The sequence below is a fragment of the Trachypithecus francoisi genome, unplaced genomic scaffold (assembly GCF_009764315.1).
Source record: "Trachypithecus francoisi isolate TF-2019V2 unplaced genomic scaffold, Tfra_2.0 Lachesis_group15, whole genome shotgun sequence".
Classification (NCBI taxonomy): domain Eukaryota; kingdom Metazoa; phylum Chordata; class Mammalia; order Primates; family Cercopithecidae; genus Trachypithecus; species Trachypithecus francoisi.
Window position 1 is genome coordinate 78131924 of NW_022681460.1, and position 270260 is coordinate 78402183.

At 41.5% G+C, this 270260-nt stretch overlaps 3 protein-coding genes across 6 annotated transcripts; 1 reads left to right on the plus strand and 2 right to left on the minus strand.

Moving 5' to 3' along the window:
• The first annotated feature begins 68255 nt into the window (after positions 1–68255).
• NHSL1 (NHS like 1) lies at positions 68256–221344 on the plus strand. Of its 4 annotated transcripts, none has more exons than XM_033235315.1 (8): positions 68256–69859; positions 147092–147244; positions 169099–169226; positions 195742–195934; positions 200764–200895; positions 209399–212683; positions 213247–213379; positions 218588–221344. In XM_033235315.1, the coding sequence occupies exons 1-8, from the start codon at positions 69658–69660 to the stop codon at positions 219321–219323; spliced, it is 4962 nt and encodes a 1653-aa protein (XP_033091206.1). In that variant the 5' UTR covers positions 68256–69657; the 3' UTR covers positions 219324–221344. The 4 variants fall into 4 exon arrangements, with proteins under 4 accessions (XP_033091206.1, XP_033091207.1, XP_033091209.1 ...); XM_033235318.1 differs by lacking the exon at positions 68256–69859 and adding an exon at positions 96647–96964; XM_033235317.1 differs by lacking the exon at positions 68256–69859 and adding an exon at positions 143975–144244.
• Positions 221345–229898: 8554 nt separating this feature from the next.
• HEBP2 (heme binding protein 2) lies at positions 229899–239152 on the minus strand. Its single transcript, XM_033235320.1, has 4 exons — positions 238755–239152; positions 238071–238206; positions 237201–237381; positions 229899–230467 (listed from the first exon to the last, which is right to left on the minus strand). The coding sequence occupies exons 1-4, from the start codon at positions 238854–238856 to the stop codon at positions 230269–230271; spliced, it is 618 nt and encodes a 205-aa protein (XP_033091211.1). The 5' UTR covers positions 238857–239152; the 3' UTR covers positions 229899–230268.
• A 21207-nt stretch (positions 239153–260359) lies between these two features.
• Positions 260360–265601, minus strand: SMIM28 (small integral membrane protein 28). Its single transcript, XM_033236554.1, has 2 exons — positions 265333–265601; positions 260360–261341 (listed from the first exon to the last, which is right to left on the minus strand). The coding sequence occupies exons 1-2, from the start codon at positions 265441–265443 to the stop codon at positions 260994–260996; spliced, it is 459 nt and encodes a 152-aa protein (XP_033092445.1). The 5' UTR covers positions 265444–265601; the 3' UTR covers positions 260360–260993.
• Between the last annotated feature and the right edge of the window lie 4659 nt (positions 265602–270260).

Sequence of the window (270260 nt, forward strand, 5' to 3'; positions counted from 1 at the left end):
TAGTTCCATCTATGTTGTTGTAAATGACAGGATCTAATTCTTTTTAATGGCTGAATAGTACTCCATTGTGTATAAGTACTACATTTAAAAAATCCATTCACCTGTGGTTGCTTCCAAATCTTGGCTACTGTGAACAATACTGCAACCAATATGACAGATATCTCCTTGACATACAGATTTTCCTTTATTTTGGGTACATACCTAGTAGTAGGATTGCTGGATAATATGGTAGCTCTATTTTTAGATTTTTTGAGAAACCTCCAAACTGCTCTTCATACTGGTTGTACTAATTTACCTTCCTACTAACTGTACGAGGGTCCCCTTTTCTCCCCATCCTCTGCAGCATTTGTTATTGCCTGTCTTTTGGAAATAAGCCATTTTAACTGGGGTGAGATAATACCTCATTGTAGTATTGATTGGCGTTTCTCTGATGATCAGTGATGTTCAGCACCTTTTCATATGCCCGTTAGCCATTTGCATGTCTTGTTTTGAGAAATGAAAAATCTTTTGCCCATTTTTTAATCGGATTAGATTTTTTGCTGATAGAGTTGGGTTCCTTACATATTCTGGTTATTAATCACTTGTCAGATTGATAGTTTGCAAATATTTTCTCACGTTCTGTGGGTTGTCACTTCACTTTGTTGATTGTATCCTTTGCTGTGCAGAAGCTTTTTAACTTGATGTGATCCGATGTGTTCATTTTTGCTTTGGTTGCCTGTGCTGGTGGGGTATTGCTCGAGAAATTTTTGCTCAGACCAATGTTCTGGAAAGTTTTCCCAATGTTTTTTTGTAGTAGTTTCATAGTTTAAGGTCTAAGATTTAAGTCTTTACTCTTTGATTTGATTTTTGTATATGTTGAGAGATGTGGGATCTAGTTTCATTATTCTGCCTATGGATATCCAGTTTTCCCAGTGCCATTTATTGAAGAGACTGTCCTTTCCCTAACATATTTTTGGCACTTTTGTAAAAAATGAATTAACAGTAGATGTGTGGATTTGTTCCTGGTTTCTCTATTCTGTTCCATTGGTCTGTGTGTCTATTCTTATGCCACTACTGTGCTGTTGTGATTACTCTGTAGTATCATTTGAAGTCAGGAAATGCGTTTCCTCTAGTTTTGTTCTTTTTGCTTAGGATAGATTTTGCTATTCTAGGTCTTTCACGGTTCCATACAAATTTTAGGATTGTTTCTTCTATCTTTGTGAAGAATGTCATTCATATTTTGATAGGGATTGCATTGAATCTGTAGATTGCTTTGGCTAGTATGAACATTTTAACAATGTTGATTTTTTTCCAATCCATGAACATGGAATATTTTCCCATTTTTTTGGTGTCCTCTTCAGTTTCTTTCATCAGTATTTTATTGTTTTCATTACAGAAATCTTCCACTTCTTTGATTAATTCAAGGTGTTTGATTTTCAGTGTGGCTATTGTGAATGGGATTACTTTGAATATTTCGTTTTCAGATTGTTCACTGTTGGCATACAGAAATGCTACTGATTTTTGAATGTTGATTTTGTGTCCTGCAACTTTACTGAATTTGTATACCAGTCCTAATAGTTTTTTGGTAGTCTTTAGTTTTTTCCGAATATAAGATTATATCGTCTGCAAACAAGGATAATTTGACTTCCTCCTTTCCAATTTGGATGCCCTTTATTTCTTTCTCTTGTCTGATTGCTCTGGCCAGGACTTCCAGGACTATGTTGAACAACAGTGGTGAAAGTGGGCATCCTTGTCATGTTCCAGATCTTAGAGGAAAGCCTTTCACTTTTTCCCTGTTCATTATATTAGCTATGGGTCTGTTGTATGTGGCATTTATTATGTTGAGGTATGTTCCTTTTATACCCAGTTTTTTGAAGGTGTTTATCATGAAGGGATGTTGAATTTTGTCAAATACTTTTTCAGCATCCATTGAAATGACCCTTTTTTTTTTCCTTCATTCTGTTGATCTATTTCTTTTTCTTTTTTCTTTTTGGAGACAGAGTCTCACTATGTCACCCAGGCTGGAGTACAGTGGCACAATCTCAATCTCAGCTCACTGCAACCTTCGCCTCCTGGGTTCAAGTGATTCTCCTGCCTCAGCCTCCTGAGTAGCTGGAATTACAGGTCTGCACCACCACACCTGGCTAATTTGTTTTTTTTGTTTAGTAGAGATGGCATTTCACTATTTGACCAGGCTGGTCTCAAGCTCATGACCTCAAGTGATCTACTTGCCTCAGCCTCCCAAAGTGCTGGGATTACTGGCATGAGCCACTGTGCCTGGCCTCTAATGTATTGTTGAGATCAGTTTGCTAGTATTTTATTTAGCCTTTTTGCATCAATATTCTTCAGAGATATGTCCTGTAGTTTTTTTTTTTTTTTTTTTTTTTTTTTTTTTTTTTAATGTGTGTGTGTTTTTGGTATCAGCCTAATACTGACCTCGTAGAATGAGTTGGAACTATCCCCTCGTTCTCTAGTTTTCAGAACGGTTTGAGTAGGGTTGGCATTAATATTAGTTCTTCTTTAAATGTTTGGTAGAATTCAGCGTTAAACCATTGGGTCTTGGGCTTTTCTTTACTGGGAAACTTCTTTGATCTTATTACTTGCTATTGGTCTGTTCAGGATTTGGATTTCTTCATGGTTCAATCTTGGTATTGTGTATTTCTTGCAATTTGTCCATTTCTTCTAGATTTTCCAATTTATTGGCATATAATTGCTTATAGTAGCCACCTAATGATCCTTTGAATTTCCGCAGTACCAGTTGTAATGTCTCATTTTTCATATCTGATTTTATTTATTTGGATCTTTTCTCAGTCTGGCTAAAGGTTTGTCAATTTTGTTTCACTTTTCCAAAAAACCAACTTTTTGTTTCACTGATCTTTTGTATTCTTGATTTCAATTTTATTTCTGCTCTGATCTTTTATTATTTATTTTCTTCTAGGAATTTTGGGTTTGGTTTGCTCTTGCTTTTCTAATTAAGATGTATTGTTAGGTTGTTTATTTGAAGTTTTGGTTTTGTGTTTTTTTTTTGTTTTTTTTTTTTGATGTAGGTACTTGAGGTAGCTATAAACTTTCCTCTTAGTACTGCTTTTGTTGTATCCCATAGGTTTTGGTGTGTTGTATTTCCGTTATCATTTAAGAAATTTTTCAGTTTCATTCTTAATTTCTTCATTGACCCACTGGCTGTTCAGAAGCATGTTGTTTAATTTGCATGTGTTTATAGTTTCCAAAATTCCTCTTCTTGTTGATCTCTAGTTTTATTTTATTGTGGTCAGAGAATATGTTTGATATTACTTTTTTTTTTTTTTTGAATGTTTTAGGACTTGTTCTGTGACCTAACATATGGTCTATCCTTGAGTATGATCCGTGCAATAAGGAAAAGAATGTGTATTCTGTGGCCATTGGATGAAATGTTCTGTAAATATCTCTTAGGTCTATTTGGTCTATAGTGCAGATTAAGTCCAGTGTTTCTTTTTCTGTCTGGACGGACTGTCTAATGCTGAAAGTGGGGTGTTGAAGTCTCCAGCTATTATTATATTGGGATCTCTTTTTAGCACAAATAATATTTACATATCGGGGTGCTCCAGTGCTGTGTGCATATATGTTTTAAATTTTTTTTTTTTCTTGAGATGGAGGAGTCTCGCTCTGTTGCCCAGGCTGGAGCACAGTGGTGCAATCTTGGCTCACTGTAAGCTTCGCCTCCCAGGTTCATACCATTCTCCTGTCTCAGCCTCTGAAGCAACTGGGACTACAGGCACACACCACCACACCTGGCTCATTTTTTTTGTATTTTTTTAGTAGAGATGGGGTTTCACTGTGTTAGCCAGGATGATCTCGATCTCCTGACCTCGTGATCTGCCCGCCTCGGCCTTCCAAAGTGCTGGGATTACAGGCGTGAGCCACTGCACCCAGCTAACATTGTTATATCCTCTTGCTGAATTGATACCTTTATCATTATATGGTGACCTTCTTTGTCTTTTATAGTTTTTGTCTTGAAATCTGTTTTGTCTGATTTGAGTACAGCTACTCCTCCTCTTTTGTTTGTTTGCATTGGCATGGAATATCTTTTTCTATCCCTTTATTTTGGGTCTAGGTGAATTGTGTTTCTTGGAGGCAACAGATTATTGAGTCTTGTTTTTTATCCATTCAACTGCTCTCTGTCTTTTGATTGGAGAGTTTAGTCCATTTACATTCAATGTTATTGATAAATAAGGACTTACTCTTGCCATTTTGTTGTTTTCTGGTTGGTTTGTGGTCTTCTTCTTCTTTCTTTCCTTCCTGTCTTCCTTTCAGTGAAGGTGATTTTCTCTGGTGATATGATTAGTTTCTTGCTTTTTATTTTTTGTGTATCTTTTAGGTTTTTTGGTTTGAGTTTACCATAAAGCATGCAAATATTATAACCCATTATTTTGAGCAGATAACTTAACACTTTGCATAAACAAGCAAAAATAAAACTAATAAAAACTCCACGTCTTAACTTTATTCCCCTGCTTTTTAACTTTTTGTTGTTTCTATTTATATCTTATTGTACTTTGTGTCTTGAATAGTTGTAGTTATTTTTTCTTTGACTCATTGTTTAGTTTTGCTACTAAGAGTAGTTGACACACCACAATTACAGTGTTAGAATATTCTGTATTTTTCTGTGTGCTTACTACTACCAGTGAGTTTTGTACCTTTAGGTGAATTCTTATTGCTCGTTAACTTCCTTTTCCTTCTGATTGAAGTTCTCCCTTTAGCATTTCTTGTAGAATAGTTCTGGTGTTGATGAAATCCCTCAGCTTTTGTCTGGGGAAGTCTTTATTTCTCCTTTATGTTTGAAGAATATTTCACCAGGTATACTATTCTAGGGTAAAAGTTTTTTTCCTTCAGCACTTTAAATATGTCATGCCACTCTCTCCTGGTCTGCAAGGTTTCCACTGAAGAGTCCTCTGCGAGATGTATCAGAGCTCCATTGTATGCTGTTTCTTTTTCCTTGCTGCTTTTAGGATCTTTTCTTTATCCTTGACCTTTAGGAGTTTATTAACTGCCTTGAGGTGGTCTTTTTGGGTTAAATCCACTTGATGTTCTATAACCTTCTTGTGTACTTGGCTATTGATATCTTCATCTAGGTTTGGGAAATTCTCTGTTACTATCCCTTTGAATAAATTTTCTGCCCCTCTTTCTCTACCTCTTCTTTAAGGCCAATAAGTCTTACATTTCTATCTTTGAGGCTATTTTTTTGTAAATCCTGTAGGCATGCTTCATTGTTTTTTATTCTTTTGTCTCCTCTGTGTATTTTTGAATAGCCTGTCTTCAAACTAATTCCTTTTTCTGCTTGATCAGTTCTGCTATTAAAAGATTCTGATGCATTCTTCAGTAGGCTAATTGCATTTTTTCATCTCGAGAATTTCTGCTTGATTATTTTTAATTATTTCAATCTCTTTGTTAAATTTGATAGAATTCTGATTCCTTTTCTGTGTTATTTTGAATTTGAGTTTCCTTAAAAAAGCTATTTTGAATTTTCTATCTGAAAGGTCACATATCTCTTTCTCCAGGATTGGTCCCTGGTGCTTTATTTAGTATATTTGGTGAGGTCATGTTTTCCTGGAATGTCTTGATATTTAAAGATGTTTGTCTGTGTCTAGGTATTGAAGAGTTAGATATTTATTGTAGTCTTTGCAGTCTGGGCTTGAAGTACCAATGCTTCTTGGGAAGGCTTTCCAGATGTTCAAAAGGACTTGGGTGTTGTGCTCTAAGCTGCATGTGCTTTAAGGGGGCATACCAAGTCCAGTAACACTGTGGTTCTTTCAGACTCGTAGAGGTAACACCTTGATGATTTTGGACAAGATCTGGAAGAATTATTTGCATTACCAGGCAGAAACTCTTGTTCTCTTCCCTTTCTCTCAAAAAAAGTTCCTCTTTCTGTTCTGAGCCCCGTGTATGGGGGAGGAGTGACACAGCACCCCTTTGGTTACCAGCCACTAGGACTATACTGGGACAGACCTGAAGTCAGCAAAGCAGTGGGTCTCGCCCAAGGCCCGCTGTAACTACTTCCTGGCTACCACCTATGTTCACTCAAGGCCTTGGGGTTCTACAATCAGTAGGTGGCAACGTGGGCCAGGCCTGTGTCCTTGCCTTCAGGGTCACAGGTTTCCCCAGGCCCTGGGTGAGTCCAGGGGCTGTCTGGGAGCCAGGGACTGGAGTCAAAAACCTTACAAGTCTACCTGGTGTTCTAATGTACTGTGGCTCAACTGGCACTCAAACCACAAGATACAGTCCTTCCCACTTTTCTCTCCCCTTTTCAAAGGCAGAGGAGCTTCCTTCCATGGGCATTGCCACCACAGGCCCATGGACAGTACTGCCAGACTACTGCCAATGTTCTCTTAAGGCCAAGGGCTTTGTAGAGACAGGGGCTCACTGTGTTGCCCGGGTGGTTCTCAAACTTCTGGCTTCAAGCCCAGCCAGTTAGTGTAAATCTTTTAATCAAAACTTTGGTTTGTCTGTTTTGAAGAAAGTAATTGTGTACTACTAAAAAAATCTGAAAAATATATAATGTGTTATTTCTGTGGACTACACAACTTTATGAAGCCTGGTTTTATAGAAATCAATTTCTACTTACTATGTGTTTGCTTATTAAGGTTTGAAGCTTCACATACTGTTAAAAAGAAATCCACTTACCACAAATGCACTCTGTAACAATTGCCACAACAACTATATCTGGGCATTAAATTCTGGCATTTGCTTCTCTTCAAGAAATACTGATGTAAGGCCGGGCGCGGTGGCTCAAGCCTGTAATCCCAGCACTTTGGGAGGCCGAGACGGGTGGATCACGAGGTCAGGAGATCGAGACCATCCTGGCTAACACCGTGAAACCCCGTCTCTACTAAAAAATACAAAAAACTAGCCGGGTGAGGTGGCGGGCGCCTGTAGTCCCAGCTACTCGGGAGGCTAAGGCAGGAGAATGGCGTAAACCCGGGAGGTGGAGCTTACAGTGAGCTGAGATCCGGCCACTGCACTCCAGCCTGGGCGATAGAGCGAGACTCCCTCTCAAAAAAAAAAAAAAAAAAAAAAAAAGAAATACTGATGTAAGGCCAGGCGCGGTGGCTCATGCCTGTAATCCCAGCACTTTGGGAGGCCAAGGTGGGTTGGTCACCTGAGGTCAGGAGTTCAAGACCAGCCTGGCCAACATGGTGAAACCCCGTCTCTATTAAAAATACAAAAATTAACTGGGTGTGGTGGCGCACTCCTGTAGTCCCAGCTACATGGGAGGCTGAGGCAGGAGAATTGCTTGAACCCAGGAGGTGGAGGTTGCAGTGAGCCAAGATCGTGCCGCTGCACTCCAACCTGGGCAACAAGAGCGAGACTCTGTCTCAAAAGAAAGAAGGAAAGAAGGAAAGAAAGAAAGACTGATGTCAAATTATTGGGCTACAAATAAATTTGGTGCTTTCAGGACATAATAGGATATGACCATCATTGAAATAATTAGGAATGAAGATTCCTTGCTTCCTCATTTACAGCTCAGTTGTCTAATTTAGTAGCTTCTGGCCCAGCTGATGGGAAAGCAGCAGATACCATTGTCTCCCTCTCTGAGGATAACTTTATTCAGTCACATTATAAGGAGAATATTCCTGTGTGTACAGGTGACAGAGCTTAAGATTATTTGAATTTCAACACTTTTTTTGAGGTTGCAACCATGCAAGAAAACTGTGCTTTACTGAAATTCTACCTGTGCCTCTCAGAGGCTGGCATGGAATGACTGAAAGTAGTTGAGCTCCATAGTGACATGTGTAATATTTTCTTCTCAGTCTTGTCAGTGTTCTGATAAAAATTGTTGAGTTTATTCAGTATTTATTCATCCCATCGATATTTACTAAATGCCCAGTTATGTGCAAGGGACCAAATTTTCCTGGAGTTATTTGAGTCTGTAGTAAGCATTTCTGCTAACAAGCGTGGTTTCAAATAAATTTTAGTCTTGGTTAGTGGCTACTGTGGAAGAAAAAAATGGAGGAACTTTTCTTTTTTTTTTTTTTTTTTTTGAGACAGAGCCTCGTTCTGTCTCCCACGCTGGAGTGCAGTGGCGTGATCTAAGTTCACTGCAAGCTCCACCTCCCGGGTTCATGCCATTCTTCTGCCTCAGCCTCCTGAGTAGCTGAGACTACAGGCGCCCTCCACCTCGCCTGGCTAGTTTTTTGTATTTTTCAGTAGAGACGGGGTTTCACCGTGTTAGCGGGGATGGTCTCCATCTCCTGACCTCGTGATCCGCCCATCTCGGCCTGCCAAAGTGCTGGGATTACAGGCTGGAGCCTCCGCGTCTGGCCGGAACTTTTTAATCTTGTTTTTGAAACAGGGTCTTACTCCGTGACCCAGGTTGCGGTGCGGTGGCGCAATCTTAGCTCACTGCAACCTCCGCCTTCCAGGTTCAAGCGATTCTCCTGCCTAACCTTCCATGTACCTGGAATTACAGGTGGAACATTTTAAAATTAATAATCCAAAACCAGTATTTCTGGTCACATAAGTGAATAGTTCTCATGAGTACTCAGGGTAAAATACTGAAATGGAATTTGCTTAACCAGGGTAGGATGTATTATTACAAAGTATGAAGATAAAGCTATAGTCATCACCTCCATACAGTAACTCAAAATTGCCTTGCTATTTGTAATGCCAAACATTAACATGCTTCCCAAAATATGCATATTAAAAATGGAGGATAGGAAATCAATAAATATGGATCATAATGAATCTTTGGATATACCACATTTTTTTTTTTTTTTTTTTGAGATGGAGTTTAACTCTTGTTGCCCAGGCTGGAGTGCAATGGGGCAATCTTAGCTCACTGCAACCTCCGCCTTCCAGGTTCAAGCCATTCTCCTGCCTCAGCCCCCCAAGTAGCTGAGATAACAGGCATATGCCACTACGCCTGGCTAATTTTGTATTTTTAGTAGAAATGGGGTTTCTCCATGTTGGTCAGGCTGGTCTCAAACTCCTGACCTCAGGTGATCCACGCACCTTGGCCTCCCAAAGTGCTGGGATGACAGGTATGAGCCACGGCGCCCAGCCGGATATACGTTTTATGTATATGTGTGTATGTATTTGAAAACTTAAAAGTAACTTTGAGCTTTTCCAGATAAAATATGTTGACAAGAATATTTTAAATAAGCTCATCTAAATGAATTTTTTTTTTTTTTTTTTTAGATGGAGTCTCGCTCTGTCGCCCAGGCTGGAGTGCAATGGCGCAATCTTGGCTCACTGCAACCTCTGCCTCCTGGGTTCAAGCGATTCTCCTGCCTCATCCTCCTGAGTAGCTGGGATTACAGGTGTCCGCCACCACGCCCGGCTAATTTTTTATTTTTGGTAGAGATGGGGTTTCACCACGTTGGCCAGGCTGGTCTCAAACTCCTGACCTCGTGATCTGCCCGCCTCAGCCTCCCAAAGTGCTGGGATTACAGGCCTGAGCCACCGAGCCTGACCATAAACGAATTTCTTATATCTGGTATATACTACTGATAAATTTGAATACTATGAAAATTTAGATTTTTTTTTTGATGACTAAAGAAGCTTTAGTTTATATATACAAAATGTATAATGTGTACACGAGAGACAGACGTTTTGTCCTTATATTAATAGTTAAGCCACTACCACGATAGTAGTCTATAATGTTAATACAGTGGATATTAACAATTATTTACAAAGAAGAATACATTCAGGAACATTCTATTAAGTACTATTGTTGGTACATATCAAAAAACTTATTGTGTATTAATTATTCATCCTTAAAATATAGACCAAAAACAGTGTTTTCTTGATTATGATAACCCACAGAAATTGACAGACTGCATGGTGGGTAGCTTGAGAATTTAATTTTCTAGGTGTAGAATTTAATCCTGTTCCTCTTGGGAACAGGTTTGACAGTTTGGTATTTTTGCAGAGAGCAGTGTTGCATAGAGAAGACAATTTCTCATCAACATCTCATTAATCCTATTATTTCCCTTAGAGTAGAAAGAAATGGCAAGTGTTCTAAATTGTTTTAGGCGTTTTATGTGCAGCAGAAGTTTAGACTTTCAATAAAAAGGTGTATATGATATACAGTAATGTTTTTGTTTTGTCTTGATTGCTTATAATGGTAGTTATAATTTTTTTTAAGAAAGTTTCTTTGATTATATAAACAATATTTGCTAACGCTGAGAATCTGGAAAATGTAGAAGTTACCGTGTGGACTTGAGCCCTCAATCCCAAAGGGCTTGAAGAGGTGTTTTTACTTTTTAAATTCTGTGTTTTAATGGATGCAAATGTCTTCTTAATATTTACTTAAAGCTATGCCTTCACAGAGAGAAGTCAGGTGTGTCTGGTGATTTAGTAAAATTTATGGACTACATAATCAACCTATCTACCACTGTTAATGGTAAGAAAATGACTGTGGCTCTTTCAAGATTTTGTCTTGCAAGGGAAGAGATTCCTGTATTAACATTCTATCGAAAGAGTTTGTTTCCAAAAGCTAAGTGAGTTTTTAGAATTAAAGCAAGTGGACTGATCAGGCAGGACTGAATGGTTGTTTCCACATGTTGCTTTCACTGATCAAAACTGATTTGTTGGCTAGGAAGTCAGGTGGAATAATTCGGACACCTCAGTGCCAGGGATCATTTGATCAATTAAAACCAGGCTGTCTGGAGACAGCCTTCTGCCTGTCTTGAGTCTAACAATGGATTTTTATAGCCAGTAATGCCTCAGTGCAGAAACTAGAAGCTGGACTGTTGCTGAAGGCAGAAGAAAAACTCAACAGTAATTTTCCATTGAGAAAAGTTAAGATAAGGAAACAACATTCATTCAACAAATACTTTCGGCTGGGTGCGGTGGGTCACACCTGTATTCCCAGCACTTTGAGAGTCCTAAACAGGAGGATTGCTTGAGGCCCAGAGTTTGAGACCCACCTGGGGAACAGGTGAGACCGGGTCTCTACAGAACATTTATAAAAATTAGTTGGGCATGGTGGTATGTGTCTATAGTCTTAGCAACTAGGAAGACTGAGGTGGGAGGATCTTGAGCCCAGGAGTTTTAGGCAGCAGTGAGGTATGATCACTGTACTGCACACAAGTCTGGGTGACAGCAAGACTTTGTCTCTAATTTTTTTTTTAATCAAAAAATTACAAAAACAAGTACTTTAGAGCTTATACTGTACTCATGGCACTATACTATTCTTCAATAATATATATAGAGAAAATACAATTGCTACTGTCTAGAAAGGGGAGATAGTAGTTACCCAGTAAGGAGTGGTGATAAGTTCTAGGCCAGAAGTGTGAAGAAGACCTAAACTCTGGAAAAGAAATGTCCAGCTGTAATCAAGAAACATAGCAAATTAACAGTTCACACTTTGGGAGGCCAAGGTGGGTGGATCACTTGAGGTCAGGAGTTTGAGACCAGCCTGGTCATAATGGTGAAATCCCGTCTCTACTAAAAACACAAAAATTAGCCAGGCGTGGTGGTGCACACCTGTAGTCCCAGCTACTCAGGAGCCTGAGGCACGAGAATCACTTGAACGTGGGGGGCGGAGGTTGCAGTGAGCTGAGATCGCACCACTGCACTCCAGCCTGGGTGACAGAGCAAGATCCTGTCTCAAAAAAAGCAAAGCAAAACAAAACAACAACAACAAAAACCTGTTAATTGATGATTTCGTTATTTAAATTAATTGTAATATCTTTGTAAATTAATATCCCCTGGATTAACATTATAGTTTAATTATTAATAGTTGATTTTATATTAAGACAAAATATCTCTCTTTCACACACACACAATATTTTGTATATATAAACTAAGAGTTCTGGCCGGGCGCGGTGGCTCAAGCCTGTAATCCCAGCACTTTGGGAGGCCGAGACGGGCGGATCACGAGGTCAGGAGATCGAGACCATCCTGGCTAACATGGTGAAACCCCGTCTCTACTAAAAATACAAAAAACTAGCCGGGCGAGGTGGCGGGCGCCTGTAGTCCCAGCTACTCGGGAGGCTGAGGCAGGAGAATGGCGTGAACCCGGGAGGCGGAGCTTGCAGTGAGCCGAGATTGCGCCACTGCACTCCAGTCTGGGCGACAGAGCGAGACTCTGCCTCAAAAAAAAAAATAAATAAATAAATAAATAAATAAACTAAGAGTTCTTTAATCATCAATTCTGGCCTTTTATTTCATGATGACCTTGCAGAACTTCAGGAAAACCTGTAATTGAAAGCAGTAGAGACAGGTATAGCTATTATAAGAAATTTGGTTCTGATGAAGAATCCTTCCAAGGATCTACCAAAGTTTTTACAGACACCTCCTCTGCTGCAGTTTAGGATGCTCAGCAATATTAAGTTCATCAGTTCACTTGCATGAGGAAGAAATGTTAGACGAGGTTTGATTTTATTTAATTCAGGTGGGCGAAGTGTCAGACAGAGGCTATTTCTGAGCAGGGCAGAGCCTCAGTGTTTTGAGTGTCACTCAGCAAAAGGTTTCTGAGAGATCTTAATTGTCCGTTCAGGAAAAATGGGACACCCATTGTTCTGCCTTGAGATTACACGATTTCCCTAGGTAATCTAATTTCATTCTTCCTTTTTTTGTAGTGTGTATACGTGAATGAATAATTCTCAATTCTCTACGTAGCTCCACGTAGAGTACCAGACTCATATATCCAGCCTAGTGACCCAGAGTCGTCTGTGTCATGCAGTGAATGCTTACATTTGCCCTCCTTCCCTTCTCATTTCTCTGATTCTTGATGCTTTCAAATCCTTGCTTCTCAAAATATGGTCCATGACACATCAGTGTCACCTACGCTTGCTAGAAATGCAGAGACTCAGGCACCACCCAAGACCTACTTAATTAGGATCTGCATTTTAACAGGCTGTCTAGGGGATCCTGTGCATGTTAAAGGTGGAGATGCACTCTCTTAGCCTCCACCATCGTTGCTGCCTCCTTACATCCTGTCAATCAATAACATCAAAGATTGTGCCTCTTTGATTACCTCTTGTGTTAGTCCGTTCTCACACTGTTAAGAAGAAATACCCGAGACTAGGTAATTTATAAAGGAAAGAGGCTTAATTGACTCACAATTATACGTGGCTAGGGAGGCCTCAGGACACTTACAATCATGGTGGAAGGCAAAGAAGCAGCAGGCACCTTCTTCACAGGGCAGCAGGATGGAGTGAATGCAAGCAGGGGAAATTCCAGATGCTTATAAAACCGTCCGATCTCGTGATACTCACTCCCTGTCATGAGAACAGCATGTGGAAAACCACCCCCATGATCCAGTTACTTCCACCTGGTCCCACCCTTGAGATGTGGAGGTTATTGGGATTATGGAGATTACAATTCAAGATGAGATTTTGGGTGGGGACACAGCCACACTATATCACCTCTGTAATCAGGATTGTGAGTTTGGCTTGTAAACTATAAAACAAAGGGAGAGACTGGGGAGATGTTGGTCAAAGGATACAAAATTTTAGTTAGGAGTAATAATTTTAGGAGAGCTATTGTACGCCATGGTGACTATAGTTAATAACAACGTATTGTATTCTTCAAAATTGCTAAGAGAATAGACCTTTAAATATTCTCACCGCAAAAAAAAGTGGGTAATATGTTAATTGGTTTGATTTAGCCATGCTATAATGTATACATATATCAAAACATCGTGTTGTACACCATAAATATATATAACTTTTATGAATTAAAATAAATGAATAAACCAGACAGACACTATAGAGGGATAAGCTCCCTGTACCTCTCTGTTGCACTCTGGGTCCTGTTGTCCCCTCGTCTCCTTCAGTCATTTACCTGCCTGCCTCTCAGTTTCTGAGCAGTGCGTCCTGTCCACCCTCACTTCAATACGCCAGTGCAGGCCTTCATTTTCTGTGCTCGGAATGACTGTGAGGGCCTCTAAACTGGCCTTTTGCCCACATTCCCATCTCATTGTTCTCAGATCCACGTCATTAATGCAATGATTTTGCAAGTCCAAATTGCACACCTGCTCAGCATCCTTGGCGACTTCATCACTTGCTGCCCTTTTTTCTAAGTGGCTTTCTGAACACACCTGGCTGCTACGTGCAGGGTCCCTGTACTGTGCACGTGCTACTTTCCCATATCCCCTTTTCTCCTTTCTTTCCTCTTTCCTTAGAATTCACTGTAGTGTTACCTACTTCATCGCCTCTGACCTGCACTCCAGTACTTCTGTAGCAGCCACCCACAGGAATGCTTCATGTGTGCTGTGCCTCTCCCACACTAACATGTGAACCCCTTGGGAGCAGGAACTGTATTTATATTTATCTCTGATATCTGGTGTACCAAGCGTAGGCTCTGATAATTATAGTAAGTAATCAATAGATGTTTGTCAACTTACACTGGTTACACTGACTAGGAAATTTCATTTGCTTTATTGGAATTGCTAAAAGATAGCTAAGTATTTTTTTTCCCCTTCTGGAATTCTTAGCCTCCACCATCGCTGCTGCCTCCTCACAGCCTATATCAATCAATAACATCAAAGATTGTACCTCTTTGATTACCTCTTGTATTAGTCTGTTCTCACACTGTTAGGAAGAAATACCTGAGACTAGGTAATTTATAAAGGAAAGAGGCTTAATTGACATTTTGCTCACATTAAATTCCTTTTGGGGAAGGTCTCCACATAATTAGATTAATTGTAGTCCTTGTTTATGACAGATTTTTATCTTTAGTCCATACTTGCCCCCACTTTTGTTTATTTAATATTAAATTAATGTACCCTCAAGAAACACCCCCATGTGGGAACCAAAAGGTTATTTTTGTTTGTTTGTTTTTTTGAGGCAGAGTCTTGCTCTGTCACCTAGGCTGGAGTTCAGTGGCACGATCTCAGCCCCGGGTTCACACCATTCTCCTGCCTCAGCCTCCCCAGCAGCTGGTACAGGCACACGCCGCCACGCCCGGCTAATTTTTTTGTATTTTTAGTAGAGATGGGGTTTCACCATGTTAGTGAGGATGGTCTCAATCTCCTGACCTCGTGATCCGCCCACCTCAGCCTCCCAAAGTGCTGGGATTACAGGTGTGAACCACCACCGCGCCTGGCCAAAAGGTTATTGTTAATCTTTACCTATGCACTTCTTCATATCATTCCCTCCTTACCTTCTTCCTCTCCCATCCTTCCTTCCTTGATGACTTCTTGAATATCCTGTTTGCTTTAAGACACTCCGGAGTTCTGCGATTTCATTATAGCTAGCTCTTTTTTTGAACGCCCCCTACATAGGAGGGTGGTCACTTTCACATACCTTACCCTCATTTAATCTTCACAGAATCCTTGTAAATTAGGTGGCGTTATTCTCATTGTGCAGAGGCTGAAGCTGAGGCACTCAAGCTATACACGTTTCTCTGAGTCACGTACCTGGCAGGAGAGGGAGCTGGACCTAGTGCTGCCTCCTTGCTAGGGCTGGCCCTGAATCATGGCCTTTCTGAGACAGTGACAGTGGGATTGTTCCTTTACTCTGGGTTTTGTACAGACTGGGTACATCTGGGACTGTCCCCTTACTTTTGGTTTGCATGCATATTTCTTTTTGGATAGGTAATCAGTCACATTAGAGGCGGGCAGATCATGAGGTCAGGAGTTGGAGACCAGCCTGGCCAACATGGTGAAACCCCATCTCTACTAATACAAAAATTAGCTGGGCCTGATGGCGCACACCTGTATTTCCAGCTATTCAGGAGGCTGAGACAGGAGAAGCATTTGAAACTGGGAGGTGGAAGTTGCAGTGAACTGAGATCGAGAGATCGAGCCACTGCACTCCAGCCTGGGCAACAGAGCAAGGCTTCATCTTGGCGGGGGGGGAAATCATTGATACTTTCTAAAAATAGGAAGTTCATTCTATTTTAATTTAACTTTTTTACATTTGAGAGATTTCATAACAAAAGCGACCAGATATAATGGAGATCTTTGTGTTATTCTCCACTATTCTTTCAGTGTTTGCATTTTTCTTGCTTTGGTCCTTCTGGGATGGACTTAAAGCTTTGGCTTTCCATGGCACTAAATTGGATAATAATGAGTGATACATACTTATTGTAGACAGTTTTGAAGTTTCATATGTTTGACTTGAATACCATTTGTAGCAAAACTAACCGTTTTCAGCAATCTGTTTATTCCGAATTCCATCTTGAGGTTTCTCAACTAATGTTAATAGAGCAGCAGTGTTTGGGGGAAGCTGGCAGGAGAGCAGGAGCCAAGCAAGCATGGTGGTGCCACTGGGGCCTGGTGTGTCCAACTTTCTCCTCCTTCTTACTTCTCCCTTATCCCCCACACTTGCACCTTGGAGTCCTACAGCGTGTCCCCTCACTTAACCTGTCTGTCCTCCCCAGCTGCAGTTTATGTGTGAAGCCAGGTAGAATTGCTCTCTCTTTACTCCTGCTCTAGATTGCCGGCATTTGGGATGATGTTTGAAGACTGGAGACTGGCTCACAGGATGTGGGAGGGGTGGGCAACTGGGAGATCCATCTACTGTAGTCTCAGTAAACATTGCCACGTGCTGCTGGGGCAGATGGAAGTTATATTTACTGGAACAATTAGAAGTATTATTATATATATATTTTTAATTCTAGAATTCTCTCCTTGCAGAATAGAAAAGTATATTTGTTCTAATGTTAGGTGTTTGTTTTTCAACATGCTTTTGGATTGTTATATACAGAAAAAGGAAATGCTTAAATTTCCATTTTTTCCATTAACATTTTTAGTAAAATTGTTTAATTCTTTCCATTTTATGTTAGCAACCACCATATTGACCTATTTTCTAGAAATGATGTAAAGTTTAGCTTTTTGAATTAGTCATTTCATCAATGTAATAATAGAATCCTTTGTGAAGTTCTGCCCTTACCCCTTGCCCTTCTCAAAAAAATGACTAATGTTATAAATAATTAGTAACATTTTTCTCACATTAAATTCCTTTTGGGGAAGGCCTGAGTTTCATTCATAAACACTGTTTACTTTATAGCTTTTGTTGTGCCCTTCTCAGATGCTGGTCTTGTTGACAAATTGTTTCAGATCATTTAGGTCATGAAATATTTTTCTTGTATCTTCAAAAAACAGGGCTTTGCCTCACTGCTGGGCCGGTGATTTTCTTTCAAGCTCTTCTTTCTCTTTACCTAAATCTGAAGGATTTTTTTGTTTCCATCTTAAATGTTATCTTGTTATCTCATCTTCTTTCTTGGCAGGTGCTAAGGAGTATCTTTAAAAAAAAATTAATACAGTTTAAAGACTGATTATTAGGTTATGGTTGTTTTGTTTTTGCTTTTGTTTGAGTGGTTTTAACTTGGAGATTACTTTTTTTTTTTTTTTTAAGACGGAGTTTTGCTCTGTTGCCCAAGCTGGAGTGCAGTGGCACAATCTCGGCTCACGGCAACCTCTGCCTCCGGGTTCAAGCAATTTCCTTCCTCAGCCTCCAGAGTAGCTGGGACTACAGGAGCACACCACCACGCCTGGCTAATTTTTGTGTTTTTAGTAGAAATGGGGTTTCACCATGTTGGCCAGGATGGTCTCGATCTCTTGACCTCGTGATCTGTCTCAAATTCCTGGCCTCAAGCAGTCCTACTGCCTTGTCCTCCCTAAGTGGTGGGATTACAAGTGTGAGTCACCATCCCTGGCCATTCCTTTTTAAAAAACACCATGGAGAATGTACTATTTGTACACTCCTCAAACTTGGTTTTCCACTTAAACATATATTGTGGGTATCTTTAGCAGTTCTTTAATTAGGTGGGAATAGTAGGTACGAAAAGTAATAACCAGTCTCTCTCATAACTTCTGCATTTAATGATTTTTGTTGTACTTCTAAATTAATTAGCTTTAATCTTAGCACATTAAGGATTATGTGCTGCTCCTATAAATACGTCTTGGTCTTGGGAAATTTGGTGGACCAGTTGTTAACTTATACATTTTTTTTTTAAGATGGAGTTTCGCTCTTGTCATCCAGGCTGGAGTGCAATGGTGTGATCTCTGCTCACTGCAACCTCTACCTCCAGGGTTCAGGTGATTCCCCTGCCTCAACCTCCTGAAAAGCTGGGATTACAGGCTCCCACCACCACGCCCGGCTAATTTTTGTGTTTTTAGTAGAGATGGGGTTTCACCATGTTGGCCAGGCTGATCTCAAACTCCTGACCTAGGAGTGATTCACCCGCCTCGGCCTCCCAAAATGCTGGGATTCCAAGCATGAGACACTGCACCTGGCCAACATTTTTCATTTTATTTTAAGTTACCTGTGTCCTCCTCTTTCTTGCTCTCCTAGAAGAGAAAAATGCAGAGGAAATGGTAGGAACTCCTGCAGCAGGTGGAGTGACACCCAAGGCCCCAGGGGCTGAGGCAAATGACTTGGAAATGAGAGGGTCATGACATGTGGTCTTTAGCCTCTTAGGTGATTATATATGTATACTTAAATGCCAAACATAACAAATTAGATTTAGTAAGCAATTACTGCTCAGCTCTCTGGATGTGTTGAAGTTCTGCCTCCAGTAGGCAGATCACTCTGTACAGGTGTACAGGTCATTATTTCTTTTATATAAAAGTGTTTTGAAAGAGCAGACAATTCTAGATAGGCAGAAGAAAGAAGAAGGGAAAATATTCTTCTTTTCCGTAATGGCATTTATTTCCTTTTCTACCTTTCTCTGGTGAATATCATAGTTAAATGCGTTCATTTAAAAAAAAACCTCATTTTGTGTTTTGTTGCTAAGATATCATACATCTCTCTGGTCATATTAAGCAGGTGAGTAGCTTTTCTGCAATGACCTAAACAGCTAGTCAGAAAAACAGTTGCTCTAGCTTAGTGTATTTATTTGAAAAGTGCTTCCCCTTTTAGATTGGACGGGACTTGAACACAACTACTGATGAGTGTCTACAGATTGCCTGCCGTGTTCTCAGGAATTCAGAACAGTGGTTTTAAATTGGGTTTTAATTGTGTGTCACAACCAGTTGGAGGAGCTTTTTGAAAATATACACATCTGAGCATCATTCTTGTCCTACTTAATCAGAATCCCCAGGGGTTGGGGCCTGGGCGTGTCGCTATTAGCAAAATCTCCTTGGGTAGCTGATGTATAGCCTTGATTAGGAAGAACTGATTTAACAGGTATTCTTCCTTTAGCATTACCAAGAATGTTTGCATACTTTTTCCCTGCAGGAAGGTCTCTGTTATAAGTTTTTATAAATTAATGCTTATAAAATTGTGGCATATAAAATTATACCCATATGAAAATATCAGTATACTGTTAAGTAATGAATTTGGTAACAGAGGTTTTCTATTTTTGACACTTCTTCTTAACTGTCCCTCTGTGCATCTTCATGGTGCTTCATGATAAATAGTTGGTGGTGAGTTCCAACCCTTGTGCATCAGTGACAGCTGCAGATGTGAGAATCAAGCTGCCATCACCTTGCAGTTCTCTGTACCCCACTGAACACAAGTCATTTGGAACAGTGATGGACTCTGTTGAGATCTGACAGGGAGAGGGACACACATCGTTCCACTGGGCTCAGCCTGTCCTCCAGGAGTAATGGGAAGGCAGTACCTGCAGTTCTGTAGAATTCTTAACTTTCTCAGAAGCTCCGTCAAGCTTAGCTAATAGCTGTCAGTATCTTCATTGTGTGTGTGTATGTGTGTATGCGTGCTCATTGTTCTCATTGTCTGTTTGTTTCACAAGCGTGAATTCCTCTTCTCGGCGGTCCTTAACATGAAGGATTCATGTTCTAGAAAACAGTGTTTGCTCTATATACAAATACTGGACAGAGGGAGGAATAGATGAATAGATAGATGAGCAAATGAAAGTGTACTTGGTGCCTTTGAATTAGTGGGGGTGAAAGGGGAGAGACTAGAGTGAGACAAACTGACTGACCTTTCCAGTGAGTCTAGGAAGTAATGTGGATTTCATTAGGGCATGGAGAATGCAGTTTGTCTTCTTCCCTGTGAGGTCTCTCTTGTAGCAAACAGGAGCAATGACAACTTCACGTACATGTTACCTGTGTCCCTTCTCACTGCCTGAAAGATCCCCTTTCCATCTCTGATTAGCCAACATTTTCCATTATATATAAGTCTTGGTCATTATGATATAAAAGTCCCATTCTGTATGTCTCACCATTGCCATGTGGTCACCTTTTCCTCCTCACCTCTAGTTGCTATAGTACTTGAGTCACCCTACCTAGCTTTTGCACTTAATTATACTTGCTCATGATTTGCTTATTGCTTTATGTGAACCATATAATTTATCTTCCCAAATAGATGGTAACCTTTTAAAAAATAGCGCTGCATTTTAGGCTACTTCTTCATTTCCTGTTGCACCTAGAAGAGCCATGCCGGTACTTCCAGGTCCTTCTGAGAGCTGCCGGGAACACTTCCTTTAAGCTGGTGTCTTAATGGGTGATTGACAGAGTAACCTCTACCCCTGACTGCTCAGCCCTAACAACATAACTTGAGTTCATTGTGTTTCTTTGACCTGGTTCTGGCAGATGAGGCTCTTTTCTTAGACGGTTTCCTTACAGTCTTGGTGGGAGGAGGTAGGGATATAGACTGGTTTCAAAAACTCTAAAGATCTAGCAAGACCTGCTCTGGCCTCTCCCCTTGGGTTCAGGTGTTGTCAGGTAGGCTTTATGATCTGGTTTATCCAGACTTGCTGGAGCACCCCTACACATGCTAAATGCTGACCCAAATACTTGGGATGGGAAGGTACACCCAAATCAGCTTTCTCCTTTGTGCCCTCTCTCACTTGCTCTCTCTCTCTCTCTCTCTCTCTCTCTCTGCCTGCCCTCTTGTTCCCTCTTCCTCTCTCCCTCCCCCTTTCTGTCTTTACTTGTTCCTACCACCATCCCAAGAATTTGTAATATCACAAACTGGCCTGTACTGCCCCTACTATAAATGTTGCTACTCATTTGAGTGAGTATTCTCCTTGAATTAATTGTTGTTCATTGACTGATATCTTGGTGTTCAAGGAATACAATGTTGTAGGCTAAGCATCTAATATTTATGAAGCCACACTTTGAAAATTTAAACCTTAGGTAGCTGTGCAATAATAATTTAGCTGTGCCACAATGTATATAGTCTGCATGAGATCTCTTCAGCATGTATTTTAGAAATAATATTGATAAAAAATTTGTGTATGAATTTGTTCAGTATTTGCTCTGATTTCAAAAGAGTAGCAAATCAGAATAGATTTATTATTTCTGGGACATTGGTAAATTTGATTAGAGCAGATGTTTTGAAATAGAGTAGTAATTGTTTTCTTTTCTTTTTTAAAAAATAAAGATGGGGTCTTGCTATGTTGCCCTGGCTGGTCGCAAACTCCTGGGCTCAAGCGATCCTTCTGCCTTGGACTCCCTAAGTGCTGGGACTACAGACATGAGCGCCTGGGGAGTAGTAATCTAAGTCAGTACGGTTATAACCAGGAGTCACAGGTATTGATGCAAACTCGGGCATTGCCCCTCAATTCAGTTGGTATCAGTTTGGATTTGCATATTTCCCCTCTTCCTGCTTCTCTTCTTATTTTAAGAACCTGACTTGGGCCAGGCGCCGTGGCACATGCCTGTAATCTCAACACTTTGGGAGGCCGAGGCAGGCAGATCACGAGATCAGGAGACTGAGACCGTCCTGGCTAACACGGTGAAACCCCCATCTCTACTAAAAATACAAAAACTTAGCCAGGCATGGTGGCATGTGCCTGTAGTCCTAGCTACTCAGGAGGCTGAGGCAGGAGAATCGCTTGAATCTGGGAGGCGGAGGTTGCAGTGAACCAAGGTCGTGCCACTGCACTTCCATCCTGGGCGACAGAGTGAGATTCCGTTTAAAAAGAAAAAAAGAACCTGACTTGCTTGCATGCTTGGGTTATCTGCATATAAAAAAGTGGTTTCCTAAACTGGTGTCTCCATTCACAGATAACCTGAATGTCTTTTTGTAGCCAAAGAAGATTGGGAGTATGTTTATGAATAGAATCATATTTTCCACCAACAAAATAGCAATGTTGACAACAAGGGGCTAGAAATCAGTATTGTAAAAATATGATAAGAGTGGCTTGAACAAGCAACAACAAAAGTTTCTTCAAGTTGCTTCCTGGAGGGTGTGGGCTGGAAGGCTCTCCTGGCTGGAGAGACAATATGAATGGATGGCACTGACCCTGCTGCAGCCTGTGGGGCCTGAGGTTTCCATAATTTTGCAAGCTGAGACCTGGGGAGTACTGGGCTCTCTTATTCTTTCCCATTGCCTTGGTGTTTGACTGTCTGAACTCAAATTCCAGCTTTGTGATTTGCCAGCTTTGTGATCTAGGGCAGTGGTCCTCAACCTCTTTGGCACCAGGGACCAGTTTCTTGGAAGACCATTTTCCCACAGACCTGGGGTGGGATGGGTGGTGGTGGTGGTTTTGGGATGAAACTATTTCGACTCAGATCATCAGGCATTAGATTCTCATGAGAAGCATTCAACCTAGATCCCTCCTATGTGCAGTTCACAATAGGGTTCATGCTTCTGTGAGAATCTGATGCCGCTGCTGATCTGACAGGAGGCGGAGCTCAGGCAGTAATGCTTGCTTACCTGCCGCTCACCTCCTGCTGTGTGGCCCAGTTCCTAATAAGCAACGGACCAGACTGGTACTGGTCTGTGGCCTGGGGGTTGGGGACCCCCTGACATGGGGTATTTTATTTAAATTCACTGTGTCTCAGTTTCCTCGGTTGAAATGGGAATATGGGTAGTAGCTACCTTGTAGGGTCATTGAGAAGATTCAGTGGGTAACTTACTTAGAACAAGGCCTGCTTGTATAGTAAGCACTTGTTTCCTTGAGTTACTATGCAGCTGCAAGTAACAGATCCCAAACACCAGTGATTAACACTTGTGGATGTTTATTTTTCTCATGTAATGAGAAGTTCAGAAGTAGGCAGCGCAGGGCTAGGATGGTTTCACGAGGCCATCACCAGACTCCACTATTTCTTTTCCACTCAGCTTTCCTTAGTGTGTGTTTGTCATCTCACAGTCACAAGGTGGCTGCCTCATTTCCAGCATCATCCTTACATCCCAGCAGGAAGAACAGGAAGGTCAGAGAGCAAATGGTGAGCACCAGCTGAATTGCCTCTCTTTATAAAGAGATTTCCAGAAAGCCTCATACATCAATTTCTGTTTATATTATATTGGCCAAAATTATAGCACATGACCTTATCTATAAGCAAAGAAAGGAAATATAGTTTTTTTATATGCTAAATGTTTTTATTAGAAAGATAGAAAATCACAAATAATGTGCTTTTTAAATTTACTTTTAGTCTCCATAAGCATATAATCTTAGCTATTACAATGAGCGCATGAAACCTATAAAATATAGTGGTACTCCCAACAAATTTGTTGTTAGACATTAGGCAATTCAATTTAGAGCCATCTCTAAGTTTTCTTTCGAACAGTATAAGTCTACTGGTTAATCCTGATATAAGTATGCATGGAATTTTGACCATTTCATATAAACATGTAACATACATGTTTGTTTGTTTGCTTGTTTATTTAGGAGACAAGAGTCTCATTTCATTGCCCAGGCTGGAGTGCAATGGCACGATCTCAGTTCACTGCAGCCTTGAACTCCGGGGCTCCAGTGATCCTCAGGTACCTTGTTTTCCCAAAGTGCTTTTTTTTTTTTTTTTTTATAATACTTTAAGTTCTAGGGTACGGAAATATAGTTTTTAATTGAGCATGTTATCATTCCCCCAAACATCAAGGCTGTTATTGGTAGTAAGGAAGAATTAGACAAGGGATGTTGGGTAGGCAAATCAGCCATGTCTGCCGCAGCACTCAACATCGTACGATAGAAATCGTCCTTGAATGTGGCTGTCCCTAGAGATAGGGACCTTGCAGGAAGAAGGTTTCAGGATTCTGATTAGGAATCATGGAAATTTGCAGAAGCAGCAGCATTCACTTCCAGGCCATCCTGCACTAAATGTGGGCCTACGACTGACCCATTCTACATCTTTCTTCTGCTTTCTCAGCTGAATTCGCTTCCCCTCTCCTATTACTGCCTAGGGTCTTAAATGTCTTATCAAATGTCCTTAGTCTGTTGCCCGCAAATTCCAGAGTGCTTTTGGGGAACACCTGGAAGCAGTGGCAGTCTGGTGGCCCCACTAGCACTGAAGACAGGATGCAGGGCAGTCTGGTTATCCGCAAGACGTGGGACTGGACAGGTAGCATGGCCATGGGGGATTTGTCCAGTTCCAGCTCTCCACTTGCTGCACTTTTTCCTCCTCTAATTGAACTCTTAGGTGCACATACTTCCTTAGTTTTACTGGCATTCCATTCTCATGCTGTGTATTGATGAAATGGAAAAAGAGCCTTTGCCTGTGTTTGTCAGCAGGGGAAAACTTGGCTCACACTCTTGGACCGAGACATGGTGTTCCCCATCTGTGGTGGCCATCACTGACTGGAGCGGTGTACTTCTAATACACATCTGTCAGGGGTTCTAAGCTTGGGGAAGGGCAGGAGGCCAGATACCATCATCTAAAACTCCACATCAATCAGAAACAGTGAAAACTTTGTCAAGATGGGCACAACTATCTAAAATGTTGACTTGGGCTTTGTTATAGGCTAGTTCATTAACAGCCAATATTTTGGCCTGCAGTTAGTTAAAAGCATAATACCAGCCAACCTTGAAGCAGCATTCCATATCTGTTTGCATCATCTTATTTCCACTCCAGAATCAGCAAACTTTCCATTAAGAAAATGGCCCTGGTGTGGTGGTTTCTCAGGGTTTGCTTCAAATCTTTTTCTACTTCCATTAGCTTTCAATACAGAGCTACTGCAAATTCAATAAACGATGGCTCATTATGAAGGCGCAAATGCTTTGTGGTCTGACTAAGACTAAAAGTGGTATCTCCATGCCCTTTCCTTAAAAAAGAGACAGTTTTCCTCAATCAAAGAGCTTTGTAAATGCTGTAGATCAGCAAGGAAAGTTAATTTTTGAAAAAACTAAATTCATTTAGTGCTATTTAAACTCCACAAACTCACTCATTTTGTAAAAGGAAGATAGGTTTTTAAAGTTCACAAATAAAAGGTAAGTGCTACTGTGTCAGGTTAGTTAAAAGGGAAAATGATTGAGAGGACAGTGTGTCATTAATTTTTTTGTGTGTGTATATAGAAGCTTTCTCAGAGAAAAACATTCAAATATTAAAATTCTCCTTGACCAGCCCCTCCTCAGAGGTAACCAGTATTTTCACTCTGTCATGTATCTTCTAAGACTTTCTATGCATTTATATTTTTTCCATGGAAATTATCTTTAAAACTGTATATGGTATTATGCTGTGCATTATACAGTTTTCAGCTTTTAACAATAGTATATCTTGAAGGTTATTACATACTAGTACATTTATACTTATTCTTTTTCATTGCTGCATATACCATGGTTTTAATCCTTCCCCGGGCACTTAGTTGTTGCTAATGTTTTTGTTTCTGGCTTTGTTTTTGAGTATTACAATTACGCAGTTCTTGTATTAGTGTTTCTGTACATATATGTAAGTGTTTCTACTGGATAGATACTGAGAAGTAAAATATTTGAGGCAAATGGTATATGCATTTCAAATTTTAATAGATACTTCCAGATTTCCTTCTAAAGTGGCAATACTAATATACCCTCCCATCAGCAGTATGTATACAAGAGTTTCAACTTACTTTTTTTTTTTTTTTTTTGAGATGAAGTGTTGCTCTGTTGCTCAGGCTGGAGTGCAGTGGCGTGATCTTGGCTCACTGCAACCTCTGCCTCCCGGGTTCAAGCAATTTTCCTCCCTCGGCCTCCTGAGTAACTGGGATTACAGGTGGCTGTCACCATGCCTGGCTAATTTTTGTATTTTTAGTAGAAACAGAGTTTGACCATGTTGACCAGGCTGGTCTCGAACTCCTGACCTCAGGTGACCCACCTGCCTTGGCCTCGCAAAGTGCTGGGATTCCAGGCGTGAACCACCGTACTCAGCCCAACATATTTTTTTTAGTGTGGCATTTATTTCTATGTTTTTAGGCAGGCTTTAATGTTTAGCTTTTGCATACATTTCTATTATATGGTATGTTCTGGGACTATAGTTAGCACATACATATTTTGTAATGCTTTTAGTTTGAAATAGTGGTAAATGTGAAATCATTCCTATACCACTGAAGCAGCAGCAGCACACTGAGAAATTGTGTCACCCTTAAGTCTCTCTCCTTTAATGAGGCATATGTGAAACAATATTAAAATGCTGCCTGTCGCTATTTATAGTTGACGCTGATGGTTTCCTACCAAGCATTCATCTTCCCTATCCTTTTCTTACTAGCAGAAGCCCCCACCTCCTTTTTCTTCAGAAAAATGACCCCAATTCAGAGAAAATTGTTGAAATACCATTTTCCTTGCCACTTGACTTTTGTTTGTTTGTTTGAGACAGAGTCTCTGTCACTCACTGGAGTGCAGTGGTGCAATCTCAGCTCATTGCAACCTCCACCTTCTGAGTTCAAGTGATTCTTCTGCCTCAGCCTCCTGAGTAGCTGGAATTACAGGCATGCGCCACCACACCCGGCTAATTTTTGTATTTCTATTAGAAATGGGGTTTCACCATGTTGGTCAGGCTGGTCTTGAACTCCTGACCTCAAGTGATCCACTCAGCCTCCCAAAGTGCTGGTATTACAGGCGTGAGCCTCTGCGCCCAGCCAATAATGCCGTTATTTTCGGATGCAGGGAGGCCACCTGCCTCATTCTTGGCTTCTCTGGCTTTTGGAATGGATGAGTAAGTGTGGACCAGTGCCCCAGGTCTAGCCATAATTACCTTTGAGTCTTTGGGTGGAACTGTCGAGATAGGATGAAACTAACACAAAGGAAAATGGAGCTGAGAAGGAGTTCTGTGATCACCTGTTTTTTGCTTTCTATCTCTGGACTCTTTACATTTTGTCTTCTAAGTTGTGGTTTTAGTATTTGCTACTGAATGCCTAACATATTGCCTCCAAATCTAGCTTCTCTTGCTCCTCATATCTTGGTTGGCTCAGAAGGGGACATTTTGGGATGGGGCATTGGTGGGGCCCTGTGGGAGCAAACAGCCAACCTCTTTCTTGTGCAAGTTGAAACAGGTGAGGGTGATATGGGAAAGAAAAGTGAGAATTTCCTGTAAACCCTCAGGCTCAACATCATAAAGGAGGAGTGTGGCAGGGGGCCTAAGATGCATCATGCAACTGAGCACATCTGTGCCTTAAAATGGACATTTCGTGGAAGGATGACATTGATGGTGGTCACCATCTACTACTATAGCCATATTGGCAGTAGTAATAACAGTGAAAATTATTGAGTATTGGTGCCTGCCAGGTGCTGTGCTGAGCACTTTACATTTACGATCTCATTTAATCTCTATAATAATGGTCTGAGATAGATGACATGGATAGCACTACTTTTTATAGGAAAATGAAGTTAGGAAGGTTGGTTAAGGCCACATGGTCAGTGGTGATGGTGGGGCTTGAGCAGCCTGATTCTTGGGCTGTGCGTGAGCCCCAGCGTTGCATTGCCAGCTTGCCCGAGCAGCCTCGACTCTGCGTCTCACTTTCTTCCTGACATCCACATTCCTCTATAGCTTTGGTCCCAGCTCACCCTCGCACCACGTCCAGCACCATTTCTATGAGCTTTGACCTATGCATTCTGCCCACCGTTGGAGGCCTAGGCAACATCCATTTGCTTGTCTGCCTTTCTTAGCCACTTTATTTGTAAGTAATATATTTATTGGGAACTCTCCAGCATATATTGTTTGTATCAGCATTTCTTAATCTTTGGGGATTATGGACCCTTTAGATAGGCATTATTCTCCCTAACGAAAAAAGTGTGTATAGTGTATGCATGTAAATTTGCATGCAATTTCATGGAGTTACAAATACTCTGAAAACCAGTTTCTATTTACATGCCTAGCGTCTTCCAGTAACCAACAGAGTAGATGGGCAAGACAGTGGGGTTGAATGAAATGTTACTGTCATGTAAATATCTTTCCTGTGTTTTCTTCCTAATCCCCTAAAGGGAGGGATGGTCTCAATCTTTGAATGTATTTGTATACTATGATGTAACTGGCACAATTATTTGTCTTATAAATTATGTAGCTTCGTTTGTAGTGGCAGTTGAGGGAGGCTGCTCTGCTTTGTTTTTTGCCAAATTATTTTTATTACAAGTAACTGTAGTTCGTAGTTAGTAGTCATTGATCAGGAATTTTCTTTATGGGAAGTTAACTGGACAAAGTAGAAATAAAATTTCCAGTATGGGTAACAAGTTTTATCAAACTTAATAGGCTCAAGAAATGATTTTGTGCTACAGATCCTAGTACAGTATAATGATGCCTATTTTATAGAGAAAGCAGGAATTCTTGAGTTCACATTGAGTTGAAACTTATTTTAAAATTTTCAACTCCATTTTTTATCTGTTTCAACTGACTTGTACTTAGGGAACTTGAAAATGACCTAATTTCTTCCAAGGCCAACTTTAAAATTCTGCTTCATGTATGAATTACAGTTTTTGTGTTTGGATTATTGGTGCTAAGATTTAGAATCTTGAGGCTGTATTGTTGGAAACTGACTTCCTTTATCTCAGAAATTACTCAGTATGAGAAACATGTCATTCAAAGTAATTTTCATGATTTTCTGACAGGCAGACATGTTAGTGCCTTTCAAACAAACTAAAGCCTTCATTTAGTAAGATTTATCCTCTCGTGAGCTAAAATATGTCCTTTGAGAAAGTGTTTTCTTGGTCTAGAATTCTTTTGTTGGGGCTCACTGTTGCAGAAGAGTGTTCCCTGCTGCGCAGTTCTGCTTGGTCCTGCAGCTAGACAGTGAGCGGAGCTGACAGGGTTGAAGGTTAGCATCCCAGGACTTGGGGGAGCTCAGCCCTTCCTTTGGGGTGCATGGGAATGCCACAGTGTCTCGCAGGAGGACCTCTAAGGTCCAAAAGAGGCATCCCGCCCCCTCCTTCTGTCACTTATCTTTGGAGCCTCAATTGTGAAACTTTTGATTCTATTTCTTAGGAGGTATGAATTTGAAGACATTACAAAGTACCCATTTGGTCTCCTGAATATAATTCCTTGGAGTAGTTGTCCTTCTGAAACATATCTCAGCATTTAACTTTAAAGCCTCATGGGAAGGAAGGAAGTCTACAAGAAACCCCACTCTGTGATTATGACTCCCGGCGGTCCTTGCATGTATGAGGCATTGGCCACAGCTTTTGTTCTTGCTTTTGTTCCATGTACTACAACTTGTTTTTCTAGAATTCCCCAAGCTTTTGTATGCTGAAGAAAAAAATCAAACCATCACAATTTTAATCCTGATTAGATTCCATCTCACTTCCAAGTCAACTTCATAAAAACATACGAAGTTTTAAGGTGTGGTATGCTAAATTGAAAATTACATTGCTATAATATTCTTTGTTTGGTTTTTTTGTTTATGAACCAGACAAAGTAGTTTGACCTCTCACTTGTTTCAAGGCTAATCTGGGTGAATACTTTTGTTTTTGTTTTGGTTGGTTTTGTCCAGTGATAGTATATTTAGAAATAATATTCATAGCAATAAGGTCAGAGACTTGTAAGAGGGAGACTGACTGATTCATCTTTCTGTTCACAGCATTAACACCATAGCTTGTGTTCAGTGAATGGATGCATTTATTACTTAGCACTTAAGAGTGTGAGACGTGATGCTAATTTCCAGAGATCCAGAGTTGAATGAAATGGAAAAGGGAAATAAAGAAGAGGAAATAATTCCCAAACAGTATGGAGTGTTACGTACAGATGCATAGGTTTTGATGGTAGCACCTGGGGGCACCTCCTCTTTGAGGATGTCCTATTTTAGCTGATTAAAGAAGTAGCACAGGGGCTGGGCACCATGGCTCACGCCCGTAATCCCAGCACTTTGGGAGGCCAAGGCAGGTGGATCACAAGGTCAGGAGATCGAGACCATCCTGGCTAACACAGTGAAACCCCGTCTCTGCTATACAAAAATATTTGCTGGGCGTGGTGGCAGGTGCCTATAATCCCAGCTATTCGGGAGGCTGAGGCAGGAGAATGGCGTGAACCCATGAGGCGGAGCTTGCAGTGAGCTGAGATCCTGCCACTGCACTCCAGCCTGGGCGACAGAGCGAGACTCTAAAAACAAGAAAGAAGGAAAGAAAGAAAGAGAGGAAGAGAAAGAAAGAAAGAAGAAAGAAAGAAAGAAAGAAAAAAGAAAAGAAGAAAAGAAAAGAAAAAAAGGGAGGGAGGGAGGAAGGAAGGAAGGAAGGAAAGAAGGAAGGAAGAAAGAGAAGTAGCACAGGTAATCCAGATGAAGGTGGGGTAGGGATACTGCCAGTCACAAAAAGCACGGAGACAATAAATGGCATGATTTTGCTGGGGAATATGGGCACTGAGGACACAGTGCTCGGTGACAGGTGTTAAGAGACCTATGAAGTGGGTCTGTGACAAGGGACCTTGTCATATAGACGGCTCTGTAAAGCATACAAAAGATACTTGATCCCAACCTATTTAATTGATCAAGAATGACAAGGGCTGTGGGGCTTAGTATCATTTTGTTACTTTGAAATGTTGTGATGATAGTTGATGAAATTAATTAATCATACTCTATCGCAGTTGGAAATGAGACAGTGGTAACAGTTCTTTCTCTGTGGGGAATGAAGTATTTTGGTTGCAAGAAGAGGATGAAGGTGCAAGCTCTTTCCTCTGCAGCCTCTTCAGGCCAGAGGAGCCTGTGTGGGTTGTGATTTGTGGCTGGCTTGTCATTCTGTGGGTGGCAGGCACAGCAGGGGGCTGTGAGAATGCTGGAACAACTTGTATACACAAAGTACTTTGCAGTTTTGTGAAGCCCCTTCATCCATGTTATCGATTCTGAACTCACAAAATGCCTATTTAAAAAGCAGAACAGCAAACCTCTCCAGTTACTCCTATAGTTGAAGTTCAGAGGAGTTAAGTGAGATGTTCAAGGATATGCAATTAGAAATCGAAGGATATTAATAAGCCCCAAATTTATGACTCTGGTACTCATGCACTTTCCACATTACCACACTTCTGCCTTGCTTGATAGCTATTCAAGAGACCTGGCCATTTTCCTCTCAGAACTACGTGTAGTTCCCTTCAGCAGAGAGACTGTTGAATGAACAGATTCTCAACAGTGTAGAAACTTACCTTAATCAAATGACTATAGTGTTGAGTCTGTTCTCTGAAAGCAAAATTATTTTAGTCATATGCTTCTCTTTGATGAATTTTTGCCTTTATATTTGTGCCTGATGTCTTAGAAATAGCTTTCAAATCAAAGTTGTGGTGGGGAGACCCAATGTGCGTGGAGCTGGAGCTAGAACAGTTGTAAGATAGCTGACGCCTTTGTCTTTTTGTGCTTTGAGCTGATGAAAATCTGTTCCATTTTTGACTGCCACAGTATTTTAATTCTGGTAAACTTTTTTTGTGGGGGGTGAGAATGTGAGAGTTTATATTTTTATTTGCTTATATGAAAAGGTAATTATACAAAAAAGAAATCAGCCAGGCGTGTTGGCGCGCACCTGTCGTCCTGGCCCCCCGGGAGGCTGAGGTGGGAGGACTGCTTGAGCCCAGGAGGTTGTGGCTGCCATGAGCTGTGATAACACCACTGTACTCCAGCCTAGGCAACAGAGCAAAACCCTGTCTCAAAAACAAACAGAAAAGGTAGTTAGATGAGTACATGCAAAAAATGGTGAAATCCAAGTCAGGTCCATTGTCTAGTTAACTGTGTTTTGTGCCAGTCAGTTTTCTGCTTCTGATAATGCGATGCAGGTTATGTAAGATGTTACTATTGGGGGAAGCTGAGTGAGGAGTATACCAATCTCTGTACTATTTTGGCAGTTTCTTGTGAGTCTATAATTATTTCAGGCCGGGCGCGGTGGCTCAAGCCTGTAATCCCAGCACTTTGGGAGGCCGAGACGGGCGGATCACGAGGTCAGGAGATCGAGACCATCCTGGCTAACACGGTGAAACCCCGTCTCTACTAAAAAATACAAAAAACTAGCCGGGTGAGGTGGCGGCGCCTGTAGTCCCAGCTACCTGGGAGGCTGAGGCAGGAGAATGGCGTGAACCGGGAGGCGGGGCTTGCAGTGAGCTGAGATCCGGCCACTGCACTCCAGCCTGGGTGACAGAGTGAGACTCCGTCTCAAAAAAAAAAAAAAAAAAAAAAAAAAAAAAAAAAAAAAATTATTTCAGAAGAAAAAGTAAAAGAAAAGTAATTAGGATATGTCAGTCAAGTAAGTCAGATATTTTCCTTAAATTTGAAACAATTTGTCATGACTAAATTGTAGTGCAGGCTGGGCGCGGTGGCTCATGCCTGTAATCCCAGCACTTTGGAGTCTGAGGCGGGTGGATCACCTGAGGTCAGGAGTTCAAGACTAGCCTGGCCAACATGGTGAAACCTGGTCTCTACTAAAAATACAAAAATTAGCCAGACTTGGTGGCACATGCCTGTAGTTCCAGCTACTCAGGCGGCTGAGGCATGAGAATCGCTTGAACCCAGGAGACAGAGGTTGCAGTGAGCCGAGATCACACCAGTGTACTCCAGTCTGGGCGACAGTGCGAGACTGTCTCAAAAAAAATTATTTTAAATAAAGAAATAAATCATAGTGCAAATAACATACTCATCATTCATTCATTCATTCACCAGATAATTGTTGAGTTCTTTACTTTCTGCCAGGCATTATTTTAGTTGCAGAATCAGAGAGCTGTGCCTTACTGTAAGGGGTTAACCAGAAAGAGCCTTCCCTCCTTGCTTCTTAGTTGTAGGGCAGGGCTTACCCTAAGCTGTAGATTTTAGGGATAACATTTGTGCTTTCTGCAGAAAGTATCCTTAGTGTTCATTAGATTTTTGAAGTTTAAGGACTGGTGCCGTAGATGATTACTTCTCATACATGGCTTTTCATGAATACAGGGAAGCCTCTGGCATTCTGAATGCATTAACCTGATTAATTGTCTTTGGGAAACTTGAGCTGTGCAAGGTACCTGTCAAACTTCTTTATTTTTCTTTTTAGTTGACTGATGGTAAAGGTGTTGGATACTTAGAAACAGTTTGACTTCTGAAACGAAAATATTTAGAGCTACTTAAATTGATCCATGTTAGCTCTGATTTTTGGGGTGGTTAACTCACTTAGCAAAACTTAATGTAGATGATGAAACTTCTAAAATGTTTTTGCAGGACCTCTTGTGTGAGGTGTCATACTGAACACTGTGTTCATACTGAAAACATTGCCTCATCCATTCCAAGGGGCCAATGTACCTGACACATCTCTTTTATTCAGAGTCTGTGTGGTGTTTAAAATTAGTTCCAGGTAAGACTTACAATTCATGATATGTTTTACACATTCTTTCTTTTATATGTGGTTGGTACAGGTATGAGATTTTTCTCTTAAAGAAAAATGAAAACCAGTCTTAAACTTCCATCAAATTACATTGTGCTGCAACTATACATATTTTCCTTGGTAGCATTTAGTGTGCCTGACATGCTTCTGTTTTAAAGGGATGAGATGCTCTTAGAATAAGAGACTTAAAGTATGAGAAGGGGAGTTTTAACTAAAATAAGTCTGACTGTATCTACAATAATTTATAATGGTAATTTTCAAGTTTGTCTCTTGTCATTAGACTTTGAGCCCCTTAAGGGCAAGGCTGAGCTCATATATGTCTGTTTATTCCTTGGCTCCTAGTGTGGAATCTAGCAGCCTGTAGGTGTCTAGGAATTGTCTGTTAAAAACCTTCAAAACACTTATTTACAGGCACCACCAAACCTCATAGTGCTCACCCAGGAATGTATGGGAAACCTTTACACTAATCAAAGATCCCTGTTGGCTAGAGCACTGCGTGTGGTAGTGTTTTTAAAATGCTCAGAATCCAGACTGGTACAGTTGGCTCATCCCTGTGATCCCAGCACTTTGGGAGGCTGAGATGGGTGGATCGCTTGAGCTCAGGAGTTCAAGACCAGCCTGGACAACATGACAAACCTCATCTCTACAAAAAATTAAAAAAATGTAAAATGAAAAAAAACTCCTCAGAATCCTCAACTAGTGTAAATATTCCCCTCTTAACATACTATTTGACTTTAAAAGCTTAAAACTGATAGTTATATTTTGGCCATTGCTTAAGTAGCTAGTTTTGTGAGTGGAAGGTATCTTCTTTCCATAAAAGAAAACCAACAAACAACATGAGCTGAATTAATTTTTGTTTATAATGTAATTTCTCTGTTTGGAGGGCTTTCTCTGAGGGTGCTTCATAGATTTAGCTATGATGATTTCCATTTTAGATTTATGAACTGTCCAGGAAGAAGTTCTGTTTTAATTTGTCACAACACCACAGTCCCTTGAAGGCATGGATTCTTAATGCATCTGATGAGGAGAATGTAATTTTGAACACTTAACACCTACCAATGATGAAAATAACAAAAGGCATGCTATATTCAGTTCCAAGTGGATTCTCTTTATCCATGGTAAATGATAAATGCCCATATTGTTGGAAAAAAAATAAAATTAGATGAAACAAACATTTGTAAATCTAACAAAATTTGCATTTCCATGGAAACTGAAATTAAAAATACAATAACCGGCTGGGCATGGTGGCTCATGCCTATAATCCCAGCACTTTGGGAGGTTGAGATGGGCAAGATTGTCAGAGGTCAGGAGTTCAAGAGCAGCCTGGCCAACATGGTGAAACCCCTTCTCTACTGAAAATACAAAAATTAGCTGAGCGTGGTGGCAGGAGCCCGTAATTCCAGCTACTCTGGAGGCTGAGGCAGGATAATTGCTTGAACCTGGGAGATGGAGGTTTCTGTAAGCTGAGATAGTGCTACTACGCTCCAGCCTGACGACAGAGTGAGACTCTATCTCAAAACAAAAACAAAAACAAAAACAGAAACAGTAACCGTATTTGCACATAAGAAAGTGAAAAACTTAGCTATAAATCGAATGAAACATACAAAATCTGTATGCTGAAAATTACAAAATGCTGATGGATAAAATCAAAGACCCGAATACATGGAGAGACATACCATGTTCATGGATTGGAAGACTCACTATAGTAAATATATCATTTCTCCTGCAAATTATTCTATAAATCTGACACAATTTTTTGTAAATTGATAGTGACATCAAAATAACAAGCTCAAAATAACAAGCTTAAAACATAAACCTGACATTTCATCTTCACATCTTAAAAATTCCAAGTTAATTAGTAGTTACCATTTTTCTGTATGCTGCTGTCATTGTAGTCCTATGAAATAATGATAAACTTATCGGCTTTATAGGTTTGCAGTCTGATCTTTTAATGAAAAAGTTAAAGTGTGCACATTTTCTTATTATTTAGCCTTAGTTTTTGTTTTTGTTATTGTTATTAAATACATTCTTGAGTTTTTGTGATACTGTTGCTGGATTTAAGAAAAACTCTTTTTTTTTTTTGAGATGGAGTCTCACTCTGTCGCCAGGCTGGAATCCAGTGGCGTGATCTGGGTTTACTGCAACCTTCATCTCCTGGGTTCAAGCGATTCTTCTGCCTCAACCTCCTGAGTAGCTGGGACTGCATGCGCGCACCATCACATCCAGCTAATTTTTGTATTTTTAGTAGAGACAGGATTTCACCATGTTGGCCAGGATGGTCTCGATCTCTTGACCTTGTGATCTGCCCACCTCAGCCTCCCAGAGTGCTGGGATTACGGGCATGAGCCACTGTGCCCGGCCAAGAAAAACTCTTATAATCAGTCTTAATCATTTTAGATTCACATAAGAGTAAATTTTTAAAAATAGTATTCCTCTTGTATGAGTTTTCTGCATAACAGGTGCAGTTGAGCAATAGCCACACAAGTGTCTAGGGATGGCGCTGCATGTGTAACAAAAGGTTAAAGGGTTTTCTAACAGATTGCCAGCAGTGTTTTACATTTCCTGAATGATCTAAGTGTGGTTTAGCTTGGGACTGGAGAACATAACAGATTTAAAAAATAACAATGAATATGGTTGCTATGTCAGAATTAAAGAGTTATTTAAATAAAGGCAGGCCAGGGAGTATTTTCAAAAGATTCCCAATAATTCTGGTAAGTTTTACTTTAGAAAAAAGTTCTGAGATAAGTGATTCAGATTTATAGTGGAACCAGATTTTATATTCATTTCTTTCCAGTTAACCCAGATTCTATTTTATACATTTAGTCCCTTAAAAAGTAAATGAAGGGACATAATGTTTGAATAGAATCCTTTGTTTTCTATTGACTTTAATGCTTTCATAATCATTATGAGAAAATACTTTCAAATGATTTACACATGATTTAGAAATGCAGGCAGCCCTTTCCAAGTGGTTATTGTATTCTGACACACAGTGATATGTGTAGATATATCATGTTACGGAATGAAGTGGCCATTTTTGTGGGATGAATTTTCTAAAGAACATGTTGAAATATTGGAGGTTAGGGTTATTTTAAAACATGATTTTCTTCTCTCACAAATTACAGTGTTTGATCCCTATAATTGCCAGACTATAAGCTCTAATAGGGATAGTAAGATCTAAGTGTCTGTTTAGCAACAACATTAAGAAAATTTTAAGTATAGCTCTGAATTTTAAAAGGTATTAATATTATTTTTAATTTAAATTTATAGTAATTTAATGAGAAACAAATGGCTTAAACCCAGGGAGGCAAGGATTATAATTGATTTTTTTGAGCAATGTTCTCTTTTGGTTACAAAGTAAAAGGTAAAATAAAAGTTTAAAAGCATTTGGAAAGAATGTTCTTTGGTTTTATCACTCAGTAACCTAAAGTTTAATGACTCTTTATAGTGCTGATAAACACTTAAATTTTTGCAGTAGGCATTGCTAGTTCAAATTGAGGGAAGGTTGCCAGGCTCATGCCCATAGTCCCAACTACTTAGGAGGCTAAGGCAGGAGGATCCCTTGAGGCCAGGAGTTCAAGGCTGCCATGAGCTATCATCTTGCTACTGCACTCCAGCCTGGGCAATAGAGTGAGAGATGGTCAAGAAAAGAAAAGAGGAGAGGAGAGGGGAGGGGAGGGGAAGGGAGAGAGCATCGAGTGGACCTTAAAATACCTCTGTGTTACTTCATTTTAATTAATTAATTAATTTTTTTTTTTTTTTTTTTTGAGATGGAGTCTTGCTCCGTTGCCCGGGCTGGAGTGCAGTGGTGCAATCTCGGCTCACTGCAGCCTGTCTCCCGCATTCAGGTGATTCTCCTGCCTCAGCCTCCCAAGTAGCTGGACTTATAGGTGCCTGCCACCACACCCAGCTGACTTTTGTACTTTTAGTGGAGTCGGGGTTTCACCGTATTGGCCAGGCTGGTCTTGAACTCCTGACCTCAAGTGATCCACCCACCTCGGCCTCCCAAAGTGCTGGGATTACAGGCATAAGCCACTGCGCCCAGCCTTACATCTTTTTATATAGTACTGGTTACCATAAAACACTATATTAGGTAGAATTTGTTTTGAAAAAATATGTAATAGAATTCAAAACAATTAGGTAGCTCAGAATGTTTTCTTAGGTTATACTCTGTGCCTGGGTCAAGAGGTAACAGACAAATCGGATCCAAACTTGACAGCTAGATGACTTGGACACACGAGAGCAGGTGACTTGCTGACGATTAAACAGGGAATCTGATGGATCTCCAGGCCCTGAGCTCTGGCCTTGGAATCTTGCACTTTTTGCAGTCTAATATTTGGAAACATAGGGGTGAACCTGAATTAAAGAGAAATCCACGTAAGGCCATTTACTGTAATTTCATCTTCATTATTGTACTTAGAGTGTGAGGATGCTGTCATCTTAGAATGAATGAATGCAGGGTTCAGTATTAGTGGAATTGTATAGCTTCTCCCACCCTACTACAAAGAGATGAGGAAATGCTGGACGTCGTTTTAGTCTGGTCAGCAAATCCAAATCTGTGAGCACTGTGGAGAAAGGGTTTATGTTCACATATATTTTTAGTAGTTCTTAGAAGGAAGACAAATGCTGATTTTTTTTTTCTTAGATGAAGTCTTGCTTAGTTGCCCAGGCTGCTGGAGTGCAGTGGCATGCTCATGGCTCACTGCAGCCTCAAACTTCTGGGCTGAAGCCATCCTCTGACCTCAGCCTCCGGACTAGCTAGAACTACAGGTGTGCGCCACCACACCTGGCTATTTTTTTTTTTTCCTCAAGGTGAAGTCTTGCTCTGTCGCCCAGGCTGGAGTGCAGTGGTGCGATCTTGACTCACTGCAACTGCCACCTCCCAGGCTCAAGCAATTCTCCTGCCTTAGCCTCTCAAGAAGTTGGGACTACAGGTGCCCACCACTATGTCCAGCTAATTTTTGTATTTTTGTAGAGACAGGGTTTCACTATGTTGCTCTGACTGGTCCTGAACTCTTGGCCTCAAATGATTCACCCACCTCAGCCTCCCAAAGTTCTGGGATTACAGATGTGAGCCACCACGCCCGGCCTAATTTTTTAGAAAATTATTATTTGTAAAGATGGGGTATCACCATGTTGCCTGAGCTGGTCTTGAACTCCTGGGCTCCTATGATCCGCCTGCGTCGGCCTCCGAGAGTGCTGGGATTACAAGCGTGAGCCACTGTGCCCTGACAAAAGCTGATTTTTAAGAAGGTGGGAGACAGTTTCACCTGCACCACCTTCTCTTCTGGTAATCATCATCAAGGTCACTGATGATGTTCTCATCATCACTGGGGAAGTGCTGGCACACCGTGTAGGTCAGTGCTTCTCACTCTTAAGAAATATTTTTAATATCTTTTTTCTATCCTGAAATGAGTATTGCATAGCCAATATACATCTATTCATGCATGCTTAAAAAGTCAATATAATGTCCTACCTGCAACGTAAGGAGAAATTAAAGAAGGCCATTTCTACCTTTTCATATTCATTGCTTAGACAAAACTGTACTTACTGGAAGATGGAATACAACCGTTAGATGCTTACATGTGTGTGGAATTACCACGATGAAAAAGCTAGTGACTCAAACACTACAAGCGATTAGGTGGTCAGTGATGTGATTTTTCAGAAATGGTGAACAATTCTTGACAAAATTCCAAAGTAAGCAAACTAAAGTGATCTTTCTATTCAGTGTTAGCAGTGTACCTGGAAATTTTGACATACATTAAAGTCAAACACAAACATTGTATTCTTATGTAATAAAAATATCATGAGAGGTTTTTTAATCAATGTAAACATCTAAAGCCTTTTAAATCTGTCAGAACATAGGACAATATACTGTCACACACATTGTATGATTTCTAGTAAACCTGCTGCCTGCCCACCAAGTGTCAGTGGTGTGACCCAACTATCCTGATGACCCAGAATGCCCCACACACTTCCAAGATGGCTGCTAGGGTGAGGCATTACTGTTGTTGAGAACTTCCTTTCATTTTCTTCTGCTTTTTGATGATTTGCTTACTGTTTAGAAGTAGGCACTCTGTTATACCTTGTAATTTTTCTTGCTCTCATAGGGTGTTGTTGTGTGGGGGGCATGGTGAGGGAAGAAGAAAATGTTGTAGTTTGTAGTGGTGGATATCAGTGATCTGTATCAGTATTTTGAAGATTTTTTTTTTTTTTTTTTGCATTCACGAGGCAAGATGAAACTCTTATCTTTAATAGTGCTTTGACACCTCAAAGCACTATCTGATGTGAAGCAAAAATTTGCGTTTTGCATTTTTTCAAGCAAATGGGAAATAAATCATTTGCTTGACCCTGTTCTTCTTCCTAGTTAACCTGGAGATTATGTTAAATATTGTTGTGAAAGGAGTGTGAATTGGAATGTTTCTTAGGAACACCTATTTAATATTATTGACGGTAAAATTTTGAAGCCTGGCAACCACTGAAATTTGGGCATCACAGTAGAATCAATCATGACCCTGGGTGTGACTCTGTCACTTATAGGAGTGTTGCTGTGTTTGACTTGTGTGCACCAGCAATCAAGCTGACAGAGTTGAAACAGTATTGCTATGACATGATGGCAGGGGCTTTTTATGATATTGTCCCCAAATCATGACAATTGTGTTGCATTTCAGATTTATACCTTTTAAGGATGCACTTCTCTGCATGCCCCATCCCTATCCCTGATGCCCAAAGCCATGTTTGTTCAAGGAGCCTGGTCCCCAGTTTCAGTGGAGTAGATGAGGTTAAATAGTAGTCCCAAGATGGCAAGGTCTTCTCCTAGGAACTGGTGTTGAAAGGGAAGAGGAAGAGAGAGGAAGAAGGAGAGAATGAATGGGAGAGAGCAAAACTGAGAGATCCTATTTCTCTGGGTAGTAGATTTGGGTGCTTGGGCTGAAATCAAGATGTTGGCCTGGTTGATTCCCTCTGAGGGCTGTGAGGGAAGGATCTGTTCCAGGCCTCTGTCCTTGGTGTGTAGATGGTCGTCTTCTCCCTGCGTGTTTTTACAGTGTCTTCCCTCTATGCATCTGTCTCTGTGTCCAAATTTCCCCATTCGGTAAGGACCAGTCATACTGAATTAGGGCTTACTCTTAATGACCTTATTTTAACTCGATCACCTCTGTAAAGACCCTATCTCCAGATATGGCATTAGGGTGTAGGACTCCACCATCTTTTTTCAGAGGACACAATTCACCACCTAAGAGGTGCTCTAAGCCACTGCCCTGCTGTATGGACTGGGAAGTACAGGAAGGTGATTTGCAGAGACAAAGAGTAAGACACAAACGACATGGGAAGAAACGACTTCACAGATTATTGACTCTTTCCAATTTTTCCTGGAGATGAGTTGTATTCCTAACCTTGGATTCAGTGAGCTACCACTGTGGGCTTCCAGCATGTTCCCATTGCTTAAATGTAGTTGCTGTTATGTTTAGCTAAAAAATGCTAACTAATATGATAACCAAATTGGGATAGGCATTGTAGTATGACACTCTAAGGATCTGGGTGTTACCTGCGGGTCTTGTGAAGCTATCGCTGTTTAGATGAACTGGAAAAGGGAGGCAGGAAGAACTATTGGAAGCCTATTCTCATGGAATTATGAGGTGAGGGAGAATAAGGAGGAATGGAACCTGTAGATTTTGGTTCTTTTTAGAGTATCTGTTACTGTACAAACCCTTTCATTTAACTGGGGCCCACATTAAGGACATGGATTAAAGAGATTCAAAGAGGGAGAGGGAGGAACCCATGTTGACTTGGAACTTTCTACTTTAGGCAGTGGGGTTGATAGGTTTGGTGTTAACTTGACAGAGACTATGTTTGAGGAAAGACAGAGTTCTGATTTGGAAATGTTGAGTTGAGGACATAGACAGCCAGGAAAGCTGGGCATGGTACCTGAGGTATTGGTGCTGAAAGCATTTTTGGAGAGTCATTGTAACATGCTATGGTGGTGGAAACTGTGTTGACTAGAAGGTATCACCAGGGAAAAGAAGAGAGAATCCCAGGAAGGGCCATGTATGAACATCACCTTTGAAAGTGCAGTCTGAAAAAAAGGATCAGCAAAGAAGATGAAAACAAAGAAGCAGTCACCTGATGTAGCAGTGAGGTTTAAACACACTCCACAGACATTTTAATTTATAAGCATAGTGGGGGCAAAAGTTGTGAAGTTGTGTTGCTGTGGGTAGAGGCAGGAATTGTGCATTAAAAAAATGGAGGCATGGCTGGGCATGTGGTCTTGGCATTTGGGAGGCCAAGGCAAAGAGGACTGCTTGAGGTCAGGAGTTTGAGACCAGCCGGTGAAGCATAACAAGACCTGTCTCTACAGGAGGTGGGGGAAGCTACTCTGGAGGCTGAGGTGGAAGAATTGCCTGAACCCACGATTTCAAGGCTACAGTGAGTTGTGGTCTCACCACTGCACTCCAGCCTCGGCAACAGAGCAAGACCCTGCCTTTGAAAACAAAAACACAAACAAAATAATAATAATAATAAAAAAAATAGAGGCAACAGCATAGATGGTTCCTTCAAGATTTCAAGAAGAATAGAGAATGATTGCTTGAAAGGAAGGCAGGGTGGAAGAAATATTCCCACAGGAAGGGGGAAGCCCGCATTCCTCCGAATATATGCTACTTAAAATAGCCACTATTTATTGAGCCATGCATAATGTGCAGCACTGGCTGAATGCTTTATATACATTATCCAAGCTGCCCTTTCACACATGCGTAAAGCTTGAGAGGAAACATCAGGCAAGTTACCAGATCCTTCTGTGTCCCTCAGATACGTACAGTTTATACAAGATCAAACCGGTTAGAAAGCTCAGGTCTATCTAAATCTAAAGCCACCCCATCCCTCCCTGAAAAATCTCTCTATAACAAAAATGAATTCAGAGTATCAGCTAAATACGAAAACAAAACAAACAAACAAAAAAAAACAAAAAAAAACCCAGGAATTAAATTCAGGCCATCTCTTGTAAATTTTTAAATGGGATTTGCCGAGCATTCTGCCTTATTGAATGAAGTGAATGACAATAGGCTAAAAAATAAATGTAGAAATGGTAGTAGGAGGCACAGGGGTCCTGCTTGGTTTGGAAAGAAACTGATCTGGGGTTAGATGTGTCAATAGGAGTGAAACTTCAGACTTACTAGGTGGCAATTTGGGGGAAAATACCAGGTAATAGAAAGTTAGGCTAGCACTTTCGATAAGGTCTCCAATGCTTGTCAATACCGAAAGGAGAACAACTAAGCAACATGGATATGAGTGTCAGAAAGCAAGAAGGGCATGTGTTTGAAACCAGACTAGGAGATGAGAAAGTCAAAGATGAACGTAGGAAAATTAAATAGAAAGGAGAGAGTGAAAGAGACCCTCCAACCCCTCAGATGATAACTATCAGTAAGAATGAAAGGGACAAATTCCATTTATTCATTAATGAATTCCATTAATTAGTTCTCCACTGGGTAACATTAATACATGCCACATCTTTTCTTGTATATATAAAAGGGTATGTATAAAATAAAACCATGCATTTCACAAATTTCAAAGCTACGTATCATTTGTTGTAATCGTGCCTACTCACTCACATTCCACTGCCTTCCTGTCTTCCTGAGTGTTAACCCCACTAACATCAGACTACGTGTTGCCCTCCTTCATCCCTGGGTCTTTAGCAGTTAGTTTCCTCTCTACCTGGTGTGTGGTGGCCCTCAAGAAATACATATTCATTCCATGTATTAATTCATTTCCACTTAATGCAGGATATTTGAGAGATGGAGGTCTTCATTAAAGGATTTCAGATACCTATCAGCAATTCACTAGCTCAGTAAAATACATACTTTTGTTTTATCTGGAGTTGGAGCTAAGAAATATGAACTTGTAAGTTTACATTAGATTTCCACATTTTTAGAATGTTGTCTGTTACCCTTAGCTTTTGATTACGAATCCACATTTCTCTTATTTTTAATCCCAAAAGACCTACTGGTAAACCTACTAGATACTTTTATATTTCAATGTAGCTGTCAAATTGATATAAGGCTATATGTGACATAAAAGAATGATGTTTGTTTTTGCTTTTGTTTTTTTTTTTTGAGACAGGGTCTCGCTCTGTCGCCCAGGCTGGAGTGCAGTGGCGCGATCTTGGCTCACTGCAACTTTTGCCTCCCAGATTCAAGCTATCCTCCCACCTCAGCCTCCTGAATAGCTGGGATTACAGGAAGGTGCCACCACACCTGACTGAGTTTTCCATTTTTTTTGTAGAGATGGGGTTCACCTGGTTGGCCAGGCTGGTTTCCAGTTCCTGAGCTCAAGTGATCCTCCTGTCTCAGCCTCCCAAAATGTTGGGCTTACAGGCGTGAGCCACTGCGCCCCGCTATAGCAATGTTTTGAGTTTTTTTGATTTTAAATTTTTTTCTAACTTTCAACTGAAAGATAACATGCATACAGGGAAGTGTGCATACTTCATTGCTTTTGGGTGTGCGAGGCCGACTTTTTCACAGTAGAGGGTGATTGGTTTGTCCTGCTGCTTACAGGTACTTTACCAGCTCATAATGTTCACTTCTTGGTCTCCCTCATATGCAGCTGCTAAAGGAAGCAGGGAGTCCACACTAAAATCACCAAAACGGAACAACAGGTACCTGAGACCTGGAAGTGAGGCATATGATGATGTTTGGTTTGAATTTTGGACTAAAGTTCCGTGACGATTAATAGCACAGGCAAACAAATGTAAAACTTGCCAAATCAATAGTTATATAGATTTTACTATTAAAAGGAAATAACAGTATCTGAGATGGAATTAAAATTCCAGGCTCCTAAAATCATTTCCTGTAAATTCTTTGTTCTTTATGCTATATGACACCAGATCAAAAGTTCACAAACTAACAAACCATTTTTATGGATTGATGCTTCATATGCCAGCACTTAATTAGGCTTTTGTATTCTATTCGCTATTTGGAGGTCTTAACTTTTTTGTTGTTGTTGTTGAGATGGAATCTCACTCTGTTGCCCAGGCTGGAGTGCAGTGGCGTGATCTTGGCTCACTGCAGCCTCCGCCTCCCAGGTTCAAGTGATTCTCATGCCTCAGCCTCCTGAGTAGCTGGGATTACAGGCGCCCGCCACCACACCTGGCTAATTTCTTATTTTTTTTTGGTAGAGATGGGGTTTCACCATGTTGGCCAGGCTGGTCTCAATCTCCTGGGAGGTCTTAACTTTTTGATTGCAAGGCGGGAACCCTGAGCACTTGAAACTCTGCTTGAGAGAGTTTTTCTGTCCCGCTTAACTCATGCAAGGTAGGAATGAATAATTTGCTGCTGCCACTGCCTCTAGAGACTATTTTAAAGGATTATCTCATGAAGCTTTCAGAACTCCCCCCCCAACCCCCACCAGTTGAATGTGGGTGAGAAACGGATGTGAACTTAAAAACTTACAAAACTTGGTTAACCTCTTAGGAGCAGCTCTGCTTAAATTAGCTGCATTGAGCTCCTCGATGTCCTTTTGTGGTGCTGCTGATTCTTTCAGGAACCTTGGCTGCCTTGCCAAATGTATCACTCCTTTATAATCTTAAGCGTTTTAACAAATGAAATACAGTTCAGTTTCTGCGCTTGGTTTTAAATGTCATTATGTGTCTCAGCAATCCACTTAGTCCATCAAAATCACATTTTGACTTGTCCACATAATCCTTTTAGACTGTTTCTGGATTTATTAAGTGCTTTTCATGCAGTTGATGAAAAAGCTTTCATTTTAAAAATAATTTCCACATGACGCTGGAGGCCTCCCATTGTAGTTTAACAATAGTTGAGATGTTGTATTGTTTATTCAAAACTGCCAAGTAGCGTCAGTGCTGGTGGATGGGAACCCTGGATGGAGTGCTGGGAGAGCCCTGGAGAGGTAATTTAACCTCTTCGTTGTACAGTCCTGATGTCCAGTGGGTTTCATCAGTGTGTCTAGGTTGACTCCATTGCCAGGCAGAGATAGATTCTGCCTCCTCTGCCCCTTTGCCTTCCTTGGATGAATGATTGACTGCTGGAAGGCATTCAGACCATTACCTTTCTATGCCTTTTCCTTTGCATAAGACCTGCAGAGGAAAACATACTTTCATCCTGGATATTTTTTGGTTTTAGCTTCCAGGTAGGGGTTATGGCCTTTTTTTCTCTTGGGATTGGGAAGAAGGGCAGTGGTGGAGGGGCAGAGACCCAGAAACACCACCATGCTAGTAATAAGGAGGAGAAAGTCGGGCCATATTAGAGTCCCTCTGCCAATTATGTAGATTGTGGAGCATAGGTGCAAGGTTGGCATGGCAGCCTCTGAACCCCTCACTTTCCACTTTCTCTTACCCATTGTCTCCATAGGACTCAGTGTTTTGTTTCCAAAATCTTTCAACTTTACCTGTATGATATGCTATTCTTACCCATTCGTTGTACATAAATATATTTTCTGCTGATTGAGAAAATTCAGACAGGAAAGAGGGAGAGAATCTTTTTATAATTGATTCCAGGTTCCCCTATGATATTGAAGTTATTGAAATTCACTTTTGTAAAAAAGACTTAATATATCTGTTTTAAAAAAAGAGAGGCCGGGCGCGGTGGCTCAAGCCTGTAATCCCAGCACTTTGGGAGGCCGAGACGGGCGGATCACGAGGTCAGGAGATCGAGACCATCCTGGCTAATACGGTGAAACCCCGTTTCTACTAAAAAATACAAAAAACTAGCCGGGCGACGAGGCGGGCGCCTGTAGTCCCAGCTACTCGGGAGGCTGAGACAGGAGAATGGCGTGAACCCGGGAGGCGGAGCTTGCAGTGAGCTGAGAGCCGGCCACTGCACTCCAGCCTGGGCGGCAGAGCAAGACTCCGCCTCAAAAAAAAAAAAAAAAAAAAGAGATAGGGTGTCACTCTGTGGCCTACGCTAGAGTACAGTGACAGGATCACAGCTTACTGCAGCCTAGAACTCCTGGGGCGCAAATAATCCTCCCACCTTGGTCTCCTGAGTAGCTGGGACTACAGGTGCTTGCCACCACACCCGACTAATTTTGAAATATTTTTTGCAGTGACAAGATCTCGTTATGTTGCCCAGGCTGGTCTCACACTCCTGACCTCAAGTGACCCTCCTGCCTTGGCCTCCCAAAGTGCTAGGATTACAGGCCTGAGCCATTGTACCCGGCCTGTATCTTTAATTTTAACTCTCTACCTCTTCTTAGTGGCTGGTCCTTTTCCTGACATATACTGTCTAGAGACTATATGCATAAAATAGCTCAAGTAAATATTATTTAGAAAGAAAATAGTTTTCAAAGAATCACTTTTTATTTTCTCTAGGTGATTGATTGACGTACTTAGAAGACCTGCAGAGGCCTACACCTGTGATGTATTTTGTACAGTAGGCTTGGCATCAGCATAGTGGGAATCTCTGGTTTTGAATTTCTAAAGTGACTTGCAAAGGTCCAAGACATATAGTGAAATGTTGAGTTGCAAATTAGGGTCATGTGCTGGATGGGGCTTGTGCTGGGGAACAGGGTCTGGGCTCATGCATGAACCAGCAGCCAGCTAACCACAGCAGTCGGCCCCTGAACGAGTTTGGTGGTGCAGTCCTTGTTTTCAGCACTTTGCTCCTTTCAAAATACATTTTTCTTTCTTTGTGAAAATCATCTAGAAAAGAAAAAGCCCACTTTTGAGTGAGTGATACAGATTTCTCTGTAAACTTGGGGACTCTTTAAAATCTTGCTATGTAGCCCTTTCCTTGTCAGTGTCAATGTGTGCAATTTAAAGTACCTGCACTCTCAATTATTTGTCTATTGTCTTGATCTTCCTAGGAAGCAGAAGAGTGGTTTTCAGCTCTGGGTGCTGCTTGCTGGGAATCATATTGTATTTTGTAGATTTGGCACTGGGCCCACACATCTGTAGAGTGAAAAGCTCCCTAGGTGATTCTGATGTACAGCCACGGTCAAAAAGCATTGAAATAGACAGGTACGTGAAGATCAAAGAGTTCGGGAAAATACTCAACGACTTTCACATCAGTCCCCAAGAGCAGGTACAGGGGCTGTTTTTGCTTAGAGCCAGGAAGCAGTTGCAGAAGCCCAGCAAAATTGGCAGTCCTATTGGCAATAAGTTAAGCTCTCAAGGATTTAGTTCTACGTAGGTTCATTCTCCCAAATGACTGAATAGATACTCCCACCTTGTCCTGAAACCGTTGTGAATGAGAGTCTAACTGTTCTTTGCTACTGAATACCAAAAATACTGGTACTTTAGCCAAACCCTTTCTCTGTTGCTTAGAAGTTGCTGAATCAGTGTAGTGCATTTCTCCTATTTTATCCACATCCCCCAACCACATAATTAATGTGATCAAAATAAACTGACCCCCACCACATCCCTGGAAATTTACAGCAACATTAGCATGTCAAAGGCTGGGAAAGTCCTGTAGTGAACAAGACAAAAAACCTTTTAAAAACTTTGTTCGCCCTAAGCTTATTTGCGTAGGAAGATCCTTTTGGCTCCTATACCTACAACGGAACAGTTTTTCCTTAACACCAGTTTGAGAAAAACTGCCCAAGTCACTTTTCGATTCAGCAGTTTTCTTAGAGTTAACGTCTGACAGCTGAACCTCTCTTTAAACTCCCCTTTGAAGTTGGACTGAATTAACAAATGGAAGGCTTGGCAAAGCAGTTTACTAATTCATAACTCTATCCCTCAGCTTTCTTTGTGTTGCTAAATACTATCATCTTTGACCCGAAAGGAAGAATACTGCTAACAAGTAAATATTTGAAAGGCCCCATGAAGTATACTGGGCATGAGTTTGTGCCTGGGGAGACCGTCTGCTGGATGAAAGAATGACTCACTTTTCATCTCCTAATGAAAGTGAGTTTGTTGTTTTACAGTAGGTTGAAAGGAAGTATTTTGAGTGCTAAGGGCTAGATTTCCTTTTATTTTTAAATTTAGCCATTGGCCTCACTGATTCGAGGGTTGCGTGTTAAGTCGTCATTCCTAAGTGTATCAGCACTCTCTGTGTGAGTGAATTAGCATGATTGTGAATGAATGAACTCTGTGCTACCAAAGTCCAGTGTTTGGAACAGTCAGAGGAAACGGAAATGTGACTCACTGATGTACTTGAAGACTATCAAGGGGGAATCACGAACTTCAGAGCCAGACCTGAAGCATGGGAGAGTGGGCAGAGCCTGGACTGGGGCAAGGACAAGGGGATTCTAGTCCCAGCAGTGCTCCTGACCGCCTCCGTGACATGCCAGAATCTCTCAGAACCCGTCTATCTCCTATGAATAATAGTAGTTGTGAATTATTTGTCACTCGGATCATTTCCAGCTTCAAGATTCAATAGATCTTTGAATTCTACTGATTCTCTGGTTTGTGTGGAAGTGGGTGTGTATGTTTTAATGGCTTTCAGATGGGATTCATCAAGGCTCCATTAAATAAACTTTATTTTTAAAATTTGAAGTGAACTGCAGTGACAGAATTTGGCTAGGAAAGTCCATAACAGAAAATGAGGAAGCAAGTAAACTTTGATTTATAAGGCTGTGGGCAACTGACTTCCTGTGGCTGTGGCGTTTGATATATAAAATGATATGTGTGTGATGCTTTTGGAGAAAGGTTAATTATTGTCTACAGGCAAAAGTTTTGCTCCATCACAATTGCTTTTAAAAAGCTGAAGTAGCTCCTAGCTACCCTGTTTATATGTCTTACGATGTTTGGAAAATATGTAGACCAGCCTACTAACATACATCTGTAGACCTTTTTCCTTAGGGGCAATTACCTGCATACCTATTAGTTTTCACTTTTTAGTTCTGGTTATGTGGGTGTTTTTGTTGTTGTTGTTTTGTTTTTTTGTGGGACAGTCTCGCTCTGTTGCCCAGGCTGGAGTGCAGTGGAGCAATCTTGGCTCACTGCAGACTCCACCTCCTGGGTTCCAGTGACTCTCATGCCTCAGCCTCCCAAGTAGCTGGGACTACAGGTGCACGCCACTATACCCAGCTAATTTTTGTATTTTTAGTAGAGACAGGGTTTCGCCATGCTGGCCAGGCTGGTCTCAAACTCCTGGCCTCCAGTGATCCCCCTGCCTCAGCCTCCCAAAGTGCTGAGATTATAGGTGTGAGCTACTGTGCCTGGCCTGTGTAATTTTTACACAGTCTTTTTTGTATATGAAGAGTCTTGTGTTCTATTTTCATTCAGTTGTTTTCTTTCATGCGGGCTGAATTGACAGGTACCTTGAAATGTGGGTGTGGGACCTATTAGAAATTATCTGTGCAGGCCGGGCGCGGTGGCTCAAGCCTGTAATCCCAGCACTTTGGGAGGCCGAGACGGGCGGATCACGAGGTCAGGAGATCGAGACCATCCTGGCTAACACAGTGAAACCCCGTCTCTACTAAAAAAATACAAAAAATTAGCCGGGCGAGATGGCGGGCGCCTGTAGTCCCAGCTACTCGGGAGGCTGAGGCGAGAGAATGGCGTAAACCCGGGAGGCGGAGCTTGCAGTGAGCTGAGATCCGGCCACTGCACTCCAGCCTGGGCGACACAGCGAGACTCCGTCTCAACAAAAAAAAAAAAAAAAAAAAAAAAAAAAGAAATTATCTGTGCAATCTTGAAAAGTGATAATGTCGGTATTTACTATTGTGTTTTGGGGAGCAGGAACCAGTGTAGTTTTCTTGAGGGTGATAATTAAATTTTCTTTAGTTTGATTATGGCTGTGAGAATGCATTTATTGTCATGGAATAATTGAGCAAAAAACCCAAAAAACATTTTCAAGTGGGAACTTTCAAAGTTACGGTAGTCTCCCTTCATCCATGAGGGATAGGTTCCAAAGCCCTCAGTGGATGCCTGAGACCATGGAGCCTATGGAACCCTGTATACATTATGTTTTTCCAATCTGATAACCGAGTAGTCTGTTCAGTAACTCAGGAGAGTGTGTGTCCGCAGCATGGATCCGCTGCACAAAAGGATGATTCACGTGCAGGGCTAGACAGAGCAGGACGGTGGGAAATTTCATCATGCAATTTAGAACCGTGCTCAATTGAAAACTGATGAATTAGCTGGGCAGGGTGGCTCATGTCTGTAATCCCAGCATGCTGGGAGGCCAAGGCAGGCACATCACTTGAGCCCAGGAATTTAAGACCAGCCTGGGCGACACAGGGAGATATCTCTACCAAAAACAAAACAAAACAAAACAAAAAACCCAAAAAATTAGCCAGGCATGGGGGCGTGTACTTGTGGTCCCAGCCACTCAAGAGGCTGAGGTGGGAGGATTGCTTGAGCTCTGGAAGTGGAGGCTGCAGTGAACTTTGATCAACACGCCACTGCACTCCAGCCTGGGCAACATTGTGAGACTCCATCTCAAATAAATAATAAAAGGAAAAAAGAGAAAACTTAAGAATTATTGATTTCTGGAATTTTTCATTTAATGTTTTAGACCACAGTTGACCTCAGGTGCCTGAATTCAACTGCAGAAAGCAAAACTGCAGATAAAGGGGAGGAACTACTTTAAATAATATTTGAAAGCTTTCATAATTTTATCCCTTTTTTCTGCAACTTAAGCCAGAGTATAATATTTGCTACCAGTGTTTCCCCCCTTGATAACTGGTATCAATAGTCCCTTACCTATTCCTCTTGCTGATTATATCCTGCAAATTCTCAAGTTCAAAAAGATAGGTCTGAGTGCCTTCTGAGTGCTCCGTGCTTGCCCCATACAGTCACTAGGTGGCGGTATTGCTGTTCTTTTTCTTGCGAGAAGGCGATTCCCAGAGGATTGCCCGAGAGCCAATGGTCAATACACAGGCCTGCTGAAATCAGGATTAGAAGCCAGCCCTGCCTGATGCAAATATTTGTGCTATTTGCCTCTCTGTGTTGCTCCAGCATATTTTTGAGGGGGGAAAGGAAAGGACTAAAGCCTTGCTTCTTAACATCCGGTATAATTTTACTGACCATCCACAAAGTTAATATTTTTCTTAAGGAACTGATTATCACTAATGGACAGGAGAGGTGTCAGTGGTCTGATATCAGTAACCCACGATGCAAAGGAGGGAAATCCCGTATGACCAGGCTTCCTGGTACTATGCTAGTTCTCCCAGTGGAGAGGGTAAACAGCTGCTTTAAGGGTCAGGGATGATGCTGAAGAGGATGGAGAACTGAGGAGTCCACACAGACAGGTTGGACTCTGTTGTGGGGGATGAAACGGAAGGCAAAGGAGCTTGGGTTTGATGAGGTAGAGGCCCCAGCACAGCAGTTTGACAAGATCAGGGCTGGAGTTGGTGGTTGATTGGGCAGGATGTGTAGGCCAGAAGGAAGAATCAGAGGGAAGAGGGGCAGGGGCTTTCCTTGGGGAGTGGGGAGAAAGGGAGAAAGGAGGGGCTTGACTGCAGTTTTGTGCAAAGGGAGGTTGTCTTTGAGTTTGGGAGTGAAAGTGGGAGTGGGCTTCAGGGAAAACCTAAAGATTTGGAACAACCAGACTGACATGAAAGGTATGAGTAGGCCAGGCGCAGTGGCTCATGCCTGGAATTCCAGCACTTTCGGAGGTCAAGGCCAATGGATCACCTGAGGTCAGGAGTTTGAGACCAGCCTGGCCAACATGGTGAAACCCTGTCTCTACTAAATACAAAAATTAGCCGGGCATGGTGATGGGTGCCTGTAGTCCCAGCTACTTGGGAGGCTGAGGCAGGAGAATCGCTTGAACCCAGGAGGCAGGGGTTGCAGTGAGCCGAGATTGCACCACTGCACTCCAGCCTGGGCAACAGAGTGAGACCCTGTCTCAAAAAAAAAAAAAGAGAGTAGAAATATTGTAGAAAAACACTAGAGGCTGGCAATCAGGCTCAGAGCCAGCCCGGTCAGCACATTCAGTGTCTTCATTTCTGAGGTGGCTGGGGACCCACAGAAGGAGCAGTGTGGATGCCAAGGTGCAAGGGCCGAGGAAGAGGGAGTGCTGGGGATGTGGAGGCTGGGACTGTGCCGACTCGGAGGAGCAGCTGGCTGAGGAGAGGCGATTTGCTCTCTGATGTAGATGATCCGAGGTTGTCAGCAAAGGGAAAGGAGTGTATTATCTAGAAAAAGAGGTTGAAGATGCAAAGGAGGAAGCCAATTCATTCCTGCTGCGAGAAGGAGGTAGAATGAACAGGACAGGGAAGGCATAGATGAGGGTTTGGAGTAAAAGGAGGCTGGGGAGGGTGCAGGTAGAGAGATCGTCACAGGTGACCCTACTGAACCCTCTGTGTGCTGAGCAGTGAGGGGCGAGCGAGTCTCTGCCAAGTGTCTGCATTGCTGCCTACCCTGAGCACGTGGTGGAAGGTGACTCCTCACCTGTGGGCAGGTTATGGCAGTGCTGTAGTGCACAAGCCAGCCAGGCCCCAACTTGGCTGATGAGGCCCCCAGGTGATTCTCTGGCCCTCTCCTCACATACTCTGGTTGTCTAGGGTGGGCCCCGGGTCTGTAGTAAGCACCCCGCGTCATTTGGGGGAACAGGTCATTTGATATGACCCCTGGGATGCTGGCACACCCTCTGTGCTTTCTCCTTCACACCTCACCCATACTCTCCTGTGAATGCACAGGACACACTTCTGAGTGTTAATCTCCAGGTTATTGAAGCTAATGGATACTTGACTGCTTTCATTTTATGAGCCACCCTCAGGTTTTAGTTGGATGCAGGATCCTTTGCGGGTTCCTAACTGCAATTTTGGCGGGCGGGTGTTAGGATACAAATACTCCTTCCCTGATCTGATGGTCTGCCCAGCAGTTCTCTTCCCCTGCCTGTGGCTTTCTCGAGGATGGGTTGTTTTGTTCTGCCACCTGCTGGTCAACTACAGGCACTGCACGTCGTGTTCTGAGGATGGCTCCATATGGAAGACGGGATTTCAAACATGATTTTCAGTGGGGTGTGTGGATGAGGTAAAAAGTCTTATTTCGGACGGGTGGGGATACTAACCACTATACTAACAAGAAGCCATTAAAAGTCTTATTTCTAATAGAACCATCTGCTTTAAGTCAAACCGTTGACCCTTAATGTTGCAATATAACAAAGTTAATTTCCTCTTCTCTAGAGCTTTCTTTTCACCCAAACTGTTAAAATTTAATAACAACAACACATTTTAAGAGATCAGGTTGCTGTGTTAATTTCAGAAGGAATGTTTTCTAATATGCCAAGTGTCTGTTCTATGGACAGATGATTCTGGTGCTTCAGGTCAGTGGTGAAGACAGATAGGTTCAAGCTCCGTGCTGTTGGAGGGGTATGACCTTGGAAAATGGCTTTACTTAGGCTCAGTTTGTTTTCAGTGTAGTTGCAGTGTCATTATTTTATTTTTTATTTATTATTATTTTTGAGACGAAGTCTTGCTCTGCCATCCAGACTGGAGAGCAATGGCGTGATCTCAGCTCACTGCAACCTCTGCCTCCTGGGTGCAAGCAGTTCTCTTGCCTCAGCCTTCCCAATAGCTGGATTACAGGCGCACACCACCACACCCAGCTGATTTTTGTATTTTTAGTAGAGACAGGGTTTCACCATGTTGCCCAGGCTGGTCTTGAACTCCTGACCTCAAGTGATCTACCCACCTGGGCCTCCCAAAGTGCTGAGATTATAGGCGTGAGCCACCAGACCCAGCCAGTTATTATTATTATTATTATTTTAAACTGTGCCTGGTTCTGGGTCCCAACTTTGCTGGTGACCTAACCCTGAGAATTAATTTCTAAGGATTTTAAGGAGTGCCTGCGAGGTGCTGGACCACACAGCAGTAGACTGCTGAGATGTGATTCCTGCCGCCAAGGGGCAAGCATCACTGCCAGCACATGAGCTTTCTGGTTCCATTTCCTCATCTGTACCATGAAAGTGTATGATGGGATTATCTCTAAGCTCTTCTTGGGCCCCAAGCTTCTGTAACTTAAACACAGTATAAAGTGTTCGACTTGACTTTCCTAGTGGCCATGGGAGGCGGTGTCTGTTGTTGTGTCCTTCTTGATGGTGCCAGGTTGTGTCCTTTTAGACTGAGACCCATTGACCTTGGCATGTTCCATGGGAAGCTTCCAAGGCAGTGAATTTCAGGCTTTGCATTTGATATGTGTTTAAACATTTTAAAATACTAGAATCAAAAAAATGGCAGACTCCTTCATTTTCTTTGTCTTTTAAATGTTATCGTTTGAAACATAGAATCAGCATTTCACTTGGCAGCTCTATCTATAAACAGAATGTGAAGTTTCTTAAAGATCAGTAGTTCTTAAATGTAGGGTAGGAGGCTTACCTTACACAGAACACGAAGCTGCTTATTTTTGTTCTTTTTTTTTTTTTTTCTAGACAGAGTTTTGCTCTTGATGCCCTTCCGAGTATCTGGGATTACAGGCATCTGCCACCACAGCTGGCTTATTTTTTGTATTTTTAGTAGAGACGGGGTTTCACCGCTGGAGGGGTATGCCTGTAATCCCAACACTTTGGGAGGCCGAGGTGGGCGGATCACCTGAGATCAGGAGTTTGAGACCAGCCTGGCCAACATGGCAAAACCCCACCTCTACTAAAAATACAAAAATTAGCCAGGCGTAGTGGCGAGCGCCTGTAATCTCAGCTATTTAAGAGGCTGAGACAGGAGAATCACTTGAACCCAGGAGGTGGAGGTTGCAGTGAGTGGAGATTGTGCCACTGCACTCCAGCATGGGCGACAGAGTGAGACTCCATCCCCACCCCAAAAAAACACACGTGCCACACGAGAAACCTCAAACCCACTCTACCCATAACCTGTTGAATAAGAAGCTTTATGAAAGATGGCTCTGATGTTCAGCCGTGGTTGAGAATGAAAGCACTGATGCAGTTTCAGTTGGGCCTGACCCATCCTGGGTCGTTTGTTTTTGAGCAGCACGAGGCCGTCAAACACAGGGGACTCACAGTGTCCCAAGCCTTGTGCTTGGCTCTGGATCCTAAACCCTCCAATGCTTACTGATTATCCCCTCCTTCACATTCCCCCCACTACCTTTGTTAGGCTGGTGGCAGAACATTTGATGAGACTATTGATTTCTCTAGGTAGACTTTATTATGAAGCTTACCCTAGTTAAGTAAATTAGATTTTAATCTTTCTTCAGACCTCATTGTAATCTCATTATGTAAAGGGGGTCTCTTCTGGAAGTGGCTGAGCGTTATATTGACATGTTAATTCTTAAGTGACTTTGTTACTTCTTAAGTGATGTCACTTATTGTACCTCAAGCATAGGCTATACTCTGCTATAATTCCCTATGTGCTGAATAACTGGTGTTGGACTCTGTTATAAATTAAAGATTTTGGGCTGGGCGTGGTGGCTCATGCCTGTAATCCCAGCACTTTGGGAGGCCAAGGTGGGCAGATTACTTGAGATCAGGAGTTTAAGACCAGACTGGTCAACACGGTGAAACCCTGTCATTACTAAAAATATAAAAATTAGCTGGACGTTGTGGCAGGTGCCTGTGATTCCAGCTATTTGGGAGGATGAGGCAGGAGAATCTCTTGAACCCGGATAGTGGAGGTTGCAGTGAGCCAAGATTGCACCACTGCATTCCAGCCTGGGCAAGAGCAAGACTCCATCTAAAAAAAAAAAAAAAAGATTTTGACACTATTAACTCTTTTTTCTTACTTATTTGTTTTTGTTTTTAGAGTTGGGGTCTTGCTCTGTTGCCCAGGCTAGAGTGCAGTGGCACAATCACAGCTCCACTGCAACCTTGAACTCCTGGGCTCAAGTGATCCTCCTGTCTCTGGCTCCCTTGTAGCTGGAACTGTAGGCATTCACCACCACACCCAGCTAATTTTTAATTTTTTTTTTTTTTTTTTGTAGAGACTGGGACTTGCAGTGTTTCCCAGGCAGGTCTTGAGCTTCTGGCCTCAAGCAGTCCTCCCACCTCACCTCCCAAAGTGCTGGGATTACAGGTGTGAGCTAACTTTCCTTGCCTTTTCTCCCTGTTTTGAAATGTAGCTCACTTTTAACCAAGCATTTTCTTATCAACTGTAACCAGTGATGTGTATTTTATAGAGCGATTCAGTGCCTGGTATTTTTCTTCTGTGTTCATTTTTTTTTCCCCTAGAAAAATTATCAGTGAAACAAACTTTAGGATGGAACATGAGAGAGAGAGAAGTTTGACCAAATTTGGAGTTTTCAATTTTTTAAAATTTTCAGTCCTTTAAAATAACTGACATTCCTTATGAGGTAAGGTAGCTATGCTTGTGCTCTTTTTGTAGTAATTTCTTTGAAGTTGTTGGAATTCCACACTTTTCTTTGAACCATTCATTGCCTCACATCCTTTAGTGAAGAAAAATATGCCTCACAACTAGGTGGAATGACACAAGCTGGTCACTTTTAGAATTGTATTATTACAGGTGAGACTTGGGTGCTCACTTCTTTTCCTCATAATTCTGGCATGAGTGAAATATCTCCCTGATGGGAAATATTTTCCTGATGGGAATCTGACTCTCAATCCCAGCTCACCTCCCCCTCCCTGTACACACCAGGTGTAACTCATCATCTGTGCTGGTCCACCAGCCACATCTATTTCAAGGACTGTTCCTGCTGTTGCTGAAAATAACCTCTCAGTTACTGAGTGCTAATAATGGGCCTTTCTCACTTAGTTTTCATAACAACTCTAAGAAATAAAGGCCCGGGTGTCTGTAGCATGCCGGGGTTCAAGCAGAGAAATGAGAGCCAAGGGTAAGTACAACTGTTAAGGCCCTGGGGTCCTTACCCACACAGGTGCATTTTGTGGCAGCTCTGTTGTAGTTCTTCCTGTGTTTCAGGGAAATGCCTGCGTGACTGGGCTGGGAGGAGGACAATTAGGAAGGAGAATCTCTGGAACAAATGTCTCCATTTGTGCTTGCTAGTCTCCATCAGTCCACTCCAGTCTGCCATCAGTGGAAAGGGCACGGTGTTTACTTTGTAGAGGTACTTCATCCTTCTTTGAAGGTCTTCTTGATGGCATATCTTCAAGTAGCATATTATGGTAATAGAAGTTGTCTTGGTTTAACATACCCAGTTTTGATCCTGGGGAACAAGTGTTTCAACCTCAAATTTCTGAGTGTCTTAAGTGTTCTTTAGGCCTTTTGTTCTCTGCATTTCTCCTTATCAGATGAGTTCATTACTTTAGGACTGTAACAAAAGTAATCGCACAGGGACCACTGAAGTAGTCATTGTCAAATTGGATTCCCCTTCACTAAATAGCTCTTCTACTCACGGATTTTGATGACTGTCAGGAGAGTTGCAGTGCACATGGCTGTAAAAATTTGTTGAGCTGAAGAGAAAAATATACAAAGATAAAGTCATCTTAAATTTTTTAAGTTTTAAAAGAGTGAAATTTTAATAGTATGTGAGAGAAACACAAACGTCTATGCCCTTAATCAGATTTGCGGATTGAATATAGAAACAGAGAGATCAATTTTTAGATATATCCAGCTGTGAAGTGTTCATTTAATTACATAAACAAGGTTGTAGGAAAAAGATCAGGTGAATTAGTTTATAAGAGATACCAAGTCTATGGTTCCTTTAGTTGCAGAGTGAGTGGAAAGTTTTTAATATTATTTTATTTGTTTACTTACTTGAGATAAAATCTCGCTGTGTTGCCCAGGCTGGAGTGCAGTGGTGCATTCATAACTCACTGCGGCCTCAAACTCCTAGGCTCATGTGATTTTCCTACCTCAGCTTCCTGAGTAGCTGGGACTATAGGCGAGCACCACCACACCCAACTCATTTTATTTTTTGTAGAGACGAGGTGGGAGTTGGGGTGTGGGGAGTGTCTCACTTTGTTGTCCAGGCTGCTCTCCAACTCCTGGCCTCAGGCGATCCTCCCACCTTGGCGTCCCTAAGTGCTGGGATTACAGGTGTGAGCCACTGCACCTGCCATGTTTTTGTAAATAAAGTTTTATTGAAACCCAGCTACCCTCCTTTGTTTATGCGTTGTCTGGCTGCTTTTTTGTTACAATGGCATATTGAGTTGTTGCAGTAGGGACTATAGAGTTGGCAAAGCCTTAAAATATATGCTGTGTGGCTCTGTATCTAATCAAGCATTTTATGTGGGGGAATATCAAAGGAGGTCCAGTAAAGAAACTTGAGTTCATCTGTCAGGAGAGAGTTGAACATGATGATGAACAGCATATGATGGACCAGTGCGGTTTAACAAACATCAATTTAGTGCTTACTGTATGCTGGGTCCTGGGCACACAGTGACAAAAGCCTCAGTTCTTTCTCTTGGGTGGTTTACAGTCTGGAATGGCAAATGCATCATTTCAGATGCCATGGGTGAAGCACAGCATCTCTCTGTGTGGGCTGTTACGGGGACACATAGCAGGGGTACCTCACATAGCCCAATCCCCGAGGTCAGGAATGGTGTTTTGGAGCCTTTAACCCTTGGTAACTTGCCCAAGTAGGTGCCTGTGGTGGATGAGATTCAGAAATATTCACCCCTTGCCCCCACTTCCTTGGGCGAGTGGAGTTACTTCCTTGCCCAGTGATGCTGGGCTTGGGCACATGACCTGCTTTGGCCAGTGGAATGTGAGTAGCCCTCTTGCCTAGGAAGCTTCTGCAGCTGAGCTTGTGCTCTCTGGTGCCATTGCCATGGAAAAGACAAACTTGGACTGGCCTGCTAGTCCTAGGAGAGGGAGGGACACCTGGAGGTCGCCGCCAAGGTGACCAGCCATCCTGGTGTATCCAGGACTGCCCCCATTTTAAAACTGCAGTTCCGTGTCCCAGGAAATTTCTCATTTTCAGGCACACAGGGGCAGCCACTTTGGAGCAAAGCCACTCTCAGCCGAGTTCAGCCGAGGTTCACTACCCTCCAGATGACCCACTAGCTTCTGAGAAATTGTAAGTGATGACTGCTTTAAGCCACTGGGTTTTGCAGGAGTTTGGGAGGCAGCAATAGTTAAGTGATACAGGACCCAATAAACATTTGCTTATTTGAATTGAGACAGCTCCCAGAAGAAGTTTTGAAGGGTGAGTAAAAGTAAAGCCGGTGGAAAAGATGAGGAATGTTCCAGAGATGGAGGAGATAAAGAGTCAAGGGCCTAGAGGCGTGGAGCATGGTATGCCTGGTGGTAGGGAGGACAGATTGAAGGTGCACAGCCAAAAGCAGGTCGCCCAGTTCCCAGGGCATGGCAGTAGCCCAGGGGAGACACCCGCAGGCAGTGGCCCTCAGCACGGAGGGAAGGCTCCTGACTTGGGGTTGGGTGGATGCTCAGCTCAGGACCTTAGGTGAGATACTTCATCACCTTCTTCCTCAGTACCTTCACCTATCAAATACATCTACACCACCAAGATGGCAGCAGTGATCTGTCTAGAACAGGGTGACTGAAAGCAAATGGGTCATTATGACTCTTTGCTTACTGGTTTCAAAATTTTTTGAAGTTTTTTTTGTCCCATCTCTTTTTTTTTCTTTTCTTTTTGAAATATTTTATATTCTCATTCATGTTCATCCAGTTATTCCCCAGGGCAAAAGGGATTTTTTTGGTCTTGAAATGGAGTGTCCTGATATTAATTTAAGATTATTTATTGTATTCCATTTACATATTCTCAGTGATTTAAAAACTGCTCTTTAAATTAAGGCCACTTTGGGCCAGGCACAGTGGCTCATGCCTATAATCCCAGCACTTTGGGAGACTGAGGTGGGCGAATCACTTGAGATCAGGAGTTCGAGACCAGCCTGGCCAACATGGTGAAACTCTGTCTCTACTAAAAATACAAAAATTAGCCTGGCATGGTGGTGTGCACCTGTAATCCCAGCTACTTGGGAGGTGGAGGCTCGAGAATCGCTTGAACCTGTAAGGCAGAGGCTGCAGTAAGCCAAGATCACGCCACTGCACTCCAGCCTGAGCAACAGAGCAAGACTCTGACTCAAAGGAAAAAAGAAAAAGTAGAACCTCAAAACTTCTAATTTTTTCCCTTTTGTCAGAGCATTCTGATGTGACAGAGCAGACAGAGCAGAAAGAGCCAGGGGACACACCAGCCCAGTGTCACTGCCTCACAACACTTGGTATAAATGCTTGCAGATCTTGCTTTGATTTTTTTTGTTGTTGTCAAAAATTCCTTTTTTTTTTTTTTTTTTGAGATGGAGTCTCACTCTGTCACCCAGGCTGGAATACAGTGGCATGATCTCAGCTCACTGCAACCTCAGTCTCCTGTGTTCAAGTAATTCTCATGCCTCAACCTCCCAAGTAGCTGGGATTAGAGGCAGACACCACCATGCCTGGCTAATTTTTGTATTTTTAGTAGAGACGGGGTTTCACCATGTTGGCCAGGCTGGTCTCGAACTTATGACCTCAGGTGATCCTCCCACCTCTGCCTCCCAAAGTGCTGGGATTACAGGTGTGAGCAACCACTCCCAGGCCTGTGAAAAATCTCTCTAAATTGCCAGTTGTTGGCAACTTAAACTGCCTCTAGTCTTCCAAACTTTTGCTTTTATAAACAACACCAAAAAAGGACTGAAAAGGAATTAGAAAATTAGAAAAGTATAAGAGTGCAAAAGATCTCCAAATTCTTACAAAATGAACAGAAATGCTTAAAGATAGAGCAGGTTGCAAAACTCACATTGGTACTCCACTGCATCAGTTTCCTACAGCTGCTCTAAAAAAACCACTGCAAACTTGGTGGCTTAAAACAACGGAAATTTATTCCCTCATAGCTCTGGATGCCAGAAGTCTGAAATCAAAGTGTTGGCAGGGCTGCACTCCCTCCAGAGTTTCTAGGGAAGATCCTGTTCTTTGCTTCTTCCAGCTCTGGTGGCTGAATCACTTCGATCTCAGCCTCTGTGGTCACATTGCCTTTTCCTCTTCTGGCTGAAATCTACCCCTGCTTCTCTCTTTGAAAGGACACATGTGATTGCATTTATAGCCCACCCAGCTAATCCATGATAGTATCCGCATCTCCAGATCCTTAACTAAATCATACCTATGGATCTCTTTTTCCCATGTCAGGTAAGATTTATAGATTTCTCTCCCTCCACCCATGCTAATACTTAAAGAATTGGTAATTGTGGGGTGATTAATTTCCTACCAAGTCATTGTGTTTGCCAAATGATTGTGTTGGCCAAATTCAGTGGTGTACCGGAGCCAGCACGTACTGACTGTGGGAGCCAGTTCTTAAATTTCAAGACTTTAGCAAGCTGGTTGTTAAGTTGTTGGTGACTTGAAAGTGGCCATGGTGGGAGCCTTTATATCACGGAAACTGGCAAATACGTATTAAAAGTCATGGCTTCCCACGTCCCTCATCCCCACCCCAGAGAGCCAGTTTACTAGCACACTACTGGTTGACCAAATCTCCCGACCACTAGAAAACTCAGCTAGAGAGCACATCTCATCCCGAAGAAATTGCTTAAGCCCAGAGGCTTGACTCGGGCCTACTACTTGTTTCTTGGATTTTTTTGCGGTATATTGAAAGTAACTGTGCATATCTGTCTTCTACAACACATTTGATACTCCTCTAGGGCAGGGCCCTGTCTTTTTTTGCTTTAGAATCAGCTTGCCTGGCCCATCTCCTAGCATAGAGATCAATAAGTATTTGAACTGATCCCTGTAACTGGGATTACATTTGCCGCTTCTGGAGGTGACACACATACTGATGCATAGCTGCAATAATCCTAAATATAATGTTTTGCATTTCTATCTCTTTCCTTGTTTGGAAACATACTCGATGTTTTTGCTTACTGGGTGCTCCTGATTAAAGATAATTTTAGTTACTTTATATTCAATTCTGTTAATAAATCATTAAAAGTAAGATTTACCTGCTTCACTGGAAATCACTGCTTGTATCAAACAATGTGTCACATGTATTTAGCATATAGGCGTAGCACAGTAAAAGTAGGCTGAATTGATAAAATGTCTGTTAGAAGTCGGATATATTCAGTGTAAGCACTGTAGCGCCATTGCGAGTACAGTTTTAAAGATAGAGTTAAATAGAATAAATGCTTTAGAAGGTCACGTAAGGTCGATTGGAAAATTCTTTGTAATTTCTTAAACATCTACTAGGAAAAACTGATGTAAAAAAGTTTTTCCACTGGCATGCAGCAATTCAATTCACCTGGTAGAAACCAGCAGGTCCCAGCCTGTGTGTGGATTATCAGGTAGAATGTGGGCTGCTTTTTGATTTGGCTCACTATTGATTGCACTGGGCTGGCCTGGAACATTGGATTCTGAAGTTTTGGTGGATTGGAGCAGTGAAGATGTCCTAATAAATGAAGGAAAGCATACGCCTATCAGTTAATAACCTTCTTTCTTCCCAAAGTGAAACAGTATGGCCATATGGATGGGGTTTTATTATTAACCCTTTAATTCAGATTGTATACTTTTTGCCAGTTTATACATTTTACTTTTGCTTTTTGTGATTTAGTGATAAAGGAGTGGTTGCTGTAAAGGCCTAATTATCCCCTTACACTGAAACTTGTTAAGATCAAAATAAAGAGGTAACATGGAATTGACGGATGGTTCCATTTTTCACCCTGTCAACCAACATTGGCTAAATGTTGGCTGTGTGTAAGGTATTATAAGGCAGGGGTCCCCAAACCCCGGACTGTGGCCTATTAGGAACCAGGCCGCTCAGCAGGAGGTGAGCTGTGGCCAAGCGAGCATGACTGCCTGAGCTTCACCTCCTGTCAGATGGGCAGTGGCATTAGATTCTCACAGGAGTGTGAACCCTGTTGTGAGCCGTGCATGCCAGGGATCTAGGTTGCACACTCCGTATGAGAATCTCATGCTGCCGATGAGCTGAGGTGGAACAGTTTTTTTCATTCTGAAACCACCCCCTACCCTGCTGTCCATGGAAAATTGGTCTTCTATGACACTCGTCCCTGGTGCCTAAAAGGTTGGGGACCACTGCTATAAGGGACAGGAAGATGACAGATGAGCTCCCTGGCCTCAGAGGGCATTATAGTCTAGCACTGTGCTAACTTAAACCTGGTCTGTGCACTAGCATCACTTGGGTGCTTCTGGGAGTTCAGAATTTCAGTCGCTTCCCCAGACCTGAATCACACTCTGCATTTCAGTAAGATCTCCTATGATTTTAGCTGCTTAATACAATTCCAAAAAAAAAAAAAAAAAACCTGGTTGAGTAGATAGAAAAAAAATAATAACCACAGTGATCACAGAAGAGGCTATAGGAAAGGTATCAAGAACAAAGGAAGTTATTATTTTTTTTAAAATTATTTATTTGGAATTTTATTTTGATCTCAGAGTAAGTTTGCCCTTGGTCTTCTTGTATCAGAAGAATCTCAAAGTTGATGCCGTTTTAGGGTTTCTTGTAATCTGAACCCCTTAGACTGGGGACATTTTCTTGGTGGAAGTTGGTGCAGATGTTGCATTCTTGGTTGTGTACTGCTTACCAAGCCTCTGACGTCCATGTTCTCTGTCAGTGGCGACTTCTGTACCGGCGACATCCTTTATCCCCTTGCACCTCAGGGGACTGAGAACAATAATCTGCCATATTGCTCCTGTATCAAGTGATCCCATGGGGACAGTGCGGCTAAGGCTTAGGATGTCAGATCTGTTCGCCCTTTTCAGGCATGAAGACTTTGAAAGGTAGGAGTTGGGCTGGTGGTGATACATATACATAAATGTTTGTGTTGAGTCTTCCCTTTGAGGGGAACAGCACTATTAATTCCATTGAAGGCACTGTGGCTTTTAAAGCCAGGGTTTAATGAGAAGTCAGTGCCTTTTCCTTCTTTTAAGTATTAAAGCAGTGGTAGTTGAGGGCAACCTGAAAACGGGACTGGCTCTGAATAGGTGATTAGCTGTGTTTTGCCTTCCATGACTTCTTTCTGGAGTATAATCACTGGTGTACTTGGTGGGTGGAAAGGTGGATAAAGGAAGAAGGATTTAATGTACTATGAGGAGTGTGTTTGCTATGGTCCTGGGGGTAATATGGTTTGGTGGTTTTGTTTTTCTAGTTATAAATATCTGGCTCAAAGTATTTACTTTTGATATTGAGATAAGCTTTCATTATTCGTGTGTACAAATTACCTCATAGAAATATTTCCATTTAAGTCTACTGTTAAATTATTCACAGGAGATGATAATTGGAAAACCTACTGTACCCTGTCCTAAGCTAAAGGCCCCTGTGGGTTGTCCGGGTGACTCATGCGGTAATCTGATGAGAGGCACACTTCACTGCTCCCAGCCCAGGCAGGGCCACTCAGAATGTGACACCATAGAGAGCAGTCCTCCTCTCTGCTCTATGTGGTTCTCGTTGCACCTTTGTCTCTGTTCACATGCCTTCTGTTTATGCGCCTCACTTCCAGTCAAACCAGCCAACCCCAGCAGCTCTGGCAATCCAGCCGTGTTTTCCCATTGATTTCTAACTTCAGGGTGTGGCCTCTCTTATTCTCTTCTCTAGCTTTGACAGGGCAGGCAAGCTACACATGGAAATGAAAAGTCACAGTGCTCATTTGTGGCCTGTGAGGCCAAAAAACTGATGGCACTTGAAATGAGTTCCTATTTTTGGCTGGCATTTTACACAGATGGCGAGTAGAGCAATTACATGCCTGGTTGCGTTGAAAGGTTTGTCTAATGCTATATCCTGTCCTCTTTAGCACTTTTTATTAAGTCTCCAACTTTCATTTATGATAAACTCCTTTTTAAGGATGCCAATATATGTTGAAACATAGAATATTGTGTCTTATGGCAAGAACCTTCCAAACATACTCAGTCTGTTCCTTTGACTCTTGGTAGAAGCACAAATAAATCTTTCCAAATTAATGGACATTTGACTTAGGAATTCCCAAAGGAGATGATTCTAGAACTTCCTCTGTTAATTGGTTCTGGTGCCTCCAGTTTTTATGGTTAACTTTTCCTTAATGTATTACTTACATCATTTCTGAAATATATAGAGTAATATAGAGTAATTTCTTGTCCCTTTGTCAGCAGTGACGGATAAGTGACCCTCAAATGCGGAGAACTTAATATAAAAGATTCTATTGATCATAAACATGGTGTAAAGATCCACCTGGGGGTCATTATGCAGGGTCTGCTCCTCCAGCCATTTCAACCCTGGGGCTTCCATCCTGCTGGTGAAGGAGGTGGGTGCTGGCCAAAGGCAGCTGCGACAAAGCCCTTCTACAGAGGCTCTGCCTTTTATTCCATGAGCCCTCATTAACTCCCACTAAACATGTAATTTAAACAAGCCTGTTTATTTGATTCCTAAGGCCTGAAGCTCAGCAGTGGCAAAGTGGTAGGAAGGGAGCAGTTATTGGCACATGTGATGACAGCAGAAGTTTGAATTTGACAGCCTGACAGTGAGAGGGGAGGGGGCAGTGCAGCACGGTAAGGAAGGCGGATAAAATCTGTTCAGCACGTCTGTCCCACATGGGGACAAGGCAGTCTAATGTAGATTTTCTTGGGGAAAAATAGCTACATTAAGATGTTTTCATTACTTTGAAGATTATAGCTGAAGTTACTTAAAAAAAACAATTACTGTAAAAGTAGGGATTTGTGGGTGGGGAGCGGTGGGTCATGCCTGTAATCCTAGCACTTTGGGAGGCTGCGGTGGGCAGATCACCTGACATCAGGAGTTTGAGACCAGCCTAACCAACATGGCAAAATCCCGTCTCTACTAAAAATACAAAAATTAGCCAGGTGCGGAGGCACGTGCCTGTAGTTCCACCTACTTGGGAGGCTGAGGAAACAAAATTGCTTGAACCCAGGAGGCGAAGGTTGCAGTGAGCCAAGATCAAGCCATTGTGCTCCAGCTTGAGGGACAGAGTGAGATTCTGCCTCAAAATAAATAAATGAATGAATGAATGAATGAATGAATGAATGTAGGGATTTTCCATGGCAGGGTTATTGTGAAGATTAGCAATAATATACAGGCACAAAGTAGCCTTGGACTTACTGCTGGGAGGGGCTGATTTGTATGGCTCTTGGGTTGATAATCCACATAACTAAAATGTAGGGTTCATCATGGTTGCTAAACAAATATAGCTTGAGTGAATATAGTAGCTTCTTAAGAAGCCCACTTAGGATGTTCTCAGCTAATTAGAGTATATATCTAATATACATAGTTAAAATCTAAATATTACCTACAAAGCTGATTTAAACCATTATATTCTCTTGACCAACAGGAACTCTGATCCAGTTGTAAAAGTAGTTAATTTATTTGACTTTCTTAGATAAATGAAGATTTAATAATCAAGGCCCAATATAACAGAAATATGCACTAGCCAGTAGACAGAGAATTGGTTATTATGCAAACGTATCCCTAGGTCTTATGATTTGTGGGTGCACGGTTTCTGGAAATCTGGCATAAGTGGGCACTTACTTTGAGGGAGAGTCATAAGTCTAGTCCCTGAGTGGACTACTTATTATTTTTGGCTGCTTGGCAGGAAATCTTCCTTTAGCTTCTCCTGTTAAACCTTTCCTTGATGTATACAGGGATGGGGGCACTAGAGGAAAACACGCCAGTTACTAATGACACCAATTCACCTTTGCTGCTGTATATATGCACACTCCACGGAGGAAGAGTTGAGGAAAGCGCTCAACAGCCCTTCTGGTAAATACAGAACAGCACTTGGGCCGGGCATGGTGGCTCACATCTGTAATCCCAGCACATTGAGAGGCTGAGGTGGGTGGATCACCTGAGGTCAGGAGTTCGAGACCAGCCTGACCAACATGGAGAAGCCCCATGTCTAGTAAAAATACAAAATTAGCTGGGTGTGGTGGCATATGCCTGTCATCCCAGCTACTCAGGAGGCTGAGGCAGGAGAATCACTTGTACCTGGGAGGCGGAGGTTATGGTGAAACGAGAGCGTGCCATTGCACTCCAGCCTGGGCAACAAGAGGGAAACTCCATCTCAAAAAAAAAAAAAAAAAAAACAGCACAAGGTTTAAGCATATTTATAATTTTTTATTTTTCTTATTTATTTATTTTTTGAGACACAGTCTCATTCTGTTGCCCAGGCTAGAGTGCAGGGGTGCAAGCACAGCTCACTGAAGCCTCGATTTCCTGGGCTCAAGTGATCCTCCTCCCTCAGCCTCCTGAGTAGCTGGGACCACAGGCAAGTACTAACGTGCATGACTAATTTGTTTTTTCTTTTTTGGGGGTATTATTTGTAGACATAGGGTTTTGCCATGTTTCCCAGGCTGGGCTTGAACTCTGAGCTCAAGCGATTCATCTACCTTGGTCTCCCAAAGTGCTGGGTTTATAAACGTAAGCCACTGTGCTCAGCCAGATATTTTTAAATTAAAAATGCAGCCGCAGGATGTAGAGAGTAGGGAGAAGAGAATTGTGTTCATTGTTTGGATTCCATGGATCCTTTGAGTGTGCACAGATGTGTGGCAGGGGGTCTTGTGAACCAATGAAATGGTAAACAGCATTTGGGACAGTAATGGATTTTTCTGGTGAGATGGTTGTTTTTTACTTTTCCTTTTATATTTTGAGACTCTCAAAAAGTGCTTTCTTACTCAGAAAGAAGAGAGTGGATGTTTGATGTTAGCCACTGATGTTATGCACAAATATTTTACCTTTGCCTTTACAGTGGTAGTCAAAGTGGAGATATTATTCCAATTAATAACTGAAATAGGCTCAGAGCACTTGGTGATATAGCAAGCATCCCTGGTAAGTGTGTGAATCTCTGATCCCAGTGGTGTCAGATGCAGCCTGGTCTTCATTACTGATTCCTCTATGTGACATTGGGTATGAACAGACTTTCTCTGGGCCTGAGCTTTCCTATCTGAAAATCAAGGAGTTTAAACTATGTGATCTCAAGGACTCTTTTAGCTTTTAAACTGAGTCTGCTTTGTAGCCTCTCCCTTAGTAGTACCTGTTCTCTGTCATTATTTACATGGTATAAACACTTTGTAGAACTTCTGACTATCTTCTACAAGTGTTGCTGTCCCAGTAAGCTTGTAGAGCCTTTTTCTTAAAATCTCAGTGAATTGGAGTAGATGTATGGTGCAAAATCCTGGTTTTAAAATTTTTAATCAAAGTTTATTTTCTATTGCAGTTTGTTAGTTTTAATATATTTGATCGATGCTGAGTAAAACAAAGTGCTGCGGGACCTAGTTCTCTACTTGTTGCTTATTTGCTTTACTCCAAATAACACTTGGGGGAAGGAGATGCCGACCCAAGTTTCTATGATGGAAAGTTACAGGGACTTTGAACACCCCTAGGACTATGCAATTGCAGTAAGTTAGCCTTGGGTGAAATGCTACACCCAAATGCATTGCAAGTTATGGCTCTAGATAGTTTGCAGAGGAGGCTCAGGGCTAGAGCCTGCAGCTAAGTGCCACTAGCATAGCTCTCTGATGACTCTTTGTGATCAGATGATCATTCAAGATTGGATAGGAATAACCCCCAGGGGCTCCCAGTGATAGGGCAGAGGAGAATCCTCAGTCCCACACTCTGGCTGCTGGTGACAGGCAGGAGTGACAATAACAGGTACAATAATGGCTGCGTTTCACCTTTGCTGGAAGCTGGGGTCCATTATATTCTCTTTGCAAGTATGTTTCCTTAAATGATGGACATTCCTAAATACATCTAGGAATGTTGGATGTATCTATATCTATACACTGTATTAAGTCCCTTCTCAAAATTGTAGTTTCAGAAGTATGGTTTGATAATTAATAATCAAGTTCTTTTTCTTTATGCCCAGAAGTCTGTATTCTGCACAGACTTGCATACCCCTAACTGCGCTAAAGTTCAGAAGTTTGAGCTGCCACTGAAGTATTGACTGTGGAGAGGCGGGGTTTTCTGTCTCCAATGAGGTGCCTTTGGTGTCAGGAAAGCCTATCGTCTTTCGCAGGAGTGCTTGCTCTGTAATCCAAGCAATAGCCACGCAGCTGGTTTTATTGTTTGCGGAGTCCTGTGGCTCTTAACGAGCGCTTCACAGACGGGAAGGAGAGCAAGTAGGCGGTGTATGATTCTGCCCTGTGCTGGGGCGAGTGAGCTGAGCTCTTTGATTTCTCCCAAGTAACCGTGTGGGTGAACTGTAAACTGGGCGCCTGGCTTGACCCTGAATCTTTTTCTCTAGGGTGAGGAGTTCCTTCTTTCTGCAACCGACAGCTGGCTTTCTGCCCTGGTGGGGAAAGATGCCCAGGAGTGGAGTAGGATTACAGTTTGGGGTGCTAGGGACACACCAAAGAGTCGGAGTGCCTTGGCTTTGTGTTTTGCAAAGTCCTGACAAGTGCTCCTGAAATGAACACCCTGTTTCATTTTTTAAATTATACTTTTATTTATTTATTATTTTTTGGCCGTGGATATCGCTGATCTAGAAACGGAGTCCACAATGTGGCTAGGGTAAAACATTTTTCTTTTCTTTCTTAATCCCTGCTTTTCCCTTTCTTTTTAATTGGGTGACACAGAAGCCGTCTTTTTGGATAATGCCGTGCCTGACTGTCAGCGTTGTCTAAGAGGGAAACAGCAGGCGTGTGGAGAGGACCTGGGCCAATGCAAAAAACCCAGCGTTTTGTTTGCTGGTCTGTTCTTTGTCTCTAGTTGATTTTGAAAAGAAGATGAAAAAGGAAGGCTCTTCAGGTTCCTTCAGACTCAAACCGAATGCAGGTTCTCTCTCACGTGCTGTGAGTTGGATAAATTTCTCCTCCTTGTCCAGGCAGACAAAGAGGCTGTTTCGCAGTGATGGAGAGCTCTCGGTTTGTGGGCAGCAGGTGGAAGTGGATGACGAAAACTGGATATACAGAGCCCAGCCCAGAAAAGGTGACTCGATTTTTAAAAAATTTAAACATTTGAAAAAGTTTGTTATGTAGAATTCTTTGTTTCTATCACTCCGCCTTCATGATTTTTGCCCCCATTAGGAGTTTCTTTTGAAATGTTTGTTTTTGTATTGGAATTCGGCGTCATTTGTTTACAAGTCTAAAATAAAAATGCTCTTCCAACTAGATTCAGCTTGAGCTTGTATCTTGTATCATTCAAAGAAGGATAAAGTAGCTGTTATTTGTTCTCGGCAGCCTCCCTCCCTCCATCAGAGCCACATGCTCATGTGACTTGTGAAAAGTTCAATGATAAACCACCACCCCAGAGAGAATCTCCTGCCCTTATAGCAATCTGGGGCTAGAACGTGGAGCTCTTGTAAAACTGCACTGAGAAAACTTCAGGAATCGTACATAGTCTTCTTGCATCCTTCTTCTAAGATTGATGAATTACATGAATGCTTGAATTAAGCTGGTGTTGAGCTGTGACATCAAGGAAAATGAACACGCAAGGGGCTTAACCCTGATATGTTGGTCCCAAGGAGTTTTTGGATTTTTTTTTTCTCCTTTCCTTCTTTTAACCAGAGTTTTAGTTTTCTATCAAGTTTCTTTTCAGATTGATGTTGACTCTGTTCTCAGGATTAACATGTGTTGCCTCCAAGATGAAAAAAAAAAAAAAATACCAGTCCTGCTGGGAGAGAGGGAAATAGGTCAATATTTCTTAACATACCCCTATTTTATATTTAGATTTTCTGAGTTCTTCCTCTTGGTGTGTGTAGAGACTGAATTGTTAAGCTCTGAAATGGTTTCTGCATTCAATGCAGTGGGCAAAGCCCAGTAGGGGAGTGCTATTTAAGTATCACAAAGGAACCAAGTCCAGACATTCCGCGTGATTGTGTTTCCCCTGTTTATCACATTCTTCCCCATGCCAAGAGAAACCTTGCTGGAGTCTTTCAGGGACCTGTGCTTCCCCCTGCTTTGGAAAGCAGAACTACTGAAGCGTGAGAGAATCAACTAAGTTAAATATGTGCTTATGAGTATAGTAATTATATCGCACAGGCTGAGCGTTAATGCAGCCCTTCTTCAGGGGGAATGTGTGTAAACTATTTGTTCTTGTCTATTAAACTATGGCACAAGAGGGACTAGCTAATAATCTTTGAAAGTATCAGTTGTTTATTATATCAACAAGGTGATCAACAATGACCCACTGATTCTGAGCCTAAAAATGTGGGTTTTCAGTTCAAATGCTGTGTGATTGCTAGGCTTAGAAAAGGCATTTGTGCTTTCTGGCTGGAGTTGTATAGCTTAGTAAGTCCGTGAACTTTGCTTTTCTAAATCAGGAATAAGCTGTGGTTTTGGTAAATGATTGGGTTGTAATGTTTGAAACAAAAATGTCTGAAGGGTGGATTCAGTAGTGCTGTGGTCGCGAGAGGGTGTAGTTTTGATTTCTTTGGGCTTTGCCAAAGGTCGCTTTTTAGGACTTGTTTGACTTGAAGTCAACCACTGTCAAGTCTCTGTTAATGATTGTATACATGTGAGCACGAGGCTGTAGGATTTCTACTGTAGATGCTTCATCTGAATTAGCATTAAAGGAACAGAGACTGAATTTGCGTGTATTAGTTTTAGTTGGGAAATAAAGCAAATACTGTACACGTGACTTGTGGAAAATAAAGAAGTCATTGTAAACGACTGGGGTGACTTGTGAAGGGAGGACTTGCTTACGTAGCAATACAAAAGATTGTGCCCTTTATCCCTTAATGGAATAGGGGATACAGTAGCTTCATGAAGATAAATGGAAGCATAATACATGGTGTAAGTTTATGTGTTTTTTAAAAAATAATTGGGCATGAATAATATGATTTTTGACATATAGTGTCAGAGAGAATCCTTAAAAAGCTGCTTATACATCAAAATTCATGGCATTATATTCTGTTTTCACATTTGACTTACAAAAGAAAATTGGCTTCCAACTTTGACATCTTGTCTCAGGGGCATGTTATAACAGTTGATCTTTTTTCCACACAATTCCTTTCTTTGGAGAAATACAGAAGTGACATTTGTTTATGCGAGCAGATCAAAAGAGGAAAAGTCTTCAAGAAACATTATGCAGAAATGAAGTTTTTTCCCAGAAGCATCAAATAGGCTGAAACTCTAGCGAGGATTATCAGGCAATACTAAGAATGCCCAGTGGCCACGTTAGGATTTGGTTGCAAATAAATATGCACTGGGAGACACACTGGTCTGATGGGAATGTATAGCATCTTTTATATCTCTCTGCCCAGATCACGCACAGCCTAATCCACCTTCCTTTCAGTTTACTCCGCAACCCCCCTAACTTACATTAACATTTTTTGATCTATACAGATTGCCAAAAACCTGCTCTCCTTCCTCCCTGCTCTCTCTCTCTCTCTCTGTCTCTCTCTCTCACACACACACACACACACCCCCCCACACACACCCACAACCATCATACAGTGACAGCTCGAGGTAGGGCAACTGTAGCTTAACAAGCCAGCCTCGCATCAGTGGTCCCCCTGCGGGATCTGTGGTTGGTGGAGGTCTGGTTCTGCAGCACCTGGCGTTCTCTCTCCCCTCCAGCAGCTGCTGCCAGGCCACACTGCTTGCCTGTTCCCTGCCCGCTGTCTCCAGGTATGCTTTGCACCATTATCCTGCTGAGCTCCTACCATCAGTGTGTTTTATGAGACACATTCAATTTCTGAAACAGAAGCTCTTTTAATAGGGAATTTCTATGCTGGATTGTTATCAGGAACATGAAAATAAAGTTTTGAAGTGGTTACCCTTATGGATATCTTTCAGTACAACAAACCAATAGCTTTATGATTTAATGTCAAGAAACTAAGGATAAAATTATAGTGCTTGAGATTCTTCTTTCTTTTGAGAATCTTTTTTAAGATTAGAAGCTACTAGTATGCATTTTCTAATTAGACTACTGTTCCTGAGCTTAAAAAGTAATTACAAGATACATATCGATAGGTCCAAAGCAGCCACCAGTAAGCATCTGTATGTTTTCTTTTGTATGTGTGTTTGACAGCACACTACAAGTTTCAAAATTCTCTTGAATCCCCGTTTATACTCGGAGAGGTAAGAATGAATTGGGTAACAGCAATGATCAATTCTTATACTCTTAGTATGATACGACCCACAGCAGTAGTAGATGAGGTTTTAACTTAATTAGCCATACAAATCAAGGGTGTGAATCAGTATCTTCTTTATAGTAAAAAAGTAGAATGCAGTGGTAGATGAGACAATATATAACTTTTCACGTGAAGTTGTGAGAGCATTTATTGGTGGAATCATTACTGAACACTATGTGCAGGGTACAAAGAAAGATAGCACTCAGTCCCTGAAGTCATGGAGTTCATGCTTAAATGGAGAAGCAGATAAGACATCTAAAGTGGGGGGTTAAAGAGAGAATGTAGGATAATTGTGAAAAAGTGCAACACGATGACCTAGATGAGAAGGTCTGGATAAGAGAAGGTCCAGATAAAGGAAGTTTATCCGGAACATTTTCATGTTTTCATGGTCTTCTGACTGTTAGCATTTAACTGAACAAGATTTAATGAGTACCTGCTGCTTTTCTAGCACTGTGGAAGGTCCTTGAGGAAAACTAATGACTAGTAGTATTTATTCTGTGCTTCCCCTTTCTTGCTCACTCAAATAAAACTGAAAGAGGTGGAGTCATAATGGGGTGTCCGTCCTCTCATTGAGCAGAGCTTGTTTTGTTGTATCCCCGGCTCTCCATTTAGCTGGGCAGAAGCGTGATTGATGATCCTGGTATTGGCAGGTCAGCAGATAGAGAGGGTAATTGACATGCAAAGCCTTGCTTTAAACAATGTTTTATCCTTTCCTTCTGGACTTTGTCATACAAACTAGTAATGTTACCAGCTTGGAATCATTTGAATGTCAGTGCCCTCCTTTCTCAGCCACTACAAAAATGGCCAGAGAATGGCCATACTAGGTATCAAGGGTAATGAATAATCCATATACTAGATAATCAATTTTTGAGTGCGGGAGTTGGATCTATTAAAGTAATTTCATCCCAGTTTTTCTCCTAATAAAATAGTTGCAGAAAGCAGGATCCTTGTGCATAATTAGATTACTAATGTCCAGATATTACAGTGGAGAAAAATGACATGAAAGACCAAAAGCAGCTAGGTCAAAAGTCAAGATCTTGTTTCCATGTAAATAGCTGTGGTTTATTTCTGATAATAAATTCCTTAAAATGGTGAGATTTAGGAATAGCTCCTGGGCCAGGTGTGGTGGCTTATGCCTGTTATCCCAACACTTTGGGAGGCCGAAGTGGGCGTATCACTTGAGCCCAGGAGTTCAAGACCAGCCTGGGGAACACGACGAAACCTTGCCTCTACAAAAAATAGAAAAAGTAGTGAAGCATGGTGGTGTGTGCCTGTAGTCCCAGCTACTCAGGAGGCTGAGGTGGGAGGACCGCTTGAGCCTGGGAGGTCGAGTCTGCAATGAGCCAAGATCACACCACGGCTCTCCAGCCTGGGTAACAGAGCAAAACTAGGTCTCAAAACCAAACAAACATAAAGACTGGGTCTCAAACCAAAAAAAAAAAACCTCCATAAAAAATAGCTTCTTTATGGCATTAAGAAAACCTAAGAAATATTGAAAAATATTGTTAAGTAGCATCACAAATTTAAGAATGAAACAAGATCAGTAAGTTTTATTTATTCCGAGGGTTACTACATATATCGGAAAAATAGCCAAAGGAAGTTTTACCGTGGTGTCTTAACAAAAGAGATCAGTGAATGTCATTGTATTCTTCTTACTTCCTACTGAAGTTGACATTCTGTGAAAGAGACACACAATGAGTGCCACTTAATATTTTATCTGGTTTGTTGAGACTGCCCTTTATTGACCTTTGATTATTATTATTTTTTCTTCTGAAGTTGGGACTCTGTTGTCTCACTGCCTTGTTTTATTGTAAAATGTCTTTATTTGCAAATTAAATTGTTGAAGTTCGATTTAAATGATATTTTATCTAGTATCCTTCCTTTTTTAGTTTAAAAACTTTGTGCATTTGTTTTGAGAAGAGACATTGAAATTATGAAAAATATCTTTTTTGAAAATTATGAAAAGTATCTTAAGAGTGATAAGAAGCAACTTATTGTCAGGGCTTGGGTTTGGAACCAAGTAACCTGTGTTCTTTTCCATTAAAATGTCTTTGCTAAGTAACGGAAACCTTTGAAATTGATCTTTACGAACAGTTTACTTTTATTTATTTTTTTTGAGATGGAGTCTTGCTCTGTTGCCCAGACTGGAGTGCAATGGCATGATCTCGGCTCACTGCAGCCTCTGCCTCTGGGGTTCAAGCGATTCTCCTGCCTCAGCCTCTTGGGTAGCTGGGATTACAGGCACCTGCCACCACGCCCGGCTAATTTTTGAAGTTTTAGTAGAGACGGGGTTTCACCATGTTGGCCAGGCTGGTGTTAAACTCCTGACCTCAGGTGATCTACCCACCTCAGCTTCTCAAAGTGTTGGGATTACAGGCGTGAGCCACCACGCCTGGCCAACAGTTTCCTTTTTATAATTTTAAAAGACCTTGCATATTATTTAGGGTTAATTTTTTATGTCTCATGCAATTATTATAAAATATATTTCCCTGTCATTTCAGGGTGTTTTGGTTTAATTATAACATGTTCTGTCAAATTAGAGGGGTTTGTTTGTTTCCTTTTTTTTTTTTTTAGAGACAGGGTCTTGCTTTGTTGCCCAGGCTGGAGTGCAGTGGCGCAATCATAGCTCCCTGTAACCTTGAATTCCCAGGCTCAAGGGATCCTCCCCACTCAGCCTCCTGAGTAGCTAGGACTATCGGCACAGGGTACCATGCTTTTCAAATTTTTAATTTTATTTTATTTTTGTGGAGATGGTGTCTCTCTCTTTTGCTCAGGCTGATCTTGAACATCTGGCCTCAAGTGATCCTCCTGCCTTGGCCTTCCAAAATGCTGGGATTATAAACCTGATCCACCATGGCTGGCCTGGAGTTTTTTTCAAAACTACAGTCTTTTTTATCAAATACTTCAGTTTAATCTCCTAAAGGTCTGCTGTGTTTGAACCTGGATGTCTGTCCTCATAGAGTTTAGGCCCTTATCAGCTCTTACTTGGGCTTCTAAATGATCTTCTGTTCTCTCTTGCTTTTTCCACTCTTGTTCCTCTTTGATCCATCCATGAGTCTACACTGTTTCCAGAGTGATCTTTCTAAGATACAAAACTAGCTGGTACCAGTGGCTCAAGCCTATAATCCCAGCACCTGGGGAGGCGCAACATTTGAACTCAGGAGTTCATGACCAGCCTGGCCAACATGGTGAAACCCCATCTCTACTAAAAATATAAAAATTAGTCAGGTGTAGTGCATACCTGTAATCCCAGCTACTTGGGAGGCTGAGGCAGGAGAATCGCTTGAACCCGGGAGGCGGAGGTTGCAGTGAGCTGAGATCGCACCACTTGACTCCAGCCTGGGTGATACAGCAGGCCTCTGTCTCAGAAAAACAAATAACAGAAAAACCCACAAAAACAACTGGATCACCTTTCTGTAGCTCCCCATTGCATACAGAATGAAGCCCACATCACTTTACATGGTGTGAAACCTTACGAGATCTGCCTCCGTCCTCTCCCTTCCAGAACTAGCATACAGACCCATTGCTTTTTCATAACTCCAGAAACTAGCACCTCACGTTTCCTCTTATACCCTGTGCCAGGGTGCTCCAGTCACCTCCCCTGCCTGTTGACCTCCTACTTATCCTTCTAGACTCCCTTTAAAACTTTGTGAAGTCTTCTCTAACATCCTCAGGAAGAGCTGATGGCTCTTGTCTATGCTATTTCTCTGCCTTCTTCATTCCTCTCTAATTGTGTTTATCATACACTGGATTATGCTTACTTGTTTACTTGTCTGTGTCTTGAACTAGCCGTGACCTGTTTTAGGCCAGAGACTCAATCTTATTATTATTATTTTTTAATCCCCAAGGCTAAGTGCTCAATAAATGGTTGCTGAATGGGTATACTTAAGACATCTGGGACTTGGTTAAATGGTGCTGTGCACGTAGGCTAATGTGCTAAGCAAATACTTTCTGAATTTGGCTTAGCCCGGCTAATTTTTGTATTTTTTAGTAGAGACGGGTTTCACCATGTTGGCCAGATTGGTCTCAAACTCCGGGCCTCAAGTGATCCACCTGTCTCAGCTTCCCAAAGTGCTCGGATTACAGGTTTGGCTTGAGCCACTGTGCCCAGCTTGTTTTTGTATTTTGGGAAGATCACTCTAGAAACAGTGTAGACTCAAGGATGGATCAAAGGGGAACAAGAATGGAGACAGCAAGAGAGGACAGAAGACCATTCAGAAGTCCAAGTTATATGTAGCACTGTATGCTTATTACCAGTGCTCTCAACTCTGGACTTTTTTGAGTGTAATAAAAGAGAGGGTTCTGTTTGTGGAATATAATTTCATACTTTTGGTGTTTTCTGTTGCTTCACTCAAACTATGCACGTATCAAGCACTTTGTATAAAAAAAAAATTTGATCAGGGCTGTTTTGACCAATTAGTGAAGCTGGCTTTAGTGAACAGAGAGGCGATATGGAATTAACGATGCCAAGCCTGATAAGGAGAGGCTCTATCGTGCTATTGCAATCTTTTCTTAACTGGTTTCCCTGCTTTCACCTTTGTACACACCGCTCCCCTCCTCACCAATTGAGCTGATCTTAACCTAGCAGCCTCAGTGATCCTGTTAAACCTCAAACATGAATCATGTGTAATTTCCGTGCTGGAAACCCCTCAGGTGCTTTCCTTCTCCAGGGAATTGAATAACTAAACCTTGACAATGCTCTCTAAAGCCCTATACATTCTGCTTCCCTTACCCCATTGCCTCCTTGTGCTTCCTTCTCACTCTCTCCCCCACAGTCACACCAGCCACACTGTGAAATGGGGTAATACCTATTCATCATACATATCAGTAGCAGGTACAATTTATTTATTGAATAAATGAATGTTTGTTTAATAGATATGCTGTAAGCCTACAAATTTGATCTGTTGTATTTAATGATACTGCCATTGGATTGATAATCTCTTCACTATCAATAGTCAGTTGAGTCAAAAAACATCTTTATCCTAGTGTAGATATACTATTATGTAGAATTTCCAGTTGTAGAAGTGTCTTTGGAGTACTTATATAACCTAGGCAACTCAAGTGGAACCTATCACTTCCTTTACGTAATCCTTCAAGGAATTTGTATCTCAGTGTTGACATCAAATCCTGAAATGATTAAAATACTATATTGCAAATCATGTCTGAATCAGTCAACCTACCCATAAGCTTAATAATGGCTAATATTTAGTGAATGTTTACCGTGGCGAGACACTATTATTAAAACTTTACATGAGTTCATTCATTTAATAAACATAGTCTGGATATCATAAGTGACCAATAAAAACAATAGTTGGTTTGGTAAGGAAGGGTCAGATCATTAGAGAGAACTGAAAACTGAGCAGAGAAACAGATGTGGGGAGGCAGGGAATGAAGTATAATTCTTCAGATGGAGAAATGACATTGAAAGCACCTAGGGCGTTTTGGTGTCAAGGACTTAATAACTTTTGGTTTAAGGGCAAATACTCTGCCTTGAAAATATTTGAGTATGTGCTTCATACTTCTCCTAGATTTGAAGCCCTTTGAAGTCTAGCCTGTCTTTTTCAAGTGCCTTGCACTTTGCAGATAGTAAGTAAATATCTGTTGTGAATACTTGGTTGAAGCTGTGTTAGAGGGAACCCACTCTGGTTATGGCGTGCAGAAGGGATTGGAGCATTAGAAGTTAGAACTAGGTCATCTAGGGGCTGAGAAAAGACAAAGTTCTGATTGAAGGGATTATATAGGCACATAAGGGAAAGTAGTAATGAAACCACAGATTTTCATGTTAGGCTCTCTTTTTTTGTGTGTGTGAGACAGAGTATTACTCTGTCCCCCAGGCTGGAGTGCTCTGGTGCAATCTCGGCTCACTGCAACCTCTACCTCCAGGGTTCAAACGATTTTCGTGCCTCAATCTCCCCAGTAGCTGGAATTACAGGCACGTGCCACGACGCTCGGCTAATTTTTGTTGTTGTTGTTGTGTTTTTAGTAGAGACGGCGTTTCACCATGTTGGCCAGGCTGGTCTCGAACTCCTGACCTCAGGTGATCCACCCACCTCAGCCTCCCAAAGTGCTGGGATTACAGGCATGAACCATCACACGTGGCCATGTTAGGGTATCTTTATTAAGAGAAGTCACAGATTTTCATAATTACTTGTTCCGTTAGCAACAGCATCTGTGATTTTTTCCAGTGTATAGTTATACTTTTTCTAGCTTTGTGAACTATGGGTAGTCTTTACCTTATATTTCTAATCTCCCTAATTAAAGATTATATTTATGGCAATCACTGTCTTAATAAATGTGATTGGAAAATTTATGTATAATCAACATACACACTCTTCATATACACAAATGTGTGAGGTATAAGGCTGGGGATGCCTGAAGCTGGTTGCAGTGATGTAGCTGTGGTCTGACCCTCTTTAGCCCATACCATACCTCTTCTGTGTTCCATTGAATTCAGCATCTCTGAGCATTCTCTGTCAGTTCATCGCTGACATTTGATGACTGACTAGCAGATATTATAGACATTAAACCAACAATTATTTATTTAGCTTTGGCTAAAATTCGTTACTGTGCTGGCTGCATCTCGCTTTGGATATTTAGGCCACAAGAGAAATGGTGAATGCTTGCGTAGGCAAGCAGTTGTCTGAGACCATCTTCCCCCTGTGGTTGTAGGGGGAAGACTTGTTGGCCAAGTCTCCCAGTCAGTGCTTCCCCTACCAATACCATCATTTTCTGGACTCCTTTCTAGTGTTTGGGTACATGCTTGGGCGTGCGCCTCATGTGGCGGGCACATCGTGGGTTCTTGTGTTTGGAGAGCGCCTAGTGCTGCATACACTTGATGTAAAGCAACCTTCTGAGTAACTCATACTGAGGAGTCAATGTGAAAATGGCTTGAATTGTGAAGTTACTGGGAGCAACCTGGCCCACAAGGTCTTTCCTAGAGTAGGTGCTCATTAGGGTTGGTGGAATGAAGAGGGACTCTACTTTCCCATTTTCATGCCCTCCTATTTTTGGAAAAGACTGTATTGGGAGTAGTAGTGAATGGAAGAGGGTGGCAGTAACCTGGAGGGAAGAGGAGGGGATAAGCTATAAGGAAAGAAGAGATCATGACTCCCATACTGATCCAGTTCCACCCCCTCACTTAGCTAAGACTTTTTGAATTCCCATCCCCTAAGTAATCGTGGTTTGTGGGAGCTTGGCCAAATTTCTGAATATGCTGCTTGCATCACTAATTGTACACTTGTAGTATTGTAGGTTTGTTTTTATGTTTTAAGACATAACTTAATATGTTTTTGTACATCATTGAAAAAGGTATAGAACAAGAATAAAGGCTAATCTAGTCACTGGTGAAAATAATTTTAGTGGTAGAAGTAAATTGTCAGGTTTGGCCTTAATATATGTTTAGCTTTCTTGAAGGAAAACTCACAAGTTTTAATAAAAGCCATAAGCAGTTGAGATTTGCTTAAACAGTATCACTTGAGTTTTGTCCTTTCTATAAACTTGACGAGAGAACATGAGAATAAGTATATTTTATTGTCGATACAATTCCCTTGCCTCTATTCCCTAAGCTTCTCTTTCACTTTGTAACTAGAAACGCCTCAGCTAAAGCAGAAACTGGGTATCTGGTGTTTCTGGATTGCCTTCTGAGATAAACCAGCATTCCTTCCTGAACAAGGGTGGGTATTGCTTCAGTCTTGATTGGTTGGGGATTCTTTTACAAAGCAGACACAAGGCAATTTGTGAATTTACCTAGTGGGTGGTTGTGGCTGGTGCTTAGTTTGGTTGCTGTGATCATCTTGCCTGGTAGTTATTTATTTACGTAAGTTTTTCACCAGTAGAAAGTACATAGAATGCTTTGACTTCCTGGAAAAAGAACTTTGATTTCTACAATGAAAGTCATTTCAGTGCTGAGTTCTTCAACACACTCTATTCCCATTATAAAAGGATATTTTAAATATTTTTTCCTTGCTAGCTTCCCAAGTACAACTCTTTGTCCTTAAGTGTGCATGCCTGAATGTTGTTCTGTCATAAGTATCTTAGCTCTGTTCCATTTACAAGTCACTTTGAGCCACCATGTCTCATTTGTGTGCTATTGATGCTTTATGAAGCTGGCAAGATTGGGGTTTCTCTCCTTCAACATTCCTTTGGACCAGCAGACCTTGGTTACATCGCCACTCTGGAGAATGTGTTGGTTTATTCAGTTGATCTGTGTTCTTATGTCACTGTAACCAGGGGAAGGTTATGCCACTGACTTTAGAAATCTCGAAGGTTATGTTCCAACTCCAACTAATAATAAAGGTTTGAACAAAAATCCAATTAGTAAATTCTCTAGTTTCTGAGAAAGTTGAGCTAGTTTTCTCTAGAATACATGCTTGTTGCAAATGGGGGAAATAATGTCCTACAGTAACTATGGTGTGAATGTTTTGGGGTTTTCAGGGCCTGAAAAGTTTGTAGTTTATTTTTTAAGTCAGAGAGTTTAAAAAGTTTTGTTTGTCGGCCGGGTGCGGTGGCTCAAGCCTGTAATCCCAGCACTTTGGGAGGCCGAGATGGGTGGATCACGAGGTCAGGAGATCGAGACCATCCTGGCTAACACGGTGAAACCCCGTCTCTACTAAAAAAAAAAATACAAAAAAACTAGCCGGGTGACGCATGGCAGGCGCCTGTAGTCCCAGCTACTTGGGAGGCTGAGGCAGGAGAATGGCGTGAACCCAGGAGGCAGGGCTTGCAGTGAGCTGAGATCCGGCCATTGCACTCCAGCCTGGGCGGCAGAGCGAGACTCCGTCTCAAAAAAAATAAAAAAGTTTTGTTTGTGTCCAAAGTAATAAATACACTTTACATTGGTTCCCAGGCCACACATGGCATATATGCATGGCATGCATACATGGAATAGCTTTGTGGAAAGATTTACCTTTACTGCGTGTCTACATATGATACTCTATTTTCTCTGTTTATTCTATTCTATGTTATCAAACAGAACACGTCAGTCCTGACTTACTACTTGATTTTATGACCCTCAAAAATGGTGCTTTCGGTAGACTTCACTTCTTTCAGTAGGGTGTTATTATGCATGTGTATCACATAGCTTTTTTTCTCAACATTTAGAAGTTACAAGCTATGATGGAATTTCTATGGATAGTCCACTGTTGTCTTGGTGTTGGAGAAAGGCCTGGCATACCAGTAGTACTTTGAGAAACAGTGTAGAGTAGTGATGCCTCTCAGAAAACCATCGGGTCCAAAACCCAGCTCATGACTCTGAGCCACCTACGCATTCATCCACCATAGGAAGTCCTTTTCTGGGTTCCCGTCTGCGCCCCTAGTCCAGGACCCTGTTGGTGTATAAGCCTTGAAAGTTGGCAGCAGGACCGAGTGATTTCCAACGGGAGCCTTGCTGCCTGCTGCAGGGCAGTGTGAAAGAGCCTACTAATGCACTCAGGCTGATTCTTTGCACCTGCTCACTGGCCCTAGGGAAAGCCCATGAATAGCAATGTCTGGCCAGTTTCTGCCCTGATCCTGTAGATTTCCCTGTCATTATGCTTACCAGCCTACTGTCCATCCCCCATAGGGGAAAATTAGTTGTGAAGTTTAGTCCAAAACTTTTACTTTGAATTGTTGGACTTTAGCCTGTATGTAGCAGAGATCGTATGTCTGAACTGGAAAACAAAAGCAATGCTTTGGTGGGTTTTTTTTTTTTTTCTTCTTTTTTCTTTTTAAGAGATAGAGCCTCCCTCTGTCATCCAGGCTGGAGTGCAGTGGTGCAATCATAGGTCATTGTAACCTCGAACTCTTGGGCTTAAGGAATTCTCCTGCCTCAGCCTCCCAAGTAGCTGGGACTGTCAGGGGCTTGCCACCATGCCTGGCTAATTTATTTTATTTTGTTTTTTGTAGAGAAGGGGTCTTGCTGTGTTGCCCATGCTGGTCTTCACTCTTAGCCTCAAGTGATTCTCCCACCTTGGCCTCCCAAAATGCTGGGAATATAGGCGTGAGCCACTGCCTGGCTGTACTGTTTTCTTTGAAACAGTTACTGTAAAAAACTGGTTATTGGGGCCGGGCGCTGTGGCTCACACCTGTAATCCCAGCACTTTGGGAGGCCGAGGCAGGTGGATCACGAGGTCAGGAGATCAAGACCGTCCTGAACATGGTGAAACCCTGTCTCTACTAAACCTACAAAAATTAGCTGGGCATGGTGGTGCACTCCTGCAGTCCCAGCTACTCAGGAGGCGGAGGCAAGAGAATTGCTTGAACCCAGGAGGCGGAGGCTGCAGTGAGCCAGGATCGTGCCACTGCACTACAGCCTGGGCAACAGAGTGAGACTCTGTCTCCAAAAAAAAAAAAAAAAGAAAAGAAAAAAAATGGTTGGGCACAGTGGCTCACGCCTGTAGTCCCAGCACTTTGGGAGGCCGAGGCAGGTGGATCACAGGGTCAGGAGATAGAAACCATCCTGGCTAACACAGTGAAACCCCATCTCTACTAAAAATACAAAAAATTAGCTGGGCATGGTGGTGGGTGCCCGTAGTCCCAGCTACTCAGGAGGCTGAGGCAGGAGAATCGCTTGAATCCAAGAGGCGGAGGTTGCAATCAGCCGAGATCGCACCACTGCACTCCAGCCTAGGCAACAGAGTGAGACTCCATCTCAAAAAAACAAAAACAAAAAACCTGGTAATTGGTTAGAGATACTTTTCTAAACTGTGATCATATGGACTAGATGTTAACTTGTATTAAATACTAGGGGAGTATGCCTTTTACTTATTTGTAGTTCCATATAACAGAAACTTGCCTCATTCGTCTTTCAGAATTCTAAAACAATTGAAAATATTTTTTAATGAACATCTTTCTAAAGTATAGTCTACACCCAGAGCCTGTTTACAGGTCCTGTTTTGTGCAGTAGTCATGCATGGTCTTTCTTCATCATGTGGATAGTTCTGTGGGAGAGTGGCAGGACAGGTGGCATTGCCCCTTTTTGTTGTGAGCAAGCAGTTCCTGCAATATTAAGACTTGCCTGAAGCCATAGAGATAATTGGTATAGACTGGATTTGAATCCACTTCTCGTGACTTACTCCCACACTCTTTCCATGACACTTCAACAACTCTGCTCAATCAAAGAGTACAATTTAACCTTGTTTTAATGCCCTGGTGTCACTGTGACTAGTCATTGGACATTGTAATAACCTGGTGATGCCCTGGTGGCTGCTGAATGTTGTAGGGATCTTTGCTTTGGCGTGAAATGAATCTCCGCAGTGTTCTTTAACTTCCAGTGACTGTTTTGTATTTCACTTTTGCTGGAAGGCTTTCTCTTTCGACAGTGTACTGGTACCTGCCTCTGGTAGTCCCCACCGCTGTTTGGCTTGGTGTTGCTCATGTGTAACCTTGTGTGGGGGGTCTGGGTAACCCAGTGTGTTGCAACAGTATTGACTGGAAGATGCATGAGACCTTGAGCCACGATCCTGTGGGCAATGCTGTCTGGTTGGAGGCCATTTTGATTTCTTCTTCTTTGCCATATTTTGAGTGGTTGAATTTGTCAGAAAGATAATCCGTTGATAAGTGGATGTTACTCTAATATGTAACTATGTTTTTTACATGTTTATCTTCTGTTGGCTTTTTGTTTGGATACAGTGAAATAAAGTACATGTATGTGTTAACATTATGGCCTTGTGACTGTATTTGGCCATCCCAGTGTTTTCTGTAAACATTTTAATCACTCCTGTAAAAATCACTCTGAATTTTCAAGGAGGATTATCATCTACTGCTTTGTTTCACTTACTAAGCAAGTATAGCTTTTAAGCCTTGATTTCACCATTAACCACTTTCTCTAATAACATCAGGATTGTCACTCTCTTTTCTCCATCTGATATTTAGACATCAAGCTTATTTACTCAGTTTTCATTTAGTTGAAATTACATCCCCCAGATTTCTGTTTCATGTTTTTGTTTGTATCCTCTACATTTAAAAAGTCAAGAAATAGTGAAGATAAGACGTATTTCAATTATTTAAAACCAATTCTACTCTACTAAACATGTTTGGCCAAATACTTTAAATGATATTTGAGTCTCATTAATACGAATGGGAATTATATAAAATGTGGCCGAAAAAGCTGATCTAACCCTCTGGTTTTCCATGAATTTGTTAATGAACCGCTGATATCCCAGTACAGAGAATTCACATGACTTTTTACTAGTTTGTGTTGAAATGCTATAATCCCCATTTTGCATCCTAGATTCACAGTGGTTGCTCAATGAGTACTTTGATTTGCACATAGGAGACCTACAAAAATGTTTAAATGCAACTTAAATTAATTGAAAATAGAGATAACAGAAAATTCTGTGACTCAAGTAATGAGGCTCAGAGAAAAGAAAAATAGTTTCCAAAAGCATTGTTATCCCTTCTCTTATTCTCTAAACATTGAAGAATTGACAGAAGAGTCTCACTCCTGATAGAAAAAGCTTTTGGTATTTTACATAGTTACTCTCTGTTTTGGTTGTAAAATGTCAGAGATGGTGACAGTTTTAAAGATGTCTTTCTTTTCTGATGAAATGAAAATTCAGAGAATTCTGTTTTGTGTTTACCTAATGAGAGAAATCAACTTTAGTAATTATTTAGAGAGAGCTCTTATTGAAGCAGTGACCACACATTTTCTTCTCTCGGTGCCATTGGAAGCATTTTAGTAAATATTTGTACACAGTCTCTAAATTGGACATGTGAAGGGATCCAAGTAGAGTTAGCTTAACAACAAGGCTAACGTGTCAGGGCTGGAAGGAACCTCCGAGATACCCTGTTTGATCCCTTGTTTGGCAGCTAAGAAGGGAGGATGCAGAAAAGTGAGTTAGCTTGCTCAAGACCTGCACCCAACAGGGCCCAGTGAGGCTATGTCCTTACATTCCTTTGTCCCCTCTTAAGGTATTGAGAGTGTGTTCCTTTCTATTAGTTTCTTTAATTTTGACATTCCTGACTGCCCTGTGAGGGTCAAGTGACAAATTCCTTTTCTGACCTTACGGAGCAGGTTTTGGAAGCTTCTTGGTCACTCTCTATCACACAGAGAGTTTTCTAAGCAGATGTGCAGAAGACAAGCAATTTACCATAGCAAAGACAAAAGGGGAAGAACGCTAGTCCTAAAAACAGGCTTTCTCGTGTCACTTTTATTCCACGCAAGAACAGAATTCATTCAGTTTTCAAGGAACAAAAGAGGAAAAAGAAAACAAAAACAAAAAACCAACCCAAGGGCACCAGGCTGCAGCCTTTCTTTGTTAGGAACTGAAGTCCCTAGAGCCAGTTGAGTAACTTAATAGAGCTGTCAGAAGCACACCTGCCTCGAAAGCAATAGATCCATTTTAAAACTTTAAACTTAGCATTCTATTTTTGACCTGGAACTTTTTCCCTCTTGAGTGGCTGTAGTCTTATTATAGTTAATAACCGAATTTACAAAGATACGTTAAATAAAAATACAAAGTAACACAAAGTAAATCTCAGCCATTACCATTAACAGAATGGTAAGTTACTTCTACTAGAACTTTATTGACTTTAAGCTAGAGAGAGAGAGAGAAAGAGAGAGGTAAAACAAAAATAAAAAAGGAAAAGGCTCAGATCATGTTCGGCATGATCAAGAGGAGGATCAGAAGAGCTGTTTTTGTGGGCTGCACTGTGCTCTGTGGATCTTGTAACTCTGTGATTATCATGCACCGTGGCAAGACTCCACCCCCGAAGATGGTCTGCCAATTTGAAGAATCATTTTCTTGCTTATTTTTAAACTCTTAAAGACAGGGAAAAAGATAGAAGGAGCCTGAATGCTGTGGTTTCCTCAAACCATTATTGTTGTAAATCCTATGGTTCCTGAAGGAACTCACTATTCCTAAAGTTTCAAACTGCCTCACTACTCAGAACGCTTGGCAGTGGAAAGAGAAATGATTAGCTTCTTCCTTGAAACGTTGTTACTAAGGTTAAAGGGGAACAAAAGTTGGTAAATGTGGTGAATTTCAGAAGTAAACTACCTTTTTATAGAAATTCCATAGTTCTTTCCAGAGCTTCGGGTTTTTCAAATACTTAGTTGGTTTCAAAACACAATATTTAAACAAGTAAGCCTTAAAGAAATTAACTGTTAGAATAATGTGTTCAATTATCTATGCAGAAGTTACCAGAAGCCTAGACATTTAACTTGGCATACCTTGCTCTTAATATCTTAGTGTCTTCTGGAATTTTATCTTTTTGTTTGACGATTAAAAGTAATTATAGTCCAGTTACTCTCTCTGCTTATGTTTTATTAACACCTACATTGTGACAGAACTATGGTCCACCTGGTTGGTTTGTACATGGACTTGAATAATTCTTGATTTTGTGGATGGAGGAGTTGCACCTGTTTCTGTAGTTGAAGGTTGGTTATGGCTTTTACTTCCTCAGATTACTCAGATGCTTGGGAGAAAAGGACACAAATGACTTTTTTTGGTGGGCAGAGGGTACCATTGATTCGTATAGAAATCGAAGGGTCTCATTGATCTGTATAGAAATCGGAGTGTCCCATTGATCTGTATAGAAATACACAACATGAAAGGACCTACTGTTTTATCTTTCCTATGAGGTTATTTTTATGTGCTTTAACCTAGACCCTCCGAAATATAATACACATATGTTAGGCATAGTGGCAATGGCAAAGAGAAAACAATTTAGACTCCAGTAGTTTTGTTTTTCTCTCCTATAATACAGTTCCTTATAAGTTTACTAAGAAAGGGAATTTGGGGTCATTATTATGACATCTTTTGGTATCCTCCCTTCATCTGGACATACTGGTGTTAATTCTCTTGTAAGAGCTATTTCCAGGAAATATTTTTCTTCCTTTTTCAGTTCCATCACCCTTCAAATATTTAATTCAGGCAGAATGACAGTAGGAAAAACTGCTTTCTGAGTTTGCTGTGGTGGTTGCCTGGAGAGAGAATGGTATCTGTGTTTGTTTGTAAGTGAGACCTTTTCAGATTATTAATCCTTTAAGGAAATGATAGTTTATAAAGATTTCACCATGGCCGGGCGCGGTGGCTCAAGCCTGTAATCCCAGCACTTTGGGAGGCCGAGACGGGCGGATCACGAGGTCAGGAGATCGAGACCATCCTGGCGAACACTGTGAAACCCCGTCTCTACTAAAAAAAAAAAATACAAAAAACTAGCCGGGCGAGGTGGCGGGCGTCTGTAGTCCCAGCTACTCGGGAGGCTGAGGCAGGAGAATGGCGTGAACCCGGGAGGCGGAGCTTGCAGTGAGCTGAGATCCGGCCACTGCACTCCAGCCCCGGTGACAGAGCAAGACTCCGTCTCAAAAAAAAAAAAAAAAAAAAAAAAAAAGATTTCACCATAAAGTTTGTTAATGATCACTGACTTTCATTTAATAATGAGTTTTAATACCATTGTGTGTAGGGAAAATATGTCTATTTAATTTTAGGGAAGATATTAATTATGACTTTTCATAGGAATCTATGCTGGTGGTTATGTGTCTTATCTAGGTTTTATATACTTTCCACTAATGATTTGCTTTTGGATGAAATAGCAAAGTAGTGGTAATTTTGCTTTACATATTTGTGCAACAAACGTGGATCACCTATCATGTTCCAGCACCCTGAAAAGTACCGGAAGTTGAGTGTGAATGAGCAAATCCCTACTTTAAGGAATGCTCATGTTGGGTGGACAGAATTGTAATACCATGCCAGCCACATGAATAAAGTGCCATGGGACATAGTGCAAGCTTGAGATTGATCCTGCTGCTGGAGCGGAGCATGGTTAGAGGAGGCTTTAGAGAAGTAAAAAGCAGAGTATGGGGGTGAGGGCTGCATTCCAGACAAAGGGGACAGCAGCCTGATCCAAGACAATAGAGGTACAAGACCCTAAGGAATATGACGCAAAGCTTGCCGAGGGGGTCACTTAATGGGATGCGTCCAGAATAGTTTGGAAAAAATACTGAGTACAAGTCCAGACGGGCCTTTATTACTACATGAGGAGTTTAGAATTTTTCCTTATCTTGTGTTTTTTACATAAGTAGAAACATGATTTTTTTTCCCCCTCTGGAGGGAAAGGATGGTGCAATTGGAGTTCTTTTGGAAAGATGTAATAGGTGTGAAGGTGGATTAAAAGGTCAGATTTTGAAAGAAAAAATATCAACTACAAAGGTGCCAAGGAGTACTCTGTCTCAAAGAAACATTTCAGCCACAGGCACTATGCTTTGACGTGACATGAGGGCTGGGTAAATGGCACAGGGTTCCATAGTAAAATCTCCTTTCTGCACTGCTGCTCATGAGGTGTCACTGTGCTTCTGAGGAAATGAGTGGAGTTACAGACTGGAGCTCAGTGGACAGCAGTGGAAGTCAAGGCAGCTTGCCACAGCTAAGGGCAACCAAAAGAGGCTGGAAGGTTATCTAAGCTAAGAGCCCAGGTCAACTTGGAAATTTTTCTTTACCTTCCCTGGGAAGATGAAACCAGAAGGACCTAAAGGTTCTTACAAAAAAAAAAAAAAAGAAGAAGAAGAAGAAGAAAAGAAAAGAAAAATCTAACCCTTTGGGTATTAGGAGAGCTAGCTAAGGTGCCATGAGTGAAGGCACAAATTTCATGAAAAGGAGCCAAATGAGGGCTACTTTCTTGACTGTGATGTCAAGAGACCTAGGCTTGGCTACGAAGAAAAAAAAAGTTGAAATAACCTCAAGAACTGACTCAGGAGGGTGAGGGTGTGTGTGTGTGTGTGTGTGTGTGTATACTTTTTTTTTTCTTTGAGATGGAGCCTCGCTTTGTCCCCCAGGCTGGAGTGCAGTGGCACGATCTCAGCTCACTGCAACCTCTGCCTCCCGGGTTCAAGCGATTCCCCTGCCTCAGCCTCCCAAGTAGCTGGGAGTTACAGGCACGCACCACTATGCCCAGCTAATTTTTGTATTTTGAGTAGAGCGAGGTTTCACCATGTTGGCCAGGACGGTCTCGATCTCCTGACCTCGTGATCTGCCCGCCTTGGCCTCCCAAAGTGCTGGGATTACAGGCTTGACCACCACGCCCAGCCCCAGGAGGGTATATTTTTAAATGGCGAATTAGAGCAGATCTCCCATGATTCAGGGAGGAAATACAGTGATGTGAATGTGTTTACCCAAGGCTAGAGGCCATCAAAGAGCCTCCATGAAGCATTTGTGTAGTTGTCTTATTGCTCCGTGGTTAGTTTGAGTCCAGCATAGAATACTCCAGGATTCAGCTATTTCCTAAAAGAAAATGCGAAGAGGATGAAGGTTGCGCTTGGGACTGAGTAAGTCAGGCCTGGCTCTGGAGTGGAGAAAACTCAAACAAGATATAGGCTCAGACAATGTTGGGAAGAGGCAGTGTCCAGAACAAAAACCCACATTCCATATTCCCCTGCCTACAGAGCTGGATAGACTGAGGGCACTAAAATGGAGTGTGGTTTTAAATCAGTTTCCCTGGTGAGCCAGGGAAAAAGTGAAATTAGCCAGTTTAAAGTTATAATGCTATAATTTTTTTCTCTTTCTCTTGTTCCTGAGGTAGTAATAAATATATAGAAAAACCCAGACTAAGTCTCCTGTCTGAGAGATTCAGAACACTGGGGAAACTAGAAGTATTCTAGAGTAGTAGGGGAGTAGAGAATGACTAAAACTGGGTCAAATGTGTTAGTCATGGTCATAGGTATCACCAGAGTGGATTCCTCTCTGGGGAATTGGCTTAACCTGGTCATTCTCATCTTAAAAGTATCAGAGGGTTTCAACATCTCCAATCTCTTGCATCCAGGGGGAAATGGAAAGCACTGTGATGGGAAATATGTCTTCAGGCTCCTCTGACTTCACAAGCTTCTCATACTTTAAAAGCATGTCTAGAGATACAGCTATGAAAATAAGCATCACCTGTCTGAATATAGTAGCCCTGCCTTATCCTTGGGGGATACGTTCCAAGATCACCCAGTGATGCCTGAAACCACAGATAGTACCAAACCCTATATATACTATATTTTTCTTATACATCCATACCTATGATAGTTTAATTTATGAATTAGGCATAGTAAGAGATTAACAACATAACTATAATAATAAAATAGAACAAGTATAACAGTATGCTGTAATACAATTAATATAAATGTGGTCTCTTTCCCTCTGTCTTGATATCTCTGTTTTAATATTTTTGGACCTCAGTTGACTAGGGGTAGCTGAACGTACCGAAAGCAAAACCTTGGATAAGGGAGGACTACTGTGCTTTGCAGTTGAGGTGAAACAGATCTGTGAATGGGTATGGAGAAGGACTTTTCCATCTTTATCTGGGCTTTTTGGCAAGAGTAAGAGGATACATAGGGAGGAGATATGGTTTGCCTGTTTTTCTTGTATAATTTTGTTTTGTGTTTTACAAGGAATGAAGGCAAATTTTGAGCTGATCTAGATGACTAATTCTCTGTATTATGCAAACTAATTTCTAATTTATTCTCATCCCCACTATTTTCTGGAAATCAAAATTAAACTGGTAGCACACAAGTGAAATCACACTGGAGTAGTTTTGAAGACATAATTATCTAAATATTTTTGGCTGCATGTGTGGATACCACTCCCTCTTGTAGAGATAATAATGTTAAACTTTAACATGATGCTGGATGTCGTAATCCTACAAGGGAGAGAAGTGGTCGCCGCCCTAAGGTCATGGTTGGCAAAGGCAAGAGTTTTATGCTGTCCAGAGGGCTACAAATCCTGTGAGTGCGCATCATCTTGGACCTACTCCCTTTCACAAAAGCTTCCTAGGTATTTATTTTTCAATCTCAGTAGCAATGATCAGTGGTGGCAGACAATCATAATTTCAGTGGATAGTTCTTATTTTTTCCTAGTTTGAACAGTGTGCCCTTTCGTGTTTTATTCTCAGGCATACAGTTGTAAACACAAGGGATTTTGTTTTCTTATTATTTTATTATTATTTTTTTTGGAGACGGAGTCTCACTCTGTTGCCCAGGCTGGAGTGCAGTGGCACGATCACTGCTCACTGCAGCCTCCGCCTCCGAGGTTCAAACGATTCTCCTGACTCAGCTTCTCGAGTAGCTGACTCAGCTTCTCGAGTAGCTGGGATTACAGACGTACGACACCATGCCTGGCTAATTTTATATTTTTAGTAGAGATGGGGTTTCACCATGTTGGCCAGGCTGGTCTTGAACTCCTGACCTCAGGTGATCAGCCTGCCTCGACCTTCCAAAGTGCTGGAATTACAGGCGTGAGCCACTGTGCCTGGCCCACAAGGGATTTTTTAAAATATGATAATCTTATATTTGACATTAAGAAAAACCCCTTTTATTGTCATTGCTTGAGATTAATGCTGTGAAGTTTTCAGGTAGTGATACCTATCATTTCAGCAATTTAATAGAAGTTGGTATTGGTGCTGTTTAGAAGTGCTATAAAATTTTGCTGCAGTAAGTACAAGGGTATGGAAAAAATAGGTTTTAAGCCTATGTAAACATAAATTGAAGACAATTTAAAAGAAAAACAAATCATGACCATCTCACATAATTATTACCTTGCTAAATGTGTAAGTTCCCTAGGGTCCCTGTAACAAATTACCCCAAGCGTGGTGGCTTAAAATAAGCAGTTTATTCTCTCCCTGTTCAGGAAACCTGAGTTCTAAAATCAAAGTGGTAGCAGAGTCCTGCTCCCTGCAGAGGCACGAAGGGAGAATCCTGTCGTGGTTCTTCCAGCTTCCGCTGGTGCCAGGTACTCCTTATCTGTGACAGCGCCCCCAGTCTCTGCCTCCATCTTTTATGACCTTCTCTGTGTCTCTGGGTATCCTTTTTTTTCTCTTTTTGTTTTTTTTTTGAGACAGAGTTTTGTTCTTGTTGCCCAGGCTGGAGTTCAATGGCGCAATCTTGGCTCACTGCAACCTCCGCCTCCCAGGTTCAAGCGATTCTCCTGCCTCAGCCTCCCGCGTAGCTGGGATTACAGGCATGCGCCACCACGCCTGGCTAATTTTGTATTTTTAGGAGAGACGGGGTTTCTCCATGTTGGTCAGGCTTGTCTGGAATGCCCAGCCTCAGGAGATCCACCCGCCTCGGCCTCCCAAAGTGCTGGGATTGCAGGCATGAGCCACCGTGCCCTGCTCCGTTTTCTCTCTTATTACGACACTCGTCGTGGATTTAGGGCCCACCCTAATGCAGTATCATCTCATCTTGATTCTTACCTTCCTTAACTTATGAAGACCTTATTTCCAAATAAGGCCACACTCTAAGGGTAAACATTAATTTAGGGTGGACACTATTCAACCCACTACATTAAATTATGTATGCTTTAACCTTAGGAGGGTAGCTTAATTAGATAACAGTGGGCAAGAACTACCATTGATCATTACGAATTTTGTGTATTATTCTGTCATATGACTTACCACACTGAATTATATTTATTTCACTCATCTCTTGCCCTAAACCTCAAGAAGGCAAAGATTCTTTTCCTGTGACCTGACATAATGTGCGTAATAGTATGTGTGTATATTCATACCAAAAATAAGAAATTAATGAGTTAACATGGAACCTTAGAGTTAATTTAGTCCCCAGGTTCTATTCAGTCCTATTCACATTTACAGGCCATGAACTGCTGTAGAGACTAACTATTGGGGCATCCAATCTTTTGACTTCCCTGGGCCACATTGGAAGGAGAAGGATTGTCTTGGGCCACCCATAAAATACACCAACACAGTGATAGCTGATGAACTTAAAAATTGCAAAACAATCTCATAATGTTTTCAGAAAGTTTACAAATTTGTGTTGGATCACATTCAAAGCTGTCCTGGGCTGCATGTGGGCCGCAGGTTGGACAAGCTTGAACTAGATAGTGATATAGACATGACTGGAATGAAATTCTCTTTACTTTTCAATCCACTTTTCTTTCCAGCATATAAAGTCATCTCTATTTAAAAAAGGCTTAAACTACCAGGTGCAGTGGCTCACGCCTGTAATCCCAGCATTTTGGGAGGCTGAGGTGGGTGGATCACGAGGTCAGGAGTTCAAGGCCATCCTGGCCAAGATGGTGAAACCCTGTCTCTACTAAAAATACAAAAAAAAAAAAAAATTAGCCGGGCATGGTGGCGGGCGCCTGTAATCCCAGCTACTTGGGAGGGTGAGGCAGAGAATTGCTTGACCACAGGAAGTGGAGGTTGCAGTGAGCCAGGATTGTGCCACTGCACTCCATCCAGAGCGAGACTTCGTCTCAAAAGAAAAAAAAAGGCATGGCCGGGCGCAGTGGCTCAAGCCTGTAATCCCAGCACTTTGGGAGGCCGAGACGGGCGGATCACGAGGTCAGGAGTTTGAGACCATCCTGGCTAACACGGTGAAACCCCGTCTCTACTAAAAAAATACAAAAAGCTAGCCGGGCGAGGTGGCGGGCGCCTGTAGTCCCAGCTACTCGGGAGGCTGAGGCAGGAGAATGGCGTGAACCCGGGAGGCGGAGCTTGCAGTGAGCTGAGATCCGGCCACTGCACTCCAGCCCGGGCGACAGAGCAAGACTCCGTCTCAAAAAAAAAAAAAAGAAAGAAAAAGGCTTAAACTGTGAGTATTCAGAGTGCTGTTAAATACACCTAATCCCCCGAGACCCTGTGTATTAGCCTGTGTTCAAAAGTCTTAAGTCTCCAAGGTAGGAGCTGCTTTCTCTCTCTATACAATTCCAAAAGTTGAATGTAACCCATGAAAATATTTTCAGGAATACCTCTGTAATTCATAAATTACATGGGAGGGACTACTTAGAACAGGAGAGGACAGAGAATAACTCAGATCAGCTATGGAGAGAGTCCCGTGGTGAGATGGAAGAGGCTAATCAGCTGGTCTGGTTTTGATCTTGTTTGTTAGGTGAATCAATCACCTCATGGTTTACACAAACGAAATGAGCTATGAGGTTCCCTCCCATTCTGTTCTAGGAGTTAGTATCAGACTGGGCGCGGTGGCTCATGCCTCTAATCCCAGCACTTTGGGAGGCCGAGGTGGGCGGATCACAAGGTCAGGAGATCGAGACCATCCAGCTAACACGGTGAAACCCCGTCTCTATTAAAAATGCGAAAAAATTAGCCGGACGTGGTGGTGGGTGCCTGTAGTCTCAGCTGCTGGGGAGGCTGAGGCAGGAGAATGGCGTGAACCTGGGAGACGGAGCTTACAGTGAGCCGCGATCATGCCACTGCACTCCAGCCTGGGCGACAGAGCAAGACTCTGTCTCAAAAAAAAAAAAAAAAAAAAAAAAGAAGAGTTAATATCACTGTTAATCATTCCCAATGCAGGTTTTTTTTTTTTTTTTTTTTTTTTTTTAATCCTAACTAGCTTCTGGCGAGAGACCTCTTATATATGCTTGTGATTATGGAAACTGGTACAGTGACTTCCTTATGGTAGATAACATATTTATTACCCAGGTGCTATTGGTGATTCAGGGTGACAGGGAGCAGAAACCCCACTGGGATATGCTGAACCATCTATCGAAAGCCAAAAGAACATAGAGCATCCTTACTGTGTGGCAGTGAGCACCCCAGGACACAGACAGATAGATAGATTGGTTCTGTGAGTCAGTTTCCTGCATCCTGTGGAGTCGAAAGGAAGACCTGCAAACAGCAACGGGTCCTGTGAACAATGGCCACTTCCTGAGCCAGGAGACTCTCATGTCTCTGTAGGGAAAGACCACGGGGCCACTTAGGGTTCAGATGGTACTTTTCAAGCAGGGTGCTCCTGGGGCAGTATTTGTGGACTGTTTCTCTTCAGATCTGTCGTAAGATTCCTTTTGCCACTTTCCACCTGTGTTTGAGAGTCCGCAGTCAAGTAACCTTGAACTTGCCAGAGTCAATTGAGCTTTCCAGTGTAGGAGAAGAAATGTAATTATCTCATCATAGCCGCAGCAGAGCTAGAAATTTGCATAATCTAATGCTGCCTTTGTTTCCTCATTTGAAAAAGTGATGCCATAGAAGTATAACATGCTTCACAGTTTTATCCTAATACTCAAGGGGTTTTCTTGTTTTTTGTTTGTTTGTTTTTTGTTTTGAGACAGGGTCTCACTCTGTTGCCTGGGCTGGAGTGCAGTTGCATGATCATGGCCAAGGCAGTCTCTACCTCTTGGTCTCAAGCAATCCTCCCACCTTAGCCTCCCAAGTAGCTGGGACCCCAGGTGCATGCCACCATGCCCAGATAATTTTTGTTTTTTAGAGATGGGGTCTCACCGTGTTGCCCAGACTGGTCTCAAATTCCTGGGCTCAAGTGATATTCCCACCTTGGTCTCCCAAAGTTCTGGGATTATAGGTGTGAGCCACCATGCCCACCCCGTTTTTAAATAGTAGTATGTAGTAGTAATGGTAGCACTTACTTAGTGCTTATGATTTGTCTGGGACTAAAAGAGCATTTCACATATATTCACTCTTTTACATAGACCCAGACAATGGAGTGCAAAGTTTCCTATTATAATGTGCCGTGTTAATTATGTACCAGTATATGGTTTGCTCTATATTAGAAAAAAAGGGGAGCATGTGAACAGAAAAGGAATAATGAAGTCAGTGAATAGTAAGTCATAATTACATAAATACTAAGTCATAATAAAATAGCAAAAGGTTAAACTGAATCGAGTGATTTCTTTTTTGTGTCGTTGGTCACGTGAAGAGCTGCATCCGCTGTGGTGGAAAATGCTGAGAGAGAAGCACAAACAAATGGGCTCACCCTTGGGCTGGTCTGCACTGGACTGTATGAACGGTGACTGCTAACCCCTGGCTCCCTTCCCTTTTCAGGATGATCGCAGGCTGATTCCATGGTGTGAAATAACCCAGGAGAGATAGGGAGGTGTCAGCAGCACAGCCCAGCAGGCTGGGGATTGGGCAGTGGCTTCCTGGAGTAACAGGCGCTGGCTGGCTGCCCTGCTCTCTGGCAGTGAGTGCTGAGGAGGTGGGCTGGGAGACAGCTGTGCCTAGCACTGCAGGCTTCATCAGACCACAGAGCACAGCCCCTCCATGGAACTGCTGCAGAATGTTCTGCCTGAAAGGTGAGGGGATTTCGTGCCCATTTGGGTGGCAAAGTTCTGCTTGGGGAAGATTGTCATATAGCATCAGAGTCTAAATCACAGAGCTGGTTCCAGTAAAAATCAAAGTTTGAGGGAGTTTTGTAAGTATGAAAGTGAAAAAGTCATTGTTCTTTTTTGTTGCAAACAGGAAGAAAGACCTCCTGCTGGGGAGATGGAATTCTCTTTTAGACAGAAAGGATATTTCTGTGTTTGAATGTGTTTTGTATGTGGTATGTGTTTTGTTATAGACAAAAGTAGCTAAAAGTTTAAAAGAAGGTTTTTAAAATCAACTTAATAAATATAGGAATAGTTTACAGTGGTAGTATGAGTCTATTAGAGAGGTTTTCATGTAAGGAGTTGTTCTTGTAAAGGGTTAGAATGAGTAGAAAAGGGTAAAAGATTCTATTGCTTTAAGCTTCACTGTGTGAACTTAGGAATGAAATTAATTTGACTATAGAACATACTTCTAGGCTGGGCGTGGTGGCGGGTGCCTGTAATCCCAGCTACTTGGGAGGCTGAGGCAGGAGAATCACTTGAACCCAGGAGGCGGATGTTGCAGTGTGCCGAGATTGCACCACTGCCCTCCAGCCTGGGCAGCAAGAGTGAAACTCGGTCTCAAAAAAAAAAAAAAGAGAAGAAAGAACATACTTCTTGTTCTGGCCACATATGGATTATAGGACTTCCTAAGTACTATAAAATGGTGATTATATGAGTATATGTCATCATTCCCTGTTTAGTCAAGGAGTATTTTCCATCTTTAGGCGTTTATTTTTTCAGTCCACTCTATTTTTCTTCCAACTCTTGTTATAATGTAATTATTGTAGGCATGTGAGAGTGTGTTTGTCTGTGTGATTGTTGAAATGGTCGGGGGTAGAGGGGGAGATGAATTTCCTTGGAACTGTTCTGTTCATATCTTTCAGTGTATGTCATTCTGTTGATGGGAAATTCTTGACATCCTTTCAAGTTTTGGAAATAAAGTGGTCCTGGCTTATTTGCTTGTGGATTGCTCCTTTGTCCTCAAAGTCTGTTCCTGAGGTATAGACATGGATTTTGTAGGCCCAGCCTTTGCAGTTTTAACCTTATTTTGACACCTTAAAACCCACCAGTCTTTAATATTGAACTTGGTGTTTGGGATATTTCTTTATATAGTAGGTGCAAGTTTGGTGAAATTGAGGGGTAAGAACAAAAAGGAACGTCACATTTTTCTCTCCTTAAGCATTCAATTAATTCTCACTACAGAGAGTATCTAGTTGCAGTGGATTTCCAAGGAGTCACGGGCTGACATGAATTTAAGTATTTCCGAAAAATAATTTTAGATGAAAGGCATTATGAGCTCTCATCACACTGTTTCTTAACAAAATTGTTCTACAAAAAGTTTAGGTATGAAGAGTCGGTGGTATTATTGGATGAAGGTACATGCTACCTGGTGTAATTTCCACAGTGCAACTGAAATCATTACAATCCAATGATAGCTTAAGGTTTACAATTTCGAATTGAATATGGGTGTGGAATTGTCACTGGGTAGGACATCTGCAGCTTCAACATATTTTCCTCCACCCATTCCCATAGCAGCCATTTCATTTTATTAAAGAATCTCTCATTTTCTTGGACTCTTAGTTTCTGTGGTAACTCAGAAAACTTAAAAAACTCAAAAGTACGGCATGTGATGACAGCTAAGTGCTTTTACGCTGAAGTGTGTGTTCTAATCAGGAATCCACAATCTCACCCTTTCAAAGCCTATTCTCTGATCTCCCAGCAGCTAGGACAAACAGGTGACTTTCTACTCGCTTCCTCTGACTTACAGCTTCTTGATTTACAATAATAATTTTTAAGTTGTCCCTTTGCCCTACGTATGAAGCAAGCCCATGATAAAGTAAGGATGAGTGAGATTAAGCAGAAGAATAGTAAGAGCTACTTGTTGATGCTTTGTGTTCTTACTTTGGAAAAGTGGCTTTCATTCATTGGTCTGTGGCTAGCCAAGGTCCTAGGGGCTATTGCATATGTGGTTGTGATTAGCATTGATTTTAAAGGAAACATGATTGCTCTTCCTTTGGTTTAAATCATGTTCCTGTGTGTTTCTTGTAATTGCTGAAAGAAAACATTTAAATCAGATCGCTTCCCACATTGATGCAGGATTTCCTTTTCTCTACTTAGACTGTTTCTTTTCTGAAGCCAGGTCCACTCAGCTTTGTGTCAATTTGGCCTTCCTTGAAGAAGGATGCCATCTTTCTCATTACTGTCACTATGGTAACTCATATAGTTGCAGTCACTCTTTGCTATTGAAGTATCTCAGATACATCAGCTTCTCCCAACTGCATTCTGTATGTGCAACATTTGAGCACTCAGTCTTCGGGAAGATGTTCTGTAAAGTTCAGCTAAGGTATCTGTGGCTAACAAAGGCATGGTGTGTTCCTTCACTGTGTAGCAAGTGATCCATTATGGTCTGGGAAGTGAATTGTGGCTAATCATATGATTAATAGCAAGTAATATGATTAATAGCAAACTACCATGTGTACCATTCACAGATTATTCTAAGAAGTAGAATAGGCCAGGTGTCATGTCTCAAACCTATAATCCCAATGCTTTAGAAGGCCGAGGAGGGAGGATCACTTGAGGCCCTGAGTTCAAGACCAGCCTAGGTAACATAGGGAGACCTTGTCTCCACAAAAAAATTAAAAAATTAGCCAGATATGGTGACATGGAACTGTAGTCCCAGCTACTTGGGAGGCTGAGGCAGGAGGATTGCTTGAAGCTAGGAGTTCGAGGCTACAGTGAGTCATGATTGTATCACAGCACTCTAGCCTGGGCAATAAGGTGAGACCCTATCTTGAAAAAAATTTTTAAAGAATAAATAAAAATTAGTATAAAATGTTTTTACTACTAAAGCTACGTGGAACATAATTACACTTCTCTGAAATGGTTCCGAATGCAAATTTCTTAATTATAGTACATCGGCTTTAACTTTATAAATACTAATTATCTTTGCAGTGCTTCTCTAACTTCGGTGAAGACTTTTTAAAAGAAATTTCCAAACCATTACAGGCTGATATTTTGTAAAACATAAAATCATGTGCTTGTGTGATATCACCACATTGTCAAACAGCTATAAAAGTTCTTAAACATTTAATCTCATTTCCTGTACTAATCTTGTTGTAGACTGGTAGTGAAGTACTGTTCTACTGGCACTGGTTAGTAGACAAATCTGCATTAGTTTCCCAGAGCTGTCATAACAAATTACTGCTTAGTGAGTGGCTTATCCAGAAATGTATTCTCTCACAGTTCTAGAGGCTAGAAGTCTGAAATCAAGGAGTTGGCAGGGCCATGCTCCCTCTGAAGGCTCCAGGAAAGACTCTTCCTTGCCTCTTTCACTTCCTGATGGCTCCAGGCATTTCTTGGCTTGTGGTAGCATCACTTGAGTTTCTGCCTGTCTTCCCACAGCCTTCTTTCCTGTGTGTTTCGCTGTGTCTCTGTGTCAGATGTTTTTCTGATAAGGACACCACTCATTGGACTTAGGGCCCACCCGTAATCCAGTATATCACTTCACCTTAATTAATTACATCTGCAAAGACCCTATTTCCAAATAAGGTCATATTCCAGGGTTGTGAGCAGACATGATTTTGGGAGGACACTATTCAACCCAGTTCAGTGGACCGCATGTAAAATCATGTAGCTTGAGGGCAGCTGCATGGGAAGTGTGTTTAACGGAGAACTGTAAGAATGATATCCAACTTAGCTGCTTTGAGGATGCCTTTGAAACTATGGCAATGCGAATTTAAGATGAGTTTGTATGTGTAGGTAGAAGAGTTGAAAATGTACATACCCATTATGATCAGTCATGCAAAGGAAAATGTTGCCTTTTTATTTCCTTTAATCGATTCGGCTTCTTTCATGAACTCTTATCCCGCTGAGAAGGGGTAAAACAAAAAACAAAATTGAACTTAGTTCACTGCAGTCAACTCAGTGTGAGCCAAAAATTTAAACGGTTGCATTAGATAGCTCAGTCTGTTGGATGACTCAGTCTTTCAACATTCTCCTGCTTATCCTCCTTCTCTTCAAAGGGAACTTTGTTGCTAAGTCCCCCTTATTAGTATAACAGAAGTGAACCATGCTAAAATATGTACTTTTGAAATCATTGGTTTGATTATTATACAATGTTGAAAATTTTAAAGCAGACTCTCTGCTGTTGAGTTTTAAACATGAGGCAATATTTTTTAAATGATGTTGGTTTTATTTTTATTTTGTTGAGACAGAGTCTTGCTCTGTTGCCTAGGCTGGAGTGCAGTAGTGCGATCTTGGCTCACTGCAACCTCCGCCTCCTGGGTTCAAGTGATTCTCCTGCCTGAGCCTCCCGAGTAGCTGGGACTACAGGCACACACCACCTTGCCTGGCTAATTTTTGTACTTTTATTAAAGATGAGGTTTCGCCATGTTGGCCAGGCTGATCTCAACCTCCTGGCCTCAAGTGATTCGCCTGCCTCGGCCTCCCAGAGTGTTGGTATTACAGTCGTGAGCCACCACGCCTGGCCTGATGTTGCTTTTAATATGGACAGGATGCATACATATATCCTTCTGTGCTGCAGGAATGATTTCACTGTATTTTATGAGCATAATAGACCTTAAGTTCCTGAATTTACTAATGGATTTTACCTGATTTTGCATTCTCTCTAGGGACTTTCTACCTGGTTTGTGTTGGACTAGGTTCTTTCCCTTCCTCAGCCTTTATGTGTCTTCCAAGAGGTAGAAATCTAGTTTCATGGAGCAGAAAAGTGGTAAATTCTGTGGAATTGGGTGTGTCCCAGCTGCCTGCATGCCCTGAACAACAGGGTCCTGTCTATACTCTTTTTTGCTTCACAAGTTACTGATTTAGGAAGGCCTTTAGGTTGTCTAATAATAGCAAAGAGTTATGTTGGAGATTACAGCTATGAACAATCTCAGGCATGTGCCTCTGCTCCCACAAGGGCAGTTCATATTAGAAACTAACCCTATCCTTCCTCATCGTGTACCCTGAAACAGATCACAGGCCTCTTTCCAGTTGTCTCGTGTATGTTGTGTATGTAAAAGAATTCCTTAGATTCTTTTCTTGGCAGCATTTGGAAAATAATGTTAGGAATCAGAAACAGATTTGTTATTTCTGTGCTCAAACAAGTGCATTTTTCCAGTGAGCTAGTAAGCAACCATTTGCTCTGGAAGGTCCCTAGTCTCTTGTTAAATCTGGTAATAAGCTATCAGATAATCAGTGAGCAAAGTTTATGCTAGTTGATTCTGAGCAGCATTTTGAAAGATTTTTAAAAATCAAAATGCAAAGCAACCCTGGGAATATGGCATCTGTCTGACTCTGGACATTTTACTATCATGCATTTAGATGTCGAGTTTTATATAAATTATCAGTGGCTTTTAGAACTATTGTTCTACAATTCTTCCTGGTTCTTTCCTGCTCCTTTCATTTAAAATTGCATATAATTGTTAGTGGGTAATCTACAGCTACCAAGCGGAATTCCCATTTGCTCAGTCTGCAATTTAAAATAGCACTTTTAATAAACACAGTGGTAATAACACGCATTTTTCAAACTGGTGGGGAAAGCCCTTGGAATTTAATAAACGAAACAAAGCTGGCTAGACTTTTATTTCTTTTGTCTTTTCCTTGAAAACATTATCATGCTTTTTAGTTGTCTTTTTTTCCTTCCATGAATAGTCAAAATCTGTTTTTTAAATATGTTGCAGTAGAAGCCAGATTACCATGTTAAATAGGTTATGTAATACTATACATTGAGATGTTACTCTATGGACTAAAAGAGCATTTAACAGAGTTTTGCTGCCTAAAACAAGGAGAACTTGAGGTCTGCTTGTTTCTGGAGCATGCTCTGTGCAAGGATTCATGCTCTGGGTAATTTTGTGGAACTGAATCAAATAACTTGAATTACTGAAAGCATTAGCAAAGATTTCAGTTAAACTCTTCATTTTAATATCTCCTGTTCCATTTCTACCTATTCTGGTTTCCTTTATTTGCTGATTTTCATGTCTGCTTTTTTAGGCCCCCTACCTCCCCTTAGCTGTCCTCCTCTGTGATGGCTCATTGGGGCAGCAGTATTACACCTAAGCCATATTGAACTCCTTCTAGTTACAAGGATGTGGTCAGTAGTCTACACACATGTTAGCAAAGGTGATAGTTAATAGGCAAGGCGGATGGACCCGTGTGATAAAGACAGTTTACCTCTCAGGACATCATGTCACCACCATTAACCAGGTGCAAATGTATGCAGGGGTATATATTTTTCTATGTTAAACATCAGAAGAAAATACTGCTGAAAACAACCTGAGGGTCTTTAAGCAATTAATAGATTTTGCATGATTAAACAGTTTGGCAGGATATGGTATTGCGGATGTGGGGTGGAAGATGGGTAGTCTTAAATTGGGAACATTAATTATTTTATACAATCGTATGTAGCAATTGCATTTAAAATTAAGAGATCTTAATTTGACAGCCAACAGAATGACAAACTATTTGATTTAATGTCAGCAGCGTTGATCTTGTATCTGGTGATTGTGTGACATTTGTCAGTCTTTGTTAACTTAGATTACATTTAGAACTTTTGTTGTTGTTGTTACTGTCAAAATGTGATTAACCCTGAGAGCCATTGAGACAAAAGGCCGGAGTGACTTGACTGTGGGTTTAACTTGGGGGAGGTATGCATAAGAGAAATGTGAGTGTTCATCACCACTTTTTCTTTGGAATGTCTTCTTATAACAAAAAGATATAAGTAACATAAAGTGAACTTTAGGAGCCACAAGTTGCAGTACACTTTAAGTGAATTTATATACGCACAGAATAGTTTTCAAAAGGTCAGATGATAACATATGTTTGTACTTGTGAAATTTTGCAAGACAGCATTTGAGAGCAAAAGAGAAAATCTCTGCTTTGCTGACCACAAGAGGCCACCTATGTTCTTCATCATTTTGTTCCACTGAGTGAACTGTGCAAGGTTCGTTGTTGCTGGAACTTTCAGAATAAAAGTTGGGACAGATGCCTCTGTTCTCTCGAGGGCGCGAGCGTTGCGAGCAGGGTCAGGGGAGGATGAATAGTGACTTGATGAGTGGTCTCTTAGGAAAGGGAAGGCAAAGGGGACCACAGGAGCCTGGCTGATGAGCCTGGCAAAATGCCTAGAGGATGCTTGACTTGGTAGAAGATCACATGGGGAAACTGGGTTATACCAGACATTGAGAGTGGCAACTTTTCTGATTCCAAACAGAGTAAATGAGAAAGGGGCCTCAGAAAATGCCTTGGTGTTAGCTACGTGGGATGGCATGGCAAAAGAAAATGAAGTATATGAACACACCTAGCCCCAGTGGTGGTACTCTATCTCTCCTTCCTTAGCCATCTCCTACAGATTTGTACTTTTGCTTTATCTAGACCCTTTCCTAATTTTAAGAGGATAAAGGAAGCTCAAGTCCTGTCTTTTTTCCTGGAAAAGTTTTGCTGTAACAGAATACCCAGTATTTTATGCAAAAGAGGTCAATATTCTCCCAAGGTGGCTAATTATATGTCAAAGGGTATCCAAGATTTGTCGATATTTTGAAATACCTCTGAAGTTCATCAACTCTGACCAAAATATTTTAATAGAATTTGGGGTGTGTTAATTTCATTGAGTGTTGATGAGCACTTACCATGCACCAGTCACTGTTCCTACCCCCAGGAAACTCTTCCTCTCTGATGCTCTGGACTTCTCACCGGTCTGGGTCTCTTCAGCCCCAAGACTTCTGGCTGTTTTCCTGCCCACTGTAAAGGTACTACTTCTTGTGTCAGCTTTTGGGGGTTCTTCTTTCCCCAAGATTGACTTTGCAAACAAAGCAAAGCCAGAGACTTTGTAAAGGGTTTCCCTGCTAATCATGACCCAAATAACACAATTAACACAGGTTTGTAAAGAATATTCAAGAAATCCCAGCTCTATCCATTAATCATATTTGCTTATCCCTGGAGTCAAGATCTCCGTAGCTCTGACACTGGATCCTGCCTAATAAAATATTGAGGATTAAGTAATAATTTAAATAAGATGCTGGTATTTTCTCTGTAATATATAGTGATGTTTTATTTAAATTTGACCTCTCTAAGGGCTTAATTTGGGCTTGTGAAAGTAAAGACTGATTTGTACCCTAATTTGCAAATATGGTATTTCTGCATAGTGAGAAAGGCAGATGTATTTCTCAGTTTTCATCACAGCATATTTACGCCAACTTTTAAAAAGTTTTCTGGACGTACACAGTTGTATAAATACATCCAGATGAATAAAAAAGTATTACAAGCCACATATATTGGCAAAGGAGCGTGGTAGCAACACAAATATTTTGAAAGCTATGTAAGCCAGTGAGAGTATCCTGATACTGCTCTAACAGCTCCAACGGAAGTGTTTGCTGCCACAGCAATTGAGACAAAACCTTTCCTTTTTGGAAATGTTTCCTGGCAGAACAAATACTTGATAAAAATTTAAAACAAGATTTGAACTGCTCAAGATGGTGCCTTTTATAAAATTGTTTTATTTTTACAAACTCTCTTCACATCAGGAGGAGAGAAATCTGTGGGTGGACGGTTTTATCCTTACATAGGTGGAAATGTCCTTAGTTTAGGGTGACTGCTGTACTGAGGAATTGGGAATGAGCTCCCCTTAATTATGAGTTATTTCTCTTCTTGTGGTATTTCTTCTTCATTCAGTAATTAGCAGCCTATTTTTCATCTCAGAGAGAAGAGGCCAGGGAGTGTAAGAGTTGTCCAACTGAATTGTCAGTCAGTAAATTACGATGGAAGTTTAAAACCAGTAGCATACTCAGAAGATGACATATATCGGGAGTGGGGGGAAAGGGGAGGGAGAGCATTAGAACAAATCCCTAATGCATGCGGGGCTTAAAACCTAGATGATGGGTTGATAGGTGCAGCAAGCCATCATGGCACATGTATACCTATGTAACAAACCTGCATGTTCTGCGCATGTATCCCAGAACTTAAAGTGAAAAAAAAAGAAAAAGATGACATATGTCCACCTCTCCAAAAATGCAGAGTTTATAAACGCTGAAAAGATTGAATGCAGATGAGTAAGGTTGTGATGTCTGTAAGCATGATTTAAATATAAAACATTAGTTTGATGTTTGCCATCACTTTTAGGTTTGGGTTTACAAGACTGCTCCTATAGAGATGGATGCTAAAACATCCAGTGTCGTTTCTGCTTGCCACAGAAAGTCGATGTTGGTTGGTATGGCAAATATCATAAATCCTTATTTGTATGTTATTTGACTTATGATAACACACTTGGCTGAAAATGAGTTTGTCTTAGTCGCTCCCCGGTCCTCACTCACCTTCGTGAAATCATAGAATGGATCCATTGTTGGTGTGTTATCTGCAAAAGATAAAGTGTCTGTGAGCTAGGGGATAACTGGAGCCCCTAAAATAAATGAGATTCCTTTAACACGTGCCATACCACAGTTTTCTCCTAGACTGCTGTTTTGGACTATGTTTGACTAAATTTCCTTTACTCTAATTTTCCCTTGCCCTCTTTTTGATTTTGGAAAGCAACCTTCAACCTCTGTGTGTGAATAGTCACCCTCCTTTGTCTCCTGCTTGACGCTGGCCCCCCAGCAACTAGCTCAGTGTCATGTCTAAAATTAGATCAGTCTGTATGGATGCCCTGTAGGGAAGTGAGAGAACAGGCTCTCTCTGCCAGAGCAGATCCTCACCGCACAATGAAAATTCTCACTTTATGATAATTCCCTAGTCAATGTCATGAGTCTTTTGCTGTTTTACAGTAAGACAGTCTGGTATTTGGTGTGCTGAACTGCAGATACGAATATCCAGCTGCCACATTTTCACCTGGATGTCTAACTGACCTCATGAACATATCAAAACTCCTGTCCCCCACCCCTACCTATCCCACTGCAGACTTCCCCGTTTCATGGCAAATCCATCCTTCCAGTTGCTTAGGCCAAAAACCTTGAAGTCATTTATGACTTCTTTTTTTGGTAAGGGGGTGTCGGTGAGGGGAGACAGGATCTTCTTGTTCTGTTGCCCAGTCTGGAGTGCAGTGGCACAATTATGGCTCACTGCAGCCTTGACCTCTTGGGCTCACGTAATCTTCTCACCTTAGCTTCTTGAATAGCTGGGACTACAGGCATGCACCACCATACCTGGCTAATTTTTTTTTTTTTTTTTTTGTCAAGGTGGGGTTTTACTGTGTAGCCCAGACTGATCTCGAACTCCTGGGCTCAGGCAGTCCTCCTGCCTTTACCTCCCATAGTGCTGAAATTATAGGCGTGAGCCACTGTGCCCAGCCAACTACTTTTTTTTTCTTATTCCTGCATTCAATTTGGCAGAAAATTCTATTGAGTATATTAATTTTTTTTCCGCATTATCTGACTATCTCTCACCATCTGAACTGCTACCTGCTTAGCCTGAATTTCACCTGGATTATGATAATAGCTTCCCTTTACAGCCTGCTTTCAACCTAGTAGCCAGAGTAAATCTTTTAAGACAAGCGATATTGTGCCAGTCCTTTGCTTTAAAAAAGCCTCATTTCACTCGGAGTAAAAGCTCGTCTTGACAATTTCTCTTTATTTTTGAAATATCAATCACAGGCTTGAAATAAACCTAGGAGGATAAACTGTTTTCTAAGCTACCGAACTTGCAGCTGCATCAAACCTTCAGTCTGGCAGAAAAGGAAAAGGGTTCCCTGCTAGAACTACTGTCCCAGCTGAGTCGTGTTCTTGTTTGATGCTCCTAGAAGGAATGGTCTTTTTTTTTTTTTTTTTTTTTTTTTTTTTTTTTTTTTTTTTTTGAGACGGAGTCTCGCTCTGTCGCCCAGGCTGGAGTGCTGTGGCCGGATCTCAGCTCACTGCAAGCTCCGCCTCCCGGGTTTAGGCCATTCTCCTGCCTCAGCCTCCCGAGTAGCTGGGACTACAGGCGCCCGCCACCTCACCCGGCTAATTTTTTGTATTTTTAGTAGAGACGGTGTTTCACCGTGTTAGCCAGGATGGTCTCGATCTCCTGACCTCGTGATCCGCCCGTCTCGGCCTCCCAAAGTGCTGGGATTACAGGCTTGAGCCACCGCGCCCGGCCGAAGGTATGGTCTTTAATGAGACTCCTCCATCTTTTCCTTAATGCAAGTGAGGATCGTTCCACCCCATCTCATTTTATCATTAAAAGTGGCAATCTGTGTACTAAATGCAGCCACAGATATTTACCTTTGGGCTTTATTACTGAGTTTGATAGAGTTTCTGTTGGAATTTTGGAAAACTGATTCCCATGGCTTTATTGATAGGGATTAAGTTAGAAATAATCAGCAGGGAGCCTGTAGAAGGACTAACTTAAATGTTAGAGCCAGGTTAGTTTTTATTTGTATGCATATATCTGTTGTGCCGAGATTGATGTGTGATGAAGTCTATGAAAAAGACTTTGCTGGTAAGTACAGGGTATTTTACCCTTTCAGAGTGCTCCTTTTCTTTCATAGCATTATTAAAATGGAGAGTAGGATCGAATCCAACTCACTGAGTGGGATTTGCACGTTCTGTGGGACATGAACCCTCTTTTTTTGTGTGGTTGTCATGTACCGAGGGTCCTTTGGTTTTCCTACTAGATTGTAAGCTCCTTGAGGACTAAGTCCACTAACTTGATCCAGAAGAATTCCAGTAGATAATTGCTGATTAAAGGAATGAAACATTAATATTTAATCTAGTTTTGGTAAAAAGACTTTAACCATCACTCTCTATGAAAACAAATGGACTTTTTCGAGAATAGCTTAAAATATAAAAGTAGATTGTACTACTTTCAGTGGGACTGAAAATACACAGGCTATTAATTAGCAGAGCAAGAAAGATTTTTAATTCCGAGTTTCATTTTTTGTAGCAGCTCAATCAAAAAATCTGATGAAACAGTTTCAATCATTAATGGCCTGTAGCATATGGAAGCTGGTCATAGAGGAGGAGAAAAGTTAATGTGTTTCTAGACATTTAAACATTCAGAACAAATGAGTCTCAGCTTCATGGTGACTGGAAGGGAGACAAGCTTCCCATGTAGCTTCTTGGTCTTAGAAGTGGCAGGTCACCATCTGGAGAATGGCCCATTCCCTGCTGGCCCTTCTCAAGCATCACTCTGAAGTGGCTACACTTCTCTTGACTAAAAAGGATTAAGGATTTACTCACCAAGGAAAAACACACCCTTTATCTAAGCACTTTCCTCACTCTAGGGTTTTCAGTGTTTTAGAAAAACACTCCAATGCATAGTCCCATGAATGGGCGATTGATCATAGACAGAAAAAAAATTATTTTCAGAAATATGAGATTATTTCTCTTAGCAATCATCATTTAAATGTGTGTGTGTGTGGTTTTTTTTTTTTTTTTTTTTTTTTTGAGATGGAGTTTCGCTTTCTTTGCTCAGGCTCGAGTGCAATGGCATGATCTTGGCTCACTGCAACCTCCGCCTCCCGGGTTCAAGCAATTACCCTGCCTCAGCCTCCTGAGTAGCTGGGATTACAGGCCCAGCGAATTTTGTATTTTTAGTAGAGATGGATTTTCTCCATGTTGGTCAGGCTGGTCTTGAACTGCTGACCTCAGGTGATCTGCCCATCTCAGCCTCCCAAAGTGCTGGGATTACAGGCGTGAGCCACTGTGCCCGGTGGTAATTTTTTAAAATAGTAACATTCATTGAAGTTTTATTTCGTTTGGTCTTTCTACCCTTTGTTCTAAATTTGTAGGTCCATTTGATTATTTTCTAGGGTTCCCCTGTATGTATTTCATTCTATTGCCATTGCATTTGTTCCTCATTTTCTCTAAATGTGTTCACAATCAAGTCACTATGTGTTTTTGTCTTTTAGGTACTATTTGAGCAAGTTGATTATTACTCAAGACCCCATGTCAGGGTGCACCTAGAGGTACTCTGTTAATCTGTTGAGTAATTAAGTGCTTGGCTACCTTAAGGACTTCATTCCTTCCCCTTTATTTCTGTGAACTGTTATGGTTATTAAAAGTTGTAGGAACCTTGACCTCCAATAGGCTGCCTTTTCAGCTTCTGTCTTGTAAGTGGGCTCATCATTTTAATGACCAGTTGAGATCTTATTAGATTACACATTCGGGATGAACCTGGAATCCTCCATGATGCTATTAGCCATGAGTAAAATTTCTGCATGTAAAACAGAAAGACCCCTAACCTAGGAATCAGAGTTTCTGATCCCAAGTCTAGCATTTATTGACTCAGAATAAGCCACCTAACTACTCTGAGCCACTTGTTGCCATCTAATAAATACAAGTGATTGCCCTGCTTGCTTGATGGGGTGATTTTTGGGGGGATCAAATGGGATAAGATACCCAGAATGTAGCCAGAAACTAGGAATCCTCTTCCCTTCTCCTCTCCCATTCTCTTGCACTTCTTGTCAAATCCATCCCTTCTCTCCAGGCCGTGAGTCACCACTGCCTCAGTGAGGTGACTGTTAGCATCTCATGCCTTTGTTATTGGGCTCCTGACTTCCAGATCCTAGGCTAATTACCTAGCATTCCTTCTCCAAACTCTATCCAGAATGAAAAAAACAGATCGCAACTGTTTCTTCTCTGGTTAAAAATTCTTCAGTTCCCTACCACCACCGTTCCATTGCCTTCAGGATGAAGTGTAAATTCCCTAACATGATATAGAGGAGCCCTTCATGATAGGATGCTTCCTTATTTTCTTCTTGAGCTTCAATTCTCAGTAGCCTCTTCCCCCATCCATATTTCCCATTGTGTTCACCTTCCTTTGCATGTGCTGGGACCCTCTGCCTTGAGGGAATATCTGCTTCTCTGCTGTTGCTTCAACCTGATCTTTCGATTAGACTTACAGGATTCAGTTCAGATGTTACCTCCTCTTGGAAGTTCTCCATAATATTCCAGTGCTGGTTAGTAACCCCTTCTCTGTGTTGCCTATTAGAGTGTCATACAGCTGTCTGTTTGCTTGTGCTAGGCAATAAGAACCTAGAGGGCAGGGAATGTGTATTGTTCATTGCCGTTGATGCCAGGAAGCACATAAATATTGGCTAAATTACTTTGTTAATAATTGAAAAAAATTTAAGACATAAAGGAAAATTCTGATGTATCATCTGCTTTAATATCAGAAAAAGAATTAGCCAGGTATTGCGGCTCACACTTGTAATCCCAGCACTTTGGAAGGCTGAGGCAGGCGGATCACTTGAGGTCAGGAGTTGACCCGCCTAAGCAACATGGCAAAACCCTGTCCCTACAAAAACAGAAAACAAAAAGACAAAAAAATTAGCCAGATATGGTGGCACACACCTGAAGTCTCAGCTACTGTGGAGGCTGAAGTGGAGATCAACGCTACATTGAGCCGAGATGGTGCCACTGCACTCCAGCCTGGGCAACAGAGCGAGACCCTGTTTCAGAAAAAAGAAGAGAAACCAAATGGTTGACAAATGAAATAGATCTAAGAAAAACAGAAACAAAATGGAAAGCTTTACCCTGCCCCCTTATTTGAAGTTACGAACTGACCGTTCTTACTGGAATACCACGCCTTGCCCTGGAGAATTGTATTTAAGAGGGAGTACCACAATATTCTGTAAGAGTAAATTAATAAGCATATTGTCAACCAAAGGCAGTTAATTCAAGACTAGGAGTGATGCTGTTTATTACCTGGAATGGTGGTGAAAACTGAAAATATGAACCCATTCAAGAAAATACAAACAGTTTAATGATTGATTTATATCTTAGTTCGGACTGCTATAACCATAGACTGGGTGACCTGTAAACCACAATTTGTATTTCTCACAGTTCTGTAGGCTGGACGTCTGAGATCAAGGTATCAGCACGAATTCTGGTGAGGTTCCTCTTCCAGGTTGCAGACTGCCATCTCCTCACAGTATTTTCACATGGAAAAAGAGAGAAGAAAGCTGTGGCCTCTTTTTTTTAAAAAAATTATTTTTAATTTTATTTTAGTAGTCAAAAACTATTGAACAGTTGGTTTTTGGTTGCATGGATAAGTTCTTTAGTGATGATCTCTGAGATTTTGGTGCACTTGCCACCTGAGCAGTGTATACCCTACCCAACATGTAGTCTTTTATCCCTCACCCCACTCCTATCCTTTCCCCCGAGCCCCCAAAGTCCATTATACCATTTTTATGCCTTTGCATCCACATAGCTATATATCGCTCTATTTGGTGACTCACTTAGTAGCTACTACTTATAAGTGAGAATGTACAATATTTGATTTTCCATCCCTGAGTTACTTCACATAGAATAATGGCCTCCAGCTCAATCCAAGTTGCTGCAAAGACCATTATTTCTTTCAATTTTATGGCTGAGTAGTATTCCATGGTGTATATATATCACATTTTCTTTATCCACTCTTTGGTGGTTGGGCATTTAGGCTGGTTCCACATTTTTGCAATTGCAAATTGTGCTGCTATAAACATGCATGTGCATGTATCTTTTTCATATCATAACCTCTTTTCCTTTGGGTAGATATCCAATAGTGATGTTACTGGATCGAATGGTACTTCTACTTTGAGTTCATTAAGGAATCTCCCTACTGTTTTCCACAGTGGTTGTACTAGTTTACAATTCTACCAGCAGTGTGAAAGTGTTCCCTTTTCACCACATCTGTGCCAACATGGTCATTCTTGCAAGTGTAAGGTGGTAGCTCATTGCGGTTTTAATTTGCGTTTCTCTGGGGCCTCTTTTATAGGTGCACTAATTTTATAGGTACACTAATTCCATTCATGGGGTCTCCACTCTGATGACCTAATCACCTTCCAAAGGCACCACCTCCTAATACCATCACATTGGAGGTTAGGATTTTAACATAAGAATTTTGGGGAGACAAACATTTACACCATTGTAATCTGTAATTGATTATTAAGGCAAAATGGTCTGTTTGAGTCTTCTGGAATTAAATAATTCAAATAATGGAAAACAACTCCAGTCTACTGAATATGATAGGCAAAAATTTTTCCCCCTGTGACTTTTATTCCTGCCATGTATGTTACACTACGTGACAAAAAGGGTCTTTTCAGGTGTCATTAAAGTTACTAATCAGTGACCTTACCAAAGGGAGATTAGCCTGGATTATGCAAGTGAGCCTAATGTAATCAGAGGAGCACTGAAAAGCAGAGCTCTCTCTGGTTGATGGCAGAGGGGAAGTTGAGAGATTCTTCAGGTCAGGAGTCAGTGTGCTGTTGCTGGTTTGAAGTTAGAGGGAGCGGTAGGAGATAAGAAGGAACTGAATTCTGCCAACAATGAGCTTGGAAGCTGATTCTTCTGCATAGCCTTCAGATAAAAGCTCAGGCTGGCCGACCCTTAAGTTTAGGCCTTGTGAGACCCTAAGCAAGGCCCCCAGCCAAGCCCGCTGGACTGCTAACCTGCAGAACTGTGAGATAATAAATGGATATTATCTGCAGGTGCTAAATTCATGGTAAGTTGTTATAACAGCATGTGACATGGCTCTCATAAAGGCAACATTGAGAATGAGCCTTTAGAAAGGCTGTAGAAAACTACTGCATTATTAAAACAAAACAAAAAATGGAGTTGAGGGACAGGAGTGTCTTGCTTTGGGAACCTTTCTATTAGAAAGATTTGATTTCCAGTAGACCTTAATATTGGGTGATGTCTGACAAACACCAAAATTGAATGACCTTTCTGACACCTGCAAGGGAGTCTTTATTTCTGACTGATGCAAGATCTTTCCCTGACCCCTGGCACATCATAGTTGACCCAGTGCTTGCTCCGAAGTGTGTCTCAGACTTCTAAAGGCCCCAGTGGAGACATCAGTCAAGGGAATCTTATGCTATTATATGCTGACTTTGTGCAGGAGAGGTTAACAATAATAAATTCAAGGAATGAAGATTGTTTTGGGTAGTAGAATATCAAAGGCTCATTCTCAATTTTTCCAAGTGTTTTGTAAAAAATAGGACATTTGAGATGTTTACTTTTCAGCACTGTTTTTCTAATGTCACCTTTATGAGGACCATGCTGTTTGTCAAAGGTGCCCTTGAACCCCAAATACTGGAAACGTACTAATCTTGTTAATGAGAAGAGAGGATTTGATTTTGACTTCATTCCGGAAATACTGTATTCTCTTACTGCAATTCTAAAAACCGTTCGTTTTAGTTGTCATGTACAGAATAGACAAAGACTTAAGTCTGGTCTGTGTTTTGCCAATGTAGTGAATCTGTCCATGTTAAAACAGTTGACTTGCTATCAAAATAGAGAACAATTGTGTCTGTGCAGGATGATAGTTAATAGCAGTTAGAAATTAACAGAGTTGATCATCCTGTTTAATCCCTCACCTTTTAGAAATTAAGTGGTTACTGCCTTCGTTTGTCTAGAAAACAAATCATGAATTATACGTTTATCCCTCTCAAAACATCAAATAACAAGAATTATAGGTAACTTCTTGAATGACTAGTCAAAGAATGAAAATTTAAAAGGCAGGTTAGTTTGGCAGGTAAATCGTCACTCTCCACTTCCTTTCTTCCTGGACTCCAGAACTTGGCACAGTTGTCAACTCATACCTGCCTTGATTTTGCTTTTCTTCTAAAGATGACCTCATCCCTTCCTTCTGAATGGATACCTCTGGCTCTTTCACTCTGTTCTGCAGTTCTCCTTTGCTTCTCTGTTACTCCGGCTATTCTCTGAGTATTAGGAATATATCTTAAAAAGTAATACAAGAAATAAAATCTTGGTATTTTAGGCTTATGTAATCATCTGGAATTATATTTACTTGTATAGCTTTATAATTATGTCAAATAACTTGCTTTCTCTCCACAATCACCCTGAGTTGTATACATACAATTTACCGGTTTCCAGTACACTACAAAATATGAATTGGAATATGGCCCCCTTAGCTCAGAGGAGGAATGTAAGAAGCGTAAATAAAAGGAAAAGTCTGGCATTCAGTTCACAGGCTCTTGTTTGAGGCTTTCTAATCACTAATGACTTTGGCTCAGCCAGTAGAAGTATGTGGCAAGTCACTTAACTTCCCGGGGTCCCAGCTCTTTCATCTCGACTTACACAGATGGTAATTCCCTAACTCATAAGGGCTTCATGAACTTTAAATGGGGCAATGCATGCAAAGCTTGCCTGGAACCTGGCTAGACCCAGGAACTGTTAACTACTATTTTTCTTTCTGTCATGTGTATGTTCAGTGCTACACAACCTCTGAAAATCTAACTGGTATTTGTCACGCTGGAGTCTCAAAGAGGATCTTTTCACTTTGGGTTTTCAGTCTCCTAAGTGGATTGGTAACGGGCGTAGTATGTACCCACTTCTTTCGACTGTTCATATGTAAATGCTTTCAACAAATGCGTGGACACTGGTAATCCGGCTGCTTTCTGACTTGCCATTTATCTTGAGCTATAAATTCAGCCGCTATTCATGGATGCAAATGAGGGATTTGTTTTCATGGTGCTGCAAGCCTCATAAGCCTTATTAGTCTTTTGTCACTTCAGATTAAAAAAAGAACAAACTTTTAAAAAAATTTTTTGGGGCCAGGGGCACTTTTTCCCTCCTTGTTTTAGACTCCCAGACTGCCGTTTGTGAGCAAACTCAGAATGATCCTCTAAATGTCTGTATGATTTTTGGTGTTTCATAGTGTTTTTTTTTCCCTTCTGTACTTAATCTTAGTTTCCCAAATATGTAACCATGAAAGAAATCCTTATCTGCACACAATCCAATGCAGCCTCCCAGCGCTGGTCTTGACCTCATATGTCAATAGGGTAAAGAGGAAGAGCGAAGACTCAGATTTGTGTGCTGCCTACACAGCTGGTTCAGTTTGCTTTCTTGTTTAAACGCCCCAAAGCAAAGACAAAGACACTAATGTTAGACACATGACAGGGTGGAGTGCCGTTCTGAAGTGTATCTTTAAGCCCAAAGAAGCAGGATAGATGCTGGTGGAATTCCCGAAACCACCATGAATGGCAAACTTTATCAACGCTATCAAGATGATTCTGTTCAATTTCAGACCATGTATCAGCTGATTTTGAAATTCATTAGTATAGTGGTTAAAAACACAAGAAAAAGGATATTTAACTTTTAAAAGCAGACTTTTTTAGAAGTTAATGATTTAAAGTTACATTTCAAAACTCATGGGATGTGACCAAAACTATATGCAGAGGGAAATTAGTAAGCTCGTATATTTTTAAAATAAAAAAGAATAAAAATTAAGCCCCCAACTCAAGGTAAAGTATAAAGAAGCATTGAAAAAGCTTATCATAAAAATAGGAGGAAAATGGCAAACCCACTGGAGTTTGTTTCATATATTTACAGGTGTTCTGGGTGAAAGTGGAGAGGGCAGGGAAGTGCCCTGTACAATAGAAAAAGGGAGAAGAGTGAGCACTGTGTATGGTAAAATAGGAAGTTTTGTTTGTCTTTCCAGACAGGGCTCACTCTGTCACCCAGGCTGGAGTGCAGTGGTGCAGTCTTGGCTCACTGCAGCCTTGACTTCCCAGGCTCAACTGACCCTCTCACCTCATCCTTCCCAGTATTTGGAACTACAGGTGAGCACCACCAGGCGCGGCTAATTTTTGTGTTTTTTAGAGACAGGGGTTTGCCATGTTGTCCAGGCTGGGCCCGAACTCCTAAGCTCAAGTGATCCATCCACCTCAGCCTCCCAAAGTGCTGGGATTACAGGTGTGAGCCATTGCACCTGACTGCAAAATGGAATGTTTTAACATTATGATCTGGGAACTCAGGAGCATGTTTAAAATTCTATTCTTTTTATTTTATTTTTGCCCAAATCTTTTCTTTCTTTTTTTTTTTTTGAGACAGAGTCTGTTGCTCAGGATAGAATGCAGAAGCATGATTTTGGCTCACTGCAACCTCCTCCCAGGTTCAAGCGATTCTCATGCCTCAGCCTCCCGAGTAGCTGGGATTACACGTTCCTGCCACCACAGCTAATTTTTGTATTGTTAGTAGAGATGGAGTTTCACCATGTTGGCCAGGCTGGTCTCAAACTCCTGACCTCAGGTGATCTGCCCGCCTTGGCCTCCCAAAGTGCTGGGATTACAGGTGTGAGCCACTGCGCCTGGCCAGGTCAAATATTTTCAAATCATTCTTTTCTCTAAAAGCCTTCCTTATCAGATCCCAAAGTATTTCTCCAACACTTAAGTTGTCATTAAAACTCCCCTATGGGCCTGTCGCAGTGGCTCACACCTGTAGTCCCAGTACTGTGGGAGGCCGAGGCGGGCAGGTCACGAGGTCAGGCCATCAAGACCATCCTGGCCAACACAGTGAAACCCTGTCTCTACTAAAAATACAAAAAATTAGCCGAGCGTGGTGGTGAGCGCCTGTAGTCCCAGCTACTCTGGAGGCTGACACTGGAGAATGGCGTGAACCCGGGAGGCAGAGCTTGAGGTGAGCCGAGATCGTGGCACTGCACTCCAGCCTGGGCGACAGAGCAAGACTCTGTCTCAAAAAAATAAATAAATAAAAACTCCCCTATGTACCCTCATTGTATCAACCCAGCTAACTTTCATTTTTGTTTTGTTTTTTTATTTGGCAACAAAGTACATCCTGATTTTATATATTCTAGCTTTGAGTACATTATAGAGTGAGCATATAGGACTGAATCTTTACCCCCCTTTTTTTTTCAGACAAGGTGTCACTTCTTTGTTCAGGCTGGAATGTAGTGGAATGATTTCAGCTCACTACATCCTCGACTTCCTGGACTCCGGTGATCTTCCCACTCAGCCACCCTGAGTAGCTGGGACTACAGGTGTGCACCACCACACCTGGCTACTTTTTAATATTTTTGTAGAGAGAGAATCTTGCTATGTTGCACAGGCTGGTCTCCAACTCCTGAGCTCAAGCAATGTGTATACTTTGGCTTCCCAAAGTGCTGGGATTATAGGCGTAAGCCACTGTGCTCAGCCCTTTCCTGTTTTTTATAGGGCTGAAACATTCTCTTTTTTTGTCAGTATGACACAATATTGCACCCAAAATCAAACTTAGAGCTCAACTAGTGCCACCCTATCATTACAGAGGTGAAAAATCCAACACCCAGAGACATTAAGCTTCCAGGACTCACATGGCAAGGTGAAGACTAGAAATGTCCATGGTGGGCCAAAACGTGTCTCCATCACGGTCCATAGCCAGCCCATTTGCCACTTACACGTACCCTTTCAAGATCATTTCAGCCAAATTTTTCTTTAGCTTTTATTACACGAACCTTTGGCAAGCAGGGCTCCCATCATTCAGATGATTTTTAAGTATTCTTTTAAATTTATTTCTGATGTTTAAGAATGGGCTTCTGATAACGTTTTATGATATCCTTCAATATTTTTTTGTGTGCCCATTTGCTAGGGAAGAAAACCTTTAAATCACTCTACTAGTGTTTCCTATTTGGGAAACTTTTTGGCAATATCTCCTAAAGCTGACTATGCACACACTGTCTGACCCAGCAAATTCCCCTTCTGGGATTATACCCACCGTAACGAGATCCTTAATGTTTACCAAATGACATGCATGAGAATGTTCATAGTGCACTATTCCTAAAAGCCCCAAACTGGGAAAAAAACAAACAAACAACTAAATGTCCATTAATAATACAATAGATAAGTAATTTTTTCACCATACCAATAAGAATAAACATATTACTGCTACGTACAACCACATAGATGAATCTCACAAACACAGAAGAGTGTGATTCCAACCATCTAAAGTTCAAAAGCAGGCAAAACTCATCTATGGTGATTTTATTAGGGTAATGGTTTTGTGTGGGGATGGGGCTAGTGGCTGCAAGGAGGGCATGAACAGGAGGTCTTGGGAACTGGTAAAGATCTCTATCTTGATCTGGGTGCTGATTACATGGGCGTTCACTCTATGGCAATTCGTTGAGCTGCATACATAATTTGTGCACTTTTCTGTACCCAATGACAAGTCTGCTTAACACTAGGCTTAATTTTAGCTTTCAGTACCCCTGTTTTGTATGAGCTGGTGTGGGGCTTGCTTCTCGATTTACTTAGGTAAGTGCTCATTTTTCAGAGGTAAATAGGAGGGAACCTTCAGGGTCCCACCCCACCACTTGGCAAGCTTACGGCCTTTGGAAATTACTTAGCTTCCTACTTAGTCTTCATTTCCTCAACTCCAAAAATGGGCATAATCACAGCTCACATATCTCAGGGCTGTAATGTGAGTTCAATGAGATCATTCACATAAAATTCCCAGCCTGGAGTAAGCACAATTAACTTCTTGCTATTATTTTTATTTTGCTTCCCTAAAGACTGTTCGATGCTTTTATGACACAAGTAATCTTGCCATTTGGCCGCAGGCTAGACCTAAAACCTGGACCTATAGCACAGGATTTGGGCTTTCCCATTCTTAAATCCTCAAAGGAGATGTCACATCCTAAGTGACTCATCTGCTTCAGTGCTTCAAATTCATGATAATTTCATGTCAGTAAAACCAATCAAGAAAATCAAGAATTCCCCTGTCTCAGTCTCCTGTCTTCTATTCCTGGAGCTTTTAGCTCTTTTTTTTTTCCTCTTTAAGATATCTCTAGGCTGGGTATGGTGGCTCATGCCTGTGATCCCAGCACTTTGGGAGGCTGAAGCGGGAAGATGGCTTGAGCCCAGGAGTTTGAGACCAGCCTGGGCAATGTAGCGAGACCCTGTCTCGACAAAAAGTTTAAACAGTTAACTGGGTAGGGTGGTGGCTCACGCTTGTAGTCCCAGCTACTCAGAAGGCTGAAGCAGGAGGATCGCTTGAGCCCAGGAGTTCGAGGCAGCAGTGAGCTATGATCTCACCACTGCACTGTAGCCTAGGTGACAGAGTGAGACCCTGTTTCTAAAACATAATAAAATAAAAAAAATTTAAAAATTCTCTTTAATTCACTGCCTTCTCTGGCTCCCCTTCTGTCTGCTCCCCCACTCCTCTGCCCCACCATTAATTTTTTTCCTCACAAATACAGAAAATACTCAGTGTGCTGCAAAACTTTACTGGCCTGACTTCCCCTAAGGGCCTTAGTGGGTATGTTCTGCCCAAATGAGTGATTCCTCCCAGGAATGTTCTGGAATCTGTACCAAGCCCGTTAGTTGAGATCATGAAAGGGTGGAGGTGGGGGGATGGAGACCCTCCCTTTTATTTTATTAATGAAACTCATTCATTCAGGAAATAATTCCTAGCCTTTCCGCCTACAGATTATTGTCGTTCATTAACCCAGATAACACAAGATTGTTAAATCTTGTTTTGTTATGTAAATCTAAAAAGGCTTTTCATTTTCAATGCACCATGGACTCAAACAAATTAAGAGAACTCAAAGAGAAAGTAAACTCTTTTTTGAGACAGGATCTTGCTATGTCAGCAGGCTGGAGTGCAGTGGCACAATCACGGCTCACTGCAGCCTCAGCCGCCTGGGCCCAAGCCATCTTCCCAGCTCAGCCACCTGAGTGGCTGAAACCACGTGTGCACCACCACACCTGACTAAAATTTATTTTATTTTATTTTATTTTATTTTAGTTGAGATGGAGTTTTGCTCTTGTCACCCAGGCTGGAGCGCAATGGCGTGATCTTGGCTCACTGCAACCTCTGCTTCCTGGGTTCAAGCGATTCTCTTGCCTCAGCCTCCCGATTACAGGGATTACAGGTGTGCCCTATCATGGCCCACTGATTTTTGTATTTTTAGTAGAGTTGGGGTTTCACCATGTTGGCCAGGCTGGTCTCGAACTCTTGACCTTAGGTGATCCATCCACCTCAGCCTCCCAAAGTGCTGCAATAACAGGCATGAGCCACCGCACCTGGCCTAAATTTTATATTTTTTTAGATACGGGTTTTGCTATGTTGCCCAGGCTCCAAACATTCTTTGAACAAGAAGTTACAGTGATGGATTTCCATTTTTGAAGTTACTTTCTTGGCTTCATATGTCTTTTAGGGGCATCCATTTTTCTATTTGTCTTCAGAGCAAAATTTAATAATAAAAAAGTCTGCATCTGATCTTCTGCTTTCTCACCCCCTCTTCAGTGCATCTGACTCTGGATTTCTGGCTCCACAGTATCATAGGATTCTCCTCCAGGGTGTTCACAGTTTCCACGTGGCCAGATGCAATGCTCACTTTTCTGACTTTGCTGTACTTATTAGCATATTCCAGGGAGCTGAAACAGTTTCCTCTGTTGGATTTCCTGAAGTCATTGGCCACACTTCTGGGCCTTCTCCAAGGCTCCTCCTCTTCTTTCTGACCAAGAGTCTCCCTCTTTTCTCTTACTGCCCTCTTCCCCTTGATGTTCTCTTTAAGTGGCTTTAAGTATCCTTTTATAAGCTAATTTTAAAGGTTTTAAAATGTCCTGCCCTGACCTCTGTTATGATGCAGACTCCATGGCCATATGAGATGTTCCACTTTGCCCATCTAATTATCTTCTAGCCACTCTTTTTTCTGAGTTCTCCTCCCCAATAAATAGCACCACCAGCCTGCACTCAGGCACCTTCAGCAAAAAACTCTAATCATCTTTGATTCCTCTTTCTTCTGTCCCACATCTAATCCTGTCCAGTGCCGACCTAAAGTGTGTGACAGAGACCAACTCTTCCAAAGCAAAGAATTTATTTGGGAATAGCAGGGGATTGCAATCCAGAATACTCATGGTATGGCTAACCATAGGCATATTCCAGGGGGTGAGTCAGCGGGTAGCTGTTTTGTTTTGTTTTGTTTTGTTTGAGGCAGGGTCTCACTTTGCTGCCCAGGCTGGAGGGCAGCAGTGTGATCATGGCTCACTGCAGCCTTAACCTTCTGGGCTCAAGGGGTCTTCCTGCCGCAACCTCTTAAGTAGCTGAGACCACAGGTGTGCACAACCACGCCCAGTGAATTTTTTTATTTTTAGTTTTGTAGAGATGGGGTCTCACTTATGTTGCCTAGGCTGGTCTCGAACTTCTGGGATTACAGATGTGAGCCACCATGCCTGTTCTGGGTATGCTTTTAAAGACAGAAAGGCAAAGTCCACCTAAGCTATTTTGAAACAAATACTATTGGTTACAGGGATTTGTAGATGTTGGCATTAGCTAACTGGTGGAGACAGTCAAACCTGTTGGGTGTGCACTTGTGCAGAAGGCTTATCTGGAATACTGTGGTTTTGAGGAATCCCTTGCATAGTTCCCATTATAGTCATACCTGTATGAGGGCCCCGCCTTCATGGTCTCTCGGCTTTAGTTTTGTGGGTTTGACATTAGTGGCTCCATTTTGATACTGATAACTTTCACACTGACCTACCTCCAAATTATATCTTGAATCCACCCATTTGTCTCATTTCCAACAGGGGTTCAAGCCACCATATTTCTTTCCTAGTTGATGACAGTAGCTTCCTACTTTTACTTGCCCATGCACAATCTGTTCTCCACACAGTGGCCAAAGAGATCTGGTTGAAGCCCGAATGTTTGTTGCAAAAAGTAGAAATCAGTTGTTCTTTCAGGCTCTGTCATAGGCAGTATCTGTGGTAAAATATTTGGAAAATATTTTTGAGAAATATCCTCATTTTTACCAGCAGAGGGAGATTAACTTTGTCAAGGTTGTATTCAAGTGTAAAAAGAATTAAACTGCCGGGCATGATGACTCACGTCTGTAATCCCCGTACTTTGGGAGGCTGAGGTGGGCAGATTGCCTGAGGTCAGGAGTTCAAGACCAGCCTGGCCAACATGGTGAAACCCTATCTCTACTAAAAATACAAAAATTAGCTAGGTGTGGTGGCGCACGCCTGTAGTCCCAGCTACTTGGTAGGCGGAGGCAGGAGAATCGCTTGAATCCGGGAGGCACAGGTTGCAGTGAGCCGAGATTGCACCACTGCACTCCAGCCTGGCAACAGAGCAGGTCTCCATCTCAAAAAAAAAAAAAAAAAAAAAAATAGAATTAAACCAGGCAGCATACTCCAGCACTCGGTGTTGGGAGAGCTGTGCCCAATTTTGAAATTTTATTGGTTATTAATATTTATTTTGGTATGATTTTATATGCCAAGACTGTGTAGATTTATATTTTGTTCTTTTAAAACAATCTGTTTTGCCTTATTATGTTATTATTGTCATTATTCTTTGTCACTAACCTTAAAGAACACACAACAATTGGATTTGGGCAATAATGAATTGTATACTGAATGCCAACATTTATGGGAAAAACCCGGTATTCCCCTTGTTTCAGAAAGGATTGAAAGCGGCTGGGAAAATATAAAACGTGAAAAAGGTTGAGAGGGAGTAGGAAAATTTTTGATAAACTAGCCTTCATCTTTATCAACTTTTTAAGGGATGGCGCTGAAATATGTATTTTTAAAACAAAGAGTATTTCAGGAATATAAATATGGAACAAAGAGTTGCTAATTAACTCTTGTCTGAATACTGAAATGGAGGGAATGGGAAATGCTGCCCATCTAAGTGCTCTAGGTCTTTCTCCAGCTATCTTGCTAGAAACCCCTAGGTATGTGTGAAGATGTATCCTTTCTGAAGTGCAAGAAGAAACTAGCACCAGACAACAATCTGCAGACACTGTGCTTGTTTGTAAAAATTGTTCACAAGATTTTCCCACTCCCCTGTTGATTTTCTAACAGGGTAAATGTATCATGGACACTGGAAAAAAAATCTTGTGCAAATGTCGTTCCAGCCTTGCATATTAAATTATTCATGTATTGTGATGGTAGCAAATTACTTTCTTCATCGAAGATATTTCTCTGGTTTAAAAAAAAGATAAGAATGTTAATATTTAATGCTTTTATTACAGTATTTGGGTGTTTATGAAGAAATAAATATTTTTGAGTTATGAGAGACAAAAATTCCATTTGTTTTTGATAACACATTTTTTTAAGGTCATTGCTTTGTCAAAAGGAAAATTGGGTGGCAGAGTAGATTTTTTTTTGAAGATTCACTTTCTTTTAAATTTCTACTACTAAATTATGCTTTGAAAAAAATACTATTGAAGTTGTTAGTTGTTACTATATACATGGTAAGGCTTTTAATTTTTTTTGTCTCATTCAGAGGAGGCTTATTTATGCAGTGGTGCTCAGAAAAGTTATCTTTTCCCATTAGATGGTTAGCTGTGGAGTGTTTTATTCTTCAGTGGCATTTTATTATTTTTATTTATTTGTTTATTTTTGAGACAGTATCTTGCTCTGTCACCCAGGCTGGAGTGCAGTGGTGTGATCTTGGCTCATTGCAACCTCCACCTCCCCAGTTCAAGTGATTCTCCTGCCCCAGCCACCTGAGTAGCTGGGATTATGGGCATGCACCACCACACTCAGCTAATTTTTGTAGTTTTTTTTTTTTTTTTTTGAGACAGAGTCTCGCTCTATTGCCCAGGTTGGAGTGCAGCGGTGTGATCTCCGCTCACTGCAAGCTCTGCCTCCTGGGCTCATGCCATTCTCCTGCCTCAGTCTCCCGAGTAGCTGGGACTGCAGGCACCCACCACCACACCCAGCTATTTTTTTTTTTTTTTTTTTGTATTTTTAGTAGAGACAGGGTTTCACCACTTTGGCCATGCTGGTCTTGAACTCCTGACCTCAGGTGATCTGCCCACCTTGGCCTCCCAAAGTGCTGGGATTACAGGTGTGAGCTACTGTGCCTGGCCTTCAGTGGCATTCTAGAATGTTCTATTGAAATTACTGTATCAGTGCTTGGATTTCTTACTGTCTTCCCCATGAGAACATAGTATGTAGTGAAGAATTAAAGCCAAACATAAACGTTTCTAGTTTTGTTTTGTTTTATTTTTTCCAACTTTATAGGTTAGTTGGAAAAGTGAGTTAATTTAACTTGTTCTTTTAATTTCTGAAGTGAGATTGCAACAACCCATGAAATGCTCTGGGTTTTTCTAAAAGAAAAATCATTCCTGTGGAATTTCTACCCTCACTTCTATTATTTTTCTTATATAATGTGAGTTTGTGCATGTCTTAACAAAAAGTCTGCTGTAATTTTTTAAAGTTCTCTAGAAAGAGAGTCCATGGAAAGAAACTAATCCTGGACTTTGTTGAGTTGATAGACTTAGCAGGTGACACTGTTAAATGCTTATAGGTGAATTCTTGTGGGCCACTGATACAATTTGAGTCAAAGTGTTCTCTGATGCTCTCAGTTTCTGATTCAGGAAGTTCAGATGTATTAATAAATAACTTATATTTCTGGATTTGAAGCAAAACTGAAATAAGAGACCACAAATCTCAGGCGACTTAGGAACCTATACTAGTAATTGTTCTTACTGAAGAATTTGTCCAGAAATCTTGCAGCATGTTCTCACTCCAGTCCTGTCCCCTTGCTCCATCTGACCTGACTTCCTCCCCTAACCAGCCACAGAACTAACAGTGTTCATTTCTCAGACTCCCTTGCAGCTACAGTGCAGGTGTGTGACCTAGGCTCTGCCACCGTGACCCACTCATTGAACGTGGATGCCAAACTGAGGGATGTTAGGCAGTAGCTGAGTAGGTTGTCTGGATCTACTGGCAAGGCTAGCAGCGCTGGGCTTTTGCTCTGGGAGCCACTTAGTGGGCCCTGGGCATCCACAGTTGGGTGTGCTTTGTGGTGACCAGCAGGTGGCAGCAGCAGCAGTGTTTCGCTGTTACAGTCCTGGCTGTGTGGCAGGTAAACTTATCCTCTGGCCCTCCTGGAGATTCTGAGAGCTCCTTCATATCTCTTAATAAATAGGATTTGCTTAATTAATATAATGAGAATGGATTCTGTTGTTTGCCTCTTAAGTGCTCAGACATTGCTTTTATATCTGCTTTAACAAGGCACTGACTGTCTTATTTCAGTTATCTGATGTTCTTTCCCTGAATACTAATAGTGGTTAGATCTTACATGTTCTTTTTTTTTTTTTTTTTTTTTTTTTTTTTTTTGAGACGGAGTCTCGCTCTGCCACCCAGGCTGGAGTGCAGTGGCCGGATCTCAGCTCACTGCAAGCTCCGCCTTCCGGGTTCCCGCCATTCTCCTGCCTCAGCCTCCCGAGCAGCTGGGACTGCAGGCGCCTGCCACCTCGCCCGGCTAGTTTTTTTTGTATTTTTAGTAGAGACGGGGTTTCACCGTGCTAGCCAGGATGGTCTTGATCTTCTGACCTCGTGATCTGCCCGTCTCGGCCTCCTAAAGTGCTAGGATTACAGGCTTGAGCCACCGCGCCCGGCCTGATCTTACATATTCTTTATCAAAATTTATGTGATACTTCAGAACTGTATATAACTAAAATTGGGAAAAACTCAGCATTTAATAAATGAATACAGAGAAAGCTTTTTTATGTCATTATTACTTTTCATTCATGGGCTTTAATCGTGACCGTCCAGTTTCTGCAAACCCTACTTGTAGAAAAAAATCAGTCTGACAAGGCAGGTAATAATCAGGAACTGAAATATTCATCCAGAATTCTCCAACAACATGAAATCAGAGAGTCTGGTGAGAACAGAGGCTAAGTAGAGTCAGAATGTGACAATATCCTACCCCCTGGACTGTTGTTGTCTTGGACTAGGTAACATGTTTAAGAGAGGCGGAAGTATTATGATACAGCCAAAGAGTAGGCACAGGGGAAATCATTGTGCAGAAGATAGACTGTTTACTTCCATTCCTTTCTCATCAACATTATAGTTTGCCTTGGATCTAAACACTTGTCTATTTTTTAAATTTAGTTTTCTACATCTCTAACGTTTTTCTAAAACATGGAAGACTGTTCTGCATGAAAACTTTCATGTTGGCCGGATGCAGTGGCTCACACCTAAAGACCAGCCTGGGCAACATGGCAAACCCTGTCTCTAAAAAAAATAGAGATTAGCCGGGCATGGTGGCATGCACCTCTAGTCCCAGCTACTTGGGAGGCTGAGGTTGGAGGATGACTTGAGCCCAGGAGGTAGAGGTTGCAGTGAACCAAGATCACACTACTGCACTCCAGCCTGGGCGGTAGAGCCAGACCTTGTTGCAAACAAACAAACAAAAAAAGAATTGCCTATTTTCCAACAACAACAACAACAAACAGCATTGATGTTCAACCATTCCATTGCTAACTGAGAGTTCTAAAGTCTTTGGCTTGCCACCAGTGGTGACTTAACTTTTCTAGCCATATCTCTCACAGCCATTGCCACAAACCCCACCTTGTCATCCCACCAGGTCAGCAGATTGTCTCAGACAGATTCAGTTACAGACAACATTGTAAGCAGAAGGGGATTTAAAATAGAGTATATGGTATCTACATGATCATTGGGAAAACCTTTGGGAATAGGCCCAAACCCAGGCGTGACTGTCTCGGAACTGGCTGGCCAAAGGAGCTGTTATCTCTGCCACTGTCAAAGCTGGCACCCAGGTTTTGACTCCAGGCCCACACTGCCTCAGCTGTGTACCTTATCAGCAAAATGATCACCACGTGCATTGCCTCTCACCTCCATGAAAGTAGGGACAGCACACTGAGACTTCAGTTACTTCAACAGTCAGACTTAGCAGCAGAAACAGCCGAAGCAGCAGGAGCATGGAAGTAAGGACTTGTGTCATCAGCCATGTGCATCTGCTTTGCAAATGCTAAGCTGGCTGCTGAGGCCCGTGTATCAAAGAGTCTGGGAAATGTGGTTTCCAACTCCCAGCCTCTCACTGTGGTGCACTCGACAAGGAGGTGGCTTGCCTGGGACTGAGAGAGATGACGGCATGCACCATCATGACACACACATTCAGTGTTCCCAACTCCAGACAACTCACTCTCTTCTTTATGCCTTCTTGTTGTGTTGGAATGTGTTTCATATCCGTTTTCATCTAGCAAACCTCTACCTGCCCATCCGGCCTTCTATGTCACCTTCTATGTCAAGTTTTCCCCGATACTATTAACTTCCAGCTGTTAGAGTTACACACTTCCTAATTTAAAATGTACCTTATTCCCATTTTATTGAATCTGTCTTCTTCCATCAAACAGAATGCCTGATGGACAAGAAATAGATCGTTTATTTATTGCATCGTTTGATCGACCAACTTACTGGCATCTCCAAAGCCAGTATAGCCCAGTTCCTGTCCTCCAGGAGCACAGCTCCTAGCAGGGGAGACAAATGAGCACAATTATGGAGCACATAAGCCAAATATGAGTGAAAAATCCACTCTCTTGGGGAGAGGATGTGAAAGATTACAAAGTCAGAGAAGGCCTCATAAGAGAAGGTTGTCTTTGTTTTGGTATCTCCAGTGCCTAGAGTATTGTTTGGTGTGTTGAGTCCTTAATGAATGAGATGAGGCTAAAGATGAATGAACTGATTTCTGTGAATGAACTTTTGTCTCCTGTTAAAAGCTCCCTGCTGAGCTGAGTGGCTGCAAATACTTTACAGTGGTCTTCCGTTAGCATCGGTTTTTGCTTCTCGTGGTTTCAGTTACCCATGTTCAACTGAGATCTGAAAATATTAAGTGGAAATTTTTAGAAATAACAATACGCAAGTTTTGAATTGTGTGCTGTTCTGAGAAGTGCGGTGAACTCTCTCACCCTCCTGCCCCATCCTGCCCAGGATGTGGCCAGCTGATCCACGCTGTAGACCCTGCCTGGCCATCAGTCACAGTTATCAGATCTGCTGTCCTGGTATCTCATCATGTAGACATTTTTTTAAATCTCACGTCCTCAGAAGGGTGAATTCAGTACAGTAAGATTTTTGTTGTTGTTGTTGTTGTTGTTGTTGTTGTTGTTGTGTGAGACAGGGTCTTGCATTGTCGTCCAGGCCGGAATGCAGTGGTACGACCACAGCTCACTGCAGCCTCGAATTTCCAGGCTCAAGCTATCCTCCCACCTCAGCCTCCCAAGTAGCTGGAACCACAGGTGTGAGCCACCACACCTGGCTGATTTTTATTTTTTATTTTTTGTAGAGACAGAGTCTCCCTGTTTTTCCCAGGCTGGTCTCAAACTCCTAGGCTCAAGCTTTCCACCTGCCTTGGCCTCCTGAAGTGCTGAGATTGCAGGAGTGAGCCACCATGCCTGGCCACAATAAGATATTTTGAGAGAGAGAAAAAGAGAGAGGGAGACCACATCCACATAACTTTTACTATAGTATACTGTTGTCATTGTTCTGTTTTATTATTGTTGTTGTTAATCTCTTACTGTGCGTAATTTATAAATGAAACTTTGTCATGGATATGTATGTGTAGGAATAAATGTAGCATATTTAGGGTTTGGTACCCTGAATATCTGTGGTTTTAGGCATCCACTGGGAGTCTTGGAGTGTATTCCTTGTGGACAAGGGAGAACTCTGTATTTTTCTTTAACATCCTAAGAATAAAGTTTGTTTTTTGTTTTGTTTTGTTTTGTTTTTTGAGATGGAGTCTTGCTCTGTCACCCAGGCTGGAGTGCAGTGGCGTGATCCTGGCTCACTGCAACCCCTGCCTCCTGGGTTCAAGTGATTCTCCTGCCTCAGCCTCTTGAGTACCTGGGACTACAGGTGCCCACTACCACGCCTGGCTAATTTTTGTTATTTTTAGTAGAGATGGTTTCACCGTGTTGGTCAGGCTGGTCTCAAACTCCTGACCTCAGGTGATCCACCCACCTTGGCCTCCCAAAGTGCTGGGATTACAGGCGTGAGCCACCATGCCTGGCCAAGAATAACGTCTTTAGAGTTAGTAACGTAAACTATTTCTTTAACTCCTGTATTAAATTCATTCATTTAGTAGAATAATATGAATTGCATGCCCACAGTGTATCAAACCTGGCACTGGGCCCCTTGTTACTGTAGGTTCAGCGAGCGATGGCCTCTGTATCATGGTCTAGATCATGTGTCTAGTGGGAGACTGAACAAATTAGTCATTGAACAAATCACTACACAAAAACTAATATAGTGATATGGAAGAAAAGTACAGGTTTTGATGAAAGTGAATAATAGGACGTCTGAATAGAGTCCGATTCAGACCATGAAGAAATGACAAATTAATCTGAGACCCAAAGGATGATGGGAAGAGAGTGGGTAAAAGGCCAACCCACTGGCTCTCTGTCTCTTTACACGACAACTAAGAGAACTCTTGCTTCTTCCTTTGCCCGCCAGCCCCTGTAATCATTTGATTGCCAAAATATCTGGTATTCAAGAAAATAAAATCCAATTTCAACACACAGGGAAACTTTTCAAAAAGTTACTTATCCCAGCTACTTGGGAGGCTGAAGGAGGAGGATTGCTTGAGCCCAGGAGTTGGAGACTGCGGTGAACTAGGATCTGCACTCTAACCTGGGTAATGGAGTGAGACCCCGTCTCTGGAAAAAGAAAAAAAAAGTTACGTACATTCATGAATAAATGTTAGGTTTATTCATAAATGTGTGGACATTTTTGTTTAGTATTTGCAAGGCATTTCTTAAGGAAAATTTTCATAGAGGTTAGAAAATTCTGTCGCTACGGAACAAGAATGCTTTAAAGTTCTCCAGGCTTTTTTCCTTCCCAACCCATTTCTATGAATGCTACCTGTTGTCCCATTGTATCCATTTTCACAACAGCTGGTTTTGCATGGCACCGAGGTTGGCACTGTGCAACGTGAAGTGCATGGAGTTGGCTCTGGCCCTCCGGGAGCTTCCAGAAATATCAGAGGGGGTGTCAGCCATGTGTAGAACACATAGCACATCGAGTACGAATTTTAAATAACATGTTAGTTTAGGTCTGGGTAATTGATGGCAGAGCATGAACAGATTGAGGGTAAGTGCATTTTATTAGGAAAGCAGGAGGAAAAAACACATTAGTTGTGGAGAAGGGAGCTAACACTGGGGAAACCCCCATCTAGATAGGGCAGGCTGAGGGGAATTAGTGATTCCTCCTTTGATCACTGTGGGAATCTTCTGAAACCTTTCTCTCGCCATTTGCATAGACCTGAGAAGAATTTGCAGGCGAGGGCTGAAAGCAGTCTTCTGCCCAAGACTTCTTAATGATCCCCTTTGCCACTGTGATGTTTTTAGGACATTCTACACGTTTTGTTTCTCTCTGAATGAAGCATTCACGTTGCCATTGAACACATCTAGTTTGGGGTGCATTCTAAGTCAAATTATACAAGAAGCTATTTGTGGCATTCAGCAGCTGCAGAAAGAAGAGGCTGGGTTTTTTTTTTTTTTTTTTTTTTGGTGTTGGGGAGTGTTAAACACAATTCAAGTAAAGCTGGAAAGTTCAGAATGTAGAGTTATCCTGTTGATGAGCAGTTAGAATTGTATTAACAAAGAAGACGACGGAGGTTACTGAGGAAAGAAGTGAATTTTATCCTATTTTAACATGGGACATTGTGCCGGAACGAGTTCTCCATAGATGCTCTGGGATTTATTTTGATAATGAATGTAATATATTGTCTGGAGTCTGTGGCCGATTCCTCTTTCCCATGGGGTGCAGTTGGTGAGTATCTCTCTTCAGAAAGCAGTTGTAATAAGATAATTAAATTTGTCTGATTAAAAATGATTGTGCATAAACATTAAGCATGGGAAAGTGCAGGTATTTTAAAACTGCCCTCAGTAGCCTAAATGTATACTTAATTAAATAAGGTTTGCTAATGAGAATTGATTGTGGCAGCTTTATTTAAACTGTTTTATCACATAATGTTGTATATGTATATGCATTGCAGCATACAAAGAGATAGGCGTTTCAGATGAGGTGATAAAAGTGGATCCATCTCACTCTTCTGAGAGCTGCTATGCAATATTTAGAGAAGTTTGGAAAAACTACTTGGCATTAGAAGACCCTGTTTATTTTCTCCCTCAGATGTCTTACTTTTCAAGACAGAATCTCGCTCCATTGCCCAGGCTGGAGTGCGGTGGCGCAATCTCGGCTCACTGCAACGTCGGTCTCCCAGGCAGCTGGGATTACAGGCAGGCGTGTGCCACTGTGCTCTGCTAAGTTTTGTATTTTTTTGTAGAGACGGGTTTTCACCATGTTGCCCAGGCTGGTCTTGAACTACTGGGTTCAAGTGATCCACCCACCTTGGCTTTCTAAAGTGCTGTTATTACAGGCATGAGCCACTTTGCTTGGCCTATTACTTTTCTTTCACTAGTTCAGGAAGACATGGATTGCCTTCGTTGTTGGTCAAATTCTTATAGTAGCTTGGCGTGGTGGCTCATGCCTGTAATCCCAGCACTTTGGGAGGCTGTGGTGGGCAGATCGCTTGAGTCCAGGAGTTGGAGACCAGCATGGGCAGCATCGGGAGACCCCATAGACGTAATTTGTTCAAAACACACTCACGCACACACTCTCTCTCTCTCTCTCTCTCTCACACACACACACACACACACTCAGTGATTTTTTTTTCATCTACCTCACCTTTTTTCTTTAGTAAAAAGCAAACATTGGACCAGATTATGAAATCTCCATACCTGCCTTTACAATGCCAAGCTTCAGTTTTGGCTGCAACTTAAAAATATTATTAGGTACACGAGAAACCTGCTGATCTTAGTCCTTCCAAATATGATTTTATTTGCTAAGATATGAAGAATTCCATTGTTACTTTTCTGCTTTCTGTTCCAAGCCTCCGTGATGCTGATGAAGAGGAGCTAAGTGTATCATTTTTACAGTCAGTGCCACTACCTAGAATTAGCATTATCGTTTCGCTTCCTGGTTGATTTTTTTCTCAGATTCTGTGTGGGCCAAATTATGTGCGATCTACAATCAATGCACCTCCCTGCTCTTCCAGCTGTGCCCTAATTGTATCGCGCTCTAGTAACAAGCCTGGAGGTACTTCTGTGGCATCAAATCAGAAATCTACCTTGTGACATCCTTGCTTTAGAAATACCAGGTTACTAGAATTTAGAGATACTAAGCAATATGTCTCCATACAATGATTGATGTTTTTGTTCTTGTCCCTTGCTCTTATTTGATGTTTACTTATTAAAAGTGGTCTTTTCAATATGGATTGAAAAGAAATCAGTGAACGAATATGAAAAATTGAGATTATAGGAAGGTTTTTATTTACTTGAAAAGTCTTTGACTAACTGACATTAATGGAAGTTCTATACTAGGTGAATTCTAAATACCATCTTGTGTCAGCCTGAGCTTCTTTGCTCTTATGCCTCACTTCCGCCATAATTCCAAAACCCTTGTAGCACTCATGCTTCATAAGAACCTGTGATTTTGCTGTTTGGAGAATTTTGCTGCTGTGTATTCTGTAGTTTAGGACAATGAAAAAAATGTTTCGAAAACATCCAACACTAATCATATAAAATATTATCCTCATTTAGATTAACCTTTACCATTACTAGAAAACCAAGTACAGCTGGAGACTTAACTATAGGTCTCGCTGTTGGTTCATCAGCAAACCAAAATGGTCCAATTTGTCTCATTACCATTTTGCATGTGAACCAGCTGTCCTCTTAACAAAAGCAGTTGAGCACACCAGCCGATTAATTGCAGCATTCATCTTAACCATATGTGAAACAATATTAGAAATCACAGGAAACAGAGAAAAGAAAAACTGAACAGCTACTTAATCTTCAGAACACAAGTTCACAGCGATTGTTCCGTGGCTTACTAAATAATTAACTCTAGTTATCCCTTTTCTCTAAATCTTTATACTTATTGATTATTAATTGGGAAGAAGTTAGGCAGTGATAAATATGATTTGCCTTCAGTCATTTTAGGTTGTATTTTGTATTCTTGGACAGAGTGATTTCAGAATCTTCATCAGTCCAAATGAAAACACTTTTTGGATTCCGTTGTGTAAGGCTTTACCTTTTGGTTATAAATTGATGTAGATTTTTTTCTTAGCCCCGTTATTCAGTTAAACACAGCTTCCCCCTTATTGATTTAGAAATGTTTTGTATAACTCAGGGGTACTTCCTTAATGTGAGCTTGGTTGCAGACACTAGGTTATTTATGAATATTCACAAATCTTTTTGAAGGTGTGATGTCAATGTTGTCCGAATTGAGGCTCAAAAGGGCGCAGGGATCATAGAATATGTCTTTCTCTAGGGGAGGAAGACAAGGATATTCGTTTGAGACATGACCATGAATGAGAGCATGTTATCTTCTGTAAATGACAGCTAGGGGAATCATTTTCATGCACCAGTGTGTCGTTGAGTGTCATGGTGTCCCCTGTAGGTGGCGACCTTCTACTTTATTTTGTCAGTTTCTCCTGGTAGTCTGTATTAGGAAGTCTTCCTTTGCTCTCATTTTTTTTTCTACATAAAAAATTCATTTTGAGTATAGATTCTTTGTAGGTTTTACAGCACCATCAATCAAGCAAGTTCTTGATATTATCCAATTTTAAAAATACAGGGGAGCTCAAAGTATAAAGCACTTAGCTAATCACAATTCTTTTAAATTAGATCTCTAGGATCATCATATTATACTTTGGCTTTTCATTCCACAATGAGATTTTCTTCCCTGAAGATTTTAGAAGAAAGGTTGCATCAATTTCTTTTTCGAATTTTGATTCATTGTTTGAATTACTGTTATTGTAAATGTATGATTATGTTAAGTATAAATAGCACAGGAAATAAATTTTAATTTCTAAGTGATTGAAAAGTGTTCTCTTCTCTAAGATGTTCCAGACCCTTTATAGGCATTCAGAAAATGTGTTTTGAATGACTGAATTGGGAAAGACCAAGTGAGTTAACTTTACAGTTGAGTTCATCAATAGGTAGCTCTACTTGTATACATTATTTCTCTCCTAAAATGAGCCTTTATATACCTAATATAGCCTTTGAGAATGAATTAGATGAATCTGTACTACTTGGGTAGATGGATTAGGGCTGTAAACATGTCACAAAGAATAATTGGTTCAAGTATAAGAGGTTACAGTTAATGAAATTATTCTCTTTCTGCAAGAAAGACATAGCTCATTTTGGGGGAAGTTATCCTTGAATTAAAGTGACATATTTTTGAAATAAAGAGTTACAGTCTGTCAAGGAATGCTTCCTAAGAAAGGTTAACATTTGAATTATAACTTGAAAAATGAATAGAGGTATGCCAAGTGGATAAGTGGAGGATCAAGCATCCCAGGCAGATTAATAGCATGTGCAAAGGCATAGGGGTAGAAGGAGTGTGGACAGTGGGATCCCTCACCTCCCTGGCCCTTACTGAAGGCAGCAAGTAACACGTCGAATTGAAAACTGGACCACAAGATGGGGTATCAGTACAGATGCTGGGTGGCCCTGTGATCACTGCAGGTCACTTATTTGTAAAATTGGTTTAAATGTTCCTTATGACTTTCTTCTGCTCTAACTTTCTAGGGGCCTATGAAATCTCCCTTTTTTGATTTACCTGTGCTATTTCCATACTCACCAATAATTCAAGCATCAGCACCCATCCCTTTCACAAAGCTGTCCCATGCTAGCCCGACCTCATTTCTAGCATCTTAGGACAGTCTCTGGATGATCCCAGCCATGCGCTAGAGAGACTTTGCAGCCTTCCATTCCTGCAGGCATGGCTGAACTTTGAATGCTGTGTCAGCAGGGCTCCCTTTGTGTTTTGGACTTTTGATTTGGGTTTCTTTTTTTTCGTAGCATGTTTTCTGTCTGCCTTGCCTTTCATTTGTTCAGCATTTGTCACATGAATACTGTGGCTTGACTAAACTAGTCACAGTGATAGCAGACGTTTTGAAATTGACCGAGCCGATGGCAGCAATGATATTGGATTAAATTATTAACTAGGATCCACAGCAGAAGCCTTTGGCTTCAGCACATGCAGAGTAAAGCGTGTTTCCTAGCATCAGAATTAACTGGCAAAGTGGATGCCAGATCAAGTTTCTTCTAAAGAATTGATACATTATCATCTCCTAAGGTTCCCCTTTCTGTCCCCAGCCACTCCCCCGACCCCATAATTGATGAAGAGAGATATTTCCATTTGTCTTTTTTTCAGTATGTCATATGTTTCATCATTAAAGATTAATTCAGAAATAGAAAAAAGAAAAGATCATTGTACCAATGAGATTCTAGAATATTGGTGATTTTTAACATGCTTTTGTGAAATAATATTCGTGGGACACCTAAAATAACTCTTCATGAGTATCTGTTATCAGATTCATGTTTTCATTCTGTGGACAGTATCTCTGCATTACCTTTTAAATGTGTGTGTGTGTGTCTGTTTACCTCATTATGTAACTGTAAAAATTGAGAGCATAAGGATAAGATCACACCCAGTTTCTATTCAGTTTTTTCCACTTATCTGTAAAAGACTTTATAGCTAGTTTATCCAAAACTAGCATCGCATCCAGGATCATGTTGTGATGTTCTTTAAATCTCTTATAATCTGGCACATTTCTATTATTATTAGCAGTATCCAGGATCATGTTGTGATGTTCTTTAAATCTCTTATAATCTGGCACATTTCTATTATTATTAGCAGTAGTAGTGTTAATTATTTGATACATTATTGGGGAGGCCAGATCAGCATAATGTCCCAATTTAAGACTGATTGCTTTTTCTTTTTCTTCTAGCTCTTTTATTTCTGTAACGTGGTAGAATTTAACTTGTCAGAAAAAACTTTGATTTACCATAGGTGTTGTTTATACTTGCTATTTCATCACATCAGTGGACATAAAACATCAGTTGCCCACCATTAGTGTTTGCTGGATTAGGGAGATGCCTGGCTGGTCCTTCTGCTGTGTGGCTGCTCCAATATTCCTCTTACATGGCAGCTCTTCAGCAGGGAGTTAAAACTGACAAAGAAAGATAGAAGGTTCAAATACCTAAGATTTAGACTGCTAGGAAATGAACAGTAGTAATCTGTAAGAAAAATGCCTGATGCAAAAAAATTAGAGATCGATTCTTAAGGCACAAGTGACCAATTCGTCTTCTGGTTTGTTTCTAGTCAAAATAAATGCCCAGCAGCAGGAACTTTATGAGTCCACTCAATTTGTCTTGATTAATCTTAAGTAGTTTTTTAAAATCTGCCATATCAAATACTTAAAGTTATTTTTAATATTATAAATTATAATTGTATTAACTTTTACTTTATTTTACTGTAGATTTTTGAAAATTCCTTTAATAATGTCAACTTTTGAAGAATAAATCTTTATTTCTAACCAGTGATTTTTCTTCCAGCTACTCCTATCAAACTCTTACTATTCTATGACCTTAGATAAGTTTTTTAAATTGTACTTTAAGATTTCCAGATTAACCAAATACAAGATGCCCACTTGGTTAAATGTCAGAGAAACAATGAATTATATTTTAGCATAAGTATATCCCATTCAATATTTGGGACATTGTGTATTTAAAAATTATTTTTTATCTATCTGAAATTCAACTTTATTTGGACATCATATATTTTATTTGGCAACCCTATGTTTAAAAGTTGCTGTTTTATTTACACATTTATTGACTGTATTAATTTACCTGCCTATGTTATTAGTTTGCTTTGCAGCTTCACTAATTCAATAATAATTGTTTGAGTAATAATTCAAAATTGTTATTTAGCTAGACAAGAATTACAGACTTTACATAGTTGCTCTCAATGTGAAAGTGTTCATAAAAACATGAAACATAATTCTTACCTTCAAGAGTTAATGTTATAGGAAGACTTTGTTCCTTAATAAACAGGATAGGCCTACATTATCTTTATCTATTGGTAAAACATTATGAATGTGTATTAAGTAGATGACGATGTTAATTTTTAGAAATGTATAAAATCCCTTACTACTCTGTACATTTTATTTTATTGGCCCAGAGGTTTGGGTTGTGCTTTCTGCTGTGATGTTTTCCAATGTTTCAATGAGTCTGAAAAGCACAAGAATGAATGGGTGTGTCTATAGATTTAAAAATTGTTTTTGAAGTATTTTAACCATGCATGAAGATGAGTACATCTAAATTACCTTGGTCATATACAGTCTTCTATGCTAGATGTTAAACTTGATTTTTAAAAATATCCTAAAATGAATTAACAATCAGTAAAGGCACCGTTTATAAATAAGTTTGCCTTGAAAAATTTTCTATTTGAAGAGCTAAATTCCTTTGAGAAGCATTTCAAACGATCATTTAATACACAGCCCTGAGCAGAACTCTATTATGTCTGATTTTTATTTCCCCTTTCTCCTCTTCAGCTTGGAAGAAAATAACGATCTTTATTGATTGTATATTTCATTTTCTTTTTTTTTTTTTTTTTTTTTTTTTTTTGAGATGAGTCTAGCTCTGTCACCCAGGCTGGTGCAGTGGCGCTATCTCAGCTCACTGCAACCTCCACCTCCCGGGTTCAAGTCATTCTCCTGCCTCAGCCTCTGAGTAGTGCCACCGCACCTGGCTAATTTTTTGTATTTTTAGTAGAGACAAGGTTTCACCATGTTAGCCAGGATAGTCTTGATCTCTTGACCTCGTGATCTACCTGCCTTGGCTTCCCAAAATGCTGGGATTACATGTATGAACCACCGTGCCCAGCCCCTATTTCATTTTCAATTGCTCAAAGATTCAAATTTTATCTAATTCAAAGTGCGTAATATGATATAAACATGGCTCATTTCTGCATAAATTGCTGTGTACAATATTTGAAAATGACCCTTTTTAGTCAATATTGTTTAACAATATTTGTGAAAAAGTTTCTGGATTCCAAATAAAGACTTTCAGTGCGCTGACTGCATTTGATACACTAAGGAGGGCCTGTGGTTTGTGTAAATAGGGATGGGGGTGGGGATGGGCAAGGCTGTGTCTGTGAGTTCTAGAAGCTGTAGACAGCTCTGCTCTTAAGAGGCTTTTAGGTTTAGACATATAATCTTTGGCCTTCACAAAAATAATGAGGGTGTACTTTAAGATCGTACTAAAGATAAAAGCATGGGTGGTAACAGAGTCATTTATTTAAATGGACAAGGTTTAATTTTTTGAACTTTATACTTTAGGTTTATTTGGTTCCTGAAGCATTTTACAGACGGTGAAACACAGGCTAATAAAACCAAGTTTTTCTAGAGAAAGAAAGTTATTCTGAGCTGAGAGTGAATTCTGACCTCTTCACCTTTTGTGTGGATTGTGGCACCATTTTCTCTCCCCGCCTCTGGTCAAGCCTATTCAAACCTACTTGCCATTTGACACCAGGGTTCTAGTTAAAATGCACCAATGGCACTACAGGTTCCCCTCTGATCCTCCATCAGGGACACCCTTGCCCACCACCTGCCACTCACCCACGGTGACAAGCAAGACCCTGCGGGCCTGCCCTGCCTCTCTCCATCTTCCCCACCATCTTTCCCCACAGGACTGTCCTGTGACCTTTCACCAAAGTGTCAGCCTATCTCCCCATGTCCCAGGACTGGGCTTTACCCAAGAGTCTCTTCTCTGTACTCTTAATAGCGGGTGATCCTTTGAATGAGGTGGGTGTGTGTTATCACTTTACCTAGGAACTTCACAGTCACCTCTCTCTCACTAGACTTAATCTTTATGTCATCATTTTTATCTGTGTGGGTGTGTCTTTTCCTCTAGACTGTGAACTTCCAAAGGTCAATGATCATGTTTGATTAATTTTTAACCTGGACACCTAACACAAGGCAGCAAATACGTTCTCTCTTTCTTTCTCTCTCTCTCTCTCTCTGTTTCTTTTAAGAGACAAGGTCTCACTCTGTCACCGAGGCTGCAGTGCAGTGGTGTGATCATAGCTCACTGCAACCTCAAACTTCTGGGCTTAAACAGTCTTCCTGCCTCAGCTTCTTGAGTAGCTAGGACTACAGGCATGAACCACCATACTGGGTTAATATTTTTATATTTTTCTGGAGATAGGGTCTCTCTGTGTTGCCTAGGTTGGTACTGAACACCTGGCCTCAAGCAGTCCTCCTGCTTCAGTCTCCCAAAGCTCTGGGATTACAGGTGTGAGCCATCATCACATCTAGCCTCAGTTTTTTCTTTTTTAGCTGGGGATTAAATTTACCTGTCTGGTTCATGGGAAGAAAAAAAAAAAAAGATAGTCCTAATAGAAGTAAAAGTAGTTCCTGAGAAACAGTTTGGGGGGAAAAGCAGATTGTCTCAAATTAGATATGTTGAACTTGCGATAATGTGAAATCTGAGTAGAGGTTAGCAAATGGAACTGAGGGCAGACAAATGAAAGAAAATAGAAATGAAGGTTGAGCAGGATGTTTAAAGGTGGTAGCTTAAGCCATAGGCCAGCCGTCTTTTTCTCTTAAAGGTCCAGATAGTAAATATTTTCCGTTTTGAGGGCCGTACAGTCTTAGTCGTAGCTGCTCAGCCCTGCTGTTACAACCCCAGAGCAGCCTTAGACAATATTTAAACAAATCTTTGAACAAATGGGTGTGGTGGCATTCCATTACAACTTTATTCTTAGACATTGAAATTTGAATTTCATGTACTTTTCACGTTATAAAAAATTCTTCTCTTACTTTAAAAAAAATCATTTAATGGCTGGATTTGGCCAAAGGATCATAATTTGCTGACTTCTGCTCTATACTAACAAAATCATTCAAGTTTCAAGGGGAAATAAGTATAGGACAAAGGCTTATGGACTAGATCTTTGAAGCTTGGTTAGAGTTCGTTGGAATTCAGAGAAGGAGCCATCACATGTGGGAGAGGAACTAGTGTGTTGCAGTGTCAGTGAAGAGGATCAAGAGCTGGGTGGTTGGAAGTATATGATTAAGAAGATCATTAGGAAGGTGAGGAGAAAGAAAAACACCATTAGTAGGAATCAGAAATTCACCGATGACCACTGAGAATTTTTTTAAAATTGAAATAAAATCTTAGACAATAGAAAAATTAATATGTGGATATAAATTGGAAGCAGGGGGTATATAGCAATTACTCGAGGAGTTGGCAGTTTAAGTCAGAGACAAGTAGAAAGACAGCTGTGGGGTCTGCCACGCTGATTTCCTTGCATGAACGCATGGCCCTTTATTAAGCAGAAGGCTGCTAAGCTATCTCTTGAGATTTTATTCATTGATATAACATACACTTACATATGTTTACATACCAGGTACTGTTCTAAGGAGTTTATCAATAATAACTCTTAGTTCTCATCATGATCTGGTGATAAAAACACTGTTGTTATCCCATTTTACAGATGAGCAAACCAAGGGATGGAGAGGTGACTCTTCTAGTAAGTGGCTGGTCACCTGGGTAGGATGGTTCCAGAGGGGGACTGCTTTTCGCTATTATGCATTGGTGTCAAGTTTTTCATGTCTAGTTCATTAGAACATTTCTTTTTCTTTTTTTGCCCTGTGCAATGGGCCTTGCCTGTAATGCAAACACTTTGGGAGGCTGAGGTGGGAGGATTGCTTGAGGCCAGGAGTTTGACTACAGCCTGGGCAACATAGTACCCTATCTTTACAAAAACTTTTTTTTTTTTTTTTTTTGCCACTGTCATATATGGCTGAAGTTGGCATCGGAAGTACCATGGATTTATATCTTTTCTGTTGCACATATAAATTGTACAATTAAAAAATACACTTCCAGAAGAATACAGCTCTTCCATCAACCACAGCATTGAGGCATGCAAATTATATGATGAAAACGTTTCCCTGTGCTCATGCTCATATGAAGGATGTAAAGTAAGAGCTGGCAATTGATTGGGGAAACTTTCTAATTAATAAGCACTTTCAAAATACAACTTAATATAGAACGCAAGAAATGTGATAGTTTATTTGGTTTATTTCCTGAAAATCTAGATTTTATGGTGTTATTATGGCAGTGTGGAATAATGCACAGAGGATGAGACATCCTAGGATGCCGGGATGGAAGCCTGCATTCTCCCCCTAGGTTTACCACTTCCTTGTGTGTAACCAAGTACAGTTGGCTCTCCATATCCGTGGGTTCTACTTCCGTGGATTCAAGCAACCATGGAGCAAAAATATTTGGAGAAAAAACCACAATAAAAGTAATGCAGCAATTAAAAAATACATATTTTTAAACCAATACAGTATAACAACTACTTGCAAAGCATTTACATTGTATTAGGTACTAGAAGTAACGTAGAGATGATTTAAAATATATAGGAATGTGTGCATAAGTTGCATGCAAATACTATTTTATATCAGAGACTGGAGCATCCAAGGATTTTTGTATCCAAGGGGCATCCTGAAATGGATACAGAGGAACAACTGTGGCCACTTTATATCACATTTAATATTGAGTGAGAAAGGAAATTACTCCATGCAAGATTCTTCCTACAGTTCATTTTCTGAGAGGAAAGAGCACTTCTCTGGTCCTGGGAGATGGAAATGTGTCTCACAGCCTGAGGAGTCTCTCTCTGTCTTTAAATGAGAGCCAGTGAGATTCATTATACAGAGTTTTGTTTTCTTGCCATTGCCTCCTTCAAGGTTTTGCTCAAATCTCACCTTTTCATGAGGACCACCCTGACTCCTACGATACTGCAGCCTGGCCACCCTCAAACCCCCCCTTTTATGTTGCTCAACTTTTTTATTTTGTCTATTGCGCTCGTCTCCTAATATACCATAAAATTGTAGTTTAGTGTCTGATAATTTAAGCTCCATGAGGGCAGGGATCTCACCTGTTTTGTCCAATGACGTATCCCAACTAAATGAAAGAGTAGTAGTTAGCATTGGTGCCCAGTATTTATCTTTCTGAGGAATGAATCTATATTCAGATGCCATTGTTGAACACATGGAAAGCTACATGCTATGAAGGATTGAGCATAATCAGTGTTTCTCAAAAGAAACATTTCTGTTTTCACTGGACATTTGCATGGTGACACTTAACCTCAAACACTTGTGGATTGTGCATATGAGTGTTTTTGCCCACAACTCTCCTTGTGTCTAAGGCAATGAGCAGAGCGAGGTCACTCTGCAGATAAATTTGTTTTCCAAAGGGGAACTTTGCCCGCTAATTTAAGGCAGCCACATAATCTGACTTACAGGCTCAGTCGTTTCTCATTTGCCATCTGGCAATTTAATTACTTTAAAATAAAGCTATATATAGAATGAAAGAACACAAGTTGGAAATCTGATAATATGTGTGATAAGATGGTAATGTTTCTATTTGTTTTTTGTTTTGTTGTTGATTAAAAAATAAAGCGCATAGAAAGACTTGAGAAGGTATCATTTCAAAGCTTTCCCTAGACAGAGCCCCTTATATAAATTTTATTCTTTGACTAAAAGTCTTTGTTATAAACTAAATGTTTTGAATTAATGGATTATTACATTTTTCCATTGAGTTATAAGTCTGGCCCAAAGCTATGAAATAAGAGGTTGTCAAAATTGTTTCAAAAGTGGCCATGAAGTGGAACTGGGCTGAGATGTGAGGAAGATTCTTTTCCTTTTTTCCTTTTTTCCTTTTTGTAGTATTTCCTGATCTATATTCTTTTTTTCTCCTATCCCTTTACCCCTGGAATATGTTTTTCCAGTGCCTTCTTATACTCTGTTTCTGATTTCTTCGTCTCTGCTTGTGCTTCCCTAGTCCTCTGTGGTTAATTGCAAATGGGTAAAAGAACCAGCACTCTGGATGGTATATTCAAGTTAAAGAGTAACTCAGATAATGTTTGTTTGAGACGACTGTGAGGGAAGGGCGATTATGGAATTCTGAAAACCAGGAGCTTAGGTGACAATTACATTTAAAATAAAGATTAAAGTGATTAGGGTACTTTATCTAATTTCTTGTTTGGAGTGGGAAAGTTGTGTTTTTTTGGTGGTTTCTTTTTTTTTTCCTTGATTGTTGTGGCAGCTAGATGCAAATAACATCACGCTTTGGAACACACAATGCTGATTCTCAATCACTGGCAGAGAAGGGTGAGAAGACAGGGCATCCTAATTTGCACAAAAATGTAACCAAGTCATCTTTGCAGCTCCTTGGAGATTCCATTCTAAAGTTTTACTGCTTGTACACAAGTTCCTTTGGTATGGAGGCAGAGCCTGGGGCGTGGTTGGGAAACAATAGTTTGGCTTTTTTACCCCCTAAATCAGTTCAAATCCCATATACCCTGAATTAACTGGAATTGCTGTCAGACTTGGCAGCTCCTGTAAAAGATCTGGATGTTCATAGTGGCTTAGTGAAATGGGGAACACAGTTGTTTCATCCTGACTTCCATAGAGGAAAATCTGCACTATTTTTGTGGGCTCAGAGAGGGGGAGCTTCTGATCTGTTGGAGAGAAAACTGAATGAATGGGCACTGAGGCAGAAAGCCTGATGTGGCTGTCATGCAAATAAGAACCGTGATTGGCTTTCTCTTTCTTTCTGTGCACGATGTCACTGGCTGCTCTCAGCCTTAAAGATTAGGTTTCAGTAGGAGTTTTTCAGGTTCAAGGACTGTTAATGGTTTGTAACTGCCTGACAATAAGCTCAACCTCAAAGTTACATCAGCCTGGGCAGATGTCTAAGGATATGAGACCGGGGGAAGAAAAGTTAGAATCTGGAGCAGGACGAAGCTTGCCACCTGCCTCATGGGCTGAGCTTTTAATGTGATTTACATTTCTAAGCTCTATGTAGGTGCCCTGGAAATGGTGGTCTTCATTAATGCAAAGATTAAGTCTTTAATTAAACTTTTTAAGAAGAAAAGTAAGTAGTTCCTTTTCTCTCTACTACCTATTGTGTGCATATGTTTCCGTATGTGTGTATGTCCCTGTGTGCTCGTGTGTGTGTGTGTGTCCATGTGTGTGTTTTAGGTCCTTCGTTCCTTTGTGTGATTAAATTAGAGTGTGAAACAGCATAATAGGCATGAGTTAAACTCTATACCAGGTTGTTTAAATACCTCAGACTTTTGTAACTCTAGGACAGTATTATGTGATCTTAGCATGTCTTATTTATTTATGATTGGGGTTTTAAGTGAATTTACTTCTTTTGTGCTTTTCAAAAGAAGTCCTTTGAAGAGGGGGAAAAATTCTTGTACTTAATTTATGTTTCCCTTGATATCCAGTGTATGATTTTTTGATTCTTTGGCTAAATATGCAGCTGAGGTAAGGGAGCCTCTGTGTAATGTATGACATGTTTCTGGTGGAGATAATCCCCTATAACTCCCTGGCACTCTTTGTTGTGTATTTAAGAGCTCGAGCGAGCACAAACCGTCTAGACTGATCAGTGATTGTTGTAAGGTACAGAGCTTTTGTAGTGTGGCTTTATTGTGTGCTTACCATTGACTTAAATTTCTTTAATCTAGTTGCTTCTTCATTCTCTTGAAAATAATAATTTTTATAACTACCTGGCTTTGTTTTTACATAGTTGTTGTTTTATTTTAGTTTAGTTTAGTTTTTGGACCAGTGATTTAAACTGGATAAATGTGCATGGGTAGGGGCATTGATAAAAGGGGGCTTTGGAGAAAGCTACAAAGAGCAGCATGGTGTGCTGATTTTCTGCAGCTTCTTGCCGAAGGCTGCCTTTGGATGGACAGATTAAAAGTGCCCCTGGCGAGAGTGAGGAACACCAGCGAAAGAGACTTTCTCATAGTAGCCAGTTGGTAGCTGTGCAGTGGGGCTGATGGTGCGACTGATGGTGCAGACACGAATGCCATTACTTGGATTTGATTTGTAATTGGCAAATAGGAAAAGTTTCCATTTTCCATAGTTTCTAACTCTGAAGTATGGTAACTCAATCTTTAAAAAAAATGGACATTAGCACAAAACACTGATGAACTCTGGCTACACTTGGGGGGGATATATGGTGAGTTTGGCCCAGTGCTAGATTCTTCTGAAACACAAATGAGGGTTAAGTCAGGTCTTTGTGGATTTTGTGTATTAAGATTGATAGTTGTATGCACCGTGCAAAACGTTTGCTCAACAAGAGTTTATGTGAAATACTAGGTGCCGAATGCACATACTGCTTTTGTCAAACACTAAGCAGGAAACACACTGGACATTTCTGTTTTTAACCTGATACCTAATTCTCAATGTTTACTTTCTCATTTTGCAACTTATGGAGAAGGTGGGATCCTTTTGAAAATGAGTTATCCTGTTCAGATTCATAAGATTGTAAAATTTAGTAGCTGTAGAAAAGATGGTATGTGAGATGAGCGCTAACCTGTGGCCCAGGTTTACAAGACAATGACGGTTCGAAGTTTGGGGCCTCGTTAGAATAATTTTTACTGTTCTTGCCACAACCGTGTTTTACCTGAGTTATTTCTTGAGCTAAGTACTTTATGTATATTGCTTCATTTGCTCTTTAAAGTAGCCCTAATAACTGTGCTATAGAGTATGTTTAGTTATTTTTAGATATCCTCAAATGGATTTAATAGTTTATGCATGTGTTCTTACGTTATTTGAGAATTCATTTTATGGTCTAGTTTCCGGGTACATGTTATGCTGGGGACATGGATACCCAGTGTGAACTCTATAGCATAGATCAGAGTCAGGAAGACTTGCTCCTCACTCACAATTCAAGTATCTGCTGGCTTTACAAGGGTTACACTTGCTACCTCAAGCAAATGACTCAGCACAAGGACTTTCTCCAATACCTTTCCAGTCTCTCTTATGCCTGGGTTACATGGCAGACATATAGAAAGTATTAAAACATTGTTGATGAATTTGTTTTGGTGCTGTCGGCCTCATTTTGGGCTCCACTGATGCCCCAACTTAGCTTGTGTTGTCAGGAAAAATGAACTAGAGACGTCTCAAGCCTCCGGGGATTTAAAGGAAAATTATTATAGAGATTTATCTTTGTCTCAGGATTTTACCTGTTATTTTATCCTCTAATGTCTCGGTCTCTTCTGTGCTGGGAAAATTTAGTTGAATTGGATTGAGCTGGGAAGAGTCAATTGCATTGTAATTTAAAAAATTTTTAATATAAAAGCGTTTCATGAAAGCAGAAAATGCAGAGGGAATTTTGTAACACAAATGGATCTCCACATTTATTAGCTATGTCATTTACATGTAAATTGAATGTTTACGCTTAATTTTTTAAAAATGTAATTGAGTTTATAACAGTGATGCTCTTTAAATAATGCTGTAGAGAGGGAATATTTCTTATAAACCTCTTGGTAGGAAATTCATTTCTGTCAGGACAGTCTAACATTTACTGTTGCAATGGCATTATACAGTTGAGTAACTGATATTTGTTGTGTGTGTGGGAGGGGGTTAAGTAGGAATTGGAGGTCTCTATCAATTCTGTCCATTGTTTTCAAACATTGAAGTAAAGGGAGGACCTGAAATGCTGGGAGGCAGTTAACTGAGCAAATGCTTCTATGAAGACATTGTTTGGAGGGTGGACACTTTCAGCTTTTCCTTTATAAATAAAACACTGTGGGCAAGACCCCTGGAATCTAAGATTAAATCTAATTTGGAATTTGCTTCATTGCTCCCTTGCCGGCCTTTACTCGTGGATGTGTTAGGCATGGAAACACATCATGATGTAATGAATTTGTAGCTAATGAAGCCTAAGTTGACACCTGAATGTATTCTATCTTTTTTTCTATAGCGGTTTCCAACCTAGATGAGGAGAGCCGATGGACAGTCCACTACAGTGCCCCATGGCACCAGCAGGAGAATGTGTTCCTTCCCACCACAAGACCCCCCTGCGTTGAGGACCTGCACCGCCAAGCCAAACTCAATCTCAAATCAGTATTGAGGGGTAAGATGGCATCCTCTGTGAGCTTATTTTCTTGGTTATTGGGTCCTGAGAGTATAAACTTGATATCTATCTATAAAACCAGATCTACTTTTATTGAATGTGTAGTAGGCTGTGTCTTTATATGATATCATAAATACAACCCAATACATGCTGATATGGTTTGGCTGTGTCCCCACCCAAATCTCATCTTGAATTGTAGCTCCCATAATGCTCATGTGTTGTGTAGGAGAGGCCCAGTGGGAGATAATTGAATCATGGGGGCAGTTTCCCCCATACTGTTCTCATGGTAGTGAATAACCATCTCATTAAATCTGATGGTTTTATAAGGGGACACCCCTTTTGCTTGGTTGTCAGTTCTCTTGTTTGCCACCATATAAGGCATGCCTTTCACCTTCTGCCATGATTGTGCGGCCTCCCCAGCCATGTGGAACTGTGAGTCCACTAAACCTCTTTTTCTTTATAAATTACCCAGTCTTGGGTATATCTTTTTCAGCAGTGTGAAAGTGGGATAATACACATGCCTAAGATGTTCTGGTCTCTGCAAAAACTTGCCTATTTGCAGATATGCAAATCTATTTCCAGGAGCCCACACCTTCTCAGAAACACTTTAGCATGTTTAAACCACCAGTGTTAATTTGATCCAAATAAACCACTGCTCACATGGGCAGTTTTGCCACTGTCTTTTTAAAACCATTGTAAGTATTCAAAACCAATTTGTTTTTTCGAACACATTTGTTTGTTCTGTTTAGTTCAAGCCGGCTAGAAGAAGGACCTATATATAGACTTTGAAGATGTGCTAAATGGTTTGATTTATCAGAACTGCGTAGCACCCAACTGGGCTCTCTGAGCCTAGGTTCTGGCAGCAGATGAGCAAGGTATACTTGGTCAAGTAGAAAATATAGGAAGAATGTATTCCTATATCTAGTTTAAAATTCTCATTTTTACTTGAATTTACAGAGTGAGATGGAGTCTCACTCTGTCACCCAGGCTGGAGTGCAGTGGCGTGATCTTGGCTCACTGCAGCCTCCTCCTCCCAGGTTCAAGCAATTCTCCTGCCTCAGCCTTCTGAGTAGCTGGGATTACAAGAGTGCATCACCACACCTTGCTAATTTTTGTATTTTTAGTAGAGATGGGGTTTCACCACATTGCCCAGGCTGGTCTCAAACTCCTGACCTCGTGTGATCCACCCACCTCAGCCTCCCAACATGCTAGGATTACAGGCTTGAGCCACTGCACCCGGCCCAATTTATTGTTGAAGTTAAAAAGTAAATGTGTGGCAAGGAGGGCAGCCTAAAGGTGACAAAGAAGGAAAGTAGTTCTTCAAAGAGGAAGGAGTGACTTGTAAAATTCAGAGACTTTTTCCTAGTACAACAAACCAAACTTCTTATTCTACCAGATGCTGCTCCCACCAGACTTCTCCTACCATGCAGTATTTGGGACATTAGTATACCAAAGAAGTATTTGTTATTTATCTGAAATTTAGTTTTACTGGGGCTCTGTATTTTATCCTATTGTGGAAGACTTGACTTTGGGAGAAATTCTGTCATTGATACAAGGAATATCTAGAAAAATAATTTTATCTTGTCTACCAGTCACTTATGAAGTGGTTCATTCTTTAATGTACCACCACTACGATGACTGATAACATTTATTAAACACTTACCTATAATGCCAGGTACTGTTCTAGGTCCACTAAATGTATTACCTCATTTAATTTTCCCAGTGATCCTACTGCCTACTGTTACTATGCCCAGATGGAAAAACAGAAGCACAACAATTAGAAACTTGCCCAAGATCTCCAAGTTAATTAGCAGTAGGACCAGGATTTAAACTTGGACAGTCTGAGGCTGTGGAGCTCATATTCTTAACTGCTACACTATACTGCCTTTAACAATGATTTATTTATTGGGAATCTGTTATTCTGGCAGAATTGCAGAGTACAAAGGCAGGGTCCTAGCTCTCAAAGAATTTATGCCTGCATCTCTTGTGCAAATCACAATGTGGAAAATACTGAGGAGACAAACCAAAAATTACTGTATGGGAATTAAAGAGGGCAGATAATTTCTGCTTGGAGAGAGAAAGAATAGCTATCCATAGGTTCACCATAGATTTGGTGTTCGGAACAGAACTGTGCAGACATTTCAGATCATGGCTCTATTTTTTGTTCCTTTAATCTTTTGTAATGCTTAGATTATCTAATATATCTTCTGGTATCTTGTATCTCATAGCTTTGCTATTGGACTATTCAGAAATGAGGGCATTGTTGGTTTTCCTTTTTATTTAGCCTGAGTAACCTCTATCTTTAGTGACTTCAATCTTAAATGAGAAGAATGGCATTTGTTTGGTTCGTTTGTAAATGGCCTTGGAGTTGTGGTTTGAGCTTTGTTGCTGTCATAATATTGGTCCCTTAGTGTACCTAAATCCAACCAGAGGTTTTTCTAGATCCCTTTAGTTCCTGGTGATTTATCTTTAGTAAATTGTGACCAGGAACTTCTCTACTTATAGCTCACCTTCCTCCACCAAATAACTAATAAGAATGTTAAATGGCACCGTTCCCAGGACAAATCCCTGAGGCAGTGCCTGGTTAGTATTTCTCTGCCCAGCTCCTAAGCAACAGAGCACTACATGGTCTGGCTTGTAGAAAACACTTTCATGAAGGTATGTGTGAGTTTGAATATTCAGGCTCGACTGTTTTTGATCACTCTCCAGGAAACTGTGCTTCACTCCTTATTTCATGTATTTTCAAGTTCCAGATCAGGACTTCACTTCTCTCCCCTTGAAAAACTGAACATCTGTTTATAGGCATTTCTGCTTTTCTTTTTGAATATGTAGTACATCTAGATGAAATATCATATATCCCCGCTGGTTTTGCCTAAACTTGAATTTGATTTTGAAAAGATAAATGCTTTCATAATTGCTTTAATGCTCTAAAATGGTTGGTTCATCAAAGGGATTTACTATTAATAAAATTAATAACTTTGGAAAATTCCTGCAGTGCAACCTTTAAAGTCTGGATTTTAAAACTTCGTAAGAGATTTTAGATAAATTATAGACTTATGAACAGTGGTTGGGAAGGATGAAATGAGAAAGATTATCTGAGTTCTTTTGTTCTCAGTTATTTACTTTTAACCACATGTACAGAACTTCATGGACCTCTTCCCCTGTATTATCTTAGCAACCTGAAATAAACACAACATGAGCACAAGGTATTTATTACCTCATTTCAGTGAAGATTAAAAAATCAGTCCCTGAATATGTGGCACTATTAAGATTTGATGTTATATAAATTATCAGTCTAAGTTCATTCAACCTCAGCATCCTCTACTTAAAAATATAGAAAGGTAGCTAATTATTCACAGTGAGTAATCTATTTTGTTTCTTCTTCTATTCTTACTGTGTCCATAATTTTAAGAAGAGAATGCCATTATTTAATATTAAACAGGTTATTGCTTTTTCATCTCCATTAAATGCTTATTGTATGAATTAGGCTGTCAGTTTTTATAGGGAGCTAGTCTACTCTTGGGAACCATAAAGTGTGAGGGGAAATGACACAGCGAGTATCAATAAATGAATAATGAAATGTAAATATATACTCTGTAAAATAATGCATAAATCCTTTGTAGTTAACAGATTAACTGAAGAAGCCACAGAATTACTGGAAAATGTTGAAAAAACTGAGTTTGACTTAGTACATAAAAGCGGATAATAGACATAAGTTAATCAATATTGAGCATTTGTTCGGTTCTATGCCAGGACTGTTTAAATGAATGGATGAAAGTTTCTGGGTCCTCAACTTTAAAGAGCTAGGCCTGCTGTCTTGGCAGCAGCTTGTAGCAGAGCTTGTCTTGAGGTTTGCTGCTGCAAGCTTACTGTCTTACAGTAGTAAACAGACAGTAGTGTGATGGAGGTGTGCCTGAGGTACATTGTGCACACAGGGAGAGAGGGCTCAGTCAGAGAAGAAAGAAAAGCCCTGGGAGGTCCCCTAACTCCACCACTCCCTCCTGCTCCCATCCTCATGTGAGAGAGTAGATAGTCTTTCAAGATGTGTAAAATGGCACGTGGAGCAGGCTCTTGTCCATGTATAATTTCGCTCTACTCTAATCTGAATATAGCAGATACCTTTTGTATTTACAGTTGGAGAGTCTCTGGAGACTTTGATAAAATGTGATGGTCACAGTTTTAGATTAAATGTCTTGGTTTTGTTTCTTGATTTGTTTTGTTACTAGAGATTTAGGTAATGGTTCACTGCTAATGAAGATACAAACATGTACAGATTGAACATCCCTAATCTGAAAATTAGAAATCTGAAATGCTCCCAAATCCAAAACTTTTTGAGCACTGACATGATGCTCAAAAGAAGTACTCATATGAGCATTTTGGGTTTTGGGATTAGGGATTCTCAATCAGTAGTTATAATGCAAATATTCAAAAATCAGAAAAAATCCAAACTCTGAAACATTTCTGGTCCCAATCATTTCGGATAAGAGATACTCAACATTTACCCAGATTTAAAAATGGCATTGTAATATTTGGTTCAATAGACACCTGGCTAGCAACAAAAAATAAATTTTTGAAGATGGATCTCATTATCTGTGAAGAATTCACTCAGCTTCTTACTGAGTTTCCAGAAGAAGTCTACCCTTTTTACATCCAGCATTGTTTGAATCCTTCATGAACTTCATTGGAGATAGCTGTGATGATAAGTAGCCTAAATCTGGCTAAACATTTATCTGCATAGTTTTTAGTTTTATGGAACGGGCTACAACTAAGTAGAAAAGAAATCAAGAGATAGGAGTAAGCTGAATGAGACCTTCAGATTTTGCTTTTTTGTCACCTGTAGACCTCATTTGACAACTATGAGCATATTAAAGGCTGAAATAAAGACATGTCACTTTTAAGCCTCCATCCCCAAAAAGCCCAACTTGGGAGGGAGATAAACATAATTTCTCACAGTGTGTATAACAGGCACTTTAGTTACTGTCTCTGTGTACACTCCTGCCTGAATTAGTTCACAGAGCAGCTGTTGTTGGCATCAGAAATGTTCTCTAGTCACAGCTCTTTCCTGAAGAAATGCATTTTAGCAGGTCAGCATGCTCTATGGCTCTAGAATTAAAAGTGTGAGCACAAGGAGGAGTGTTGAATCTGGCCTATGTCATTCAAAGTCAGAGGGCTATATTTGTTATGCCTGAAAGGATAGGAGTTGAGAATTTATGACACAATGTGAAAAAATAACTACTTACACCAAGTGATTAAAAACAATTGTGCACACATCGACCTGTTTAACATTAAAGAATGATTTGCTGGCCCGGTGCAGTGGCTCATGCCTGTAATCACAGCACTTCGGGAGGCCACGGCAGGAGGATCACGAGGTCAGGAGATCGAGACCATCCTGGCCAACATGGTGAAACCCATCTCTACTAAAAATACAAAAATTAGCCAGGTGTGGTGGCGCATGCCTGTAGTCCCAGCCTACTCAGGACGCTGAGGCAGGAAAATCGCTTGAACCTGGGAAGCAGAGGCTGCAGTGGGCCAAGATCGTGCCACTGCACTCCAGCCTGGTGACGAAGTGAGACTCTGTCTCAAAAAAAAAAAAAAAAAAAGAATGATTTACCTTTCCTAAAATTACAAACTAGATTTCCAAGTTGTTCCAGCCAGATTTCTCTACAGTTACTGACAGCAGACTTTAAGGGTGACTGCATCCACCCTTAGCTGTCATGAAGCCTCCTTGCTCCCTTTTGGCATAGACAAGTATGTTTGTCTTGGGAGAGATTGTGGGCCTCCTTCTGGATTTGATGAGGTTGCTTGTCTGTCTTATTTATCTGCCTAGAGCACATGCGCCCCTGAGATATCGCAGATACCCCTTGTCTTTTGCTATTGGTTCTCCACTTGAAGGTCCTGTGGCGCTTTCCCAGGACTGTCTAGGAGGTGCCTTTGCAGGAACGGCCTGTGGACATTGAGAGCTCTCCCTGACGGCATGATGCATCTGCTCACTACCTCAGACAGGCCCAAGATGGACATCTGCTTTGCCCACCTGGTGCTAACCACATTGAATTCTTCATCTTTTTTTTCTGTAACTTTTTAAAAAATATGACATATAACACAGAACGGTACATAAAAACGTGTACGGCTTAAGAAATAAAGTGAACACCTATATAACCATTACTTAGGTCAAAATGTGACCTAAACTTCAGAAACTTCCTGTTCCTGCTTGCTTGCCTTTCTTTTTTCTTTCTTTTTTTTTTTTTTGAGACAGAGTCTTGCTCTGTTGCCCAGGCTGGAGTGCAGTGGTATGATCATGGCTCACTGCAGCCTTGACTTCCTGGACCCAATCCATCCTCCTGCTTCAGCCCCCTGAGTAGCTGGGACTACAGACATACACCACCGTGCCCAGCTAGTTTTTATATTTTTTGTAGAGATGGGGTTTTGCCATGTTGCCTAGTCTGGTTTTACACTCCTGGGCTCAAGCCGTCCTCCTGCCTCAGCCTCCCAAAGTGCTGGCATTACAGGCGTGAGCCTCCACACCCAGCCATGTTCCTGCTTTCTAACAGGAGAAGTCCAGGTGTCATGTGAAGTACTTGAGTCACATCTAAATTCCAGTCCTGACTCTGTTACATACTAGGCATAGGTTATTTGAGTTTAATTTTGTTTGTTTCTTCAACATTTTGATCTTGTTTTCTCATCTATAAAGACCATAATATCTGTTTACATGGGAATGAAATGAACATATTCATGTAAAGTATTCATATCTCAATGTACCTGCCCCTCAATGTGGAAGTTACAAGTGTTTGTGGAGGGAGGGGTACATTTTAATTGAAGTGGAATGGAACACAGATACAATTTTATAAATCTCAAATGGCCTTATGATTTAGTTGGGGCTTTCTCTCCTACCTGCTGTACTCCAGAGAATATACTGTGGGGAGGAGGGATAAAGGAACAGAACAAGGAACACTTCTGATGACAGTGACAGACGCTTCATACTCAGGTTCATTTCATCCACATGAGCAAGATGCCTTTGCCCCCTCACCATCAACCTCTGAAAGACCCCTAGAATGCTGGAGCTGGAAGGAGCCTCCCAGTCCTCTGGTCAGTCCCCCTTTCCATTTTGTAGATAAGCAAAGCAAGACCCAGAGAAGTTAAGGGTTCCTGGTACTCACACACGCTGGCCTATTCTGATCTCAGACCTCAAGAGCACTGAAGAGACCTGTCCCTTTGATGCCCTTTCAGCTGCCCTCCAGTTTATGGAAGTTCACAGGGACAAAGCTCACCCTGGGAATCTCATGGATTTGGTTTCTTTAGCCAGTTAATTGGCTCATTGTTGCCTAACGTGGTGACTTCGTGGTTGATCCTGAAGTCTCCTCACTCACCCCCGATCTCATTAAAATTCAAATAAGTCTGCGAGAAATAAAGGAAGCATCACATGACACGTTTGATTAATATCTGTGACCATGCTTTCATCTTCATGGCATTGGCTGCTTATTTTAAGGGTTATAATTGGTCGTTAGTAACTCAATAGACTTAAAAAAATAGGCACAGGTTACAAGGGAAGGAAAGATAAACATTTGAAATTAATAAATACACTAATGGTTTAGCACTTGCAGCTGAGTTTACAATTTGCCTAGTTTGCTACTTCCCAAAGAATACTTTAGTAAAACTGATGTGCAAAAGGGGAAGGTCAGATGTCTCTGGCTAAGGTATTTTAATTTTTTTTTTTTAGACAGAGTCTTGCTCTGTTGCCCAGGCTGGAGTGCAGTGGTGTGGTGTGATCTTGGCTCACTGCAACCTCCACCTCCTGGGTTCAAGTGATTCTTGTGCCTCAGCCTTCCAAGTAGCTGGGATTACAGGTGTGCACCACCGTGCCCGGCTAATTTTTGTATTTTTAGTAGAGACGGGATTTTGCCACGTTGGCTAGGCTGGTCACTAACTGGTATGATGACAGGTGCCTGTAATCCCAGCTACTCGGGAGGCTAAAGTGGGAGAATCGCTTGAACCTGGGAGGCGGAGGTTGCAGTGAGCCGAGATTGTGCCGTTGCAGCCTAGGCGACAGAGTAAGACTCTGTTTAAAAAAAAAAAAAAAAAAAAGCTAGACCTCAGGTGATCTGCCTGCCTCAGCCTCCCAAAGTGCTGGGATTACAGAAGTGAGCCACCACGCCCAGCCACATAAGATTCAAACAAGAAATTTTTCATTACTTACATTCATTTATACAGTTTTAAATCATTTTCTAGTTGAAACAAATATTGGTATAGAATTGGGGGGCAGGAGGAGTGCTATATTATTCTGAAAAAGCCACTGAACAGGGGAAGGAAGTATAATTGTCTCTTACTTCGCAAAACCGCAGTATCACTGACATCTTGTCATTAACGATTCCAGAAGATGAGGTGGGAGACCAGAATTCTGGTTGCAGTGTTGTCAGCGGCAAGCTGCAGGATGTTGGGAGTCGTATCCCATCTTTGTACTTGGCTTCCTCCTCTGAAAAACAATTTATGATCTCTATGTTCCCAGTTAAGCTCTAAAATTCTGATTGGCTTCTCAGTACTTAACTGTTTGAGGGTAATATGTGTGAAGTTAACTGACACAAAGATATTACTGACGGCTGAGCCTAAGTCCTGACAAACTGGAATGTGTCATCTTAAGTCTGTGTGGACAGAAAAATTGTCTAAGTGCATACTACAAGTGAGGCACTGGGCTGGATGTTATAGTGCAATCAAAGATGAATGACATTAGTGCTTTCCTCCAGAGGCTGAAAGCTAGCCAGAGATAAGATGTATGTATGACTAGCTTGTGTACAAGGTTCAGAGCGGTGGTATTATTAAGCCTCACCCCTGGGTGTTATCTTTAAAACAAATTTGGTCAGCCTGTCCTAGTTAAAAATTCTTCACCAGCTCCCCATTATTAACAGAATATAACCTAAGCTCGTAGCATCTGGAAACCTTCCTGAACTCAAGCCTGTTTGTCTCATCTCATCTGCGGAATCAGCTTTGCCCCCTGGACATCTCTACTCCCCCATCCAGGTTTTTTACTTTGTGCCTTCATGTGTAATGATAAAGTCCTTCAATTGGAATGCTAGCTTGCCTTGTTCTTCTTTCTACCCACTGCATGTCCCAAGCCATACCTTTTCCCTTCTGAACCACAGCCTCTCACACCTGGCCAACTCCTGTTTCCCCTTTGAGAGTCATCCTTGGGTGCTAGAGTCCCCCACAACCTCTCCTGGATTCCCCTGGGCAGCCCCAGGAAGCCTTTTTCTACCTTGTCATGGAAGCTTACACTCCACCATTCCACTGCTTATGATACACTATGTAATTGTGTTTGCACGTTTATCTCCCCACTTGACAGTAACATCTGTGGGAACAGGACTTTGTCTTTTCACTCATGTGTCTCTAGTGCACAGTGCAGTGACTGGGACTGCAAATACTGTTGTGTTTGTAGAGGGCCTGAAAATGTTTGGAAAAGTCATCTAAAACTCAGGAGAGGGATCAGAGTCAAAGCCGGGGAACAAGTGGTGAGAATGTGGAATGATGAGATTGGGGATGGTGAGGGCCAGTGGTGAGGAGGAGGGAGGGTTGAGGCTTGGAAGCTTTCCTTTAGGGCACTAGGCGGGAGAAGTCTGCAAAAGAGTACAAGCGGGGAAGAAGAAAGTCAGCCAGGATGAGGCAGTCATCGTGGTGCTCACAGGTGGGGAGAGAGGCATTGTAAGAAGAGGATGTTGAATTGGTAGTTAGGTGGCGATTGGTGACCTCTGAAAGGGCAGTTTCAAGGAAGTCTTTAGATTAAGAAGCCAAGTTTCCTGAGATGAGAATGATTTTTATAAGCAGAAAAACAGTAAAAGTAATTTTTTTTAAAGAAATGAAGGTGAGTGAATGATACCAGCAGAGCAGAGAGGGAAGGGATAGTATTTTGAGGTGATGGCAGGGTACAGCTGATATTACAACATGTTTTAAAAACTAGAGCTTATGCAAACAGGGCTGTAGACAAAAGGAGTCAACAGGAGGGGAAAGGATTGCAGATATGGAAAGAGAATGGGAGGATGTTCCCTGAAGAGGCAGGGAGGAGGCAGTCAACTCAGGGCAAAGTGGAGGGGTGGAGGTTGCAGCCTCTGTCTCCTAGAGGGAATTGGGGAAGTATGTTATGAGATGGAGCCAGAGATGGAGGCTGCTCATTACATGGTGTGGCAGCCTTGCTTACAATATGGCCCCCCACCATATTTTTAGTTCTTTGGTGAAAAGGATGACTTTATTTGGTGCTCTCTCGCTCAAGTCTTGTGAATTTAATTAGGTTGACTTTTCAAAGACAAATGATGTTATTAAAGGCTTAAAAAAAATGTGTGGTATTTCATTAGGCTTTATTGGAATTTTTGTCCTGAGGGAAAGTTGCCCAGCTGGATGAAACCATGGATTAAATGCCCTATTGAGAAAAAAGAAAAGAGCAGACAAAAATATGGGATTAGCAGAACAGGATTTATATACAAAAAGGGGCTATTTAACTTCTCTTGGATTTGATGGCATGGAATTGTCTATAACACTAAGTACTACTCTGGGTACAGTAACCCCGAAAGAAGTGCTTTCCTTGGTGTCCTTAACTCGGGAGAGGGAAGTCGGATACAAGAGCAAAGGAAAAATGAACAGTCATTGCTTTTTCAGATAGTTAAAGAGATGTGTTGCCCCCCACCCCCACACCTTTTTTTTTTTTTTTTTTTTTTTAAACGGTAAGCAACACAGAAAAGATAGAATGGCAAAGACAGTCATTTAAATGATCCAGGTCTTAACAAAGCACTACGGATTGTTTAAACAAAGGCTTTTTGTTTTGTTTTTGTGTCTGCAGCCAGTCTGCTGTTTCAGCAATTCTATTTTAACTCCCGATAAAGTAAGTAACTTGAGTGGTCTCTATATTTCACTCAGGGCAGCATAAAAATGCTACATTGAAGGTACTGTGGATAAGGTTTGTTATTCACGGTACAACCGAAGTCTCTGGTGTTGGCTTAGAATCTTTGCAGGCTATTTGATCTTGGGTAACCTTGGTGATGCTCCTCTGCTGCCAATGATATGGCTTTATAATTCTAAAGTGAAATGAGATCGCCTCCAATTTGGCGGCTCTCTCTGGTGGTGCTCAACTAGGACTTGCATATTCTCAGCACACTCGCATTAATCATGGCATCAGAAAGCTTTCACCTTAATTTAAATCAGATTTAGTTCTTCAAGCCTTCCTAAATTAATTTGGGCACGTGACAAGAAGAAATGTTAAAAGCTAGTTTTCTGCAATGGCAAATGACATTTTAATAGTAATTCTTGCCATGGCGTGCAATGAAAAACAAAGCTAACAAACAGTTTATCCAGTGGCTCAAGTTTTAATGTTTAACTCCTAAGGGTTTTTTGTTGTTGTTGTTGTTTGTTTTGTTTTGTTTTGTTTTGTTTTTGGAGGTTTTAATTTCACTCTAATAGGAATTAATCACAGAGCGAGAATATTAATCAAAATGGCCTTTTATTTTTAACCCTTCTACATAAAATGAGATTGTCTATGGTGTTTAATGTCAGTGACAGAGATATTGATCCCAAGACATGGGGGAAAACCAGTCTTTCTAAAGTGTGTTAATGCATTGTTAACAAATTCATTTCCAGTTAGACTGTTGAGCCAATGACCACAATTAATAGTGTATTTTCCCTCTGTGGTTCTTCCCAACCGGCTCATTTTATTTTGCTAAATATACAGTGTAAATTGAAATGAGAAGTAATTTGGAATTGTGCTATTATAAAATAATTTTTAGGCAGTCTGCTCATCATTCCTTTTTTTTCCTCCTCCCCTGGCAAAGAAACCGTCCATTTCAAAGGTGGCATTTTGTCACCACCTCCTCTCTTCCATCTTACTCCCTGCCTAAACTTGCCTACAAGCTTTTTCTGAAACTGCAGCTTTCCTGTGGCATCTGTTCTGTCTGACTAGAAAGCTTTGGGGAGTTACCCATGATGCAGTTAACTTTTTAATCCTAGATTGGTCAGTTTCCCTGAAATTCTACTGAGACAAAATTTCCTTGGATAGATAACCACGATGGTGCACCAGACATCATCTTCCTTATTCATTCTGTTCCACCTACTCTCCTCTCATCCACCTATTACTCAAATATGTGAGTTGTGGATGGGAGAAGAGGCCCATTTAATGGGAGGTCAGGTCATATGCCTTGGGTTGATGAAGGCGGAAAATGTGGCCGAGGATAAAATCTACCTGGGTGAGCAATGGGGCCATCACCTTTGTCATATAGTTAAAATACCCTTTCAGGCATGCTGCTGAATAAATACAGATCATTCATTCATTTAAGGAACTCACTGAGCACCAGCCAGCCACCCACATTGAGCCAGATCATGCAGGGCTTAGAAACCATTAGGAGGACTTTGGCTTTTACATTCAGGATGTGGAGAGATTTGAACTCAGAAGTGACATAATCTGACTCATTATTTTGAAATGGATCAATCTGATTGTGCGTTGAAAGTTCACAGTAAAGGAGACAAGGGAGTCAAAGTAGGAGACCAGGTGGAGGTCACCATCAGGCGAGAGATGGTGGTGGCCTGATCAGGAAGCTTTCCCTGCAGTTGCAGCTGGAGTGGAATGTTAAAATAAATGTAAGAACCCTCCAAGCATTTTAAGGGAATCTTGACATGTAAGACACATTTCTACAGTAGCAAAACTAAAGCTTTTCGTGGAACAAAACGGCATTCTTTAGGGACTAAAGGTAGATACCAGATATAGCATTCCCCCACCATTGATCTGTACCGTACCAGCTAAATTCTTTATCTTATGTTCCCTTTTAAGTTATTCACTTGGTGAGTGTGGATCATTTGTGACATAATAAAAAGAACAGACCAACCCTCTTTTCCTTTGGGCCTTTTATCATTTCCAACGTGGAGTATATAGGAAGCAAAATTCTATTGCCCTCTTTGGGAGCCCCACCTAACACCTCCTCTAAGTGGAGAAGACTTCTCTTTCACTTTCACCTCCACCCTAAATGGATATCATATTGATCCCTTTAATTTTATTTCTACTTCTCTTTAGGTATTTGCCTTACTCTGAGACAGTTTTCTCACGGTGTGGCTCACAGGACGCTGCATCAGCATTGATTGAGAACTTGCTAGGAATCCAAGTTCTCAGGCTCCACCCCAGACCTACTGAATCAGATATGGGAGTGGACTCAGCAGTGATTTTATAACAAGCCCTCCCGGGGATTCTGATGCACCTTACTTTGGGACGCCACTGCTCTGTACGTTGGCCTGTGAATTTGTCTAATCAGGCAGCTAAACTGTAAGCACCTTGAAGGCTGGAATGTAACCCTTTAGTCCCACTACCCGATACAAGCTACAAGTTAGGATTCCAAGGCACAGCTCCCAAGTTTTAGATTTGGAGCTCTTGACTGCTGCTGCTCTTCTCTCTCGTTGGTGGCAAAGGTGACTTAAGAAACTGGTGTTGATGCCTCTGTGTATTCACTCTGTGTTTTCTCCAAGTTAGCTCTGCCTTGACAGTCTGAAAGAGGAGTGTTCAGAGGCTTAGAAAGAAATGGCTGGCCAAAGCACAGGTCAGGAAAATCACTGAATCTGGAGGTTGGAAAGAAAACATAGTTGTTGCCAGCTTGACTTTCCCTTTTCCATCTTTCTGGTAGTATAAGTCTAGATAACTTTCATCCTCCTTTTTTTTTTTTTTTTTTTTTTTTTGAGACGGAGTCCCACTCTGTTGCCCAGGCTGGAGTGCAGTGGTGCCATCTCAGCTCACTGCAGCCTCTACCTCCTGGGTTCAGGTAATTCTCCTGCCTCAGCCTCCTGAGTAGCTGGGACTACAGGCACCCACCACGACGCCCAGCTAATTTTTGTATTTTTAATAGAGATGGAGTTTCACCATATTGGCCAGGCTGGTCTTGAACTCCTGACCTTGTGATCCGCCCACCTCGGCCTCCCAAATGTTGGGATTACAGGCGTGAGCCACCACGCCTGGCCTCGTCTTCCTTTTTTGAGGCAAAGTAAGACTTATTCCCTTCAGGAAATTTCCCTTTTTCTTGGCACCAGGGTGATAGTTGGCGTATTTTCATATTGACCCTCTCTTTCGTGCTTCACCTGCAGCTAAGCATATTGTACTCCGTTATCTAGAATGTTTTGTCTTTATAGGTTCCATTAAGAGATAAAATATTTACTTTTAGAACTTTTAGAAAATCTTGGGCTTAATCATTAAAGACACATATTTTCTCTTTTTTATGTTTTATGTTGCTTTGAATGCTAAGTGTCACTGAAGTGATAATTGGTGAAGAAGTGGTCTTATGGGCTCAAATTTGCATTTATTAGGAGGTAAATTTGCGTTTAATACTTGAAATATAAAAGCACACTTTTATGCTGTTACACATATTCTTGTATAGCTACATAACAACTCTTGCTCTAAAAAGAGAGGAAGGGAGAAAAGAATAAATCATTAGTCTAATAATAAACCAATAGGGCCTATTTATTTGAAACTTATTATTTAAAACTAGTATAAATTATAAAGAAAAATATTCATTGAAAAGATCTGTATTAAATACACAGTGTCTTTAAGATTTAAAACAGCTTTTCACCTCTTTGATACGCTACACACAACTGAATAACTTAAATGTTTGAACATCTATTGTCTTTTAATTATGTTCTAGTTTGTTTATTGTTGAAGACAATTTAAATAAATTGAAGTTCAACTGCTTTGAAGAATTTATGGAAAATCTAAATATACTTTTGGAAAATTCATCATGCATGAGGGACAAGGGAGAATCCTAACTACAACATCAGTATGATTTCTTTCTCTTTTCCAATATTGCCAAGCCCAACAAATTAATGAAGGGGTAGGTAAATAAATCCCTTCTATTTTAAATGCACTTTGGTTTGATTTTTCCTTAAGAAAATAAGTTCTCTAATATTCACAATACATGATATTTAGGTACAGTCAGTTTTTCCTGTGTATTTACTCGCAAGCTCAAACTAGGTTATTTAGCTATACAATACTTCAGCTATTGGGCTGGAATTTATTTTCTTCTAAACATGAATGTTTATAGTCTTATGTATTCTCAGTCCTTCTGGACTAAGATGAAGTTTTGTGATAGAACTGTCCTTTTGCCCTGTTATTAATAATCTGGTAGATTATTAACTAGGATAGAACTTTAAAAACATCAAACTACCAGAAACTTTATACCTGGGCTTCAGAATCTGTAAGACTGATACAACAACTGTTTTCCTTCAATTCTCAGAGAATTATTGTGAACACAAATCAGATAATGATAGCAAGAGGCTTTCAGTTTAGAAAAGTGTCAGTAGTATTGGCTTTAAAAATCAGTGATCTGAAAAAAAATTTTTTAGACTCTAGATCTCTAGATCATCATAGGACTTTCTCATGACTGCTGTTTTTATAATTAACTTTGGTACTGGAGTCCTCCCAACGTTTAATGACCTTGAATTACAGTAGGAAGGTTGCAAAAGATTTAATACTGTTAAAAATAAACCACATTCAGATTTTAAAATATGGTATATGTAGAATACCATGCTAGAAATACCAAATTATGCTTTAACCTGAATGTTTCAAAACTTTCCTAGCAACTCATAGTCATACACGTCAACACTACCCATGACCTGAAAAATGACAACTGGCCTACCGAACTGGTCCTTCTGGCTTTGCACACTGCAGTGCTTGTTTTAAATACAGTTGACCCTTGAATATAACACATTTGAACTTGGAGGACCCACTTATATGGATTTTTTTCAATACAGTCAGCCCTCCATACATTCTGGGTCCGGCATCCGAAACCAAATGTGAATGGAAAATACAATACTCAGGTATTTTCTGCATCTGAAACCAAATGCGAATGGAAAATACAGTATTCACATTGTGTGAAACCTGCATTATACAGAAAACCGACTTTCTGGGTCTGTGATTTGCAGGACTTTAGTATGCATGGATTTTTTGGTATTCTGGGGTCCTGGAACCAATCCCCTTCCGATACAGAGGAATGACTGTTTCTTCCATCAGTCCTTTCCCTTTCTCACACAATCTAAGAAGTCAGCAAACTTCTTACTTTTTTTCTTTTAGCATCCACTCATCATCCCACATCATTTCCTTGGGAAATAGAAAAACAATCCCATCTTAGTCCACTTTGCATTCAATTTCTCTTTCTTCTATTTCTCCATCTCCCTCTCATTTAAGCAGGTCATACTTAGTAACCATCTGTTTAAGAACTTTGCCCCCTCAGATTATATTTCAGAATCTTTATAATAAATTCAGGAAAATTTTCACTGCATTGTATGCTTTCTCTTATGAAATTACACATATGAAGAAATCGATCGTGACAAATTACAGAAGTCAGTGGTAAAAATGTCCATGTACTTTTATTAGCATCACTAAGCACCTTGCATTTTCCTCAGGTAGATAATAGCATGTTTAAAGTACTCCTCTCTTATTTGTGGTTTCACTTTCTATAGTTTCAACTACCTGCAGTCAACCATGGTCTGAAAATTTTAAATGGAAAATTCCAGAAATGAACAGTTTATAAGTTTACATTTAGGATCTTGTTTCTAGCCTGTGGTTGCAGGCATAACCTGGCTTTAAATTATGCTCTGCTTTGCAGTTACTCTCTCAGTTCAGTGTCTAAAAAGTCTTTGCTTATTCATGATGGCTTGCTCTCACTTTTGTTTCACTCCACAGACAATAAACTCCATTTCTAATGAACAAAACCATGGTTTTAGAACCTGAGATCTGTTGCAACTTGACAAGAGGAAAATTTTCTGAATTTCTCCTAGAGTTGGAATAAATGACAGTGGAATTTGATGAGTTTACTAAATTTCAGAAATTTGATAAGAGCAAAAAAAAATTGGTCAGCTGTCATGAATTTATATTGTCTAGTCTTCTCTTAGATCCAGCATCATATTTCATTTGTTTTACTACCATTTATTATACTACCTTTAAAACATTTTTTTTGACCAGGTGCAGTGGTTCACGCTTGTAATCCCAGCACTTTGGGAGGCCGAGGTGGGCAGATCACCTGAGGTCAGGAGTTCGAGACCAGCCTGACCAACATAGAGAATCCCAGTCTCTACTGAAAATACAAAAATTAGCCGGGCATGGTGGTACATGCCTGTAATCCCAGCTACTCGGGAGGCTGAGGCAGGAGAATCGCTTGAACCAAGGAGGCAGAGGTTGCGATGAGCCGAGATTGCGCCATTGCACTCCACTACAGCCTGAGCAACAAGAGCAAAACTCCGTCTCAAAAAAAAAAAAAATTGTGACATAGATTTCATGGTAGAAAAAGGATGCATTGTCTTTTAGACTGGGCTCAAAAAAGTGACACACACTGAACATACTAATAGTTGCCGGTCTTTCATACTTTTAACTTATGGATTATGATTTTGCAATATTTGGTCTTTAAAAATCTAACGCGTGTCAAGTCATTTTGGCTGTTTTCAATATTATTGCCAAGAATATCAAACTAATAATCACCCTTAGAAATGATCTTGCCCAGCAGTCTCTTCCTATTTCCCAGGGAAACGTCCTCTTGAAACAGTCTTACATGGTATCCAATACATTACATAGATTTGTAAAAGTAATGTTTGAGTAGTGTTAAGTTTTATAATTTATACTTTTAAAACATAGTTATTTATTATTATTCATATTACTATTATTATACATTTTAGAAGCATGGTCTTGCTCTGTCTCCCAGACTGGAGTGCAGTAGCCTGATCATAGCTCACAACAGCTTTGAACTCCTGGGCTCAAACAATGCCCCTGCCTCAGCCTCCTGAGTAGCTAGGACTACAGGCACATGCCACCATGCATGGCTAATTAAAAAGAATTTTTTTCTAGAAATGGGGTCTCACTGTGTTGTTCAGGCTGGTCTTGAACTCCTGGCCTCAAGCAGCCCTCCCACCTTGGCCTCCCAAAGCACTGGAACTACAGGTGTGACCCACTGTGCCCAGCCCTATAATTTAAACTTCTTATAGGGTTCATTAATGAAGCAAAGAAGAGAATTTTGAACAACAAATTAATTTAGTTTAAAAGGGCTTTGGACTTCTCTTTATATTTGTAAAGTATTTGAAAACCCTTAATTACATAGATAAATAGCTACAAATTACTGATTTATTTTACAACAATAAATAGATCTTTAGACTTTAGTTTTACAGAGATAGCAGGAATAGCTTTATTTCTAGGACCACCGGAAAGTTAACTTAGCAGCATAAGTTAATAAATTAATTCCCTCATTGTCTTAAAATGTGGTATGTAAAACTATTGAACTTGAGTCTTACTTAGTCATTTTTTTTTTTTTTTAGATTCAGGGAGTATATGTGCAGGTTTGTTACATGGGTATATTGTGTAATGGTGAGCTTTGGACTTGTAGTGTACCCGTCACCTAAACAGTGAACATTGTACCCAATCGATAATTTTTTTTTTTTTTTTTCTGAGATGGAGTTTCACTCTTGTCACCCAGGCTGGAGTATGATAGCATGATCTTGGGCTGACTGCAATCTGTGCCTCCCGAGTTCAAGCAGTTCTCTTGCCTCAGCCTCCCAAGTAGCTGGGATTGCAGGTACCCACAACCATACCCGGCTGATTTTTGTGTTTTTAGTAGAGACGGGATTTTTCTTTGTTGGCCAGGCTGGTCTCTAACTCCTGACCCCAGGTGATCTGCCTGCCTCGGCCTCCAATAGTGCTTGGATTACAGGCATGAGCTACTGGCACAGCCCCCCAATAGGTATTTTTTAACCCTCACCCCCCTTCCACCCTCCCTCCTTTTGGAGTCCCCAGTGTCTATTTATTTCCATCTGTGTGTCCATGTGTACCAATTGTTTGACTCCCACTAATAAGGTGAGAACATGCACTATTTGATTTTCTGTTTCTGAGTTATTTCACTTAGGATAATGGCCTCCAACTCTGTCCAAGTTGCTGCAAATGATATGATTTAATTCTTTTTTTATGGCTGGATAGTATTCCATGATGTGTATCTACTACATTTTCTTTATCCGGTCAACTATTGTTGGATACTTAGGTTGATTCCATGACTCTGCCATTGTGAATAGTGCTATGATAAACATATGGGTGCAGGTATCTTTTTTCTGTAATGATTTCTTTTCCTTTGGGTAGATGCTCAGTAGTGGGATTGCTGGGTCGAATGGTCATTCTATTTTTAGTTCTTCACGAAATCGTCATACTGTTTTCCATAGAAGTTGTACTAATATACATTCCCACCAATGGTGTGTAAATGTTTCCTTTTGTCTACATCCATGCCAACATCTGTTGCTTACGACTTTTGTTTTGTTTTGTTTTTTGAGACTGAGCCTCACTCTGTTGCCCAGGCTGGAGTGCAGTGGTGTAATCTCAGCTCACTGCAACCTCTGCCTCCCGGGTTGAAGCAATTCTCCTGCCTCAGCCTCTGGAGTAGCTGGGATTACGACGTATGACACCATGCCTGGCTCTTTTATTTTTTTGGATTTTTAATAGAGGTGGGGTTTTGCCGTGTTGCCCAGGCTGGTCTCCAACTCCTAGCCCCAAGTGATCCACCTGCCTCAACCTCCCAAAGTGCTGGGATTACAGGTGTAAGCCACCATGCCCGGCCTTGCTTTTTAATTATAGCTATTCTTGAGTGTTACTTTTTAATCTTAGCTTTAAGGTAGCTATTTAAAGAAAATCTAATCCAATATTTACAGAATGCCAGAACTCTGCAGAAAATACCATTTGAAAACTACTAATCAGGCTGGGTTCAGTGGCTTATGTCTGTAATCCCAGTACTTTGGGAGGCCAAGGTGGAAGGATTGCTGGAGTCCAGGAGTTCAAGAGCAGCCTAGGCAACGTAGTGAGTCCCCATATCTAAAACATTAAAAATAATAATAATAATAATGCCAGGCTTGATGGCATGTGCCTGTATAGTTCAGCTACTCAGAAAGCTGAGGTGGGAGGATCACTTGAGCCCAGGAGGTTGAGGCTGAAGTGACCCGTGATCATCATGCTACTGCACTCCAGCCTGCATGATAGAGTAAGACCCGGTCTCAAAAAACAAAACAAAACAAAACAACAAAACAAAAAAACAAAAAAAGAAGAACAAAAGTACTAATCATGCTTTATATAACATATAACATTATCTCTGTAGAGTGAGAATATAGATTCCTTTTTTTTTTTTTTTGGAGACTGATTTTCGCTCTTGTTGCCCAGGCTGGAGTACAGTGGCACGATCTTGGCTCACTGCAACTTGTGCTTCCTGGGTTCAAGCGATTCTCCTGCCTCAGCCTTCCTGAGTAGCTGAGATTGCAGGCATGCACCACCACACTCAGCTAATTTTGTATTTTTAGAAGAGACAGGATTTCTCCATGTTGGTCAGGCTGGTCTCAAACTCTCGACCTCAGATGATCCTCCTGCCTCGGTCTCCCAAAGTACTGGGATTACAGGCGTGAGCCACCACGCCCAGCCTGAGAATGTAGTTTCTAATCATACTCTTTATTTCAGGAAAATTGCCAAATGGAGAAAATGTGAAAATATTTCTTATAAAGGGTTAGATTAATATGAGTAAATTCTCATTAAAAATATGTTGTGTTCTGGAATTTTCAGAAATTTTCTTATATCACTTTTAATCAGTATTACAAGTAGTTGCCACCACAAAATTTTTGACCTACAAGTAACTGAAGTAGTATTAGTTAGCTATTTTATGATTACATATGCATGTTTTCATTAGCTTGCCATTCTAACATGTCCTCACTTTTGTCTGATTTGCAGTTCCGAATTGTAAACGTTGTCCTTCCACTCCCACTGTGAGGTAGCAAAGGAGAATGAGGACTTTTTTTTAAATCCTCTGGCTTATTTAAAATTGGTCTAATATTTTTAGCCCTCCACTGAAGTGACTGCCGTCTCCTCTTTGAGGAAGAATCATGGATCCTGATGTCAGAAAGGAACTCTGAAGATGCCCTAGTTTAGTTCTGTGCCTGTAGATGCATGGTTTTTATAAAGCTGTGCAAAGAGAAAACTTTTCCAAAACCACACACGTTTTGTGCCCCTTTAAAAAGCCCGATATTTAAAGGAACCCTGTGGCAAATCCTTTTTTGAGGCAAATGCTCCTTTGTGCATCTTGGTGCTTTAAAGAGCCATTGGAAATTTTCTGACAGCACCTGCCCCCCCAACCCATGAGAGCTGCCAGTGCAGTGCTTTCCCCTCAAAGAGGATCCTCCTTTCCACACAGCCAGTGGCCCCAGTATCCCTGAAGTCCAAGGTACCATAGTGGCGCCAGACATTCCTCTGTGGACTGGCAGATGTCTCAGGCTGGCACCCGCCTTCCTATTAAATTCCACACAATATTTACAGGCTGTTTGACATCAAAATTAAATTGAGAAAATTAATATAAAATGAGAACATTGTAATCCATGATCTCGTGTGTCCCTTCTAGCTAAAATGAGTCTAGGAAACAAGCATAGCATGAGCTCGCTTTTTTTTTTCTATGTGGAATACTTTCACATCATCTAGTAACTAAGGCCATGGGTTAAGATTCCGAGTCCACTGCTCACTTGCATAATATTATAGAGCAAATAACATAATTATCCTAAACGTCAGTGTCCTGTGAATTAAAGTAGAATTAATGATGGTGTCTACTTCACAGGGTAGTTGTGAGCTCTGAATGCAATCTCATCAAGTATTAATTTAATATTAATATTAATTGAAATATGGTATGTAGTATGTACTAGGTACTTTAATAATTCTTAACTGTTTTTACCATTATTTCAAAATCCTGTTAATGCCTAGAAAAATATAACTTTGAAAAGTAAAAAAGAAGAGTAAACGTAAAGTAAGCAAAGAGGAATACAGCTTTTTAATGACCTTCTTCCCCTCCCTGCGTGCCCCTCTGCAGAATGTGATAAGTTGCGGCACGATGGCTACCGCAGTTCTCAGTATTACTCTCAGGGACCCACCTTTGCGGCCAACGCCAGCCCACTCTGTGATGATTACCAAGACGAAGATGAAGAAGCAGATCAAAAGGTAAGCTTCAAAGTTCAACACGGGGTCCTGGGTTGGATTCCAGAACACAGAAAGGATATATGTAGACAAACTGGTAATATCAAAATCAAGCCTGTATTTTAATCAATAGTATTGTCTCAAGTGAATGTCTTGGTTTTGACAAATGTGCCATAATTATGTAAGAGAATAACATAAATGGAAACTGGGTAAACTCTCAATACTCTTTGCAGCTTTTCAGAAAATATAAAACTATCCTGATTTTTAAAAAGGTAAGATTAGAATCTAAAGAATTCATAAAGGAGACATAAAATCAGTGTATTTATGCATCCAAAATATTCTTTTTTGGTTAGAAAAATAAAGGGCTTTTTTCTCTTGTTTGATTTTTCGTATGACCAAGAACTCAGTTATATGACAAAGAACTCTGCTCATAATAGTAGAACCCACTGCTTTACAGTGGTCAGTGTTATTGATAGAGATAGAATAGAGGCAGTGCATTTACTTAATATTATTGCACTAGCCAATTCATTTAGTGATGCTATTTTACATTTGGGTTCCTTTTCCTCTGCCATCTCTGGTGATATGCACAAACCACTTAAGATAAGTAATTTTCTTAATACTAAATATATATGAAAGAATAAAAATGTATGAAGATTTTGATTTATGTAATTTTATTTTCATTTATTAAGTAATATGAATTGACACTGGAATTATTACTTAAAATAAGATTTGATGAATAGTGTTTTGTTTCACAACCATTTTAATTAATTAAAAACTTTCAGTGGATTAGGCCAATTTATAAATGCCTTATTGATTGAAGAACATTATTCAAAATTTATTGTCCTTTTCCTCAAATAGGTAACTTCAGAGAATAAAATAAGATAAGAATTGATCAAAACATGGGAAATTAAGCCAGGCAGTGTGGCATGCATCTGTTATATCAACTACTTGGAAGGATGAGACAGGAGGATCCCTTGAGCCCAGGAATTTGAGTTGTGGTCACTCCATTGTACTCCAACCTGGGCAGCAAAACAAGACCCTGCCTCAGAAAGCAAAAGGGAAATTACTACCTTAAACTTTTGATCTTCAAATGATCTTAACCCAGATTTTTTTTTTTAGATTCACTTTTTTTTTTTTTTTTTTTTTTTTTGATGAGACAGTCTTGCTTGCTCTGTCACCCAGGCTGGAGTGCAGTGATGCAGTCTTGGCTCACTGCAACCTCCACCTCCCAGGTTCAAGCAATTCTCGTGCCTCAGCCTGCAAGTAGATGGAATTACAGGCACACGCCATCACGCTTGGCAGATTTTTGTATTTTCAGTAGATACAGGATTTCACCATATTGGCCAGGCTGGTCTTGAATTCCTGACTTTAAGTGATCTGCCCACCTCAGCCTCCCAAAGTGCTGGGATTACAGGCATGAGTCACTGCGCCTGGTCTACATTTTTAAATTAATGTTTTAAATTGACAAATCATAATTACATGCATTTATGGAGCACAATGTGATGATTTGATATAGATACACAACATGGAATGATTAAATCAGACTAGCGTTTATCTGTCACTGTGCTTACCTATTATTTTTTATGGCAAGACGTGAAATTTGCGCTCTTTGTTATTTTGAAATATACAATTTATTATTAGAGATTGTAGTCATTCCTACTGTGCAATAGATATAAAAACTTATTCCACCTGTCTGAAATGTTGTCCCCTTTGATCAACAACTTCCTATTCCTTCCCTTTCCACCTAGATTTTTATCACAGAATGTTTTTCCTATTTCTTGAAAGGTATTTTCACATATTGGATTACTCCTTTGAGCCTTTAAAATATACAAAGACAGTATCTTACTATAATGAGTAAAGCATTCATTTCAAAATTAATCTGAACTCTAATTTTGAAATTTTTCATTTTTTTCTTGTTGGCATGAGGGGAAAATGAAAACCAGAAAGTGAATTACAGAGTGAGACTTTTGTTTATCCAGATATACATTAGCCTTATACTGATGCTCAGAGAAGAAGAAAAGTTTATAATGGGGCCCAGTGAGACAGATGGTTTCTGGGTGTATAGAGTCCACTAGCAAATTGGCATTGTCTTGACAGCATCCTAAGATTTTTCTGGAGAATGGAAAAATCATTTCTAATTCTCACACAGCTCTTTGCTTACCGTGACACTCAACTCTGACGGAAGTTAGGCTCTGCACTAGTTTCTACTCCTCTGTACCATTGCCACAGACCCTGACAGCCAAGCAGCCCTCTCCCAAATGTGTGTGAGAGTGTGGACAAATCACCCCCGAGAAAACAGGCTCCTATCCTGCTGAAAATGAGTGCAAAGAAAATGGTCATATATAAGGAAATATATGTAAAAGTCATCCTTTATATGATGTGATATGACATGACATCCCAGTAAACACAAATGTTTCCATAATAATTACCTTAGTGTGATTTGCTGGCATTGGCATCACTAGACCAGGAACGAGAAGTTGACGGTAGGACCCTTGACAGGTCTCCTTGGGACCCACAGTGTCCTTCTTTTTGTGAAAGGGAGGAGGTAGGCAGTGGGAGGACCTGCCTGGTATGTGTGGGAGGAGAGCTATTTTCTGGGGTCCCTCCCAACCCTCTCCAAGTTACAGTGTCTGCCTTCATGGCTTTCCTATATTTGGTCTCTTACAAAAGCACACAGCCACTTTCAAATCTTAGCTTTCTTTGCTGCTATAAATTTTTGTTACTTTTGTGATTTTTAAAAATCCAGGTTTGGTTGGGTGGGTTGGCTCACACCTGTAATCCTAGCACTGTAGGAGGCCAAGGTGACCAGATAGCCTGAGCTCAGGAATTCAAGACCAGCCTGGTCTTGAATGTAGCAAGACCTTGTCTCTACAAAAAATAGAACAAAAACTAGCTGGGTGTGGTAGCACACCTGTAGTGCTAGCTACTCGGGAGGCTAAGGTGGGAGAATTGCTTAAGCCCAGGAAGTCAAGGCTACCGTGAGACATGTTTGCACCACTGCACTCCAGCCTGGGCAACTGAGTGAGACCCTGTCTCAAAAAAAAAAAAAAAATCAGGTTAATACTTGTTCTTGGGTAAAAGTATTTTGAAATCCTTGGAATATATCATTAGAGATATTTATGGGGAACTTGTATTTTTCCTTTTCTTAAATATGTAGAACCAAGTTGAAGTATATTAGAAAAATATTCAGTCATTAGATCTGAATGTCATCTCAAGACAATCTCTGTAAGAAATTGGTTTCGGAATAAAATAAATATCAAATTATTTTTATCAAATATATATTAGACATTATTATATACTAATTAAATATCAGCTAACAAATTATACTATCGTAATAGCTAACTGCCTGCTTCCCCTTCCTGCCTCCCCAACTGCCTTCTTACATTCTTCTCTTGGAGTGACCTCACTGAGTTTTGTATTAACTTCACCATTTCTTGATTCTGTGCAGCATCAAAAAAACCACTTGCCACCCGACTATAACATATAGCCAATTCCACGATCTTGGAGCACATTTCCCATCCTTTTGCTTATTCATCATGGTTGGATTAATTGCAGCACTCTGTTTTTTGTGTTTTTGTTGTTGTTTTGTTTTGTTTTGTTTTGTTTTTGAGACACGGTCTCACTCTGTTGAGTCTGTTGCCCAGGCTGGAGTGCAATGGCACAGTCACAGTTCACTGTAGCCTCAACCTCCCGGGTTCAAGTGATCCTCCTGCCTCAGCCTCCTGAGTAGTTGAGACTCCAGGTGCACATCACCACACCCAGCTAATTCTTGTTTTTTTTTTGGAGAGATGGGATTTTACCATGTTGCCCAGGCTGGTCTAGAACTCCTGGGCTCAAGCAATCTGCCTGCTTTGGCCTCCCAAAGTTCTAGGCTTACAGGCGTGAGTCATCACGCTCAGCCTTGTTCTTCTTAACTATATAAAGTTAACAAGTCTTAGTGCTGCTGTCAGTGACAAAGATCCTGAAATTGGTATGGAAATTAAACACATAAGCCTTATGTTTTCTCTACCACTTCCTATAGGTCCCTCTCCATAACTCATGTGCGAATGTCTCCAGGTTGAAGTGAGGGTTTCGTTTGTGTGCATCCACATAGTACGTGATTGGCTGCTTAGTTGGCTTATTCATTCAACAGTAATTCCTTGAGTTATTTCTACTAAGTAAATATTTGCTCTGAGTCCAAATCTTTTTTTTTTTTTTTTTTTTTTTGAGGCGGAATCTCGCTCTGTCGCCCGGACTGGAGTGCAGTGGCCGGATCTCAGCTCACTGCAAGCTCCGTCTCTCAGGTTTACGCCATTCTCCTGCCTCAGCCTCCCGAGTAGCTGGGACTACAGGCGCCCGCCACCTCGCCCGGCTAGTTTTTGTATTTTTAGTAGAGACGGGGTTTCACTGTGTTAGCCAGGATGGTCTCGATCTCCTGACCTCGTGATCCGCCCGTCTCGGCCTCCCAAAGTGCTGGGATTACAGGCTTGAGCCACCGCGCCCGGCCAGATCTTTATTAATCTTCATGGCCCTGGCTGCCATTCACTAGGTCACTGTGATGCACGGATGCATCCAAGCTGTACAGCCAGCAGTGGTGGTCATTTAGGACCCAGAAACACTCCTCATATCTCCGTAATGTGTTCTGAGAAAGAGCTCCTTCAAGCACAGAATTATAATTCCTTTGTAAAATAAGGACTTATTGATCACCTTCTATGTGCCAGAGACTATTTTAGGTGTTGGATGTGTAACAGTAAACCAAATGCAAGAAATCTCTGTCCTTGATGGAGCTTTGATTTCATGGGGAGGCACTAAGAGCAAATACAGTCATGCATTGTGTAATGACAGGGATACATGCTGAAAAATGCATTGTTAGGTGATTGGTCATTGTGCAAATATCACAGGGTGCACTTACCCAAACCTAGATGGTACAGCCTTCTACACACCTAGGCTAGATAGGATAACCCAGTGACCCCCAGATTCTTTGTCACCAGGGTCCAGTTTCATGGAAGACAATTTTTTCATGGCCCAGACAGGTGGGTGGGACAGTTTTGGGATGATACTGTTCCACCTCGGATCATCAGACATTAGTTGGATTCTCATAAGGTGGGCACAGCCTAGACCCCTCACATGCACAGTTCACAATAGGGTTTGCGCTCCTATGAGAATCTAATGCTGCCACTGATCTGACAGGAGGCGGAGCACAGGCAGTAATGCTTGCTCGCCTGCCACTCACCTCCTGCTGTTCAGCCCAGTTCCTGACAGGCCACAGATGGGTACAGGCGCATGGCCTGGGGGCTGGGGACCCCCGGGAAATGGCCTATTGCTCCTAGGCTACAGCATGTTATTATACTGAATACTCTAGATAATTGTAACAATGGTGAGTATTTGTGTATCTGAACATAGGAAAGGCACAATAAAAACACAGTAGAAATGATGAAAAATGGTACATCTGAACAGGGCATTTACCACAAATGGAGCTTGCAGGACTGGAAGTTGCTCCAGGTGAGTCAGTGAGTGTGGTGAGTGAATGTGAAGGCCTAGGGCATTATTGTACAGTATTGTAGGCTTTATAAACACTGTAGACTTAGTGTTTATAATTACAATTAGCACTATAATTATAACAAAAATTTTTCTAGCCAGTTTCAGTAGCTCACACCTGTAATCGCAGCACTCTGAGGGGCCAAGGTGGGAGGATTGCATGAGTCCAGGAATTCAAGACTAGCCTGGGCAACAAACTGAGACCCCATCTCTACAAAAAAGCAATATGTTTTCTTCAATAGTAAATTAGCCTTAGCTTACTGTAACTTTTTTACTTTATAGGCTTTTAAATTTTTTAAACTTTTTGACTGTTTTGTAATAACACAGCTTGAAACATAAATACATTGTATACATTGTATGGCTGTACAAAGATATTTTCTTTATATCCTTATTCTGTAACAGGTTTTTTATTTAAGATGTTTAATAAAAAAGTTTAAAGAGGAAAACACTAAGACACAAACACACACACTAGCCTTGGCCTACACAGGGTACAGGGTCAGCAACATCAGTATCACTGTCTTCCCCTCCACATCTTGTCCTACTGGAAGTTCCTCAGGGGCAGTAACACCCATGGAGCTGTCATCTCTTGTGATAACAATACCCTCTTCTGGAATATCTTCTGAAGGACTGGCCTGAGGCTGTTTTACAGTTAACTTTTTTTCATAAGTAGGAATACCTTCTAAAATAACAAAAAATATAGTATGGTAAATACATAAACCAGTAGCATAGTCACTTGATATCTTTATCTTGTATATCATTATCAAGTGTGATGTATTGTACATAATTGTGTCATATTTTGTTTTTTTGTTTGTTTGTTTTGAGATGGAGTTTTGCTCTTGTCACCCAGGCTGGAGTGCAGTGGAATGATCTCGACTCACTGCAACCTCTGCCTCCTGGGTTCCAGCAATTCTTAGTAGATTTTTAGTAGAGACGGGGTTTCACCGTGTTTGTCCAGACTGGTCTCAAACTCCTGATCTCAGGTGATCCACCCACCTCGGCCTCCTAAAGTGCTGAGGCTACAGGCGTGAGCCACCGTGCCGGTCCTCAGTTGTGTCATATTTTTATATGAGTCTTAGGGCAGTGAGTTTGTTTACACCAGAATCACCACAAGCAGGAGTAATGTGTTGTGCTATGTTGTGATGCCCGCGACATCATTAGGCAATAGAAATTTCTCAGCTCTGTTATGATCTTATGGGACCACTGACGTATATACGGCCTGTTGTTGACTGAAATGTCATTATGCTGCACATGACTGTAAGTAATTTTGCTCTGTTAGAAAGTGGCATACACTCTGGAGTAAAATCAACTGGAGGGACAGTTGCAATGTTAAATGAAAAGGGTAGGCCTTATTCAGCATAGAGGTGATTGGGATTGAAAGAATGAACATTTCTGAAAGAACATTTTAGAAACAGAAAGCAGCCAATGCAATAAATGTTTCTTAAGAGTGTATGTGGGGCTGGGCGCATTGGCAAATGCCTATAATCCCAGCACTTTGAAAGGCCTAGGTGGGTGGATCACTTAAGGTCAGGAGTTCAAGACCAGCCTGCACAACATGGTAAAACCCTGTCTCTACTAAAAATACAAAAATTAGCTGGATGTGGTGGCAGGTGCCTGTGATCTCAGCTACTCAGGAGGCTGAGGCAGGAGAATTGCTTGAACCCAGGAGGCAGAGATTGCAGTGAGCCAAGATCATGCCATTGTACTACAGCCTAGGTGACAGAGCCAGACTCTGTCTCAAAAAAAAAAAAAAAAAAAAAAGTATGTGATGTATCAGATGCTGCAAAATTCAAAGATTAATAAGATATTTTACATGCCTTAAGGATTTTACAGCTCTCCAAGGTAGGGAAAACTAAGTAGAATGAAAAGCATTATATATAACCTGCTGTTATAAGTGTTTGGCATATAGTACTAGGTAAAAAAGAAATTATTCTGACTTGGATAATCAGGAAATGGGGGAGGGATCCAGAGATGGTAAAGTATGTAAGAAGAATGGTTACAGGGCTGTTGCAACAGGCAAAATGGCACTGAGGACTGAGACCAAAAGTATGGTTGAATGATGAGAAAGGGGGTAGTTAAGAGATGGGGCATTCTAGAGTTAGGAGACCAGTTTCAAGTTTTAGTTCTGCCACTTGCTGTGTTTCTTTGGATGCATCACACCCCTTTAAGGTATGAATTTCCTTATGTAGAAAGTGGGGAGTGGAAGAAGATTGTTCTCTGTGAGCTTGCAGGACTGGAAGTTGTTCTGGGTGAGTCAGTGAGTGTGGTGAGTGAATGTGAAGACCTAGGGCATTATTGTACTCTGTGAGCTTTTTGAACAAACAGTTTATTCATTCTTTTTTTTTTTTTTTTTTTTTTTTGAGGCATACACATTGCTTTATTTAAAAAATACGGCAAAGAGAGCCAGGCGAGGGGGCTCATGCGTGTAATCAGGTGATCCATCTAGGTGGGTGGATCACCTGAGGCCAGGAGTTTGAGACAAACCTAGACAACATGGTGAAACCCTGTCTCTACTTAAAAAAACAAAAAGTAGCTAGGCGTGGTGGCACACACCTATAATCCCAGCTACTAGGGAGGCTGAGGCAGGAGAATCACTTGAACCTGTGAGGCGGAGGTTGCAGTGAGCCAAGATCACGCCACTGCACTCCAGCCTGGGTGACAGAGCCAGACTCTGTCTCAAAAAAAAAAAAAAAGGTGAAGAGAAAATATCTAGCTATTTGAACGTAATTATTCCAAACATAGAAAACACACAATTAAAACAAGTGAAGGAAAGCTACTATAAAATAACAGCTTAGATACTTTTTAAGGATCACTTAATAGTAAATCTGGAAATGGGAAAAAAAAATCACAGAGACAGAATTTGTTTAGTGCCAAGTGCAAATGCTGCTGAGATGTTAGCAGACTGAGACTCAGAATTGAAGCACCGCAGCTGTTCTCCAGTGGCCTAGGGATGCTCTCTTCTCCCGCGCTGCCATCCTCAGCCTTCCTGCCCTGACCTCTCTTCAGAAGTGCCTGGCGAAGGCAGCAATGGCGACCACCTGCAGGATGGCCTCCAGGCCGTGGAGTGCCAGGAGTGTGGCACTGAGGGCCCAGTCCACCCACAACACCAGGGTCTGCCAAAGCAGGAAGTGGGCAGAGAGGAGGACGGTGCCAGCCATGATGGCTAGGCTGGCGGCCAGCGGCCTCTCAGCCTCTGTCAGTTTGCCCCTGGTGCCCAGGTATAACTGTACTGTTTCCAGAGTCCCCATCAGAAACAACGGAGTGAGATCAAGGACCAGGTAGCAGTGAGGATAGCTGAACACCTGACCTTGCGTGCAACTGCCATCTTGCTCGCCCCCTCATTCATTTACTGAGTAAATATTCAGTCTTGCCAATATGCCAAGCATTGTTCTAAGTACTGAGAAGCCATCAAGTGAACCAAAGCCCCTTCTACTGAAGGGAAGATCATGGTGAACAAACAAGCATCAAACAACACCAGGTGGTGATAAGTGTTATGAAGGTAAATAAAACAATGGTAAGGAGAGTTCTAGAGCGACAGGACTGCCAGTTTAGATTGAGTGTCCAAGAAGGACCCTGAGAATCGTCATTAGAGCAGACCATCAAGTGACATAGAAGAACGTCACCCAAGTGGGAGTTGAGCAATGAGAACACATGGATACAGGGAGGGGAACATCACACACCGGGGCCTGTCAGCGGGGTGGGGAGAAAGGGGAGGGAGAGCATTAGGGCAAATACCTAATGCATGTGGGGCTTAAAACCTAGACAACGGATTGATAGGTGCAGCAAACCACCGTGGCACATGTATATCTAAATAACAAGCCTGCACGTTCAGCTCATGTATCCCAGAACTTAAAGTAAAATACAAAATAAAACATTAAAAAAAAAAAGAGCGTTACACATGGGAAGGCCTGAAAACCTTACTGTAGTTACCCTGCGGGAAGACTAGCCACACACCAGAGCAGGTAGGCACGGAGCAAGGGGAAGAGTGGTGATAATGACTTTGGAGGAAATAACCAAGGACCAGATCACATAGGACCTAATTAGCCATAGTAAAGATTTTGGATTTGTTGCTCCTGGGTGAGATGGGAGTCACTGGAGGAGTTGAACAGGGAAGTAACATGATCTGATTGATTATTTAACGGGATTTGTCTGTAGGAAAATTAGACCATAGACAGTGGAAGACAGAAGCACAGAGACAAGACAATAGGCCCTTGCAGTAATCCAGAAAAGCAATGGCCAAGGGTGGCTGGGACCACAATGGCAGTGGTGGGGTTTCTAGGTTTATTTGGAAAGTGAATCCTATAGGATTTGCTTAAGTTATGAGACAAAGAAGAGTTGAGGATAACTCCATCTGCTATTTTTCTAGCTTGGTCTCTCTAGAATCTCATTACAAAAATTATTTTACCCCCTGAGAAATTCTCACCCATTAACCCTGCTCTCTTCATGTCCACACTTCCACACTCATCCTTCCCCGGCTTATATTACATGGCCTGCCATTGCACTCACTTCTTTGCACACATTTTCAACTCTGCTGGCTCCTTTCTCCTTCTGCCACTTTCCTGGCAAAGAACCCAACTCCAGTTTGATCCAACTTTTCCCTGCTTTGCACTAAAGCCTGATTGGTTAGTTAAACGAGGCTACAGAAGGACGCTAGGGTGTGTTTCACTGAATGTATGACCTCAAGCCTCAAGTGTTGCCTAGCATTCCTACTATATTAACTCATCGGTTCATTCTTCCACTCTCCCAAGTAATATTTCATACCTTCTCAAATCTCCAAACACAACTGCTTCTGTTTCACTTGCAGATCCTGCCTGCTGTGGTTTGGATATGGATCGAGTTTGTCCCCACCAAAACTCATGTTGAAATGTGATCCCACTGTGGTAGTGTTGGAAGTTGGGGCCTAGTAGGAAGTGTCTGGGCTATGGAGGAAGATCCCTCATGAATAGCTTGGTGGTGTTCTCTGGCTTGGTAGTGAGTTTCTGCCCTCTCTCGATGGGATTGGTTCTCGTGGAAATAGATTAGTTCCAGTGAGAGTCAGTTGTTACAAAGCCGGGAACCCTCAGATCCTCCCCTCATTGCACATATCTGCTTCCCTTTTGATCATCTCCACCATGTTGTGACACAGCGTGAGAGCCCTTGCCAGAAGCCAGGGCCATGCCCTTGAACTTCTCAACCTGTGAAATCCTAAGCTAAATAAACCTCTACTCTTTATAAACTACCCAGTCTCAGATATTCTTTTATAGCAACAGAAAACAGACTCAGACTCTGCCCTTTGTATTTGCTGCACTAGGAAAACAAAAGCACTCAGGTCATATCTTTTCACCACCAAACCCATCAAACTTCTTACATCTTCTCCTTTATGATCTCACCCTTTCCCGCCATTGCAATGCCCTGCTGTGTCCCAAGTGGCTAGCTCAGGGCCTGGCACACAATAGGCACTCAGTATTTTTCCAGTGGGATGAATAAGGACAACTTCTCAAGGACTTCATATTTGCAATTCATCCCTCTCTCTTAGCCCTAATCAATTTTCTGTCTTGATTGCATCATAACCGTCATTATACAAACATGCTTTATTTTCTTTCATCTTGAAGAAACCCTGCTTTGACCTTTCATTCCCCTCAAATTTCTACCACATTGTTCAGTTCAACTTTATAATTAAACATGTCCAAAGAACTGTCTAGACTTGCCATCTCCACATCCTTTTTTCACAATCTCTTTTGAGGCCCCTCCAAACAAACTTTTATCCCCCGCACATACTTAAACTACTCTTGTTAAGTCTACCAATCACCTCCACGTTGCCAAATCTAATATTTAATAGTTAATTCTCAGACCTCATCTTACTCAGCCTCTCAGCATTTGACATTGTTTATGATTCTTTTCCTCTAAGAATACTTGGCTCTCATGACATGACACACTCCTGGTTTTCCTCTTCCCTCACTGGCCGTTGCCTCTCAGTCATTTGTTGGATAGTCCTTTTCTTCCAAATACCTAAAAGTTGGTGTAACTCAGGGCTCAAACCTTGAACCCCTGCTACTCTGTAACAGCCTCACTCCTTGGGTGATTTCATCGAGTCCCGTGGCTTTAAGTGCCATGCGCTGATGTTTTGTAAATGTGTATCTTTAGCCCAGACTCATGCAGTTACCTGCTTACTTTCCATCTCCACTGAAATGTCTTACAGGTATCTCAAACTTGTCCAAATCCAAATATGTGATTCTCACATTTCTTTTCAAAAAAAAAAAAGAAAAAAAATGCTTCCTCCTTTCATAGTTTTTTCAAAACCACCTCAGTAAACCACAACTCCTTTCTACCAGTTACTTAAGTCAAAAACACAGGGCACGGTCTCGATTCTTTTCTTTTTCTCGCACCTTCAGCAACTTCTATAGGACTACCAATTTTTGAAACACCTTTAAAACCTCAATTCAGGCATCCTGCAATGGGTAGGTCAGGGAGTATGTCCATAGAGTAGGCAGCCGAGGCAGGTTAGAAGTGAGGCTGTGAAGGATTCAGGTAGGTGTTAGATGGGCCGTGCTGTGGATATTGAGTTCACCAGGAGTGATAACAGGAGTGCTGGTGGAGGGAGGCTGAGGTGGGCTCACAGAGGGGCAGTGCTAAGTGAAGGAATTCCTTTATTGCATAGCTAACAGGAAATCTCTGACACATTTTTAAGCAGAGAATTTTATGATTAGGAGTAAAAATTGCATATAGTAATCCCTCAGTATCCATGGGCACCTGGTTCCAGGATTTCCCACAAATACCAAAATCTATGGATGCTCAAGTCCCTTGTATCAGATGATGTAGTATTTGCGTATAAGCTACACATATCCTCTCATATACTAGATCACCTCTGGATTACTTATAATAACTAATATAATGTAAATGCTATGTAAACAGTTGTTATACTGTATTGTTTAGGGAATAATGACACAAAAAATGCCAGTATATATTCAGTTACAGACACAGCTATTCTTTTATTTTTTGTTTAAATACTTTTAATCCGTGGTTGGTTGAATGCACAGATATAGAACCCACAGATATAGAGGGCTGACGTATATCATCTTTTGATAGATGGGAGATACATAGGTAATTTTGAAATGGATTTTCCAGTTTATACAGTGTTTCAAAACTGACCCTAGAAAAGAGGAAATATTTTATCAAAGTGATTACCATGAAAAAAAAAAAACAAATCTTATCAAACATTTATATCAAATTGAAAAAAATACCAAGCCCAGATGGTCTTGTGTATGTTGGGTAGGAGTGGTCTTCTACGAAAGATGTCAAAGAATAGGTAAGTCCAATGCTTAAAACTTTTTCAGAGCAAAGGGACAAAGTGCAGTTCTTTTTAATAAATTAGTTTAACACTGATGCCAAAACCTGGCAAAGATTGTACGAAGTAGAAAATTAACTAGCCAGTCTCACTCATGAATATTGGCATTAGAGATCATAAATAAAACAGTAGGAAATGTAATCTAACAGCTCATTAAAAGAACTATTCCAAAATCAACCTGGGTTTATTCCGATGGTAATGCAAGGATGCTCGATACTAGGCAATCTAATTATGTATTAATAATATTAATAGATCTGAAGAGAAAAATTTTATATAGTCAAAACTGTAGATATTGACAAGTTATTTGGTACAATTTAATGGCCATTCTTGATTTAAAAAAATATAGCAGAACTTAACAAAGTTTATCTGCCTTGTCCTCCAAATCCCACAATTTTTAATGGGCTGTTCCCACTAGAATGCGATATAAGAGAAGGACATTCACTATCATTATTACCACTTAGCATAGTATGGAAAGAGGTAGCCAACAAAATCAGGAAAGCTGTAGAATAAAAAGTGCAAGAGTGAGAAAGATTGAGATTATGTTATCACTCTTTGTTCGTGGTTAAGTCTATATACTGGGTAAATCCAAGAAAGTAATATTTCAAAATTTCTATAAATAACAGAGTTCAATGATATAGTAAGGTATAAAATTAATATATAGCAATCAATAACTTTCATATCTACAAAGTCAAATTAGAAGATACAACAGGAAAAATCTATTTAAAATAGCTATTGCAAAGTACAGATAAATTTAGTAAGAAAAGGACAAGAACTATATGAAAGAAACTTTAAAAAATACTATATGGCCGGGTACAGTGGCTCATGCCTATAATCCTAGCACTTTGGGAGGCCAAGTTGGGTGGATCACCTGAGGTCAGGAGTTCAAGACCAGCCTGGCTTAACATGGCAAAACCCCATCTCTACTAAAAATACAAACATCAGCTGGACGTGGTGATGTGTGCCTGTAATCCCAGGTACTCGGCAGGCTGAGGAAGGAGAACCCAAGAGGTGGAGTTTGCAGTGAGCCAAGAGTGTGCCCCACTGCTCTCCAGCCTGGGTGACAGAGCAAGACTCTTCTCAAAAACAAAAACAAACTACAGAACACAAATAAAATTTGAGTAACTGAAAAGACATATCATGTCCTCAGAGGCGTTAATATCAAAAAGCTCTCCACTCTGCCCAAGTTAATTTATAAGATTAACACAATACCAATAAAAACATGAGTAGATTTTTTCTGGGTTTTTTTTTTTTTTTTTTTTTTTTTTTTGAGACAGAGTCTCACTCTGTTGCCCAGGCTGGAGTGCAGTGGTGTGAACTTGGCTAACTGCAACCTCTACCTCCCAGGTTCAAGCGATTCTCCTACCTCAGCCTCTCGAGTAGCTGGTACTACAGGTGCCCGCCACCACGCCCAGCTGATTTTTGCATTGTTAGTAGAGACGGGGTTTCACCATGTTGGTCAGGATGGTCTCGATCTCCTGACCTCGTGATCTGCCCTCCTCAGTCTCCCAAAGTGCTGGGATTACAGGCATGAGCCACCACACCCAACCTAATTTTTGTACTTTTAGTAGAGATGGGATTTCACCATTTTGGCCAGGCTGGTCTTGAACCCCTGACCTCAAGTGATCCACCTAGGTTGGCCTCCCAAAGTGCTGGGATTACAGGCATGAGCCACCACACCCAGCCTAATTTTTGTACTTTTAGTAGAGACAGGGTCTCACCATTTTGGCCAGGCTGGTCTTGAACTCCTGACCTCAAGTGACCCACCTACCTTGGCCTCCCAAAGTGCTGGGATTATAAGCTGTTCTGTTTTGTCTTGATCTGAGGCTACTTTGAGGGGTTAAAGAAGAAGAGAGAGGACTAAGGAAGCTGAATCTAAAGTTTGTAGCTAGGAAAGCTGTAAAACAAAAGAGCAGTAAGGAAGAACCGCCTTGACCAGGTATGAGAACATAGAGTTAGGGATTCCTCCGTTGTGGCAGCCAAATGTACAAACCAGTATAACAGAATATTAAAAACAGTATAGAAGTTAGAAATAGACCTAAATCTTCATGGGATTTAATAGATCATCAAGCTGTCATTTGAAATCAGGTGGGAATCCAGTAACTGTTGAAAGGGGCTCCAAGTCAGCAGTATGGTCTTCCATGTTAAGACTAAGACTCCTAACCATGGTTCATGTTCTTAACATCACCCTAACAGTTGGTTTTTTTTTTGTTTGTTTGTTTGTTTTTTTTTTTTTTTTTGAGTTGAGGTGTCACTCTGTTGCTTAGTCTGGAGTACAGTGGCACAATCTTGACTCACCACAACCTCTGCCTCCTGGGTTCAAAAGATTCTCCTGCCTCAGCCTCCCTAGTAGCTGGGACCACAGGTGCGTGCCACCACACCCAGCTAATTTTTGTATTTTTAGTAGAAATGGGGTTTCACTATGTTGACCAGGCTGGTCTTGGGCTCCTGACCTCGTGATCTGCCCACCTCAGCCTCCCAAAGGGGATCATTTTAAATATACAGTGTGTAGAAGTCAATTTGGAGGGGAAATTCGATCTGGAAAACCTTTTCTTTTATATTTCCTAATAGGTTTTGAGGGGAGGGGTATGGTACAAAGAGCAGTGACTATATAGAAGAAGGGATGCATGAGTTAACAAATTATCAACATTAAAAGAAGTATTTCTTACAAAAATCATCTAATTTGCATTCAACAAATATTAAAAATCCATTATGTGCTTAAGATGAGTTGGTAATAAGGCAAAGGTTAAGGACATATAAATTAGAAAAGAGAACCTAGAGGATGTCTATTCTGGTTATTTACTCTGGCTAATTGTTCTAGAATAATTGTCCTCATTATCCTAATGTGAAATACCAAGTAGGACTCCATGTGTTGTGGTGTGAAGAAAGATGTTTTGCTAATGAGATCCACACGTATCTTTGATGTTCAAAGTGGGAATATAGTGTAGCAAGAAGAAAACTGTATTTCCAATTGTATATGTTATGCATATCATCTAAACATAAGCATGATGCATTGAAAAAAATGCCGTCGGCAAAGCAATTTAAAAATTCCAGAAAATAGGCCGGGTGCGGCGGCTCACGCCTGTAATCCCAGCTCTTTGGGAGGCCAAGGCGGGCGGATCAGGAGGTCAGGAGATGGAGACTATCCTGGCTAACACTGTGAAGCCCTGTCTCTACTAAAAATACAAAAAGTTAGCCAGGTGTGGTGGTGGCCTCCTGTAATCCCAGCTACTGGGGAGGCTGAGGCAGGAGAATCGCTTGAACCTGGGAGGTGGAGCTTTCAGTAAGCTGAGATCGTGCCACCACACTCCGGCCTGGGTGAAAGAGTGAGACTCTGTCTCAAAAAAAAAAAAAAAAAAGAGAAAGAAAGAAAGAAATTCCAGAAAATAAGCCAGGCGTGGTGGTGCATGCCTGTAATCCCAGCACTTTGGGAGGCTGAAGCAGGCGAATCACTTGAAGTCAGGAGTTCCAGACTTGCCTAGCCAACGTGGTGAAACCCTGTCTCTACTGAAAATATAAAAATTAGCCAGGCATGGTGGCATGCACCTGTAGTCCCAGCTACTCAGGCTGAGACAGGAGAATTGCTTGAATCTGGGAGGTGGAGGTTGCAGTGAGCCGAGATCGCACCACTACACTCCAGCCTGGGCAGCTAAGTGAGTGAGACTCCGTCTCCAAAAAAAAAAAAAAAAAAAAAAGAAAGAAATTCGAGAAAATACCTTTTCATTCAACTCTGAAATGAAAGCGTATGCCATTGCTTTGTATTCTATTTTTGACTTTTTTTCTCATTTCAGTTTTCAGCATATGCCAAGTACTGCCAAAGAGGTTCTTGCATTTGAAGGGAGGTCAGTTATCAGTGCCAAAATACTGTGAGTCGATAGGGAATTTCCCCCTGCCATTATTGGAAGTTGTGTTTGATGGTATGTTCACTGAATCTGGAAACATTCACAGAGTCCCCTTTGTCTTAGCAGAAAGGATATCAATCATGAGTTATGCAATCTCTTGTGTAAAATTCACCCCTAAAGAGATGTATTAGATCTACATTTTTGGCAGTAAACAGTTGACTTTAATAGTAATGATAGAACTCGAAATTTCCCTATTTCCTGTTGTTCTTTGAACTGTCATGTCAGTTTCTGTTTTAGCCTTTGTTGATAAGAAATGTTTAAATCAAAGGAAGACTTTGAAGAAAAGGCAGTAACCTTGCTGCCATACCTGTAAACACAGGAGGCTTATTTAACATGATGCTTGAGAGCATAGGTTTGGGGCAGCTTTTCCACCTGTCAGACCTCAGAGGCCTTGGATAAGTTGCTTTCGTCTGTGAGGTTCAGTTTCCTCAACTGTAAAGAGATATAAACCACATGTTCTTGTTTGCTTAGGACAGCCCTGGTTTACAGCTGTTTTCTGTGTAATTATTAATTGCACCCCCTTTCACTCTCAGAGGTGTTCTGGGTTTGATAAAATTACATAGTTACCCTATCTACCTTGGAGAGGTTGAAGTAAATTAATGTTGTGAAACCCTTAGCACAGTGCCTGGCACATAGTAGATGCTCAAATGATGATAAGTGTTGTTAAGCTGATTGATATTTCAAACCACGCTTCAAAGAAAATAATTCAATAGACAATGTGTGTTTTTATAAAAATGTGGCCACTCTCCCAATCATCTTTTGTTCCACCCACATAGAATTTCCTGCCCAAGGCAATAAATTTGAGAGGTTTCAGCATCTACTGACAAATGTCTGTCATGGCTTTACAGATTTATCTATGTGTGGAGCTACCATTGTTTATGCTATTGCTAGCTTGTTCATCACAGTACACGTTAGGATATAGAACTTTTTCACAAATTAGATCTTATTTTCCACAAGCAGCCCATGAAACAGATTATTTTAATACCTATTACTATTATTTTAATCTGGAAATGGAGACTCAGAAATATGAAATGGCTTTCTCAAGATCACATAGCTCGAAAGCACCAGGAGGCATGCGAAGGCGGGAGCTCCTTGCAGGGAGCATGCGAAGGTGGCTCCTTGCAGGGAGCATGTGAAGGCGGGGCTCCTTGGAGCTCATTTCTTTTCATTGCACCATGCTGGTTAAGCAAAAGGGCAAGATTACTCAGTTACCCCAATTCCTCCTCATTATGCCCGATTTTTGTTATCTGTTACTCCTTTTTGACTTGTCTTGTACGTGTCACTCAATTTTTTTTTCCCAAAAAATGTTTTTAAGAGCTACTTGGTCTCAGTATATGGATCCCGTTCTTGGCCTAGAGTAGCTTACAGTCGAGAAGTGATTACTCCATATGCAATCATGTGTTACTGGGTCTCTGAGAGTAATTGCAGGACACTGTAGAAACACAAATGAGTCGATGCTCACTGCACTGCAGTTATGGCACCTTCTTATTCTATGCCATTGCAAGCAAGAAGAGAAAATCAGGGTCGGTCATTCCCGGGCCTTTTTGCCTGCAAACCAGCAAGAGTGTCTCCAGTGACCCAGTCCAGTTTCTCTTGCTGTTTCTACTCTATAATCAGGGTCTATTCATACCTGTCTTCTCTTCTAGATTAGTGGACAGCATCCCTATCTTGTCGATCTCTGTGTTTCCAGTATGATGCCAAGCACCTGGTACATGGAAAGTCTCAGGCGTCAGGGACTGTGCTCAGTGCTGTATGTGAATATATTCAGTATTTATTGCAACCATGCAAGGTAGCTTTGATTATGCCCATATCATGGATGAGAAAACTGTATCTTGGAGAGATTAGATCACTTGCCTAAGATCACATAGCTTTTAAATACTGAAACAAGATCTTTCTTTGTTAAAACACCTTTATTAAAGTATAACTTACATAAAATAATCTATACACATTTAAGCCTATGCATATTTAAAGTATACAACTTAATAAATTTTGACATGTGTACACACAGGAGACCATTACCCTAATCAAGATAGTGAATACATCTATTACCCTTTAAAGTAACACCAGGATTTAAACCTAGACTTATGACTCCAGAGCGATGTTTTTCACCCAGTAATGAGTATATGAGGAGTAGAGCCTTTCCCACAGCCCTTTCTTCCTAACCATTCTCTTATGGGGAATTTTGCATTGCTGAAATAATACAAAGAGCATCTTTTACAACCCAATTATCTATCAATTATGAAAGTGAATGAGTTAGTACTGGAGTGAAATGTATACCCCAGTGAAATGAATGAATTATAGTTTCACACAACTACATGGATGTGTCTTAGAAAGATAATGGTAAGAAAAATACAAAGAGAATAATACTATTTTTGTAAAAGTCAAAGCAAATTTATGCACACACATACACACACACATATGCACACATATAACAAGGAATAATTAGGAACACAAACTTCAGGCTAGTGATCACTGGGGAAGTAGGGAGATGGGATAGGGGCATGGAGGGAGATGCAGGTTATTAGTAATATTTTAGGTCATGGGTTGAGTAGTGAGTTCTTGAATATTCATTATGTTATGTGATAGTAATACATAACATAATGTATTATAATTTGTTATACTAAATAATTTGTTATAGTAAATATTTGTTATACTAAACTATGATTACAAACAATTTACTATATCGGTTTAAACATATATGTTCTAATTAAGTATTTTCTTTGAGGAAAGGATCGCTTAATATGGGATAGTTTTGGTTTTTTTTTGTTTTTGGTTTTGTTTTTGTTTTTGTTTTTGTTTTCTGAGACGGAGTCTTGCTCTGCCGCCCAGGCTGGAGTGCAGTGGCCGGATCTCAGCTCACTGCAAGCTCCGCCTCCCGGGTTTTACGCCATTCTCCTGCCTCAGCCTCCCGAGTAGCTGGGACTACAGGCGCCCGCCTCGACGCCCGGCTAGTTTTTTGTATTTTTTAGTAGAGACGGGGTTTCACCGTATTAGCCAGGATGGTCTCGATCTCCTGACCTCGTGATCCGCCCGTCTCGGCCTCCCAAAGTGCTGGGATTACAGGCTTGAGCCACCGCGCCCGGCCTAATATGGGATAGTTAAGATCCAAAATATTTTAATTCACTGTGTGATAAGAAAGTTTAGAGCTCTTAGGGCCTGGTGCAGTGGCTCGAGCCTGTAATTTCAGCACTTTGGAGGCTGAGGCAGGAGGATGGCTTGAGCCTAGGAGTTCAAGACCAGCCTGGGCAACATAGAGGGACCCTGTCTCTACAGAAAGCTTTCAAAAGTTAGCCGGGCATGGTGGCTTGTGCCCCTCATCCTAGTTACTTGGGAGGCTGAGATGGGAGGATGGCTTGAACCCAGGAGTTTGAGTCTGCAGTGAGTTGTGATTGTGCCACTGCACTCTAGCCTGGGTGACAGTGTGAGATCCTGTCTCAAAAAAATAATAATGCAATAAAAATAAATGAAAAATAAATAAATTAGCTAGGCATGCTGGTGCACATCCATAGTCCCAGCTACTTGGGAAGCTGAGGTAGGAGGATTGCTTGAGCCTGGGAATCTGAGGCTGCCGTGAGCTATAATCGCTCTGTTGCACTGTAGCCTGGGCAAGAGGGCAAGACCTCATCTCGAAAACAGCAATAACAAAAGAGAGTTTAGAGCTCTTGATAAAGCAATTTGATTTGAGGTAAAGGGACTAATATAATGCATATGAAAGAATGAACAATTAGGCTGGGCACGGTGGCTCACACCTGTAATCCCAAAACTTTGGAGGCTGAGGCAGGCAGATCACCTGAGGCCAAGAGTTCGAGACCAGCCTGGCAAATGTGGCAAAACCCCATCTCTACTACAAATACAAAAATTAGCCAGGCATGGTGACATGTGCCTGTAATCCCAGCTACTTGGGAGGCTGAGGCAGGAGAATTGCTTGAACCTGGGATGCGGAGGTTGCAGTGAGCCAAGATCGTGCCACTACACTGTACTCTAGCCTGGGCGACAGAGTGAAACTTCATCTCAAAAGAAAAAAGAATGAACAATTAAAGTTACTTGATAATATGGATGTGGAAGTCACCTGTTGGCCATCATGGAGTTGCTGAATGAACCATGAACTGTTGTTGTTGGTGCCAGGAGGAAAAAAAAAAAAAAGGAATACACAGAGAACAGAAATAAGTGAGGGTCTCTTGTGTCTAAATCTACTAAAGACAAAAGAAGCATATAGCCAAAAAAGGCTACAGACGTTTTGGCACCCTATGAAACTATTAAGGATCTTGAAAACCAAGAGTCAACACAAGAGGTTTAATTCTGGGAGGAAGAGCATCAAAGACTAAGTGTCTTCCAAAAAGGACTGGAATGTATGTTGCTGTCTTCTTAAAGATACCAACTATATAGTTCTATGTAGTTGATATGTTCTATATAGTTTCATCTGTTCTCTATTTTCATGTAATAATTCTAAATGAATACTAAGTTTAGCTCTGGCTATAATTCAATTTTCTAACTTTTACTAACAAAACAAAAAAAACTGAACTAATCTGTGTTTCTTAGTTAATCCCACTTTTGGCTCAGTTCGCTGTTCTGAGAAAGAGAGCATATTTCATATGAGAATACACGGGAAAGAGGCCCTACTTCAGGCCCCACACCATCCATCTGGTGGGAGCTTGTCTGATTTCTGGGTAGAATCTAGAAGTCTCTAAAATGCAGGTCTCTAAAATGCAGCATCCAGAAACTACAAAGTAACTGTCGGTGTTGCCTGTTTCTCTCCCTTTCTGAATGAAGCAATTTGACACAAGGAATCTGGCTTATGTTTCATTTGTGACTCTCCATTCCATCCAGGACCAGGATATGGGGTATTGGTGAACATTATTGACCAACTGACAGATCCCAAAACTGCATTTAAGTTCTGAGAGCAAGGCAATTTAAAACTCAATTTTAAAAAAAGTCACCCTATATTGAGGGATTTCATTAACATGAAGCATTTGAATGCTACTTGGGCCATTCTGTTCTCTGTATGGGAAGACTGAGTTGATCAAAACATACAGCTAGTAAATGACAGTGCCAGGATGCTGGTACACACTGTTTTGTTTTTTGTTTTTTGTTTTTTGTTTTTACTTGTATAGAGTTTCAAAAGGTTTTGTTCTTATTTACAGCTATAAAGGGAGATTTTATTTTGAGACCAGAAGACGTAGTAATTTATTGTAAATATTGCCACATTGTTATTTTACAGTTTCACAGGAGAGACTTTGGGGTCAGTTCTGGTTTCTAATCTCAACTGCCCACTTGTGAACTTTCCAAAAGTCAAGTTACTTTACTCCTTTGAGTCTCCACTTCCTTATTATTAAGGCAAACACCGTGAAGATTAAATGAGATAAGTTCTATAAAGCCCCCACCAAAGGCAAGGCATATAGCCATCAGTTACTAAATGGTGGGCCTTCTGAAGCTCACATTCTGAAATAACCTTCTATGCAATTCTGATTCAAAGCTTCATGGAACTTATATTCTTGTCAGAGAGTCAAGATACATAAATAAAATATATGTGTACTAGTTGTGTGTACTAAAGAGAAAAAAGAGAGAAGGGAAAGGGGATACAAAACATTAGAAAGAGGTTGAAATTGAATAGGATGAACAGGTAAGACCTCAATAAAAGAGGACTCTTAAGGGGACCTAAAGAAAAAGAAGGGGCTACCTGTGTGGATGTCTACGGGAGGAGCATTTCAGGCCGTGGGAACAGCAAGTGCAAAGGCCCTGAGGCAGGAGTGTGCATGGAAGGTGGAAGGTACAGCATGGAGGATGGCGTAGCTGGAGTAGAATTAATATGGGAAAGAACAGTAGGAAATGCAGTGAGGGAGATAACAGTGGCCAGCTGGTAGATCATGTAGGGTCTTGGAGGTCATAGTAAGGACTTTGGAGGGTTTGAACAGAAGGGCAACATGATCTGACTTACATTTCTAAAACGATCCCTTTGCCTGCCGTGTTGAGAGTAGACAATTAGAAGGGGAGGAGCAGGGGAGGATGGTCAATAAGGGCAGAAAAATGGAGATAGTTAAGAGGCCAGTGTAATAATCCGGTATTACTATGTCCATCTTAACGGGCTAATCATGTTGTGTTCTGCTATTGAAATGAGGGAGGTGTTTCTGTGCCCCTGCTGTGTTTATACACACTGGGAGGCATGAGAGTCATATCATCCTGGAAGTCATCCATCCTGGTGTTTTACTGTCCTTTAGTAGAGTGTGAGACCTAACAGTCACATTTGCGTGTAACTCTATCTGTGCCCTGCTTGGCTGGGAAATTTTCTTGTAAGAGAAAGGAGCACTTTACAAAATGGATTCTCTTTGTCAGTTGTCATGCTGGAGTGATCCCTGGTGATTGTCCCTACGGGGAAGTGCTGTTTCATTATGATAGTTATTGATTCTGACACTATCAGTCAACTAGATAAAGTAGGTTAGTGGGGCTGATGAGCACCATTGAGATGCTTACAAATGGTAGACAGTGCTTCATCCTGCTCCCACAGTAGACGTCATGTGGAAAAGGGAGCCCTTGCTATAGGGCATAGAGAGCTGTAGCCTGAAAGCTTTATTTTTCTTTCCTTTAAACCTTTCCGGTTAGGATTTGCTTCTTATTGCCTTCAAGCTTTATACTATAATTCAAGGTTGCCTGAAAAATTATATTTATGTGTATGTAACAGGAAATTGGAGTAATCCTCTAATTTACTAGCTTGAGATTCAAACTCAGACATGTGGCCTTTATACAAGCTGCCATGAAATTCTTCAGTGATATTAATTTTAAGTGTGTGTGTGTGTGTGTGTGCATCTTAAGGGTAGAGAGTATGTGTTATAAATCAAACTTAACAAGTGTCACAACTGCAAAAAGGCTGGAAATAATTGATTTACATCAGTATGGCTTAGTTGCTGCTGACTCAAAACCCCTTTGATTGTCTTTAAGGATCTGTGTGAGTTTTGACCCCTTTAACCAGAATCAGATCAAGTATCAATGGTTATAGTGCAATTTAGTATTATAAGACACCAACAACATGCTCAGTTTATAAATTGAGTATATTTGTCAATTTAATTACAAACATTATTTCACATTTTCCTTAGGTAGAAAAGAAACTGGATGATCATTTTATGTGTTTTATGTATTAAGAACATCAAATAAAGGTATTGAGATATCTAATTATATGATTTATCTTTTCCACATACCTTTATTATTGTTAGTCTTCTTGGTAAAAGAAAAAAAAAAAGAGCATATGTCAGTTCATGACTTTGCTTTTCTAAAGTAATGTTTATGTCAGCACCACCTTCATATCCATGTTTTTTTTTTTTTTTGAGACAAAGTCTCACTCTGTTGCCAGGCTGGAGTGCAGTGGCACAATCTCGGCTCACCGCAGCCTCAGCCTCCCAAGTTCAAGCAATTATCCTGCCTCAACCTCCCGAGTAGCTGAGACTACAGGTGCACACCACCACTCCCAGCTAATTTTTTTTTTTTTTTAATTTTAGTAGAGACGCGGTTTCACCATGTTAGCCAGGATGGTCTCGATCTCCTGACTTTGTGATCTGTCTGCCTCAGCCTCCCAAAGTGCTGGGGTTCCAGGCATGAGCCACTGCACCTGGCCCATATCCACGATATTTAACAGTCATAGACACTTTCACATTTATCATCTTATTAGGTATTAAGAGCACCTCTGTGGATGCACAAAGATAGGCTGGATAGCCCCATTTTACAGCAAAGGAAACATCAAAGTTTAGGAACAGACTCAAGTCTTTGGATTCTTAGTCTAGGGCCCTATCGCCTATAGCAAACTATTTTCATTAGCTCTTATATAGTCTTTTTCAGATTTATAGAGCTCCAGTGGTTGTAGAATAAATATAGATTTTTGCAGCAAGATGAATGCAGTTGCAGTAAACAGTGATGACAGTGTTCTTGTGTTTGAATTTTTTTTTTTTTTTGAGACAGAATTTTGCTCTTATTTCCCAGGCTGGGGTGCAATGGTGCGATCTCAGCTCACTGCAACCTCTGCCTCTTGGGTTCAAGCAGTTCTCCTGCCTCAGCCTCCCCAGTAGCTAAGATTACAGGCATGCGCCAGCATGTCCAGCTAATTTTGTATTTTTAGTAGAGACAGGTTTTCTCCATGTTGGTCAGGCTGGTCTCGAACTCCCGACCTCAGGTGATCCGCCCGCCTCGGCCTCCCAGGGTGCTGGGATTACAGGCGTGAGCCACCGTGCCTGGCCTGAAATTTCTAACCAATGCATTTCTTTATATTTCTCATCTGTGTCCTCTTAGAGACTTGCATTAAATCCAGAAAGGTTAAAACATGCCTTGTAAAGTTAGATGAAACATAATGTTAAATGAAATAAATAGGTCACAAAAGAGAACAGACAGTGTGATTCCCTTTACAGGAAGTTCAAATATAGGCAAAACCAAGCTGTGGTATTAGAAGCTGGGATAGCAGTTACCCTCGTTTGGGGATATGTGGTTGGGGTAGGAGGTGTATTGAACTGGGTGCTGGTTGTACAGGTATTCCCTTTGGGAAGGTTCACTGACTTTTTATTTTCCAGTAAAATTCTTTCTAAAAGCTTTACTTTCATAAGTGGTAATTTCGTTTAAATGCTTCAGACTTAAAGAGCAGTTCTTACACATTTATTTTATATTATAAGCTGTTATTTCCCCCACAAAAGTCGATTGCCCTTTTTTGTTGTGTTCCTAAGCACCCTACACTCATTCAGCCTTCTTGGAGCATCTTAAGTCACAGAACCAGTGGCCATGGAGCCAGGTTGAAGTCCGTCATAAAATGCTTGCCAACACAACATTCTTGATTACAGTTTTTAAGGTGTTATGGGAAAGAAAGGTATTGAAGAAGGGCTCTTCAGTGAGGATGTTAATCTGTATCAAAACAGACAATGCTAGAAATGTTTTCATAGAGTTTTGATGTGGCTCAGAGCAGAGCTTTAGTCAACTTATAATTTAACAATTTCACACTGATTTTTTTCCCATATAAATGGCTTCACAAGAGCACAAATAGTTGAACAACAATAGCTCTATCATTTTTGAAATGTCCTTGAAGTCAGAGCCTAAAGGAAATAAGATTGAGGCTAGAAATTACTTTGAGCAAAACTAAATTTTAATAAAAATGGAAACTGATGGCCCCAGCCATGTTGTTTTTCTCCAGGCTTCTAACATGAAACTAAACCCATGAACTTTCTTTCCTTCTTTCTTTTTAAAAATTTTTTTTGAGACAGAGTCTCACTCTGTTGGCCAGGCTGGAGTGCCGTGGCACGATCTTGGCTCACTGCAACCTCTGCCTCTTGGGTTCAAGCGATCCTCCTGCCTCAACCTTCCAAGTAGCTGGGATTACAGGTGCTCACCACCACCCCTGACTAATATTTTTATTTTTAGTAGGAACGGGGTTTCACCATGTTGGCCAGCTGCTCTTGAACGCCTGACCTCAAGTGATTCACCCACCTCTGCCTCCCAAAGTGCTGGGATTACAGGCATGAGCCACCGTGCCAGCCATTCCATGAACTTTCTGACCACAGTAGATAGAGGGAAAGCAGAAAGGACTTCAAAGATTTTGTGGGTCAGCAGAACCTTTTGCAGTCCTCACAGTTTACATACTAAGGCCGGTGTGAATCATGAGTATTACAGGTCAGACTCAAGAGGCTGAGCAAACCATTGCCTCTGTTCCTAAAAGCGACCAATTATTTTGGCTTCTTTTAAACCAATCTAATTTTTTTTTAAAATAAGAAATATATATTTTAAAATGTTTCTGCCAGCTCTTTATACACTGTGGCTGCTGCTTCTTTTTTCTCTGCAGTGTTCTCTCTCTTCATCAGAAGAAGAAAGATTTATTTCCATCAGGAGACCTAAAACACCAACCTCAAGTGACTTCTCCGACCTTAATACTCAGACGAACTGGACCAAGTCGCTTCCACTGCCAACACCAGAAGAGAAGATGCGACAGCAAGCCCAAACAGTCCAGGCTGATGTGGTGCCTATTAACATAACTGGTATGCTTTGCTAGCCAGACAGGTTCAGAATGTACTTGGGAGAATGACTACAGCTTTTTGATATACGCTGTTAGCATTTCATTGTTGTATCAAAGGTGAATAGCTGTGGTCCAACTTCATGCTCTTTGTTTAATGAAACAAATATTAAAACTACATATATGTGTGCATATGAAATATCTACTGCTTGTTGGGTCAGAAGACTATGTCGTCAAACACTGGTGTCAAAGAACTCAGTGGTCCAGCCATTCATCTTAAGAGTGTCTCTTTTAATTAAATTGCTTTTTAGTAAGCCTTTGGTTATATAAAAACGTCTTGTAAATGTGGTCCTAGGTATGAAGAAAAAGTATATATTTCCCTTCTAAAGGGTTAAGTAATATTTACAGAAGTAAAGAAATAATTATTTTGTGATGTTTCTAATGATAGATTTTCTAGAAATTTCCTAAAGTAGAAAAAAAGAGACGTTACTTATTCAAAATTTCTTCTGAATATAAAATTTTCAGAATATGTTGTATTAAGCTAGACTACAAATATTAATTGCCAAACCTTAAATTCAAGTTCTTATGGAATATTATACTCAGCCTGTAATCATATAATTCAAAGATGATCTTTCATGAACTTAGGAGAGCTACTAAAAAGATAGCAGAATCGGCTGGGCATGGTGGCTCACACCTGTAATCCCAGCACTTTGGGAGGCTGAGGTGGGCAGATCACCTGAGTTCAGGAGTTCGAGACGAGCCTGGCCAACATGGTGAAACCCTGTCTCTACTAAAAATACAAAATTAGCAGGGCATGGTGGCATGTGCCTGTAATCCCAGCTACTCTGGAGTCTGAGGCAGGAGAATTGCTTGAACCCAGGAGGCAGAGGTTTCAGTGAGCCAAGAGATTGCACCATTGCACTCCAACCTGGGCATAAAGGAATAAAACTTCACCTCAAAAAAAAAGAATCAAAATTTTCCTGCTTTATCACCTCCATAGCCCACAAGGAGCATGGGTTAATGGTTTGGGGAGGGCACAAAGTGAAAATAGACATGTGAAGAGTTAATAGCTTCAACTATTAATTGAATTGTATGTTCGATGGAAATAGATGACTAATAGTGGTCATTGATAATCAGTTCATACAAAGCATGGCCCTTAAGGCCAGAAGCTAACAAGAAAAACTAGGTGACCAAAAAGAATGAGTTTTCCTGAACATTTACTCTGGAAACGAATAGCATCCTTGCTGTGCTTCTGAGGCTACTGCTGTTAGAAAGCTTTAGAAAGCGTTTTGCCATGGCATTGGTGAGCTTGTAAGGGGCTAATAGCATCTTCACAGTCACTGAAGATTTTTTTTAAAACCTTACCGGATATTTAGAAATTACATTTAGAACTCATATTTTAAATTCCATAGAAATTTAATAAATAATACATGAATTATTTTCAGTTCAGTATATATTTTTCCACATTTATTTTACTTAAATCTTAAAAGAATAGCAGGGCATTTTAAGCCATTTTCTCAGCAAACAATGTTATTGATCTTTCTGAATATGCTTCTCATTTACCTAGATAATATTTTTTAAAGATTATTTTTAAAAGTATAACTATGTTTTAGAACAAAGTATAATGTTTACTGGTCAATAAAATACATGGCTGCTTTTTTCTATAAGAAAATGAATTACACTATTTGATTGATTAAATGCAGCAGAAATGTAATTACATTATATATAATTAAGTGCCTATGAAATAATATTATAAGATAAGAAGATTGTGCAATGAAATATGACAATCCTTAATGGAATTAAGGTGAAATGCATTATCTTGAGATTAAGAGATTTAAAATAGAGTAGAGTTTCAGGAATGAAGAATTACTTCCAATGAATTACATTGTCACAACAGAAGACAGTGTCACGTCTCTGAGCTTTAATTCTATCCTATCTTATGATTAAGTAGAGATGAATTAGAGTTTAAAGAGAGGCCTTTAAAATGCTACACAGGAAAGGTGAATGACAATAAACAAAGAGCAATATGAGTTATGTCAAAATGTAATTTACTTTTAATCGAATGATTAACATTTTGCAGAAATGCCAAAAGTAAATATAATACCTAATCACGTATTTATTGATCCATTTCTACATCTGTGTTTTCACATATATACATACACACATATTTCTTAAAGAATTATTTTTCTAATCTGTTATAAAGAAATAATACATTTAAAATTTTTACTTTTAGTGGTTGAATTGACATAGGTTTTACAGCTTCCTGCTCTTTAAATTATATATTTCTAAAGTCCTAGAAGATATTTGAGATTAAAAAAAAATTCCTCTAGGGAACTGTCATGTGCTCATTTGTTGGGGTGAGCATTGAGCCTCTAGTTTGATTTTCCTAGTAAGGCTCAGCAGGAAAAAAAAAAAAAAGGCAATAAATACATCATTTCAAATCCAGAGTTCAGCCCACCATGCATAGAGGCAGAATGTTAGCACCATGAGCTGCTGGCTTGAAAACTGATTTAATCCCTTTAGTTATAGTCTTGTGGGCACTCAGCATGTTCTAAAACTTGAAGAGGAAAAAATATTTAAATTAATATGTACCTATAAATATGTTCTATAATCTGCTATGTGGGATAACACCTCTTCCACCTGGAAGATAAGTGTATTGGATAAACATACTTAAAGAATTTTTACAAACTGGCTTTGTACTGGTGTTTGAGCTATCCAAGTTTATTTCTTTTTTTTGTTTTAAATTTAACATAGTTTAATTGAGCAATGAACAATTCGTTAATCGGGCAGCCTCCAGAGCCAGAGTATGCCCAGAGACTTTCAAGTATATTTCTAAATAGTAACCATGACTGATGAATGCCATTTTTCAATTAAAGGCAGTGATTAAATTCAACAGATATTTATTGAATAACTGCTTTGTGCCAGGCATTAGCTGAGTGCCATGGGGGATGCTAAAGTACATGCATCACAGTCTGTACCCTCAAAAAATGTATAATCCAGCAGAAGATACAGACTTTTTTTAGGTCATGATGCAAGATCAAGCATTTGGTGCCTTCAGTGACGTGTGTCTTAGATGTTCATCCTCAAATGGTTTGTTTCTTAATTTTCTTGGAGCTTGGGTGATTTTATCTTTTGTCTAGGAAGCAAAACTGGAGACTAAATGCAACTTTCTTTTATTTTTATTTTTTGGAGATGGAGGTCTCACTCTGTCGCCCATGCTGGCATGCAGTGGCGCAATCTCGGCTCACTGCAACCTCCGCCTCCCAGGCTCAAGTGATCCTCCCACCTCAGCCTCCTGAGTAGGTGGGACTACAGGCACATACCACCACACCCAGATACCTTTTTTGTATTTTTGGTAGAGATGGGGTTTCACCATGTTGCTTAGGCTGGTCTTGAACCCCTGAGTTCAAGTGATCCACCCACCTCAGCCCTCCAACGTGCTAGGATTATAGGTATGGGCCACCACACTGGCCTAAGTGCAACTTTCTGTTAATGTTTTGTCTGTTCTTAATGTCTTGATACAAGGAAGTTTTTTCTGCTGCAGGGAATTAATGAAGCACTGCATTGTGACTTACCTCTCACATGCACCATTTATGCCATTGCACTTAGTGACCCAGTTTTTCGCAGCATTGGCACCTTCTGGTATTTAAGGGTTTTCTCTCAGTCATTTCTGTTTTTCTCCATTAGTGACAAGGTTGTAAGCATTTGTAAGTTTGCAAGCATTTACATAAGTTTGTTCCTCAGCAGGGGAAGTGTGTTTTGATCATTCAGATGTTTTATTCTCTCTTTTCATTAGATAAGGTTCCCAATTTTTTCTTACCAAAATAGAAATTACATTGTCCACAACATACCTACATTGAATGTGTGTCAGTAATGCTAAGAGTGAACATTTTTATACTTTTATGCATAAAATGATGGAAGTTTATAATGTGTATGTGTATATATATGTATATTTAAAAATAACTTTTTGAGGAGAATAACCATTCAAAAAGGTCAGTGCTGTAAGACTTTCAACTGCCAGGTAATTTAAAATAGACCAGTCAATAAGAGATGCTGTTATATACTTGATTATTGTATGGTTTCTCATGATGTGTTAATCAAACACACCGATACTCTAGAAGGAAAAAAAGAAGTCCCATGATGTGGCATTCCAGGTTTGACTGCAAAATCACCTGAAATGTCTGAATTAAGATCAACTTTGAAAAGTAATTATGAAATAGAAGCAGTTCACCTTTAACAACAGCAGTGCTACTGGGTCTCATTGTGGTAAAAGTACTTTATCATGATAAGGCATTTCATTTTTCACTACAGTTGTATGTCACACCACAGCAATTACCACAGTCTATCCAAATTATCAGCCTCCTTGATTGAAGGAAAAGCTTTTCATTCAAGAAATCTTTATTAAGTTACTTATTTCATCACATAAAGCAAGACATTAGTGTTGGTCTCTGCAGGATGACCATATGAATGAAACATACTCATTCCGTCGCCACCTACACGCTAATGTAGAGTGGTTTTGGTCACCAGAGCATATATATGAAATACTCCCAAAATTTTGTTTTGTTAAATAACACAGAATAACTCTTCCAGTGTGTTATTAAATTTGCATTTGCTACTCCAGCTCATTTGAAAATGAGATCAAGGTGCTTCCTTTGGAAGGTAGAACTTGGAAAACAGCCTTACTGTGATAATGTGCTTTCCTTCCTTTTTTGCCCTTCAGCATTCATCATCATATGACTGGCTAACATTATTAATACCTTCTTATCATTTTACAACAAGCTTCTGGAATAAAGTGCATGGTGTCAGCTTGCTTGAAAATAACATTGCTTTGCTTGTTCTACTACTCTACATTAGGGGAGAATTTCGATCGCCAGGCCAGCCTTCGGCGGTCTCTAATTTACACAGACTCTCTGGTAAGACGACCGAAGAAAGTCAAAAGGAGAAAGACTATTACAGGAGTCCCTGACAACATACAGAAGGAGCTAGGTATGGCTCATCAGAACTGTATTCTGTTGCCCCTCACTGCCACTCGGCCTTACTGCGCTAACCTCATTTGTGGTGCTTACAAAATCGATACATTCTGATAGCCGTTTGGTGCCCAACGGGCCAGCTTCCTTCCTGAATGAGGCATTAGGTGCAGATCTTAACATCCCATGGAGAGAGAGAGTTGATTGAATTTTGGGGAGAAGGTACAAGGAGAGGGAAGAGCTTACATGAAAACGATTAACTGGGAAGATAGAAATTCATAGTTACCTCATCATCGCTGTGTGACATGGAGCATTGGTTATTCCCACAATTAAATTTACTTTTCATTTATATCTTAAGTTTTCATGAAACAGAAAAGTCATTCTAGGACATCAAATTATGAATATGGACTTCCACTATAACTATGATGACACTACTGGTGGCATTTTGTCATCAGAAACTCCAGTCTGGGATTATTGGTAAATATAGGAAATAGTCATTTATGTTCGATAGTGCCTTTATTACTTTCAGTGCAACAATTTCATAGCTTCTTTATTCTTAGTCCTTTATGTTCAACCTGTGATGAAAACAAAAAAAAAATTTTGGCTGGTGAAGAGGATTGTTTAATTACTTATCCATTTTGTTTCTGGTTATCTTTATAAATACTTTGGATAATCCTTTCATTTTCTTTCTAGATTAACTTCCTCTCACTGTTTTCTAATAGGGCCCATAATATCAGAATGTCTGCAGAGGCACCATAGCATAGCTCCTGGGTTAGGACTAAGGACTCCAGTGCCAACCGGCTTGGTTGAACCCTAACTCTGCCACTTGCTCTCCGGGTGACCTCAGTTAACTTCATCTCTCTGAGTCTACTTCCTCATTTAACAAACGGGCTTGGTGATGTTAATAGAACCTACCTCTTAGGGTTGTTTGAGGACAATTTATGCATGTGAGGCCCTTGGTACTTGGTTAGTACCTGGTACTACCATAAACATCATAGCTACTGTGGTCATTATTATAGGAAACTTAATACTACCTGTCTTTTTTTTTTTTTTTTTTTTTTTTGAGGCAGAGTCTCGCTCTGTTGCCCGGACTGGAGTGCAGTGGCCGGATCTCAGCTCACTGCAAGCTCCACCTCCTGGGTTTACGCCATTCTCCTGCCTCAGCCTCCCGAGTAGCTGGGACTACAGGCGCCCGCCACCTCGCCCGGCTAGTTTTTGTATTTTTAGTAGAGACGGGGTTTCACCGTGTTAGCCAGGATGGTCTCGATCTCCTGACCTCGTGATCCGCCCGTCTCGGCCTCCCAAAGTGCTGGGATTACAGGCTTGAGCCACCGCGCCCGGCCAATACTACCTGTCTTGAAATGTGTCCTTTCCTCTTTGGCCAACCTGTGGACTTACTTCCTAATAGTTACTTTCACCTGATGTTTTTATTTACTCTCAAAAGTTATACTCTAGAAACTCAGAGTCATTATTTCTAAAGTTTGCAGTTAGTCTCTTAGTCAAAATGAGTGTAACCAGTAATAGTGATATATCTGTGATAGCACCTTGAGGTTGCATGTTAGCTTCTGGGTGCTACGCTACAGACAGTGTGTGTCTCTGTTTGTTTTCCCAAACACCCGTGATTGAATGCCTTGTATTAGAGAGCACAGACTCACTTTTCTTTAGCTGGCATTTTCTCCTTTATGGCCATCCACTTTTATAGTACACATTCTCCGCCTTCTATGCTGTAGCAAAAGTCAGATGAGAATAGCAATGTTCTGCCTTTGCTGCAGGCAGCCACAGTGACCCAGATGGTATACAGGTGTTCGCCCTATTCTATCATGGATTGGTTTATTACAAACAAAGGCAAGACTGCAGCTGCTCCTGGAGGATTGTGAAGTCTGTCTTTGGTTCGTGCCCTACATGCTGCTGCTATTATTGGCCTAGTTCCTCTGTGGCTACCTGTCTCTAGGCACCTTCCCTCAAACTACCTTAAGGACACCTGTGTGCTTTCTCTCTCTCCTCTCAGTTTATGCCTTATTCTTTCAGACTCTTTTTTCCATTCTTGAAGTGACAGCTAACTAATTTGGAAACCAATCTGTACTCATATGTTCAGTAGACAGTTTATGGAGTAATTTCCTAAAGCACTCCAGCAACATTTATACTTTAACTGGTCTTTTTAGAAGATGTGCCTTCAAGGAGTGACTTTAAAGACAGGCATTTAGGCCCTTCGTAAGATCAGAAGGATAGTGTGGTCCAAATAAAGATGCGGATACACATAAGTATTCCATATGCATTGTCTGTGTATGTATGTCATATGACGTCTAGAATGAGAGTTACGAAAGTTTATCACTTTCATTCCTGAACCAACTAGTATGGAAGCCAATAGGTCAATTGTTTCTTTGATCTTACTAGAATGATCTGGCCAGCTAGATAAATCATCTCTTTTGTAAATTTAGCATTTTTTAAATCAGTGATTAAAATCCCTGGAATCCACATTCATTTCTTTTACATGTGACATGGAACTGCCACTAATGCTGGAGGGAAGAAAATAGCTTTCCCCACATTGTCTGGGTTGTGACTGTTGCCAGACACGAGACAGTCAATATCATTGCGGTCGATGACATGACCTGGATTAGAACTGGAGGTCAACTGAGACAACCGTATCGAAGAGCTAGTTTTAAAAAAAAAAAGATAATTAGACAAGGACTCTAGCTTTATAGATAGGCTAGTTGGAGGATTACTGGATAGAGTGAGGAGTTAACGTCTATATACAGCTTTATTTAGCAAAAATATTGGCTTACATATTTATTTGTTCTGTCCTTTCAGGACTTCTGGTTGATCTTGCCTTTTTTCCCAATATTTTATACTTATAAGGACTCTGGTTTGGAAGTCTAAAACTACCAAGGTTTCTTTAAAAAAACTTAAAAAAAAAAAAAAACTTTAAAAACTACCAAGGTTTTTTTACCAAGATTATCAAATCATACATAGGTAATGATGATCAAAAATAGACACTTCATATTTTCTTTAAAATTAGTCTTCTTCTAGATATACAGGGGAAGTGTAACAAACAAATTAGACAAAAAAGAAAATGATGGCCCAAAGGAAAGGCATTCACTAGGAAAGATGCACCCTGTCCCAAAGGCATTGCCCAAGTTGCCTGGGGGTTTGGATTTTTTAAAAAGCTAACCATAGAGAGGACTTCCATGAATTAGAAAGGTATATTATGCTAAATTATATGCAGTTTTTATTTCAAAATCCATAAATAATAGACTATTATTAATAATAATAAAATGGAGACTACCCAATATGTAACACTTTAAAATCAAGGTATGATATTTAATGCTTACTTCCAAAACTTATAAACTAAAATTTGTTGCCTTTCATTTCAGTGAATTGGACATTTTGAATTTCTTCTTTTATCTTAAATCTGTACAGAAATGTATCTGAACATCGTATTATGAGGTTTCATTTTTTAGAATCAGATAGGATTATTTTGTTGATATATATATTACACTTGGCTACTGAACTTATCTCTATACATATTCTCTAAGCAGAAAAGGCCTCATCTAAAGGAATCCCTTTATGAATAATTTTTGGTAGTTTATACTAAGAAATACTTGACAAGACTTTTAAAAAACGTATAGCCTACACTTTAAATAAACTGACTTGTAAATCCTCAGCATCGTTAATTATATATATTTTTTAGAAATTCAAAATATTATTAATAAATAAAAGTATAAATAATTATTTCGGTACATTACATCTTAAAATCAGATAAATCCCATCAAGTTTGAGCAGCACCTAAGTGGTCTACACTTGTTTGTAGTTGTCTTTTTGTAGTTTGTTCTGTCTAAAGACATACCTCAGGGATATTGCAGCTATAGTTCCAGACCACTACAATAAAGTGAATATTGTAATACAGCAAGTCACATGAATTTTTTGGTTTTCCAGCACCTATAAAAGTTATGTTTACACTGTGCTGTGGTCTACTAAGTATGCAGTAGCATTATGTAAAAAAAAAAAAAAAAGGTACAGTATAAAAATACCTGATTGCTAAAAAATACTAAGGATGATCTGAGCCCACAGACAGTTGTAATCTTCTTGCTAGTGAAGGTTCTTGCCTCGATGTCGATGGCTACTGACTGATTAGGGTGGTGGTTGCTGAAGGTAAGAATGACTGTGGCAATTTCCTAAAATAAGACAACAGTGACATTTGCCACATTGACAGATCCTTCCTTTCTTGAAAGATTTCTCTGTAGCACGTAATACTGTTTACTAACATTTTACCAACAGTAGAACTACTCTCAAAATTTGAGTCAGTCTCTCAAACCCTGCTGCTGCTTTATCAACTAAGTTTATATAATATTCTGAATCCTTTGTTGTCATTTTAACAATGTTCACAGCATCTTCATTAGTAGAGTCCATGTCAGGAAAGCATTTTCATTGCTTGTCTGTAAGAAGCAATGCCTCGTTGTTCAAGTTTGATCATGAGATTGCAGCAATTCAGCCACATCTTCAGGCTCCACTTCTAACTCTAGTTCCTTGCTGTTTCTACCACATCTAGAGTCACTTCCTTCACTTCAGTCTCAATCCTCTCAAAGTTATCTACGAGAGCTGGAATCAATTTCTTCCAGACTCTTACTAATGTTGATATTTTGACCTTCTCCCATGAATTAAAATTGTTCTTACTGTGCTAGAGTGGTGAATCCTTTTCAGGTTTCCAACTTGACTTAGCTCAGATCTATCAGAGGAATCACTGTCTATGGCAGCTTTGGCCTTACAAAGTACATTACAAAATTATGACTTGAAAGTCAAAATTACTGTTTAAGCCATGGGCTGCAGAATGAATGTTGTGTTAGCAGGCATGAAAATATTTATGTCTTTGTACATCTTCATCAGAGCTCTGGGGTGACTAGGTGCATTGTATTTGTGTGTGTGTGTGTGTGTGTGTGTGTGTATAATTTTTTGTTTTGAGACGGAGTTTCACTCTTGTTGCCTAGGCTGGAGTGCAATGGTGCGATCTCAGCTCACTGCAACCTCTGCCTCCTGGGTTCAAGCGATTCTCCTGCCTCAGCCTCCCGAGTAGCTGTGATTACAGGCATGCGCCACCACACCTGGCTAATTTTTTTGTATTTTTAGTAGAGACAGGGTTTCTTTATGTTGCTCAGGCTGGTCTCGAACTCCTGACCTCAGGTGATCTGCCCGCCTTGGCCTTTCAAAGCGCTAGGATTACAGGCGTGAGCCACTGCCCTCAGCCTAGGTGCACTGTAAATGAAAGAAATCTTTTTTTTTGTGAGCAGTAGATCTCAACTGTGGACTTAAAAGTATTCAATAAATCATGCTGTAAGCTGACATGCTGTCATCCAAGCTTTGTTGTTCCATTTATAGAGCACAGGCAGATTCTATTTAGCATAATTCTTAAGGACTCTAGGATTTCCAGAATGGTAAAGAAACATTGGCTTCAACTTAAAGTCACCAGCTACTTTGGCTCTAACAAGAGTCAGTTTGTCCTTTGAAGCTTTGAAGACAGGCATTGACTATTCTTGTAGCTTTGAAAGTCCTAGATGATTAGAAGGTCATTTCATCTACATTGAAAACCTGTTGTCAAGTATAACCACCTCCATCAACTAACCTAGCTAGATCCTCTAAATAAATTTCTGCAGCTTTTCCATCAGCATTTGCTGCTTCACTTTTATGTTGTAGAAATGGCTCCTTTCCTTCAACCTCATGAAACAACCTGTGCTAGCTTCCAGCTCTTCTTTTATAGCTTCCTCACCTCTCTCAGCTTTCACAGGATTGAAGAGTTAGGGCCTTGCTCTGGATTAGGCTTTGGCTTAAGGGAAATGTTGTGGCTGGTTTGATTTTCTGTTCAGACCATTGAAACTTTCTCCATATCAGCAATAAAGCTGTTTTTTTTATTTGTGTATGCACTGGAGTAGCACTTTTTATTTCCTTCAAGAACTTTTCCTTTGCAGTCACAGCTCAGTTAACTGTTTGGCACAAGAGGCCTAGCTTTTGGCCTATCTTAGCTTTTGACATGCCTTTCTCGCTAGGCTTAATCATTTCTAACTTTTGATTTAAAGTGAGAGACATGCAACTCTTCCTTTCGCTTGAACCCTTAGAGGCCATTGTAGGGCTATTAATGACCTAATTTCATTATTGTTGTATCTCAGGGAATAGAGAAGCCCGAGAAGAGGGAGAGAAGCTGGGAAACAGCTGGTCAGTGGAGCAGTCAGAACACACACAACTTTTATCAATCACATTTGCTGTCTTATGTGGGTGTGATTTGTGGCACCCCAAAACAATTACAATAGTAATATCAAAGATCACTGGTCACAGATCACCATAACAGATCTAACAATAATGAAAAAGTTTGAGATATTGCAAGAATAACCAAAACGTGACACAGAGACACACAGTAAGCACATGTTAGAAAAATGGCGTCAGTAGACTTGCTCAACACAGGGTTGCCACAAACCTTCGATCTGTTAAAAAAAACACACACACAATTATCTGCAATGCACAATAAAGCTACGCACAGTAAAATGACATATGCCTCTATAGCATTCATCTGTTTCCTATCATATTCTGAAACTTTTTATACTGTGAAAATATTGGAGGGTCTGTTTTGGGAATAGAATTTTGGTGGTCCTTGTGATAAGATATATTAGTTTTTCATATGCTTTTTAAGGTCTTTAGGAAATGTTTTTATTTTAATAAGAAAGTTATACTTAGCTGTAGAGGGTGATAAAATAGCTATATTTCTATTTTTTTTTACATGCCTAGAATGGTTTCACATTTAAAACTGTTACCCAAAAGTATCAGGATTTTGTTTATGCTACTTAAAGACAGTTAAAAATCTACCACTAGCTCCATGCAAAAACTAGTACAGTTTTGAAAGAAAAAAATGTATTCATATAAGGTCAACTCCAAACATTCAAAACTCATTGTTGAATGGAATTAGGTATTTTGAGTGTTTGGAATTGAACTTGCATGCAGTGATACACCAATACCAGTCAACCGCCCATCTTCTAAATTACTAAATGGCAAAACTTTGCACCTCCTCAAAGTGGGTTTTTCTTCTGTCCTGCCCTTTTGCCCACTTTCCCTGTCTGTGTGGGACAGCCTCGTGTGTGTGTGTGTGTGTGTGTGTTGTCTGTGTGTCTGTCTATCTTCAGCGAGTGGGTACTTGAAAGAGGGTAGAGAGAGGAAATAGATCATCTTTGCTAAAAATACAAGTATAAAATTTCCTCTCCATCATCACAGTGAAGAAGAACACTTTATGCCAGGATCCTTCTTTCCAGGGTGCCATCTCTTTTGAGGTTGATACAAGCACATTGCTGCCATTTCAGTACTACCCGCTGCTATCTGAGTGAGCAAAAGGCGTTCTCTATCCAGTCCATGCCCTGGTTAGATTATGTGTTGGGAGAGGGAAGCCTTAGGAACCCTATTACCCCTAGGGTCACATCCAGGTGTTTACCTACACAGAGGGGTGTGCTTGACTTGTGTTGCTCAGCAAAGCCCGTGTTGAGATAGATAGATACTCTCGGGCCCTTGTTGGATGGAGATAACATAAGGAGAACTATAGTTTTACTACTATTTTTAGAGATTTGATTTGTCATAAGGATTAACTTTTTTTTTTTCTCAGTACACTTTGGGTAGGTTCTTTGTGATTTATTTATTTATTTATTTATTTCCTTATAAGCTCTGTTCTTTCCTGGGTAGCTTGAAATCTAACTGTTTACACTTAAGGTTTACCTCGTCCCTGTCCCTCTCTGTTGGCCCTTCCTTGTGTTTCTTTTTTTTTTAAACATAGTATTCTCTGTTTGGTTGTGAAACTCCAACGAATAAATCATCCTAATTTGAGGAAATGTTCACTGGATCAGTTCCTGCCGGTTTCCCCCACCAGAACACAACAGATTGCTATTGAATTTTGAATGTCACCAACAGACAGATAATGACTTCAGATGGATAATGAAATGTTTGGAACACAGATGGGCCTGTAAATCAGTTTTCTTTGCCTTAGAATTTCCTTCTGACATAAAGAATTAATGTAATTAACACAGTTTTATACCAGTACCCCTCAAACATGGTATCTCTGTGGCCCTATTGTTCAATTACTACATTCATCTGCCTTTGGGAAAGCTGTGTCACTGCTTGATAGATGGTCTGCACAGTCACCCAGTGGGCGAAAGGCTACCTTGAAGACTTTACTGAAAGGTGGTTATTTCAAAGTAAATCCTCCTCCGAGCCCTCAGCAGCCTTGATCTTGAAGGGATTACCTGAGAATTCCATATGCGGCACTCAAGCCATAGGAGGACTGGAGGTACAAAGTAAGAGAAGTACCTGAAATTCATGACAAGAATTTTTATTTTAGAGCTATCAGTAACTTTTTAAATGTACTTAGGTACCTACAGGAGAAAGGACATTAAATCAAATAGAAAATTTTTAAAAAAATTGTGTCAGAGGGGGTGAGGGTATAGGCAATGAACTATGGATTTTATTTTCAGGTAACAAGCCTGTTTCTGCTTTATCTCCAGCATCAGGCACTGGCCAAGATGATGTCGATGGTCACTCAGTGCACACCCCCGATCACTACTCTGCGCTAGGAAGGTTCAATAGCTATCGGTCTGCTGGGCAGCGCTCAGAAACCAGGGACTCCAGCTGTCAGACGGAGGATATGAAGGTCGTACCACCTTCCATGAGGAGAATCAGGGCACAGAAGGGGCAAGGCATTGCTGCCCAGATGGGCCACTTCTCAGGTTCTTCTGGCAACATGTCTGTGCTGAGCGATTCTGCGGGGATCATATTCCCTTCGCGCCTCAACAATGATGCTGGCTTCCATAGTCTTCCGCGTTCTGGAGCGAGGGCAAACATTCAGTCTCTTGAGCCGAGGCTGGGTGCCCTGGGACCTGCAGGAGACATGGATGGCACATTCCTCTACCAGGGAGGTCACCCACAAGCAGATGAAAACTTAGGCCATTTAGGAGGTGCCTCAGAGACTGGAACACTTTTGAGACCCAAATCCCAAGAGCTGAGACACTTTGAGAGTGAAAATGTAATGAGCCCAGCATGTGTGGTTTCTCCTCATGCAGCCTACTCCACCAGCATCATCCCAAATGCCACACTGTCTTCCTCTTCCGAGGTCATCGCTATTCACACTGCTCAGAGTGCAGGGCAGCGGGAAAGTAGAAGTTCTGGCTCATCACATGCAAGGATAAAACCCAGAGACCACCTCATCTCCAGGCATGCTGTGAAAGATGATCATCAGTCTCCCGGTCGCCACTGGAATGAGGGTCACACCACCATTCTTTCACAGGCCTTAGACCCTCATTCCCCTGGTGCACCCACACTGTTGTCCCTCTGTGACTCGGCAGTCTCTCTAAATGCTCCAGCAAATAGGGAGAATGCGTCCCAAGCCATGCCGTATAATTGTAGAAACAACCCAGCCTTCCCAGCCCACTCCCAAGATGTGGATGGCAAGAGTGAATCTAGTTATTCAGGGGGTGGAGGGCACAGCAGCTCGGAGCCCTGGGAATACAAGTCCTCAGGTAATGGAAGGGCATCCCCCCTGAAGCCACATTTAGCAACTCCTGGCTACTCCACTCCCACAAGTAACGTGAGCAGCTGCAGTTTGGACCAAACGTCCAACAAAGAGGATGCCGGGTCGCTGTATTCCGAGGACCACGATGGCTACTGGACATCTGTGCACACTGACTCTGGACATGGATCTGGGAATCTGTGCAATAGCGGTGATGGCTTTGGGAACCCCAGGCACAGCGTGGTCAATGTTTTTGATGGAAGAGCTCAGAAAAACCAAGGGGACCGGTCCAATTACCAGGATAAATCCCTATCGAGAAATATCTCTTTGAAGAAAGCAAAGAAGCCTCCCCTGCCACCCTCCCGGACAGACTCCCTCCGCAGGATTCCCAAGAAGAGTGGCCAGTCCAACGGGCAGGTGCTCAACGAGAGCCTGATCGCCACACTCCAGCACTCGCTGCAGCTAAGCCTCCCAGGCAAGGGTGGCAGCTCACCCTCCCAGAGCCCCTGCAGTGACTTGGAAGAGCCCTGGCTGCCCCGCTCCCGGAGCCACAGCACGGTCAGTGCTGGCAGCAGCATGACTTCCGCCACCACCCCCAATGTCTACTCCCTGTGTGGGGCCACACCATCGCAGAGTGACACGAGCAGTGTCAAGTCAGAGTACACGGACCCCTGGGGTTACTACATTGACTACACGGGCATGCAGGAAGATCTGGGGAACCCAGCAGGGGGCTGTTCAACCAGCAGCGGGGTGCCCACTGGGAACGGGCCAGTCCGCCATGTCCAAGAAGGGTCTAGAGCCACAATGCCTCAAGTGCCCAGTGGTTCAGTCAAACCAAAGATCATGTCACCAGAGAAGTCACACAGAGTCATTTCTCCATCCAGTGGGTATTCCAGCCAGTCGAATACACCCACAGCACTCACCCCTGTGCCTGTGTTTTTAAAATCAATGTCACCAGCAAATGGGAAGGGGAAGCCCAAGCCCAGGGTACCAGAAAGGAAGTCCTCTCTGATATCTTCAGTATCCATTTCCTCATCGTCCACTTCTCTCTCCTCTAATACTTCTACTGAAGGAAGTGGCACTATGAAGAAACTGGATCCAGCCGTGGGCTCTCCCCTGGCTCCTCCTCCTCCTGTTGCCTCTCCTCCATCCCCTTGTCCTGCAGACAGGTCTCCTTTCCTTCCTCCCCCACCTCCTGTCACAGATTGCTCCCAGGGCTCTCCTCTGCCTCACTCTCCTGTGTTTCCCCCTCCGCCGCCAGAAGCTCTCACTCCTTTCTGCTCCCCACCTGATTGGTGCCTTTCTCCCCCGCCCACTGCACTGAGCCCCCTTCTTCCAGATTCACCTGTGTCCTTGCCATTGCCCCCACCTCTCTTACCTTCCTCGGAGCCCCCACCCGCCCCACCTCTTGACCCCAAATTCATGAAAGACACCAGGCCGCCTTTCACAAATTCTGGCCAGCCAGAATCCTCCCGGGGATCCTTGAGGCCGCCTTCTACCAAGGAGGAGACCAGCAGACCCCCCATGCCCCTGATAACCACGGAAGCATTGCAGATGGTGCAGTTGAGGCCGGTGAGAAAGAACTCAGGCACCGAGGCAGCACTGTTGTCTGAACGAACAGCTCAGGAACAACGAACTCCAATTGCTCCACAGTACCACTTAAAGCCATCTGCTTTCCTGAAATCCCGAAATAGCACAAATGAAATGGAGAGTGAAAGCCAGCCTGCCTCTGTGACAAGCTCGCTTCCAACGCCTGCCAAGAGCTCGAGTCAGGGTGACCATGGCAGTGCGGCCGAGCGCGGCAGCCCTGTGAGCCGCAGCCCTGGAGCTTTGAGCGCTAGGGAGGCAGAGGCTCGGCCCAGTCCCAGCACCACCCCACTCTCAGACTCTTCACCTAGCAGGAAGCCACCCCCCATTTCCAAGAAGCCCAAACTGTTCCTGGTGGTACCACCTCCGCAGAAAGATTTTGCAGTGGAGCCCGCAGAGAACGTGAGCGAAGCCCTTCGAGCCGCGCCCAGCCCCACGAGGGGAGAGGAGGGCTCTGTGCACAGCAGAGAGGCAAAAGAGAGTTCTACAGCCCAAGCTGGCTCTCATGCCACACACCCTGGCACCTCGGTTCTTGAGGGAGGAGCTGCAGGATCCGTGTCTCCCGGCAGAGTGGAAGCCAATGTCCCCATGGTTCAGCCCGATGTCTCACCAGCCCCCAAGCAGGAGGAGCCAGCTGAGAACAGTGCGGATGCTGGGGGCGATAGGGAGAGCTGCCTATCTCAACAGGACGGAGCAGGTGAGTCTGGCTTCCTGGCTTCTCTCTCCTGTGCCCTCTGCCCATATGCAGCTGAACCAGATAGGGTTGTTGAATGCTTACACGTGGAAAGAACCCAGGTAGATCAGATTGGTGTTAAAGCTAGCAGTATGTAGGCTTCCTGTGCAAAAACACAGATTAAGTTACCAGCTTTGCATTTTGTCATTATTTTTAAATGTCATTATTTTTAAAATCTAGACCTAAAGGCATGGCAGAAAATAGGGGGACAGAGATGATCTGCAGCAGGCTGGATATTAAATAGCAATGGGTAACACCTCCCTTCCAAAGAGCCACAAAGAAACGTTGCAACAAAATTTAAGAGAGATGCCATGGGCGTTCTATACTTTAACAAAGAATGAGCTCTGGCTCTCAAGCTAGTGTCATTTCCCCCCTTCTTTGTGAACTATCAAACTACAGACCTATGGCATCTCCCTGTGGTTCTCACATTGTCAGGAATTGCAGGGAAGCAGCATATTTAGACGCTTGGCTGAGGACTGAAATTCTAGTCACTTGTACATCTTGTGGGCCTGCCTGATTTTCCGTAGCTGGGGTGCCGGAGACCACCGCAGCCAGTTCATCCTCAGAGGCCTGTGACTTCCTCAAGGAAGACGGGAGTGATGAGGTGATGACCCCCAGTCGACCCAGGACCACAGAAGACCTTTTTGCAGCTATTCACAGGTATTTCAAACTCCTTCCTTTGACTTTAATCTACTGTGTAATTCCTTCTTTTCAAGCAGCGCCTCAATTTACTTTTTTTCCCTGAGGTTTCTTCTGTCACCCAATCATGACTCCTTAACTTTACTGTTGATTTTTATAGTTTTATTTCCTCTGACTCCAATTTCTGTTTTACTTTGTTTCACTGATTTTTATGACATTGGGGACAGAGGCACAATGTGATACCTTCTGGTAGGCGCTGCTCTTCCTGGCAAGGGGTGTAGTGTGGCAGTCATAAGACAGAGTATATTAGCAAGAGTCGGATTAAAGCGGCTGACAGTGCAGTCAGGAGGAGGAATGTTGTGTTCTGTGGACTTAGGATGCACAGACTAGCTCCATGGGACTCTCTTCCTAAAGATGTTTTAGTTTATTCTAATTTTTTTCATTTTACAGAAAAACCACAATTATACAGTGCAATTTCTTTGGCTGCTTAAATGTTTCTATACAAGGGTACGTCCCTTTAAGCGGGAGCAGAAGAATGATTTGTGCTGGTTACTGTATACCACTAGTGCCATCTACTGGCATCAGAAATCGTTGGGTTTAAAAACAAAGAAAGAAAGAAAGGGTAAAATTTTCAAAGTAATGGCCTGAACTGTTTGTACTTTTTATATGTGGTCACCTTTAAGGGTAAATATGATTTAGCACTAAAGTTTTACTTATTGCATCATTTTTCTGATTGTAAACAGCTGAGTACTCCCACAACAGTGTCGTTGTAAAAACTGATAACTGTATATGTGCAAGTACGTTAAGCCGTAATGCTGTATAAACCTTTTGCTTCCTTCTAGACTTCTTTACCACGGTATTTCCAGGTAACTCTAATGAATGTCCTTATGCTGCTAAGGCCTTATTTTGCCCTGAATGAAGATCCTTTTTTTTTTTTTTAAACCTCCTGAAACAAAGCATCCTATAGAATCATTTGATTCCGTGTGTGAATGATCTTATGTCAGCACTGCTTTCCCAATTCTTGGACTCTCCCTGAAAAGGCTATTGCATAAGATGAACAACATAGTGCTGTACCTACCTGACGCTCTTCATGTCACACATAAACATCTAACTTGGTGCAGGAGGAACGGAGCAGGTGAATTAATGGGCTCCTCAAGAATTATGCTCTTTACATCGCTCCTCTAGTGTTGGTATAATAGATCCTAAAGACTACCCTCTTTAACATGGACTGGTTTCTTTAATCTCATTAGAAGTAAAAAGGTCGCTAGTTATCCAATTATTTCTCAAAACAGAGAAATGATAAATGATGCATCCTTTGAAACTTTAGTGGCAATTCTAGAAGTTCCCACAGATGTTTCTAACTCTTAACCACACTGGACACATAAGAAGCACTCAATAAATATTTCCTGAATTAAATGAAACCAACTGGTATTTAACCACTAGAAGATTCTTCCAAGACTCAAAGTATTTCATTTAGTATGGAATGCACTGGGTTGCTAAATATACAGGCGTATCTATCTATTTATAATAGCCATCCACAGAGAAGATTGCATTTCCCGGTCGTTCTGTGTACTAAATACTTGGTTCCAGTGAGGAAACCCAACTGTTGTAGGTCCAAATTACTGCATATTTTTTTCCCAAAAATATGCCAAAAGCCTCTTCTATATTTTGGCAACCTTCTTAAGGCACTGAAAAATGTGTGGTTTCTCTTACTAGGGCATTACATCGACTACAGAGGTAGAAATCAGTCAGTTTGTATTATTCAGTGCACGTATGAGAGAAGTAAAAGCCAAGTAGGCCTTAAGAATGGATTGCAGAGAGAGAGCGAGGACACATGCTAATTTCTGTTGTAGCGTTGAGAATAAATTAGCAGACATAGTAAGAATCCATCTACTGTATGTGCTTTTTTAGGCTTTATTTTTATGTCCTTCAGCGCTTAAGCTCATAATTTAAAATAAAGAATATCTAAGTTGGAACATAGCTTCCAAATTTTATAATGCAAATTAATTCACTTCAGATTTAAAGCCAGATGGAAAATGTAGAACACCAGTTGAGGTGTGAAGTTTTTATATTTATTGAAGTAATTAGTTTTTAAATCAGTGTTAACTGTTTAAGCACTTTTTATAGCCGTCTTCCTTAAAAATACATATTTGTGTGTGTGTCTGTGTGTATGTATAGGCAAAGAGTTTGTACGTTTAGATTTAATTATTTAGTGGGCACCTGCTCTTGAGAGATGACAGTGCTTTCATAAAATCCCATCTTTCTTCCTTTTTTTTTTTCTTTTTGATACAGAGTCCAATTCACTCTGTCACTCAGGCTGGAGTGCAGTGGCACGATCTTGGCTTACTGCAACCTCTGTCTCCCAGATTTGAATGATTCTCCTGCCTCAGCATCCCGAGTAGCTGGGATTATAGGCGTGTGCCACCATGCCCGGCTAGTTTTTGTATTTGTAGTAGAGACATGGTTTTACCATGTTGCTCAGGCTGGTCACCCCATCTTCTTTCTTAATTCTGTGTCTACAATTAAAGGTCATAGTTTTAATCAAGTTTAGTTGTGACTTGTTTAATGGATCTCAGCATACCCTTACCATTTAAAAACTAAATTAAAAATTAACTCACCAGCCAATACCTAAAAGAATGAAATGAGCAGAGCTGCTTTGGGGAGTAGACCATGTAAGTGGTGAGGCCATGTGCTGTAAGCTCAAGTCCTACTTGTCACACTAACAAGTTACCTTTTCTGAAACCCAATGTAGTTGGGCCAGACCATTTCTTTTTTTTTTTTTTTTTTTTTTTGAGACAGTCTCGCTCTGTCGCCCAGGCTGGAGCGCAGTGGCCGGATCTCAGCTCACTGCAAGCTCCGCCTCCTGGGTTTACGCCATTCTCCTGCCTCAGGCTCCCGACTAGCTGGGACTACAGGCGCCCGCCACCTCGCCCGGCTAGTTTTTTGTATTTTTTTAGTAGAGACGGGGTTTCACCATGTTAGCCAGGATGGTCTCGATCTCTTGACCTCGTGATCCGCCCGTCTCGGCCTCCCAAAGTGCTGGGATTACAGGCTTGAGCCACCGCGCTCGGCCCTGGCCAGACCATTTCTAACGTCTTTTCTAGCTCTACAATTTTGAGATGTTAGGATGTCTGTAGTGTTGTGATCCGGTCCTAACTCTTATCAGGACAAAGCTCTTGTTGACTACTGAGCGGGACCATGAAACCTGTACCGTAGGTCGTGTTCTGAGGTCCCAAAGAGTCTGGTGCCCTGTCCACTATGGCCACCCTTCAGACTCTGTATTGGGTCCTTACTATTTCCCAACTTCTGCTTTAGTGGCATCTTTTTGACCAGAAGAATGGAGATGACCCCAGGAACACCAAGCCCAGGGCAGCCAGCATAGGAGCATCTTGCCCTCAGTCTTGCTGTGTAAGCCACGTAAAAACTAAATCCATTTTCCATGTGACATTCAAAGGTTTGTTAAGCATCTGCTCTATGCCTGACCAATTATGGCTATTACTGCATTCACGTGTGTACTGACAAACTGTGAGCTATATACTGTTGTTCCCCTTTTTGTGATAGGAAAAATACACAGTCAGAAATGTTAACTTGTCCAAGGCAACGGAACAAGGAAGCTTTAGCAGTGGGAGCCATGTAGCTTCTTTATTATTATTCTTAATCTTCACAAACCTGTGAGGTTGGTATCTTATAAGTGAGGAGGCGCAGCACACATGGGTAATTTGTCCCAGGTCACACAGCGAGAGGTGGGAAGAGTCTGGTTTCAACTCTTAATCTGTATGTACAGAATCATACTCTCAGCCTTTCCCTGCTGCATGTTCTACAGTTTTATAGCAGGAAAAGAGATATACCCACGTCTTTATTCTGTTAACTGTGTCGAGTTTCCTTAAAGCAAGTTGTCCTGCACTTAGCTAAGAGACACACACTGAGTTGTTGTCATGAAGAGACCAGCAAGGGGCCACTTGGTTCGTTGGCTTTATCATCTCTTTGTCACTGTCAGTGGAAAGCACATTGAACAGTGAGTTTCTTAGAGACTCAGGACAAGAAATATTGACAGGAAACCTTCAACTTTCTTTGATTGCCCCTTCGTCTTCCCCACCCCACCCCACCCCACCCCTCACATTTTCTTGATCAGTGCAAGCTTTGCTGAGTCAGTCATGAAGCAGGGTCTGGCACAGAGGGTTCACCTTTGTTTTCTGGAAGGCTGGATTTTAGAAGTTGGCACATGGTCCTGGAAGAGCTGAGGAAGACTGTTCTGATGGCAACTTCTAAAATAACTGAGAATGTGAAGCTGAGGAGTTGTTCTAGGACCTGGAGTGGGGTACATCTTAGTACAGGGGATATTCTGGCGTGGAACAAGAAAAGGAAGCATAGAAAGAAAGGAGGGTCAGCATGTGAAATTCACTCCGGATCAGCCCATCTAGGAGAGATCAAGGAAAACTGGCCATTATTAAAACTTTTAGTCGTATCCAGAGTAAGTTGATACAGTGTCTAAGATTTGTTTCAAATAGGGAGGGTGGAGACAAAAGAGGGGTGACCATAATTCATGATTGTCATAGGTGTGCTATGAGCTCATGTGGTCTTGCAGTGAGCTGTTCTTTTTTTTGTGAGTGTTTGAAATTTTCCAAAGTTAAAAATAAATTATTTGCGGGACACAGTGGCTCACGCCTATAATCCCAGCACTTTGGGAGGCCGAGGCAGGCGGATCACCCGAGGTCGGGAGTTCGAGACCAGCCTGGCCATCGTGGCAAAATCCCATCTCTACTAAAAATACAAAAATTAACTGGGCGTGGTGGCGGGCACCTGTAATCCCAGCTACTCAGGAGGCTGAGGCAAGAGAATTGCTTGAACCTGGGAGGCGGAGGTTGCAGTGAGCTGAGATTGTGCCATTGCACTCCAGCCTGGGCAACAGAGCAAGACTCGGTCTTAAATAAATAAATATTATGCATTTATTAATTTTTCGTTCTTTTTTTTTTTGAATAGAGATAAGGTCTTACTGTGTTGCCCAGGCTGGTCTTGAACTCCTAAGCTCAAGTGATCCTCCCACCTTGGCCTCCCAGAATGCTGGGATTATAGGTGTGAGCCACTGTGCCCAGTGAAAAATAAATTTTTTGAAAGTGAATCTTAAGTAGATGGTGACCTGAAGGTGCGATAAGAGAAGCAGAGTGGTTGTGGCTGACAGTCTGTGGTCCCATGGGAATTAACCTTTTTCTTAATGTTATTAAATCTCAGATCCAAAAGGAAAGTCCTCGGCCGTAGAGATTCAGATGATGACCACTCCCGAAACCATTCTCCCTCCCCGCCCGTGACACCCACTGGCGCTGCCCCGAGCCTGGCCTCTCCAAAGCAAGTGGGATCGATTCAGAGAAGCATCCGAAAGAGCAGCACCAGCAGTGACAACTTCAAAGCTCTGCTGCTAAAAAAGGGCAGTCGTTCAGACACCAGCGCCCGCATGTCTGCAGCAGAGATGCTCAAGAACACAGACCCTAGATTCCAGAGGTCAAGGTCAGAACCTTCACCAGATGCTCCCGAGAGCCCGTCAAGCTGTTCCCCAAGCAAAAACAGAAGGGCGCAGGAGGAGTGGGCCAGGAATGAAGGCTTGATGCCTCGGAGTCTGTCCTTTTCCGGCCCCAGGTACGGCCGCAGCCGAACACCGCCTTGTGCCGCCAGCAGCAGGTACAGCATGCGGAACCGGATCCAGAGCAGTCCCATGACCGTCATCTCGGAGGGAGAAGGGGAGGCCGTGGAGCCTGTGGACAGCATAGCCTGCGGGGCTCTGGGCGCTGCGGAGGGATGTTCCCTGGACGGACTGGCGAGAGAGGAGATGGACGAGGGCAGCCTGCTCTGTGGGGAGGGGCCTGCCGCCTCTCTGCAGCCCCAGGCCCCCGGCCCCATGGATGGGACAGCCAGTGCAGAGGGCAGAGAGCCCTCCCCGCAGTGTGGCGGTTCTCTGAGTGAGGAGAGTTAGGGCCAAGAACATAACTCTCCCAGGTGACACGGGGGGAGATGAGCAATGCAGCACTCTAGGAAGCCTGCTAGGCGCCCTTCTCTGGCTCACCTGGGGATCCCACGCTGTTTCTGTGCTGTGGGCCCGGGGTTGCCAGCCCTGCAGTGTGAGTGAAGGGTTATTTAGGACTCACTTGGCACTTGCCCTGTGGCTTAAGAACAAGTAGAAGCTTAAACTTCTGAAAGTGCTTCCTGGGGAAGATTTTTTTTTTTTTTTGCTGAATGCTGGGTGTGTTTGTGCATTTTCAACACATTTTAATTTTTAAAAAATACATGTATACACAAACAACATGTACAGAAATAGAAGAAAGCAAGCCAGAGTTAAGCTTGATAGAGTAACGGAGTTACTCTGGACTAGATGGTAATTGCTTTCAGAGCATTAGGTTTATGGAAATCAGCGAGTTCCGTAAGAAAGGAGAAGATGTTACTTCTAAGAAAGAGGCAGTAGAGTTGCTGGATCTTAATGCACAGAACACACAGATATATGCACACGTGTGCTGCTGAGGTGAGGCAAGTCTGGTGAGCACAGAGGCTGGGAAGGGGCTAAGTGACTAATTGGTTCAGGTACTTTTTTCTAGGGGAGGTAGACTTTGCTTCTTTTTTGTAAAAATGACAAACATGTAGAAGTGGCAACGCTGTAACCTGGTGCCTGCTGCTGTGCAGCCACATACACACAATTGTAGCCTGATTTTTAGAAGTGTGGGTAATTTTTTAATGAATTTCCTCCTTGAGTAGCAGCTGAGGTCATTGACAACTGAAGTGACGGTATGGACATACAGAGAGGGGAAGGGTTTTTAGAGGAGTAAGTGATACACTGCTGGAATTTGTTTTCTGCCTATGAAATAAAATTATTTTTCAGAATTAAATTTGAAAACTTGCACTACAGAACTATGGGTGGGGCTTTTCCTTTTACAACAGTTTTGTTGTTGTTTTTAACCAGAGTTTAAACTTCCATTAGGCAATTTCCTGTCACTTGAAATGTCAACATCTGCTAACTTTTGGATATCCTTTTGGTTACACCAAAGAAAAAGTTATGGCTATTTTTCTTTTTCCTTTGAACTGCCTACAGTATCATGTCCTAATTCAGAAAGATTTATCAAAATCTATTATATATTATCTTACTTTGAAGAAAATGCTGAATAGCTCTTGTTAGTCAAATAAACTGATAAAAATTGGTAGGGCCTGGCTATTAGTTAGCCCTGGGAAATGAATTTTTAGATTAAAAAGTTTTTTTTGGCATCATTTGGTTTGTGCGTTTTTATATTTGTTTATAAATAATTGAGTTGCTAATTATCTTATAATCTTCTCCAGTCAGATTTTCAACAATTTTAGACATGGAACACAAGTGTGCCAAGTCTTTATTTTAATGTAATAATCTCATTACCCCCACCCTTACTCCCTTAACTTCCATGTACTTAGACTTCATTTGTTAAATAAGCCAGAGGATTGTCATCTTCATTAGAAGGACCTAGGATGATAATGTGGAGGCTGATGGTCTGAATCTAGTGCAACTACCACTTGCCAGCTTTTGGGGGGTATGAAAGTATCTAAAAGTTGGACTGCACGGGTCAAATCATTATGAGACTTATAAACTAAGACTTTACCCATTTAGAAATGTCTTGGAGGCGAAAACAAAGAATGAAGACTCTTTCCCTTCTCTGAAAAAAAAAAACAAAACACTGCTCTTCACACAACCAGAAATCAAGACCAGAGATTTGGAGCAATTGTCTACTAATTTGGCACAAAGATCGTTTGTTCTTTAGAAAACTGGCATTGGCTTTTGAATATGAAATCTTCTCATAGCTGCCTAAAAAAGACTAGAATGTATATGGATATCAGAAACCTTTAATACATAATTTATGCAAAGATAAAACAACATAACACTAATTATAAAACTATTTTTAGATCCCCATTTTTAATGAAAAATACACATTTGTATTTAATTTGCTTTGAATAAAATAATTGTAAAGTAAATATTTGAAACATTTCTTTTTGTTTATACATGTATTTTTTTGAATAATGAGATAGGTCTTCTTGTACAGAATTGTTGAGTGTTTTGCTGGATACAAACAGAAAAGCGGTGAGACCAGAAGGTCTCTGGGGGAGGTGAGGACCCAACAGAGAGGAGGTGGAACATCACAGACACTGGATGGCGCCATCTACCAGGGCACGTGGAAAAACAACTCCACATCGTGTCCTATGGACTTTGGAATAAAATACGAATAACCTATCACCTGGCGGTTCAGATGACATGGCATGTGGAGAGATGTGACAACTTCTCACAGGCATGGATGAAATACAGGGAGAGAAGAATCGAGACTCATCCCTGAAACAGGGCACCTTCCGCATGGCTACTGTACTCCATGGAGCCCGCTTCTGTTACGGACCACATCTTATTCCAAAGCTCCACAGGGGTAGATCTGATGGCTCTCATATCCTGATACTTTAAGTCCCAGATAATCATAGACAGAAGCCCCAGCCCTAAATTATTTCCACTTTATTTTTACTATCAGTGGGGAGAGAAACAAATGACTGTTTGGTCTGTTAGTTGGAAACAACCTCAATGTGATCTGCTTTCTGCCATCATACTATTTCTGAAGAATCTGCTTTTCCTGTGGGGGTGACAGTATATTCCGTAGGAGAACCACAGTGAAAAGGAGATGTTTCTGTGTCTCCATATTTCTCCCCACCCATCAGGGCGGCATCTTAGGGGGAGAGGGGAAAGAGTGGCTTTCTTGGTTCTGCCGTAGTAGGGGTTCAGCCTGCATGTGATGCTGATTCCATCATCAAATACGCACAGCAGGGTAATTTGCTTTGGCAGATGTGAGGATATTGTTGGGGGAACAGAGGGTCATTTGAATGAAACATGGACCTGATTCTTGCGCCACTTGCCTTAATAAGCCATTCGGTAACTGTAATAGTTTCTCTCAGTTGCCTGCTGTGACCTACCTTCCACAGCGGCCAGCCTTTACTCACAGAACAAGGAGTAGAGCAATCTGTAGTCATTTGTTCAGCAATGGAAAAAGAAGTCCTAATAAATGCTTCTCATGTGCTAGGTAAAGACAAGGAGGCCCAAAGATAGAAAATGTGGTTGAGCTATCAGTAAGGGGCATGGTCCTACTGCCAGTTTAGATTCTTCAAGAAGTAGACACTGAGATAGAATACCAAAGGTTTTATTATTGGAGTAAGCACCTTTGAAAGGAAAAGAGGAAGCAGGACGAGGCAGGGAGAGCAGGTGATCGGCCATCCCAGGGGAACTCTGGGAAAAAGATCACTCATTGGAGGAGTCCTGTGTTGGACTGAAACAGCTAGGTCCTGGTACCACTGCCTTGCTTGGTCTTTGGCAAGAGCCCCCCAGAGAAAAGCATGCTCTCAATTTCCATAATTTAGTGAAATCACTGGCCACCAACCCCTGTCTTGAGAATAGTGTGACCTCAGCTTGAAAGCTAAGGTGGATCCTGGTGAAGTAGCAGCTGGTGGCTGCCAGCTACCCACACTCCTTGCAGCTGGATGGCACATCTTGTCTTGAAGGGGGATCTAAATGGCACCTCCCCATGCCTGCCACGGTCCACCCCTTGCCTCTGTGGATCCATTTCCCCAAAAACACGCAGAGAGTGACTGTTCCAGTATCTTTCTGAGGATAATTGTTGAAAGAGGAGTTTGGTAGGACCAACTAGAGCACCTTCCTGCAAATGGTTTTGGAACCACAACTCGTCCTCATTACTCCCTGCTTCATTCTAAATTCCCCTCACCCTCAACTGTCATCTTTGCTGGTCTTGGTGGCTTTTTTGATAGTATAAACCAAGCTCTCATTCCTGAGGGTCCTGAGCTCCTGGGAGCCAAACCCTTCTCAGACCAGGGTTGCTGCACTAGTCCATTCAGTTACAGCTGGGCGAGGAGTACAGAGGGTGCCTCCAGTGGATCTGCTAAGTTCCACACACACTGCTCTTGCCCCCATCCTCTGACAGCAGGCTTACCTACTCTTGCAGTTCATGCTAAATTACCCTTGACTAGATGGTGACTTCTTGCCTACTGGTCCCTGAACACAAAGAGTCCAAAGTGCCCACATAGTAGCAGCAGACTGTAGTTCAATGGGATTCTTGCAATATTGCCTAGAGAAGGTATACACTCTCTGAGAACTAGGACTTCCGATGCTGTAGAACCCAGAGTTTCAGGCATGGGAAGTACTAAGTCCCTCAATGGTTCGTTGGGTGTGATGGTAAGTGGGGTCACTCCTGCCTCCACTCCTTGGTTCTGAAATCTATATATTCCTGTTGTAGACACAACATCATACAGGCTTTCTGATTCAATAAGTATACTGTGTGCAGGAGATGGTGGCATATCTTGGCAGGGTATTGTCTCCCACCTGGCGCTAAAGCAGGCAATGTCAACGTTCCATCAGGCCAGCAGCTTCTAGGTGGTGCAGTATGTGATAGGAGACGTGGATCCTATGGCCATTGGCGAACTCTCCCTGATTGGGTGTTAACATGTATAGATCACGTATTCAGCAAGTCCATGTTGACAGATCAGATGTTTTTATAAGTCCCTAGATTGTGTTCAGGACCCTGTAGGCCCAAAAGGAACCACATACCTAGAATAGGAAGTCTGTCCTTGTGTGAGTAAACTGCCGGTGCTTCTAGGAAAGAATGAGCCCACCATAGTGAATTTGCTATCAAGTGACGAGTTGGTCCTCACAGCCTCATCGGGGTCTCAGCATTGGTATCTAATGCTGGCAGGTTGGATAGTGAGAGTGAGCAGTGTCTAAGTTGGCCTTGGTAAGTGGGAGTGCATGTTGCTGGGTTCCATGCATAGCCTCTATCTTTGCCACCACTGCCATTTTGTGTATGCATTTTACCAGCACTGAGGTGGGCACTGGCAAAAGCTAATAGAACAGGCTAAGTCATTTCGTCTACTTGGTTGTTTAGTGCCTCTTCTGTGGTGGGTGCTATTTGGTGGGCATTAACATGTCATACAGTTTTTCAAGTTCTGTGTCCACTCCATATGCCCATCCACATGCCTCTACCCCAGACCTCCTAATCATCCATGTTTTTTCCTCCCAAAGTCCTAATCAGCTGGCAGGCCATTTTCTGCTATTTCCATAAATATTTTACCTGTCCTCCCTCACAAAGTGAATGATCCAGTGTACCTCAAAAAATTCTGCCTGGTTTTTACGGTAAGATTGCAATTTTTTTCCCGTTTTTCAATGTCACCTTTGAGTGAGGGTCCATTTTCAGCTTGCAACTACAGAGTAAGATGACTTATTCTGTAATAAGATGACCAAGCCCGTGCATTCCTCTTCCTTCAGTGGATTATATAGGTCCTCCAACAACCACAGGGAGGGGTGATGTAAAGGTGCCACTGTACAGACATGGTGGTTGGGATCATTGCTCTTGCAGTTTGCTTATGTCCTCCAGTCCAGCTTGGAACTGCTACTGTATATATCATTTCCATTTTCCAATGGACAGCTGCCGATCCTACTAGCTTATGACTTGTTGCTTCCCACAGGACCTAGTTAAGATGGGCAATTCTGGATACAGCATCACTGGGTCTCAAAGTTCCGCGTCTACCAGGGCCCAGTAGCACAGCAGAGGCTGTTTTACAAAAAGCATATGATTCTCTCCTGCAGTTAGAACCACCTTGCTTCAGGGCCCCAGGGACCTGCACTGTGATTCTCTCACTGGGCCTTGTCATCTGTTCACACTGCATCTTCTTTCCCCCTACCTCCAGTACATAAGATCTGCCACATCACATAATTTAAGCTGCTAATTTCTTCATGTGTGTCACTTCTGGGTCTACTTCTAATGATTACTCTTTTGTTTTCCTAATTATGGGCCATAATTTATATTTGTCTTTGTTTCCAGTACGTTTTTTTACTGGATGTTGGGAATTATGAGTGTTATGTTGTTTGTTGATGGATTTTGTTATATTCCTATAAATGGTATTGGGCTTTATTCTGAGCCACTGTTAAGTTTCTTGAAATTAGTTTGATCCTTCCAAGGCTTGCCTTTAAGCTTTTTTAGGGGAAGTCCAAATAAGCCTTTGGTCTAGGAACAATTTGACCTCAAAACTAAGGCAACACCCTTTGGAGGACTTCACCTGATGACCCATGCATTATGAGTTATTTCTACTATGGCTAATGGAAACCCAAACTTTTCGCAGCCCCGTAGATGATCTGTAAATTATTTGCTCTACTACTTTCCAGTTACTCATTTCTTGGCTTAGGTAGTTTCTTCTTACACCTTCACTCAACCAAGGACTCTAGGGGACCCACTGCAGATCTACAGCACTGTGTGTATGTGCTGCTTCCTTCTCTCCTCTCTTACTCACCTTGGCCTCCAGTAACATTGCTCTCCATCTGCTCAACACAACAGGACCACTGGTCTCTGGCTTCCCCCTCCCTGTTTTGCTGCCTAGAAACTGCCTCCAGGCCATTAGCTTGAGCAATCATTGGACTCACCTCATTATTCCCCCTTCTCTCAGCGATCACAGTCCTGTACTATGAACTTTCAGTGTCTGAAAACCATTGTTTCACATATTTTGTCTGCGTTTTTAGTTGTTTAAGAGGGACGGGTAAATTGGGTTCCCATTTCATCATCATGGCCAAAAGCAGATGTTCACCTGAGGTGCTTAAAAAACACTGTTCAAGGCAATAATGATTATGGTTTACTGCCCTGATTGGAGGAGATGGAGTTTAGAAGCTTATACTCTTTCCCCACAGGTCAAGGAACAAATGTAGGGGTTATGCTGCCTGCCAAGGATGTCAGTCTCAATTATACATTCAGGAATTAGGCAGATAACCAATCAGATAACCTGCAGGCCCAGGAGATCTGCTGTAAGCCAAACTTTGATTAGAACTACATTTACTTTCTAACCTCTGTATGCTCCCATTTTAATGGGAAGAGGAGGAACTGTAATGACACTTTGGGTTTGTGGGTATCAGATGTTAACTTGGACCCTGACGTATCCAGGTATTCCTCTTTCCCCAGGGTAGAGCCACCTGAGTAAACGGCCATAGAGCCTTTAGAAAAAGAATGGGGATCATTACTGTGTATACCTGCTGAAATGTTGCAGGAAACTTTCCCCTATAGTACAGTCACCTCTGCAATTAATGAGCTCTGGGTCAGAAAACTGAACTAGAAACTGGCAAGGAATCGTGTTTTTGTTTTTTAATTGGAGTGATCTCTCTCAGTCCCCTGCTCATCAGTTCTTGCTTGCTTTTGATTATATATAAAGCCTTACCCTTTTTGATTAGTCAGCTGTTTTGTCCCTAGGAATGCCTTGTTCTACCAACTATTTCCATGAGACTTTACAGGTCAGGGCCCCTTGGCTGCCATTTGGAGCTTAGTGGTTAACAGGATACTGATGGCACCCTGGCTTCTGTGGCTGGCACTGCCACCTGGACTCTTCAAGGTCTCATTATCATCCACATTGCTCTCAGCAAGCGAAGTTCCATCACAATCTTTCCTGCCAGCCCCAGCCTGCCGAGGAGAGCCACCGCTGAGCTCCTTCATGATGCTCAAGCCTGCTCACCAGTGCATTCCCAGCGACCTTGCTGAAGGATGGGTCCCTTGGGCCTTCCCGTGGAACATAATTGTCTGATGGGTCCCCTTGCCTCATGTATCCATGCCAGCAGGCTCCCTTCCCTGAGCCTTCTCATTCCTTTCTCTATTGTTTGTCCCAGCCATTCAGGCATTTCAACATTTTGATCACTCTTTCTAGGCTTCTACGAAGCCACCCTAGAGCAGTGAGTCTGTATTATCTCCTGGCATTTTTCTCATGGTGTGAAATCCTGTATCCTGAGAGCCCCAAGTCAATATACCCTCTCCTTTATAGTTGTAAAAACCCAGCCCCTTTGACCAAGCACCCTCAGGATCTAGTCCCAAGAGTATATCCCTGCCCCCTGCAGTACATGCCACCAGGTTAGGTGGCTCCTCTGGCATAGAGTCCATTTCTCCCTCATCAGACCCCTCAGCTGCAATCAGTTATGTTCTGACTTAAGTCTTGTTATAGGCCTGGTAGCCAGGAGAAGGGGAGGGACCAATCTTGAGGGGCACCTGTTGCTTCATGGGGAAAGACCTTGGACACTGAATTCCCTTGTGTTAGGGGAGAGGCAGGAAGGGAGGGTAGTTCCAGCTCTTCATGGGGAAGGGTGGGCCTCTTCTGCATATTCAGAGTCTCCTAGGGAGTCAAATGGTTGGGGATATCCACTAAATGCCCCCATCCCATGTTTTAGGTTCCCACATTTGATTCTGACCTTGATCTAACAGGCCTGGCTTGGTTGAGTATCTGTTGGCTGTTAGCTACCTTTACCATGGAATCCTGTGCTTGACCTTCAGCTTGCTCTGCTTGGCTACAGCATGAGATGAGGACTTGTTAGCAAGCTACCACAGAGACTCTGCTGCTCACACTTAGTTTTGTTTGTTATCTGACCTCAGTTTTTCATTATCCACTTGCAGGATGTCAATCCAGCTCAGCAATAACCATGGAAGCCCATTGTCCTTGTCTCTTTTATCCACCTTCCCATATTTGAGACACCCAAATCACCCAGCAGTCATTGCGTTCCCTTGTAGCAGCATGCCATTTCATCTGCAGTCTTCATCATTGGACAACCTTCTTGTGCCAGGGACTGTCTGTGTCACCTATCCACCAGGGATGGGGGCCTCCGAGCCAGCCAGTGAGTCACTCAGCCTGCTAATGCTGTCTTACCACCTACATTCGTGGGCCACTGGTACCAATTGTGCCAATTTTAGGCTGAGATGGAGTTAGGAGTACAAAACTGGTGAAGTGACATCTCTGAAAGGAAAAGGGAAAAGCAGGATTGAGCAGAGGAACTGTAGAATCTAACAAAGTCTCTACCAGCCCACCAAAAAGCTCCAGAGCAGAGGCTGTTTATTAGAGGGTTTTAAGCTGGTAGAAATGACTAGGTCTTTTTTTTTTTTTTTTTTTCTTCCTGAGACAGGGTCTCACTCTGTCACCCAGGCTGGAGTGTAGTGGCATGATCATGACTCACTGCAACCTTCGCCTCCCAAGCTCAAGCAATCCTTTCACCTCAGCCTCCTAAGTAGCTGGGACTACAGGCGTGTGCCACCACACTTGGCTAATTTTTTATTTTTTGGACAGACAGTCTCACTAGGTTGCTTTGACTGGTCTTGAACTGCTGGGCTCAATCTATCCTCCCACCTTAGCCTCCCAAAGTGCTGGAATTACAGATGTGAGCCACTGCACCTGGCCTAAATGGCTAGGTCTTATACCACCACCTTGCTCAGTTATTGGCTGGACGTTGCCAGAAAAAAAGCATGCTGTCAGCTACCACTACCTTGCTCAGTTTTGACTAGGTCCCCCTCTCTCCCATAGAATAGTGTATCCTTATCTTGAAATCTGGCGTGGACCCTGAAGACAGTAACAGGGGAGACTGTCAGCGAACCACACCCCTCACAACTGGGCGGCTGGTACTTTCTTGAAGGTAAATTTGAGTGTCACACCTCACGTTGTCTGCCACAACTTCAATTCCCAGAATAAAACTGACCATTCTTTGGTCATAGTAACAATTAAGTACCAGAAACAATCAATGACAATTTCACATCAGTCACCTCACCTCCAAACCAGGCTTCTAAATCATGCTAATCAGCAGCGGCCTCACTCTGGTAACTGCATCTCCACAACTAAAGCTCGATCAACTCCTAAATGCTTTTGAAAGTCTGTTAATCCTTCCTAAAACCCTGCCTAAGGTCAGCAGTTTTCTTTATCAGGACAGACCGTGCCCTACAAGACCGTGCCCTACAGTGCTCTCTTGCTCAGCAGTGTGTGCAGCTTTTTGTTCTAGGTACCAAACATGGCCTCTCCCTTTAACACTGTCATGTCTGCCCCTGGCTTTCATCTGACAACTCCTCGTCATTCAAGTCTCAACTGTCTCTTGAGAGGCCTTTGCTGACCACCTTATGTGATGCCCACCACACCCTACCTAACCACACTCTACCCCACTGCCCTATTTCGGTTCTTCATCACGCTTGCCAATTTCAAGTATCTTATTTGTGTTGAACTCCCTCACCCTCTAGAATGTAAACTCCATGAGGCCAGGGGCCTTATCTGTCGTGTTCACAGTGGGAGGGTGAATGAAATAGTTAAGGAGGTGGAAAGATGTTGTTGAAGTTAGTAAAGAGGAAGTCAGCGATGAGGGGCTTGGGACACAGATTTTCTTACCTTAGCCGAGTGCTTGGAACAGAGCAGGGGCTCCCTACAATGAGTTCAAGAATGAATGAAAATACGTGACAATTCGGTGAAATGTTTAGGGGAAAAAGCAAGATTTTTAGGGGGTTCAGTGGAGACTAGAAAGAAAGGAATGAATTCACTACGTTTAAATGGAGTTAAATGGAGTATTCCCGTGCAGTGGGGCAGTGGGGCAGTGGAAGGATGCGGGAGGGAATGTAATACATACAACAGAGAATGTAATGGTGGCAGCCACAAAAGACAATTTGATTTTTGTGTCCAACTGAATTTCACCTCTCCGGGCCTGGCAGCCTAGTGGTTCCACACAAGATAAATTTTTAACATTTTTATTGATACTATCTGGGGGGGTATCATCCAACTGACACAAATCCAAGAAAAAAAAGGAAATATGATTGTGATGCAGTGAAGAAGAGGGAAGTGACGTGAAATTTCCCTAGAGCCTCACAGAAATAAAGACCGCCATAGTTATGACCAATTTATATGTTTACAGACTACTGTCCTCTGTTACCTGTGTATGTAGATAAAACTTCAAGCATTAAAAAGGCACATTGGAAATAAGCTTCATTAATAGTAGTATTCTCAACAGAAGACACTAGACACGCACTTTACTTAGAGGTCACGTTGGTGTCTATGATAAACAGACGTTTTGCCTCTGACAGTGGAACTTCCTTTCATTTTTCTCATTCGTTTTCTTTGGTGGGTTCATTTTTTTGAATCAACCACACTTCATTATTTCTATTAAGCAATTTGAAAGGACTGTTGTAGCCTGCAGTGTAGTAAACCTTCTCATCAAAAACTTTTCCATCTTCCCTCAAAATGCTTGCTAATGTCAGAAGTTGTTCTTGATTCTTTTGGCCACTAGAAAAGCCATCGAAAGACCTACAAAGGAGAAAGGAAATAACCGTGAATGATTTTAATACTGATGTGAATGTCAGTCTGAAGCAAACAGCGGGTGCCGGTACCGTGAATGCTGGGTGAAGTGCAACTTCCAAGTTACTCCCTCTCGGACAGGCGCGGTGGCTCACGCCTGTCATCCCAGCACTTTGGGAGGTTGAGGTGGGCGGATCACTTGAGGTCAGGAGTTTGAGACCAGCCTGGCCAACATGGTAAAACCCCATCTCTAATAAAAATACAAAAATGAGCTGGGCATGGTGGTAGGCGCCTGTAGTCCCAGTTACTTGAGAGGCTGAAGCAGGAGAATCGCTTGAACCTGGGAGGTACAGGTTGCAGTAAGCTGAGATCATGCCACTGCACTCCAGCCTGGGCGACAGAGTGCAATACTCTTTTTCAAAAAATAAAAATAAAAAAAGCTACTCTCTGTCAGCAGATGAACTGACCACTCCTATCTGTGATTCCTGGTCTCCGTGTGACCTCAGAAGCACTGAGGAAACCCAGCAGGATGCATCCCCTCCTCCCATCTGTTGACAGGTGGATTTGGAACCTACACAATCTCAAGTGCTCTACCCTGTGCTTCTCAAACCTTTAACGTGCATATAGGTCACCTGGGGATTTTGCTACAATGCAGATTCAGGTCTGGGGTGGGGCCTGAGAGTCTGTATTTCTACCGAGCTTCCACATTCATGCCGGTGCTGCTGATCAGAGAACTATACTGACACCCCTGTAGAAGCCCCTTTTCCAGACTCAATTTTCACTTGAACATTGCCCCTTTTTCCCTCCCCTAGGGAAAATAAGCGCTGGATTACAGATGAATATGATATAGTTTTCACCTCTCTGAATTTATGATCCAAGGGAACAGATAAACATTTTGGCAGTTCTCTCTATACATCCTGAGGTTTTTTGTTTGTTTGTCTGAGACCAGGTCTCAATCTGTCTGTTGCCCAGGCTGGAATATGGTGGGACAGCATACTGCATCCTTGACCTCCTGGGCTCAATCAGTCCTCCCACCTCAGCCTCCCGAGTTGCTGGAACCACAGGTGCACAACGAACTAATTTTTTAAAAAAATCTGTAGAGACAGGGTCTTACTATGTTACCCAGGCTGGTCTCAAACTCCTGAGCTCAAGTGATCCACCTGCCTTGGCTTCCCAAAGCGTTGTGATTACAGGCATGAGACACCATGCCCGGCCTCTGAGAAGGGTTTTAAACAGGGACAGGATCAAAGTGTTGTGGGAGCGTTGAGGACATGATTAAATCTGGGGTAAGGAGAGTCATCTGAATTGGGCCTGAATGGAGGATGGTTTTGCTGAACAAAGAAAGGGGAGTGATAGGAAAGAGACCATAAATCTAAAAATACCAAGTGTTTTCAGAGTGAGGCATAAAATGAGGCCAGGAAGGTGAGTCAGAGCTAGAAGGCAGAGAACCCTGTGCATTAGCCTAAGGCCTTTTGAGGTTATTTCCAAGGATGTTGAGCAGAAATGTGCAACTTGATCAGATCTGGATTAGAATATAGGCAGATAGATAATAGACTGGTGAGGAAGGATCCAGGCAGGAGGTTGCTATGGGGATGTGGAAGAAAAGACAGTCAAAAGCTTAAAACAAAAAGTGGGAAAAGAGAATAAAAGTTTAAGTATAGATTTTACAGTATATAAACAAAAACATCCTGAGATTAAATCATGACAGCACTGACCTAGCTGAGCTGCTGACAGGCAAGCATGATGAATTTGATTTTGAGGGTGAAGAATAAGAAACACTGAGAAACAAAAATTTTCCTAATATGCTTTCTTTGGTATAAGTTCTGTTACCAATGTGCCAGTGCAAAAAATCAATCCTACCACGCTTCAGATGAGGTGTCATCTTTCAAGGGTACAAAGCATGTCTGTTTTATATAACAATGTCTACCCAGCACCCAGAACCATTCCTGGCATGCAGTTCCCTTTTAATCCTGCCAAGTGTAGGAATCTCTGCATGCACATGGATACAAAATAAAACACTGCAGGTGAGTTGATATAACTCTTCTGTTCTATCATTTTCATGTCGATTGAATATAATTCTGAACCACAGGTTAAGAAACATTTTGGGCTGGGCATGGTGGCTCACGCCTGCAGTCCCAGCACTTTGGGAAGCCAAGGTGGGTGGATCACCTGAGGTCAGGAGTTCCAGACCAGACTGGCCAACATGGGGAAACCCCGTCTCTACTAAAAATACAAAAATTAGCTGGGCATAGTGGGGGCACCTGTAATCCCAAGTGATTCAAGGCTGAGGCACTTGACTCACTTGAACCTGGGAGGCGGTGGTTGCAGCGAGCCAAGACTGGGCCATTGCATTCCAGCCTGCGCAACAAGAGTGAAACTCTGTCTCAAAGAAAAAAGAAAGAAAGAAAGAAAGAAACATTTTGGCTCCTAAATGTATTCTTTATTTCCTTAATGAATAATCAATGCTTAGCATGTCCTGCCTGAAAGGAATTTGTTTTCAAATTTATTTCCCCTTAAAATCAAATATTGAACCCTTTAATTAGAAATAAGCTTTTGTTCTCTGAATGTGTGTTGTTTCACAATGATCTATTCATGGTTTTATTCAGAACACAAACAACATATATGGAGCCTGCCTTGCCAGGGGCTAGAATATATAGACATAGTAACATGCTGTCATATTCTTGAAGAAGTTTCCGTCTATGAATAAGTCACTATTACTTAGAAGAAGAAGAATAGAAGGAAGGGCACCAGGATAGAGTAGCTAGCTAGGTGGAGAAACTGAAGAAGGCATCACAGAAAAGGTGTCATTTGTCCTGTAGGGTGGCAGTGGGCTCTCCAGAAAGAGTGAGAAGAGAGTGCTAGAGCTAGGAATGCCTGATGCTCATGTTCCAAGTGTTTTATACAAATTAACTCATCTGATCTTCATGGCAACCCTATGAGATAGGTAAGTACTATGATCATATGCATTTTAAAACAAGGAAATTTTAGCAAGGAAAAGTGGACTAATGTGCCTGAGGTCAAACGTAACAAGATGTGGAAGAACATGGCATGGTCCGTGAAGGGTGAGAAGCCCAAGTGATGGAAAGGGGAGCTGCTGGAGACAGAGCTGGGCCAGGTCATATGTGGCACTGTGCACTGTGTCAACAATCTGAGCTTCCCTGGGGAAACAAGAGGAATCCGACAGAGATTTTGGGTTTTTGTCATTGTTGTAAGAAAGATCACAGTACCAGTGTGGAAGAGGGGAGGAAAAGACTAGTGGCAAGGAAGATGGCTTGCAGGCTACTGAAGTGAAATAGTCAAGAAATTATTCAGTTGAGATCAATCAACATCCCAGGATCTACTGGGAGTGCCAGGCATGTGCTGAGAACTAGGGTACACAAAGATGACTTAGTGCAGTCCCTAGAAGATGAAGACCCAAGTAAGTCACAATGGCGATGGAGAGAAGGGAACAAATCCCTGAATCATTTTTGAGGTCAATGGGCCAGATTTGGGAACCAGTTGTCAGGAACAGTGTGCTGCTGGTGACGGTAAATTCCTTGCTCAGGAAGCTGTCTTGACTGGGCATGGTAGCTCATGCTTGTAAATCCGATGCTTTGGGAGGCTGAGATAAGTAGATTGCTTGAGCCCAGGAGTTCAAGACCAGCCTGGGCAACATAGTGAAATCCCGTCCCTACAAAAAATAATAAATTAGCTGGGCATGGTGGTGGCACACACCACTCAGAAGGCTGAAGTGGGAGGATCCCTTGAGCCCAGATGTTCCCGGCTGCAGTGAGATATCATTATGCCACTATATTCCAGCCTGGACAACAGAGCAAGGCCCTGTCTCAGAAAGAAAAAAAAAAAAAAAAAAAAAGGAGCCTATCTGGCTGATGAGGCCCTCAACTGAGACAGGCACTATAAGATCAGAGAAGATTTGGGAATTGGGGGAAGGCTCATTTTTAGGGTTGTTGAGTTTGATTCCCCCAACCCCAAAGAGAGATGTCCAACAAGTAGGGAAATCAGATCTGGAGACACTTAATAGATTTGAGAATCATTTGACTCAGGGAGTTGAAACAATATGAATGGATCACCCAGAATAAGTCGGCTCTGAAATGAGGGTCTAAAACAGGTGTCAACAGCGATCCTAGGGTGGGGAGCTGAGGACGGTCCAACAGAGGTAAAGAAATGGGAGAGCAGAAATGACAAGAGAGTGACACTCTGAAAGTTAAAGGATAAGCAAGTATTAACGGACCAGATTGGTCCACACATGACTGCTGTAAGGGTCACATGGGAGAGGACAGTAACCATGTGACAGATACAGAGGCACTGCTGAGGATGGCAAGGGCAGTTTAAGGAGAGGGTGGGAGTCATACTGGATCATGGTGGTTTGAGGTAAAGGCCATTCTGATAAGGTCTTGGATGGATATGAGGAACATTTATTGGAACTTGGAGGAAAGGTGATCCTTGTCATGACATGGCAAAGAAACTGTGTTTGTGTCCCAGTGTAATGTGGACAGTACAACTTGTGAGTTATGAAACAGGATATTTGGCTGAACATTTTCTAACCAAAATGGGAATGGAAGATGTGGCCTGGCTTCTCTTGATAGTTAAATACAAGAAGAGAGAATTTAAAGAGTAAATTTTTAATCAAAAGGGAAGCAGAACTTAAACATTTGGAAAATTCTTAGCCTATCCATATTAAAAGAAATGAGAAAGCTTGTTCCAGAGAGAACAAGGGTAAGGCCAAGCAACCCTTTGATAAGGAGATTAATGTAGAACTGCCATCTAAACAGAAACCAGGACCTGTTCTCCAGAATAATGGAAGAATGGTGCCAAAGGCATTTCAGAAATTATGAGCTGCCTCTCCCATCACAGGCCAAGTTTCAGTGCCTGGCGGGGGCAGAACAATTTCAAAGGAGGGTCTTTGGGCACCTGGGGGGCTGTGGAACTCACCGCCAACACTGCCTCACCACTCTGTTCCCTGCATTCCAGTGCAGCCCTCCTTGGATGCCCCAGGTTCAGCTCCAGTGGAGTGAGGTGTGGCCGGGGCTGCTATGGCTGTCCCCCCGGAAGGTGCAGGCAGTTAACTTCAGCAGCATCCATGTGGTGCCACCTCTGCCAGTACATAAGCTGTGGGGGTGTGGCTACCTCCACCTTGAAGGATGGAGCTGCCCAGGGCCTTAGGTATGTGATCCAAGCAGAGGGCCACAGTGAGAGCAAAGCTACTGCAGTGAGTCCCCAATAGGGAAAATGGCTAACAGAGCCATGGGAGCAGGGCACACTAGACTGGGAGGGCCACTGGTGTGTAATTTGAGCCTGGTAGGACTGCCCCTGGGGTCCCTCCAACTGTGAGAGCTGCAGTGGGTTTGGGCCACCCAAAGCCATGGGCAGGGCCAATTGAAGCCTTGGGGGCCCAACCTCTGTTCAGCAGAGCTTCACAAGTGGGACTTTCATCCCAGTGGGCCCAGAGGGAAGAGCTTTGAGTCACAGAAAATTAATCTGAACATTTAGAACTTACTTGGAACCTGTTACCCATTTCTTTTTTCCCATTTCTTCCTTTTGGAATGTGGTATTTATCCTATATCGGTCCTACCATTTTTTTTTTTGGAAGCATATAACATGTTTGATTTCACAGGTTCATAGATGGAGGGGAATCGGCCTCAGGATAAACTGTACCTTGAGCCTCAGATTTGATTTTGATGATCTTTAGATGAATTTAGACTTTTGAGTTGATGCTGGAATGAATTAAGACTTTTGGGGCTATTGGGATAGAATGAATATATTCTGCATGTGAGATGATATGAATTTTACAGGGTCAGGGCAGAAAGCTATGAAGTCCATGTTTGTGTCTCCCCAAAATTCATATATACATTTTTTTTTTTTTTTTGAGACAGGGTCTCACTCTGTCACACAGGCTGGAGTGCATTGGTGCAATTACGGCTCACTCAGCCTCGACCTTCTGGGCCCAAGTGATCCTCCTACCTCAGCCTCCCAAGTAGCTGGGACCACAGGCATGTGCCACCAGGCCTGGCTAATATATATATATATATATATATATATTTAGTAGAGATGGGGCCTTGCTATGTTGCCCAGGCTAGTCTCTAACTCCCAGACTAAAGTGATCCACCTGCCTCAGCCTCCCAAAGTGCTGGGCCTCAAAATTCATATTTTGAAAACCTAATCACTAATGTGATAGTATTAGGAGTTGAGGCCTTTGGAAAGTGATTAGGTCATGAGGGTAGAGCCTTGTAAAACATGTCCAATAAAGCTACCTTGCCTCTTCCACCACATGAGGACATTTCTGAGAAGGTTCCATCTATGAACCAGGAAACTGGCCCTTACCAGTCACTGAAACTGCCAGCACCTTAAACTTGAACTTCCTTGTCTCCAGAAATGTGTGAGATAAACTTCTGTTTTTCATAAACTACCCAGCCCATGGTATTTTGTTACAGCAGCCTGAACAAACTAAGACTTTTGTTTAAAGTACTTTTGTTCAGATCTAACTATATTGCAGTCTTTTGTTTTGGGGGCATATAATTTGCACCGTGTCTTATATGAAGGGCATGCAATAGACTCATTAAATGAAGTGATTATTATCTTGTGACAGACCTCAGTAACATATACAACAAAGCCAGTAGGAAAACATCACAAAATGCATTAGACCTAATTTTATGGAAGGGTGAAAAGCCTTTTGAAATTGCATTGGAGCTAAACTGTAAGTAAAACTAGCAGTCAGCAATGCTATAAATTATCTACCACTTACCGTACAAACACAGTCATTTCGGCTCTATCTTCAATGAAGACATCTGACTCTAAAGGCCTGGGCGGATCAAATTGCTGTTCAGAGGGAATATACAGGGAAATGGTAATAGTAGACTCACTAAAAGGACCTGAACCAGGCTCCACGTAGCTTGTCACTGGAGCTGTCATCTTTATTTTCATCTCTGTGACATAAAAATGAAAGCAAATTTAGTGTATTTTTGACAGCTTTAAACATTTAACCTATTCTTTTTTGATCTGGGTTTCTTGATTTACTTCACATTATTGACATATTTACCTTCAAGATAATTTTCATCTTAAAACAGTAAGGCCAAAATTACTAACCTGCTCACTGCCCATATTAAACCACTTTCTGTAATACTGATATTCTGGGTTAATAAATTCTTAATTTTAGAGATAAAAGGGGAAATTAGAGATTACAATGTCAGTAAATGCTTTTTTCTTACAATTCAGAAAATGAGGTCCCACAGGCTAAGAGACCTGCTAAAATATAAATAGCCGCAAAGCCAGACCAAAAGCTATGACTTGATGCTTCTAATCTTGGTACCTTCTTGCCTCCCGATGTCTCTGATCCTACCAGTCAGCAAATTATCTTGAAGCGTTAGCCATGGAAAAGGACTTATCACGCGTTACACCAAACCCCAGTTCATCCAGCAAAATCAGAGAGCAGAGGTTGAAAAGTAATACCCAGTGGAACCCTGGTCCTGAGGAGTCTTGTCTGAAAACAAGACAAGTCTTTGATGACTTGCTTATTTTTCTATTATAAAGGATATTTCTTTGATAAGCTAAAACTCAGTAAGAAACCCAGGGACTCTTTCACAATATGCATAATTACATAGAAAACTGCTTTTACCTTTCTCGTTTTTGCCTTGAATGTAGCTGTTCAGTCTCGTAAAGCCCGTCTGGATGGCTGAATCCCAGTCCATAGACTCCACGGACGTGCTGACCCACTTGGCTGGTCCATAGTGTCGGATCTCATAACTTCCGGGCTAAAGCGGAACAGAGAAACCTTCGAGAAGCAATTCTAAGAGGGTAGGAGTGAGATGCAAAAATACCGGTGCCATGATCTCGGGTCGACCTGCAGCCGGCCTGTCTAGGGGCTGCACCGCCCCGGGGTCCAGCCTGAGGTCCCCGCATCCTTAGGTCTGGGAGGTGCCCCTCCACTAGGTTCCCCTCCTTGCGATTAGGGACCGCAGCGGCCCTAACCCCACACGCTGGGGACTCGATTCACACTTTAAAGACAAGCACCTATTACACCCCCTCGCTTCGGAGGGTTCCACCGCGCGTTCTGGGACATAACCAGTTCCTCCTCGCCCCACCACCCCGCAAAGACAAGAAATTGAGATGGGACCTGCACTGGGGTAGAGGGGAGGGTAGACCTAAATGACCTGGGTTTCTCGTTTGTGTAGGATACGGGGTAGGGACTCGGACAACTTAAAGAATTGTACTTTTTACTTAACTCTATGGGACCCGCTGGCCTCATGGCAAATCAGCCCGAAGGCGGGCCCAGCCCCTCCGCTTCTGGGTCGGCGCCTACCTGGGAGCCCGCGTCCTCCGGGGCCTTCCAGCCTGGCGTCTCTACGGCTTGGGCCGCCGCGTCCTCGGCCGCCCCGGGGTCTGCCTGGAGCGGTTCGGCCATGGGCGGCGCCGGGGCTCTGGGAGCCTGGCCAGTCGCGCCAAGGGCCGGTACCCCAGATCGCCCCGCCCGCGTGTGCGCGCCCCGCCGCGGCCCCGAGTCCCCGCCCCGCAGACCCTGTTCCTCCTCCCCGCCGGGCTGGAGACCCGAGCCCGCCGTTGCGCCTGACTCTGGACCGCGAGGGGGCGCCGCCACCAAGGCGGGGCCGGCTCACGACCCGGGACAGCTCCCGCCGGAGTTGCGCGCCCTGCTCTGGCCCCTCCGCGGGGACAGGGAGCCGTACCTCGCTTCGGCCCGCCTTCTTTTGGAGCACCTCCCGCCCCCGTCCCTGCCCTTGTTTTTGAGAGAAAGGCAGCCAGAGATGGCCCCGCGGGCAGTCGCGGGTGGCGCTGTTTCTGTGCAACCGGTTTGGGCGCCTCTGCCGCGGCCCCGCCCGCGCTGGGAACCGCTGGCGCTGAGCCGCCAAGAGGTTGTCCCAGCGCCGCCGCGAGCAGAGAAAGGCCGGAAGGGGCGCCTGGCGACCCGCCCCCCGCGACCCCTGCCCGCACTCCTGGGGCTCAGCCAGGGCGAATGGCCGTACTCATCCCAAGAAGGTGTCCTGGGTACCAGACAGCTTTCAGCGTCCCTTGCGGAGGAGGTGGTGGGACCACAGACACATGGGGAGAATCTGGAACTGTTCTGGTTGCTGAACTTCCCCGACAGGACCCCAAACCCTCTGAGTCATCCCCCCAGGCTTAACGGGACTCGGAGAGAGTTAGTGCGGAGGCCAGACACTAGTGCTTTTCAAGAATTTTGGTTACCAGGGCTTTCCGGAGCCGAGCGAGGTGCGGCTCTGTTTCCCAACACCCGCGCTCTGCTGGCCAGGCCGACCCCGCGTTACTGTCCCCTGCGGCAGAGACCCGGCGCGGCTCCGGCGTCCTCCAGAGGACCCCCATCGTGGGAAGCCAGAGCTCCGAGGCTCCCCGGGGCTACGGGACCGCCGCAGAAGCAGCAGGAGCTCCCCACGCGAAAACCAACGGACAGAAGGGTGGCCACGTGGAAAGCAATGGTGACATCCCCCAAGGGTGAAGGGGAGTTGGCCCCTGTGAACAGAAGAGGCAGCCGGGGCCACTGGCAAAGCCATGGAGCCAGCACCCCCTAGCCAGGGTGCTGAGGCCAAAGGGGAGCCTCCCTCCCCTGCAAGGAGACTCCCAAGAAGACGAAATTGTCTTTCAAGGCCAGGCATGGTGGCTCATGCCTGTAATCCCTGCATTTTGGGAGGCCAAGACCGGGGGAATCGCTTGAGCCCAGGAGTTCGAGACCAGACTGGGCAACATGTCGAAAACCCATCTCTACATACTACAATAAAATAGCGTTGATAGTATAGTGGTGAGCATAGCTGCCTTCCAAGAAAAAAAAAAAAAAAAAGCTGGGTGTGCTGGGGTTGTGATCTCAGCTACTCCCGAGGCTGAGGCGGGAGGATCCGTTTGAGCCTGGGGAGGTCGAAGCTGCAGTGAGCCGAGATCACGCCACTGCACTCTAGCCTGGGTAACAGTGATACCCTGTCTAAATATATATATATCTTTCAAGAAGGCTTTCTAAGAGCAGCTTGTCCTTCAAGACAAATGGGAAGAAGGGTGGGGTGATTCTTCTGTCTCCTCACCTATGGAGGAAGAGCAGGAGCCGGGGGAGATCAGTGCCTGCAGCGACAAGGGCACTGCCCAGGAAGGAAGGCTGTTGCTACCCGTGAGAGCCGGGAGCCCCAGGCCAAGGGGGCAGAGGCAGTGCTGCCTCAGAAGAAGAGGCAGGGCCCTAGGCTACAGAGCTGTCCGCTGCCTTGGGGCGGAGGGTGGCCCTACACCAGCCCACGCTGAGCAGAATGAATAACGGGGTGGGCCAGGTGGTTGATCTCTAAGCTGCAAAAACTGCTGTTGTTGTGAGGTCACTGCCTGGACCTGGTGCCCTGGCTGCCCTCCTGTGCCCAGAAAGGAAGGGGCTATTGCATCCTACCAGCTACATTCCCTTTCCTTCTCTCCCTCCTGTGGACTCTCCAATCCGCCATCTGGCTGTCCTCTTAAGGCCAGTTGAAGATGGTCCCTTACAGCCTTCCAAGTAAGATTAGTGATATGAAATCCTCCTTTCCCTGGCCCTGCCTCCTTCCCTATCCCCAGCCCTGCAGAAGGCAATTTTTGCTTTTCTTCCCCAATTATTTTCCAAGTAGATTTTGTTTACCCTACTCCCCAAGTCCCTGAGCCAGAAGTTGGGTGCTTAAACTCCCAAACCTTGAGGGTCCAGCCTCCCCCCTGTTGAGTTTTACTCTCTGGTGCTCTGCCTAGTGTTACCTGTGCCGGGGAAAGGGGGGGACACTGCCCTGCCTAGGGTTCTATTCAAGTTCAAACCTTCAGCTTGTGAATCAACTGTGTCTCTTTTTTTGACTTGGTAAGCACATATTAGGCTTTGGGGCCAGGGAGAGGTCTGTAATGTGAAATAATTTCTTCTTGTCTTTTCTTCTCTAATTTTTATAAATAACTTTTCATGGCCAAACCCCAGATTTGTTGTGTGTTTTTTTTTTCCTAACTGCTAAAACCATTCTCTTCCACCTGGTTTTATTGTAACAATTGGAAAAGGAATAAATGTCCCTTAAATTTTTTTTGTTAGATGTATTCTTTATTTTTTTCCAAGAGATTTATTGAGATATAATTCGTATACAATATAGTTCACCCATTTAGAGTGAACTAGTGAACAGTTTTTAGGATCTTTAGAACTAGGCAACCATCATCACAAGGTGAGAACATTTTCATCACTCCCCACCCTTAAAGAAACTCTATAACATTTAACCGCCACCTCCCAATTCCCTATTCCCCATGCCTAGGCAACTACTAATTTGTTCTGTGTCTCTATAGTTTTGTCTATTTAGAACATTTCATATGAATGGACTCATAATAGTATGTGATCCTTTGTGACTGGTTTCTTTAACTTGGCAAAATGTTTTCAAGGTTCATCTGTGTTGTGGCAGGTACTCCATTTCTTTTCATAGCTGATTAATAGTCCATTGGATAAACATTCTATTTATCAATTCATCAGATGAGGGACATTTGGGCCATTTTCAACTTTTGGTTATTATAAATAAAGCTGCTATACATGTTTATGTACATGTTTCTGTGTGCATGTATGTTTTCATGTCTCTTGGGTAAATATCTAGGAGTGGAAGTTCTGGGTCAAATGGCAACTCTATGTCTCTATGTTTAACTTTTTGAGGAACTGCCAGACTGTTTTTTTGCCACTTTACATTCTCACCAGCAGGGTATGAGCATTCATTCTATTTCTCCACATCCCCGTCAACACGTGTTATTATCTGGCTTTTGGATTCTAATCATCCTAGCGGGTGTGTGCTATGGTTTGAATGTTTGTCTCTCTGGAAACTCATGTTGAAACCGAATCCCCAATATGGCAGTATTGAAAGGTGGGACCTTAAAAGGTGATTGGGTGATGAGGGCTCTGAAATCAATCCATCCATGGGTTAATGGATTAATGGATTATTGGGTTAGCACAAGAATGGGACTTGTGACTTTATAAGAGGAAGAAGAGAGACCTGTGCTAGCACACTGAACCCCATCACCATGTAATGCTCTGTGCTGTCACAGGACTCTGAAGAGAGTCCCCACCAGCAGGAAGGCCCTCACCAGATGTGGCCCCTTGACCTTGAACTTCCCAACCTCCATAACTGTAGAAAATAAATTCCTTTTCTTTATAAACTACCCAGATTCAGATTTTCTGTTATAAGCAATAGAAAATAGACTAAAACAGTGCACCTGGTGCTTTAAAATATTTTTTGAGATACAATTCACATAGCATCAGTCACTATTTTAAAGTGTACAATTCTGTGACTTTTAATATATTCACTATGTTGTACAAACATCATTACTACTAATTCTAATTCTAGAATATTCCATCAGTCCAAACAGAAACTCCATGTATTTTAGCAATCACTGTTCATCTCCCTTGCCCCAACCTCTTGTGGCCTACTTTCTGTCTCTATCGATTTGCCTTTTCTGGATATTTCGTACAAATGGAATCATGTATTATAATATGTGATATTTTGGCCAGGTGCAGTTGCTCACGCCTGTAATCCCAACACTTTGGGAGGCTAAGGCAGGCAGATCACCTGAGGTTGGGAGTTCGAATCCAGCCTGACCAACATGGAGAAACTCCATCTCTACTGAAAATACAAAATTAGGCAGGTGTGGTGGCACATGCCTAAAATCCAGCTACTTGGGAGGCTGAAGCAGGAAAATCGCTTGAACCTGGGAGGTAGAGATTGCAGTGAGCCGAGATCCTGCCATTGCACTCAAGCCTCGGCAACAAGAGTGAAACTCCATCTCAAAACAAACAAACAAAAAAACAATAATATGTGATATTTTGCAACTGGCTGCTTACTCTTAGTGTAATGTTTTCCTCTATGTTGTAGCATGTACCAGTACTTAATTTCTTTTTAATTGCCAGAAAATATCCATTGTATGGGCCTAGTGCTTCTGAAGCATTTGATGTCTTCTCTTTTCCTTGCCTTTCCCTGCCGAAACAACTGTGCAGTGGCCTGAGGACTCATGGCACTTTCTAGTGGTTCTGTCAGATATATTATTATGCAGAGCTAAGTTTGATTTACTTAGTAAAGGCTAAATAATGAATGTTTACTTATTTAAAAAAATAGCTTGTTTAGTTTAACTATGTAACAGATGTGATCCATTGCTTAGGTGACTTTGCAAAGTTGAAAATACAGCTTTATCACAGGTCTTTTTTAAAAAAAGAAAAAGGATGTAATTTACATCATTGCTTAATAAATCTGTTATTTTAATCTACAGAGTATTTTTACATTTATCAATGTCTTTTTTGGAGGGCAATATTTTATTTGCAGAAAATCTGAGGCTAAATTTGGAGACATTTATTTTTTAGGGTTTGGAATATGCAATTAGTGAAGGTAATAGCAGGTGACTAGGCCGCACTATCTGTATTTACAAGGCAGTAACTAGTCATATAAAAGGACAGAGGAAGGAAAGAAAAGGATTTATTTCAAAATCATAGGATTTCAGTTTAGAACAAGTTTAATAAAGTTTAGTAAAGTTTAACAAACTTTAAATTTTTTAAATTAAAGTTCATAAACAATCTTCATTCAAGTTTTATATTGTTATTTCAAAATAATTGAGTTAGTTTTAGTTTTCTTGTCAATTAAAGTAATTTTTTATTAGCTTATATTTCATCAATGTTTATGTGACACTATGAAGCAGATATTTTATTTAAGCTTTACAGCAAATTTTGAGATAAGTTCTATTTTCCACATTTGGAAATCTATGAGCTGATGGGGAGGGGCAGAGCACCCAAATGTTTCTCCTTTTTGTCTTTCAAAAGTACTATTTATCTTCAGTTAACAAGCAATATTTTATTTTTGTATTTCTTCATTTATTCATTTATTTAGAGACAAGGTCTTACTCTGTCACCCAAGCTGGAGTGCAGTGGTATAATCACGGCTCATGCAGCCTTGGCCTCCCCAGGCTCAAGCAATCCTCCCATCTCAGCCTCCTGAGTAACTGAGATTACAGGGGCATGCTACCACACCTGGGTAATTTTTTGGTTGTTTTTGTAGAGAAAGGGTTTTGTCACATTGCCCAGGCTGGTCTTGAACTCCCGGGCTCAAGTAATCTGCCCACCTTGGACTCTGAAAGTGCTGGGATTATAGGCATGAGCCACCGTGCCTGGCCTTACAAGTGGTATTTTAGGAATAGATATTTAGCATTGTATTTGGTGAGGAAAGACTAAGTTATGCTGTGGAAAGAACCTCACATAGCACTGGCCATAAGCAACAGCTGATTCCTTGCTCATGCAGAGTCCTCTCTGGGTCTGAATGAGGATTTTGGACAGCCCCTTTCCATAAGATGGTACAGCGTGGCACCTCCACGATCACCCTGGCAAGGGAAGAGAGCGCTGAGAGACCCACACCAGTAATACAGCCAGTTCTCATTGTTTGTGGTAGTTACATTCCTTAAAGTTACCATAAACACCGACTTAGCAAATACTGACCCATTGCTCCCAGGGGAAATATAGAGTTAGGTTCCTGTAAGCCTCTGGTCACACTATTTTCAGTAACCAGTCAATACATAACCTTGTTTTATGTGTGTTTCTGCATAAATATATCTTATTTAACAGGTGTTGCTGATTCATTAACATTGAACTCACAACCAATAGCATTATAACTCATGACTGAATGACACACATGTCTTCTCCATAAGGCACATCACAGCCTTCTTGCACTTAGGAACACTAGACAGCACATCAGCCCTAAGCCTGGGGGCTGTTTTTTGTTTTGTTTTGTTTTTGTTTTTGAGACGGAGTCTCGCCCTGTCGCCCAGGCTGTTGTGCCGTGGTGTGATCTCCACTCACTGCAACCTCCACGTCCCGGATTCAAGTGATTCTCCTGCCCCACTAGCTGCCCGAGTAGCTGCGATTACAGGTGCACACCCCCATATGCCTGAGGACTGTTTTAAACAGCAAACAAAAAGCACAAAAATGCAAAAACGGTGGCACTCCATAGACTGTGAAATGGACATTGTCTACCACACGAGAGCTAAAACAAGACAGAGCTTGCCTTATCCAACTTCAGCTAGGAATGTGTGCACTGGGCAACCTGTTATTTTCCAAAGCTCTGTGCCTGCATATGTCTGAAAGTGACCAGAAAATGCTGTGAGTATTGACTGTAGAGTTACAAAGATATTTTAGCAAGCAGGCAAATTTGCAAATATGGAATTTGTGAATAACGAGGATCAACTGTAAATGCTTCCTGCAGTAAGTTACATAAGTTGTTTCCATCCACTTTCATTGACCAAAGCAAGTCACCGGCCCTTGATTAACCTCAAGGGGGTGCAAAAATGCTATCGATCTGTGTTTTTAAAGGAGAGCTCAAAATATTTGAGAAAAGTCTGTCTGTAATATCATTGAGTCACATGTTGTTTATTTATTCCATACTCGTGGCAGATTTTTATTTCCCAAAGATGGTTGCAACATTATCTTCCATCCAATGTGCTGTTCTTATAACGTGACTTTGACATACCTCTAATTAAGAGGTGGACATCTCTTCTCCCTTTCCTTGAAACTTGGCAGGCTTATGATGACAGTAGAAGGCTAGATCATTAAAGCTGTCCACCTAGTTTTCTTTGGGACACTTGCTCTTAGAATCTAACAGCCATGCGGAAAGGAACCCCAAGCAGCTCCATGGAGAACTATGTGTAGTATATCCTAGCTGAGGACCTGGCTGACAGCTGGTATCAACCACTGCCCATGTTGAGTAAGCAAGTGTTCAGATGATTCCAGCCCACCATTGAGTCACCTCCAGACATCCTTGAGTCTTCCTCCTGAGGTCCCAGAAGTCATAGAGGAGATACAAGCTATCCCTGCAGTACTCACAGAAACTGTGAGGATAAGAAAATGGTTATTTTAAAAAATGACGTTATGTTTGGGATAATGTTTTTCAGAAAGAATAACTTGAAAAGTATTTATTCTATACAGTATTGTAGTAGGTTTTGGTGGGTGGTATGGTTTGGCTCTGTCCCCACTCAAATCTCATTTTGAATTGTAATCCCTACTTGTCAGGGGAAGGGCCTGGTGGGAGGTGATTGGATCATGAGAGTGGACTTTCCCCTTGCTGTTCTCGTGATAGAGTTCTCACGAGATCTGGTTGTTTGAAAGTGTGTGGTACTTCCCCCTTCACTCTCTGTCTCCTGTTCCACCATGGTAAGACGTGCTTGCTTCCCCTTCACCTTTTGCAATGCTTGTAAGTTTTCTGAGGCCTCCCAACCATGCTTCCTATAAAGCCTGCAGATCTGTGAGTCAATTAAACCTCTTTTCTTCATAAATTACCCAGTCCCAGGTAATTCTTTACAGCAGTGTGAGAACGGACTAATACAGTGAGTTTTAGCAACAAATAGTATTTGATTTTGGCCTTTCTGGGGTCATCCATAAACTCATAACATAGTTAAATATCTGGTCTTCTTGGCTTTTTTTTTTTTTTTTTTTTAAGACAGGGCCTCACTTTGTTGCCCAAGTTGGAGTGCAGTGGCTATTCGCAGGCACAGTCACAGAGCACTACAGCGTTGATCTGCTGTGCTCAAGGGATCCTCCCACCTCAGCCTCCTGAGTAGCCAGGACTACAGCTGCATTCCAACGCTCTCAGCAGTTACCTAGTTATCTGGTCCCCTTATGGTTACACGTGTCTCATATGTGATAACTGTAAAATGGGTAGCAACTTGGTATTCTAACAAGAAATTTAGTCTTTTCTTTTGGCTGGCTTCTCCTTCAATTTTGATGAGAATTAGAATACTCATTAATGATTCAGATGCAAAGCAACCCATGAAGCACCTCCTCCACTGAGCTCTTTGCTCTGTGCCTGATCCATAATTGCATGCTAAATGTTGAATGAATGCCAGTCATAGAATTTGGCAGACACATAGATAGGAATTGAGTGTTTTTAGGAACACCTGGGAACCACCTTTCTTATCTGTCACAGAAAATGAAGAGACACTGAGTTGTGGGGTTGAGGATAAAAAAGCTAAAGTCTCAAGCTGGAAATACTTTTAAAAATTAAAATACCAATTTTAATCAGAGTGAGGCTTGATATAACCTTGTAAGTCTGTCGGAGGTGTTTATGAAAAAAGAGAGGCTCATCCATACTGATTTTAAAAGGTTTATGCTTTGAAGTAAAAATAGATGACCAAATATATCACAACTAGGTAACTCACATTCTCAAAAGCACTTAAAAAAACTAATCTTTGATGCAGCTAAGATAAAATGTTTCTAATAGATCACTTGATGAAAGACCATTTCCCAAAAATTTAGTGCTGCTAAGATGTTTCCTTGAACTATTACATGTGGGGTTTTCACTGTTGCAGTAGAATTATCGTATTCTTCCTTTCTTTTTCCTTTTTCTTTTCTTTTCTTTTTAGAAATAGGGTCTTGCTCTATCACCCAGGCTGGAGTGCAGTGGCACAATCCTGGGCTCAAGCAATCCTCCCATCTCAGCCTTCAGAGTAGCTGGGACTATAGGTGCACACCACCATGGCTGGCAATTTCTTTAATAATTTCTTGTAGAAATGGGGTCTTTAACTCCTGGGCTCAAGTGATCCTCCAGCCTCAGCCTCTCAAAGTGCTGGGATTACAGATGTGAGCCACCTTGACTGGCCTACATTATTTATTAAGATAAATTAAAGCATTAGTAGGAATTGGACTTGACTCCCTAATGACTTTGGGAACATAGATGTTACAGAGGTTCAGTGTCCAACTTCCCAGAAGAGGCGTTCCACTGCCTGCCTCTTTAACAGATCTGCAAACTGGTCAGTTCTCAGCCTGCTCGTAAGTCCTGCATTATGGTCTCCCCAGGCTGTTCTACAGTTGAGTGTCTACATGTGCACAATGAGACCCAGGCACAGAAGAGATAAGTAACAGATTAAAAATTGCCTCCAAGGTCATGTGTCTTGGCTCACACCTGTAATCCCAGCACTTTAGGAGGCTGAGACAGGAGAGTCACTTGAGCCGAGGAGTTTGAGACCAACCTGAGCAACATAATGAGACCATGTCTCTACAAAAAAAATTTTTTTTTTAAAATTAGCTGGGCATGGTGGCTGAGTCTATAGTGCCAGCTACTAGTGGGGCTGAGGTGGGAAGATCACTTGAGCCCTGGAGGTCAGGGATGCAGTGAGCCATGATCACGCCACTGTACTCGAGCTTCGGTGATAGAGCAAGACCCTGTTAAAAAAAAATCCACTACCATGGAGAAAAGATTTAGTAGTAATGCCTGGAACATCTCCTCTTTGAGATCAATGCCTCTCAAGCTATCTGCAATGAAAGATCCTTTATATATTTTTTAAATTTCCAGCTCATCTTAAACCAACATCAGTGTCTACTGCACAGGACCATGTGCAGCTCATACTATAGGCTACTGAACCCCATAAGTTCTGCAGTAATTTAGTTGGTCTATACCAATATCAGTGAGATGAGTCCACTGATCACATGCATGGATTTTGTAAAAAATAAGTTGCTATGAATGTCTCTAAACATGAAACCAGCCCAATTGTGCCATAGAACTGATGTTCATGATTTCTTTTGAATAAACATAGAAATTGGCCCAGTGTTAAAACTTTAGAAAGTTATCTTTGTCTTATTTGAGTTCCTTTCTCAGGAAACCAACCATCAGTCCTCTCAGATAGTATCAAGGAACTGAAACTTACAAGATCATTGCATCTGGCCAGTGAGAGGCCAGATCCCTTACCCTTCATGATTGTCTAACTGACCACTTGCCTCCTGTTAACCAATTCCTCTTCCTTACCCCTTCCTAACTCCTGTTTTCCCACACATAGTTATATTTCCTCCCTGCTATATACACTCCTAATTTTAGTTGGTTGGGGATTTGAGACAGATCTCTCATCTCTTCAGCTGCAGCACCTGAATAAAGCCTTCTTCCCTGCCAATACTTGTCTCAGTGATTGGCTTTCTGTTTGGTGAGCAATGGGACTTAGATGGAACCCCTGGTGTTTTAGTAACAAATGCTTACTCTCAACTTCTCTTATTATGTTATCTCAGACTATCAACAAATAGCTTGTGAGCCAGCATCAGTTCATGGACCATGCCTTGTAGAACACTAATTTAGATGACTATCCCTGTCTCCTGTCCAGCTGAAACCTGATTTAGCCTTTCCAGTCATTGCAGTACTTCTGGGGTTGACTCTCCGGATACTTAGCTTGTATTTATACTTAAGGAAGACTACAGTGTATTAACATGGATTAGATGATATTATTTTATAGTCTATACTCATAATTTTCATTGCTATACATTTAAATATATAAAATTATATTTTACTTGGTTTTATTATTTGTTTATTTAATATTCAGAAACTTTTTTTCCAGGTTCATATTTGTACACATTGACTATCACATGATGAGCTGACATTATTAGTTTCTTCAGGCATGAGGACTTAATGGATGAGGTACAGGTAGGCTGGAATCCAGCCTTTCGAGTAGCTACCTTAGCCTTTCGAGTAGCTGGGACTACAGGAGTGCACCACCATGCCAGGCTGTTTTTATTTTTTTTAGATGGAGTTTTGCTCTTGTCACCCAGGCTGAATGTTGCTTTCACAGCTAGAGTTTCTTTAGACATTCACTTAAAGTGTAGGACAATCAAAGTCATGCCCCTTTTTGTGACTAGTGCACAATTCGTTCTACTTGTAAGAGTGTTAAGTGTTGGGATATTGTTAATACCAGTGAACAGGAATTGGGCATCAGTTTCTGGACTGCCATGATTTTAGTCTCCCCACAGTCACAAAATCTGTAGCCTGCGTCCTTCAACGTGGGCAGCCACCCTCCGCCAGGTCAGAAGAGGGTGCCTCCGCTTGGCTTAAACCCACATGTAAGAATCTGGGTTTCCATCTGAGTTCTGCCACTTTCTGGCCCTGGGCCCGGGATTCAGCCTCACCAAATCTCTTTCTTCATTGGTACAAATAGCTGGGTATTCATCACATACAATTTTGAGGATTCTAAGAGGAAATGCCCAGTTACTGCTTAGCCCAATATTTTGCATGTTGTGTCCCCATAAATGATAGTTGTGAGTATGGTTTTTTGTGAATGAAAACTCTGGGTCATTTCATTAAGCCCTGAGATCCGTTAATTGAACTCGCCTGGTCCTCTGTCCATTAGAATCTCCAGGCATGAAAACCTAGTGGATGACGTACAGAAAGGTTGGAATCCATCTGTATTGCTTTCACAGCTAGAGTCCTTTAGACCCTCACTTGACGTAGAGGACACTCCATTTGCAATAGTTGTTCTGTCCTTAAGGCAGATGTGTGTTTGAACACTGGATTGTCCCAATAGCCCTCTGAAGTAGATCCTATTAATATGATAAAAGAATAAATAAATAATGAATAATTTAGAGATGAGAAGATTCAATGACGTGTTCTTGTACATTCTGCATATAGAAGAAAACTTATTAACATCACTTTATAACTTATTGTTATGATGGCATTAGCAAAATGGGAGAAAATAAGGGAAGGAAAGTCTGGCTAGGACCACTGAACCTGTGTCGGGGAGGAAAGAGAAATTAATTCTTATTTTCTCTGAATAAAACATCCAATTTCCTGTTTCCTTGCCTGAATTTTGCTTGCATTGAATCAGGATAACCTCCTTCCCAGGGCTATATTGTGACTATTGTGGGCCTAAGGCACTTTTGTCTTTGTGGTTTCCACACGAAAATTATAAAATATATGAATTACATTTTATGGCTGTATTGGTGTAAAGATGAATATAATCTTTGATCCCCAAAGTTTATTTTTTCTTCTGATTTTAAAATAAATTAAAACCTTTTCATGGACCCTAAAAGTAAGGTGAGCTTTGGGGATGGCGCCTCGTGTGCCTGATTGGCCCTGGTCCCACCATAGCAATTCACATGTTTTAGTTTCCTTATGAGAGAGTGAGAGTGCTTGATGTATAACATGTGTTGGTAAATATAGAGAGGAGCTGATGCTTGCTCTGTCCTTAGGTAGATGTGTGTTTTAACATTGGATTGTCCCAATAACCCTCAGATTCTTGTAATATGATAAAGGAACAAATAAATAATGAACAACGTAGAGAAAGAAAGATTCAGCGTTTGAAATCAGAATGTTTAATTTTTTCTCCACTTTGTTCGGAATCCGGTAGATGAAGAATGCAAATATTGGCCCTTCAAAACATCCAACTATGTGCATTGTATAAAAACTTTGAGGGGTTGGGTGCAGTGGCTCATGCCTGTAATCCCGGCACTTGAGGAGGCCGAGCCAGGTGGATCACGAGGTCAAGAGATCAAGACCATCTTGGCCAACATGGTGAAACCCCGTCTCTACTAAAAATATAAAAATTTTCTGGGAGTGGTTGCACATGCCTGTAGCTACTTGGGTTGCACAGCTACTCGGGAGGCTGAGGCAGGAGAATCCCTGAATCCAGAAGGAAGAGGTTGCAGTGAGCCAAGATTGTGTCACTGCACTACAGCCTGGCGACAGAGCGAGATTCCATCTCAAAAACAAAACAAAACAAAACAAACTCTGAGGAATTGAGGACATGAAGATATATTTTACCTGTATCGCAGAGTCCCTCCCCCAGGAGCAAGAACACTGTGGGACTTAAGAGTTTTTCCACCCTGTTGCCCAGGTTGGAGTGCAGTAGCACAATCATGGCTCAATGCAGCCTCAACCTCCTGGGCTCAAGTGATCCTCCCACCTCAGCCTCCTGAGTAGCTAGGACCACAGGTGTACACTACCATGCCTGGCTAATTTTTAAAAAATTTTTGTGGAGATGGTGTATTGCCTTGTTGCCCAGGCTGGTCTCAAACTCCTGGGCTCAATCCGTCCTCCTGCCTCGGCCTTCCAAATTGCTGGGAGTACAGGCATGAGCTACCATGCTAAGCCCTTTTGTGGTTTTCACTGAGCACTTTATATGGTTCTATTTTCTCTGATTTCTTACACATCAATTATTTTTAGTTTTTAGTGGTGGGCCTAGAATTTGCAATATATATTTATAATGAATCCAAGTCCTCTTTCAAATAATATTATACTGCTTCATAGATAATGCAAGTACTTTATAATAATAAAATTCTCCTACTTCCTCCCTCCTGTCTCTTATATTATGGCTGTCATGTATTTCACTTATATATAAGCATACATAATCAAGCAAGTTTTTGCTGCTATTATTTTGAACAATTAAGACTTCTATCAATTAAGAACAGAGCATATACAAAATTACTTTACCTTTATTTATCCCCTCTGTAATCCTCTTCCTTTCTTTTTTTTTTTTTTTTTTTTTTTTGAGACGGCGTCTTGCTCTGTCGCCCAGGCGGGAGTGCAGTGGCCAGATCTCAGCTCACTGCAAGCTCTGCCTCCCGGGTTTATGCCATTCTCCTGCCTCAGCCTCCCGAGCAGCTGGGACTACAGGCGCCCGCCACCTCGCCCGGCTAGTGTTTTGTATTTTTTAGTAGAGACGGGGTTTCACCATGTTAGCCAGGATGGTCTCGATCTCCTGACCTCGTGATCCACCCGTCTCGGCCTCCCAAAGTGCTGGGGTTACAGGCTTGAGCCACCGCTCCCGGCTTCCTTTCTTTTTTGTTTTGTTTTTTGAGACAGGGTTTCACTTCGTTGCCCAGTCTAGAGTGCAGTGGTGCGATCATAGCTCACTGTAATTACCAGCTCCTGGGCTCAAGCGATCCTCTCACCTTAGCCTTTCGAGTAGCTGGGACTACAGGAGTGCACCACCATGCCAGGCTGTTTTTATTTTTTTTAGATGGAGTTTTGCTCTTGTCACCCAGGCTGAAGCGCAGTGGTGCGATCTTGGCTCACTGAAACCTCCACCTCCCAGGTTCAAGCCATCCTCTCACCTCAGCCTCCCCAGTAGCTGGGAATACAGGCACACAATACCATGCCAGGCTAATTTTTAATTTTTTTTTTAGAGATGGGGTTTCACCATGTTGCCCAAGCTGGTCTTGAACTTGTGAGCTCAAGCAATCTGCCCGTCTCAGCCTCCCAAAGTGCTAAGATTATAGACATAAGCCACCATGCCCAGCCAGAAAGAAGCGTATTTCTGATGACCACGATTCAGTCATCATCTAAAACATGTTTTATACTATTCAAGTTCAGGGTACTCCATTTTTCCTCATCTTCCTTAAATCATAAACTAAAACACTTTTCAGCCATAAATCGGACAATTCAGAGAGTATTTCCCCAAGCAATGAATCATTTTTTATTTTTTATTAAAAAAATTTTTTTTGAGATGTAGTTTCGCTCTCATTGTCCAGGCTGGAGCACAATGGTGCAATCTCAGCTCACTGCAACCTTCACTTCCTGGGTTAAAGTGATTCTCCTGCCTCAGCCTCTCAAGTAGCTGGGATTACAGGTGCCCGCCACCATGCCTGGCTAATTTTTGTAATTTTAGTAGAGACGGAGTTTCACGATTTTGACCATGCTGTTCTCAAACTCCTGACTTCAGATGATCCACCCGCCTTGGTCTCCCAGAGTGCTGGGATTACAGGTATGAGCCACCGCACCCAGCCTCATTTTTAAAATTTTTAATTTTGTAGAGATGAGGTCTCGCTATGCTGCCCAGGCTGGGCTCAAACTCCTGGGCTCAAGTGACTCTCTTGCCTCAGGCTCCCAAAGTGCTGTCATTACAGCTGTGAGCCACCACGCCCTGCCCTCTTCCTCCCTTTATCCAAATTTCTGACCTGTGTCATTTTCCTTATCTCTGAAGAATTTATTTTAATATTTCTTACAAAGCAGATGGCTTGGCAACAAATTCCCTCAATTTGTGTTCCTGTGAGCAAGTTTTTCTTTATCCCTCACTTTTGAAGAATAATTTTGTAGAATACAGAATTCTAAGTTGGTGTTTTCTTCCTGTCAATACTTTAAACATTTCATGCTACTCCACTTGCTTGCATGGTTTCTGAGAAGCTGAATGTCATTCTTGTCTTTCCTCTTCTATTGGTAGTGTTTCTTTCTTCCCCCTGACTTCAAGATTTTTCCTTGTGTTTGATTTCCTGCAGTTTAAATATGATATGCCTACGTGTAGTTATGGGACAATTTTCCTACTTATTCTCAGGCTTCCCAGATCTGTGGTTTGGTATCTGACATTAATTTGGAGACATTTGCAGTCATTATTGCTTCAAATATTTTTTCTGTTCCTTTCTCCTTCCAGTATTCATATGTGTATGTAACACCATTTGTAATTGTTCCTCAGTTCTCGGATGTTGTTCCTTTTTTCAGTCTTCTTTTCTTCTTCGCTTTTCCATTTTGGAAGTTTCTATTGACAAACAAATCCTCACGCTCAGAGATTCTTTCTTCAGCTGTGTCTCTTCTGCTAATAAGTCATCAAAGACATTCTTCATTTGTGTTAAAGTGGTTTTGATCTCCAGCGTTTTTTGATGTTTTTCTTGCAATGTCCATCTCTCTGCTTATGTAACTCACCTGTTCCTGCATGTGGTCTCCTTTTTCCATTAGAGTCCTTAGCATATTAATCCTGGTTGTTTCACATTTTGGCCTGAGAATTTCAACATTCTGCCCTATCTGAGTCTGCTTCTGATACATCTCTGCCTCTTCAAACCGTGGTTTTGTTTTTGCTTTTGCCATTTAGTATGCCTTGTAATTTCTTGTTGAAAAGTGGACATGATGTAAAAGGAACTCTGATAATTAGGCCTTTAGGAATGTGGAGGTAAAGTGTGGGGAAGGGTGTATTCTGTAGCCCTTTAATTAGGTCTCATGTTTTAGCAAAGCCTCTGCGCCTGGCTGTAAGCTTCACAGGTGCTTCTCATTATTTCCCTCCCTCTTTAGGTGGGACAGAGAGGCGCCAGAGAGCAAGTAGTTCCCTTCTCCATGTGGAAGGCTAGTGGGGGCTAAAGCTGGGAATTTCCCTTCCCCCAGGTCAGTTAAGCTCTGGTAAAATAAATTCTCCTGAGGGCAGGCCTTGTTAAGAACAGAATGCTCTGGTGCATTTCAAAATGGTTGCTTCCCCTGTCCCTGCCAGAAGCATAAGGAGATTTTCTGTGATTTTCACTGTGAGAACCTGATAGGGTTCCTGGAGGTAATACTCACAAAAGCGCGGGGGCCCTCCATGAATGGCACCCCTAGAGTTTTTAAACTCTCAGAACTTCCAGCAATTCATCAATTACAGTTCAGGTTTTCCACCCCCAGCTGGTTCCTGGAGGTTTCGCTCAGGTAAGTTGTGATTCTCTGTGTCTGTTTGTCTCTCCAACTTTGGGGACGGTGGTTTGTCCTGTGACCTCACTTCGCTAATGGATTTAAGAAGAGTTGATTTTTCTCTTTGTTCAGCTTTTTCTTGTTGGGATGACTTCCAATTTCCTTACAAGTCAGAGTGGAAAGCAGACGTCATTTCCTTTTTATAAAATGATAAAGATATTTTCTGGTCCACTGTTGAATTTAGTGAAATGTCCACATTCTATTCACTAATTCTATTTCCCATTCTTAACTTTTTCTTGCTAAAATTATTTTTTCCCAAAATACCTTTTAGTTGTTAACAATTTAATGCCTCTATTTGCGGATTTTCTTCAACTCCACTTTTTCTTGGAGTGCTGACAACCAGATTATTCGTGTTTGCCAGTTGTGTCAACATTTAAACAAGGATGTACTGTTTACACTGTTGTTCCCCATGTTCTGTCTGCAAATCCTGCTTTGTCAATTGAATTGGCTGCAGCTGCACGTTTGGTTGATGGCGTCAGGAAACAGTTTACAGAGAATGTTGGCTTATAGGTGAAGGCCCAAAACTGTATATGCCGATCTCATTTTCTCTAAACCTGTTAACATAAATCTGTCCACATCGAAATTCACCTGTATTTTATGGTTCACTCATATTACCTAAGTAATTGCTTTCAATCTTGGCTTCATATTAGAATCACTGGCTCTATTTCTTTCTTTCTTTTTTTTTTTAATTAAAAATTTTTTTGGTAGAGATGGGTCCTTGCTATGTTGCCCAGGCTGGGCTTGAACTCCTGGGCTTGAGTCATCCTCCTGCCTCAGCCTCCCAAAGTGCTGGGATTACAGGTATAAGCCACCGCACCTGGCCACTTCTGGCTCTATTTCTATGTAATTGGTCTGTCTGGATCCTGGTATCCGATTTCTAAAAGTTCCTCCAAGTGATTTTACTATGCAGTTAAAGTTAAAATCCAAGAGCTAGCAAACTTTTTTTTTTTTTAATATTTTAAAAAGTTTTGTAGAGATGGTTTAAAATTTTGTAGGATGGGGGTGGGCTTGCTGTGTTGCACAGACTGGTCTTAAACTCCTGGCCTCAAGTAATCCTCCCTCCTCAGCCTCCCAAAGTGGTTACAGGCATGAGCCACTGTGTCCAGTCACCAGCAAACTTTTTCTCGGAAGGATCAGACAGTAAATGCTTTAGGCTTTGAGGGTCAAATAGTCTCTGTTGCAACTACTCAACTCTAACCTCATAGCATGAAAACAGCCACAGGCAAGTGAACATGGCTGTGTTTAATAAAACTTTATTTCTAGACACTGAGATTTTAATTTATGTAAATTTCATGTGTCATCAAATATTCTCCTTTTTGTGTTTTTTCAACTATTTAAAAATGCAAAAATCATCTTGCAGGATATACAGAAACAGGTTGCAAGTGGGATTTGCTCTGTAGGCCAGATAGTCTGGCAACCCCTGGTTTATGGTTTATTTGCTTCCCTGCTTCAGTTTGGTTCCATAAGACAAAATGTTTCTTTCCCTAAATCACTGATAACATTTTTAATGAGTCCTAGCACTGGTTACTTATTTTACATGTCTTATCAGAACATTTTAAAACATGGCAATGCATCTCCTTAGTTAGAAATTGTAGCAGCTGGGCACGGGGGCTCATGCCTGTAATTCTAGCACTTTGGGAGGCTGAGGCAGGCAGTTCACTTGAGGTCAGGAGTTCGAGACCAGTCTGGCCAACATGGTGAAACCCTGTCTCTACTAAAAATACAGAAATTAGCTGGGTGTGGTGACATGTTCCTGTAGTCCCAGCTACCTGGGAGGCTGAGGCAGGAGAATCGCTGGAACCTGGGAGGTGGAGGCTGCAGTGAGCCAAGACTGCACCTCTATACTCCAGCCTGGGTGACAGAGCAAGACTTCGTCTCAAAAAAAAAAAAAAAGAGAGCGAGAAATTGTAGCAGTTGGGATGCTTTTGTAGCAAGCCTGGCTTAAATGGCTTAAAACAGTAGGAAAGGGCTGGGTATGGTGGCTCATGCCTATAATCCCAGCAGCACTTTGGGAGGCCAAGGCAGGTGGATCACTTGAGCTCAGGTGTTCAAGACCATCCTTGGCAATGTGGCAAAACCCTAGCTTTACAACAAATACAAAAATTAACTAGGTGTGGTGGCACATGCCTGTAGTCCCAGCTACTCAGGGAGCTGAGGCAGGAGGATGGCTTGAACCTGGGAGGTTGAAGCTGCACTGAGCCAAGATTGTGCCACTGTACTCCAGTCTGGCAGACAGAGCAAGGCCCTGTCTCAAAAAACAAAAACAAAAAACAGTAGGAAAGGTATTCTATCATTAAAATATAGACAGTTGCAGGGTTAGTTCAGCCGCTCTACAATGTCATCACAGACAGATGCGCATCCAGCAGAGAGCAAGGGGATTTCTTTCCATGTGTTTATTTTTAACAGCGAGGCAAACTTTTCTAGAATGAGTCCCTCCTCCCTTGTAAATATTGCCTTAGGTCCCAAAGACCAAATCAGTTCCTGGTGAATGAATTAAGATCGCCTAATTAAATGTCATGATGCACCCCCAGGGTTTTAGAAGGGCCCATCCTACCTTAAGCAGGTAGTCTCAGGATCCCAGAACCAAATTAGGGTTCTGTGAGCAAGGAGGAAGGAGGAATGGCAACTGGAAACTAATCAACTGGATCTCTCGCAGAACTAGATTCTTGGGATTAAAAAAAAAATTGTGGGCCAGGCATGGTGGCTCATGCCTGTAATCCCAGCACTTTGGGAGGCTGAGGTGGCTGGTCAGGCCAGGAGTTCGAGACCAGCCTGGTCAACATGGTGAAACCCTGTCTCTACTAAAAATACAAAAATTAGCCAGGTGTGATGGCACATGCCTGTAATTCCAGCTACTTGGGAGGCTGAGGCACAAGAATCACTTGAACCCAGGAGGCAGAGGCTGCAATAAGCCCAGCTCACGCCATTGCACTCCAGCCTGGGTGACAGAGCGAGACTCTGTAACAACAACAACAACAACAAAAAATATATATATACACACACACACGTATATCTGAAGAAGGTTGTGTGCTGAGCTTCCTGAATTTCCATTTGTTTATTTCCTTTAAAGAACGCTAGAGAATTGGTCAGTACAATTTCCTTAAAAGAAAACCTATTGATTTTTACCTAAATAGATTATATTTTGCTTTAGTCTTCAAAACCACAACTATTATTTCCATGAGGTTACATTTTTAAAAAGTATTCTATTTTTGCCTATTTTGTTGTTTTAAACTTGATCACATTGCATATCTAGTATAAAAATGTTCTTGCTAAAATGACTTTTTTTTTTGAGACAGGGTCTACTTCTGTCACCCACACTGGAGTGCAATGACACGATCACAATACACTGCATCTTCAACATCCTGGGCCCAAGCAATCCTCCCACCTCAGCCTCCCAAGTAGGTGAGACCACAGGTGTGCACCACCACACCCGGTTAATTTTTTTTTTTTTTTTGTAGAAATAGTGTCTCACTGTGTTGCCCAGGCAGGAGATCCTCCCACCTCAGCCTCCCCAAATGCCAGGATTACAGGTGTGAGCCACCATACCTAGCCCCAAAATGAGTTTTTTTAAAGTCACCATTTTTGTTCATTTTGAACCATCACACAATGTCTAGTTTTGAATTTTGCATTGTGACAATAATAAAAATTGTTTTCAAAAATATTCTAGCATTGAATAAGAGTTTAAGACTATATAGGTCACTTCCTGCTTTCACTTGTCACCTCCATGGGTATTTTGATGTACCTCCTAAGTGGTAATACCCACCTATGTCTCCTTATTTGAAAAATCACTGAGGAGGCCAGGCGTGGTGGTTCACACCCGTAATTCTAGCACTTTGGGAGGCTGAGACGGGAGGACTACTTGAGCCTAAGAGTTCAAGACTAGCCTGGGCAAGAAGGCAAGATTCTGTCTCTACAAAAACATAAAAAATTAGCTGGGCATGGTGGTGCACACCTGTAGTCCCAGCATCTCGGGGGGCTGAAGTGGGAGGATCACTTGCTCCCAGGAGGTCAAGGCAGCAGTTAGCCGTATTTGTGCCACTGCACTCCAGCCTGGGTGATAGAGCAAGTTCCTGTCTCAAGAAAGAAAAAGAAAAATCACAGAGGGAGATCTTGTATCAATATCAATTCTACTCTCAACTGTGCTAATCCTTCTAAGAGCCCTGATCCTCCAGGAGCATGGGGTGAAATTCAACCTTAGCAATTTTCTGGGGAGAACATCTGGCACAGTAGAAGATGCTTCTGCCCAGGGCAGAGAGGCCAGGCTTCTGTTCTTGGCTCTGCCTCTTATGAAGTATGTTACATTGGACAAGTCACTTAACCTCTCTAAGCTGTAGCTTTGATGTCTATAAAGCAAGAATTTGAACTTTGTGGCTCTAAGGTCCCTATTGGAACTAATAGTTTTTTCTTTACCATGTAATCCAAAATGTTGATCTTTCCTTTCCAGTGTTAACCTGATTTCTACTGTCATTGTTGCTTGGTGAAGCTTAAAAATTCAGTCACAGTGCTATACATGACGTATTATATGGTAGTGTTATATAATAAGATAATAAGTGCTATCTAATAAGATAATGTGTTATAGCAGAAGCTCTCTGTTTTGCCACAGCACTGTCAGATGACCCATAATATCCTAGTGTGAGACATTCCCATGTCACTAAGCCACATCTCTCCCACATCTGAGGAAGCAAATCAGAAGACAAATAAGCAAGGTGACTACAAAGAAAATAACTTTGGACAGCTTTATTATTTTTTTTAATTAAAATGTTTGCAAATATCTACATTTTCATTGCTAAAACTGTAATATATTTCACCGTTATTAAAACACAGCTATCCCCTGCAGCTCTAGAGATGTCTTTTACTCCTTCTAGAACTCTCTCTGTATCTTGGAGCATTCATACAGAAGTGAAACAAACCATGAAACCTGAAAACCTGGTGTGGGGAGAAAAGTTATTTTTGGTGGCAAAAGTAGTTACCTTTGGCTGGTCCAGAATTTTTTTTTCTTGCCCTTCAGAGTCCGTTCCTTTGCTCATTAGTAATTCAGTGTTTTTTTTCAACTCACATAGAACTTTCCTTTTTTTCTCAGGAGTATTATACATTTTAGGAGAGTGCAGTCATCTTTAGAAGAACCTGGGGAACTATTCCCTAAGGAATGTGAAAATAGGTTAACTAGATTGGCATTTGTCAAGCTTTGCCCTCAGCTTGAAGTGCTCCATTGGCAGAGGTTGGCCAATGAATAGCAGCTTCTTGTGTCTAGGGGCCCTTCTCCCTCTTCTCATGGGCGCTCTGTTAAAGGTGGAGAGCTATGTTTTATATGATTCCCAAGAGCAGTTTATTTTTGCCCTTCCAGTCCATGTGAGCCCTCTTCATACTGAAGGACTGCATCCCCGGGCCTCCTCCCCAGGAGGATTTCTGGTGGCCTCCTCGTAGGAGGGCGGTAAACACTGGGAGGGGAGAGTGGCCTCCAGGGGCAATGGGGAGTAGGGGAAGTCCTCACTGCCCCAGGCCAGACCAGGCAGGAGGTCTGTCACCTCTTCTGCAGGTGGGTGCTCTGGTAGGTCAATGCTGAACACCTGCCCCTGGGGTGGCGGGGACTTGCAGCGACGGTACAGGAACAACAGCAGAAAGGCCAGGAAGAGCAGGATAGTGGCTGGCAGAAGGATGCACAGGAAGGGCTCCACATCCTCCTGGGTGGAGCTCACCCACTGGGTGCCCTGGAGTTAGGGAGGGAAGCCCAGTTAGGAGATGTGGAAAGAAGGCCTCGCATTTCTTTTCTTTTCTTTTTTCTTTTTCCTTGTTGTTGTTGTTGTTTTTTTTTTTTTTTTGAGACACAGTCTTGCTCTGTTGCCCAGGCTGGAGTGCAGTGGCGCAATCTCAGCTCACTGCAACCTCCACCACCCTGGGTTCAAGCAATTCTCCTGCCTCAACCTCCCGAGTAGCTGGAATTACAGGCATGCACCACCACGCCCGGCTAATTTTTGTATTTTTAGTAGAGACGGGGTTTCGCCATGTTGGCCAGGATGGTCTCAAACTCCTGACCTCGTGTGATCCACCCACCTTGGCCTCCCAAAGTGCTGGGATTACAGGCATAAGCCACGGCCAAGGCCTCGCATTTCTAAGGTCCTGAAATTCCCTCTCATCTTTCATTCTTCTTTCTATTATTACTCACTCTAAAAATCACTGTTATTTACTTGTGCCAGTGAGCTTAAGCCTGTATGAAATAATGTTAATTCACACAATAAAGTGTGAATTCAGAATGTCAAAAAGTATACGTTGATGAGGTCTTACAACATTTCCACAAAAGTAAAAATATTGAAATAAGTTTCAGTTGGTAGGTCTGCTATTCATTTTCTTGAATGAAAATTCTTACTATTTATGTACTTATTTAGAATGAGAGCAATTATGATTTATTGCCACTAACGGATCATGTGGGACTCACTTAAGTCCTTTAATTCTGGAACAAAATCTCATTATGTGTTCACATCACATGTAAAAATTACATGCATGTCAAATGTAAATAACTGAATTTGGATTTGATAGTTGGTGCTTATGATGAATGAGATTTTAAAAATTCTTTAAATTTGTTTTTGTAAAATTTGTAGGATAAATATGCAAACATTTTACCTTTTTAAAGACAAAGAATTACAGATGAATTCTTGGGCAACCTAAAAGGTATTGATTTTATAATATTAGCTCACAGAAATGATAATGGCTCCTGATGGCAGAAATAATACAATAAGCATGAAATGATGCTTAAACAGCAAAGTAGGAAAGCAAGGTTAAAAAAAATACTGTTCCTAATGCACAGAGACTGCCTTTAATAAGGCTACTAAGAAATAATAAAGTGTTAAAAAGTTTCTCTCTTTTATAAAGCATATAGTAACAAGTGTAAATGTTAGTATCTACTATGGAGGAAAAGAAAATATTTTAAAGCCTTGTAATTATGTTTAAAATAAGCAAACAGAATATTAAGCTCTTTACTTATTTAAAAGAAAACCTAGGCCAGGCCCAGTGGCTCACGCCTGTAATCCCAGCACTTTGGGAGGCTGAGATGGGAGGATCACTTGAGGTCAGGAGTTTGAAACCAGCCTGGCCAACATGGTAAAACCCCATTTCTACTAAAAATACCAAAAAAATTAGCTGAATGTGGTGGTGGGCACCTGTAATCCTAGCTACTGGGAGGCTGAGACAGGAGAATCACTTGAACTCAGGAGGTGGAGGTTTGCAGTGAGCCGAGATCGTGCCACTTCACTCCAGCCTGGGCAACAAAGCGAGACTCTGTCTCAAAAGGAAAAAAAAAAAAACCACCCTAATAAACTATGAGAGATGAGGTTCACTCCTTGATTTTGGTGGAAAGGACACATGTTTTGCTGGTCATGACCTCTTAAAAGACTGGTTTATCTAGCTAGCATTTTATAATGCTAGATGTTTGTATAATCTTTTGTTATTCCCTAAAGACTTTACAACTATGTGTGTGGTTTTGACTTGAAATTAGATGGTTTATTTAATATTTATATTTCCAGATATTTTGTCCTTGGTAAGATATGAATTAAGATATTTTAGCTTAAAGAACATAAAAATAGTATTCTAGAGAAGCAGAGCATCATCTCTGGGGGTTGACAGCTCTGTGTTTGAATTCCTATGATGTTCTAACACCTGTGTGACTATGGACTGTTCACTTGCCTTCTCTGGGCCTAGGCTTTCTCCTCTGTGAAATGGAATTAATAACATTGTTATCAAGGGTTAACATGAGAAGTAAATGAATTAAAGTGCATAAAGCACTTGGTGATAGTACTTATATATCTCAGTGACTTGAACGGTCAAGTTTACTAAACCTAAAATATTAAAGATAATCAGAGAAATCTAAAATGTATTGGTAAGGCCAGAAAATAAAATCTGGCATAACTAAATTTATATTTTAATAAATACATATTTTCAGAAAAAGTCTCATGGTTTATATATGTGACTGTTCTAAATGATAACTTCCTTCTGTTTCTTACATAAAATCTAATTTGATATCAGAATTATTAACTTAAAATCTGTTGTGACATAGTAAGGACTTTGATTACAAAAACTGTAAGAGTAGATGAACTCATAAATTTGCTACAATTATTAAGAAATCAAGTTGGAGTAAAAACATTTTAACTATAATTTGTTTTTTCTCTCTAGATGAATCACCAAAAAAAGTTTTAACATTTTTAAGGATTAAATAATAGCTTAATAGCTTATACTAGCTTAATAATTCAATAATAACTTTGGCTATTATCTCTTTTAGTATTTCAACCTTGATAAGCATAGACAGTTTTTCATAATCTATTTTTATTTCATTCTCTATCAATAATATGGATGATAACAGTTTCTGATCAGTTGTGGCCATCAATTTTAAATTCTCTCTTGTATCCTAGATAGTTAGTAGGCATAGAATATAGAGATACTTAATGTTCTATTTAAAAGGTTTTATGTTACAGATTCTTTGTTTATAATTATGCTACTTAAGGTATTCTCAATACTAGTTGCAAAAATTCGGGAAAGGAGAAATACCACAGTCCCTGCTGTAATCAGTACTTCCTTTGGCTGATTTAAATTTGTCCACATAGAAAGTGGCATTAGAAGACTTTTATACAGCAAACTAGGACAATTTTTTGAGACAAAGGACTTTTCCAGTTAAGAGAAGCCCAGAGCTATCGGACACATTCATTACAATATCCTTAATTTGCTTATTTAATTATTTATGATATGTTGCTTAAAATTGTTGGATTTTTTTAATGTGGAAAGGATGTCTTTTTTAGTCAAAAATCCTAATTTGCTCACCCGCCTCAAAGTTATTTTTTTTAACTTTTAATGTTTTTCTGATGTTTATTTTATATTGGCTAAAGGGATTTGTTGTTCAGGGGATATTTTCAAGAAATGTCCAATTAAAGGTGTAACTGCTAAAGGATATCTCAATATCCATATCAATATATATTTATGTATTTTTTCTGTAAAATGTGGTTTTGGAGAACTTAAATACTAATCTCACCAGTTGGTTTTCCAGAAAGCAAGAAAATAGTTTGATTTCCTTCTTTCTTGGGTTGTCAGCAGTGTCACTCATTTCTCCTCTGATTATAAAATTAATTCTTAGGTTTTAGATTTGTACAAATATTTGTCCTTAATGCTGCCTCCTACGGAGACTGCACCGGTGATTTGCCAGACAAAGCAAAATCAGCTGCTGCATTTCTTAGTGAGAGACAAAATCTCTTTAACCCCCTGCTGTCTTACCTGAAGTAAGATGCATGGTTTCTGCTAACACTTACAAACAGTGGTTAATACACAGCCAGGACCAAAGAGAGGCTCTTATTTTTGTATATGTAGACATTGCACTCTGAGCAAAGAACGAAGTTGTAACACCGAGGCTTTTCCGTTGTAACACTTTTGTTGACCCCTGGTTTCAGGTGTTCTTCCACATATTTCAGATATCAAGGGTTCTTAGAAGGATACAGGTGTGCCAAGTTTTACTTGAATGTAAAAGTATAACCTTGTCCAAAAAGTATAACTTTCAAATTATTGCCTTTAGACCAAGCCAATCAGTGAATTCATATTTTTGTTATAGCTGTAAGACAAAATTGCTGCCACTACGTTTTAAGATCCTAAAACCATAGGTATTGTTGATTTTAAAACTGATGAAGATGTTTTGGGGAAGAAAAGACTTAAGTCATAAGTACAGACCTGCAGCTGGGTCTCCAAGAGAGGCGGACTGGGCTCGCTGGTTAACCACTCGTATGTCTCCCGGCCAGCATGTCCAAACTTCTTCCAGCTGCTGCCCAGCAGTCCTCGCATGTTTTCATCCAGCTGACGCCCTGGCCACCCTTCCACCTTGCTGCCCAGATTTCAACAATGCTGCTTGCTCTTGGCCTGGATCCAGTTTGGATGTGCTTGGTCGATGGCTGTTGGTAAACTCGTCCTCTGATGAATGGCAACAGGGAAAAGAAACCAACCTCTCAGGACTGACTGTTTAGATTCGGTGCTTCTGGATTTGTGTCTGTGGCCTTTATCACTATAGGGGTTGGCATCAGATATCAGATATGGAATAGATTTCAGAGAAGAGAGTTTTCTGCACTAGCATTACTACAGCGCAAAGAATGGCCTCAGTGAATAAAGAGCTGTTTATATTTAGGACGTAAATAAGAGCCTTTCCCTTTGCTTAGCACACCTCTCTCTAGAGACCTATCTGACCAAGGAAAACTACTCAAGCTGAATTTCCCACTAATTATTTCTGGATTCTGTGGTACAGAGAGAAGAGATATTTGGTAGAAAAGCAAAGACTCATTAATATTTTACTGAATTATTTAGATGAAAGATGCCTAATGATAAAGTTGTACAGAAGACAGACCATAGCTTAGATTGGATGGAATGTTTGCCAATTTCAATTTAAAAAAAAAATCAAATTAGCAGTACCTAAATAGTCTTCCTTCTGATTATCTTGTGAACTTCATAACGGTATTGATATCAAGCTTAAAACAAGGAGTTTTCAATTTGAATGTTCACTGAGTTGACTTTGGGATACTTGATTCTACGTATTATTTAACATTTAAGATATGGTGGTTGAATTATCTTTTAGTGGAATAAACTTCAGCTTCAAAGATTTGCACAATTGTTATGGAGAATAGTCTGAGCAATTTAAAAAGAAAAAAGATCTATGCAAAATGTTATAACTCAATATTACAACCACCCACATCCTTATCTAAGCATCATTCTGTACAAGTGATTATCATGCTGAAATAATATTTCTTAACCAGGATTCTTTTTTTAATCTTGATTGAGATTCTTAATGACTGGCCCATGGTGGTTCATAAATAGGTTTCAGGAGGTGGTAGACTCTCCAAACTTTGTAGATATGTGCAATTTTCTTGGAAGAATCCATCGTTTTCATCACGTTTTCAGATGAGATCCAGCACATTCAGGGTGGTATGGCCAGAGCCTTCACTACCTTTCCAAAGACAGCTGCCGTCCCCAACAGATTGTAGTACTTTGTCAACTTTTTTGTGGTGAAAGTTTTCATTAAGTGTCCCAGTACCTCAGTCAGTATCCTCATGTGGAACTCTCTTTTCATTTCATTTCATCATCATCTTTCTTATTGTGGAGTAAGCTGATTTTGTGCTTTCCATTAAAATATTGCCTTGTTCTGTTTATGTGTTCCTATTTTAAATAGATCCTGTATCCCACCCTTGATACATCAGAAACACCTGGCATCCAGCGCACCATTTTGCTTTCTTGCATTTCAGTGGCTTTGTCAATACTGTGGCCTCAACATGAGCCATCCTTCCATACCTTGTTTACTTATTTAAACACTGTATCTTCATTTCTTTAGAAGCAAATTGGAGATCTGGATTAAAAGCATTAAATATGTATCTGTAACATTGACTCTCTTCCAGTATTGAACAAATTAGATACAAATTCCTGCACTTATGAATACATTTTGGGGTCCCAAAAAATAACAAATTGCACAGATAAAAAATGTATCAGAAGAAGAGAAATATTATGGGAAAAAAGCAGAGAATGGACAGTAAACATTGAAGAGAGGAGGCCCTTTGAAAAGAGGACATCACTTAGAACCTCAGAGGTAAAGTGATATTTGAGCAAAGACCTGAAGCCAGCAAGTGACTGAGCTATGAAGACACTGGATGAAAAAACATTGCAGACCCAGGGAACAGCCAGTGCAAAGGCCCTGAGGCAGGCACATGCCTGGTTCCTTCACCAAATTGCTAGTAGGTCTGGGTGGGCTGAAGCAGTGAACTAGAAGAAAAAAAGTAGAGGATGAAATCAGAGAGGATCTATGGATGATTAGAGGGTAACATTGAGTTCAGGGTTTATAGAGCATTGGGAGAATTTTGGCTTTTACTCTAAGTGAAATGGAAGAGCTATACCGAGTTTTGAGCAGAGGAGTGGTAAGATCTGACTTCCATTTTTTTTTTTTTTTTTTTTTTGAGACAGAGTCTTGTTCTGTCATCCAGGCTGGAGTGCAGTGGCATGATCTCAGCTCACTGCAAGCTCCGCCTCCCGGGTTCACGCCATTCTCTTGCCTCAACCTTCTGAGTAGCAGGGACTATAGATGCATGCCACCACACCCGGCTAATTTTTTTTTGTATTTTTAGTAGAGATGGGGTGTCACTGTGTCAGCCAGGATGGTCTCGATCTCCTGACCGCATGATCCATCCACCTCAGCCTCCCTAAGTGCTGGGATTACAGGAGTGAGCCACCGTGCCCGGCCCTGGCTTCCATTTTAAAAGGATCACTTAGGCCTCTGTGTTGTAACTAGACATAGGGATTAAGAGCAAATGCAGGGAGACTAGTTAGGGGTTCTTAATAATTCAGGAAAGGAATACCAGACCAGAGTAGGAGCAGTAAAAGTGATAGAGACAGGAGGCAGAGAAACTCTAGGCAGACAGGGGCTGGTCCCTGGCAAAGCCCCAGCTTCAAGCCCAAAAACCTGAAACACCTGGCTCAAAGTGAGAACTTCTATCTTGTTTGCCTGCTCTCTCCTGATTGGTTCTTTCTGAAGAATGTCCTTTTACCAATTGAATGTTGCCTTTTCCAAATCTACCTGTGGCCTGCTCCCCCGATCCTGTGCCTATAAAGACCCCAGACTCAGCTGGTAGAGAGGAGAAACAGCTGGACATTGAGAGGTCACTTGACTTCAGAGACAATGGCTGGATGTTAAGAGAGGCAACTTGACTTCAGGGGAGAGTGACCTGCCCTTCCCATCATCTTTCCAGCTCCCCTCTTCCCTGAGAACCCCTTTCATTGCTCAGTAAAATTCTTCACATTTCCCATCCTTCAATTGGTCTGTGTGACCTCATTCTTCTTGGCCACTGAACAAGAATTCGGGACCCACCAAGTGAGGGTACCCAAAAAGACTGTCACACTGGCCCTTTGCCCTCGTTGGTGAAAGGCAGCCACTCCATGTGACAAGGCAAAGGACCCACTCAGCTGATAACACACTGCTGTCTGCAGATGGTGGAGCTAAGAGAGCACTGCAACATGCCCTCTGGGGCCTTGAGGTTTGGTACTGCTGGCACTAAAGTGACCGGCCGATTCCTGTACTTACTTGCCTACATGGTCCCTCCCATGAGGGGTCAAACGGGGTGGGCTGAATAAATGGGGCATCCCTGTCATGATCCCACAAAGGGGTAAAAAAAAATCCTGTGCCAAAAGTGGTGAGAGTCTAGATTCTAATATGTTTTAGGGATAGAGACAATAAGATTTCTTGAAGAATTGAAGGTGGTATAAGATAAAGAATGATTTAGAAGAATTCTAAGGTCTTAGGCTTGAGCAGCTGCAGGGGTGGCCATTGTTATTTACAGAGAAGGGAAAGACTGGGGTGGGGTTTTGTTTTTTAAAGCAGGAGGAATAAAGATCAGGAGTTGGTAATAGATATGGTAAGTTTTCAGTGTGCATGAGTTTGGACATTGTTACTTAGTTTAAGGGTGAGGACTAGACGAGAGATACTAGTTGGAACTTATAGGCAAGGAGATGATTTTTATAGGCAAGGAGATGATTTTTTTTTTTTTTTTTTTTGAGACGGAGTCTTGCTCTGTCGCCCAGGCTGGAGTGCAGTGGCCGGATCTCAGCTCACTGCAAGCTCCGCCTCCCGGGTTCCCGCCATTCTCCTGCCTCAGCCTCCCAAGTAGCTGGGACTACAGGCGCCCGCCAACGCGCCCGGCTAGTTTTTTGTATTTTTTTAGTAGAGACGGGGTTTCACCGTATTAGCCAGGATGGTCTCGATCTCCTGACCTCGTGATCCGTCCGTCTCGGCCTCCCAAAGTGCTGGGATTACAGGCTTGAGCCACCGCGCCTGGCCTAGGAGATGATTTTTAAAGCTAGGAGACTTAACGAGATCACCCAGAGAATGTGGGTCAATAGGATGAGGAGGCAGAGTGAGTGTCCAGTGAGCTGAAAGGGAAACCAAGAGTGTGTGGTGTCCTGGAATCCAAGTGAGAAAATGTTTCTGGAAGGGGAAAATGATCATCTATCTCAAAAGTTACTGTCTGATCAAGTAAGATGAATGAGGTTTAATATTGGATTTAACACAATGTGTGTATGTGTATATATGTGGGGGGGCATGATGGTTGCTTATTTGGACAAGAGGAGTTTTGATGGAGTGGCTCAGGGGAAAGCCTAATTAGAATGGTTTTAAGAGAGAAAGGAGAAGAATTGGAGATTCTTTAAACACCTAGGGTTATTGTGCTTGAAAGTGGAACAGAGAAATGGTGCAGTAGCTGGACAGTGACATGTCATGAAGAAGATGATATACTTGGAACAAGTTAATAGATTATAGAGAAAAGAGAACATTGGTAACTCTGGTATCGGCCCTCAGCAATTCCACTTCTAGGGATTTCTCCTAAAAGGTAATCTGATGGGCAGGACACGGTAGCTCATGTCTGTAAACCCAACACTTTGGAAGGCTGAGGTGGGTGGATCATGAGGTCAGGAGTTCAAGACCAGTCTGGCCAACATGATGAAACCCCTTCTCTACTAAAAATACAAAAATGAGCCGGGAGCGCCTGTAGTCCCAGCTACTTGGGAGGCTGAGGCAGGAGAATAGCGTGAGCTCGGGAGGCAGAGGTTGCAGTGAGTCAAGATCGTGCCATTGCACT

Coding starts and splice junctions, on each gene's coding strand:
- SMIM28 (XM_033236554.1), bottom strand. CDS start 265,443: ATGCGAGGACTGCTGGGCAGCAGCTGGAAGAAGTTTGGACATGCTGGC. Junction 261,342..265,332: donor TCTTGGAGACCCAGCTGCAG/GTCTGTACTTAT, acceptor CCCTAACTCCAG/GGCACCCAGTGGGTGAGCTC.
- NHSL1 (XM_033235315.1), top strand. CDS start 69,658: ATGAAAAAGGAAGGCTCTTCAGGTTCCTTCAGACTCAAACCGAATGCA. Junction 69,860..147,091: donor CAGAGCCCAGCCCAGAAAAG/GTGACTCGATTT, acceptor TTTTTTCTATAG/CGGTTTCCAACCTAGATGAG. Junction 195,935..200,763: donor GGTGCCTATTAACATAACTG/GTATGCTTTGCT, acceptor ACTCTACATTAG/GGGAGAATTTCGATCGCCAG.
- HEBP2 (XM_033235320.1), bottom strand. CDS start 238,856: ATGGCCGAACCGCTCCAGGCAGACCCCGGGGCGGCCGAGGACGCGGCG. Junction 238,207..238,754: donor CGGAGGACGCGGGCTCCCAG/GTAGGCGCCGAC, acceptor GTTCCGCTTTAG/CCCGGAAGTTATGAGATCCG. Junction 230,468..237,200: donor GAAATGACTGTGTTTGTACG/GTAAGTGGTAGA, acceptor TCTCCTTTGTAG/GTCTTTCGATGGCTTTTCTA.